This window comes from Phycodurus eques, chromosome 15 (genome assembly GCF_024500275.1).
Source record: "Phycodurus eques isolate BA_2022a chromosome 15, UOR_Pequ_1.1, whole genome shotgun sequence".
Taxonomy (NCBI): domain Eukaryota; kingdom Metazoa; phylum Chordata; class Actinopteri; order Syngnathiformes; family Syngnathidae; genus Phycodurus; species Phycodurus eques.
Window position 1 is genome coordinate 12,135,916 of NC_084539.1, and position 228,002 is coordinate 12,363,917.

At 40.7% G+C, this 228,002-nt stretch overlaps 13 protein-coding genes across 21 annotated transcripts in view; 6 read left to right on the forward strand and 7 right to left on the reverse strand.

Moving 5' to 3' along the window:
* ambp (alpha-1-microglobulin/bikunin precursor) overlaps positions 1-6,638 on the forward strand; it is a 10,375-nt gene extending 3,737 nt beyond the window's left edge. Inside the window, exons 3-10 of the mRNA XM_061698887.1 lie at positions 845-915; positions 1,705-1,821; positions 1,896-1,997; positions 3,262-3,311; positions 4,288-4,378; positions 4,466-4,633; positions 6,302-6,469; positions 6,550-6,638. Of these exons, the coding sequence (XP_061554871.1) occupies positions 845-915; positions 1,705-1,821; positions 1,896-1,997; positions 3,262-3,311; positions 4,288-4,378; positions 4,466-4,633; positions 6,302-6,469; positions 6,550-6,575 (793 nt within the window). The 3' untranslated portion in view covers positions 6,576-6,638. The remainder of the gene's footprint in view (positions 1-844; positions 916-1,704; positions 1,822-1,895; positions 1,998-3,261; positions 3,312-4,287; positions 4,379-4,465; positions 4,634-6,301; positions 6,470-6,549) is intronic.
* Positions 6,639-36,822: 30,184 nt separating this feature from the next.
* On the reverse strand, positions 36,823-40,164 carry nrarpa (NOTCH regulated ankyrin repeat protein a). The gene is made up of 2 exons (XM_061698536.1): positions 40,128-40,164; positions 36,823-39,977 (listed from the first exon to the last, which is right to left on the reverse strand). The coding sequence occupies exon 2, from the start codon at positions 39,700-39,702 to the stop codon at positions 39,364-39,366; it is 339 nt and encodes a 112-aa protein (XP_061554520.1). The 5' UTR covers positions 39,703-39,977; positions 40,128-40,164; the 3' UTR covers positions 36,823-39,363.
* A 6,676-nt stretch (positions 40,165-46,840) lies between these two features.
* On the reverse strand, positions 46,841-94,403 carry exd3 (exonuclease 3'-5' domain containing 3). 2 transcript variants are annotated; one of them, XM_061699090.1, is made up of 22 exons: positions 94,169-94,403; positions 93,237-93,296; positions 90,874-90,951; positions 87,158-87,222; positions 85,866-86,027; positions 85,405-85,590; positions 85,245-85,298; positions 84,347-84,489; positions 84,169-84,275; positions 84,014-84,087; positions 83,663-83,701; positions 83,395-83,561; positions 79,454-79,601; positions 79,184-79,382; positions 78,992-79,101; positions 78,195-78,378; positions 77,911-78,083; positions 76,859-77,083; positions 75,941-75,994; positions 75,716-75,847; positions 47,717-47,783; positions 46,841-47,621 (listed from the first exon to the last, which is right to left on the reverse strand). In XM_061699090.1, exons 2-22 carry the CDS (start codon positions 93,262-93,264, stop codon positions 47,314-47,316), a joined length of 2,703 nt encoding a protein of 900 aa, XP_061555074.1. In that variant the 5' UTR covers positions 93,265-93,296; positions 94,169-94,403; the 3' UTR covers positions 46,841-47,313. The 2 variants fall into 2 exon arrangements, with proteins under 2 accessions (XP_061555074.1, XP_061555075.1); XM_061699091.1 differs by lacking the exon at positions 90,874-90,951.
* A 2,771-nt stretch (positions 94,404-97,174) lies between these two features.
* Positions 97,175-113,171, forward strand: cdc37l1 (cell division cycle 37-like 1). Of its 2 annotated transcripts, XM_061698957.1 has the most exons (8): positions 97,179-97,264; positions 97,370-97,476; positions 99,407-99,709; positions 99,941-100,028; positions 100,872-100,987; positions 102,699-102,821; positions 104,232-104,408; positions 107,607-113,171. In XM_061698957.1, exons 2-8 carry the CDS (start codon positions 97,399-97,401, stop codon positions 107,721-107,723), a joined length of 1,002 nt encoding a protein of 333 aa, XP_061554941.1. In that variant the 5' UTR covers positions 97,179-97,264; positions 97,370-97,398; the 3' UTR covers positions 107,724-113,171. The 2 variants fall into 2 exon arrangements, with proteins under 2 accessions (XP_061554940.1, XP_061554941.1); XM_061698956.1 differs by having other exon boundaries at positions 97,175-97,476.
* Positions 113,172-114,045: 874 nt separating this feature from the next.
* Positions 114,046-123,344, reverse strand: ak3 (adenylate kinase 3). The gene is made up of 5 exons (XM_061699523.1): positions 123,000-123,344; positions 120,264-120,383; positions 119,205-119,377; positions 118,030-118,148; positions 114,046-114,742 (listed from the first exon to the last, which is right to left on the reverse strand). Exons 1-5 carry the CDS (start codon positions 123,256-123,258, stop codon positions 114,631-114,633), a joined length of 783 nt encoding a protein of 260 aa, XP_061555507.1. The 5' UTR covers positions 123,259-123,344; the 3' UTR covers positions 114,046-114,630.
* rcl1 (RNA terminal phosphate cyclase-like 1) lies at positions 123,295-145,183 on the forward strand. Its single transcript, XM_061699520.1, has 10 exons — positions 123,295-123,377; positions 123,657-123,889; positions 124,289-124,360; positions 125,041-125,216; positions 127,714-127,788; positions 127,909-128,033; positions 128,779-128,904; positions 132,267-132,423; positions 138,822-138,925; positions 143,369-145,183. The coding sequence occupies exons 1-10, from the start codon at positions 123,310-123,312 to the stop codon at positions 143,520-143,522; spliced, it is 1,290 nt and encodes a 429-aa protein (XP_061555504.1). The 5' UTR covers positions 123,295-123,309; the 3' UTR covers positions 143,523-145,183.
* Positions 142,909-150,675, reverse strand: anxa3b (annexin A3b). 2 transcript variants are annotated; one of them, XM_061699521.1, is made up of 14 exons: positions 150,606-150,675; positions 150,324-150,367; positions 150,183-150,230; positions 149,730-149,817; positions 149,535-149,629; positions 149,361-149,474; positions 148,466-148,556; positions 148,301-148,380; positions 148,140-148,196; positions 147,926-148,019; positions 145,097-145,192; positions 144,348-144,406; positions 143,932-144,054; positions 142,909-143,841 (listed from the first exon to the last, which is right to left on the reverse strand). In XM_061699521.1, exons 2-14 carry the CDS (start codon positions 150,333-150,335, stop codon positions 143,785-143,787), a joined length of 1,014 nt encoding a protein of 337 aa, XP_061555505.1. In that variant the 5' UTR covers positions 150,336-150,367; positions 150,606-150,675; the 3' UTR covers positions 142,909-143,784. The 2 variants fall into 2 exon arrangements, with proteins under 2 accessions (XP_061555505.1, XP_061555506.1); XM_061699522.1 differs by having other exon boundaries at positions 150,324-150,364; positions 150,606-150,664.
* On the forward strand, positions 149,667-193,208 carry LOC133414248 (AF4/FMR2 family member 1-like). Of its 3 annotated transcripts, none has more exons than XR_009769969.1 (20): positions 149,667-154,328; positions 159,888-160,008; positions 163,794-164,561; positions 166,410-166,451; positions 166,579-166,650; positions 166,866-166,902; positions 167,904-167,964; positions 170,914-171,049; positions 174,919-175,686; positions 176,429-176,520; positions 181,461-181,659; positions 182,417-182,490; positions 182,564-182,627; positions 183,859-183,995; positions 184,467-184,538; positions 185,924-186,017; positions 186,096-186,130; positions 186,198-186,379; positions 186,674-192,024; positions 192,721-193,208. XR_009769969.1 is itself a non-coding variant. In XM_061699516.1 (19 exons), exons 1-19 carry the CDS (start codon positions 154,312-154,314, stop codon positions 186,808-186,810), a joined length of 3,108 nt encoding a protein of 1,035 aa, XP_061555500.1. In that variant the 5' UTR covers positions 149,667-154,311; the 3' UTR covers positions 186,811-192,172. The 3 variants fall into 3 exon arrangements, 1 of the variants encoding a protein (XP_061555500.1); XR_009769970.1 differs by having other exon boundaries at positions 182,420-182,490; XM_061699516.1 differs by lacking the exon at positions 192,721-193,208 and having other exon boundaries at positions 186,674-192,172.
* Positions 189,960-206,204, reverse strand: klhl8 (kelch-like family member 8). 3 transcript variants are annotated; one of them, XM_061699518.1, is made up of 12 exons: positions 206,027-206,204; positions 201,200-201,432; positions 199,794-199,855; positions 199,550-199,715; positions 198,895-199,215; positions 196,690-196,876; positions 196,341-196,484; positions 194,447-194,558; positions 193,510-193,678; positions 193,278-193,437; positions 191,987-192,188; positions 189,960-191,913 (listed from the first exon to the last, which is right to left on the reverse strand). In XM_061699518.1, exons 2-12 carry the CDS (start codon positions 201,407-201,409, stop codon positions 191,790-191,792), a joined length of 1,857 nt encoding a protein of 618 aa, XP_061555502.1. In that variant the 5' UTR covers positions 201,410-201,432; positions 206,027-206,204; the 3' UTR covers positions 189,960-191,789. The 3 variants fall into 3 exon arrangements, with proteins under 3 accessions (XP_061555502.1, XP_061555501.1, XP_061555503.1); XM_061699517.1 differs by having other exon boundaries at positions 206,015-206,203; XM_061699519.1 differs by lacking the exons at positions 199,794-199,855; positions 206,027-206,204 and having other exon boundaries at positions 201,200-201,314.
* Positions 206,205-207,794: 1,590 nt separating this feature from the next.
* Positions 207,795-216,306, reverse strand: sdad1 (SDA1 domain containing 1). The gene is made up of 22 exons (XM_061698512.1): positions 216,123-216,306; positions 215,911-216,015; positions 215,733-215,831; positions 215,018-215,128; positions 214,868-214,939; positions 214,677-214,777; positions 213,756-213,813; positions 213,598-213,676; positions 212,945-213,042; positions 212,795-212,864; positions 212,629-212,732; positions 212,501-212,558; positions 211,782-211,840; positions 211,641-211,717; positions 211,464-211,561; positions 211,319-211,395; positions 210,047-210,170; positions 208,949-209,040; positions 208,685-208,869; positions 208,314-208,398; positions 208,072-208,233; positions 207,795-207,986 (listed from the first exon to the last, which is right to left on the reverse strand). Exons 1-22 carry the CDS (start codon positions 216,210-216,212, stop codon positions 207,939-207,941), a joined length of 2,052 nt encoding a protein of 683 aa, XP_061554496.1. The 5' UTR covers positions 216,213-216,306; the 3' UTR covers positions 207,795-207,938.
* Positions 216,028-221,344, forward strand: LOC133413760 (histone H4). 2 transcript variants are annotated; one of them, XM_061698515.1, is made up of 2 exons: positions 216,028-216,036; positions 221,027-221,344. In XM_061698515.1, the coding sequence occupies exon 2, from the start codon at positions 221,033-221,035 to the stop codon at positions 221,342-221,344; it is 312 nt and encodes a 103-aa protein (XP_061554499.1). In that variant the 5' UTR covers positions 216,028-216,036; positions 221,027-221,032. The 2 variants fall into 2 exon arrangements, with proteins under 2 accessions (XP_061554499.1, XP_061554497.1); XM_061698513.1 differs by lacking the exon at positions 216,028-216,036 and adding an exon at positions 217,708-218,058.
* LOC133413761 (histone H2A) lies at positions 219,086-219,634 on the forward strand. Its single transcript, XM_061698516.1, has one exon. It carries the CDS (start codon positions 219,157-219,159, stop codon positions 219,541-219,543), a length of 387 nt encoding a protein of 128 aa, XP_061554500.1. The 5' UTR covers positions 219,086-219,156; the 3' UTR covers positions 219,544-219,634.
* A 2,435-nt stretch (positions 221,345-223,779) lies between the features above and the next one.
* Positions 223,780-224,694, reverse strand: LOC133413339 (histone H2A-like). Its single transcript, XM_061697584.1, has one exon. It carries the CDS (start codon positions 224,656-224,658, stop codon positions 224,272-224,274), a length of 387 nt encoding a protein of 128 aa, XP_061553568.1. The 5' UTR covers positions 224,659-224,694; the 3' UTR covers positions 223,780-224,271.
* Between the last annotated feature and the right edge of the window lie 3,308 nt (positions 224,695-228,002).

A 228,002-nucleotide genomic window follows, 5' to 3' on the forward strand; every position in this document is an offset into this window, starting at 1 on the left:
GACTCCAATGAAGGTGTAGAACCATCTCAAGGATGATCAGAAGAAATGGACAGCACCTGTCACAGGAAAGGGTCTGAATAATTATGGCTGTGTGAGATTTAAGTTTTTCCTTTTCAATAATTTGGCAAAAAATTCAACAATTCAGTTTTTTTCTGTCAATATGGGGTGCTGTGTGTAGATTAATACGGAAATAAATGAATTCAAATTATTTCAGCAAATGGCTGCAATATAACAAAGAGTTACAAATTTAAAGGAGTCTGAAAACTTTCCATACCCACTGTATATATGGTTCTGTATATCATACAATATACAGAACCAGAACTTTTGTGTACACAATACAGTGCACACCGACACACACAATAGCTGCTACACGGTAATGTACTTGTTTGATTATTACCTCATTTATCTACACCATTATATAATAATAATAATAATAATAACATCACATAGTACACTTTGGACAAGTACAGATCTTGTGTTCACACAGTAAATATTATTTACACGAGGTCTACAACCAGTCTACAAAACACACATGTAAATGCAAAAGGACTTTTTTGAGCAGCGACAATAAGACAATAAAAAACAGTGACATACAGTAACTATCATCGATAGATAGATAGATAGATAGATAGATAGATAGATAGATAGATAGATAGATAGATAGATAGATAGATAGATAGATAGATAAAAAGTTTAAAAATGGTCTCTTTCTGAAACGGCAACAACTTTTAATGGATACTGTATGTGATTGTGCATACATACTGTATGTTTAGTATGATTTTGTGTGCGTGTGTGTGTGTGTGTGTGTGTGTGTGTGTGTGTGTGCGTGCACATGTTTGTACAGAGATGGGATCTGTAAGGAGAAACATGGAGACTATAATCTGACTTCAACACCAGGACATTTTCGTTTTGAAAGTAGGTTTCTTTCGCATCATAAATGAGCCACTGAGAACTAGAGTGGGATAACTCTCTTTTTTTTTTTTTTGTTAATTTGCTTGTGAGTGCTTTAAAGTTTTTATGTCAATGAGCACTTCTTCTGGATACTTGTTTTCACAGAAATTGTGCTTTTCCTCATATTTGGCCATTAGACCAAATATAATGATTTTGGATTTGGATCATATGTGATATTCACGTTGCTTGCAGATTTACCCACAATGACTGTAAGGTACTGTCATCATCTTCAATTTCATGCTGTAGCTTGTATCCTGGTCAGTATCATCTATGTTGCCTGAAAGAAAAGTAATGAACTGGGATTTGAGAAATTTTTTTATTGCAGTAGTGGTCTAAATCCAAACCTCTGTCAAATCTATCAACATTTAATGAAGCATGCAGAAGCCCTGGCACACAAGTTAAAGCAGTACTAACTTTCTGAGTCTGCTATCAATCTCAACTTGGAAGTTTTTGCAGGAGGGGAAGGATGGTTTCATGAGCAGGGTTATCTTGGAAATGGGAGTTTGTAGAGTATAGTACTGATGAATCAGGAAAAGTGCTGAGTGTAATAAAGGACCGCCCACTATTTGTCAAAACTCTAACTAAACATTGTTTAGACCAGTGTTCATCTGAAAAATGCCTTTTCTCCATTCGTTTCTTTACTTGACTTAAAAATCACACAAATGGAGTTAGCCCATTCTAGTTTCTCTGTGACTTAAATGATTTTAACAGCACAATGCACAACTTGTCTAACTCTGCTAAATTTCCATGAAGAGTGGGACAAAGAAGTGGACACCTTCGTGGTGCACACAAACTACGAGGAATACGCCCTCCTAGTATCACTCAAGGAGAGATCCCAGGGCCAGAGCCACATCACAGTGAAGCTTTACAGTGTGTGGACGCTCGCCATGCAGAATCACATTGTTTGGCTTATCCTCAGCCAAATTTGTGCAATCCTCCCACAGGTAGAACCATGGACGTGAGAGACACGGTGCTGGATGACTTTAAAAGGATGGTCAGAGAGCAAGGGATGTGCGACGACACCATTATCATTAAACAGAACAAAGGTACGGCACACACCGTCACTTCCATGCTCCCAAATGGCAACTTCTCAAGCAGATCCATCCATCCGTTGTCTTCTGCTTATCCGAGGTCGGGTCACGGGGGCAGCAGCCTCAGCAGGGAAGCCCAGACTTCCCTCTCCCCAGCCACTTCCTCTAGCTCTTCCGAGGGGATCCCGAGGCGTTCCCAGGCAAGCCGAGAGACGTAGTCACTCCAGCGTGTCCTGGGTCGTCCCCGGAGTCTCCTCCCGGTGGGACGTGCCCGGAACACCTCACCAGGGAGGCGTCCGGGAGGCATCCTGAACAGACCTCCTCACCTCATCTGGCTCCTCTCAATGCGGAGGAGCAGCGGCTCTACTCTGAGCTCCTCCTGGTTGCACTGAGCTTCTCACCCTATCTCTAATGGAGAGCCCGGACACTTTGCAAAGGAAAATCATTTCAGCCGCTTGTTCTTTCGGTCACGACCCACAGCTCGTGACCATAGGTGAGGGTAGGAACGTAGATCGACCGGTAAATAGAGAGCTTCGCCTTTCGGCTTACCTCCTTCTTTCCCACAACGGATCGATACAAAGTCTGCATCACTGCAGACGCTGCACCGATCCGCCTGTCGATCTCCCGTTCCATTCTTCCCTCACTCGTGAACAAGACCCCAAGATACTTGAACTCCTCCCGGAGAGGGCACTCCACCCTTATCCGACTGAGGACCACTGTCTCAGATTTGGAGGTGCTGATTTTCATCCCAGCCGCTTCACTCTCTGCTTCCTCAAGGGAAGGTGTCTCGGTTTAATTGAGGAGGTCTTCGAAATATTCTCCCCACCGATTCACAACGTCCTGAGTCGAGGTCAGCAGTGCCCCATCCCCACTATACACAGTGCGGATGGTGCACTGCTTCCCCCTCCTGAGAAGCCAAATGGCGGACCAGAATTTCCTCGAAGCCCCCCGGAAGTCGTTCTCCACGGCCTCACTGAACTCCCACGCCCGGGTTTTTGCCTCAGCGACCACCAAAGCCGCATTCCGCTAGGCCAGCCGGTACCCATCAGCTGCCTCAGGAGTCCCACAGGCCAAAAAGGCCCGATAGGACATGAATGTGAGGCTTATCGGAGACTAAATTGTCTATTGGACTGAATATGAGTTTGAATGTTTGTTTTTTATGTGCCCTGTGATTCACTGGCAACTAATCCAGGGTGTACCCTAAAGTCAGCCGGCATAGGCTACTGCTCACCCACCCATTTTTATTATTTTTTTTCTTTTGCGTTAAATATTGTTACAGGTGACTGTGTTCCTGGAGAGCAGGAGGAAGAGCCGACAACTTTGCCTGAGGTATTTACCTTCCATCCATACATTTTCAACATCGCTTATCCTGGTTAGGGTCGCGGGGCGCTGGAGCCTATCCCAGCTGACTTGGGGCGAAAGGCGGACTACACCCTGAACTGGTCGCCAGTCAGTCGCAGGGCACATATAGACACGGACAACCATTCGCACTCACATTCATACCGTCACTGAGTGGGAACTGAACCCACGTGGCCTGCACCAAAGTCAGGCAAGTGTATCACTACACCATCAGTGACGGTATTTATAATAAAAATGCATTTAATTACAAGATTCTTCAATATTCAAATTAGGTCTGTTCATCAGTGCTTTGAGTCATTCGTTGGACAATCTGCAATGTAGGATGAAATAAATGATCAAATAAATTATTATTAACAGGAGCAGTACACAGGCCGTCATGAAGTTGCTTTGTTTCTTTGTCGATTTCATCCTTAGCCCAAGTAAGTCAGCATTTGAGGACTTTCCCATACCAAGAAACGCTTCATCCTGGTGGACTTTGACGTCTGATACGAGCTGCAGAATTTGGCTCCGTACGCGATGGTTCGAGTTGGTGCCAAATAGTTCAACTTTGGTTTCATCTGACCAAAGTCCGTTCTACAAAACCTTCGCTGAGTCATTTAGACGTTCACTGGGAAACTTAAGGTGGGCCTATACATGGCCACTTTCCAGCAGTGAGCCCTTGCAGGCACTGCAAGATTTCATTTATGTTAACAAAAGTTTTCTTGGTGACTGAGGTCCCAATTGCCTTCAGATCAACATGAACACGTTCCCACCATTTACTTTTGTCATGATCCTCCTCACTCCACATGGCAAGATCTTTCATTGATTGAAGCGTTTTGTAACCCATTCCAGCCTTACGCATGCAGGTCAACAATTATTTCCCTGACATTTTACAGTCTTAATCCATTCCCTGGCAAAAGTTGCAACTGCACAAAATGTTATAATATTGTACATGTCTGTGACACAGAGGAAGAAGAGGGACGTAGCACCCACCATGGCGCTGGCAGAAATGGAAATGGACGGTTCTGGCGATGACACGCTCATGTTCAACGGATCGGGTAAGAGCTAGAAAATAAACAACATTCAAGAGTCCTCACAGGGTCAAAAAGAGGCTTTTTATTTCTTGGTCTTTGTTGTCCTCTCAGAGGCGTGCACTTTAGGGCCGGAAGCGGGGCCGTGTTTCGGGATGCACCAGCGCTACTTCTACAACTCCAGCGCCATGAGCTGCCAGGTGTTCAAGTATGGAGGCTGTCTGGGAAACAAGAACAACTTCAAGAGCGAGAGGGAGTGTCTGCAGAGGTGTCGCACCGAGGGTGAGCTCACACGTGGAAACGCGTTCTTGCACAACGGAAAAATGTCGGAGGGAAATTCTTATGCCTCTATAGTGGCACAACACGTGAGACCTTAGCATAACTCACAAGCTCAGTGAGCGTCCAAGGATCCTTTTTATTTTGGTTGGCTTTTTTGTTTTTGTTTGTGTTTTTTTGTTTTTGAGGGGGAGGGGGGGGCATTCTTATTATCAAGCTTAACTGGAGCGCTTTCTTGTTTTTACCTTATAAGTGGATAACTTCTTTTTACACTTGTGTAATAATGTTATGAGATGCCTTAATTATTTGAATCATAAGAGTATTTTATAGATTTAGTGGCTTCATAAATCAACATACTGACAAATAACTTATTTTAAAACTTAAAACTTTAAAACTCTTTGAGATTTGACAAGAAGTGATGAAGAACAGTGGTTAACCCATTTTTACATTTTATTTTCACTGAAGAACAACTGGTAATGTAGTGCTAGTACATTCTGCTTCCTTTAGTGCAGACGGTGCGGGTTTGAGTCCTGGCGAGTGCCTCAATACCTGGCCACTGTCACTCCCAAACCCGGGTGGGAAATGTGTGGGTTGTGTCAGGAAGGGCATCCATCTTATAAATTGTGCTTAGCAAATCATGCAAGAGACTCGCTGTTGCAACCCTTATGGGACAAGACAGTTTTACTTAACGATGCAATTTCAGGTGGACATAAGTCACATACTGTATGTTCAGTCGTAAGTTTAATATTCAAGCAACTACTGCATTAAATAGAAAGAAAATTTAAAACATACATTACAAACAAGCGTATTGCACATCATGTTTAAACTTTGTTCTTTTAAATCCAGTTAAATTAAATTGTTTTGACTTTTCAAGTAGAAGATTTTTTAAGTACAGTTTAGTTGTGTTTAACCTTTAAGTACAGTACTTAGATTTGCATTTAATATTTAAGAACTGCCTTTTAAACATATATTTAAGAAAAAAATAATTTATTTATGTGCAATACATTTTTAATAAATCATTATCTCAATGAACCGGTTCAGGGTGTACCCCGCCTCCTGCCCGATGATAGCTGGGATAGGCTCCAGCACACCCGCGACCCTAGTGAGGAGAAGCGGCTCAGAAAATGGATGGATGGATGGCATCTAAATGCAGGTTTTTTGTTTTCCTATATTTAAGCGCAGTGTTTAAATTGCATAACGTTACTGTGGCCTACAACAATAAACATTTTAGGAATAAACTACAAGTAGTATCTTATTGTATTTTGATATTGGCCATTATGTTGGCTGAGTATTTCTTGAGGTGGTACTCGGTGTAAGAAGTTTGAGAAGCAATGATTCAGAGCATTTACAGTATTTGCAGAAAAATGGTCAGAAAACAAAAAAAAAAGGTCCTTGTTGTTTTGTCTCATTTTTTCCCCCACAGATAGCTGTAGACGTAGTCTTCTATGTTCCAAACAGTAAGATTGTTGGTGGCGGGAGAGCTGGAGCCTATCCAGCTGACTTGGAGCGACAGGCAGGGCACGCCCTGGACTGGTCGCCAGCAAATATATGATATATTATGGATAACTGGCCCCGCCCCAAATACTGTACATATGATGATGCATTCATGAGCGAGGTTTTTTTTCTATTTGAAGCATTGAGATGATTGAGCGATGTCTCCCCTCCTCCCTGCAGCTGTGTGCCGTCTCCCGCTGACCGCCGCTGCGTGCACGGGGGAGCCCCTCAGCTGGTCCTTCAGCTCCATCATCGGCGAGTGTGTGCCTTACAAACCCGGCTTCTGCCAGACCAACGGCAACAAGTTCTACAGCAAGGCCGAGTGCGACGAGTACTGCGGTGTTAAAGGTGAAGGGCCGTACACGGTAAAAAATCCTCTCCGAACATGGCAACATTTCATGTGATTTTCCTTTTTTTCTATTCAACAGGTGCACAAATCCTGGAAGAAGAGTGAGGGAACGTCCCAAGCTCTTCACAGTCAAAATGCCAAACACTGACCGGATGTTTTGTCTGCAAAATATCATGATACGAAATATATCAGAAACATTCATAACAAAACATTTAAATTGTGTCAGCATTTTTTATTTTTTTTTGTCTGATTAAGCCTGTTCTCAGCCATATTTTGTAGGATTTACCGCAAAATATTGTGCACTGTAGAACGATAGCTTGACATCAGTATGTCAAACTACTATTCAATATTTGAATACTACACAGTGTTTCCAACAAAGTTGAGTCAATGATAGCAGTATGCTTACCTATGTATTATGTCATACACTAATTGTTATTAAAATGAATGAAAACATCTACAGATGACTATATACCCATAATAATAACAGTTATCAAATGTTAGTTACTGTATAATAAACACCGTCCATGTTTCAAAAACTAAACCATATACTAAAAATACAAAATACATTTGCATGCAAGACAAATTACAATACAGTTCATTGATTTTTAAAATACATTTGCAGACATTAAAATTTTAAGAATTTCAAGGGAAAAAATGTATTTAGTAAATTTTAGTATAAGGCTGTATGTGTCAGGATACGTAATCGTATGGTATTGAACTGGACCGAAAAAGCAGACTGGAGCGGAGGGAGTGGTTGGATGGATGTTTGTGGTTTGGCCAATTTTTGGGAGTCTTAGCCCCCCTAAAAATTTTCTCATCCTAATTGATTTGGTTGTTTAAATCTCTTCATTTATTTTATATGTTTTGTCTTCCATACAAACGTGAAAGGTTGCACACAAATACCATGATTAAGACAGCCATCCATCCATCCATTTTCTGAGCCGCTTCTCCTCACTCGGGTCGCGGGCGTGCTGGAGCCTATCCCAGCTGTCATCGGGCAGGAGGCGGGGTACGCCCTGAACTGGTCGCCAGCCAATCGCAGGGCACATACAAACAAACAACCACTCGCACTCACATTCACACCTACGGACAATTTAGAGTCTCCAATTCATGCATGTTTTTGGGATGTGGGAGGAAACCGGAGTGCCCGGAGAAAACCCACACAGGCACGGGGAGAACGTGCAAACTCCACACAGGCGGGGCTGGGGATTGAACCCCGCTCCTCAGAACCGTGAGGCAGACGCTCTAACCAGTCGGCCACCGTGCCGCTGATTAAGACATAACATTTAAAATGTTTTATATAAAAAAAATTGAAAATGAAAAAAAATGAATACAAAGTTATAATGATATTTAAAATATGATTAAACATGTCTCCATTCGTTCTTCTCTCACTAGAGTCACAGGTTTGCTGGAGCCTATCCCATCTGACTTTTAGACAAATTTGCCAAACACATTTGAGACTTCAATTACCTTACCAGGTGTGTTTTTGAAAAGATAACCAGCGTACCCAGTGAAACCCCGCACAGGTACAATATGCAAACTCCACACAGGAAAGCCAGAGCCCGGATTTGAACCCACGACCTCTAAACTGTGAGGCAGATGACCACCAAGCACAGCCCCTCTGAAGCTCTGTATAAGCAAAATTTGCATTCGATTTGATTTGAAGCATATTTTAAGCTAGTTCCTCCGAAAATGCAATGACAAACATTGCTTAGCGTTGCACATTTCAAAGAGAATCAATTTGAGTGCAATACATGACCAAAAGGGGGTGGCAGTGATCTGCTTACTGATTGTTTCTCAGGGGCTTCAAGGCCACTCAAGTCAATGTTTCACAACCTTTATTAGGTAGGCCAAGGCACATACAGTGCATTAAATTGTAAAAATCTCACTGCCCACGACTGAGCAAAAATGACAAAAAAAGGAAAGTATGTATCCTGACTAATGATTATCTTGTCTCAATTTACTCAGAGTGAAATTTGGGCCTGTTTAGTTGTACGTAACACTATAATTAGTTGTATGAATGACAAACACCGGTTGATTGGACCATTTCATTGTTTTGCACGTTGTTGGCACAGATAAATGAACAAACATTATTTGGAGTAAATATATAGATATATTTAAATGTGAAAATAAAATCAAAGGCAGTGCAACTGGACAATCTAACATGAGCTTCCTCATGTATTTACTGTATTGTTGACTTTTACAGTATTTGAGCTTTTGTGTTGCTTTTACAAGCATCACAGTCATACACAGTACATGCGTGTATCCTTCCGTGTAACAGTGCAAATACTGTAGATATGTCCTGAAAAAGTGTCGTTAACAACCGGGATGTAGGCATAGCTGTCTCGCTGAATGCACGTTGCAAATGTGCAAGATAACCGCTGATGTAAACTAAGGCGCTATAATTGGTCCAAGTAGCAATCTGTTTTGGCCACACCGCAATAATCAGGAAAGCTGAAATGGTGGGAAACAGTCTGTATTGGCACAATTGAGTACAGCATACTACTTCTCGGTCTTTACAAATGTTTTCAGAAATTATTTTCCAATGTGTAATGTGTTCAAAAAAAAACAATCTCTGAATTCACTTTACAGTCTTTGAGCAGTATACATGTTTATTCGATGTTTTTTTAAAAATATTTTTAATCACAAATAATAATTTAAATAGACCCTAAGGACCATAGTAAGTCCTTTTTGCTAATAATATGATTCTCTCTCTCTCTCTCTCTCTCTCTCTCTCTCTCTCAGTAATAGATGCGTTTCCTCTTCTTCCAAATGCTTTCAACGTCTTTGGTGCCATTTTCTCTTTCCCATGTTTATTTCTGGGGCCAAAAACAAAAAGGAAGACACTTTTAAATGTCAGCTTTAAACCATTTTAACCAGGGAAGCCAAGATAATTATTTATATCAGTCGAAGAGACAACTTGCACTTTCTCGTGAAGGTGAGGTTGAAATCAACGTTTTGCTTCTACAAGAGCACAGGGAACTTCAATACATTTTTTGGGATGTGGGGTTTTGTAGCCATTTTATGCAGGGAGCCCCAACAAAAGCTGACATTCAGTATTGAGTATAATTCAGTATAATTTTATTGTTTCTTTTTGTTAATTTTCTTTTGTTAATAAAGTGTTTTTCTAAAAAACTATATTAAAAAAATAAAAAAAAATCTCTCTGAAGGAGCCAGGCTTCCTGCTCTTAGTTCCCAGAGTTCCCGGCTTGTGCTGGTAGAATGCTGGGAATATCCGGAGAGGAAGGGGAAGTGACATCACAGCGCTGACCTTCCGCACCGGCCCGTATCACCTGGCGCTGCCTGGACCGCAGCTATGGCAAACACACACACGTACACACACACACACACACACACACACACGCAGGAGGAGAGAGAGTGACAGCTTATTGTGTGTAAATTCCCACAGAGAGTGACAGGAAGTGATATCTTGGATCCGTTGCATGGAAACTTTCCAGTAGCTAGGAGCTGGCTAACTACAACACACTCTGCTTGACATGTTATATTATTTTTATGCTTTCTAATTGTTTGTTTGGTTTTTAGAATCCATACGATCCCCATGTTTTCTCATAACAGCAGTTCTCAAATTTACAGGGGAGACATTTTTCTAAGTGTCCCCTCATAATCCTAACGACAATTAAACATACCATGTGCACCTCTAAACGCTGTAGGAATTGAAGAGTTCACTATTTTGATTTAAAAAGTCATACATTCACGATAACAAAATAATATTTTTAGAGGAAAAAGAGTGTATTGTTTCAAGAATAAATGCAGATTTTTGTGAAAGGAAAAACGTCCTAATCTTTACAAGAACATAGACAAATTTTGTACTGGATGAAAAATTGTAATCTTACAAGAAACAAAGTTGTATTTTTCCAAGATTAATATGAGAACATTATGAGTTTAATTCAAAGTAGAATTAAGCCATATTTCAACAAGCGGATTTCAAAAACACAAATTATTACCGATAATATTTCAGAATCAGAATCATCTTTATTTGCCAAGTATGTCCAAAACACACAAGGAATTTGTCTCCGGTAGTTGGAGCCGCTCTAGTACAACAGACAGTCAATTTACAGAACACTTAATAGTATGGAAAAGATGCCTTCATTCTCGAAGGAGAAGGACTATACAGTGGTGCCTTGAGACAATAGTGACCTGGCTTTCGAATTGTCCGAGATACGAGCCATTTTTCAGCCAATTCTTTGCTTTGAATTGCAAGCAAAAATTGGTGGTACGAGCGCTGTGAACTCAGCTCAACTCTTTACTAGTAGCAGCAGTTTGGCAGATAGTGAACAATTCTTTAAAAAAAAAAAAGACACTTCAAACTTGTTGATGCCATTCCCAGTTAAAGGTTACCAACAAACTAAACTAAACAAAGAATTAAACATTGTGTATTAAAAGCAACCACATAACTTTGCCTTGAAGTCAGCTACCTTAATGCTTACAAACAATGCAAAACGCCATAGACAGGCTAACGAATAGCATCGCTGTCTCGGTGTTATAACGCTTTAAGCAATGGATATTTTTAACACAAGTGGTTCAGTGACACATGTAGACCAACAATATAACAATAATCAAAGCAATATGTTCTTTGTCCTCTATGAAAAATGATTATTATTACTGAAACATACTGAGTCCCTTGCAGTAATTGTGAAACTCTTCTTCATTTATGCCTGCATGACTGTATTACACTGCTCTCCGGTGGCCAAGTTGCACACATCAGAAGGCGCCGCAATTAATGAATCAATTAATAATTAATCAAGATGCACGTTTAATTATTTACATTCTATCTAATTATGATATTACTATGGTTTTCTAAAGTACAATTTATAGAGTTCTAGTTTTCTTATAAAAAAAAAAATTTTTTTTTGTGTTTTTAGTGAGACTGGAACCATTCATTTCATTGGGGAAAAGGTGATTTGAGATTACGAAGTGTTTTGAGTTACTAAGAGTTATTAGATTCATATGTATTACATGATTCATATATTTAATTAGAATTTAATCTTAACAGAATAACCCTACATATGTTAACAAACTAATTATATTAACTGTAAATTCTGTATGCAGTATGGAAAAATCCATTCAAAGGGTCTTCAAAAGGGTAGCCTTATTGTAAAATGGTCTTATTGCATATAAGCATTCAACACAGATGGGCACCAACACATGTCCATTGGGGGCTTAACAGAATGTGAGGAGGGTCCCAAAGGTTGCATATTTAGGCAGCAGAAGCCCAGCAAAGGGGATGAGGAAGATGATGCTGGAGGGGTTGCATGATGATGATGATGAGGAGGAGGAGGAGGAGGAGGAGGATAATGAAGGGCTAAAAGAGGAAGGGGTGGTTGTGTGTGCGATGGGACATGTCATTATACGAGATGACAAAAGAAGAAGAGATTCTCTGGTCAGCTGCTGCTGCTGTCTATTGTTATTGCAAAAAGCCCCACAATACACACGCACACACATGCACGTTACTCTCGCCCACACTTTCTTTGTTTCTTCAAGTTCATTACACACACACACACACGCACGCATGCACACACGCACACACACACACACACACACACACCACACACCACATGGACAAAATTATTGAGGCATCTGGCCATGACACAAACAGGAAGTGAAACAGGAAGAAATGATGGAATACGTATAAACATATAACTTAGATGACAACCCAAGTCATCTTTCCTTCCATTCTCAAAACATTGATAGAAACACTTTCTAATGTGTACGAGGTGAAGTCACAAGTCTATTAATCTGAAACAAATATCCTCTATAGGTATGTAAAAAGAGATATCATCATCAAAATCATACATTTAAGCATTTGTCTTGTATAACAATAACAATAATAATATTAGTAGTAGTAGTAGTAGCAGTAGTATATTTATATACAATTATTATTATTATTATTATTGACAAGTCAGAAGTCACAACATTGTATTATTTTATGTCATTTTTATTTCCCAAATTTAACATGTTTTTTAAATGATTGGAAACTATGTTTATATGTGTGTTTATAACAGTCTGTACAGTCTAAAAACTCTGCAAACTTTCTATCTTGATATAAACCAAAAGCAAACAGTCTGTGAATAAACTGGTGTAAATAAAGCCACTGCATAGTAAATGTGTCTTGGATTTGACTACTTTACTCCCTTTAGTTTGTGATTTAATGCCGTCTCTGCCAAGAAGTGTCTGTGAAAGCTGAGATTGCTTTTAATTAGACCTTTTTTTTTTGCATCCACAGAAAAGTCGCATCACTTGTGCTGCTTTGAGAAGCGGTGACAAATAGAAGCAGCTAATGAATGAAGCTTCTTTCTTCCCTTAGTGTGCGCGCCGTGTACGTATGCGCCTCACGTACTTGCCAAGTACGAGCTCTGCACTATCATCCCTCCTTGCCTGCTCGCCGTTTTGTTTTTGTTCTGTCTCTGCAATCTGTGTGTCATGGTCAGCTATGTCAATAAATGCTACTCTAAGGGTACGTGTACATGACAAAAATAAAGTAAAAAATATTACAAAGCTTCACAAAAAGGGAAAGTGCAAAAAATGCACTACACTGAACATCTCCTTCCTAAAGAGACAAACAACAACAACGGCAGAAAACAAGAGTCTCCTTCTAGAGGAGACCGGGCCAGCGAGGAAACGGACCACTGCAGCAAAGCGGAGACTATGGAGTACAGTGCAGGGATGGGCGAGTATCGATACCAGGTATCAGCTACTCGGGAAGGCTGCCAGCCACCGATCCTTACGGCAAAAGAAAAAATCTGACATCAAGTAAGTCCTCCTCACCAGTAGTAGGTGCTGCACCGCAGCAGTTAGTGTAGCAGGTACACAATATCGTTAATGGTGAGTACTCAATGGTGAATAATGAAACATAATACATTGTTACCAACATAATATTACATGAAAAATAACACATACACTTTTTTTCCTGACTCTGTGACATGCAATCAACTAAACTTAAACTCAATTAGGATTACCAAAATTATTTATATTTGAATTGGAATAATGACAGATGGATTTTTTTTTAGACAAATATATATACTGTATATAATAGACAATACAGTCATGGCTAAAAACATTGCCACCCCAGCGGTGGCAATATTTTTGAGCATGACTGTATAACATAACATAATGTTACTTAACATAACTCACTGTAATATAATGCAATATAACATAACGTAATGTAACACAACATAATGTAACACAAGATAAAGTAAGAAGATAACATAGCATGAACATATTTTATTGGCTAATGGAGCCCAGTGCTACGTTCTAGCAGAAGCTGTAGTTTTCTTTCAAATACTGTATGTAATATGGTTTGTTTTCGGCATCCTTGGCCTGACCGGGTCCGAGGAATAATAGCTTGTAGTAACAGATTTGGCCAGTGAAAAAGCTGAGCTGGTCCCGTGGAGTGCAAGAAGGGGCATGGGTCTGCGCTCTAACCAACTAACCCTTCACCAAGTGACCCCGAGAACCCCCCCCCACTTGCACACTGTGTGACGCGCTGTCATGCACGCACGCAGCACACACAAACACACACACACAGACACACACACAGGGGCAAAGGCCACAAAGTGACACAAGCAGACACAATGGAGGTCCCGGCACATTCCTTTCCCCAGGTGGCAGAGAGGATCAATGGCGTAATGGGCTGCACACCAATGGCCGACTATCATTGATCACCCTCTCTGTCCACCTCTCCCAACAGGCGTGGGGGAGTCTACTCCTTAACAGACTATTGTGTGCGTGTGCGTGTGCGTGCGGGTGTGTGTGTGTGTATGTGTATGTGTATGTGTGTGTGTGTCATGTGGAGCTGGTTAACTGCTGGAGCATAAAACTAAACCAGACTCAGAGACACTGACAATATGTGTTGTACTGATTTAGACACAAAGAATTCAGTGTGCAGGAATGGTCTGTCTTTGCACACTGTCTTCACATTGTTACATCACTGACATAATTGTAGGCTGTTGATGCATACATTAGCAATACGATGGCGACACTTGTACCTTTAACAATGTTCAACACCGGTGGCCTTAAACAAACAAAAAAAAGAATAATAATTTATGATCCAACATAAACCTTCACAATTAAAGAATATATTTATCCAGTAGGAACAGGAAGTCACAAACACGCACACAAACACACACATTAAGGAGATTACTCCAACGTCTGCAATAAATTTTAGGTTACAAATTGTTGTTACTTTAAGTTGCGTTACTTTGTGACTAAATGTTATGTTGGTAACATTGCATTGTGTTACGTTTTGTTATGTTACATTATGTTACATTGTGTTGAGGCTACTTTCCAGTATGTTACGTTTTTTTAATAGGAAAATGTCAAACCTTCACAACTAGAATAAAAACAGTTGAACTCCTAAATAATGTTGTGTTGGTAACATTATATTATGTTTCAGTATGTTACGCTGCATTATTTATTTTTTTGTTATTCCATTGTTACCTTTTGTTTTGTTATGTTTCTTTTTTTACTGACTTTTTGTTACATTGTGTATATGTTGCGTAGTGTTTATATAGGAAAGTTATTCATGATCTCTCTCTCTTTCGCTCTCTCTTGCTCGCTCTCTCTCTCTCTCTTTCGCTCTCTCTCTCTCACTCCCCCCCCCCCCCCCACACACACACACACATATATATGAAGGAAATAATCAACAGTTGTGTTAAGTTGTGTTACTTTGATAAAGAAGTTGTTGACATTCCATTACATGGTGTTGTTTTACACTGCGTTACTTTTTTGTTATGTTAGTTTGTTACATTTCATTACATTTAGTTATATTTTGAGTTGTTTTTACATTATGTTACATAATGATGCATTACTTTACATTATGCTGCATTACGTGACGTTATGTTACATTGCATTCCGTTACGTTATATTATATTGTGTTACGTTACGCTACATTTCATTACGTTACGTTGGGTTAAGTTTCATTACATTTCATCACGTTTTGTTACATTGTTATGTTTTTCTAGGGTAATAATACATGATCCATTAGAAAGCTTCACAACTAAATTGAAGTATACATTCATCTAACAGGAACAGAACTGGTAACCTTGCCATTCTGTTGTGTTACATTGAATTATGTTATTATTCTATTCTGGTATGGTATATTTTGCTATGTTATGTTGTGTCACATTACGTTCCATCAGGTTATGCAATGTCCTGTTACATTAGGGCATGTTATGTTGTGTCACATTATGTTGTGTTATTTTGCAGTAACCAATGCAGCCATATGGGGGCACAAGCCAGTGCAAACTGTAGGCCGGTCCCAAGCCAGGATAAATGCAGAGGGTTGCGTCAGGAAAGGCCGGATGGCTTAAAACTTTGTCAAACAAATATGAGCATTCATCCAAAGAATTCCGTACAGGACCGGTCATGGCCTGGGTTAACAATGTCCGCCACCGGCGCCGTCAACTTGCAGGGCGCCGGTGGTAATTCAGCTACTGTGGGTCGAAGATGAAGGAGAGGTGGAAAGCGGATTCTGAAGGAGAAAGAGAAGCGGAAAGCACAGAGCCTTGAACTCAATGTGGGGACTTTGAATGTTGGGACTATGACAGGAAAAGCTTGGGAGTTGGTTGACATAATGATTATGAGATAGGTTGATATATTGTGTGTCCAGGAGACCAGGTGGAAAGGCAGTAAGGCTAGAAGTTTAGGGGCAGGGTTTAAATTATTTTACCATAATGTAGATGGGAAGAGAAATGGAGTAGGGGTTATTTTAAAGGAAGAGTTAGCTAAAAATGTCTTGGAGGTGAAAAGAATATCAAATCGAGTGATGAGGTTGAAACTTGAAATTGAGGGTGTGATGGGTAAGTGTGGCATCTAGGAAAGGAACTTGGAGAGACAGATGGTGGTAGACTTTGCGAAAATGATTTGACTAATTGAAATGGCTGCAGTGAACACTTTCTTCCAGAAGGAAGGAACATATAGGTTGACCTACAAGAGCGGCGGTAGAAGCACATAGGTGGATTACATCTTGTAATGTAATCTGGAGGAGGTTACTGACTGACTGTAAAGTAGTGGTAGGGGAGAATGGAAGATTAAGAAGACAGGTGGAGCTTCCAGAAGACTCGACCACGACAGCCAAGATGTTCAGAGAGACAGGTAGGAGAGTACTCTGTGTATCGTCTGGTAGGAAAGGGGAGAAGGAGACTTGGTGGTGGAACCTCACAGTACAGGAAATGATACAAGACAAGAGGCTGTGGGACACTGAGAGAACTAAGGAGAGGAGAAAGTAATACATGGAGATGTGACGTAGCGAAGGTAGATGTGGCAAAGGCCAAACGAGGCATATGATAACATGTACGCCAGGTTGGACACTAAAGAAAGAGGAAAAGATCTATACAGTTAGACCAGACAGACGGGTAGAGATGGGAAGGATGTGCAGTAGTGTGCTGGATAGATGCAAATAATAATTTGAGGAGTTTATGAATTAGTAGAAGAGACAAATGTGGTGGAGCAGGAAGTAGTAATGATTAGTAAGGGGGAAGTTAGAAAGGCATTAAAGAAGATGAAAAATGGAAAAGCACTTCCTTTGGTATGGTATGGTATGGTATGGTATGGAAGCATCTCGGAGAGTTGGTTGGGGGGGGGGGGGGGGGGTTTGATCAGGTTGTGACATCGCTATCTTATGTTATGTTGTTACACTGTCTATGTCCTTATATCATTGGGGTACAGAAACACATAGCGTCACGTTACATCCATCTTGTATGACGTGATATTCTGTTTTCGCTTCTCTCATTTCATCTTGTCTTGTCTCACATAGATTTAGGGATCATAATCATATAAATGATCTGGCTATCAAATCACACATTATTTAAGATATGAAAGGTTGACTTTATTTTTACACTCAACTAAAATTGCTCAACACATCTCCACTTTACAATCATCACATTCAGCAGGAGCATCTTTCGTGTGTGTGTGTGTGTGTGTGTGTGTGTGTGGGCTACTGGTGGGAGGACAATGGGCTGGAAGGGGGCTGGCTGAATAGCACCATTGAGTGTGCTCAGCCAAACAGAAAAGCATCTTCCATCTCACTTCAAACCCCACAGTTTCACTCTGTACAAGCAGACCTTTATTCTCTGTAATTACTCCCTGACACACATGCGTGCGCACACACACACACAAGCACGCACACACAGACATCACATCACATATACATGTGTGTGTGTGTATATATATATATATATATATATACACACACGTCATTTTATATATATATTTACACAGTATTCCTTGCAACAGAAGTGCTTTTCTTTTTTGTAACCTGTCTTTCAGGGTTTTATAACAGTGAGCTCTTTTACCTTTATTATACAGTTGATATGAATGTTAAAATGTTAGTAATAGCTGCACAAATAATAAAGTTAATGGTGACAATTTCGTCAAAATGGAGGCGGCTGCAGTAAGCTTATGAATGCTAGCATTTCCGTACAAAGCCCCGTGGGTCGCGTTGTCTCTCTTCGCCACCAATGGTAGCAACAGATGTGCACCAATGTGCTAACAACCTAATTCACGGTAAGCCGTTTTCGACAAGAGATATTATGGTAAGCAGGTTGCCAGACGACGTACAAGAGGGACGCAGCATCACCGGAAGGTTTATCATTATCACACTGGGCTATTTAAAGTCGTTAGCCTACATCCAGCTCCATTGTGCAAACCCACACACTGAATCATATTGTGTCACTGCGTAATCCATACGGGGGTCATTGGCGCAGCTTGTCATACGACATGTGAGGACACTGAGGTTTCCAACAGCAGGGCGATGAACAAATGTCTTTAAAAACATTTTTTTTTTAAATCCTTATTACAAACAAATTTGCATGAACCCATAAAAATTTGTATTCAATTGAATAAGGAGCTTGCACATGTTCACAAGGTTAGGTAATCATTGCAATGTTGCCATTACAATGATGTAGGCATTCAATATTAAACATTGCCATTCAATACCGTGCCTCCATTGTTGAGGTGGCCGACCGGAGCTGTGGCCGTAAGGTGGCCGGTGCCTGTCGTGGCGGCAACCACCGAAGCCATTGGTGGACACCGGCAGTGAGGGATGCCATCAAGCTGAAGAAGGAGTCCTATGGAGCCTTTTTGCCAGTGGGACTCCGGAAGCATCTGATTCTTATCTCATTTGGTGGTGGCTGAGGCAAAAACCCGGGCGTGCGAGGAGTTCGGTGAGGCCATGTAGAATGACTTCCGGACAGCTCAGAGGAAATTCTGGTCCGCCATCCGACGTCTCAGGAGGCGGGAGCAGTGCCCTGTCAACACTGTGTATAGTGGGGACGAGGTGCTGCTGACCTCAAATCAAGTGGTTGTGTGTCGGTTCGGCGGAGAGAATACTTTGAAGGCCTCAATCCTTCCTGTGAGGAAGCAGAGTCTGGGGACTCTCCTATCTCTGGGGTTGAGGTCACAGAGGTGGTTAAAAAGCTCCTCGGTGGCAGGGTCCCAGGGATGGATGAGCTCTTCCTGGAGTTCCTAGAGGCTTTGGATTTTGTGGGGCTGTCCTGGTTGACATGCCTCTGCAACATCACATGGACTTTGGAGACAGTGGATCTGAATTGGCAGACCAGGGTTGTCAGCCCTTTTTAAGAAAGGGGACCGAAGGGTGTCTTCCAACTACAGGGGGATCACACTCCTCAGTCTCCCAGGTAAAGTCTATTCAGGGGTTCTAGAGATGAAGGCCCGTCGGGAAGTTGAATCTTAGATTCATGAGGAGCAGTGTGGTTTTCATCCTGGCTGTGTAACAGTGGACCAGCGCTAAACCTTCAGCAGGGTCCTCGAGGGTGGATGGGAGTTTCCCCAACCAGTCTACATGTGCTTTATAGACTTAGAGAAGGCATTCAGTGTCACTTAATACGGGCTGTTTCCTCACTGTACGACCGGTTTAAGAGCATCTGCAGTGATGTGGACTCTGTATCAGTCTATTATGGTTGAAGAAGATGAGACGAAAGGGTAAGCTCTCGATTTACCTGTCAAGCTATGTTCTTACCCTCGCCTATGGTCACGAGCTGTGGGTCGGGACCGAAAGAAAAATATTGCGGATACAAGCGGCCGAAATTAGCTTCCTCTGCAGGGTGTGCGGGCTCTCGCTTAGAAATAGGGTGAGAAGCTCAGTCTTCCGGGAAGATCTCATAGTCAAGCCGCTACTCCTCTGCTTTGAGAGGAGCAAGATTAGGTGGCTCAGGCATCGGGTTAGGATGCCACCAAACGCCTCCCTGGTGCGGTGTTCTGGGCACGCTCCACAGGAAAGAAACCCCGGGGATGACCCAGGACACACTGGAGAGACTATGTCCTGTCCTGGGAATACCTCAGGAAAAGTTGGATGAAGTGGATGGAAAGAGGGAAGTCTGGGCTTCCCTGTTTAAGCTACTATCCCCGCGACCCGAGCCCAGATAAGTGGAAGAAAATGAATGAATGGATGATGGATGGATGGATGGATGGATGGATGGCACACACTTCGGATTAAAATGACACCAATTAGCAATTGTTTCAAATGTAAATATAGGAGATGATTCAAACGAGATACCGTGTATATGAGTGTTAACGAGCAGTGTTAGCAGGCCTAGGTAATAAGTGATATACCTGCCAACAGGGGCGCAGAGGACAGCTATGTGATATCGCGCCAGCCAATCCGCTACATGCGGAACGTCACGTGACCAAACCCGGAAAATGGGATAGCTGACTTCGTGTGCGTGCTACACTAACAAGCATGACTACGATTTGATTACATGATTGTTTGAAGCCAAACTTGCTAAAATTGTGTTTTCTTTACGGTTGGTGTCATCGGACAATAGTTAAATACATGTCTATCATTTATTAAACATATGCTATACAGAATGGAAACGCGAACGAAGCCTATACATTAAATATTTTCATCTTTGGTGGCTCTGTGGTGACATGTTGTGTTAAAAAAAAGACATTGTACATTCACCTGAACTGGGAGGAAGTGCCTAGTTTTGCCAAATACCGAAAAAGCTTTCACATAGCCTGAATTGCAATGCATTCTGGGACTTGTAGTATCGTTGGCACATACTGTATATAAACTGGCCAGTTTATAGATATCAAAAATTTATCCGTCTTACTTTGTTAGCTTCTCATTGATAAAAGACAATGATAGTGAATAAAAAATTAAACATATTATAATTACTACAAGTGCTATTTTAGGGGTGCTAAGAGGAAATGTAAATGTTTTACTATACGCTTGTTTGCACATACATCAGATAAACCCATGACAAGCTTTATTATTACGGTGCACGGATAACAGAACAAAATTGCATTGTTTCCTTCTCAGATGAAGAAATAACAAGTGAACTTATAGAAAAATGATGCTAAAACATCATTATAAATGTGCAAATACTACAAAAGTAACACATACACACACGTACACACAGTCCAGCTGGGCAGGGTCATGACACAGTGGCCCCATCCAGACATGTGTACTTTTAGGTCATAGCAAAAGCGCCCTCTCACATGAGATCCTACGCACAATGTCCTTTCCTGTGTGTCGTGTGTGCGTCGTGTGCGTGTGCGTGTGCGTGTGTGTCCATCTACCTGTATGACTATGACTACCCCAGCCCAATCCAAGCCCACCTAAACTTGTTTGTGGCAGTCCCATGTGCTGGAATGGCATGCATGACATGCAAAGACAAAGGAAGAAAGCAGCAGGAGGTGTGCTTGTGTGTGTGTGTGCGTGTGTGTGTGTTTGTGTGTGTGTGTGTGTGCGTCCGTGCATGTCTGTGTGTGTGTCAGGGTTGGGGGTGAGAGGGCTTGAAGTTCCATATGGGCAGCCCCCCCTCTCAATTCCCTAACAAACAGGCAGATGTCAAATGAGACATGGCTCCCCTGATGGGGCACAGGGTCACACTACACAGGCTAAATAACAGAAGAGGAGAGAGAGGGATGCTTTCCTGCCTAAAGCCCCCCCCCCCCCCCCTCTAACTGCCCCCTCCTTTCTTTAAACCACACTAAAAGAGATGTACAAACATGGCTGACACAACGCAACATGCCAACACACACTGTGACTTGATCCAAGCTGTGCTTCGTTGATGTAGAAACCGAATCCATTATAACTGCATTTCACTTCATGATATATTAGTTCCTATTAACATCACTGCACTAATATAATAAAAATTAATATTGGTACAATAGTTGTATATGGATGAGTGGTTAACACGTTTGCCTCACAGTTCTGAGGTTCGGGGTCCCAATCTGGGTTTCGGGCTTTCTATGTGGAATTTGCACGTCCTCCGCATTCTTGCGTGTGTTTTGTTCCGGTATTCTGGTTTCCTCCGAAATTCCCAAAAATTGCTACTTTAGTTTAATTGAGCACAATTGTTCTCAGGCATGATTGGTTGCTTGTCTATTCATGCCCTGCGATTGGCAGGCAACCAGTCCAGGGTGTACCCCACCTCTCCCCCAAAGTCAGTTAGAATGGACTCTCGCTCACCTGTGACCCCAATGAGGATAAGCGGCATAGAAAATGGATGAATTGATCAATAGTTACGTTATTATTTACAACTTTCCGTCAATGCTTCATTGGATACCCATTAACAATACCAATTTCCAACCCATTGTAGTATAAAATGTTACTCTTCTCAAGTATATACAGGACAGTACAATAACGTAATCATTTCATCCCATACCTTTATTCATATTGCACACTGCCCTATTCTTGACAGTTACATTGAAACATTACAGGTCTGTGTTGTGTTGGATTTATTTTTTATGTTTTATTTTGTACATGTGAATATACAGGAGCATCCCAATGAATCTGGATATCATAGAAACTTTCACTTATTTCAGTATTTCAATTAATAAAGACAAACTCATTTATTATACAGATTCATTATAAACATAGGAATGAAAACCCTTTTCAGACAGTCAAGTCCTATCCAATTTCTGCATTCAAATTAATCTTGATTGTTCCTTTTGCCATATTTTAATTTATTTTATAATCTTACAAATTATATTTCAAAAATCTAATCATGATCAGTGTAGTGAATCTATATGTCAAATATCAGTTTTTGAGTTAAACTACTAATGTAAATTGAGTTTTCCACGATATTCAAATTTATTGCGATGCATGTTTGTTGTGTTCGTACTTCATTTCAACATGCTACTCAACAGTCAGCAACTCGAACTTGTAACCCTAATGACGAAAAGCGGTATATATAAAATGAATCTCAGAGTTGTATTCTGGTCTGTTCTAACATTCCTCCTCGATACGACACAAAGTTAACTACATTTGAAGATTTTATTTTTTTTCCAAAAAGAGACAAATGTACAACTGGTCGTGCCATTCTTTTGTGTATAGACTCGATTTTCTTTTGTTGAGCATTGTTCAGAGCCATTGAGTTGTGCTAAGTGCGGTGCACACGTTGATTTTTAACATCTTAAGTGATTCTTCCCACAAATGATGAGAAGAAATCTGAATCCTGATTGCTCCCCTTGAAATGACCCAACACGCACCACACACACAGAACGACGTTTGTTGTAGTATCAACACTGAGATGTGAGAGGCAGCATGGTGCCACAGGGCATCTAGACTGCCATAAAATACAAAAAAGAAGAAAGAGTAGGGCTATCGTTCCGCGGCCCCGATCGTCTTTCCAAGCAGATCGGGGATGAAGAATCACTCTTAGTCAGGATCATCTTTGCGATAAATCCCCAAATCGGGCCAAGAAGAATTCTTGCCTTATTTATGACTTTATTCTTGCGACATTAGGACTGTTTTTCACGTAACATTAACACTTTATTCTCAGATTGTTTTAGTCATGCCTCCACTCTAGTAGCATGAGAACTTCATAATATCACAACCTTTATTCACGTAGCATTACAACTTCATTGTTGTTATATTATGATCTTCTCAAAACATTACAAAATTTCTGGTAATATTAAAACTTTAGTCTCAGAATTTTATTTTTGACCTGATTCCAGTAACAGGTTGGAGTGTTGTCTCATAATATATATATATATTTATATATGGTAATATTATGACTTTATTGTTATGAAATTGTGACTTTATTGTTGTAACAACACTTTTTTCTCATCCAAATCTGAATGTATTCTTTTGTCTTGTAATATTGAAACATTTTTTATTCTAACATTAGGAATCTTGTGATTGTATTTACTGTACGACTTCATTCTTGTACCATTAGAACTATTTTTTGTAATATATTTTTTGTCTTATAAGAGTACAATTTGATTTGCCGTTAAAGTATGAGGTTATTATCATCACATTAAAACTTTAATTCTTGTCATATTCCCATTTCATTCTCTTAATTGAATTTATGATGTCAGTCTTTTAAATTTTTTTAACATCGTTTAACATTAACAAGCTTTTTGTCTTAATATTGCAACTTTAATTCTTTTAACATTTATGGTCATATTATGACTTTATTCTCCTGACATTAACTTTTTTCTTTTCATACTGTACAAACCATTTTTTTTTCAGCATTACAAGTGTTCTTCTCATGACATAATTTTTGTCATAATTTACTTTTCAGTGTGGCCCTAATACTGCTTTGCATTTTGTTTTTGAATACCTGCACGTCTCCAAATTGTGTTTCTGCAGGGACATGCAACTGAACTCAAGGACAAGTGTGTGCGTGTGTGTGTGTGTGTGTGTGTGTGTGTGTGCGCGTGTGTGTGTGTGTGTGTGTGTGTGTGTGTAGGTATGGGGCACAGTCCTAAACAAAGCCCTTAATGGTTGCACGTACACACACACAAACATGCACTCACAAACACAGGCAAACATACACACACACACACACACCAATGAATGGCTGCGCCTGTGGGGCAGGAGTAGGGTTACTTTACATACTGCACTTACAGCTGCCTTTACCACTGGGGTATAAAATGGATTTGAATGAGAAAGAGGGGGAACAGAGGAGGCCGGGGGGCAAGGGTGGGGGGGGTGAATTTTGATGTCGTGGGGGGGCTCTCTTTGTGTAACAGGAGGTCTGCTGCTGCTCTGGCATGACTATGGAGATGGAGGGAGCGAGGTCACTCCCTCTGCCCCCCCACCTCCCTCTTTTACTATAGGCTGGCTACTCTGACACCCTCCCACCCTCCACCCCCACCCGTCAACCCCACCCCACCTCTCATCCTCCCTCCAGCCGGGCCCTTCCTCCCTATTAGCATAGCAGCTGCCTGATGCAAGCCTGCAGGGTGGGGACTGGCCAGGCTGCTGTGTGCATATGTGTGTGAGGGGGTTGGGGCGGAGGGGTCTGGGGAGGGGGGTGTCCAGTCAATGGCAGTCCGTCTGGCTGGTGAATAGCAGCTAAAGCAGGCCCCCACGAGCGAGACAATGGAGCTACCAGGGAGGGGGACGGGGTCGGGGTGCACCGGGAGGGGAGATGGGGTGCGGAGGGGGTGTAAGAATGAGGCCGTGAATGGAGCGCCTTGTCACCAGCGGCGTGGAAAGGAGCGCAGAATGAAGTGCGAGAATGAAAGAGGAGTTCAAAAAGGACCGGCGGGGCGAGGGAGAGACCGTCCTGACCACCTGTCTCTCTCTCTTTATGTTTTCTACACCCCATCTTACACCCGAGCAGACTTTGGCCGGGGCGCTGGTAGTTGGGTGGGGCACCACAGACATGTTTTTGTTTGTGCAGGGAAAGTGCACCATCAGCAAGTTCATAGCGAGGCACCAGGCACTATCATCTATGTGCTGAACATAAACACCGGAGATTACTGGCGTAAATAAGACAATATCACATAAGATGAATCCAAATAAGTGTCGATGAATGACAACAATTAAACCTCTGGCCAACGACAAAAAAATAATAAAAATAATAATTATGTAGAATATCTGACTAGATTTTAAAACATTCACATAAATCACCTATATATGTAACATCTTAATCTAGTGGTTGGTTTACTGTCTTAATAGACTCTGTAATGTAAACTCATAGATTTGTTTCCAAACACATTATAAATGTTTGAAGATGATTGCCGAATATTTGCAAAGACTGAGAACTATGGACTACTACTGACTTCCATCCATCCACCCATTTTCTGTACCGCTTATCCTCACTAGGGTCGCGGGTGTGCTGGAGCCTATCTCAGCTATCTTCGGGCGGGATCCGAATCAGAATCAGAATCATCTTTATTTGCCAAGTATGTCCAAAACACACAAGGAATTTGTCTCCGGTAGTTGGAGCCGCTCTAGTACAACAGACAGTCAATTTACAGAACACTTTGGAGACATAAAGACATTGACAAAAAACAATTGTGCAAAAAGATGCAGAGTCCTCTAGCACTTGGAGTAGTTCGAATGACTAATATTGCAATAGTCCGGTGCAATGACGATTGTGCAAAGGGCGCCGAGACTTCAAGGAGTGTATGCGGTGTAAAGTGACGAGTAGTGCGATCATCTGGGACAATGTTGGTTGTGCAAATGTTACAGATACTCCTCAATCAGTGTGCAAATGGAGCAGATGCTACTCTGGCATGAGTGGCCAGTATATGCAAATAGTGCAGCATGGCGAGACAACTACAGTGAGTGCACGAGTAATACATAATTGGCCCCACAGAAATGTGACAACGAACTCAAGTCAAAAAATTGCCAGCTTGTTGTAATGGAATTATAGGTTAGGTGTTTAAGAAGTTGATCGCAAGAGGGAAGAAGCTGTTGGAATGTCTACTAGTTCTAGTTTGCATTGATCGGTAGCGCCTACCTGAGGGAAGTAGCCGGAAGAGTTGGTGACCGGGGTGCGGAGGGTCCAAGAGGATTTTGCACGCCCTTGTCTTAGTTCTGGTAGCGTGCAAGTCCTCAATGGTGGGTAGGGGGGTACCGACAATCCTTTCAGCAGTTTTGATTGTCCGTTGCAGTCGGAGTTTGTCCGTTTTTGTAGCAGCACCAAACCAGACTGTGATGGAAGAACACAGGACTGATTCGATGACCGCTGTGTAGAACTGTCTCAGCAGCTCCGGTGGCAGGCCGTGCTTTCTCAGAAGCCGCAGGAAGTACATCCTCTGCTGGGCCTTTTTGAGGACGGAGTTGATGTTGGTCGCCCACTTCAGGTCCTGAGAGATTGTAATTCCCAGGAACTTGAAGGTCTCGACGGTTGACACAAGGCAGCTGGACAACGTGAGGGGCAGCTGTGGCGAAGGATGCCTCCTGAAGTCCACGATCATCTCTACAGTCTTGAGCGTGTTCAGCTCCAGGTTGTGTCGGCCGCACCACAGCTCCAGCCGCTCCGCTTCCTGTCGATACGCAGACTCGTCACCGTCCTTGATGAGGCCGATGACAGTGGTGTCATCTGCAAACTTCAGGAGTTTGACAGTCGGGTTCGCTGAGGTGCAGTCGTTCGTGTAGAGAGAGAAGAGCAGCAGAGAGAGGACACAACCTTGGGGCGCCCCAGTGATGATGCTGCGTGTGGATGAGGTGGCCTCCCCCAGCCTGACCTGCTGTGTCCTGCCCGTCAGAAAGCTGTAAATCCACTGGCAGATGGCAGGTGAGACGCTGAGCTGGAGAAGCTTGGTTGAAAGGAGTTCAGGGATGATGGTGTTGAACGCTAAGCTGAAGTCCACGAACAGAATCCTCGTGTAGGTCCCTGCACTGTCGAGGTGTTCTAGGATGAAGTGCAGTCCCATGTTGACTGCATCATCCGCAAACCTGTTCGCTTGGTAGGCAAACTGCAGGGGGTCCAGCAGGGGACCTGTGACACTCTTGAGGTGGTCCAGCACGAGACGTTCAAAGGACTTCATGACCACAGATGTCAAAGCGACAGGCCTGTAGTCATTCAGACCAGAGATTGCAGGTTTCTTGGGGACTGGAATGATGGTGGAGCGTTTGAAACAGGATGGAACTTCGCACATTTCCAAAGATCTGTTAAAGATCTGAGTGAAGACTGGAGCGAGCTGGTCCGCGGAGACTTTGAGGCAGGATGGGGACACATGGTCCGGGCCTGCCGCTTTGTTAATCTTCTGTTGTTTGAAGATGCGTCTCACATCCTGTTCATAGATGGTTAACGCAGAGGTCAGAGGTGCGGTTGTGGTCGCGGGTGCGGCCGGGTGGGTGTGTGGTGTGAAACTGTCCTTTTCAAATCTGCAGTAGAAGGTATTCAAGTCGTTGGCTAGTGTGCTATTGTTCTCAGCTTGGGGGGATCGCCGCTTGTAATTAGTCAGCAATTGGAATGCATGCCAGACTGATTTAGAGTCGTTCGCGCTAAACTGTTTTTCCAACTTTGCTGCATAGATCCTCTTTGCTATGTTAATTTCTTTAGTAAGCTGGTTTCTAGCTCGATTATACAGGGCCCTGTCCCCGCTCTGATATGCGTCCTCCTTAGCTTGGCAGAGCTGCTTAATACACCCTGAACGGGTCCCCAGCCAATCACAGGGCACATACAAACAAACAACCATTCTCATTCACATTCACACCTCTGGGCAATCTAGAGTCTTCAATCAACCTACCATGCATGTTTTTGGGATGTGGGAGAAAACCGGAGTGCCCAGAGAAACCCCACGCAGACACGGGGAGAACACGCAAACTCCACACAGGCGGGGCCAGGATTTGAAACCCGGTCCTCAGAACTGTGAGGCAGATGTGCCGCCTACTACTGACTTGTTGAGATAAAGGGTTTAACTGTTTTTCACGAGAACTTGAGCGCCTACGTAAACATCAGTGGTTATCCGGCGCAATTGCGAGTTACTATTTATTATTTACAGTGGCCTGGAAGTGCAAAACAATATAACAAATTGTGAAACACTTTAACATTACAGAAAACAAATTTACAAAACATGAAACACTTTAACATTTCAGGAACCACAAAAACAAAAGCAGAAACATTTTTACAAAAAGACGAACCAAATTACAATTACAAACACCCGGGAAGGTTGGGGCCCATTTCACAGACATTCTTGGAAATCCCACGGCTTTTCTCGGCAAGACCCGCCCCGCTTCAACATGATTGGCTCCTGCATCGCGGGAAGGGTCGGCTACGCAGATGTAACGAGATGTCCATCCCGAATAGCTATCGGTATATATGGACACCCTGAACAGCGAGCCTGTAGAGGCGTTTGATGCTGTGTATACAATATATTGCACTTGATCACATTTCTGAAACCATAAAAAGATAGATTAAGAGTTAAGGAAGAAGCAGGTTGCTAAAGAGAGAGGATGCTGGTGAGACCTAAAGGGAAAATGTGGATATTTGCAAGGAAGCACTTGGTACGTTCATTCATTTTTGAACGTACCAAGCGAGGGATCTACCTTGTATACAATCTGGTCACAAGCTATTCTTTTTCATTGACGGGCACATTACGTTATACATTTTGAATATAGTTTAGCATTGATGTTAAACAACATTTGATGCTTTACGTACTGTTTATATGGCTCGAACCGAGGCGACGCGGCGGCACGGCTCGCAAACCCGGAAATCCACAAATATATCCGCGATTCACACGTGTTTTTCAAATCTACAAATTATTTGCACTTGTTTTTCAGCTCCACAAATGTAGCCGCCATTTACACGTGTTTTTAATGTGTGTTCATTTATCATGTCTTATCATTTGTAAATATTCAATTTTGCTTGTGAATTGTTGAAGGTGCGTTTGTGGCTCACCGGGCATGCGCATTTGTTTTTGAGACAAACAATGCAGTTTTCAACTTGAGAAGATTCACACGTGTGGGAAGGTCCTCCCTCCATCCGCTAGGCGGCACTGTTGCTGTCTCCGTTGATGACTTGACTGCAAATCATGTTTCTGGGAATCCATCAGTCTATGGTCAGACCCTGGTGAAATCCCCGGTAAATTGACCATGGCTGAACAACGTGAACAGCCAGCATGCCCGTCATTAGCGAGTAAAATATAAAGAAATTGCCTTCCTTATCTGTCAGCAAGATTTAAAAAACAAATATATATATATATATATATATATATATATATATATATATATATATAGTCTGTGTTTTAATATTAATTTTAATATTATTAACCGCCATATAAGGGTAAAGGTAAGTTACGGTTCAAGATATTTAAAACAGGATGTTTCTTCACTCATTAATTTTTCGTACCGCTTCTCCTCACAAGGGTCGCGAGCGTGCTGGAGCTTATCCCAGCTGACTATGGGCGAGAGGCAGGGTACACCCTGAACTTATCACCAGCCAATCGCAGGGAACATACAAACAAACAACCATTTGCACTCACATTTATACATACGGGCACTTTAGAGTCTTCAGTCAACCTAACATGCATGTTTTGGGGATGTGGGAGGAAACCGGAGTACCCGCAGAAAACCCACGCAGGCACGGGGAGAACATGCAAACTCCACACAGACGAGGCCGGATTTGAACCCGGGTCCTCAGAACCGTGAGGCAGATGTGCTAACCAGTCGCTCACTCTGCCGCCCAGCATGCTTGTATTGTAACATATTTAAACGTAATACAAATGTGTCTCACTTCATGCATCTCATTTTGCAACATTTTTAACTGACGTACTAGTGCAAAAAGAAGTTAACCCCTATAAAATGTTAAGAAAATAATTATTTTGGATTCTATCACAGTTCTCAGTACAATACAGTGGGGTTATACACCAATGCAAACGACAACAGAATAATATGCATATTATTAAATAAAGTGGATATTATGGAAAATTCACAATAAAATAAATCTCTTATTAACTTCCTGTTTCTCAAAATATGTCTGTGAGCTACTTAAACTTCCACCTCACTGTTACTGAGTGTATGAACCACTGCATCCAAGAGTTTTTCTGGGCACTCGCTCTCCTCTGGTAAGCAAAAGCCGCTCTTGTCCAATGCTCAAGGCTTCTTTATACTCGCGTGGACGGCGACCGCGCTGACGTCACTGCGGCTATCCCGCACGCAGTTTGCCTTCATACTCGAGCGCAACCCACAAGCGCTGTTTTGAAAGTGTACTGCAGTTCTCCTCCAAGTCGGGGGTGTCGCTATGGCTGGTATTGGCTAGGACGCCATAGGGTGGAGATTCCTCTGCATATTGTGGCCATTTCCGGTAGCCGTTTTCACTTTCCTTTCCGTAACAAGGAACAAAGCAACAACAATGGCGACCATGGAACAGAGTCTGCTAGAACAAATGGACCTAGATGACCAGATGATAAATTTAATTTTACTGCAAAATCGATCGAGAAGGCGGCGGCGTAGCTGCTATCTGGAACTGGGAGGAACGCTGATTACATCATCACAGCATGTGACTAAAACGGACCAATCAAGAGAGATTATCTCCGCGGCATTCGACGTGCAGCAACAATTTTTGCCATGTTCGCGTTTTTATTTTTTTGACAATTGTACAAAAAGATGCAGAGTCCTCTAGCACAGTGATTTCCAACCTTTATGGAGCTATGGCACATATTTTACTGTTGAAAAATCTCACAGCATACCAACAAACAAAAATGTCACAAAGTGGATGCATTAATCACTGTATGTACTTCCCGCCATCTAATAGAAGAGCATTTATTTGTTCTCTCTGTGACTATGCCCCACTGGCATAAATAGATGAACAAAGATACATTATGTCTTGTAAAAAAAAAATTTTTTGAGCAATTAAGTAAAATTTTATAATTTCCCACGGCACACCTGAAAAGCGCTCACGGCATACTATTGTGCCACGGCACACTGGCTGGGAATCAGTGCTCTAGCACTTAGAGAAGTTTGAATGACTAATATAGCAATAGTCCGGTGCAATGATCATTGTGCAAAGGGCGCCGAGACTTCAAGGAATGTATGCAGTTTAAAGTGACTAATAGTGCGATAATCTCGGACAATGTTGATTGTGCAAATGTTGCAGATACTCCTCGGTCAGTGTGCAAGTGGTGCAGATGCTACTCTGGCATGAGTGGCCAGTATATGCAAATAGTGCAGCTTGGCGAGACAACTACAGTGAGTGCACGAGTAATATAGAATTGGCCCCACAGAAATGTGACAACAAACTCAAGACAAAAAACAAAAGCCTGACCCGTCCTTGGCACAACAGTACAGTGCATCTGAAAAGTATTCAGGGCTCTTCACTTTTTCCCAAAGTTTGCATTATGTTACAGCCTTATTTCAAAATAGATTTATTCCAATCTACACACAATACCCATTGTGAAAATGTGGAGAAAAAATGTTTTGGGGGATATTTTGACAAATGCATGTCACAATCATCATGAGCTCTCATTAGATTAGATTGCAGTGTCACCTAATAACGTGGATGCAACCGAAGCTTTGAGAAAGGCATTCTTTTAATTCCTCTTCACTTCCACTATTTCACAAACCGCATTTAAGCGCTATCGTACTACTAAGAGTCAGTGACTCTTGAGGAAGTGACGCGGAGGAACGCGCCATTAAAGCCGGGACTGAGGTTTACAAAGTTGAACGGGCGCCGTTGGAAAATGAGAAATTGAGTGTTCATTTGCATGTTACACTTATCATGTGAGACGCTCTGAGCGCGACTATGAATATTTTATGAGGGGGCCCAACAATGACACTGAAGATTATCATCACACACTTGTTTGCAGCTGCTGCGGCAGCATCCATCTCACCAACGGCGGACTGTCATGGCCACCGAGGAATTGTATTCATTTATTTCCAACAGTCCATTCTCTTTTTTTCGTAGCGTTTCTCTTGGCTGGACTGCTTCCAGTAGCGTACATTATGTGTATGTCATATTTTTTTTGGGCCAATCAGATTTCAGCCTCTGTGTTGCCATGTCAGTCTATCTGCCCACGGCCTTCAAAATTAGTAATGCTTGTCGAAGTAACTTAGACTACATTATCAATGGGACTGTTTCTATAATCAATCAGATTTCAAATTCCCCTCACAGGGCCAGCTATCTGGCCACAACAGCTTTTCATGTGCTTAAGCTTAAACTCAATTTGCAAAACGCATCTGCTCTTTTTTGCAAAACCTGAAACAAATTCTCTGTCACTAAATAGACTTCACTGTGTGATACAGTACACTTGTGTTGCGAAGTTATAAAAACTGGCAGCAAAATGTGAACAAAACAAATCCCTTGCAACCGGACCCCTCCATATTTTAACTGAAGGTCCCTGTTCTATGGTGAATATATTTGGACTCGAAACACATTGTTTGGTTTTAAACACAGGATAACTGGTTTTGAGTTGATAGTTCGATTGTGATCGAAGAGTTTGGGTTTTTGTGAATGTAGTTTGAATTTTTGAATTTGTGTTTAAGGTTTTGAGAAAATGGGTGGAGGTTTCAAGAAATGTGTTTTAGCAACGTTGAAAAACTGCATTGCTAAGTAACTCGCAATTGCGCCAAATAGCCACTGATGGAATGACGGCGCTCGGTACTTATATGGTGAGGCAGGGGTGACTAATGCCAGAAAGCCCAAGTGCATACTTGGGCTTGTTTTTAGCCCTGCCCTAAAAATACCATCAACCAAACTGGTGAAAGAGTTTAACGTTATACTGTATCTCAACCACTGAATACTAAATTGTTCTCAGTCTTGGCACATGTTTTCAGGAATATTTAATCTTCAAGATATTTTATCTTCAAGAATATTTATATATATATATTTAGAGACAAAACACAGAAGTTACTTTACAGGGTCTTCAAAAAGGTGGATTAAGTTGGGTAAAGCCTGTTACGAAAAGCACGGCCCGCCATTTAACTCCATTTATCTAATGCCGGTAGCCAAGGGACAATACAAGCACTCTGCGACGCTGGGCTCACCCCCGTCGATCTGTTTATTTACTTTCAGCTGGTTCTCCTCTCCCAAGATTCTTTGCGTTGTCTGTCTGGCTCACACAGGAGGCGCACGAAGAAGCCATTGGGGGGGTTGGGGGTCGATAGCAGCCACAGCAGCAACCAGTGGCCGTGGGAGGCCAGCCAAGTCGCTATGTGAACAATGGGACCCCAGCTCAACAAAAACATCCTGCAAGAGAGAGAGAGAGAGAGAGAGAGAGAGAGAGAGAGAGAGAGAGAGAGAGGGAGAGAGAGAGAGAGAGAGAGAGACATTTATGTACCTGTATCGCAGAGAGATGCAGAACTCAGGAGAGATGCAGGGTGCATGTATAAGGTTCATCTGAAGGTCAAGCAGCCTTAAAATCGCTGGGGATGTCCTGCACTCTCCCTGTAATACGTAAAACACTTTCAGTTCTTATAAAGCCTTTCGGGAGCCTTCCTAAACTGATCAAATGATTATTATGAGCGTTTGTTTGGTTTTCGGGCGGCAGCATGGTGAGGTAGTGATTAACATGTCTGCCTCACAGCTGAGCGGTCCCATGTTCGACTGTGGGGTTTCTATGGTTACTCTGGCTTCCTCCCACATTCCAAAAACATGTACGTTGAAGACTCTAAATTGTCTGTGGGTGTTAATGTGAGTATAAATGATTGTTTGACTATACTGTATATTTTCCCTGCGACGGACTGGCAATCAGTCGAGGGTATATCCCGCCTCTTGCCCAAAGGATAGGCTACAGCTCACGTACAACCTTAATGAGGACAAGTGGTGTCGAAAATGGATGGATGTTTTGGTCTTCTAAAACCGTTCCACCAAAGTTTATTTCTTTTTGGAATTGCATGGGAGGCCGGATCAAACAATGTGGCGGGCATATGTCTATCCACCGCTGACTGTTAACGATGTTAAACAGAAAGTTCTCAGGCCGCAAAGTCGCATTGCTGAGGCTCTTGACGTAACGTTTGCATTTAAGTCTGTCAACACCCATTCAAGTGTTACATCACGAAGAGGTTCAGCGTGTAGAATGACGCTTTGTCATGTTGGTTTTTTTTTTCCCACGTCACGGAATTTTAACACTGATGTTTTTTTGAAAAAACAATGGTGCTACACTTCACACCCTCAGCTACCTAGTTTCAAGTCCTCAATACCATCATGGCCCTTTTAGTATGACAAAATCAAGTACTATTTGCAATAGCTGTTCAATCAGGATTCTAAGGGTAGCAAGCCAACAACATACCATATGGGTGACATAACCACTGCTACTCGCCAGTGGTGGGAAGTAATAAAGTATAAATACTTATTTACTGCATTTAAGTAGTTTTCTCAGGTGTCTGTACTTCACTTGAGTATTTATTTTTCTGATGTCGTTTTACTTTACTCGCGTCATTTGAAAACAGGCATCTTTATTTTCTATTCCTTACTTTCTCAAAATAGACGTTATTTTTTTAACCTCCGCAGATGACGATACGACATAGGAAAGTCAATATTGATAGATAGATAGATTGATTGATTGATATCTTGGGGACTAATAAAGTGGAAAAAAATGAGGACAGTAGTGACATAGGGGAACATGAACTCGGAGCTTTAAAGAATATGACACAACAGTTTTGGAGAAGTATTGTATCTTTTCAGTTTTTCATCAGTCAATTCTTTCACAGCATCTCCAGTGACTTTCCCCCCCCCCTCCAAACAGACACACAAGCTAATAAAGTGGTGATCTATTTTGTGTGAAGAGAGGGTCCCCCCCCCCCCCCCCATTGTGACGAGTTATCAAAACTGGTATTGTCTATAATCCATCCATCCATTTCCTGTACCGCTTTATCCTCACAAGGGTCGCAGGCGTGCTGGAGCCTATCCTAGCTATCTTCGGCCGAGAGCCGGGGTACACCCTGAACTGGTCACCAGCCAATCGCAGGGCACATATAAACAAATAACCATTCGTGCACACATTAACACCTAAGGGCAATTTAGAGTTTTCACTCAACCTACCATGCATGTTTTTGGGATGTGGGAGTGCCTGGACAAAAACCTACATAGGCACGGGGAGAACATGCAAACTCGACTATGCCACCTAATTCAGTTTGACTTTTGGACCAAAGTAAATTTCGTGTACTTTATATATATATTTTCTTTTTTTTTTCAGTAAAATATTTGAATCAGTACTTTTACTTTTTACCAATCTTTTTTTTTTTTAATAGAAGTATCTTCTACTTAAGTTTAGAGTGGGAGTACATTTGCCACCTCTGTGGTTGTGTATATATAACTACAGTAGAAAGGACAAAAATAAACACACATTCTAACATTAAAAAACCCTGTTGCTGTGTGTTAGCCCTGCACACTGCAGTAGTATGCTGCGTTTGTCCTCGGTTTTCCACTTCAACTACTACCGTGAGAAATTCCGAAAACTGCGCCGCAGTGAACGCATCAGTCAGAAGTTGAAAGAGACATGCTAACAAGTAACAACATTGGAGGAGAACGAGGGTCTTCTGTGTTCACTTCTTGTATGAGACTGTATTTGACTGAGAGCAGTGCAGCAGCAAAGTGGAGACTGCGGAGTGCAATACTGCAGCATCCAAAGTTACATTAGGATATGTGTTGAACTTTCTTTTCCCAATGGAAAAGCATTAATAGCGAGTACAGCTGTGAAATGGATATTAATAGCTCACAGTCTCCACTTTGTGGTCGGTTTCCTGGCTGCCCCCAATCTCTTCTTGAGTAAAAAGTGACTACTTACCGGTTGGCAAGTAGGAGGTACACTGGTTGGCCTCCACTGTTGTTGTTTGTTAGCGTGTCTCAGTCTGTCCGATGCTTTCAATGCAGTATAAGCCGTGCTGTTTCTTTGTAGTGGAAAGGAATTATTAGTATCAGTATCTGGTGTGACTCAAGCAGCACAACACATCCCCTTCACATAATTTTGATCAGGTTGTTGATCGTGGCCTGGAAAATGTTGAGTGTTGGTCCACTCCTCTTCAATGGTTGTGCAAAGTTGCTGGTTCATAACTGGCAAGAACTGGAACATGCTTCCGTGTAAGCCGTTCTAAAGCATCCCAAACATGCTCAATTGGTGACATATCCAGGGAGCTTGCTGGCGTTGCAAGAATTTTCAGCTTCTGGGAATTGTGTACATTTCCTTGCAATATGTTTGTAAACATTAGAGAGAAATAGGGCCTTTGTGTACACAGAAAACATCTTAGATCTTTGAGTTTAGCTGGTGAAAAATGGGAGCGAAAAATAAAGTGTTGATTTATATTTTTGTTCAGTAATGTTACATGCGAATGCTCCAAACGTATTGTTTTATAACGAGCGAACAATTCAAACAATGATTGAAAGGCTGAGTTAAGTGCAGAACCTTGATGGGGCACACAAGGGGATGTATGTGTGGGTAACATAAAACCAGCTCTCCCAAAACACACACAAGGGAGGGGAAGCCTTCTTTAAGCGGAGCCTACCCACAATGCACCAGACCCTTTTATGCCAGCAGTGAAAGGATGAGGCCAGATGAATGACAAAGAAGCGAATGGCGATCCGGGTTGGGCCCGACTTGGTTGGAAGACAAGGAGTGAAAAGAGCGAAAGGATGGTGTGTGTGAAGGTGGGGGGCTTCAGCAACTTTCTCTGGAAAATGCAGACTGTGTATGTACTTTTGCATATGCGTGACAACACAAAGATGTATACACTGAAAACTTGGAGTTTAATATTTTCTTTACTGGCTTGTACACAAACGTACAAAAATAATACAGCACTCATCTCCACGTGACATCACGTCATCATCACAGTGTTACAAACATTCAAAATAAAATTCTGGAAAAGCAAACTCAGCGGTTTCCTCTTGCTTGAAATTAAGCAAAAAATACAGAAACACAACTTGTTCCAAAAAAAAAGGACAAACTCAGCACTTTTCTTCACGTTAAAAAAAAGAACAACACACATATCATGTACACCACTCCGGTGGCTAGCTCATTACGTCATAAATGTTATGACCCAGATAAGCCCGACAACCACACAACCGTGCAATTTTTAATCATGTTACAATGATCTTACCATCAAATGTATTATTCCCCTTTCACAAAAAAACAGGAAGACAGCACTTCAGAAAAGAAAGTGCCCCAAGTTTTATCATCATCATCATCATCATCATCATCATCAGCGTTGACACACACACACACACACACACACGCACACAATTCTTTGCTGGAAAAACACATTCCCACCAAGTAACATGCATGCACATTTATCACCTGGAGCATATATTCATACAATAGTATTTTGCTGTGTTTGATTTTTTTTTCCTATCCAGAAAAAAATTCTTAAATGTTGGCAAATAAAAAGCCAACTTCAACAACAGTCATCAGTGCAATATTGAAATCAAAAGAATTAATAAAAACAAAAGAAATATCAAGTTTAAGACAAGCGATGCATATTTCATGTGTTGCCTGATACCAATCCAATCGCTTCAGTTTACTGGTGCTTGTTTTTGTGTGTGTGCGTGTGTTTTTCTGGGCCTCGTAAGAAGCACACACTTTCAAAGAACACACACTCTTCCCATGAAGCTGCTGTGAAGCCTTTGAAAAGAAAAAATAACTATGACAAAATACAAGCAGCATTGATTCAAATGTTAGGGTGCCATGACTTTTTTTTCTCCATTTTTTTAATGCAGCAGGCAACTTAAAGTATTTTCTTTGTGAGTCCTGCAAATGCCACGTGTTGTGATTTTTCATGTCTGTGTATTTTTTTGTTTTTTCTTTGTTCAAAAAGTCAGTAGTAGTAAGTATTCCATCTAAAGCCAAGAGGTGCTCAAGGCTCCACGTATTTGTGCAATTCAAACTCCCTGCATTAAGAAGCCATTCCACTTGTTGTCTTGACTGAAAATATACCCCCTAAACCCCATCAAAAAAAAAAAAAAAGACAGAGATCGCAGAAAGGCACACTGATGCTTTTAGCTTGTCTGAACTGGTTTGGTTGTTGTGTCAAATAAACTGTCCCAAATGAGGATGCAGGATCTTTTGGGGGAGTGGAAGGGGGGCAAAAACACACAACATACTGGCATAAGCACAACATGAGAATACTTTAAAAGTCGAGGTAGCTGGCAAAAGGCAACCAATCCTGATGGGAGGGGTGGGAAAGGAGGAGGGGATTAGGGAAAAGGGCGCACACACAGAGGGGATACCTCTACATGGGACAGTTTTTTTTTTGTTTTTTTTGTTTTTGTTTTTTTAATGAAGCAGCTTTAGTCACCCTCTTACATTTAAAGAATATTTTTCTCTTTTTTTCAATCAAAATGTACCTTCATAAATACAACAAAAATAATTAAAAAAAACAGCCTGCTTTCACAGTGAGGATGTTAATAGAATACTGAAATGAGTTTATAAAGTGATTCCAATTTTTTATTTTTTTTTACTTTTCTTTTCAATTTTCTTTAAAAAAACAAAGCAGCTGTTTTTTTTTTTTTTTTTTTTAAAGTAACAACACAACCATTGGCAGACTGGCTTGAAAAAGTTGGACGCCAGCGTGGATGATGGCAAGTTGAATGTTTTGTATCTCTCTTCAAACAATGACAGAAACAATGTAAAGCTATGGTGTACAGTACTTCAAGACTCCAATGAAGCCATTTGTTGTTATATCATGATGGTTAAACAAAAAAACAAACAAAAAAGCATGTCAGATAGCCATAATGCTGTTCTTTGAGCTCAAAACAAAAAATATATATCTGTCTTTACTTGCGTTGCGTGTCTTCCCTTTCAAATATTCCAGCGTCAAGTGCCCTATTTCACTTTAAAGTTAAAATGGTTGTTTTAGTGGACAATAATGAGTATTATTGAAGATGGGGGGGATCTAAACAGTGAGTGGAACGCCCCATCTGTAGTAGACACATTCAAGAGGAAAGCTTTTAGGACAGGGGTGGGCAACCTACAGTTTGCGGACCCTTTAGCAGCCTGCCAAGAGCATTTGAAGAATATCCAATAATAATCATATTGTCATGAATTTAGTAAAGCACCAGGAGGACTGATAGCAAAACTGTCCCCCACCCCTGCTTTAGTACCAACAAACCAAGTGTGTGTTATTGAAAGATTCCAATGCAGCCCTATTGATGTTTGGCACATGAAGGAGACAACAGAGAGGAGATTTTGTTGTTGTTGCCATTTTTGTTTTGTTTTTTGTTTTGCTTGTTTTTACCTGACACACAGCAGAGAGAGTGAGAAGGAAGAAGGAAGGGAGGCTGGGAGAGAGCGATCACCGGGCCCCAGATGAGTACTTGGCCTTGGTGATGAGGTATAGCACAATGTCCTGGTGGCCCCCGAAGGCGGCGATGTGCAGGGCGCTCCAGCCCTCCCGGTTGGCGAGCCGGATGTCCGCGCCGAACTTGACCAGCAGCTTGACCAGCTCCAGGTTGCCGTCGATGACGGACTGGTGCAGCGCCGTCTGGCCCTCGGGTCCGAACGAGTTGACGTTGAACTCGCAGTTCGTCATGTTCTGCAGCAGCGAGTGCAGCTCCTTGGTGTTGCCCTTCTTCACCGCCTCCTGGAACACCCTCTGCGGGGCCGAGCATGTGGACACGTCCGCCTGGCTCATGGCTACGTCGGAGGACGAGGAGAAGGGAAGGGAAAGGGGAGTAATCCTGTCTAAAAAAGCTCTCGCGCTTGGCCACAATTGTTTGTATATCCCCAAAAAAAGGAGCGAAAACACACAGATCCTCAATGTAGATGATCCTGTGCGCTGCGTGGAGTGGCGGTGCGGGGTTCTGTACAGTTTCCTAGCAGCGGCAGATGATGCGGTATATAGAGACACCAAGGATCACTCGCCCTCTTTGGTTCTCCCACGTCCACGTCCGCTGTTCATGCGAGAGTCTGCATGGAAAAGCGGGACACACGCACACACGCACGCACAAAGTAGGAAAGTCGGATCAGACACGAGACTGCATTCCACCACATCCAAAGGCGTGCGTAATGGTTTTACGCACTGACACGTTGGGTTCCTAATAGTACTTTCACGCTTACCTGTCGGACGGACGGGTCCGGAACGCCGACTTAAATTTAAAAAAAAAAAAAAAAAAAAAAAAAAAAAAAAAAAAAAAAGATACAAATCCACCAGCGTGCGGTCCGCTGCGGTCCTGCTGCGTCCTCCGTGCGCTCGCTCTGGATGGCTGGTGGCTGCGCTCTGAGGGAATATTTTACGCGTCCTATATTTGCATGACAATACAGGGGGAGGTGGGGGGGGGGGCACTAATGTGGAGGAATGGGCAGAAACCCGGGGAGGCTATAGGCTGATGCCGGCTCTGGAAGGGGGGAGGCGTGGTCTTCGTGTGTCTGAGGGGGCCCACCTCCAAATGTTACTCGCTGTCATGTTCTACGAGGATTCATCCATCGATCCATCATTATGGTTTTGACAAGTCGTATAAAACATCCTAATATTACGACTATTACACCATATGGGTGTCTCTTCCATAAATCTACCTAGTGATACTAATAGAAGTCGTCACTATGATTTCTTTAGAACACCATGTCAATACATATGAGAAAATAATAATTTCTAATAAAACATCTAACCATTATAATACAACAAGTCACTGATTGCTTTTCAGAAATCCTATGCCAATAAAACTAATAAATAAACAAACAGAATGACTAATACAAGTAGGCATTTAATGAAACGGGAGTCTAAAGGGCTTTAAAAATGTATATGAATCTAATTGGTTATTTTCATAAAGGGCGCTGACATGCGAGCATTTTCCCATGAGAGATTACGCGTTTAGGCACAGTCGTATTCCGGCAATTTTACCATTTTGTACAGATTTAAAAAAAAAAAAACATTTTTTTTAAATCCAAGCACACATGGAATTTAGTGACTATTTACGCACCCCTTTGAACATAAAGTTTAAGATAATAAAACGTACAATGGAGTATAGTTCTGTGTACACGACCCCGTGTGTTAACGACAGGGGGAAAAAAATGCAGCAAATGGCAGCACAAAAGCCCACCAAACGCAAACCGGAAGTCTGTCCCCTCATTTAGAACAACTGCCGCGCAGGAGATTAGCGTCGGCTTCTTAAATCATAAACTGCGGATATATTGCACTTGTTTTGAAATGACTAGACTGTGTGGGACTTGACATAACAAACGGTCCCGCTCTACTTCCTCTTTTATTTTTATTTTTTATATTTTTTGAGAGTGAAGAGGTGACGCTGCGCGCGGATTGACACGCCGGCCGGCCGCCCCCACCACCGTGGGAACCGGGCGCCTGTGTGTGCGTGCGTGTGCGTGACGCCTAGTGTGAGAGGTGGTGAGAGAATATTGTTGAAGTGTAACAAACGTATGGCTGGAGGAAATTAGTGCAAACCGCACAAGGTGTATGTGGGCCGTTTGCTCCGTTTGCTTTGTGTTTCCCACACTCTCAACTGCACATTTGGTGAACTTTTGCGGCTGCAGGTTTCAACTTCATGTGCTTGCTTAAAAAAGAAAAAAAAAAGAAAGAAAAGAATCTGCAAAACATGGAGAATTTAATTACTAAAAACATCATTGATGATGAGAAAAAAATGTGTTGTTGTTTTTTTAAACAGGATTATGTTCACGGTTATGAGATTAAAGTAGTAATCTAACAATGTATTTTCTAGATAAAGTTCTCATATTATGAGAATAAAGTCATACATTTTTGAGAAAATTTTTTACATTGGTAGGTTGATTTGAGTTGACGAGTTCCTCGATTTTTTTCAAGTGTTTTGGAGATACAAACTGATTTGTGAGGTATGACTTGAGTTACAAGCAGTGCTGCAACTCTCACATCACCACTTTTTGGAGGAGGGAAATAACGAGGTATATACTATTATATCATTTTCAGAGCAGCAATCTGACTACAATTACTTAAATCATAGTGCATTAACTTTTTTGGGGGGGTCAAAGTTTTCAAAGTAGGTTCTAAATATTCAAATTTATATGATGCCAATGTTACCTGCCATGTTTAGCATGCAATGCACTGTGGGTTGATTTTCCACTACTGTACTATAGAGCAATGAATACAGTCTGGATCGCTGTGTTGCCACATTTGTGTACAGCACTGCAGTGTGTAGTGTGCATCTCTGAATAACCGTGAGTACACTGTTCATTCACTTCTAATTTAGATTGTGCTCATTTGCTGCACTGCTTTGCGTCAGGCAGTTTCTATATTTCGCTCGATCTCCAATGTGATTGACAGCTCCTGTTCATTCCTTTAATGTTCGTTTCATTAGTAACTACATTACTTTTTCAAGGTAACTGTGGCAAGATTGGTTATGAGTGACCTTCAGGCTCTCCACCAGCGCCAACCAAGTGAAAACAAGCAATTAAGTCGGACTTCTTAGTGGAACCTCCGTTTACCAATGAATCATTTTACAAACAAAATTTTGAGACAAATATTGCTTGGGTTTACAAATTATGGTTTCTGACATCTACGGAACACTCACTTGTGCTTTCTCTCAGACTGCATAAACGTTATTTGCTCTGCATGGCGTATATTCCAGGTACATTTGTTTTTTCTTTGTACTTACCCTCAAGGCTAACTTGGGTAAGGTAAGGTAATTTGGCTCCCAGGAAAGTGAATCATGCAAGCGATTGTGCGGGTGATTTGACTTACGAGTATGGACACGGAACAAATCAAACACGTAAATCAAGGCACCACTTCTATTTGCGAGATTGAAGGAATTATATAACTTAGATAAAATTGCATATTTTTGTATATATTCAAGAAAAAAGTAGTATACTGTGTATTCAAGATTTTTTTTTTTTATATTTTCCAGATTGAAGTCCTAATGTTACCAGAAGAAAGCCGTAATTTGAGAATAGTCATATTTTTGATCGAAGTCAAAATGTCAGGAGAAAAAAAAATCGGATAATTCCAACAAAAAACAAAAACGTCGAGAAAAAAAATTCTGATAATTCCAACAAACACAAAAACAGAAAAAAATACAATCTTAGAGTTTTAATGATAAAAGCAAAGCAAATTTATTTATATACTAATTTCATACACAAGGTAAATCAATGTGCATTACATGATTAAAATCATTTAAAAATAAAGAGAAAAAACATCTTAAAAACATTTTGAAAATAAATTTAAAAAAATGTTGCCATATTACAAGAAAAAAGTAGTTATATTCCGTAAAAAAAAAAAATGCCATCGTAATGGTCATAACATTTAGATTTTGTGAGAAAGGTCCATCCATCCATCTGTTTTCTATATCGTTATTATAGTCACCGGTGTGTAGGAATCTATCCCAGCTGACTTTGGGGAAGAGACGCGGCACTCTCTGGACTTGTCGCTGCCCAATGGCTGGGCACATAGAGCCAAAAAAACATTCACACTCATATTCACATCTATGGGCAATTTAGAGTCTTCAATAAGGCTAACATGCATGTTTTTGGTAACTGATCACGTCGTGTGACGACATATTGTGACACTGCTATGCAAACTTGCACATTGCGCGTTGTTCGTAACCTCGAAAGGTCGTTGGGCCAAAGGGTCCGGATAAATTCATAATATTATGAGAAAAGTTTGCAATAGTCTGAAAATAAGTATTGTGAGAAAAGTATGAGGGGAAAAAAGAAGTACTTTTAGGAGATGAGTTATAATAAGAGGAAAAAGTCACAATTTTACAATGCCATATACTGCAAAAAAAAAATAATATTTGACCATTAGGTCTTATGTATACCACGTAATATTGACTTTTCTGTATTTTAACAATTTACTCTCTCGCAATACTTGGCTTTTTTGTTGGCGGGAGTGACTTATAGCTAGCACTCTCCACACAAATGTGTCTGTGGGATCTTTTGGTCCATTCATCCAAAAGAATGTTTGTGAAGTTTCTGTCCCAGTTCATCAAAAAGGTATTTTGAATTGAGTTGAAGTGAGTCAGGACTTATCCAAGCATGCCTTTGCGGTGTGGCTAACGTGCTAAAAATTAACATTCAAATTCGTGGAACCTGAACATGATTCATCAATGGATTTTTGGAGGTGCGCCTGCAGGTGACGGTGAGCTTCCTTATTGTTTGTTCCCACAGCTGCAAACGTTCAAAAACAAAGCTCTGACTCACTCTAAGCAATGCAGTGAGAATGTTAATTCGGATCTTTTTAAGTTGCGTTCAGAAACAGATGTGTATTCCTTTCTGCCGCTGTCGCTGACCTGCAAGAGTGCACATGCATTGTACTTCAAAAAGTGGAATGCAGCTCATGGTTTTTCTGTCAATAGGATTTGGATCGACATGTGTTTTGCTTACGTTTATGTGTGTGTTTTTCTCCCTCTCTCCTTGGTGAATGGAGGAGAACTTGTGGAAAATCAGGAACATCTGTCCACCATCAGAACTTTGGCTTCAGTGCATCTGGACACTTGGAAAACATTTTCACAGACCGCAGCAGGAAAATGTTTCAGTGTTTCTTCCGTTTAATTCTTAGAAATAATTCTCTGGGAAGTGGCCAAAACCAGAGAAACAATACTTTTGGAAGTCATAAAAGAATGATTGGATACAAACAGTTATTATATTATTGGGACTACTAAATCATTGACTACACGATGAAATGAACTTTTAGAATGATCACACAAGGCAGTTGTGGTTCTATTATTGGAGCCCTATCTCCATTCCATCACATTGTGTTGATAAACAAGGCGTGCTTTTTCCAGTGAGCAAACAAAGAGCCCGGAGTCGAGGTGACGCGTTGTAAACGCACGGGCCGGACAGAGCGGGGCGACTCGCTGCACAAGGCTGAGGTTTGGCGCCGAGACATGCGGGGAAAGACAGGAGGGGGGTCCCGGGAGAGGGTGGAGAGGGTGTGCATGCATGCCGCCCAAAACCGGGAGACAGGAAAGCTAGTACAGGAAAACGCATGTAAAAGTGTCATGTAAAAATGTCATGTAAAAATGTCAGTTAAAAAAACAAAAAACAAAAAAAAAACCTCACAGTGGTAACAGTGACATTCTTGCTGAAAAGCTTGATGAACTCACCACTGTGTGAGTGAGTGTGTGTGTGTGTGTGTAGAGAGAGGAGAGAGGGGGGAGAGAGAGAGAGAGAGAGAGAGAGAGAGAGAGAGAGAGAGAGAGAGAGAGAGAGAGAGAGAGAGAGCGAGAGAGAGAGGTGACGTGGTACTGCGGAGGGAGGGCCTTCTGCATCCAATTCATTCCGACCACCACGTGTCCTCAGAGCGTGGGAAAGAGGCGAGCTTTTCTTCCCAGCAAAGAAAGAGCAAGGATCAAATAACATGGCGCTGTAGCAGAGATGGTGTTCAGCGGACAGGCAGGAGTTCACTCTAAAGGCAGAGCTTCTGCCGAAAGAAAGTAGAGAGTTCTGCAGAGAGTTGAGGCTAAATGATAGAGGCTGTGTGGTTCAGTTTAAAGACGGGAGGAGCTGAGCAGAAAGACATTTGGAGCTGCTACCACTTGGACTAGGCACATACAGAAAGGCGTCATTTTGCAGCTATAGGGTGTCAACTCAATGAATCATTGTTTTAAATTTTCTTGGTCATTTTTTTTTTTTTACACATTGTTTGAAAAGGGTGCAGATGTCTTTGTTCAGTTATTTACTTTAAAAATAACACTGTTGACAGTTATGGGAATCCATTTACAATTTGCAAAAAAAGTTTGGCAAAACTGGTCTAAGATGATCATTCGTACACATTAGGAATCAAATCACTCTTAGCTATAAATTATGGTAGTATTTAATAAAAAAAAATAATTCATTTACCAGATGCAATCTAATGTACATTAACCAACATGGCAACTTGGCCACTTTTTCTACAAGTTTTGGTTATTTGGTCCAAGTCTCAAACACGTTTTAAATCATTGTCACAAGCAAGTTCAAAGTTCCTGGTCTTGCAAATTGCCACAAGCAATCTTAGTATCAACAAGTAAAAAATCATTTGCAGACAAGTCTCAAACATGTCCTAAAGTCATGCAAAAATGCAGAAAAGGTTGGATGGCCCCAGTCAATAGGTCAAGAAAACTCCCAGTTATTTGGTCCATTTCTCAATCAAATCCAAAGTCATCGTTCAAAGTTTTGGGTCCAATTCTTTAGAAAGTCAGAAAGGTTCAAAATATCAAAAAGTTCCCACCTGGAATTGCCAAATGAACCAAAATAATCCAACATAATTTGTTCCATATATCAAGACAATTTAAATGATTTTAGCAAATGGCTGCAATATAACAAAGAGTGAAAATTTTAAGGGGGTCTGAATACTTTCCGTACCCACTGTATGTGATGATGGATCGATACTTTTACTCCGTTGCAATGATCGACATGCTGTTCGCTACTTTTATTCATCCATTCATGTGTGTCCGTGTCTATTTTTAGATTCCATCTTCGACTAGTTTTTTCATTGAGTACTTTCTTACTCAAGTAAATATTTGGATGAGTACTTTTTACTTTTACCTGAGTCATATTATTCGAAAGTAACCGTACTCTTGCTTGAGTACAATGTTTTGCTACGCTACTGACCTCTGTAGATTTTACGAGGAAGAAATGCATGTGGATCTCCTAAAACCTTCAAGGGCAAACACAAGGTCAATGAAGGATTTGGGAAGAGAGGAAAAGTGGTTAGAGACAAAATGTGGAGGAATTCTCGCCACGTATTGGGTTACTCATTCATGTCAGAATTTCAGAATCCCCCACCCCCACACCCCAAGCTGTTACACCTGTGCAGCTTTATCCTTTTTAGAAAACAACAGCAGCAAGTACATTTTCTCAATGCTGCACAATTAATTAGAAGAACAACTATTTTATTAACAAATACTGAATTTACAATTCAACGATTAAGATACACTCAGAGAATCTGCATGAAAAAGAACAAAAAGTGACCTGTTTTTGCTCAGCTTCTGAAATAAAGACAATTTAAAAAACAATTACAAAACAGTTGGAATAAAAAGTTAGGAAAAAAATTCAAAAACAATTTCTAATTGGATGGTGTCTTCAAGGTTCATATTTTAAATTATTTCACGGCAGATAAGTAACATCTAACAACAATATTTGGTTCCCTCTATTTTAAAGCTTTAACAAAAAATCCTCAATGAAATGTGATGATGAATGCGTTGACTTTTTAGCTTAGGAAAAGGTAAGCTAAAAACAATCTAACAATTTATAACAATTTTGTGGCATCACTAGATTTGGACAACCTCCTATCAGTATTTTCCTTACAGTAATGTTTGACATTTCTGCCGTGCCCCTTAAATGTTTATTCTGTACCCTCATCTGTGACGTGCAAGACGTCCTTAAACATGGAGAGAACACGTCCAAAGTGAGAGCCCTCCCAAAACACCTTTCCACACCGGGTACAGACAAAGTAGTGCTGTACCCTGGGCACCAGAGTCGGCGGTACTGTGTGCAGCTGTATGGGTGCCCCGCCAGGAAAGCTCAGGGTCACAGGGTCCAGATCTGACACGGAGGCCCAGTAACACCGAGGACCATACCTGGGGAGTTCAAGATCCTCGAACGACTCCTCTTTTGGTGGTGTCAGTGACGTATCGGATGCCTGTAGAAATCCTGCAACGAAAAAGTAAGAAGCAGAAGCTGAAAATGAGCTCCATGTATGTACGTACATACATACATAAACATAATGTTATGCTAGCTTGACTTACCTTTCTGTTTAAGCATCCGGATCATGTCTTGTCTGGGCAGTGCCACATACTGATCACTGTTACACGCCTGCAATAAACAAACAAACAATATAGGACGACCTATTCATAAAGGATTTAGCAGTCTTCAACAAGGAGTGTCAAGAGAAGAAAAATGTGAGCAGTAGAAGAATAAACAAGTTAGTAAGTTAGTTTGGTAACCTTAGAGAATTTTAGTTATACAAAAGGGAAAAAAACCACATTTACCAATATTTGCAATTACCTCATTTAGTGCCAGACATTTTCAAAGCAGAGTTCCACATATTGCCAGCCATTTTAGAGCATGACTGATATTTCAAGACCCACAGAATAGTGTTCTGTGACAATATAAGCACCAAACCTACCGAAACAGAAAGTAGAAATTCTTCTTTCACCAGAAAAAAGGTTTGTTTTTAGCTTTTTCCTCTCTTTAGTAATCAGCAGTAGAACATGCATTTTGGTTTAATCAAAAACACGAAACACCACAAAAATTAGCTTTTTGAGAAAAGACACGTCAAGCAAAACAGTGACTTTGACGCAATATTTTTTTTTGCTTTTGTGACACCTCAAACTATAAAACACCAAAGACCAGATTTATAAAGAGCCTTGATGGCAAAATAATTTATATACACCACATGGTTCGAGTAGAACTTCAGTGGCTCTTTTGCATGGCATTTCTCACGATCGCGACACTTTCTACTACCTACCACAACACAAACTCTGCTAATACCTTCCCAATAGAGTGGTCCCCTGCTATTCGTGGAGGATAAGGACCGGGCTGGACCGCGAATAGCGAAAATCCGCGGATAATGGATCGCTATTATAATTACATTGAATTATTATTTTTTTGGGAAACTCCAGAAATTCTTGAATAAGCAGGGCTAAACCACCAATAAGCATTTTTTTTCAAAAAACAAAAAACAAAAAAGGGAAACAATTTTACAAAATTGAAAAAAAACATTGAAAATAAATCTGCGAATAGGTGAATCTTCAGATGTCGAAACGTGAGTATGCGGGGGTCGACTGTACATACTGTTTGAGTGTGAGGTGCCTAAACCTGTCCGACTTCCAACCTGTTGGCATTTCTCTCCCTTATAATCGAAGTGACAAACAGAGATTTACCCCCCAATCTGTTAGCTGTTTTGATCTAAAATCCAAAACGATGCAATGTCTCCAGAGATCTGTTCGTCATTAGTGGTTTACAAACCTGAATTTCACAGACAAGCTTGGCAAGCCCCCCATCCACGCTTACCCATTGAAAACTTTACTTGACGTATGTGGTGTACGTTGGTAGCAGTTGGATTCCTGTTGACGAATATAAACACCCACGGCAGTGAATTAGTTACATTTCAACTGCTATCATTTGTCTCAATGTCATTCATGACATAAAAGGTGCTGCTACTGCTTCATCTTTCGCACAGAGTGAAGTTAAATGGACCTGTGGTGAAGTTTAATGGGATTGTGGTACTTGTTAGAATGCTTTCAAGACATACACCCAAAGATCATCTTCACTTTTGTTTTGGCTAGATATGCAAGGGCAGGGCAGCCGTGGCCCAATGGTTAAGATCATCGCCTGCCACTGTGGGGGACCTAGGTTCAAGACCCCGACTGGACCATCCGCCAACATCCCCCGGACTCACGGCCGTGGTGTCCTTGAGCAAGACACTGATGCCCCAAAATTCTCCCTGGGTGCTTCAGCTGCCCCCTGCTCCAGTGTGTTCCACTAACATGTGTATGTGTATGTGTGCACGGCGATGGGTAAAATGCAGAGAACAAATTTCATGTGCATGCATGCATGTTCATGACAATAAAGGTGATTCTTCTTCTTCTAAGTGAATTGTTGAAAAAGTTGTACTAGCAAAGTGTACCAGTAGCAGACATTTTTCCCACGTTGTTGCTCTGGTGTGAAAGGAGTGACACACAGTTCAGATCTATGGGTGTGGGTGCAGGAGAAGCGTTTACGCTTCAGTAACATTCACACGTCCGTGCTGTCCTTTACTCGATGGCGGAGGACACCCCGCCTCCGCAGCAGGACATTAGTGACCTCTTGTTTGCCGGCCCCCGATGTTCGCGCACACACACACACGCGCAAACAGACAGACACTCGTCTGTGAACCATCCTGACAGCATGTGAGTGCTAAAAACCTTGTCAACACACCTGAGCTCCACCCAGCAAACAGCATTCCACTTAAGAGCTGCGCTGTAAATCAAACCCCATTCAACGCAGCTCACTCAAGTAAAAGTATTATCAGTGACTATAGAGGAAAGCTTTTAACTTAGGGTCGCTGCACGCTGAGCAACGTGGCCGAACGCGACTGAACTGGACAATCGCAGAAAAAAAATACAGTGACTAACACCCGCACACTAGGCAATTGACCCTCGTATACACAACCAAACTGCTGCAGCTGAAAAGCTGCAACCCCTAGTGTTCTTATCAACGTTATGAAACACCACATATGCAACTGTATTATTTTTTTATTGAACCACAAAAAACATGGAGAGATTGTCAAGGAAGAAGCGGATTGGCCTGGCCACTGTAGCTACTGTATATTATAATAATACAAAGAGAGGAAACCCGCAAGAAATAAAGGAAAGTGTGTGGATATTTGAGAGGCGCTTGACAATGATCACCCCATTCATTAACTGAAGGGGTGTATTTCAGTGACAGACTTGGTTTTTAAGCCATAAATTATAAAAGAAAATTAAGTATTATTGTAAAACTCCAAAGGGCGGCACAATGGTTGACTGGTTAGCGCATCCACCACACAGTTCAGAGGTTGTGGGTTCAAATCCTGGCTCCAGCCTTCCTCTGGGGAGTTTGCAGGTTCTCCCAATGCCTGCGTGGGTCTCCGGTTTCCTCCCACATTATAAAAACATGCATGATAGGTTAATTGAAGACTAAATTGTCCCTAGGTGTGAGTGTGAATGATCGTTTCTTATACTGTATGCGCCCTGTTAATGATGGCGACCAGTTTAGGGTGCACCGTGCCTCTCGCCCAAAGTCAGCGGAGATAGGCTCCAGTACACCCGCGACCCTAGTGAGGATAAGCAGTACAGAGAATGGATGGATGAATGGCTGGATGGATGGATTGCTGTGCTGTGAGTGAGCTGTGTTTGCCTCTGTGGTGACTGAGGTCAAGACATGGGGAGAGCGGCTAGACAGTGGAGGTGTGGGAAGAAGCTGAAGTGTCAGCTCCTGTCTTGTCTGTGGGAATGAGGCTCATCCCTCCTGTTATTCCGTCTTCAGACACACACACACCGAAAACACAAATTCGCGCACACACTGGAGAAAAATCCACCGGCACAGATAAAACACTCGCAGTGCGCGCAAAACCGAGCGCATCCAAACTGCCGCACACATGGCTCACACATACGAGTGAGGCGGCAGCCAGAAAAACAGAGGGCTATTTGCTCAGCTCAAAAGTTTCCCAGAGCAGAACAAGCCAGAACCTGAACTGAACTCCCAAGACTAAGCCACGCACACAGGCAGGCACACACGCAACCTCCATGGAAATCATTCCGTGATTCATCAAAACACAGTGACAAGTGCAGGTATGCTGTGAAAGTGGACAAGAAGGCGCACACAGGGTGATTAGTGGTATGAACATATTTGTGGAATGCTTTAAATGCTTTCGTGGTTCAGATGGAAATATAAATGCAAAATGAGTTTAGTCAAAGTGGGTGGTTTGTGTTTAAATGAATACAGATGGCAATGCTTCCAACTCACTGCCTGAAACCGGATGATGTTTATTATTTTTTTTTTAAACATTTTTTGGCTGCTTTTGGCTTGCCGAAGCACATAAAGACTGGGCTTTCCACAGCAACACTGTATTTAACTGCTTGATTTTTTTTGTTATGCATTTCATAAAGAGCCAAAGAAATGCTACATAAGTGCACAGGTGTCTGCACACCCGGCTGCACAAAAACACTACATTACAGTTGCAATGATACAAATCTAGCGTGTCTACACAGGCAAAACAACAAATACGCAAACCATTTTCTTAAATCACCGGAAAGCAAAGCAGCTATTTTCATACCCGTTCATGCAGGTGGTTCAGCCACAACTTTAATGTTTCATGACTGTAATTCATTTTATAATGGGAAGGTTTCTTCATTGTGTGCCCTCTCGGGTCTAATTTGAGACAGTCTTTTGAATGCTCTCATTGACATGTGTGACATGAAAACTTTGACGTTTGTAAGTAATGCAACTCGGTAAAGGAGCACAATTAACACAAACGCAACAGTACTGCGGTCTACTATTATATGTGTGAAGTACACCACATGGTTACACTGAATACTTAACACATGTACAGGTTTTATGTTTTTGCACCATTTAAATACAAATGATAACCATGCTGTTTTCAAAAACTGAGACCTGTTTTCATACACCAAAATGCCATTGTTGTGTTAACTAAAAACTCAACATTTGGAACCCGATTCTGAGTCAACTGACTCACTTATTAGGGTTTTCAAGTGTGATTGAGCGTTCTCTAGTGTACAGGAGAAACAATTAATCATTGGCTATCGGATAAACTTTTGGTGTCAGAATTGTGGTTTTCAACATAGCGGCGTTATGACTGGATTTCCTAATATCCAATCATTTATCCCCTTATTGACGCTACACAAAGTGGACTAACTACTGTATATACACAAATGATCTTGTGAACGGTACATATCAAGGCACAGCTGAAAAGTGAAGCATACAGCTTTGTTGTCAGCATTGCAACCCCACAAAAGGCAGAAATAAATTTCTCTTTTTGTTTTCAGAGGTAGGCATAAGTTTAAAACGAGCTGCAGGACTGGAATGGAACAGCGACAACATAAATGTACAGTGTGACCTGTCAAGTCATGACTCTCAGTCAGTCCGTAAACTGTGAGCACTTCAATTGTTAGCTTTGACTTTCTGTCACAGGCAATTAAGTCATAATTTAAAACTAACACTTCTAAAACGGCACAGTGCATGCCCAGCTTTAGCCGCATGGGTGTGTGTTTCGGTTTTTACCACTAGGCTTCTTCACCTCATTTCAATTAGCAAGCATAAAAATGACAGACTTGACAAGATCAAAAGGATGAAAAAAATTCAAACAAAACCTCTCTTTTAATTTAACTTTTCTAATTTTGGACACTTGCGACACGTCGTCTACTTCTTTTGTTCCTCCAGTGTTTTCCAGGGAACCTCTGGCATTCTCACACTCCGTGTGGCCGTGCCAGAGAAAGAATGCTCCTTGCTGTGACAACAAAGGCCATCTAAAGTGTGATACTGTGTTTCAAAGGATGGGAGGGGGTGGAAAAAAGGGGAGCAAAAGGGGGATATTGGAGAGGAGGTGGTGGGGGGGAATCCCCCCCGACGCACTCACACACCCGGCCGGCGCTGACTCCATAGGCAGCTCCCATGGGAAAATCCTACACCAATCTAAAAAGGCGGCGCTTTTTAGGGTCGATGTAGGTCACATGGTCTGGGCAGCCAATTGGGTGCTGGTGATTTGATTCAAACTCTGGTGAGTCAGGTAAAGGGGCAGCGTGGGAACTGGGAGAAATGAAGCACAAGTGGGAAGCAAGACATGCACCATCGTTTGCCTTTGAAAATGTTGTCTTTTCATTCTTATTGTAACTTTGGAGTCCAGGGAAAGGTTAAGAATATTTAATTTCGCTGTCCAAGAGTGCTGCGGTCTAAAGCATATATACAATATTTATGAAAAGTACATCCTTGAAAGAAAAAACAAACAAAAAAAAAAAAACATTTCAGAGTTTCATTATTTTCTTCCACTGTCCCATGTCGACAGAATTGTGATTTTTTTTTGTCCCTGTCATTCTGTTCGACAATGTTTTAATGCCACATGGAAATGATGCGTGATGTTAATTATGTTGTACCTTCATACTATAGTGTTTTTTCTGCATTTATAAACTGTCTGAGTCATGCAAGGTGCGTTACATAAGATTTATTATAAGACATTCAAGAAAAGCTGCAAAATTCTCTCCTTGTTACTCTATGTTGCGCGCCAAAAAAGATTAATCACTTTCAAATATTCACATTTCAAACGCCCCAATAATTTTAGCACTTATTAAATACATAAATAAATCAGTTAGCACACACTGCGTACAATATGAGGTGTTTTACAACCAGAGTTCTAGGAACTCATGAGGGTTTGAGAAGAACTACCCACTGTGGTGGAGGTTCCTCAAGAAAAACACAAGCCTTCGAGGGCTAATTTTTATTTGCATGCACACCACCTGGAATTTTCACGTGACATAAGCCAGCGGTTAGCATAAAGGCGATTCAATGATGTCACTTTCCCGCCGGGGTAAGCCCCCCTGATTGAATGAGGAGGAAACGGACACAAATAGAAGTCAAGGACAGTGCTTGAAAAAAAGAAAACGGAACAAAGTGGTGGTCCAAAGCAGTCAGTGGTCTATGGATACTGACTTGGTCAATTTTTGAAGATTTCATCAACCCATTTTAAAGATAATGCACCAAAGCCCAGTCTAATTTTCTTTCCATTCAGAAGTGCATTAGTGACCCATATTCTGAAGCTAATGTGCTGAAAAAGTATTGACCCCCTTCTAAAATTTTTAATAGTTTGAATAGTTTTTCTTCCTTAATAAATGAAATCACTATTTAAAAAGAGCATTTTAAGTTCACCTGGCTTATATTTGTCTGATATTTACATTTGTTTGGTGACATTAAACATTAAAGTGGGGGAAATTATGCAAAAATATAAGAATATGAGAAGGGAGGCAATACATTTTCACGGCACTGTAAATTAGGTAACCAATGGAAGTAGTCCATGAAATTTTAGATTCAATGCGGTGAAACCTCTGAGGAAGACCACAATTTGTTCTGGGGTGCTAAAATTTGAACAGAATTCAAATTAATTTTTGTCCATAATTCAAAACAACTTTTCCCACAGGAAATAATGGAAATACAAGAAAAGTCCATAACCAAGTAAAGTCCATAAAAAACAAGAGCACTTTGCAGTGCACATTCTGCCTTTCTTCTTTTATTATTATTGTTGACTTAATGTCGTCTTCGCCCTATTGTACTGAGCAGTCTGGACAGAGATGCCTGTGCCCCTGCAGTAAGTTACCACTTCTTTAGTCGCCTCTTTGCCATCATTGGCAACATTCTTTGATGGCATCACAACGAAACAAAACCAAAGAAAAAGGAAAAAGTGTATTCTTTAGATCAGGGGTGTCAAACTCAAATTCACGGTGGGCCAAAATAAAAATTGTGACGTCGCGGGGCAAACTCAATATTTAATGAAAAATCACTGCGATGTGCACGTTTCCCTTTTCTGCAGAAATGTAGCGTTAAAGTTTATCATTGACCACAAACTTAAATTTTGCTTAAACACTGAATCTGGAATAAACAAACTTTAATATTATAAACACAAGAAATAAAATTTGCGATAAAAGACATCAGTGGTATTTGTTTGTTGTTTTGTATTTAAATAGATACCATGAATTCTTCTGTCTCTTTATCTTCTATTTATCCATCTCCAACTACCTTTCTTTTTGATATAAATCTTTTTTCAAAGGCCAACAACAAAACAACCCAAAAAAATAAGAATGTCCTTCAATAAAAATCTAAACCTTAAACTATTGACACTCCCTGCCTCGGAGTTGATAAAGAGCATAAAAAAAAAAAATTCAATTATGTTATATTCTTTGTTACAACCACGTTGCTCCGCACATGACAAACAGATCTGTCTTTTACTTCAGTGAACAGATAATCTGCCTCCTACCTGTCTTGGAAGTTAACTGTTTTCCATCTTTCATTTGACCATTTTTGGGAACGGGAGTGTAAATTTGCTCGAGGAGACTGGTAGCATAGTTGCTAACGACTGCAGCAGAAAGGGAAGGGGCGCTTGCCGGTCAAGACTGATGGGCCAACACACTAGCAAAGCATTCTGGGATTTGTAATATTAGTTATTATTACAAGATATGCTGAAATCATTTTCTTCATTATATAGACCTTGCATGACATCATAAACGACGAACTCTAGGGTATTGTGTGGCTTTATAGGGACATATTTTTCAGAAAATAATGGTTGAAATTCAAATTCTACGACTTCCGGGCCGCTGAACATTTGTTTGACTGTATTTTGTTTGTTTACTTACTAAAAGAACATTTACAGTAAGTGCTGTTTAGACTTCATGCTGGTGAGTTCTTCACGCATTAACAAAAATACTCAATAAGCAAGCATAAAACTGAATTAATTAATCTTCTTGACTGGAAGTCTGTTACCCCTTTTTAAAGTCAGGTCACATCTCTTTACAACTCATACTTGTCTTTTGAGGAGTTTAAGAGCAACTTCAAGAACACATGTTGAAGTGACCCATATCCGATCTGGAAAAGATCAGATTCCGTGTGGTTTGTGCTGCTGACATTGCCAAGAAAAATTCACATATGGGGAAAGAGAAGAAAGACCTGGGACTGATTTTTACAGCAGTGTGAAGGTAGCGCCAACAACTTAATAGACGATGCCAGGATCTTAGCCTGTGTTTCTGAAAAATAGTGGCACTCTCAAGTTGTTTGAGCTAAGAAAAAAATGCTCTGAGGTTTGGAAGTGGCTATAATCAACACCAGACCTAAACTGGAACCAAACATGTCTGTAAAGCAGTAAAGAGAAATATATTCATTTTATTGGAACCCAGCAGGCAAACCAAATTGAGACAGTGGCTTCATAGTAATTTATTTTTGCATGCTGAATGATTTATTTATGATTTTTTTAAAATCATGTTCAAATTTGGTTAATCTCTTCAAGTTTCTTAAAGTTAGGACTGTTTTTCCACATACATTTGATGTAATTCAAAAGGTGCTCTTTTGAGTTGGGCCTTTTTGTGTCAACTATTGTTTGACACACGTATATAACTGACACAACTTTGACACACACGTATATAGCCTAATACTGGAGGACACCTGGGACAAAACATTGTGATAATCTATGACCATGCATAGTTAGTAATGCCATATATTTACTCCTTTACATTTACATAAAACCCTTCTGAAAAAGGTCTACATGTCAGTAGTATTTTTAATGGAACATACATTTTATTTGAGTATTTTGTAAGAAGAAATGCTACTTTTACTCTGTAACAATGAGATACATTCCACTTACTACATCTATCTATCTATCTATCTATCAGCGAGACCTCTGCCTCGGGCACTATCACATGACTCTGTTTTCACCAATCCAACGTAACCACTACAACATTTGACTCAATCTCAACAATCAAACGGAGCCAGGCAGTCACATGACCGCACATCATCATGTGTACGGCCTTACAAAGAAGAAAAATGTTCAAAGTGACACAGTCACAAAGCGTGGCAGAAACACTGGTGTGCGACTCCGTCAGAAGAGGCACAACTCCCCTGGCCTCACATTCAAACTATGTTGACTTTACAAACTATGTTTAGTAAGAAGTTACTTTGTTTGGAAATATCTGAATTTGCACATTATTTTTGTCTCGTTGACCTTCATGCTCTGATTTAAAACATAATAAATCAGAAGTTAGACCAACTACTGAGTACTTGAGTATTTTTTCACTGCATACTGTACTTACTGAAATACTTTTACTTGAGTCATAGTGTACTGAAGTAACAGTACCCTTACTTGAGTACAATATTTGGCTACTCTGCCCACCTGGGCTTAAATGTGTTGCCATTTCTATGCAGGTGTTAGTCCATTTAGAATAAGAGCTGACAGTAAATGCTGTGTTCAAAGCTTGGTTAGTCAATACTCCACTCAAGCTGGAGGGAAGCTGAGAGAAGTATTGTGGTCACCTTTCCCACAGGATCCTGAGGGGATCTGGCCAGTGTCTCAGAACCCCAAGTCTGACGTAATTTGCAGCTCGGTTAACTAACCACTACCACCTGACGGTACCCTGGACTTGGACAACGGCAGAGCTTGTCTGGACTTGATATCACACACTCCTTCCTCTGACTCACTTCACTTGTACACAGAAAACCCACACAGGTCGTTGCATACACGGCATAGATGTAAAAACAAACATTTAACGACCTTCTCCAGCAGCCGCTGATTTCATAGAAGTTGTTCAGAACTTCCCAGTTGTGCATATCGTCTAGCTGTGGTACAAAAAGCCTGACAAGCTGTAACCTACAGTACATCATGTATATGTTAACATCTTGCTAATTCATCAAATATACAGTGACCTGAAAAGTATTCGCTCCCTTCTCAAATTCTTATTTTTTTGCATAGATTCCCCACTTTAATGCCAAAGAACACCAAACAAAGGTAAATATCAGACAAAATATCCCAAGTAAGCATAAAATGAAGTTTTTTCTATCTATTGAGGAGAAAAAAATATTCAGATCTACTTGGCCCTGCGTGAAAAAGTAATTGCCCCCTAAACCTAATAAACCGGTTGAGCCACCCTCAGCATCAACAACTGAACTCAGGTCTTTTCTATAGCTGGCTATGAGTCTTTCACATCTCTGTGGAGAGATTTTGGGAAAAACTTCCTTGCAGAATTGTTTTAATTCAGCAAGACTGGAGAGATTTTGAGCATGAACGGCCATTTTAAGGTCATGCCACAGTATTTTGTGTATTTTGGATCGTTGTCTTGCTGCAGAACCCAAGTGCGCTTCAGCTTGAGGCCACAAACTGATTAGTGTTGTCAATCATTTGCTCAAGCGCACCGCCGCTCACAGAACCTTGTGGGGACACACGGCAGACTCTTGAAAAGGGGATTATTATAGTTTCTCGCCCAAATTATTTAACTCCCCTCAGCAACAAAAATTAAAACGAAAGGATTTGACAGCTGCCGCCACGGTGACCCACTGGTTAGCACATCTGCCTCACAGTTCTGTGGACTGGGGTTCAAATCCCGGCCCCGCCTATGTGGAGTTTGCATGTTCTCCCCGTGCCTGGCTGGGTTTTCTCCGGGCACTCCAGTTTCCTCCCAAATCCCAAAAACAGGCATGGTAGGTTGATTGAGGACTCTAAATTGCCCGTAGGTGTGAATGTGAGTGTTTGTTTCTTTCTATGTGCCCTGCGATTGGCTGGCAACCGGTTCAGGGTGTACCCCGACTCCCGCCCGAAGATAGCTGGGATAGGCTCCAGCAGCCCGCGACCCAAGCGAGGATAAGCGGTAAAGAAAATGGATGGACGGATTGATTTGACAGCTCTCGAGACAAATCAAGGGTAAACATATAACAGTGGTGTCCTAAACGTGGACGGCTGCATCGCTGGGCTTGGAAAAGCACTAATTCTATCATGTCACCATTCTCACCGGGTCGTCAATTAAGTCGACCACCTCTTTTGTATTTTTAATTGATTGTACAATCTAAAAAAAAAAAACATCATCAGACCAGTAACATTTCATGTTTGGCAATACGGCATCATGAATAAGCCAGACTAACAATGTACTGTAGCTATCGTGCACGCGCGTTAGTGAGCTGGGGGTATTTCTTTCGGCAGAGACGCGAAGTGGCAGGCGGAGAGTTAAGTTAGGCCAGAGTCAAATCTTGCTAGTAGTTTGAGAACTGCACACTCTACTTTTAAGCCTCCATTGCTGTCAAGCCCACGGGTCCAATTTTGTGACTACATGTAGGCATAAAACTGGTACTTGGAGAAGGAGAGTGGTCACATTTGTAAATTGTTTGTAAACATTTGAAAACCGGTCTAAAAATGGAAGTCTGAATGCTTGTTAATTGTTCAGTCCGGGCATGTACAAGTAAATCACAGACAAAGTGAAAATGGTGGACCGAATGCTTATAACAAAGTGTATATTTATGACACCGCTACTGAGCTAAACTGTGCAGCAACTTACCAGAGTCTCAACCGTATTCAAAAGCCTTTTTGGTGGACAAGAAGTATGTGTGCTTGCTTGCGCAGTGTTTCTCTATAAAGTGACACAGTCACCTACTGCTCAGGCATGAATAGTACAGGGTTTTAGTAGTTTTTGCGGGTCCGTATGAATGTTTGTATGTGAAAACCTTTTAATAATAAAAAATGTGTATCCCATTCACAACTGTTTTCTCATACAAGATTTCTTCCTTGTTCTTCGCCTCCCTAGGCCCCTTTTATTGGAGCTCAAGGATTACTGAAGAAGATAACAGTCTATCATAGAGAAGATAACAGTCTGCCTGTCACACAAATAGCACTAATGCTTTCCCTCGGCTTGGCATAGTCAGTTAATTCTGTTTTCTCCCCACTCAACCTTCAACCCCGACCTCTTTCTCTCTCGCTCTCCAGTTGAACCTATGTTGTCTCTCTTGCTCTATGTCCTGCTTAGAGCTTCATCTACCCCCTTCCAGGGTTCCCTTCAATATCCCTTGCCACTTCTCTCTGGTTGTCTCTCACCTCTAACCTCCTCCTTTCTCTGTTTCTCTGAGCACTCTTTCTTCCCTCTTCAGACGCCAGATAGCTGAGGCCAGTCCTAAGACAAGCAGCTCAGGAAAAACAGTGTGCTGAAAAGGTCCGTTGACAATACGGTTTGCTCGCAATGTGTTTTGAGGAGGGATAAAAACGCATAAAAAGCTGGATTAGACAACCACCCAGCCTCTATTGATGGGTCGCTTTTGGCATTATGGGTAAAAATGAAAAACAATTGGTGTTTTAGAAGTGGAGTAAAGTCCTTTTCATGCCAACATAATGTTGTGGATGGTGCTCTGATGGCTGTTAATGCCTTTTTAAATCTCGCTGATTGAAAGGAACACCATTGAAAAGCTATAATTAAACTGTTTGTTGTTTAGCTCGCTATAGCCAAGGTTAAAACGCTCAATCTAAACTCTGGTTGTAACCTGGGATACTTCACTGCCTGTTTTGGTGAAGAGAAATTTTATTTTGGGTCTTGCTATTGCGCATGCAACAAAGACAAACGCTAAACTGACAACTGTTGCTTGATCTATTTAAGAGAGACTGACGAGAGAGACAACACATCAATCGAAGTACACTTTGTTCAGACATCCACTGCTTCACCTGACATGCGCCGACAGCTCTGAAACGGTCCCAACACCCACACTCTAAACTGTCAACCTAAAGCCAGGAACGTGAACTCCACTTGCGCACACATACGCACAAACACAAGGTTCGTCATGGGAGAGCCACGGGCAGATTCCTTCGCTCAACGTTAATCACTGCGGCCGCAGAGTAAACCCTGTAGTACGCCTCACTTTTATTTATTTTTTTCATCTGTTCTTGATGCAGAGGCACGCGGGGAATGTTATTGTAATGTAGAGTGACTGATCCAAGACTGTAAATATTGACAATAGCGGCGGCCGCAAGCAGGGCCCTATTTCTGTAGGACATGGAAGGTCACCATAAACGAGACCAGAGACAGGGCTTTTGGAAGGACAAGGTGTCATTTTAGAAACTTTTGGCAATTGCCCACTATTTGTACTGTATGTGTGAATGCAACAGTAAAAACAGCCAAGGTAGGCAGTATAAACTGGGGTAAACAATTGTTATTTTGTTATTCAAAACCCTTTGAGGCTGTTTTCACACTTGCAATGGTAATACTCTGATCCAAACCAAAGCCTGTGAGTTTTGGGTCACAAGTTTCTTATTGATTCTCTTAGCGTTCATACTAAATAATCACCGGAACAAAGGTTGCTCAGGAAAAGCAAAAAGTCACAAACAGATGGCACAGCATTGGTGACTGAATGTATGGTGAAACTCAAGTCAAAAGAATATTTCTGTCTGCTCTGTTACAATAGCTTATGGTAGTATAAAGCATTTAGCAACTGACATGTCACAGTGCTTAAATGTCAATCATTACTGTTCATTTGTCATGTTCTCCATATGCTTTTGTCTATAATTTTAACGATGATCCCTGCAGCATTCACACTTGAGCTGAAACGAAAGGTACCAAAGACTTTTTCAAGAGTCTCGGTCCATTTGCTTGGTGAGCACCGATGTTCAGATGACAGTGCTCACACTTGACCAAATGAACTGCACTTCCTGACCAATCAAACCAGTTTGTTTTCGGCAAAGCAAACAAGGCATGTGTGATAACAGCCTTAGACAGGCCTTCTCCAAAGAGAGAGAAAAAACATAAAAGGTCCAAGAGTAAAATGTAACTATTTTATTAGTCATGCAGCAGGTATACAAGTTTTTTCAGTTATCAGTTATAATCAAATTATTATAGTTTTTTTTTTTTTTTTTTTTTTTACATACTGTAAATGCCATATATACTGTTTGGTAGACGTGACTTAGAACTTGGGTTATTAGCTATATTAACACAAAACATTAATAAGCGGTGTCATTATTCTTCTTGTAGTGAATTTATTTTTCCTTTACAGTCCATTAAAAATAATGTGAGAAATTACGGTCCATTGTTTGTGGTCACTGATCAGGGCTGGTTGTCTAGTTATTTAACCGAAAGTTGACAGATATTACAGACTGTCATTAATAAATATTGAACTTGCAGGTTAATACTGTCCTTTTTCCTGTATTTCTGCAGATGGCAATATATTTATTAATGTGGATCCGTCTCAATTTTAAACTTATTTTGGATCATAGTCACTTTTTATAGTCTTGTAGTGTATATTCTAGGCTTTAGGTTAATTCAAAATTCCTTGATTGACACACAAGGGGTCCAAACTGAATAGGGGTTGTTTTCCAAGTCTGACTCCCTCACATGCCGTTTGTCTTGTTGACATCAAATATGTTATCAGGTTGAAAGCAAAGGTGCACTGGCTATTGAAAGGCGAGATAAAGAAAAATAAAAGAGGGTTGGGAGCTCGGGGTTAAGTGGCAATAATCATGCGGGATAAGACATCAGTGGATTTGTGTGTGCATGTAAGATCAAACTCACATCAAAGTGTCTCAGGGAGCCTTGCCCATGTCAACAAGACACACAGGAGGGGGACACGGTATTAGGCGGGAAGCAGAGAGAAGGTTAAAAAGGGAATATATATGAGGGTGAAGAAGGGTGGCGGTAGGCTACACGATGATGAAAAGACTGCAGGGGAAGACAGAACCGAGCTGGAGGAGTGAAAGAAGGCTTAAGGAGGCTGGGTCGGAGGTGAGACTTTGGGCTATGTGGGTAAATTCAGAGAAAGTTGGTCTTGCAATGAAATAAATCACTTGAGTGTGAATGCAGGGAGGTAAAACCAAGAGAGGGGATGATGGAGAAAGTTCTTCTGTCACGCACACTCTTTAATTCTACCCTTCCTTCCTTCCCTCCGATGCTTCTCCCTCTCCGCAATCGGCCCTAGCAAATTCCCTAGGGCCAGGGGCAGTCCCCTTTCAGTCTCCAGTGACACAGTAATTAGAAGTGTGGGAACTGAATCTAACCCTCTTTCTGAGCCCCACACCCCTCCCCTCCCTCCCCATGCGGGCTTGCTCCCATCCTTTCACTCGTCCTTGCCGCCAAAGCAGCTTCAGGCAACTACCCTTCCTCTCAACTTCCTGTGCCACCTTTGTCACCTCACCTTCATTCTTAAGCCCAAGGGCCTAACATGCAGCCATGGAAACTTTCATGTTTTTTCAGGGTTTCCTAAAGTATTTCAGCTCAAAACCCAACTTCCTCAAATTTTACCTGTATGGCCCTAACAGTGACATGTAAAGTGACTGTAAATAAACCAATGACAAAGAACATGGAAGACCTTAATTTGATGATCAATAAGCTTTAAAGCAGGTTAGACACTGACAATAAAAACTGACCAGCAACCCAATTTTGTGTTCCGACCATAAGTTAGGGACTTTTTTTTTTTTAAATGAACGGTGGTCAAACTGGTGTTTTACTTTATGAAAAAAATATGTCCATATTTACCATTGTATGTCAAGTCAAGTTGAATTATTTAGCCCTTCATCACAAAAGAGTCTCAAAGGGTTTCACAAGCCTGTAGTGTACAGCGATCGATGAAATCCCCTGGTCTAAATCCCCCATCCGAGCAAGGAAAAACTCCCAGAAAACACATTTGGGAAAACGGAAGAAACCTTGAGAAGGGATCAGATGGAGGTATCCCCCTTCCAGGATGACCAGGCGCAATGGATGCAGAGTGGGCAAGCATGCAGAGGTGGAAATTGTGTGTGTGTGTGTGTGTACTGCTTATGATCGCTGTCGGGTGTCAAAAATGTATACTATTTGCACAAATTATTAACCAGTCTAACATATTGAAAACAGCTTGCCCATTTTAACGGTAAAATATTTATTAACTCCAAAAATATGCTGTTTTATGTTTATTTCCTGAAAAATAATGATTTTGGAGCTGCAAGGATTCTGCCCGACACTGATACTATGTAACTTACTGCGAGTTTAAGTATGGAAGTAAGATGAAATGCAGAAGTATAGAGTTGAGTATAAGGGCACCAAAGTCCATACATGTGAAAATCTGTCAACGTTTTACTTAAGTGTCCTCAAATTTCATCAAGTTGAATATTCATGCCAATGTTAGTTTGTTTCTTGCAAAGAAGGCTCATGATAGAGTTGTATAAACCCAGTCAGTTAAATTAACATAGCCCTTCATAACTGTAAATTTCAGTAAATTTTCAATTAAATGAAGATTTAATTGAAAATTTAGACTAGAAAACTAGACTTCTAGACTTCTGTGAACTAGTGATGTGTTCATGTGATGTGTGTGATGTGTAAATGAGGCAAAAAAAAATATCTAAACAAAAAAATAAATAAATAAATAACATTGTGAACAAAGTGCAAGATTTATTGTTACATTATATGATAATCTATGTAATTATACGATAGGCTGTGTCATCCATAGCTAATATGATTGATTCTAGTTTCATGTATGGGACTGAAAAGCACATCACCAACTGGTAATTCAATTAAACATTGTATCAGCAAGATCCTGAATCCTCGTAGGCCACCTGTGATGTTCATGGGAGCTACACATCACACACGCTCACACACGCTCAAGCACACACACGCTCACGCACACACACACTGAACCCCTTACCCTCCATTCACCCCCACCGTAGACCCCCGATCCCTTGGAACAGAGCAACGCTGTCTCCACCGCTCTCCATCAAGCCCAGTGCCGCCGCCCCAACCCCCCCATTCGCTATCTCCGCGGCGATAACCATGGGAACAGCAGCACTGTGGGAACGGACCACCAGTTGACCAAAATAGACAGCAGGAAAATGGAGGGAAAGAAAGAACTAAAGACAGAAATGCCTCCCCGGATCCAAAGAAGCTGCATGTAACAAATCCATGGCATCATCCAGACAGACAGGTACTCAGACACTTTATTCACCTCTGGTTTACACTGGCAACAGAAGGTGACACTGAGTGGCTTGAGTTCCAGTATTAATTCTCATCTCAGCTGTGGTGGGACATGTTGCAGGTTCTGGCTCTCACACACATTTCTTACAGTTAACAAGATAGTAGCAGCTTGGCACCCTTGACCTCAAACACCCCCACCCAAAAAACACATTAATGCAACAGAAACACACACCTAGTAACACCCGCAACCACATTGCCACCGAAAACCACACGGGCGAACTGACCTAAGTTCAGAGCAGACATGACTGGAATAGTTGGCAGAGGCAATGCGAAACTTGTGTCCTAACAGCAATATCTTTTTGTGGAAATCAAGCCATATTGGTGTTTATTTGTGTTTGGTCCATAGGCAATGCTACTAGTCTCCAGAGAGCATACACAAAAATACTCGCATGCAAACACACTTTGATGACGCAAGATAAAATACCGGAATTAAGTTCCTATGAGAAACATAGACACTAGGTTTTCTTGGCCTGAGAGGGGAGGAGGAGGAGGAAATGGGAAAAGATGCTAATGCATATCATCATTTTATATATATATATATATATATATATACATATATATTTTTTTTTTTTGTAACTTCTGCAGCTCTAATTTTCCATTCCATTTACAGTAGATCCTCCGTATTCTAACATACAAGTCCAAGAAATCTACTCTTGAAAACATATCTGTTTATGTATAATCTACATTAATCTCTTCCCTATGCATGCAGTAAATCTCTATTGTTTCCTATTTGTCTTAAATGTATGACTTTTATGTTTTATGACACTAAAGGATGTCACACCAACCTAAATGTAATTGAGCATTACATGTCATGTTTTCCCGTGATTTCTGTTTCATTGGACTCGTTTCTATCTCTACATCAGTTCTTTTTTTAATCAGCATACTTATCCACTCCATCTACTGTATCTCACAAAGCCCCACAGACTCTTGTGCTCGTCCAGGCCTTTCCCAGGCCAAGCAAGCCTGACCTCCCTAGACTTCTACCTCTCACATCCCTGGGGGTGAGGGGTATCCGCCTGTGGCTATTCCCACCCGCCAAGTGCATTCACTTTAATCCGACTGTGTAACAGGAGGAAACGAGAAGGAAACTAAGAAATGGGTGCCCACGAAGGCCCCACAAACATCCTTTTAAAACTTCTCACTCCAGTTATATTTTAACAACCTTCCTCATCTTTCGTCACTATTTTCACATTGGGCTAGAATGCTAATAAAATGGTTATTTGAGCCCATCACATTTCTAGTCAAACATAACTGACACAAGAGCAAGCCCCAAAACTGAAGATATTCTTCCAAAGCCTAAGCTACAAACTTTCATCAATAAAAACATATAATCATAATTCAAAAGACCATGCAGGCAGACCTATTAACCAAAATTAACCATTAAATAAACGAACTATTAACCAAAATCATGGAAGGAGAAGGACAAATCATGGAAGGAGAGCAAAAAAAAAAAAGTCACGCTCGCCAGTTTAATGGCACTTTGCTGGCTTGTCTTCCAGATTGGTGTATTTTGAGAACGATGTCATGAAAAATTATATTCTTTATTCAAGACGGTACATGATTTGCTGCTTGCTATAATGCCTTGTTGAAGAAACTGAACCCAAAATGCAGACAAATATTTTCAGGTCATATATACGAGTAGAAAGAGTTTTAGACTGATAGAGAAAAAAAGTATATTAAGACGATATTGGTATTGTTTGTAAGCATGTCCGAACCCCTGGGATCATTGTTTTTCAGCTTGCTGCGCTATGACTAGTAGCAAAGAAAGAATATTTTGGAGACTCTTACCTAAACATTGTTCTGACCTCTGCAACATGCTATTCAAAATGCAACTTGACTAGAATGGCTAATAATATTTAATATAATAATAATAATATTTTATGTAACCCTGTTGACAATAGACAGATAATGAAGTTGAAGGAAGATAAAAGTGGGCAAACAGGATAAACAAAATGAAAAAAGAATGAATAAAGTACAGGAAAATAAGCAGTTTGGAACCCACCACTATAGATTACTGGCCAACTTGTAAAGTTGTTTGCATGCACCAAATTTATGTAGCCCTCAAACACTTAAGCGTGAACCTATAATCAAGGTACCCTCTCCTAGAAGTCACATCAACAACACAACAAGAAAAAATGGGTTTCTGACAACATTTTGTCAAGTAAAAGCATGAACAAACAAGACAAGAAACGCATGATTGCATGTAGACGAGACACGCCAAGGCATAAACGCAAGCCACTGTGCCACAGAGTCAAGATAATAATAAACCTAAACAACCAAGTTCCCTGTTGAGAAGGGCGGGAAGAGTTCCTAATCATGCAAGCTGTGTTCAGCAGAATGAACAGCAAAAGAGCTTTGCTATGTTGCACTGCCACTTGAGTGTGGGAGAATGCTCTATGCTTCACTAAACTGCAAAGACCCAAGATCACATTTCACTATCGCAAGGGAAACCATTAAACCATGACCACAGACACAGCAGCAGTATCTGGGGAGGGAAATACATGGCTGCTATGACTCATCCTCTCAACAGGTTTTTCAGTTATGTTTCATCGATAGAATTTGTTGAGATCGATCGCAGGCAATGTTTTAAGAGTTGAGTTTGCAAAAGTTGGACAAAATGCCGACATATGCCATTATGATGCTGGTCTAATTGTCCTTTGGAGACTAATAAAATGCATAAAGTCTGATGGAATGGGAAACTCTTTCTCGAGATGTTTGGAACACGGGCTCTGTTACCAGTGTTGTATTGAGCAGAATAATGCTGTCCAGGGCAGTTACTATATTTTTTCAGCCTGGGGATCAATTTGACAACATTATCATCTGTACGTGAACCTTTTTTAATTTTTTAAAATTTTCTTTTCAAATGAAAATTATTTGTTTTTTGTTTTTCCTAGATTGTTGTCGTGTAAACACAAACTCAGGATCTATTTTTTGTGTGGTGGTGTTGGCATTACTTGACCCCAGCTTTGTTATTATGGAGCACAGAAGTATCCCTCCCTTAGGAGACTGGAAGGGCAATCACTCACAGCAGCAGTCAGGCCATGCAGCTACTGTGTTCTGCAAAACATGAGAAACTTCCTCTTTCTGTGAGGACATTCGAGGGGAAGGCATCAGTAAGTGGTTCCCTCTCCCCAAGCTACGGGGGAAAGTAGACCCTCTCGAGTGCCTCTCGGCTTCCCCGCCTCCCCCGTGAGCCAACCGCGCAGTCGGACAGAGACTTGCATACACACAATCGTGCACATGTGCACACACTCACATGCAGTGTGGTTTCTCCTCAGGAGGGGAACATAAACAGGGCTGTCTGTCTGCGAGCGTACAGCTAGTTCTCATGACATCACCGCCCATCAGGAATGCACCGCTCTGCCCTGTCGAAACCTCTCCACCAGCCAGAAGCTTGCATGCACCAACACACACATGCACAAAAGCACATGTTGAATGATTAATGCACCACCACCATTTTTCCCCCCCAGGGAAACGTATAGTGTTCACAATACACACGCAAATGGCATTTGAGTTATTTTCTCCTCTCTTGCATTCCTTTTCTTCAATGATTGTTTCTAATTTATCATCTTCCCCTGCATTCCCTCCCTTATCATTTATCACCATCATTCCTCAATCCTCACCATTTACATATGTGTGTTGTCGCAAGACCACCCACACACAAAGACTCATCAAGAATGGCACAGGCACAGACCTCCACCTAGGCTGAAATATCTTAAACATGTCTCCGAGTCTTGACCTTTTTTCACAGACGCATTATCTGCTGGACCTGGTGGGTCAATGACCCCATTTGGACCTGCAGCGCTGTTGGACTCTAAGAGCAAACAGGGAAAATATGTTCCTCAATCAACGTCTATCCAGACCTGCAACAAATTGTAATGGCTTTTTCCGTTACCCATGTGCCACTACTAGGTTAAGTATTTTCTGCCTAATCACCTGTTAATTAAAGCTATGTTTCCACCAAGTGCCACCGTTCTGTAGGTTTGCCAGGTAAATTCTGATCAGACTTGTATCTCTGTGGTTTGCGTAGGCAGGATGGTAATAGCTGCACACCGTAAGCAACGTGAGAAACATTACTGTACGTCAGACCACACCAGCAAGACTGCAGCTGATTAATTAACCAAAGAAAATAAGAGAGAAATGACAAGGTGCAGTGCGCGGAAAGTACCTGTAAAAAGTAAACAGCTTTCAATGGAACCTTCGGTTCATAATCTACTGATTTTTTTTTTTAATAACGGTTGTAACTGGTAAGTGTTTACTTTCCATTAAATTAATTAATTTCCCACACAAAATTCAGTGGACAATTCTTTATCAGCTATCAAAGGACTAGTGTCTAGCTTCTCCCTCCACAATTGCACCAAAGTGTACCGCTGCGACCAACAACCCAAATCATAGGCTACTGAAAAGGAAGTGCAATTAAGTTGTAGTGTTTGGTAGAATATATACATTTAAGTAACTAACCAAACAACAAAAAACAATTACAAGCTAACTTCTTAAGTTTTCCCACTGGACAAAGCAAAGACTCAGCTGCCCAACCGAACAAAGATCACAGCTGAACTCGAATAGATTGCTGCCGAGCAGCTAATTGAATATCCATGTACTATTGACAAACCACAATGGAACATTGGATGGATGGATAAAAATATACTGTGTATAGAAAAATCTGCTTTGCCATGTTCTCTGTGCAGTTATTGAGGCAAAACAGTGACTGCATGCGTAAGAGGGACTTTTGTGTGTTCTGGTAAATGTGTGTGGAAAACAAGGGAAATTACGCATTACTTCCTTGTATTGGTGCTTAGAGGAAAAGCCCCGTTGGGGCTCTCTCCTCCCTTCTCACCTCTCTTCCTCCCTGTTCTGTCCCTTCCATCACCATCCTGCATCATCTTTCTCCTCTTACTGAGATCCCATTATCTACCAGTGGTAATTCCCCCCTTCACATTCCCTCTTGCATCCCTACCTCCAGCTCACCTTGTCATTATCATGGACACTTGCTGCCTTCTCGCTCGCTCTGCCTCCCTAAACCCTCTCTGATTCTCTCAGGCTTGGTGACAGGAAGCAGCTTGGGTCTCAGACAATGGAACACATCAAAACCCGCCACCAGCCTCACCAACTTCACGCACACACACATACATATTCACAAACAGAGCAAGACAAACAGGACATTCCAGCTGCCGGCTGCACCGGATTCCTCGCCTCTGCTAAACTGAAACGGAGAGTCAAGCTGAGGGTGGGAGTGGAGAAGTGAAGCAGGGGCAAGGGGGCCAGGAGGAGATGGGAGATGAGGTCAGACAGGGAGAAATAAAGGTAATCTCAGGCACTAAGTGAAGAGTAGACTGAATGTTGGAGAGAAAATGATGATGGTCTGATTTTGTACAATGACCCATGAACAGAAAGGCTTCTACGTCAGTTCCCATCAATGAAGCGGAAGACAATACTGCGGATCAGAAGAGAAATCATTCCTTGATAGATGACGACTGATTCATAAACACTAAACTCATACGAGAAGGGTTCGCAAGGGATCAGACTTTGCGTAACACTATCGGTAAGTTTCACAATTCATTGTGATGTAAAGTTGCTACGGTGAAGTTTTAGCTCAGTGTTAAGCTTTTTTTTTTGCCGTCATCGCCTCTTACGTTGGTTTGAGGACTAAAATAAAAAAACTATCAGTGCAAGTTTTCCTTGTTTGCTGTCTCACTGTTGGCATAGAGATATTTTAAAAGTAGTTAGTAGTTAGTTGACTTCACTGAAGCTCCGTGTGGTGTAGGCTGAGTCTCGGAGCAAGACTCGGGAGGGAGCGCGTCAGACGCTACACATCGTGAAAGCCTCCTTTGCACAATATAATCTTATTCTAAGTGTTGCACTGAGGCGACTGGTCATTAATTTTAACAAAGTTAAGACACACTTTTGTTCTTCGTGCACGTTCTTCTTCGTTGGTTTTCGCCGCTTCTTCTGTGTTTTTGCCACTTTCTCTTTAGGGTCGACGGACTAGGCATCGAAAATGGGAACCGAAATTAAAAAATTGTAACGATTCTGTGAGAACCGGAACATTAGTCCCGGTTCCAATCAGTTTTCAATTCTCGATCCCCAACCCTAGTCGTAGCCTAACAGTAACCTACGCTAACCCAGTAGTAAACTTGTAATTTCAGGAAATATTTATATAAATAAAACAAAATGAAAAATACTAAGTACTGTGCAGGTGTAACTGAAACAGGTCACAATCATCAGTAAAATTATTATATGCATGAATTTTAATATATTTGTCAAACAATTTATATTGGAAAATGCTTTTCGTTTTTAACCAAAATTGGTACCTCTATATTAAGATACTAGGTCAATGGTTTTTAGAGTAGGAAAGGTACTATCAGAATATCAGTGTTCCATTCATTTTTTTTTAGACAAATTATTATTGAGTATGTCAGCTACTGTTCCACTTAATAAATTCTTTCCACATCACATGACAGTGCCCCAACAGCAAAGTGAAAGCTGGAGTACATATTAGTGGTCCACTCATGTTTGCACAGTGGGATCTCGTCCTGGTTTGGTTCCAGTCAGACACACAAGATGCAGCAGGTTGCCATCGACACAAAAAAATTATGACTATTGCGGCGCTCCATCTTAATGACAAATGTTTTTTTGTCATTAAGCAATAATTTACATTATATATATAAGCAATAATTTACATTATATGTCACATGAAGAAAATGACCACCCTTGTGTGTGTGTGTGTGTGTGTGTGTGCGTGTGCACTTTCCTTTAGCACTTTCTTAAGCTCTATGAGAGTGTGTAACAGGAGACGTGAAGCACTCACCACACACAGTGGGAAATATTTGGGATGGTTTCCCTCGGAATGTTTTGGCGTGCCTATGGAATGCCCTCCCCTTTTTAACCGTCTCTACCTCCCTTTTCTTGCCATTGCGCCCTGTCATCTCCTGAGGGCAGGGGCAGTGGGAAACCGGTAAATGCATCAATGTAACCTTGTATAATATAGGAGATTCTACAAATGTTTTGGCTCTTTGTATCAGTATGTCAAATCTAATGTGCAACTTTGAGCATTGATGGCTTCATAGATATACAAATTTTTTATGATGCCTTCAGCATCAACATGCAACACTATCTCAGATGAAGTAATTACAAATTGCATCCTGTACTTTTTTCTCTTAAATTTAATAGGACGAGGTTAATAAATTCTGGATTGCTTGTGCACCTCATGCATCGCATTCTTTAACATTAAATGTCACAGAAGTATAAAAATCAACCAATAAAGCAATGAAAAACGTGTAAAACTTGACACACTGAGATCTTTGCATGATGCTAGATAGCGGCTAGCGCAAGAAGCCAGCGTTACAACTTCTCTCAGTGGTCTGTCTTGTCAAACATTAAATGCATGACACCAGAAAACAGAATATCCAAATAAAAGTCCTTGGTTCACATAACGCTGATCAGTACTGGTTATGGCTCAGGAAACAGGAATTGGTGGGTGGGTGGCTGGTAATGGAAAAAACCCCAACTACCAAGTAAAACCAGTAACATACCTAAATAAAACGAAACAGAACTAGCACGTCTACTCAGTCATCCATATGACTAATGGTGATCATCTCCAACAATCATAACACTGAAACACTTGCTAACGCTGAATAGAAGTACTTTACTGCTTTTAGTAATAGTCTACTTACTTCATGGTAACTGGGCACCATGTTTTTTCTTCTCTTCTAATGTTCTTTTATGGAATGGACCTTCTTTCAGAATAAATGTTGCAAAAAATAAGAAAAACACAATTATTTCCTTCTGGCTGATATGAGGTGCACTAACAGCTCACATTATGACAATTTAATGTCCAACATACATATTTCTAAAAAAAAAAAACACAAATTTTACTAGCTTTAATGTGATTGAGAACAGGTTTCGTTGAAGTAATGTGTGTCACAAGGTGAATTCTATATTCACTGTTCATTCTCAAGATTGTGCCTCACATGGAGAGATTTATCTGGCCCTTCTAAACAATATTGCAGTTTGCAAATGGCGAAATCCCTGTGTTCTTTGCAATGCTGCGCTGAGAGACATTGTTTGAAATTACAGTTGCATGACCATATTTGTGGTGGTTTGGAAAAAAATAAAAAAATAATAAAATAAAATATGAATAAGGGTTGGCCAATTCACATGTGCTCTCATATACCCGGGGCTATGCCAAGTAGCTTAAAACATGTTGAAACCTTTCACATTCTTCCTGGTTGTCAGCCCACAGCTCTTTGCAGATCAAAGCACAGACAAGTTGCCTTATTCTCATTCAACCTCCTCTTCCTTGAGTGGGATCCCCCCTCATACACACTCTTATAGCCTCCACACAATCTTTGTCACAATTAACAGGTGCGATTTTAGTCTCACTTTATCTCTTGATTTTCATTGACTTTCACTGGTTCCCTTTTGCTTTTTCCCTCCGTCATCACCTCTGCTCTCACTTCTCACCCCTCCCTCCCCTTTTCCTCTTGCTAACCCCACCGTAGGTCTGACCCCTCCCTTGCGTGGTGTGGCGGTTCCTGTTGCTCTTGTTTTCACTTCCCCAGCAGTCTGGCGCGTGGGAACCAACATCGCTGCTTCAGCAGCAGCACTGTCTATGACTGACTTTCAATTCCTGTATCTGTGTAAGCATGTGTGTGTGCGTGTGTGTTTATGTGTGTAAAAGGTACTGAGGTGTGTGCGTGTGTGATGCTGCCAGGAAGCATTTGTGAGTTTGGGATTTTGTGCGTGTATGCATCTCACGCTATATGTGATATGTGTTTGCTGGGTCAACATCTATCTCACAGGTGATCTGTGCAATCTCAACGTCAATAAAAGGCTAGCATCTGGTGGCACTGAGCATCTCAGCTGACGTTTTTTTGTAAGTATTAGTGCACATCTGGCAAATTAGTGGTAAGGATTTGATATAGTTGAATAAGGGGAGTGTAATGAGGTGTAAAGCACTGCCAACTCCACCCAGGGACCAAACCTTTTGCAAAAATATGAAAAGGATCAAATTCAAGGACGAAGCACTATGCCACGTAATCTGATCTTTGTGGAAATGATAAACAGTGTATGACTGACAATGAACGATAAGTCACGGTTACAAGTTGACAATCAATTTATTGATCATGAGAATTTATTTCACTTGATGATAATTCTCAAAATAAAAGGACCCAAAATGGGCTGACGGTTAATGTTTTGTTTTTTTGTTAATTGTCAGCGGAATGTTGTTGACATTTTATTACTCATCAAGAAGTGTAATTATGTGAGAGAAAACCTGGTCTATGATGATGAGGCTACTCTGGGCTTGTTGACTTATACTGTATACTAACGTGTCAATGGAAATTCCCTACTACAACATTAGAAAATAAAAAATAGATTGCCATGCAATGGCAATCCATGCACAAATATATCTTATCTTATATATCTTCTTTCCAACTACTACTTTGTGTACACGGAGTCATTCTACTGCTCTTGGTCCTTCTTGGGCTCTCTATGGTAGACACAAATTCCTATGCCTTCAAAATCTTAGTGGCCGAGTGATGCACAGAAACATTTAACCTTTTCATGGGCACAAACTCTTAAATCTCCTTTTCTGTCTTTTCTTGCTTCTCCTTCCACGTGACATTCAAGCAGCGATGTGTGCTCATGAGAAGCAAACCGATGCAGTCCTTTTCAATCAGACAACAAGGGAGCTAATTTTGGCTGGGTGGGCTGTAGCGAAGCCCCAAAGGCCTACTCTCTCCAGTAAATTTAGCATTGGATTTAGTATTCCCAATTGCGGTTTAATGGTCTTTTTTGTCTTAGTACATTACTGTTGGTAAGTTTTTACAGTTACAATAAATAGAATAAATTTCTGCCACACTGTTATTTCCATACATCTTTAAATACACCAGCCCAGCAGGACAAACTGTGGCAGCTTTCATGTGTTTGGAATATACAGTATAAACTGGTTACACGTGGTGTAAAACAAAATTTTTATACAAGTAACAATATAGCAACTTAGCTTCTTGTTTGACTAGCAACGTGACAAGATTTGCTAAAAATGACAGTCTGACAAAATGGGCACTTCAACTTAAGTACAACACAGCAAGATCTTTGAAAATTGGATGATGTGATCCTGAGAAATTGAATTTTTCGGGGGAAAAAAACGTTTTGTGTGATATCGCCTATTGAAAATCTGGTCAAAAAATGCCTTCAAATTAGACTAAAACAGTAACTGTCTCATTTCTTCTGCTACTGAGGGAACCCATTCTCAGATTGGCTGAAAACTTTCAGTTAAAAACATCCACCAATTGCTCATAGCGGCTGAAATTCCGAGACTACGCATCAAAAATACCGTGATGTTCAGAACGGTGTCATTTGCCCTAAAAACTCGACTTAACTACCGCAAATAGAACTTTATTGGTGAGAACAGCAGTGAGGGCAGTAGAAGTAAGGTCGAGTCAAATTTATTTCTATAGCTCTTAATCACAAAAAGAGTTTCGAAGGGCTTCACAGGCCCACAGTTGACAAAGATTGACAACATCCCCTGATCTAAACCCTGCAATCAGGAAAGGAACAAATATAAATCAATCGTTTTTCCTGTGAATTTATTTGTTATGAAGGATTTTTGACTATTTCAGCAGTCTTGTTTTGCCGACAAAAGTCTGTCGCCCAAAGACTGATGCACTTTTGGACCATTTTCAGTGGCTGAAAATTTGGTGCATCACTATTTGATAAATACACAAAAGTTCATGTTACAAAAACTTAAAGGAACAGCATGAACATTCTTCCTACCTGGCAGCGACTGAATATATCACAAGGAGTTGGCCGGACATTGAAGTGTCTGAGCACTCGGACAGCTTGGTCTCTTGCCTTCTCCGAGCAGTCCAGGGATAGACAGCGGCCCTCGGCCACCTGAGACCTCAACTGTGATCATACAAACACATACACCAGTACATCCAAGTAAACACTGAGCATTTTCAAATAGAATTCACATTTTATTTAGTAGTTGTTTCTTACAGTCTGGTATGGCTGTCCACATGTGAGTATAACACGGTACTCAGCTTGTGCTAACTGGACAAAAGAACACATGATTACACAATCACAAATGGCTTTTTTGCCCAACCATGTTAACATTGCAAGGTATTTAGATGTGGTTGATATTGTACATCTTGCATACATTATACACTAGGGCTTGGGCTGTGGAATATTCTTAGACCTATTATTCTGGAAAAAAGTTTTTTTTTCCCCCAATTGAGTTGTTCATTTTATAGGCCACATTAATGGTGGAAAAGGTTTTTAAATTATTCATCTTGTTCAATTGTCAGGTTTTTGTGACATAAAAAAATTAGACCAAAGGTTTTAATATCACTGTAAGCTTAAGGAACACCTGGGCATTACAAATACCTGAAATGAAAATGGAAGAAATGGGTAAAGGTCTAGGTATAAGGTAAACCCGGAAATTATTTTTGGATCATAAAGATACTAACCGAGCCGTGATAAAAGTGGGTTACCTTTGTGTAAGGGGATTCCATGATGTCTTGACCGGGGTGTTAAGTTTAACACCTGAATCTTACCTATCCCGGACTGTTGTGTAAGTATTATATATGCAGATGCTGATGCTTACACATTTACTTATCCGATGGCGGGATGCTGTGTCGCTCTGTGGAATTTCCCATGCTAATGGAAATATCCCACTTCACTGAGTTCTGCTCTGATACTGCAATTTCTGAAAGATTTGTTTAAAAGTGGTATATCGTCTAATTCATCCCAAAGGTTTTTGATAGGATTTAGGTCTGGGCTCTCAGGTTCTTCCTCACCAAACACATCCAATAGCGTTATTTCAAGAAACTTGATCCAGGCCAGTCTAATTATTTGTAAATTATAGCACCTTAACCTTTTAGATACATGTAACTGCTACATTTTCGACTAACATACCTTTGCAGCTACTCTGTGATCATCATTATTTTCCAGCATGACCACATCGACTCCCAAACAGCGCAAGTACCTCCCGAGGCCTTGCAACATGTTGTCACACACGACCCGCAACTGCTGAGGGGCAAGAGGAGCAGTAGGGGAGTCTTCAGGGGGTTTCTTGCCACACAGGAGGCCTTTCTCAGTATCAGAGCAAGGGGGACTGACCCATTGAGCCCCCTGACATTCCTAAATGGGCAGAGACAATAATGCGATACTTAAGTGATCCCCACAGGGGGATTTTCTTTTCACTTGCAGAAGAGAGCTGGGAGGTCAAAGCACAGGGTGAGCTATACAACTACCACCCCCGGTGCTGCTAGAGTGTCTTGGTCAAACACGCATTGTTCCCACCCACAGGTTTGATGCCCCGACCCAGATTCTTTACTTGGGATGTTTTTTGTCTCTCACAAACTCAGAAAAGTAATAATTGTACAAGTATTGGGACATTATTTATTACGTCTGTTTTCATTTGTGTGGGTCTTTCCACTATTATTGTTTATTTGTTTGTGTGCAAATTCCTGGCTACAGGATCAAATATAAGTGTTAATCAAAACATGAAGTAAAAAAAAAAAAATTATTCAAAATTAAAAATTTAATTATGGTCTCAACTGGTGGGCTCTGTTCCAAAAGTGTGTGACAGACTCACTCTGGACGGGTCGCAGACAGTCACAAAAATATATTTCATGTGCATCTCTTGTCTTATTTTTAAACTTTGGGTAAGGTGTAAACATATATTCATGCATTTTCAATAGTGTTATCCTCATTAGGGTCACAAGTGAACTAAAGACTAATTGTGTTGGTGGTCACAATGTTGTAGCTAGTCTGTGTGTGTGCGGGAGTCACAGAAGAGACCAGTTGAGAAACCCCATGCTAGACGGCTACAGATTATCCCTCCAAATATCTTCTGGATTTTCTTCTGCACTGAGTGAATGAAAGCATTAAGACTGGAGTTACTCTACCTATTGGTGGGAATGTGTTGAATAAATATTGGTTGTGAAAAAAATTCAAACCCTAACCTCCTTGCTGCTGATGTGTTTCTTCATCTTGCTTTTTTTGTCCTTCTGTTTTTCATCTCTATTCTTCTCTGGTTGTCTTAAAGAGATGGAATGGAGATTGCTTGGAAGCCCAAAGTTGGTGGCGTTAGCGGAGAGCACAGAGTATACATCCAACAAACAGTAAGCATCCGTCACTGAAATAAAGAGAGAGAAGAGGTGAATTCAATAGCGAGCAGTTATTTAGGGAATATGCTAATAGTCAGTGATAATCTAGTGTGAGAATTGGGTGTTATTGAGTAACTAACCGGCATATCTGATTTGGCTGACGCGCAGCGGCCGCTTCTCCCAGTTGGACATTTGCTCGCTCTTGTCAAGGGCCTTTCCCAGGACCTGTTGCACTAGCCGACTGAGGCCTTTCTCAGCAGAGTCCTCTCCCACTACCATCTCCTTAGGGCCACACTGAGCGCTGTTCACCTTACCACACTGGATCTGAACAAGACATTGTTACAATGCAATGACTATTAGATTATTATACAACAGCTTGAACTTTGTTGAGTTTGTTAGCTGTATGCAACTTTGTAGCTACAATATTTGATGGGATGAAAAAAATTACTGTTAAGTGCAGACTACAAAAACGTAGTTTTTTTCTCCATCTTTTTCGTCATTTTCCGCTGTACTCTCTGAAGACATGGAATTGGGTGTTGAAGTCGAATTGTCACGGTAAGTATTACAAACAACCGGCGCTGGTGTTTACGTTATCTGGCATCTAATCTGTTTGAGGATGCTGTGACGCTATGTGTAGGTGCACACAGTTGTAACAATATCCTGCTTTGGTGGTTTAATTGTAAAAGGAAAAAAAGATTACGTTACAGGGATCTTGTTTGATGTGCGTCTTGTGTCTGAGATGCACAAAAATTAGCAAGGATGCATGAAGCATATTCAATCTCCATCTATAGATATATGGTTTCAGGCCCGCTTTCAGACACAGCAAATCAAACTCGAGTCCTGTCTTGGTGCTAGCCAATCACACTTTGACCTCAGTTGCTCCACTTAAACTTGAACTAAACTGTAGGAAACCTTATATACACCACGATAACATTACCTTTCTGTGTACGTTAAGAAGATCAAGCATCCCCTCTATTTTCAATGGCTCCTCCACAAATTGAGGCCAGGTGGACATGAGACACTTGAGATCACCAGCCATGCCATAACCTGAGGAAGACACATGGGTCTAGAAATATCAGCAAAGATGTCTCAACTAAAACAATTTCTACTGTCTACGTTTGTTGCTTACCCACTTTAAGGACATTACATTCACATAAAAAACTTCTAATGAATGTAATGGTCTCTGGATGCTGACAAAATCCATTTGCACACAAGTCTAATAGGAAAACGGTGTCAAAAGTAGCGAGCTGTATCAGGGCAACTTGCTGAGTTGAGCCACAGCCAAATGTGGGCTGCCACTCCATATCAACTCCTACTACACCACCCCCCTGAAAAAAGAAAAGGTATATAATTTATTCAAAATTATTCTTTATTTTCACTCAGTATTTTTTGTCTTCACCTTGAGGAGTGTGTCACGACAACTTTGAAGGGCTTTCAGGGTGTCCACATGCTGAACCTTGTCTTTGGTGAGAGGTACCTGGTAGAACTTCTGACAATGAGCTTCAGACGGCATCCACTCCTCATTGTGTGTGGAATTGCTTGCATGTCTAAGTAGATGACAGACGCGCGTTCTTATAAGCGCGCTAAAAAGTCATTGCAAATTGTTCCACATTCAAATATGCTAAAAAACACTTTCATTGCTCGGACATTGTTTGTACAGCTAGAAAAAGACCCAGCGTGAATACTCTTTAAGATTGGTGTTTCAATACATTTTTCCATATTTTGTAATTCAACTAAAAGAAAGTTGATTCATTCGGATTGTGAGAAAATGGGGATGTGGTAAACCAAACAAAGTAAAACCATTCCTCTTTTGACAAAATTGGTTCCGTATGTGCTCAATGCTCACCACAATTTGCATAAGAGCCACAGTGGAACCTCACAAAAGAACATTTCCCATTGAGATTGATCATATTTGGAATCATTTGTTTAAAGTTCCAAACGTTATAAAATTTTAACTAACTGTACAGGCAATGTTTATATGCCAATGTAAGACTTTTTCCAATGTCATACAAATATAAGCAGAGCTTTTAACAGGAACTGTCGGATTATGTATAAAACGAAAGCAAATACTAACAGAATGTAAAGCATCACACATAAAATACTACCTTTAGATCACGAGTGACAAGTACATGATGGCTAAACAGTCGGCAACTAGTGTGAGAAATTAACAGTCTATCTACACTATATAATCTTTCAGTACTCCTCATGAAACAGCCCCAACAGACGCAAAAACAAATGCGTAACACCAGCCACAGAAGATCCAATGGGCTCTCTGCACAGAATGACGTGTCGTCATATCCAATGAAAATATTATGGGGTACTAGTGCTACGAACTAATCAGTTGTTATTCGGACTGACTCACGAATCCCAATTTAAAAAAACGAATCCTGAATCTGAGTTTTCACATTAGAGTCAGAATGAGTCAAAGCATAACATACTTCTTACTTGATTCTGACTAGTGGTGGCGCCTGTGGGCAGCATTGCAGCCCAAAGGCGCCACCATTTTTACTTACTGCACATCGCTTCTGCGAGCATAAGTATCGTACCTTTACAAAGATCTCCATAAATTTGTTTAAAAAAAAATTTAAAAATGAAAAAGAGCTCTTTTCTTTCAAGGAGGCTTGCGTTGAGCCTAGCTCTCCAATGTGCTACACGGATAACATTAAAGTGCCTCAACTGAAGCCGAAAAGGAGCCATCGCAGCACGGTGGCAGATTTAATGGGAGAAAGTTGAGGTAGCCAGCAGGCTAAGTAGAAGCACCCTAACTGGAAAGGCGGCAGGTTGGTCCGGTCCACGAGGATTTATGGCACAGTCGAGCACAAAACAGACCCAGAATTCTACCTGTGGCCAAGGTACGGCGAGTGATCCTGGTTAAAGTAAGACATTTTAAACTAAAAAGAAAAACTCTTCTGTACAGAGATGCTGCAGCTAAATCAATCCATGCTGCAGCTAAATCAATCCATTTTCTGAGTCGCTTATCCTCACATGGGTCACAGGAGTGCTGGAGCCTATCCCAGCTATCTTCGGGCAGGAGGCGGGGTACACCCTGAACTGGTTGCCAGCCAATCGCACGGCACACATAAACAAACAACCATCCCATCAGTCAAAACATGTCAGTGTACCCACTTACCGGTTCAATCGATAGTTTTCAAATAATCAAACTGAATATTTTATTTGTTGGACTATTATTTTTAAATAGTGCAAGGAGTAACAATTTGATTGTGATTTGCTAGTCATTTGTTACTGTCAATATGAATAGCGATTAGGGTTTTAGGGGGTGAGTCTGACCACAAGGTTACACTCTTCGGTTTGCCGAACTACGACAGGCATGTATTCATCCATCCATCCACCCATCCATCCATTTTCTGAGCCGCTTCTCCTCACTAGGGTCGCGGGCTCGCTGGAGCCTATCCCAGCTGTCATCGGGCAGGAGGCGGGGTACACCCTGAACTGGTTGCCAGCCAATCGCAGGGCACACACAAACAAACAACCATTTGCACTCACATTCACACCTACGGGCAATTTAGAGTCTCCAATTCATGCATGTTTTTGGGATGTAGGAGGAAACCGGAGAAAACCCACGCAGGCACGGGGAGAACATGCAAACTCGACACAGGCGGGGCCGGGGATTGAACCCGGGTCCTCAGAACTGTGAGGCTGACGCTCTAACCAGTCGGCCACCGTGCTGCCACCATGTATTCATAGTCGAGTAATTAGCCCAGTAAAAGCCTTATGACAAATGGCTTTTTTTTTCCATTCCAAAAGCAAGACAAACAATAACATGAACATTGTTGTGTTCCAATGTATTCATTGTCATCCAAATTCAACAATGTTTTAAGCAACTACGGATTTCCCAGTGTTTTAACTCATTCATGATTACTTGTATTGCGCTGTCCCAGAACCTGCTTTCCTGGACACCACAGTGCATGAAAATGTTAAATAAAAAGGGTAAATGAGCTTGCTATAGAAAGAGATCCAGGAACTAAAACTTAACTTTACATTTGGATTACAAAGATTTACTGAATCTGATTATGTCATTTGTTTCTATTAAGGTAAGATGGGAGAATACCCATAATGTTAAGCAGCCCTACATTTACACAGTGAGCTTTTTTCGTCCTTTATCGATCTGAAGCAGATAGCCTGTATACTTCCCATGTCTATCTGTCTTTATTTGACACTCATAATGCCAAACACAGATTTAAAAAACAAGAACCTAAATATATAGAGAACACAATGTTAGATATATTCTGCTTAGATAACTGGAAATGTTCATACTAACATTAACACAATATCACACACATATTCATATGGATTTAAGACGAGGCATACATCTTAAAGCTGTTCTCTAAATTGCTGCTCAGTGCTTTGGTCGACTTAAAAAGACTGTGTACATCTTTGATGGTTAGTTTAGGCAAGCCCTATAAACACTGTGTGTAGAAAAATGGAATCTTGTGAAATTGGAAAACACTGAGCCACTCATACAACCCTGGAGATTTTGTGCAAAGAGCCAATGGAAACAGTAACACACAAAAAAAGAAAAAGACTGCCAAATAAAATCTGCACAGAGCTAAACATGGCTTAAAAGAAGCAAAACTTAATTACTGCCAATAATCTGCAACTATCATGACAAGGAAGGGCTCAGTAATGCTGGACAAAAGTACTTCGACACCAGAGGTAACTTCCATCCATCTTTTTTTTACACTGCTGGTTCTTAATTGGGGTCAAAATAAGATGGAGGCTTTACTAACTTGACTTTGGGGTGAGAGGCAGGGAACAGCCTGGATTGGTCCCCAGCCAATCGCAGGGCACAGCAGTATATGCAAACATTCACACTCACATTCAAACCTATGGAATATTTAGTCTTCAATCGACCTTACATGCATGTTTTTGGAAAAGGGATGCCAGAAGACCCATAGAAAACCGACATAAGCACAGGTGAACATGCAAACTCCACACAGCAGGGCCTGAGCCTAAGTTCGAAGTAGCATCTCTCAGCTGTGAGGCCAAAGTGCTAACCCCTAGCTCACTGTGCTGCCCACCAGCAGTAAATTATGGCACATACTACTGCTCTACCATTCTTCTCATCTTTCTTCCAGACAAACTGCCACAAAAAGCCAAGTGAAAAAACAAAACACACATGCATAGTTAATCCTTTGATGCTGGGTAGTTAGGTGCGCTGACAACCCATGTGATGTGCTGACATATTGTAATGTCCGAATTTTTTATGACATTTGAGTCCAATTTATGCCAAATAGTTCGTTCGAATTGCAAATTTTACAAGCTTTAGGAGAGTCAACTTTGGAGGTTCCACTAAGTTTACAAACATTTTTGCTGACTCACTGTAGCTCGGGTGATAAACTTTGCTGGGCGTCCCAGACCCCCCAGGGGAGTCTGTGCCTGGGAAGGCTATATCTCAGCGACCACTGAGCAGCTTTTTCAAGTCCACAGTACTTCGGCAACATCTCCACCAACTGGATCTGGAGCTCAAGGTCATCTGCCACTACAGTCTGGATGTTTATGACACACACAAAACAGTCTGTTGTGGAAAGAATACTGGTACACATTGCTTCTCTTTGAAAGGTATCATAAACTTAAAGACGGCAGGTACCTGCACGTGGTCACTAAAATTCTCATCCGTCATGCTTTTCTAAAAAGAGAACAGCAGGTGAAACAGTCTTTAATTTTCCAGTAGCAGAAATAAAATCAGTTACTAATAATATATTATCCCCTAAAAATTACAGCCAAAATAAAGTTGTCTTATTTTTCCCAACAGTATTATACAGCAAATTGAAATTAAACTTTCCTCTCTTTTCTGCAAACTAAAATGAAACATAATACCTCAGACAAGGAGAAAAAAATATATCGGTGACTGCGCTGCCACTACCATTCTCATATACTGATAAGAAAATGTTTTATTTGTTAATGCACACAAAGTAAAGGTGATTAGATTATCACTCACATCTAAAAATCTCTTGAACATGAGGAACCGAAGTGAATCCAGTCTCCTCTTGTGCAGGGCATTGGGACACAGCCCTGCATCAACAAGAACAAGATCTGATGAATACATAGAGAACAGTATGCGCTTGCCTGAGCTACACGTACACAGCCACGCACCTTGGTCAATGTTAAATTTCTCCGCAAGTTGAAAGACATGTTTTGTTAGCATTTTGGGCTGGATGTGAGCCAGGCTGTGTTTGGATCTGGAGAGGTGAGGAAACCGCCTGAGGAAACACACAAATGGTGAACTTTTGTCCACATTTAGTCTTTTTGGACTTTAAAATGTACACCATACTCGCTCATCATGTCGGTGAGTGAGAAGTTGGGGTGGCACCAGGAGTCAAGCAGAGAGACCAGTTGCTGTTCTAGATGAGTGTGTCCTGCGACAAAGCTCTCTGCTAAGGACAGCTTGTCCTGAAAGATGAGCGGCATGCATACCTGCAGAGGACATTTCACAACACTCACTTTACTTACGGACATTTTCTGAAACAGTATCTGCAGGTTTAAGAAAGTCACATTTAAAGGGAACATATGGAAAGTTCAGAATAAATAGTTGGGTTTCTTGAGTGCTTGGCCACCAATCAAGTGTGAAATTAAACAACCAAGTAAATATTTTGCTTTGTCTGCCTTTTTTTGAAATTATGTCTATGAGCGACCAGTTTTCACTCATTTATAATAATAATCGCCCCCATACCAAGTTTCTTTCCTCTTGAAATGACCAACTGTGTGCGTGTGTGCGCACGCATGCAAGTGTGTGTCCAAGAAACAGAAAAGGGGAGACAGCCAGACATTGGGCGGGTTACACACACACACTCAACGTCAAGATCCAGCCTCCTTTTATGCATACACTTGCTGGCGAGATCATCAGAGGCAGCATGCGACACTTTTTGTCTCAAAGCTCTGGCTTCACCCCAAGTCGTCATGGTAACGAAAGCCAGACTTGTTATTGCCCCAGCAGTATATGGTGCGGGAAGAGGGCTGGCTCACTTGCAGGTGACAGGGCCAGCCCCTAAAAGCGGGCTGATTTCAGCAAGACCAGAAATGTACTGTGTAGAGTGTACAATAAGTCTTGATGCTTGAGGTATTTTGACGAAAGCACGTCACAGACGTGAAATGTATAATATGTCCCCTTAAAGTTTTTATGACCTATTTAAAGCGACTGATCAAATTTAGAAGTGAGATGTGTGACTCACCTCCTCCACATTTAGTTCATTCTGCAAATTCAGCTTTATACCAAGCACTGCTGCCTGAAGGAGACAGAAGGGCTAATTTGGTGTATTGTGGAACACACTTATTTCTGAATTAGTACTGGTTAAGAGCTTGAGAAAAGTATGTGGCACATGTGGCACTCGCCTCTTTGTAGCATTTGAGGGCCAGCAGGTTCACAACATGCAGTCGCAGGGTAGCTGGATCCAGGGTGGTTAGCTGGTAGATATTTATGAGACCTTCAACAACCACGGTCTGGGTGTTGGTGAGAAGGAAAAGAGCCCGATGCTTAAGGGCTGTCGCTTGCTGCTCTGGAAGTGAAGTCACCATAACCTGTGATGATGATGATACATAAAAACATTCAAGAAACATTAAATTAAGTTAACAGCAAGTAAATTTGTATTGTGAGGCAAGTCATCAGCAGTAGAAACAGGCTCGGTATCTATAACTTTCGTGAGAAAAAGAACAATCTGGACATTTGGTAGATTTTATTTACATCGAGCTTGTCTTGCTGGATGCTTCAAAATGTGCTTAAAATGTATAATACTTTAAAAAAAAACATGTCAGGTAAATTACTACTGAAGAGTTTTAATTGGAATTTTGTTTACCTGGGGATGTTCTTTTAACCAGCTCTGGAATTCCTTTAAGATGTGGGCCCCCAAGGTGTGGCCCCGAGCCTTCTGTTTGGCCGGAGAGCACTCTAGGATTGTTAGGATGGCCTCCAGGGGATCGTTCAGCTCTGAAAATCCCTCCTGGGCTTCCAAATGGAACTATGGGGCAAAACACAGATGGAAGGATGGGCTAGATGTGAAGTCTGATACAAGAGAGAGGCAAAAGTGAAGGAGACAGTTCTGATTTAAAGACTGGAGCCACTGTGTACAACATTCAAATATGAAAACTTTTGTATAAGGTAGACTGTCGTCTGGAAATCAAGACAAAATTTCACATCACACAGAAATTGAGCGGTTGAACCATTCCTGAGAAATTTACCTCAGGAGTTTCATATTTGTGTTTGTTTTTTTGCTTTTTCTGTGGCTTTTTGTTCTCTGTGATTCCACAACAGAAGAGTACCAGTGATGGCAAAGAGGTGAAAAGTCCATTAAACTGAAAATGACCTTAATCCGACAACAAAAGTGGTATACACATCGCTGTCCTGGTCGCTTGGTACAACAGTCGTCATCGATAATCGAAGAAGAAGGCAATCTACACAGGTAATCTGTGTTTCGAATCATTGAGAAGAGACTGGCCTTGAAGGTAGAAATCTCTGTCACTGTATAACATGTAAGAGTTAAGGGTGATTTATTGTGTTTAAGTTTCTCTTTACAGTACTGTCGTAAACTTTTTATACTTGTTAACATGTTATTAAAACATTGTCTGGACAGTTAATGACAGTCTTATGATATATTCCTTCAACTGGCATTTTTTCCGTGTTTGACTTCAGGTTGCACTGTACTTTCCAGCAATTCACCATGCTGGAACTTCCATTTAACTGGCAAGTACACATAAGCCAGGGGACATACGTATACGGGGTACCGACTTAAGAATGCAAACTTTGGCTTTAAAAAAAACTTCCTTCAGGAGAAAATAATATCTGTGTGAGAATGTCTGGCGCTGCCTCCTAATTTGCCCAACAGATGTCATTCACTTAATATCCTCCTCACACAGATCTCAAGTTCATTCGGTGCAAATTCCTTACTTCCTACTGACAGCCACTCTGGTTTCCTCATTAACACACGCACACACACACACAACAGTGAGTTTCATTTCGGTCCAAGTTCTTCATCACTCTATTGACTGTTCCTTTCTCTTCAATTGCTCCTTTTAAACAACAACAAAAAAGCCTCCATCTTTTCACTCATGTTAATTTTGCGTGTGGAGCTAACATACGACGACCTCTTACCGTCTGCAAATCGTTGCTGCGCCACAGTTCGAAAAGCTGCTCTCTCAGCACGGTCGGGTCAAGACCTGCGGGCATAAGACACGTGAGGTAGGGTTTCACACTGACCCTTGACCTCTTTCAACCTGCCAAGGAGTTAAAACAAATGGAGCCAGTCGATATATCTGCCCTTTGGAGACTTGAGATACCTCTCAAAACTTAACTACGTACAAATACAGTCCAATTCAAACTTGGAATTCAAACCATCATCGTGTGTGACATTACCTGACACAGGTAAAAGATTAACTCCAGAGGTGTGCTTTGCTTTTTCTTTGGCCTTTATTGTATTTTTGGGCATGCCACCAGAGAACCTACTGTGACATAGGACCGGGTAGTCAGATATGGCCAATACAGCCATCCATCCATTTTCCGAACCGCTTATTCTCACTAGGCGTGCTGGAGCCTATCCCAGCTGACTTTGGGCGAGAGGTGGGGTACACCCTGAACTGATCGCCAGCCAATCGCACGGAACATACAAACAAACAACCATTCGCACTCACATTCACACCTACGGGCAATTTAGAGTCTTCAATTAGCCTACCATACATGTTTTGGGAATGTGGGAGGAAACCCGAGTACTCAAAGCAAACCCACACAGGGAGAACATGCAAACTCCACACAGGTGAGGGCGGATTTGTACCCGGATCCTCAGAACTGTGAGGCAGATGTGCTAACCAATCGTGCACCGTGCCGCCCATACCCAATACAATTGCTATAAAATGTACTTATTATACATTCAACAATTATTAATTTAAGAAATACCTATAAAACAGCCCGCTGTGCCCGCTCCATTTCAGACATCATCATGAGTGTAATTACTCTATTTTAGTTTTCTAATATTGAAGATATTGCCTCTATTGTTAAAGGTTTGTTAATGGGAACAAGAACACATTATTTTAATTACATTATATCCCAGAGGAAAATGTTTTGGAAGTTTTTAGAACAATTTGGAAGTCAGCTGGAATCACTGAATGAAAAATATCACAGTCATACTTTTTACTGTGGCCAAGATCCAGCTTGTGATATGCAAGATATGTGGTTAAAAAGGCATGGCGAAGAAGCTGTGACATCAAATATTATTTCTTTAACAGGCAAACCAGAGCCACCATAACATCGGAATAACAGCTGAAATAGTCGGGGAGCAGAGGAACCCGACATCAGCTATACACATGTTTCGAGGCCATAGAAGAAAATGCTAACAAGGGTAGATTTGTCTGGCAATTATAAACAGAATGATTTTTCTCTCTCATTTGCAAATCTTTTTCTGTCACTTCACCACCATACCTGACTCCCCCTCCCCCTCCTTTCCTACTTCCCAGGGCTCATTTTCCTGTCCTCCCCACCCTCCCCGCAGCAGCCTCTCACGATTTTGTCTCGGATTTCCCCAGGAAAGGGCTATGCGCTAGTCATGGTGTAAAAAATAAAAGCCTTCCTGATGCACAGCCTGGGAACATAGACCATAGAAGGCCTCTCCCTCCTCACCCCTTTCTTTCAGTGTATGTGCCTGCTTTGCGCTGCCCCTTAAATTCTTATTAACACTGTTAATGTAAACTTTTTTCATTTATCTGACTTATTCACCTGTACTTCTAAATTTAGATCAAATCGAATTTATCATCATCAATGTGCAACCTTTGTTTGTGATCCCTTGTTAGAGGAAGTGTTGCTAATATTCAATCAAAATGCAATAAAAGCATCCAAGATTAAAATCAAAAGAAAACTATGCTCGAAATGGATAATATTTCTATGGTATACCGGTAGTTATTATTACACTACATTTGTTTCATCTAGGTAAAGGGTGTCAAACGCTTTTGTTGTGGACTCATTGCAGTTATGGTGTCCCTCAGAGGACCGATATGACTGAAAAATCATATAAATGTATAATCTCCTCAGATTGTGATCAACTTTAAAGGTTCACCTCTTCTAACCAGTGAGCCATTTAAAAAGAACTACTTATGGATATGAACATTAATTTCAAGTTTGTTAATGCACAATATCAATTACGATGGTATTTGAGGGGAGTAATGATGTATTTATAGCTAGCTGCTATGTAATATTAACACGTGGTTTATGATGAGAGGGTGGAGGCTCCCTATTCACAGGGTATTAACCCCATAAATACACTTTGGTCAACTCTGGAGCCTTAAATGTGCTCTACGAATAAAGTTGGGTTGAATTAGATTGCATACAAATGCAACAGAAAAACATAACGAGTGTACACTCAATACTGTTAGAGCAGGGATGGGAAACATTCTTCAGGGCATTTAAAAGTGATAGAGCCATTCTGAAGGTATGAAATAATATGATTGCAATAATGTACAGTATATCAGCATTTGTGAGTTAAATGTTTTTCAGGTCCCGCGACCCTTGTGAGGATAAGCGGCTCAGAAAATGGATGGATGGATGGATGGATGGATGTTTTTCAGGCTGTTTATAAATGTTCCTCTAAGGATTTATTTTGTTTTAGAATTACAAAATGCTCTCGCAGGTCATATATGGCCGGTGGTTCAGTGTTAGAATGTGTTTTTGTCATCTCAAACAACCTAAAATATGGGGAACACTTATATAGTTCCGATGATTTTGCCCAAAATGACTCACACAACAATAAAAGTCACACTTCCATCGATATGAAATTCAACGTGCGGACTGCTCTGCCCGCCTGTTGCCAGGGAGCTGCCAAAATAAAGGCAACACAAAGATCAAGTGTGTAAATGGGGCATTTGATGTCACTACAGCCACCAGAACAGCTTCAGTGTGACTTGGCAGAGAGCTTCCGCGAGTGGTTGAGCCCCACTGGAAAGATGCCATGACATTCCTTAACAAGCACTTTTGTATATGTTGGACATGCTGGATAAACCTTTCAGCAGGTGCCATTGTAATGCATTGAGAAGATTAAGAGCACTTGCCGAAGCTGAATCTTTACAAAGCAATGTTTACATATGAATTACTCCTCTGGTTTTAAGGCTCAGGAGTCGATTAATTAATCAAATTTTAACCATGATCGCAATTTTGGCTGCCACAATTAAATGACCCTAATCGTCTGTGATTTTTTACATTTAAAATGCGGGCATTGCTGCATACAAAAAGTACTTCATTTGTAGCAGTGCCCACAACCTAGTCAGCCAGCCACCAGGGGGTGACCGTAACATATCGTTCATAACAGCGCTCTGTGGCCAACTTCAAAACAAAAGCTTAAAATGGCATTGATGTCCAATAGTAATATATGAAGCTTTTATTTTGAAGTTGGACCTCTCAGCATGTGGGTGGAGAGGCGGCGTGTCATGGTAAAATACTATTAACTATCGTTGTAGCGGCTGCTCTGACTGGATGAAAAAAAAAAAAAACGCCAGAAGAAATAGAGAGGGAAATCACAACTGTCGAGTTATTTGCAGTTTGTGACCATGCACGACTGACCAATGGTCAAGCAGAACTACGGAGACGTGCCCGTCCTTGACAATTCTCTATATGGACGGGGATTTTCAAATGAAAAGTCAGTGCTTACAGCCAATGTTATTGCATTTTATGCATTAACTGTATTTAATGCAGCCCTATGGGGGGCACAAGCCAGTGCAAACTGTAGGCCAGTCCCAAGCCCAGATAAATGCAGAGGGTTGCGTCAGGAAGGGCATCTGGCTTAAAACTTTGCCAAACAAATATGAGCGTTCATCCAAAGAATTCCATACCGGATCGGTCGTGGCCCGGGTTAACAACGTCCGCCACCGGCGCCGTCAACTTGCAGGGCGCCGTTGGAAATTCAGCTACTGTGGGTCGAAGTCGCAGAAGAAGAGGTGGAAAGCGGGTTCTTCGGCAGAAAGAGAAGAGGAAAGCACAGAGCCTAGAACTGAATGTGGGGACTTTGAATGTTGGGACTATGACAGGAGTTGGTTGACATGATGATTAGGAGAAAGGTTGATATATTGTGTGTCCAGGAGATCAGGTGGAAAGGCAGTAAGGCTAGAAGTTTAGGGGCAGGGTTTAAATTATTTTACCATTGTGTAGTGATGTGATTAGTGGCTATGCCCCACAGGTAGGATGTGACCTAGAGGTGAAAGAGAAATTCTTGAAGGAGCTAGACGAAGTAGTTCTGAGCATCCCAGACAGAGAGTCATGATTGGTGCAGATTGTAATGGACATGTTGGTGAAGGAAATTGGGATGATGAAGACGTGATGGGTAAGTACGGCATCCAGGAAAGGAACTTGGAGGGACAGATGGTGGTAGACTTTGCAAAAAGGATGCAAATGGCTATAGTGAACACTTTTTTCCAGAAGAGGCAGGAACTTAGGGGGACCTACAAGAGCGGAGGTAGAAGCACGCAGGTGGATTACATCTTGTGCAGACGATGTAATTTGAAGGATGTTACCGATTGTAAGGTAGTGGTAGGGGAGAGTGTGGCTAGACAGCATAGGATGGTGGTGTGTAAGATGACTCTGGTGGTGGGGAGGAAGATTAGGAAGACAAAGGCAGAGCAGAGAACCATGTGGTGGAAGCTGAGACAAGACGAGTGTTGTGCAGCTTTTCGGGAAGAGGTGAGACAGGCTCTCGGTGGACAGGAGGAGCTTCCAGAAGACTGGACCACTGCAGCCAAGGTGATCAGAGAGGCAGGCAGGAGAGTACTTGGTGTATCGTCTGGCAGGAAAGGAGAGGAGGAGACTTGGTGGTGGAACCTCACAGTACAGGAAATCATACAAGGAAAAAGGTTAGCTAAGAAGAAGTGGGACACTGAGAGGACCGAGGAGAGGCGAAAGGAATACATTGAGATGCGACACAGGGCAAAGGTAGAGGTGGCAAAGGCCAAACAATAGGCATATTATGACATGTATGGCAGGTTGGACACTAAATAAGGAGAAAAAGATATATACCGGCTGGCCAGACAGAGGGATAGAGATGGGAAGGATGTGCAGCAGGTTAGGGTGATTAAGGATAGAGATGGAAATATGTTGACTGGTGCCAGCAGTGTGCTAGCTCGATGGAAAGAATACTTCAAGGAGTTGATGAATGAGGAAAATGAGAGAGAAGGAAGAGTAGAAGAGAAGAGAGAAGATTAGCCGAAGTAAAACAGAATATATGTGCATGAATGAGAGGGGTGGTGGGGGAAGAGTGAGGCTACAGGGAGACGAGATAGCAAGGGTGGAGGACTTTAAATACTTGGGGTCAACCGTCCAGAGCAATGGTGAGTATGGTCAGGAAGTGAAGAAACAGATCCAAGCAGGTTGGAACGGGTGGAGGAAGGTGTCAGGTGTGTTATGTGACAGAAGAGTCTCTGTGAAGAAGAGACAGTGGCCCTGAAGAGACAACAGGAAGCAGAGCTGGAGGTGGCGGAAATGAAGATGTTGAGGTTTGCTCTCGGAGTGACCACGTTGGGTACATATACTTGTTGTTATTATCGAGCATTTATTCTTATTTAAAGATTCATTTTGCACTGAAAACTCTTACTGTTATTTGTTGAAAAGTATTGCATTAAAAATAAAGATATTTCCATAAAATGAGAATAATCTTTATTAATAATCATGATCACAATATCGATCAAAATAATCGGGATTATTATTATGGGCATAATCGCGCAGGCCTACCCAAGATAAGTATATGCTAAAACAGATAAGCCTAACATTCATACGTACTTCAGCCTCGCCAATGATTAGCGACACAGTTACACATTCTTCAACGGGGAGCCTGATAAATTTAGCTTTTTTTTTTTTTTTTTTTTTTTTTTTTTTTTAAATCAGGGAAATTTCTGCCAGCACCTGAAAAAGGATGACAGAATCTGAACGGATTCGGTTCCTCTGGTAGCAATGTAACCTGAATTTGTAAACAAGATGGATAACTAACATACCCTAATGCAGTAGTAAAGTCATAATTACATTAAATATTTGTATGAACAAGCGCTTCTAGGTCATATATATATATATATATATATATATAAAACAATCAAATGTAAACCAGCAAGTATGGGAGTAACTGAATGTGCCTTTTTGTGCCGTGTCCCATGCGTAACCTTGAAGTATCATATTTCAGGACTGTCGTATTGTACTGTAATGTGATACAAACCATTTGAATCTGGAGTAGAATGGATCATTTCTGTCCACCAGCTGGTGAGTTTCTATCAATCTGTGGAGATTGAGAAGATTAAAATATGCTCACTGGACAACAACATCTCAATGAGTAGTGCTGACATTTATGGAGTGTGTCTGTGTGTGTGTGTGTGTGTGTGTGTGTGTGTGTGGTGGTGGTTTGGGGGGGGGGGGGTTGTGCCATTCTCACAAACCTGAGATTCACAATATAAAACGGTTGAGAAACATGTTTGATGGTGTTTTGGGGCCTTTTCTACATTACCCTGACTCAAGGAGTTGAGTGCAGTCATGAATGTCCAGGAGATAATTGGATGTGGCACAGTGTAGCAATCGGTCAAGATGTCTCATTCATTGCTGTTGGATGTACCAACCATTTCAGACTCAAAGCCAGATTTCATTGGATATGGACTGAACAATTTACTTTTGATTGTATTTGGACATTTTGTGAATATAATTTGTTGACTTTGTTACTAACACTATGAAATCCCGTATTGCGTTTGCGTATCAGAGCAACAGGCCAACCCGCTCAATGAGCTACCTATACGTTTACGCGTTGGCCCAGCGCAGGCAATTTTAATTTATCCTCTATCGCCATCTGCTGCTAAAGCGAGGAAACCTATTTACACAATGGAACCCATGTCTTCGAAAACGTTACAAATAACCAGTAGACTAAATACAGACTGCGAGGAGACTCATACCACACAGTTACTTTCATGTCAGCTCAATCAATAGTGTTGAAAATTAACATTAAATTAATTGTTTTAAGTCAGAAGCTAGCTAATTTAGCTAGCCCAAACCTGGTACTGTACTAATTCTGGACAACACTCTTAGACACTGGAACTCTTGGATACAACTGTCACCTACAACTAGAATGTATCCGTATTGTTGTACCATAAACGTAAAACTCACCACGTAAAATGTGTTCGCTGTGAGATTGAGCTTCAACTGTCGCTTGGAGTAAAATAAGTTGAGATAAATTAGCCCTCATTTTTATGTTAAGGTAACTCATCTGGAACGCGACTTTTCTTAATAATTCGAATTATAAAAGTATGTATAAGAACATACAATAGTTAATGTCGTAATAAGTAAATATATTGATGTAATAAGAAATATGTGCCGCATTAATCGGCGTAATTTTCCCTGCAATTCATTAACCGGGGTATATTTAACATTATATCATTTCCTGGTCTTGAAACCAGTTCGTCATGCGAGTTCACGGCCACAGATATGTATAGGTAGATACGACACGCCCATTTTGAGCCCCGTGCAGACGGAGATGCTAAGCTAGGGAGGTCAAAGTCGTCAGCGCATTCCGAGTGTGTGTGTGTGTGTGGGGGGGGGGGGGGGGGGGGGGGAACCAAAAGACCAGGAATGCCGGTGTTGGCATCGGTACATTGTGCTGCATACGGTTGCGTAAAACGCCGTACAATTAAGACAAATGAACATTTCACGTGTATTTTCTTTTTTTTTTCACGTGTAATATTTTTAAATTATTATTTTTATGGATATTGGTAGGATACCCGTGGCCGCACTTCGGTTAGCCAGGCTGCTATATGGCGCTGCTATATCTACTTTTCAGATCTATGTTCACGACAGTCCGTCACGTCTGATTGGGTCACGTGAGAGAGCTAAAATTAGCTGATTACACGAGAGAAATGAAATGTGTATTTGATTTCATATATGGATACCACTGGGCACAAAACGGCCACGGCGAAGACCTAAAAGTAGATGGATAGATGAAATTATTAAGCACACCAGAATACAGTGGCAACAAATTGCAAACTGCTGTAGTAGTTGGAAACGTGAAGAAGAGGCCTTCATCCTGCAGTGGATAGAAAATGCCTCCTTTTTGTATATCACAAAAGAACTGGCATGGGTGGACACCCATGGCAGTTCTTTTTGGACACCCATGGCAGTTCTTTTGTGATATACAAAAATGAGGCATTTTCTATCCACTGCAGCTTCCCTGCATCTCCTTTCGTAGTAGTTTTATTATTGACTGTGTTGATTGTGTTAACAGAAATAAATACACAAGTTAAATATATATTTATATTTAATTTTAATTGTATGAATAATTTTAGCGACGTGTGCCCTTTTTTGGGTTTGAGCACCTGCCCCCAAATGTCTGTGCACGTCCCTGCCTGACGACCTTAGCAAAAAAGAAAAACGTATGTTGTCTTAATAGTTGGAGGCTATTTCTTTTATAGTTTACTAACTGGGCATGATGATAATCTGAGATGACCATAGAATAAATATACATTGTGAGGTTTGTGGAAAATATATTTTACTAATGGTAAAATTTGAAAATAGTCAATTGCATTGCGTTGCATAGGGACGTTATGTCAAGATGGGTAACAATATGACGCCCTCTCCTGTCACTGTTCAGATCCATCCATCCATCCATCCATCCATTTTCTTCCGCTTAACCGAGGTCGGGTCGCGGGGGCAGTAGCTTTAGCAGGGAAGCACAGTCTTCCCTCTCCCCAGCCACTTCATCCAGCTCTTCCGGGCGTTCCGAGGCCAGCCGGCAGACATAGTCTCTCCAGCGTGTTCTGGGTCGTCCCCGGGGTCTCCTCCTGGAGGGACGCGCCCGGAACAACTCACCAGGGAGGCGTCCGGGAGGCATCATAATGCCCCAGCCACCTCATCTGGCTCCTCTCAATGTGAAGGAGCAGCGGCTCTCCTCCGAGATCCTCCCGGATGACAAAGCTTCTCACCCTTTCTCTAACGGACAACCCGGACACCCTGCAGAGGAAATTCATTTCGGCCGCTTCTATCCGGGATCTTGTTCTTTTGGTCACGACCCACAGCTCGTGACCATAGGTGAGGGTAGGAACGTAGATGGATCGGTAAATTGAGAGCTTCGCCTTTCGGTTGAGCTCCTTCTTTACCACAACGAACCGATACAAAGTCCGCATCACTGCAGATGCTGCACCGATCTCCCGTTCCATTCTTCCCTCATTCGTGAACACGACCCCAAGATACTTCAACTCCTCCACTTGGGGCAGGATTTCATCCCCGACCCCTATGATGAACAATATATATATGGATTTAGGTTTCCCTTACCCGGACGCAGGTCACCGCGGCCCCCCTCTGGAGCCAGGCCCGGAGGTGGGGCTCAAAGGCGAGCGCCTGTTGGCCGGGCCTGCACCCATAGGGCCCTGCCAGGCACAGCCTGAAAGGGTAACGTGGGTCCCCCTTCCCATGGGCTCACCACCTGTGGGAGGGGCCATAGGGGTCGGGTGCAGTGAGAGCTGGGCAGATTACAGATATTAATCGAAAACTAGATACGCCAGCACTGTAGCATCTTAGGTAAGCGACGTGCCTACGTGGCAGCCACGTTGGTGGGGCCAACAATCCTGTCAAAGGTAACGCATGTACATTTAACATAAATCATGGCTTGCTCATTTCACCGACCAACCAATTTTGAAGATGATTACTTTTTTGTCAACATCAAAATACATAACATTTGAAAAAAGTCCCCCAAAAGTTTTTACCTTTGAAAAAAACAGAAAACCCGAAAGATTAGGTCCTTTGAAGGGTGTTCTCATTTCCCTTGTTGTGTGTGATTCTACAGCGTTGTGCGCAATTGTATGCAGCACAACCGAGGGGTAAAAAAGAAAAGAAAAAAGGGAATAGCATTTTAATTTATTTCAACACAAGCAGTATATAGCTACAATTTACTGTTAGTGAATGACAGGTTTTGTCCTGAATGTTGTGCTTTTACTGGCAATCGTTTTGTGTGAATGAAATCTGCTCATCATAAGCAAAAACATTTAATGTATTTTAATAATACATTTTACCATTCCTGACGGATTACAAAACACTATTTTAGAATATTTTAATTGAAAAAAATAAAATTACAAAAAGTTCCTACTATACCACGTGGTTTTACGTCATCTTAGTTGCAGTAGCCAGTAGTAGCCGTGCCAGGTAGTTTTTGTTATTGTTTCCTGCAGCAGCTGCTTGATCCTATTTCCACTGACAACTCATCGTGGAGATGTGGTGCGTCACATTACCGATTAGATTAAACTCGTCCCGAGTTGACATATATTAATCCCACGGCGACACATTGTTTGTGACAATTCTCTCTCTCACACGGCTAACTAGCTGGCTGGCTAGCTGCTAGTACAGCAGCGATGGAGTGGCGGAGCAACAACGACGGGCTGTCGGACAGCGAGTCCCCTGAAACGGACACATGCTGCTCCCACCAGCAAGTAGGTAGCTCTCGCTAGCAGCCCAACAACCACCCCAAACACTTTTTAATTAAAGCGAGCTATAAATTCGTTCTGCCTGACATCTGACACAGTCCAAACAAAGTTAAAAGTGCGTGGCATGACAGCTAGCCACATGCTCGTGTGTTTGATTGGCGTTTACAACCCCGTGTCATATAGTGACATAAACGGAGCATAATATTGTGAAAACCGTCTCTACGTATGTATCTAAAACCTATCTGTCTGGGGAAATTTGGAACTGTTTGCTTGTGTTGTTCATTTGGCCTTTGCAGTCCTCTTTAATTCACTCAGTTCCCCTCACATTTCTCAACACTAACATCAGAGTGCAGTCTGAGTTAGAGCGAGTATTTTTAGCCCTCGCCTTCCAAATAAAGCATGAGTGGGAGTAGTCATTAAAGCCCAAAAGCTTTATTGACCAAAATGTTTTTGTGATGAGTCATAGAACATGTTTCAAACTCAAAGCCCGTGGGCCAGATCTGGCCCTCCACAGCAATCTATGCGGCCTGCGAAAGCTTTTCCTTGACTGTTTCTAAACAAACCATAAAAATGATAATAACCAAATAACCAGGCGCAATAATGTAATATATATATACACACACACACACACTTCAGCACATAATATAAAGCCGGCAACGCAATTAATTAAATTTTAATTGTGATAGCGATTTCGGCTGCCACGATTAAATAAGCCTGCTTGTTGGTGATTTTTATTTATCTATTTTTTACATTGAAAATTCAGGCACTGATGCATGTGAAATATGGCTCATTTGCAGCAGTGCCTGCAACCTAGTCAGCCAGCCACTAAGGGGCACCGTGCTCTGTGGCCACCTTCAAAATAACAGTTTAAAATGCCATTCATGTCCAATGTAGTATGTGCAGCTTTCATTTTGAAGTTGGCCCTCTGCATCTTGGCGTAGAGGTGGCATGTCAGGGTAAGACACTATTAACAAGCGTGTGGCTGCCTTGAACCTTTCGGCTGGCCTGACCGCAGTAAAAAAAAACAACAGAGGGAAATCGAGTTCTGTCGAGTTCTTTGCAGTTCGTGACCATGCACGACTGACCAATGGTCAAGCAGAACAACAGAGAGGTCCTTGACAATTCACGATATTGACGGCCGGGATTTTCAAATGAAAAGTGGGTGCTTGCAGGCTAATGTTATTGAGTTTTATGCATTAACTGTATTTGCTTCCATTAAGTTGCAATTCTTGATTGGACTTTGTAATAGCCTATTTATTCAGTGAGCCCTTGGTAAATTACATTTTTTTGGGGTACATTTATTTTTTCTATCTATCTATCCATCTATCCATCCATCATTCTTATTTAAATATTCATTTTGCACTGAAAACTGTTACATATTGTTTGTTGAAAAGTAGTGCAATAAAGATTTTTCCCAACATGAAGAATAATCATGACTAGTAATCGTGATTACAATCTGATATGATCAAAGTAATCATGATTATTATTTTGGCCATAATCATGCATCCCTACTGTAAAATTTAAGGGACAAGAAGTGTAACTGCCTTGCACATTCCTAGTCTTTACTATAATAGAGTACTGGTCGTCTTCTTGCCATCAGATGTCATGGCTAGTCATCTGTTTTTAAAAAAAAAAAAAAAAAAAAAAAAGCTGCTCTTCATATGGAGCCAAAGCAATAATAAATGTCAGTATAAGTCTTTCTGCAGCCTAAGTCTGGACAATTAATGGGTAAATCTTTTTTCGGGGGTCACCCCCCACCACCACCACCACCCCTTAGTGGCTTCCATAGCCTGCTGATGCACATTGTTTACACTCGAGACATGGTGGCAAACAGAGAGGAGCTAATTTACTAAAGAGGAACAGTTTTGTCAGTCATTTGGAATTGGTTCAGGTTCATTCAACCAGTCAATACCTATGTTACTTTTGCTTTCATCAGACATCATCAACACAGCTCTGTGGTTGTGGCGAGGCATCCATTTGCCAGAACCAACAGCAGGGTTGCTCAACGACCTCAATGGTGTCCAGCTGGATGCTGGCCGAAGCCCAGGACCGCCTGTGTGGCTTAAAGTTCCACTGCTCCGAGTCCCTGGAGCAGGAACATGCTCGGACTCGGGCGAGCCCCACACAGCTAACGCAGACCGAGGAGGAGTGGCGCCGCAAGGAGAGCATGCTGGGGGGTCAGGGGCCCAGTCAAGGACCTGTGCTTGGTGCTGATGGAAGTTGGGATGTTTTTGATAAGGTGAGTGTGAAGAAAGAATGGCCCATAACCTTTTTTTCCTCATACAGTGGCCGAGTTGTTTATTTACTCAACCAGAGCACCAAGCAAGGAGGAAGGCCTTCTTTTTTTTTCAAATGCATTTTAAAGATATTAATGATGATGGTGACGACGATGATGATGAAGAAAAGTTAGTGAGAACAAGAGGTGTCTTGGCTGCCAGTAAACATCATCAACATCCTCTTTCTCCACCAGAGTATCATCAACGTCCAGAATGAACCAGAAGAAGCAGAAGAATGCAAGGAATCTATCCACAAGTCTGAGCAAGACCTCAGGCACTTTGGTAAGTGACATGTAGAGCCAGAAATGAAAATGAGGAACCTTCTCAGCCTAATTTTGATGCTCATGTTGCATTATTGTTTCAATGTCTGTATACTGAAAGTGTTGAATTTTTTTTTCATGAATTACAATTTCCTTGGTAAATTAATTTCTTTTGGGGTACATTTATTTTTTATATCTATCTAGCTATCTAGCTATCTGTCTATCTGTTTATCTATCTATCTGTCTATCTATCTGTCTATCTACCTGTTTGTTTATTTATTTTTCCGTCCATAACCACAATCATCTTCTTTCTGAAGGCCTCAGACAGGTCTTTTGCTCTCACCGTGGTGTTGATTTTTACGTCAACAGTTAAAAGCACACCAAACTGAAAGTTTGAGGTTTAAATAGGGCATGTCTCATATAAAATGCTGAGTAACAATGTTGTCATGATGTGCACTTTATGTTATACACTTGTCTGTGATTTCCGCCAATTTAAAGAGGGGAAAATGTGGGGGTTCTAATTTATTCCTCACCATAAATTTCATTTTTAATTTTTATTACATTTTACAAAACATTTTTAAAACATGTTTTACTTGTTTAGTTAAAGTACTTGAATCTCTCAGTATTTTTAAATTTGTTATTCAATAGCCATGTTTAAATGTTTTCATAGGATTTCCTAATTTTTTCACGACTGTATCTTATCTATAGTGGATATAAAAAGTTGACACACCCCTGTTGAAATGCCAGAAATTTGTAATATAAAAAAAGACCAAGAACATATTTTTCTACCATTGTGAGCTATAATTAGTCATATCGGTTATAGAGGGGTAAGGTAAAAATAAACTGAATCTATCGCTTTTTTAAGGTATGTTACGGCGATGGGATGACAGTCAGCGATTCCTGGCAGAGAAGCCTCAACTCATTTGTGATGAGACGGCCAACTATCTATTTTTATGGTGCATCACGCTCCAGCAAGAAGGGGTAATGTTTAAATGATTTGTTTTATGTTCTTATTTTGAAAGATTCGTCAAGAGCATGACAAGAGAGCAGAATACCACACTAAGTATTTTGTCATCCTGCTCAGCTTTGACCATTTTGAATTACAAATATTAATTTCCTATGCTGTTGTTGTCATGTTCATGAGGTAGTTCGTGGGGAAAAAACAAGTCGTGGATGGTGAACTAGTTATTCATTGTCAAAATAGAATTACAATGGAATAGAGCTGGGCGATTAATCAATTTAATTCATTTAAGTTGATTGCTCAGGAGGATTTTTGTTTTTGCAGGTTCTGTAGTTCAGAGTGATTCTTCACTGACGTGCACTGGTTGCACAAACAACATGGCTGCAAACTAAGAGGATCTTGTTTTCAAAAGCACAGTTAGTCTTGCCAAGTTGGCGCCTTTTCAGATGCCTCTAATAAATATTTTTTCCAAAAAGTAACGCACAACTTTAATTTCGTTAAGAAAGATACTACATCCATCCATCCATTTTCTGAGCCGCTTCTCCTCACTAGGGTCGCGGGCTTGCTGGAGCCTATCCCAGCTGTCATCGGGCAGGAGGCGGGGTACACCCTGAACTGGTTGCCAGCCAATCGCAGGGCACATACAAACAAACAACCATTCACACTCACAGTCACACCTGCGGGCAAATTTTAGAGTCTCCAATTAATGCATGTTTTTGGGATGTGGGAGGAAACCGGAGTGCCCGGTGAAAACCCACACAGGCACGGGGAGAACATGCAAACTCCACACAGGCGGGGCCAGGGATTGAACCCGGGTCCTCAGAACTGTGAGGCTGACGCTCTAACCAGTCGGCACCGTGCCGCTAAGATACAACATGAGCAGAATAATTTCTAAAAAAAATTTCCCTGTACAACAAGAAAGGAGGCTGGTGGAGAGCAATCACTGAGTCAATAATGCTGAACATTGCCAAAGACCTAGGGCCCATTTATATATTGTAAAAGCAATGATTCTGACCTGAGGTACAGTATGTGCTTCCAAGGCACAAATATTTGCAGAGGTCGCCTTGCCTCTCTTCACCTTTATAACTCTACATGAGAAAAGGGTGTGAGAGAGCTAGAAACACTGCACGCCTGCAGGGATGTCAGCTTTATACCGTATGTGATAAAATGTATTGCAAATTGTTTTGAAGGCACCCAAGCTTCAGCTCACGGCCCCCGAGAAACACTTTTATAGTGTATGTGTGTTTACATTAGCATTTGCTTGGGAATTTAAATTTATTGTAAATTATGAACAGTTAATTGTATTACTCATATTGAATTGAACAACCTATATCATAGAAATGTCATTTCTGGTTCTATAGTTATCATTAGACTTCTTTACTCTCACTGGTACGCATTTGTGATGACATAGCTAAAACACAAAAAGACACAGCAAAATTCTTTTGGACTTCAGAGGCTAATTGAGTTGAAGTCTCTCAAGATTTTCATACATCTCACATCATCATGTATGATCAAACACATTTTCCCAGAAGGCAAAAATGAAGGCAACATTTGTTTTGTTTGACTTTTGAGGTTGTCTTTTTATTTATTTATTTTTTTCCCCTGAGCCCACTCATAGGATGATGATATATTGCATCATGAAACACCACAGTTCCCTCAAGCAAATCCAGCTGCCATTTTGTGGGAGCAGCAGTGAATCATGGTGATTTATTTTTTTTTTGTTTCCTACAGAAGGAAGCGCTAATGGAGCAGGTGGCTCATCAAGCTGTAGCCATGCAGTTCATCCTGGAGATGGCAACAAACTCTCAGCAGGACCCCAGAGGCTGTTTCAGGCAGTTTTTCCAAAAAGCCAAAGTAAGGCACCCATATCATGTCCTAACAACTTTTCAATAAAACATGGTTTGTCACGAATTGGCCTGAAGAGTCAATTGAATTTTCCTTGATAAATGCGGGAAAATAAGTTTTTTTTTTTTTTTTTTAAACATTGATTTATTCCACGCACCTTCCATGAGTTAGTTGTATATACAGAAGTAGTATTTGCAGTAAATGTAAATCATCTCCCAAATGTGGTCTTTATTTAGTATTTTTATTTTTGCATTATTTTACAAAATGTTTTATGTCACAAGATTACAGTGCAAAAGAAGTACATGGAGTAGATTTCTAAATATACATCAAGGCTTTTGTTTGTACAGATGCGTCCCATATATTAGACTATCATGGAAGAATTTATTCATTTCATTAGTTTAATTCAAAACATGAAACTTATAGTTGTTTAGATTCACTACAAAAATCTTTAAATATTTATTTTGTATATATATTAAGGCTAAAATTCAAGTGTTAACTCATAATTAATCACAAAAAAATTATCACATTAATCATGTATTAACTTGGATTAATCACAATGTATTTTGAGCGCAGCATGGCGGATGACTGGTTAGCACATCTGCTTCACAGTTCTGAGGACCCGGGTTCAAATCTGGCTTCGCCTGTGTGGAGTTTGCATGTTTCCCACGTGCCCGCATGGGTTTTCTCCGGGTACTCCGGTTTCCTCCCACATCCCAAAAACATGCATGGTAGGTTAATTGAAGACTCTGAATTGCCCGTAGGTGTGAATGTGAGTGTGAATAGTTGTTTGTATACATGTGCCCTGCGCTTGGCTGGAGACCAGTTCAAGGTGTACCCCACCTCTCGCCTGAAGATAGCCGGGACAGGCTCCAGCATACCCGCGACCCTAGTGCGGATAAGCAGTATGGAAAATGAATGAATGAATGTATTTTGAGCGCACACGCACCCCCTTGGATATCTGAGAGGCGGCAGAGGTTGGTATAAGGTCAGTGATCAGGTCAATGCTTACGCAGTGCAAAGCTGAGTGAGGAGACTCTGACTGGTGTGCTCTGCTTCAAAAGTCACGACAGTACATTTGATATTGGCTTTTTGTTGGACAGTGACCATAGGAAAGTTAAAAACTTTCAAAACTTATATGCATTGATCTTCCTTTTGTTTCCCATGTAAACATAGTGTTTTATTTGAAACAACATCTAAAGTTTAGAGGAGTTAAAGCATACAATAAGCGGTAAAGAAGATGGATGGATGTCTCCACATCTTGTTTGGTGAAACTTTTACGGATGGTATCAAGTTCTTCTGTAGCTCAATTATGCAGCAGACTAGTTGGGCCTGAATTACTCTAGTGCTTGCTTGCTCCCATTTTCACCCCAAACATAGCAACGTTAGCTCGTTCAAATTTAGTGTTCTGTTGTGATGCAGGAAGGACAAGGCGTCTATTTGGAAGTCTTCCACACTGAGCTTGAGGCCTTCAAATACAGAGTCAGAGAATATGTGGTCCGGTGTAAAAGCATCACATCCAGCAACACAACACAACAGCCGTGCAATGGCACAAATTGCAGACTCAACCCCAAAGAAGCTCAGTGCTCTTTAACTCAAGTGAGTATTTTTTTCTATGTGGTGTGTGTTTTACTTTCTTGTAGAGGTGCAACGATTAATGGATTAATCGAATATCCATTACATTTTCTGTCACTTTTATTGATCATCAAGCTGGCACACGTCCTAGCGAAGGGCTTTTTCTCTATCAGTCGTTTAGGTACATACTGTGTGTTGGTGTTATGGTAAAACATGTTATGTTTTAGTAAGCTTGCATCCCAGCCAAATTTCATATGTGTGCAACCCTGCACAGAAATAAACACGTAATTGCTGTTCTCAAGATTAAACATAAGGTGGCGTCATTGTATCATATTAAAGTAGTTGTCATTTAGTTGGGCGTGATGCTTACCGTACTTTAGAAACTTTAAATTGAATTTTACGATACATATATAGGCACTTTTTTTTTGTCATACTGGTAACGTTCTACATTTGGAGGCATACTAATTTGGTAGTTGCAAAATTATAAAAACATGCTGGAATTTATAAGGAACTGTATACAGTAAATATAAATTCACGAGTACTTTTCTCTGGCAGAGGTTACATTTTTTTATATATTACACACACAATTGTACGAATAATAACATAATGATCTGTAATGTGTAAATGTGTGTGATGTTAAATTTAGATTTTATATTTCTTTAGATTTTCATGATACTAATGACATCATCAGTGTGGGGTATTTTATTTATTTATTTATTTTAAAACCAAAACTTCATGAAAATATCCATGGAATAATAGCTATCCATCAAAATTGTAAAAAACGACAAATCCATTCCTTGGCAGTAAGTGGTATTCAAATAAAAACTAAGGACTACACACATATTTCTGTTGAATGAAAAGTATGTACAGTAGCAGACAAAAGTTTGGATGCAGTTGATCATTTTATAGACTAGAAAAGTGCTCCTAAACTTTGAATGATACTATATCTTCATATTTTGTCATAATTTTTCTGGGGGGAAAAAAATAAATTTTGTTTGCAGATAATCGGGCTAAATTTGAGCAGTTGTTTGCCCTTCCAATCAGACTCGCCAGAAGCCCGATTATTGGAGGTCTCTAAAATATTATCCTTAGCAATTATACTGTGGTGTGGGGTGTGTTAAAAATGTTTTTTGTCCTCCTTCCCTCACCTCCCTGATTTACGAGGGAAAACAGATAGGGCCAACAGTCACAAATATTAACCATGTTCGGTACGATTACAAATCCTTATGCGAGTGGTCAACACTGACGGCCAATCCACGGACTCCGTGACTAATGACGTGAAATGTGACAGTAGCCAAAAAGAGGAGCAACCGATTGTGTGCTACAACAGACATCTGATTTGTGGGTGGAAACCCTTAATTGTCAGAACACGTGTGACAGTTTTTTCCTCGTCATGTGTGGGTTGTCTCACATTTTTTAAAATGTATATAAGATGTTAAAAATCGGTATGTGTGTACCTGTCTTAAGATAAGAATTGTTATGGACTATAGTTTGTATGCAAGTTAGAAGTGTGAAGGTTTCCTCTGGTCTGCTAAACTCCAAACCCGGATGCTTTGTTACAAAAGCTTCCTCTTCCCCTTTTGGTTGGCCCCTCGCTGCCGGAGAGGCTTGGAAGAAAACTTGCTGCCGAGGAATGCAACTCAGCCTGTTGGCACTGAAGCTGGAATCTCCTGGCCCTGCCTCCTTGTCCTAGTGTCGTTCTCCGTTTTCACATCTTACTCAGCATCAGAGGAGTGCCTGTCGAAATCTGATTGGTCGGCACATGAACTTTAAAGAGGCAGAGGGCAGTTACATAAACATTGATAATAATCCTCTAACAAGGCAACTGCTGCTTAATCCCCTTGCGGTCTTTCCTCTGCCTTGTCCCAGTATTTGATTTTCATCTGCATGATGCAAACATTATGAATGTGTATTGGAGCCACATAAAAAGGACAAAGAATTTGACAATTACAGTATAGTGGTTATTTCACGAGAATAAAGTTGCAATATAATGAGAGAAGATGCTTCCTTTTTTTTCAACAGGAATTTTCTAGTGGCCCACCATTTATAAATAAAGTGTAATACCTCAAAATATGTTTTAAAAGCACGTCGCATTGATGCTTAACAAGGTCAACAAAAGAGGTGATTTCCGTGCCTATTATTTGACTGTTCATACTGATGATGGTGTTGATGTAAAGGTTTTGACTATTTCATGACTTGTATCTCCTAAAATTATGACTCTATTCTCATAAGTCTTTTCTTGCAACATTAAGACTTTCTCATAAAAAAAATATATTTATTTTCTTTGACATATATATATTCATAATCTCTACTTTGTTCTCATAATTCTATGGCTTTGTATTGGTATATAGAAACCTTTCTTGTAAAATGATGTCTTGTAAAATTTACATTTTTCTTTTTTTCTTTTTACTTGTAAAAAGAAAAAACTTGTTACTTGTTGTTTTACTTGGTAATATTAAGACCATTTATTAGGATGTAATAATTAGCAGTCCTAAAAGTGTGACAACTTTTTTCTCAGAATATTGACTTTTTTTCTCGAAATCGTGACATACTCTTCCAAAAACTATGTACAACTTTTTTCTTGCGATGATCTGACTTTATTCTGATAAAATTAAAAATATTTTTTCCATTAACTGCATTTTTTAAAACTATTTCGGTCATAAATCGCCCATTTCTATATTGTATTTTATGACGTAATTTGCATTTTTTTTTAACTTTATTCTCAATTATCTCTAATAGTATTTGTTATATCATGACAGTTGTTAAATATTTTTTGTCGAGGTTTTATCCTAAAATCATGACTCGAATCTTATCAGTTACGACTTTAGTACTCATTCTCATGAGATTATGATTATTTTCACAATTGTGACTGTATTCTTGTAATTCTGTCTGTATAGACGTGATAATGATAATATTACATATGATTCAATATGATAATGATTTTTTCCCCACCATTTTATGACGTTTCCGGTCAAATTACAACATTTTCATAATGTTTTTATCTTCTGGTAATTTTAAGAGTATTTCAATGAAGTTCCAACTTTATTTTCATTAAAAAAAAATTGGGGGGCATATTTCAACTTTCCTAATTGCGACTTTATTCTCGTTATGCTATGACTTTATTTTTTATAATTCTGCTGCTTTGTATTTATTTTGGGTGTGGCCCTAAAACCAAGCGTGTATGTGATGTCACTAAAGTCTCCATGGTCTCCCCTCCACCAGGTGGAGGAGTACGCTTCCAAGCGTTGTTTAGAAGCTGGAGTGTTGATAAGCACAGGAAGGTGGACAAAGGACGACGTCACAGAAAGTGATGATATACGCATGATGGAGACCTCTTAGGAAACTTGGCTGCCTTTCTTCCATCTTCACCTTCTCCACATTTAGGAACACCTTGACTTTTTAAGCCCTTCTTAATGACACCGGAGCCCAACAGGAATAAAGGCGAGCACTATTAGTCATTTTTCACATCTCGAATGGCCTCTTATACCGTCATTCATCATCAGACAAACAAGAGGTGAGTGCTGTGCTAAAATGATGATCTGGGTCCTCTTTAAAGCCTTTAAGTCTTCTTGAAAAGTGACAAAACTTTCAAATGTCAACTATAAAACGCATGGAACTAAATTGATAAGGTCAAACATATCCATCAAATTCAATCTGCATTGAATGTATCGTGTTCGAGCTGTCATTCTGCCTCATGGGCAAATCCAACAGCTTTTAAATGGGCTTGAAAATGTTAAATAATCACATACAGTGGTGCCTTGAAATTCGAGTGACCCGACTTACAAGTTTTTCGAGATACAAGCCATCATTTGGACAATTTTTTTGCTTTGATTTGTGAGTGCAAACTTGAGACACGAGCGCTGCATGGGGGCAGCGAACTGAGTTCAACTTAACAATAAGCAGCAGTTCGGCAAATAGTGAACAATTTATCAAAAAAAGGCTTCAAGCTGTTTAATGCCACTTTCAGCTGAATTTTACTGTTAAACTAAACAAAGGGAATTACACATTTTGTTTTTAAAACAAACTCAGTTTTGCCTTAGCTAAAGCCCCCTTAGCTTAATGCTAACAAACAATGTAAAACACTTTTGACATACTAACGGTTAGCATTGATATTTGTGCTTTAAGAAGCAACGGATGTTTGAACACACATGGAGCAGCACATGACAGATAATATAACAAGACTCTCAGGAATATTTGTTATGTCTATGAAAATGTACTAATATTACAGCATTTAACCCAAACAACAATACTAGTAGAAGTACAATACTTTTTTGTATCTGCAGGACAAGTATACTGCATCCCGGTGGCAAAGCAGGGCATACAAGAGGGAGCAGCAAAATGAATTGAATTGCAGCATTAAATTCAATGCACAAACTGTTAATTCCTTACATTATCTTTATGTTATTACTCTTTTTATATAGTACAATATAGAAATCTGGTTTCCTTATTAAAAAAAACTTTTTTTGGGGGGGAGGCTGGAACGAATTAATGTAATTTCCATTCATTTCAATGGGGAAGTATGATTTGCAATATGTGGGTTGTGGTCAGGTAATGAATTAAACTCATCTCTTAAGGCACCACTGTACAATGTAACCACAGCCTGCACAAATCCATTATAGATCGTCTTGGCATACGACTCAAATAATGGACCTAATGTTAGGTGTTGAAATAATAAATTCCTGAATACTGGATTTAGCCTATGAGTCAGAATTTAGAATTTAATAGTATTTGACTGCATTTTGAGGGGTCAGGCCAATCCAAATTGAGGATCAAAGCAATACTGTATTTCCTCATAGTGAGTGGCCATCCATTTGGTGAGCAGAGAAGACGTTTATCAGAGGGGAGGCCTTCATTTGTACAAAAATATAATTTGTGTAAAGTGTATCACATATTTGCCACATATACATAATTGTAACTAAATAAAATGTAATTTGAGTAAAATAATGGTGTTTAAATTGGAGGACTTTTTTTTTCCACAAATGGAGGCACTTAAAGGAGACGACATTAAAAAATGTTTTCACAATTTAACATTTCCAGGTGTTTTAATAATATGTCTCTGACACACTTTTGCCAAAATACAATAAGATCTAGAATTATAGGACACTTTACACATGTTACTTCTTGCCTTGTTCAAATGAGCCTGTTTGAAAGCGAGAGCCCGTTGATTAATCAGGGTGTGGCATCTGTTACAGCAGAGGCCACTGTTTGAGGAGGTACAAATGTGGGTAGCGGTTTCTCACATGCTCCATCCAAATAGATGGAAGCGGCAAATTAAGTTGAGCAAAGAGGATTTTCATTTTTCCATCAAATTCAAATGTAGAGCGGTTAGATGCCAATGAATGTACGTGCTGAACACCACCAGAACTTGTCTGTCTCATTCTGGTGTGCAGCAAAGTTTGTTAGTGCGGATGCTAACGCAACATGCAAGGTGTCCATGTTGATGTCCTATGTAGACCAGTGTTTCCCAACCGTTCTTAGGCCAATGCACATTTTTTTACATGACAAAAATCTCAAGGCACAGCACAGACAAAAAATGTCACAAAAAGTACTTTGTGTGTATATCCTTTGGACACAAGGATATTATTCTGTTGAATGAATGGCAAGAAATGGATATACAGGTTAGTTATTTGTACCTTCTGCCACCAAATGTAAAAGAGCATTTAATTGTTTTGTCTGTTAATATATGTTGCTGGCAGAGATAGATGGACAAATATACATTATCTGTAATAAATAATTAATTTTTAGACCAATTAAATGAAATTAGATAATTTCCTAAGGGACACCTGATTATTTCTCACTGCACACTGGTTGGGAATCACTGGAATAGACGATACAAAAGAAGTGTAGCATCGCAAAGCTAAGTTTGATGCTGTTATTTGAATGCATGTTGCTTGAATTCTTCGTTTGTTATTAGCAGTACAAGCTGTTTAGTTAATGTTTTTATTCCAACATCTCCAGTTGACTTTTGACATTGAGGGGAAAGGTGCAGAGATGTTCAGGGCTCAGGTCTTTGGCTCAGGTCTGTTTGTTTTTGTATGCAGAAAGGAGCTCTTTGCATCTGAATGTGTGCTGCACTTTATATTTGACTTTTTTTTTTTTTAAATCACACTTTAATTTTTTAGTTGAAGTCCTAAAGATGGAGAATTCTGAACTTTTTTTTTTTTTTACAAGCAGGTTTGTGATAAGCTTTTCATTTGAACTGTGTGAACGTTTTTTTTTGTTATTTTCAGATTTGAATGACTGACTTTGGTCAGTTTGCCAGTTTGCTCAGGCTTCCAGCTATCTATATCCTAGATATAAATTAAAGAGAATAAATATCAGTGCGTTTCTGATGCAGTGTGGAATTAAATAGACCAGATGATGAATTAAATTCTATTAAAAAAAAGTCCTGCATTGTGGATTTTTATCCTTATACTGTGGGAAAGTAAAATGCTTATAATTTTATATCCATTCACTTTTAATAGCACTTGTCCACATTAGCGCCTATCCCAGCGGACGTGATGAGACGGCTTATTCTAAAGCTGATTTGAGTATAGTTTTCTTGAGTACAAAAATGTACATAGACTATCTCATAATGACTAAGTAAAAACATATTTTCAGACATTTGTGTAAATTTATAAAACATTTAAACGTTCAAACATAATGGGTACATAAGTACAGACCCTTTCCATAAAATTTTAATGTCATGGAAATGTTTATTCATTTCCATAATTCCATTCAAAAAGTAAAACTTTAATAGATTATAGATTCAGGGCCCACAATTTAAACAATTTCAAGTATTTGTTTATTTTTACATAATTTGAGCTACCAGCTCATAAAACTCACGAAATCAGGAATTCAACAAATTTTAATATTGTGAAGAAATCACCATGTACTTCTCAGTTTTTGTAACCAAAAAAATAATAATGAAAAGAGAGAAATTAGGGTCACATTAAATGAATAAAAATATGGTACTTTCAAAACGATATGTTAATCTTCAGTACTTGGTTGGGAATCTTTTGTTTTAATCACTGCCTCGATGCGCCGTGGCATTGAGGCAGTCAGCCTGTGGCATTGCCTGGGAGTTATGGAAGCCCAGATTTCCTTGATGCTTGCAGTCATTTCTTCTTTGTTTTTGGGTCTGCTGCCCCTTATTTTCCTCTAGATAATACCCCATAGATTCTCAATGGGGTTTAGATCCAGCGAGTTGGCTGGTTTTGGTGCTTCTGGCAGTATGGGCAGGAGCCAGGTCCTGCTGGAAGATGAAATCTGTATCTCCATACAGATCCTCAGCAGAAGGAATCATGAAGTCCTCTAAAACATTCTGCAAGACTGTTGCAGTGACCTTGGATTTAAGAAAGCAGAGTTTACCAACACCTGCACTGGACATTGCACCCCAAATCATGACTGACTGTGGCTATTTCACACTGGACCTCAAGCACCTTGGGTTCTGTTCTTCACCCGTGTTCCTCCAAACCGTTGGACCTTGATTCCCAAATGAAAGGCACACTTTACTTTCATCAGAAAAGAGGACCTTGGACCACTGGCCTATAGTCCAGTCCTTCTCCTTGGCCCAGTTGAGACGCTTCCCACGTTGGCTCAGGCTCAGAAGTGATTTGACCTGAGGAACCCGACAGTTGTAGCCCATCTCCCTTTTTGAACCTGTGACTCCCGCCTCATTCCACTGTTTCTGGATCTCTGCTAGATTCTTGAATCTTCTCTGTTCGCTTCGCTGAACCCCAGCCTCCTTAGTTATGAACCTTTGTGGCTTAGTCATCCGATAGAGTGCATCAATGGTCTTCTGGCCAGTTGCCAAGTCTGGAGTCTTCCCCATATTGAACCCAACTGAGACAATTGAACCAAACTGAAGCAATTTAATGACACCTGGGGAAACCTGTGTGAGTGCTTTGAGTTTAGTAGATTATTAGGAGGTGACACTAAGTTTAAAACATTTATGGCCTGCAAAATTTGGGCTGATTTCTTCACAGTATTCTAATTTTTTGAATTCCTAATTTTGTGGGTTTTATGAGCTGAAAGCCCAAATTATGTAAAAGTAAAAAAATAAATTGTTTAAATTGTGAGCCCTGCAGTCTGTAATCTATGAAAGTTTTTGAATGGCGGTATGGAAATAACTAAACTTTTCCATGATATTGTAATTTTTGGGAAAGGGTCTGTATTCACACCCTTTGCTATGACAGAAACAAAATTCTCTGGTCTGATGAAACCAAAATAGAACATTTTGGTCTGAATTGCAAGCGTCATATCTGGAGAAGAAAAGGGACTCCTCATCACCTGGCTAACACCATCCCTACTGTGAAGCATGGTGGTGGTAGCATCATGCTGTGGGGCTGCTTTTCTGATGCAGGAACTGGGTGACTAGTCCGCATAGAGTGTAAGATGACAGCTGCCAAATACAGAGAAATTATTGAAGAGAACTTGCTCCAGAGTACGCTGGAACTCAGACAAAGGTGTCGATTTACCTTCCAACATGACAATGACCCAAAGCACACAGCCAAGATAAAAGGAGTGGCTTCAGGAACAGCCTGTGACTGTCCCCGAGTGGCCCAGCCAGAGAGGGGACTTGAATCCAATCAAACATCTCTGGAAAGACCCAAAAAATGGCTGTCCACCGATGCTGCCCATCCAACCTGACTGACCTTGAGAGGATCTGCAGAGAAAAATGGGACAAAATGCCCCAAAACAAGTGTGCCAAGCTTGTAGAGAGATACCCAAGAAGACTTGAGGCTGTGATTGCTGCCAAAAGTGCTTCAACAAAATATTAAGTCACGGGTGTGAATACTTATGTTGTTTGAATGTTAATTTTTTTTTTAGAAATTTACACAAATGTCTGAAATTTTTTTACTCCGTCATTATGGGATATTTGATGATGATTTTTTTTTCTTTTTTTAAAGAAAACTGTACTCAAATTAGCTTCAGAATAAGTGTAACAACAAAATGTGGAAAATGTGAAGGGGTGTGAATACTCTGGCGACACTATATGCGTGTGTGTGTGTATATATATATATATATATATATATATATATATATGTGTGTGTGTGTGTATATATGTATATATATATATATATATATATGTATATATGTATATATATATATGTGTGTATGTATATATGTATATATATATATATATATATATGTGTGTGTGTGTGCATATATGTGTGTGTGTGTGTGTGTGTGTATATATATATATATATGCGGCACGGTGCCGACTGGTTAGGGCGTCAGCCTCACAGTCCTGAGGACTGGGGTTCAATCCCCGGCCCCGCCTGTGCGGAATTTGCATGTTCTCTGTGCCTGCGTGGGTTTCCTCCCGCATCCCAAAAAGCATGCATGAATTAGAGACTCTAAATTGCCCGTAGGTGTGAATGTGAGTACGAATGGTTGTTTGTTTGTTTGTATGTATCCTGCGATTGGCTGGCAACCAGTTCAGGGTGTACCCCGCCTCCTGCCCGATGATAGCTGGGATAGGCTCCAGCACGCCCGCGACCCTAGTGAGGAGAAGCGGCTCAGAAAATGGATGGATGGATATATATATAAAAACACTTTTATATATAAAACACTGGTGAGCTGATCACTGTGGTTGTCTCTATCCATCATGCGCACGCATAGGTTAACCAAGCAATTAGCATCACACATTTATTTTGGATTCAAACTGAAATAATCGCACATTTTAACAATTTTATTCATTCACGTTATTACTTGGAATTACATGAGGCACATTTCCGTTACCAGGCAGTGCTTGATCACAGCACAAGACAATGGTCTCGTCTAAACAGTGTACACTTTAATTATATTAACTGATGACATTTTTTTATATTTTGCTAATATTTAAAAATGACCAAGGCTTCATGAAGCGTTAACAGACAGTTACTACATTAGGCACTGGAGTGAAAAAGTGAATTTACTGGATCACTATGGTAGACCATTGCACGGTCCCTTCTAATAGTGGTAGTACTGCATGAGGAACAGTCCTCGTACCAAAACATACATCAGACATTTTATTTCATTAAGAAACTTTAATTCTACTCTATGATAATCCAGGAGTGTTGTCTTAATCAGATTAATGTAGGAAAACATCTGTAATGTGTCTTATTTGTCTAAGGCACAATGTGGAATGATGAGAGCAAACTTCAAACGCCCTAATAAGTCCCATCATTGACATGGTCCTGAATGTGTGTGTGTGTATTAATAAATACAGATTTCTATCCGTATGGAGAGCCTGCTGGTCAATGTACAGTCTTCTCTTCTGCTATGCAACTCGTTGATTGAGCACAGAGAGTTTTTTGTGGAGGAAAGCCTCAACGTGGGGCCAGATCTTATTGGTTTCTGTGCCAGAGAAGGTCTCCAGCACACCTTTACTCCTGAAACACAAACCGAAGAAATGTTTAACAAAAATATTATCAAAATATAGTTTTTACCCGGAAAATTTTCAGACCCCCTTAAATCTTTCACTCTTTGTTAGTCATTCATCTTCCGTTCCGCTCATCCTCACTAGGGTCGCGGGCGTACTGGAGCCTATCCCATCTATCTCTGTGCAAGAGGTAGGGTAGACCCTGAACTGGTCGCCAGCCAATCACTCTTTGTTATATTGCAGCCATTTGCTAAAATCATTTAAGTTAATTTTGTTCCTTAATGTACACCCAGCACCCCATATTGACTCTGAGCTCTTCAGGCAGTTCCTTTGGACCTCATGATTCTCATTTGCTCTGACATGCACTGTGATCTGTAAAGTCTTATATAGACAGGGGTGTGGCTTTCCTAATCAAGTCCAATCAGTATAATCAAACACAGCTGGACTCTAATGAAGGTGTAGAATAATTTTAAAGATGATCAGAAGAAATGGATAGCACCCGAGTTAAATATGAGTATCACAGCAAAGGGTCTGAATACTTATGGCTGTGTGATATTTCAGTTTTTCTTTTTTAATAAATCAGCAAAAATGTAAACAATTGTTTTTTTCTGTCAATATGGGGTGCTGTGTGTACATTGAGGAAAAAATTTACTTAAATTATTTTAAATGGCTGCAATATAACAAAGAGTGAAAAATTTAAGGGGGTCTGAAAACTGTACCCATTACATGTACAGTTGTGCTCATAAGTTTACATACCCAGCCAGAATTTGTGAAATGTTTTTTTTTTTTTTTTTTAAATACGACTAATGACTGAACAACCACCATCATTAATTTATTTATAGTTATGTTTTGTTTAATGATAATGCTTTTCTGAAATGCTTGACAGTTTAATTTGAATCCCTTTAAAATAAAATGGTGTTTTGCCTGGCCCTTCATGTTTTCTTTAAAGAATTTTACCCATCTTACAAATTCTGCCTGGGTGTAATCAAACATATGAGCACAACTGTGTGTTTTCTCATTTACTAAATAAAAGTAGGGCTGTGAATTTCAAAATGAGAGCGCGTAAATAAAAATAAAGTATTACGTGTTCCAATAAAGTGCTTAACTTCAGAATAATTATTTAATAAATCTAACAAAATACAGATAATACTTAATGTTTTGATCATATGGGTAGAAGCAAAATCATGCATTGGAAAAATGCATTATACATAGGTAGAAGGGTTTTCTAGAATTTTTAGGTCAACTTTGGGGGTGCGTAATATACATGGGTGCGCATTATACACAAGAAATTACGGTAAACAGGATTCTCAATACATTTACATTTCAAACAAACAATTTAGAGTAACACCCCTCTCTGTTTTCAGACGTGCTGTTAGTGTAAGCACTGCATGTCAACTTGCCTTGAACTACAGAAGCCACTATAAAACAAATATAAAATTTTAAAATCCCCCGTGATCGACCCCAATTTTTTATCACGTGATTTTTTAGCTGATCGAGATCGGCTGAAAAAAGATCGGTTTTATTCATTTGACATTTTAAAGGGTACAAAGATCTTGCCAAATTGAACAGTTTTATTTTAATCAATGTACTTTTTCGGGGTATTTTTAGTACCGGTACAATATAAGTGAATGAAGGAGACACAGTGTTTGTGCGTGCGTGCTTGACACACACACACACACACACACACACACACACACAAGCATGCTCAGAGAGAGCTTTTGCATGCTCAGGAAGCAGAAACAGTTTGGTGACATCCAACAAACATGCAACAAAAATAATTACTTATTTAAATTATTTAAATACAAGACGCGCATGATCGTTTTAGAAATCGCCAGCTTAATGCTGTTAGCAATTGAAAACCCCATTGAAGGGATTTACCTTAAAATGACGAATATTTATGCAGAAAATCGGTAGGTGTTATGATGGCCACAGTTTTACCCTGGAACTGATTCTTTTTATTACAACTATTTCCTTTGGGAGAATTTGTTGTCAAAGCCGAATAAACCAGAGACTGACAAATTTGACTGCTGAGGTTCAACTGCACTACATTGAAAAAACTATTGGGACAGGTGGGGATTTGTAGAAGAAAATATATGGTCAGATGTCTAAAGTTCACACACACCAAACTCATCCAAGCATGCCTTTATGGACCTCAGTCTTGTTTACTGATACATAGTTATACTAAAACAGAAAAGTCTTATTCCTCCATGTGGTTTGACTCAGAGCAATGATTTACTGTCTTAACAGTCCACCATAGATGATGATGCATGTATTCTGAAAGTGAGTCTACAACTTCACACAACTTGTGTTGTTAAAACAAATTGTTTCTTAAAAAGAAAAAGTGTGAAACATTTTTGGGTCTTGATTAAAGGTCAAATCTGCTTCCAACAGCCTCTAGGAATGTGGCTCTGAAGCAATCCTTTGGTGAAAGAAACACTTGTGAGGAATGTGCAGGAAGGGGCATAAATGTGAGCTTTTACACACATTGTGCTGTAGTGAGAGGTTGTAAGCAGGCAATCATCTTCCCATTTTAACTCATGTATTTCTCTGTGCAGAGATGCAACCTGACAAGTGATGTAATAGCTGGACTGACATGCAACATCTAAAAAATAAATAGCATCACGACATCTGCTAAAGAATTTATACTTTCATCTTTGTGTGTGTGTGTGTGGGGGGGGGGGGTATGTTTTCTGATGTCTGTCTACAGTTTGAGATATACAGTGTCTACCAGGATCTTTCATTAATGACAATCACTGTATGAGTGTGGATATATATATATATATACACATACACACACACACACACACACACTGTATATGGCAGTAGACGACTGGTTAGCACACCTGCTTCATAGTTCTGAGGACCCGGGTTCAAATACGGCCTTCTATAGTTGCATGTTCTCCCCGCACCAGCATGGTTTTTCTCCGGGTACTCCGGTTTCCTCCCACATCCCAAAATCATGCGTGGTAGGTTAATTGAAAACTCTAAATTGCCCGTAGTTGTGAATGTGAGTACGAACGGGCGTTTGTTTGTATGTGCCCTCTGATTGGCTGGCCACCAGTTCTGGGTGTCCCCCGCCTCTCGCCCCGAGTCAGCTGGGATACGCTACAGCATGCCCACATCCCTTGTGAGGATAAGTGGTGCGGAAAATGGAGGCACATGTGCTAATCCGGCATCCATCGTGCCCCCGCCCACTGTATATATAAAATGAAAATGTACAGTATTAACATTTTACAGTGTAGCTGTTTACTCATACACTTTGTAGACGTTTACCAAGTATGAGGTGTACAGTTGTACCTGTAGTACTCTAAGACTGGCTCCGTCTGGGTTTCGTAAGCCTTCAGTCTTCTCGTGACCGTATCTGGCGTATCATCGTCCCTCTGCACCAGAAGCTCCCCTGTGATATCGTCACGACCCTGAATAACATGTGATTGAAGGTTGAATGCATTGATTGATTGAATGAGTGGTTGGTTGGTTGGATGATCTAGTTACTTTAAAAAACAAAAAAAACAAAGTCAATATGGATCATTAGAGCTAAGTAGATTCATACCTCATTCCAAAGTATCGAAAAAAAGACAATACGATTGACTTCTTTTAACCTTTGCACCACTAAATAAGTGCACAAAATTGAGTGTAAGCAAATCACAATAGAGCCACTCACCATGCAGATAACACAAATATTTTAACTACTAGCAATGCCTTTGTTCTATTGCAAACTCCCAGCAAGCCATGGAATACAAGACTCAGAAACTTGGTTACCTTTTTTTTTTTTTTTTTTTAAATAACACCTCCTCAATGGAGATTATTTTCATTCTTTTATTTTATTACTACACCATGACAAAATGCTCACTAAACTTTCCATCAGCTTGTGATCAGCTCGTAATTCAAATTTTATTTCAGCGTCTGCTTTTATTCCATCACGGCGCAGTACAATTGCATTCTCTGGTTACTGTCATTTGTTGGTTTGCTTGTTAACATAATTGTGCAAAAACTACTCACTCATGAAACTTAAACTCTTCAGCATTCATTTCTTGAGAAATTGCATTACCGAGTCATTATTACTAGTATTGTCATTTGTTTGTTTGATGGTTTGCAGAATTATGGCCAATCTATTTAACCAATTTGCATGGTTTGTTGAGGGGTGAGGCTTGTGCTAAGGAAAATAACATTCTAGGATTCCCCCCCACCCCCCCACAATAGCACAGGATCAGTTTTTCCCCATTGTTTTTTCAGAGAATAATGTATGAATATTACTGTAATGAGAATATTCCAGCATATTCAAGAGGTGAGTATCTACGAAGGTGATGATCCAAATTAGGAATGTTCACCCTTAGTGGAGATCTGTCATTCCAGTTTCCACTTCTCCAATGGAGGCGTAATTTAATGAAAAGCTACATTATTGGTAAAAGGTTCCCAGCGCCAAAATATCTTGACACAAAAGTGATAACAGTGATAATAAGGGATGCATTTACAGGCTCTTTAGGCGGGTTGAAGTCAATGTTGTATACTCTCCCGCTGAGAAGGTGAGTCCAGCGAGAGGACAGTCTCTGTTTGATGGTGTGGAAAGGTACATTGAGGTTGATGACTGTGTCCACACTGTAGACTTGATCCAGAGAGTCTGCTTGGGTGACAGTTCGAGGGAATCCTGGAGGCGGGATGAGTCAAACATAAAAAAAAAAAAAAAAAGGTGTTAAATGTGAGGAAAAACAAATAATAGTTCAAAATATAGTTTTTTCTGTGGTGCAGTGCCGTATCATGTTTGTCTGACCATTTAGTTCGCATGTGAGTAGGCAACTTCCTGGTTTGCGGTGGATAACATAAAACAGCAGAACTGTACCATTTTCTTAAGGGGTGATATGAATGGTTGACTCAAAAAAGTGCAAAATTTGTTTTCCCATTTGTCAGCAAGCATCTTCCTGATTCATTGAGGCTGACATAAGATACCAGGACCGCAACATTTATTTTTTTTTATCCTGGGGCAGGAGAAATGGTTGTGTCATAGCTCAAAAAAAGTTCTGAATTTGTGCTTGTCCATTTGTCAGTTAGCAGGCAACTTCCTGGTTAATGCAGAAAGGTGTAATATATATTTTTTTTAAAAAAATCTCCATTCATGTTTCTCCTTTCATATGTTAGGCGGCAACTTTCTGGGTAATGATATGTTCATAATATAGCAGGGCCGTACATTTAAAAAATATATATAATTCTGGGGCAAGAGGAAGAGTTTTATGACTCAAAAAAAGGTGCTGAATTTGAGGTTTTTCCTTTTGTTAGTAAGTGGGATACTTCCTGGTTAATAGAGAATGGCGTAAGGCATGAGGAAAAGACAGAAAGGCCTCTGCCATTATAATTCTGGGTCAGGGGTGAACGGTTTCATTGCGATTCAAATGACTTTCTTTAGCCACATTTTTCATCCAGACATGCACTAAACTGGAATGGGGGGTTCTTAAAAAAATATGCCCAGCAAACGTCACTCAAAACAGTACTTCCTACCTTCAGGAAAGTACCTGGCCAACCAATGCGTCATTTCTTACCGTCAAGCAGCCAGCTGCTCTGCTCGATCGCTCGCAGGTCCCTGAGGATGAGGCGAGACATGACATGATCGGGCACCAGCTGACCTTGATCAATACTTGATTTAAGCAGTAGTCCCAATTCTGACACAAAGAAACAGGAAGGAGGGAAAAAGATGATGCCAAAATGTACTTTTCTTATTTTCTTGGGGTTAAGTAACATTAGGACAAAATGACTTGAATCAACATGGATTTAACTTGAGAGATTCATCCATCCATCGATTCGTTTTCTAGAGTGTTTTGTCCTTTTCAGTGTCGCGGGTGAACTGTAGCCCATCCCAGCTCACTGTAGGCAAGAGGTGGGGTACACCCTGGATTGGTCACCAGTCACTTGCAGACAGGGACATATAAACAAAAAAAACATTGCACTCTAATTCACACCTATGGACAATTTAGACTAGCTAGTCTTCAATGAAAGTCACATGCATGTTTTTGGATTGTGGGAGGTAGCCGAGAGCACCTAAAGAAAAATCACACCAGCATGATGAAAACATGCAAACTCCACACAGAAGGTCAGAGCTGAGATTCAAATCCTTGACTGTGAGCCAGACGTACTAACCACAAGGTCAGTTTGCTGCCACAGCACGCACATAACGTAGCTATTTTGTTTGTATGACCCTTGACAGTTCAATTTAGAGTCTTGTTTTTATTGAACATTTATGCACACATTACAGGACAATCAAAATTGACTAGGGGCGATTACCGAACAAACAAACCAATAAAACAGGGCAAAACAACGGACCACTGGGAAGCTGGAGTACCCAGATGAAACTCCACACAGGAGGGCCTGAGCTGAGATTCAAACCCCGAACCTCTTGACTGTGAGACAGCCCTTTAGAAACGTAATTTAACATTGCCATGCCAAATAACGAATCATGAAATGAGAATGTTCTGTATTTATAGGTATAGACCACTGCTATCTGCAGCTGCAAAAATTTCTTATATACTATCATACATTGGTGGCAGGGTGGACGACTGGTTAGAGTGTCTGCCTCACAGTTCTGAAGACCGGGGTTCAATTCCCGGCCCCGCATGTGTGGAGTTTGCATGTTCTCCCCGTGCCTGCGTGGGTTTTCTCCGGGCACTCCGGTTTCCTCCCACATCCCAAAAACAAGCATGATAGGTTAATTGAAGTCTCTAAAATTGCCCCTAGGTGTGAATGTGAGTGCGAATGGTTGTTTGCTTATATGTGCCCTGCGATTGGCTGGCAACCAGTTCAGGTTAGACCCTGCCTCCTGCCCAATGATAGCTGCGATGGGCTCCAGCACTCCCGCGACCCTTGTGAGGATAATCGGCTCAGAAAATGGATGGATGGATACTATCATACAATATACAGACACAATCTTTTTAAGGTCAACACAATAGAGTTCCTTATCCACTATACTTTCTTTTTGGATCAGAAGGCTTATTTATACCAGAGAAGGACAGGAATTTCCTGAATGACCTTGCCGCACTACTGACAGAACAATCAGTTTTTACACTATAATTTCCACATGCCTGGCAACATGGTGGACTAGGGGTTAGCACATCTGCCTCACAGTTCTAGAGTTCAGGGCTTGAATTTTGACTTTCCCCTTCCCATGTGGAGTTAACATGTTCTATTTTTCTCTTGGGTGGGTTTTGTCCATGTACTCCACCTTCCTCCCACATTCCAAAAACAAGCAGGTTAGTTTTATTGAGGACCCTTAAATTGTCCATACGAGGATAGGTTAGTGTGAATGGTTATACTGTATGTCTGACTATATCTGCCCCACGATTGGCTGGTGAACAGCCCCGGGTGTTCCCCGCTTCTCTCACCAAAATTCAGATAGGATAGGCCCCAGCTCATTCAACCATAAAAAGGACAAGCACTATAGAAAATGGATGGATGGATACTCATTATGCCTAAATAATTTAAACACCGGTAGTTAGTTGGTGATCTCTTGTATGAAGGCATTGAACAGTAGTTGAAAAATAAGGTGTTAAGAAAGCACAAACACAGCATCTTATTAACCATCCATTTTCTATAGAACTTGCCCTTATTAGGGTATCAGGTGATCTGGAGCCTCTCCCAGGTGACCTTGGGTGAGAGGTGGGACACTCTCTGGGCTGGTCACAGTCTATTGCAGGGCACAGAGAGACAAACAGCCATTCCCACTGACATTCAATTTAAAGTCTTTAATTAACTTAACATGCACGTTTTTAGAATGTAGGAGGAAGCCGGAGTACCCTGAGAAAACCCATGCACACATGGGGAGGACATGCAAACACCATACAAGAAGGCTGGAGCCGAGACTCGAACCACAAACCTCAGAACTGTGAAGCAATAGTGCGAACCACTAGGTGACACACGAGTGCCCCGATTAAACATCATCCATTCATTTATTTTCTGTAGCGCTCACTAAGGTCACGTGCACTATCTTCCTTATCTTTACAACTCTTTTAATCATTTCGTCAAGGTGATACTGAGGAGGCCTTCTTCCAAAGTTCAGTCAAGCCATGTGAGACCAAGTGTTTCCACTGCAAACATGAAACGACTCCCAGTAGCATAAGAGGCTGCAAAGTGCAAACCAGTTTGATTACTAGTCACGGTGTATGTTGCAGATTAGCAAGGAGTGGTGGTTTTATCAACCCAGTCACCCAAACACACCCTATTCGTGTGTACACAAAGAAATGGTGTTAAGGTTTCCTATTCCATTCGTTCATCAAGTTTAAGCTTACCCGTTTTAGCGTTGATGTTGGCCCTCAAAATATCCCCACTGGAGATGTGTTTGAGTCCAAAACTTTTGCTTATTCGCCCAGACACCGTCCCTTTTCCGGAGCCTGGGGGTCCCATGATGACTGCACGAAAAATCCTCTTGAGAACCATATCGTGAATGTCGCGTGGAGTTTTCACTTGCAGAAGTCGTATAAAAGTCCTCCTTGGGTGCTCGGTGAAGCGAAGAGTCGCACTGATGGCAAAGCAAGTGAGTGACGTCATCGAGGTTGGGGGTGGCTGTGAGGCTGGACGTGTTTCCTTTGGGGTAACCTGATGAGGAAGGAGGATCTTTTCTTTACGGAAAAGGATTACTGGAGCGGTTATGTCATTTTATTTCAGAGGTGGACGTTTTTCATATTATTTATATATCGCCAGCCATTTATTTGTTACAATTTTGGCTGATTTAATATACGTTCGAATGATGAAATTCACATAATACATGGTTTTAAATGACAAACAGGGAGTCAATTTTAATCTACCTAATTCCCCATGATGAAGGAGGATAAAAGATTAGTTTGTCGTTGGCGAGCATGGTTTTTTTGGTGACACAACGCGCCCTGCAGGCCGGAAGTGTATTCGCACAAATAAAAATCATTTTTGTCCTTCGTGTTTTTCCGTAGCCTCCCACAGTCAGCGTCTTCCTGGAAAAACACACGTGGATTTCCACTCACTCGAGCCAAGCGGGAAAAGCGGGCGAGCCACAATAACAACATCATCATCGTCATGGCAAGTCACGGGCTCGCCTACGACGGCTGCAACTTCTTCAGGCAGCGCCTCGTTTTGTCCACGCTGAGCGGGAAGAGGGTTAAAATTCGGAATATAAGGTCCAAAGATGACAACCCGGGGCTCCGAGGTGAGGAAGTTGGGCAGCCAAAATTCATGTGGCGTCGCAGTTAGCTTTCATGCTAACGAGCTAGCTGCTACGCAGTTGGGAGTGAGTTTGGCGACGGTGACTGAGGAGGAGAACATAAGGGGCTAGGACTCTATTTTAGGTGTAATAAACATGGATATTTATTACTATTGAATTGTATTAACATTTTACAATTGCAAGGAGTTACAGTGAGATTTTTTTTTAAACTTAATTTCAAACGACGTCAGTAGCGTTCCATGCGCATGTTTTATGGTATGTGAAAACTTCATAGTCACGCCTTTAAAAAAATATATATATATATATATATATTTCTTACAACAATTTATTTAAAGTACCTGAACATTTCAGTTTTAATTCATGAGTGTTTTGTGTATTCTCCAGATTTTGAAGCCAGCTTCATCAGACTGCTGGACAAAGTGACCAACGGCAGCAGAATAGAAATAAATCAAACAGGTGAATTTTTGTGATTTATTTATTTTATTTTATTTTTGACGACAGAATGTGCTATTCCTGGAATTTGAACTGGAGGAGGCTATGCATTATTTTCGCAAGTTAAAACAGTTTGATCAATTGTTATCAAATATTTAAAATTTGTTAGGATGAGTTGTATTTAAAAGTCTTCCATAGTTTATAGCGTGACCCCACTGACTTAACCCTGCTTATACCAAAGCCATAGAGAAGAAAGTCTGGGCACTCTGAACTCACTTCACTGTTTTCTGTATTGGTTAAATCCACGTCACATGGTTTATGGATGCCATATTGTCTCTATTCAAGACATTGCCTGGAATTGCCTTCCATTACCCCCCCCCCCCCCCCCCCACCCACCCCTCGAAAAGTATATTAAAGGGGTGAGGATTCTGCGCGACAGCGATGATATGGACCAGCTAAGGCATGTATTTTGGTGGTTCATTTTAATCCAGGGTGTCCTGCAATCCTGATGAGAAAATCCTGATAGAAAAAATGAATGGATGTCATCATCCTGCAATTCACACATGGCCAAAAATTATATATATATATATATATCATTTTAAATTTTAAAAAATTAAGGAATTTGTTGAATCTTGTATTTTTTTGGGGGGGGGGGTGGCTGTATTTCTTTACTCATTGATGATGTCCATGTCTTTGTTTTCAAGGCACTGTGTTATTCTACCAGCCCGGCTTACTTTATGGGGGATCTATAGAACATGACTGTAGTCTGCAGCGCTCCATAGGTTACTACCTGGAGGCCCTGCTCATGCTGGCTCCCTTCATGAAGACACCACTGAAAGCCATCCTGCGAGGCATCACCAATGACCCCACAGACCCCACAGTGAGATAACACACTTGTCTTTTATTGCAGCCAACTGTTCTCCCATACTCAGCCTCTGAAATCAGTTCAGATTGGAAAGTACCTGGCCATTCAGAGTGACCTCAGCGCGGTTGCCGCCCGCACGAGTATAAAAAGGCCTTAACCCGTTTGTTAGGCAGGAAACCTCCTTGATAGTCATATATTTTTTTTTTAATGTGATTTTTATTTTTTATTTTTTTTATATCTTCTATAGTAGTAGGGCTGACTGGGAATTGTTAACCGTGTGATTCAATTAGATTTTGAATGTTTTTTTAATTTTAGTTTGCAATTCAATTAATTTTCAATTCTTAAGGTTCTGATTCGATTTTGATTAAAAGGTTTTTATGTCGATTCAGTTAAGAAATGTCATGAGTATACGGGGCCAGTAACGGTTCTGACGGGGCCACCACAACTTGGCTCATGGGGGTGTCTGGTTTGCGGTACTTGAGATAAGCAGAGGTGGGTAGTAACGCGCTACATTTACTCAAGTAACATTTTGGATAAATTGTACTTGTCAGAGTAGTTTGAATGCACCATATGTTTTCTTTTACTTGAGTCTTTATGTGAAGAAGAATCGATACTTTTACTCTGTTACAATGATCAACATTCCACTCACTACTTTTATATATGCATTATTGCGTGCACAATCTATTTTAAAAACTTTATCTTCGGCTTCCCGCATAGGTCGCTTTTCCACCAATCCAACGTGATCATGAGTGTCATTTGACTCCAATTCACCAATCAGATGGCACAAGACAGTCACATGACCGCACACAAACCCTTCGCGGGCCAAACGAAGTCACTCATTTTGGTGGTGAAAAAAAACAGCTGTGGAAGTTTTACTTTACAGACTGAAAAACAACAGTTTTGTCATGCAATGTAGTCTAAAATTGTGACAGCCCAAACTAGGATATTGCATTGCACTTCTAGCTTGAGAAAACACCTTGCAGTAAGTTGCACATCTTTTTGCTGTTGTTTAGGTTGTGCATCTGGCATCATTGGCCCTGTTTTATGGTCATAAATCACTGTAAAGCATGCTTCTTTGGGGATGCGTGCCATGCTGTTCTCGCTCGCTCACACACACACACACACACACCAGTCTAATAATAAGTCTAACCAGCAAATAGTTTTAAGTGAATAAATAAAGTAATGTTTCTGTAAGGCCCAATGGATGTGTTTTTGGTTTGGGGCACTTAAAAATGTAAATGGTGGCAGGTGTGCGAGGACCCCCATATATTATTTATTTTATTTGACATGCTCTTTTTTTAAAAAAAAATTGTTTTATTTTTTTATAAATCAGAAGTTACGCACGAGCTACTCTTATAGTTTTTCACTGAGTACTTTTGTACTCGAGTACATATTTGGAGGACTACTTTTTACTTGAGTCATATTATTCTAAAGTAAGAGTACTCTTACTTAAGTACAATATCTGGCTACTCTACCCACCTCTGGCCGTAAGTAAGGCATTTATTTAGTTCTGTGTTCGAATCAGTGAATATGTACTCGAGTACTTTCGTACTCGAGTACATATTTGGAGGACTACTTTTTTCTTGAGTCATATTATTCTAAAGTAAGAGTACTCTTACTTAAGTACAATATCTGGCTACTCTACCCACCTCTGGCCGTAAGTAAGGCATTTATTTGGAACAGGCCCATCAAATGTTCTAGACTTTACACCATTTTATGCTGATTGGCTTTGTCATAATTCGCCGATCATTGATCGGCTCCACAAAAGACATTTACTCCATCGCCATCATGCACAGTATATTTGAATCAGAAAGCTAGTTTATTTTTAGCCTTGTCTGGTGCCTTTTGACGTAATACTGAAAATATCTGACGAAGTAATTTAATTACATTAACGTAATTTAATTACAGTAAGTTAGCTCCCATTATTTCTGTAATGTTGGATTGACCTGACTGATTAGAATACAGGACCTGACTAGACAATACTTTTGAAGATACTCAGTATACAGTGCACAAGGAAATACAGTAAATGAACAAGTCATTTAAATAGACCCATCTTGTGATCGGGTCAGTGATCGGTTATCGGATATTTTTTTTTTAACTCGCTGATGGGTGATTGGCCCCAAAAATCCTGATCGGGTAAAGCAGGGGTCCCCAAAGTTTTTCCTGTGAGGGCTACATAACCTTTCCCCACTCTGATGGGGGGCCAGGGTCAGTTTGTAACAGAAAAAGTGTGACGATCGCAAGGCGTAGTTTGGGGACCACTGATGTAAAGCCTAAAAGTTTCCCTGGGGAGTGGCGGCAATGATTACATGGGAGGATTTCACTGGATAGGTTGGCTTTGTTGCTATGGCGAAAACAGAAGCAATCCAGTAACATATGCTGCTTCATTTTTTCTTTTCAATATTCAAAAAGTGTGTAAAATCCCCACAGGAAAGGAGGGAGGTAGTGACAGATGGATGTTGTCATGGCAACAATGAACCAAGCCTATCTATGCTTGTTGCCCCTTCTTTAGGTTGATCTGCTGAAGTCCACAGCTCTTCCTTTAATGAAGAAGTTTGGCATTGAGGGTGAAGGCTTTGACCTTAAGGTGACATGTAAAATCATATTATGCAATCAAATTCAAAAACTTGAAATCAATGCTGACTTTAAAAAAAAAAAAATATATATATATATATATATATATATTTTTTTTTTTATTTGCCCTCAGGTGATGAAGAGGGGAATGGCACCTAATGGAGGAGGTGAGGTTGTCTTCACGTGTCCCGTCTGCAAGACCATTAGGCCTGTGCAGTTTACAGATTCCGGAAAGATTAAGAGAATCCGAGGAGTAGCGTATCCTTCAAATCCTCTTACTCTAGGACTTGTGCATTTTAGCTCTGTGGACACTTAGCAAAGTGTGTATAGTCTTTTTCCCGCAGAATAGATATAGACACACAATTATTCACGCACTCATTCACAGAGATGGACAATTTGGAGATCTAAAAGAATTTCACATGCTTTTTTTCGGAATGTGGGTAGAAGCTGGAGTGTCAGGAGAAAACTCCCGCAAGCGTAGGGAGAACTTGCAAACTCCACACAGGAAGGCTGGAGCACTGATTCGAACACAGAACATCAGAATTGTGAGGCAGATGTGTTAACACTACATCAGTGATTAACAACCACTGTGCCCTGGCACCTTAGTGTTTTGTGGGAAATTATATACTGTAATTTCACTTAATTGGTCAAAAAAAAATCATTATAGTATTTACTCCTTATCTATGTATGACAGTGACTTATGGTGACAGGCAGAGTAATTAAATGCTCTTCCACTAACATAACAGAAGGTAGATAATTCCTGATACCCATCTGGTACATACAACAGAATAAGTCATGGCACTCACTCACTAAGCACATTTAAATACATTGAGACAAGATAATCATTTCATGATTTATGGACATTTGTGACATATTTGTTTGGTGTACTATGAAAAATTTTGAATGTAAAATATGTCTTGGCTCAATAAAGGTTGGGAAAACACTGCACACGATCACACACAACCACTATTTATTGCTTTCAGCCTTGACGGTCTAAATGCAGATATTCAGTGAGAGTTTCCCCTCAGATGGGCAACAGGATTGTGGAGTCGGCACGTGCCGTCCTGAACCAGTTCATTCCAGACATCTACATCCACACAGACCACATGAAGGGCGCCAACTCTGGCAAGTGAGTATCTCCAAACAACTGCATTGCCTTGTGTATAATGGCAGTCCAGGGGGTCCTCGGTTTAGGACAATGTTTAGATGGCGCTCACTGGAATACTTTATGCAGTGGCGCAAGAAGACCTATTCACTTGCTGTGGCATAGAATCATTTTTCATACATTTACTGTAATTCTGACTACTACTGCGTGAGTGAAGGATGTCATCTGCACCGGCAATTAATTAGTATGTCACTGCATACGTCATCTGAGACTGGTGGCAGGTTAAAAGTATATTATCATCAATAGATATTTGTAATGTACGACAAGCATGTAAGGTATAGACATTTGACTGCAAATGCGTTCACCATTGCAAGGTTGATTCAATAAATGCATTAAATTAGTGAGGATAAGCGGTACAGGAAATTAATAATGTAAAGCACGTTGTTTTTTTTGGTTTGTTTTTCTATGAAAAGTGCATACAAAAACAGTAAAGTTTGATGATTTTTTTCCCCCCAGTGTTTTGGTTTTTGGCCTTGGGTTCTTCATTTTCAGTTTCGGTCAACAATTTATTCATTTTGTTGCATAGCTAATAATAATTTTTAAAAAACCTGTAATTTACGTACTCTGCCAGTAGGATGTGCTACAACACACTCAGACCTGCCATCTTGTACAGCCCCAATTCCAATGAAGTTGGGACGTTGTGTTAAACAAATAAAAACAATACAATGATTCGCAAATCATGTTCAACCTATATTTATTTGAATACACTACAAAGACAAGATATTTAATGTAAAAACTGATAAACTTTATTGATTTTAGCAAATAATCATTAACTTAGAATTTTATGGCTGCAACACGTTACAAAAAAGCTGGGACAGGGTCATGTTTACCACTGTGTTACATCTTTTAACAACATTCGATAAACGTTTGGGAACCGAGGACACTAATTGTTGAAGCTTTGTAGGTGGCATTCTTTCCCATTCTTGCTTGATGTACAGCTTCAGCTGTTCAACAGTCCGGGGTCTCCATTGTCGTATTTTACGCTTCATAATGCGCCACACATTTTCAATGGGAGACAGGTCTGGACTGCAGGCAGGCCACTCTAGTACCCGCACTCTTTTACTACGAAGCCACACTGATGTAACACATGCAGAATGTGGTTTGACATTGTCTTGCTGAAATAAGTCCATGAAAAAGACATTGCTTCGATGGCAGCATATGTTTCTCCATAACCTGTATGTACCTTTCAGCATTAATGGTACCTTCACAGACGTGTAAGTTAGCCATGCCATTGGCACTAACACAACCCCATACCATCACAGATGCTGGCTTTTGAACTTTGCGTCCATAACAGTCCGGATGGTTCTTTTCCTCTTTGGCCCGGAGGACACGATGTCCATAATTTCCAAAAACTATTTGAAATGCGGACTCGTCGGACCACAGAACACTTTTCCACTTTGAATCTGTCCATCTTAGATGAGCCCAGAGAAGCCGGCGGTGTTTCAGGGTGTTGTTGATAAATGGCTTTTGCTTTGCATAGTAGAGTTTCAAGTTGTACTTACGGATGTAGCGCCGAACTGTATTTACTGACATTGGTTTTCTGAAGTGTTCCTGAGCCCATGTGGTGATGTCCTTTACACATTGATGTTGGTTTTTGATGCAGTGCCGCCTGAGGGATCAAAGGTCACCGGCATTCAATGTTGGTTTTCAGCCTTGCCACTTACATGCAGTGATTACTCCAGATTCTCTGAACCTTTTGATGATGATATGGACCGTCGATGATGAAATCCCTAAATTCCTTGCAATTGTATTTTGAGGAACATTGTCCTTAAACTGTTAGACTACTTTCTCACACACTTGTTCACAAAGATGTGAACCGGGCCCCATCTTTGCTTGTGAATGACTGAGCAATTCAGGGAAGCTCCTTTTTTTACCCAGTCATGGCACCCAACTGTTCCCAATTAGCCTGTTCACCTGTGGGATGTTCCAAACGGGGGTTTGATGAGCATTCCTCAACTTTCTCAGTCTTTTTTGCCACCTTTCCCAGCTTTTTTGGAACGTGTTGCAGCCATAAAATTCTAAGTTAATGATTATTTGCTAAAAACAAAGTTTTATCAGTTTTAATATCTTGTATTTGTAGTGTATTCAATTAAATATAGGTTGAACATGATTCGCAAATCATTGTATTCTGTTTTTATTTGTTTAACACAACGTCCCAGCTTCATTGGAATTGGGGTTGTAGAAAGATCAGTGATTTCCAACCTTTATGGAGCCAAGGCACATATTTTACAATTGAGAAATCTCACGGCACACCAACAAGCAAAATGTCACAAAGTGGATACATTAATTACTGTATGTACTTCCTGGCATCTAACAGAATAGTGTTAATTTGATCTGTCTGTCATTATGCCTCACTGGCATAAATAGATTAAAAAAGATACATTATTTCTTGTAAAAAAAAAAACATTTTTTTAGCATAATTACATACAATTTTATAATTTCCCACGGCACACCTGAGGAGCGCTCCCGGCACACTGGGTGAGAATCACTGAGATAGATACTACATACACACTTGGGGTATCAGTTACATTTGAACACCCAAAAGTTGCAAGATTTTGAACCTTCAAGTAAGATATCCCTCAAAAGTCACACCAAAATTTTAATTGCCATCATTATTGATGTCACACAGACTCATGAGACTTCATCTTAGTAAGCACGTAAGGGGTTTTATTGTTGTTGGAAAGAAGGTGGTGTATGACAAAGGAAATGGGTGATGACTACCATCGATCCAGAAAATAGACTTGGTATAGCTAAACGATATGCATGACTCTATACTAAAACAACAAAATGTCTAACGTAGTATGAGACTGACTTCCCTAGGCACATGTTGTAATCCCTGACTTTGCAGTAGTTTGTGTTTTTATTTGTATTTTTTTGAGGGGGGGGGGTTAAACAACACTCTTTTGAATATTACAGCATTATCAGCATGCACAACCTCAATAAATAGACCTTTGACTCATTGACAAAATTATTTGTGGTTCTTTAAGATTTGTATTTGAATACCCCTGCACTAAATTGTCCATAGTGGGAGTTTGAATGGTTGTCTGTGTGCCCTGCGATTGACTGGCGGCCAGTCAAGGGTGTACCCTGCCTCTTACCCAATGTCCGCTGGAATAGGGTCCAGCTCACCCGCAACCGTGATGAGGACAAGTGCTATAAAAAATGGCTGCATTTTGGACAGTGCACTTGTTCGTAAATATAACTGAACCCAGACCTGTTATCATAACAGCATGATGGGGAGAAAATAAATTATTGTAATAGATGAGCAGTGAGGTACATTTTGGTTATTATTGTAGTCTTTAAACTGTCTGGCCGGTTTGTCTCAGGTCACCAGGTTTCGGTCTGACGTTGGTGGCGGAAACTCTGGAAGGCTGTTTCCTCAGTGCTGAGATGTCATCTACGCCCCAGGGTCAAGGAAATCCCATTTTGCCCGAGGACCTGGGCCGCAACTGTGCCAAGCTGCTGCTGGAGGAAGTGTATCGGGTAAGTGTTGTCAAGTTCCAATTTGTGGGGAAAAGAAGCAAAAATGTATTCTGAATGATGTATTTTTTATTTAAACAAAAAATAAAAAGAAATCAGTCCCAGTTAAGTTTTCACTGGGGCTGCACAATGTCCGAAAAAAATGACATTGCGATTTTCTTTACTATGCGATATATAGCGATGTTAACATACACGTAATGGTAAAACCAGCACACATTTTCTCTTTTTCCCTCTCGAGAAAATTTACATATACGAGGTCATTTGTCTGAAATGTACCTGTATTTAAATGCACTGTTGTATTGAGCAGTAGTCCAGCCAGACATGAAGTTAAAATAGTTTATTTTCATGCCCAGTTATGCTGTCGCGTCATTAGCACATTCCTAACACTATTCGTTTTTAAGCAGTTATTTTACACCTATATCTTAACCTATTAGTATTTCTATATTTGAGTGCATTAGTTTAAGCAATGCGTTGTTGTGTACAGCTGACGTTTGTCGCTTCTTTGGGTTATAGTTTACCATAACATCGGTGCTAATCTTATTAGCGTGGCCAACCAGGTTCCTCTGCTGGTCACTTATTAATATTACAGTTGATTAACTGCATAGCAATACACCAAAATTGCACAGGACCCTGCTGCGATGTTACTATTGCGCACACATACATTGTGATGATGATGCTCAAACGATATATAGTGAAGCCCTAGTTTTTACACACTATGCTGCTAAAATTATTTTCCTAAGTGTCTGACTTTGTTTTAGTCATTTTGTTAATCAAATCTAAAGTTCTAAGCAAGTGCTATGTAAACTGACAAGCCCTTTTATTTGTATATCTCAGACAGACCAGATGTGGTTGTACAATCATATAATCTCTTGGGTTGGAACTAGTTCTGTACTGCATGGTGATGTAGTCCCATGCAACAATTATACTGTATAGCCAACAAAGTGTTGGTGCTCTATTTTACGAAACCCAATTTTCATAAACGCTCATGCCTCGGACGCACTGCAAGTAGATATCAGCATGGCTCTTGGGAATGCTGTGACAATATCGTATTCTTTGCCTGAATACCTGTGGTCCACGGTCAGCACGTGAGTAAGACGTGGTGCAACGATCACACTCACTGCCCTTGTTTGTTCGCATTCCCCAGTAATTACCATCAATGCCAGTCTGGAATGCAGCTGTGAATTTGTTTATATAAAGTAAACTGACACGTGGAAGGTATATAAATGACATATTTACATGGCTACTTAGCTCAGAGACATTCTAAATGGATGCTCCTCCCTGCCCCTATGACTTACTGTATCTTATGTACAGTATTTTACTGTTTTTTTTAGAATTTTAACCTATAGAACTCAAGTCAAAGTTTAATAGGGACATGTTCACACTTTGTGTTTAGAATTGTTCTTGAGAGATCAACATGAGCCATGTGTCCTGATCTGAAAAAATGTTTCCTCCAAGCCAGGTCTTAACTTGGATCTACTGGGTGGAAAAATCTGGAAAACACTGACCACTACACAAATTTGGTACTACTCAACGATAGTCGGCCCAACTGTTTTCCAAGCAGATGAGGGAGGAAGAAAATCCCTCAACACATACCACACCACAGGATAATGTTTCAGACATCCAATAATAGGGCCTTTGCTGACTTTGATCGTAAAGAGGGGAGAATGATGAAATTTGGCCTTTGTGTCCCCTGTTTAACGCATTCGAGGGTTGAGAAGTTCCACTGTAGAAGGAAAGCATGGCTTTAGATACATTTTGTCTTGGTTTCTCTTTTTGAACGACAAATACAGTGTCAATGGCATTATCAGTGACAATACTGTTACCCGCTGATGCTTTTTATTACATCCACTCATGATAAGGAGGAAGACTCAGCTGCTCTGTTCAGGATGCAGCTTTTCGGGTGACAGACCATCCGGCCATTTTGTTTTTGCTACGTTGCAGTAGCTAAGGTGACCATCACTCTAAATAAACAGAAACCAATAATAATGTCTCACAGGGAGGAAAAAACACCTAATGTCAACATGTCGAATTCCTTTCAGCAAGTCTGTGCTGAGCGTGAGTCTGCCATGGCTTCTTATTGGAGCCATGTGAGTCCAGTTGGCTGGTCAGGGTATTGCTGATTAACTCTGAAAGAGCAATATTGTTGGATGCATCCTCTTCAGTCGCAGCAGCACACGGCCTGGAGCTGATGCGTATGCCGCAAAGGCTCCAAACGCAGGCGGATCTTTTTTTTAAATCATACAAATGTTGTATTTCTGTTTTGTTTTTTGAAGACAGCAGCTTCTGGTAGATCAGGTCTTTTCAGAAATGTTTATTTGAATAACCGCTTATTTTATTAACCGAAAGCAGTTGTGGAGCTAGTTACTGTTGAGAAGAAAACAAGAACAAGAATATTGATTCTCCTGCTGGGATTGTTGTGATTTTTAAAACAAATTTTTTTTTCCCTTTTTCCCCTTCTTTAAAAAAAACAAAACCCGTTCTGTACATGTTTGCTCCCTGGTTAATCAGTACAGTCAGCGTGTAGTAAACCAACCACACACTCTGGACATTTTGTATTTGGAGGCAACATCAACAATGGGCAGGAGCTTTGATGTAAGTGATCCTTTTGATAAATGTAATTGATTTTGGAAGCTTGTTTGTGTTTTGTAATATCATCCAGCAATTTATTCTGGGGATATTTATAAGTACAGTAGTATGTATTGCAGAATTAGTATTTCTTGCTTATTTACCATTTTTTTCATTGACTTTAACCTCTCATTGATGAACAAATGAGGAAACTTTTAGCCCTTTTTGGTAAAGGGAATTGGCGTTCCCTGTAAGGTTTCAAGGGACTTTTCCAAATAGCCTTGTGGTTTCAGGAGTCTCCTGAGGGATTATAAAAAAAAAAAAAAAATGTTTTTGTCAACGAAACAGAGAAGTTCGTTTTGTACTGACAAAAAAAGAAGAGAGGGAAACAAGCTGATTAAAAACACCAAATGAGTATTTGCATCCAAAATCAACTGCACTTGAAGGTAAGACATTCAAGTAAGTTGCACAAATTTAATTAACTAATTAAAAAAAACAGTCATGTGAAGAGACAGCGAAGCAATTTTAAAATATTTTCTTATCTGCCATATTTGTAATAAAGGAGTATTAGGGTAACTGGCAAATGATTCTTAAAAATAGTAAAATTGAATTTTTTTTTTATAGTTATGGGAATAACAGGTAATTTTGCAACTTTAAATAATGCTACTAAAGTATTTTAAGATTACCACTTAATTCTTGCAAGATTACAACTGTTTCTATTTTTTTAAATTATTTAAACAAAATTTTTTTTTAGATAAAACCTGTGATCTTTTTTTTTTTTTTTTTTTTTTTCCCCCCTCGAAACATAATAATGGTTCTTGTATATTACGCTTTTTTTCTCATAAATGTGTAGGACTTTCTGTGTGAGATTACAATATTTTTCTTGGAAAAATTTATTTTAATCTTGTGGTATTCGGATTTATTTCGGGGGAAAATACAATTTATTCTTGGAAAGTTATGACTTGTAAAATTATTACTCAAATCTTTTCTGGTGTCTTTCTTTTTCTCCTGATATTTATATTTATTCTTGTAAAATTTTGACTTTATCTCTTAACAGTAAAACTTTGTCGGGTGGGTGGATAGCCAAATTCTTCCTGGAAATTTACAAATACTGGTGGAGTTCCCCTTGAGGAGACGTTTTAGGTGAATTAGTTCCCCGTTTTATCAAAAATTTAAAGAACTGTTACAGGGCTGCTTGATATTTGAATAAATTAGTGTTTAATTTCTTTTTTTACCCAACGATATACATTGTGATATAAAAAAAAATACCGGAGAAGCTAAGCCATAGATGTGTGAATAAAACTTTAAGTAATTTTTTTATTTTTATTTTTTTGCCCCTCTGATTTATTGTTTGGACAGTTTGCAGTAGCTTCAGTAGAAAATAATCTTGGCTCAGCTGAGTACAGTTATTTGTATTTAAATGTAGTGTATTGGCGGCACGGTGGCCGACTGGTTAGAGCGTCAGCCTCACAGTTCTGAGGACCCGGGTTCAATCCCCGGCGCCGCCTGTGTGGAGTTCGCATGTTCTCCCCGTGCCTGCGTGGGTTTTCTCCGGGCACTCCGGTTTCCTCCCACATCCCAAAAACATGCATTAATTTGGAGACTCTAAATTATCAGAATGGTTGTTTGTATGTGCCCTGCGATTGGCTGCCAACCAGTTCAGGGTGTACCCCGCCTCCTGCCCGATGATAGCTGGGATAGGCTCCAGCGCGCCCACGACCCTAGTGAGGAGAACCGGCTCAGAAAATGGCTGGATGGATGGATGTACTGTATTGTTGAGCAGGTTGATAGTCCTGACAGATTTCAAGTAAAATTCATTTCTTTTCATGCCTATAGTGTAGTACATAGCCATTAGCACATTACTAAAACTATTCATTTGTTTTTCATCAATCTGTTATTTTATACATGTTTTAACATATTGTACGTTCTATATTTGAGTGCCTAATGCCTGGATCAGACTACAAGACAAATTTAGTCTTTCCCAATTGCACTATGTCAGACTACTGCCATCAAACCTTGCGGTTTCTCGGGCAGCACTACACGAAATATTTTCCGATAGCACCGTATCCCGTCTTTTACGATCACTGGGCTTTATCTTGTCAAATCAAACACTGTCAAGAGAGGTAGAAGCAGTAAACGTGTCTGCGGTCAACGTGACCGGATACACTCGTTACCATGGCGACGACGACAACAATGCGCCGCGCCAATGTACTGTTTCAGTGTATGTGAGTGTGGGGGCACAAAATGAGGAAAAACGTGTGGCGATCGTCACTGCTGCTCGGGAGAGAACATTCATTCAAGGATTGCTTGAGGTATATTCACATAATTTTAATAGGATATGGCTCGCAACCAGGCAACAAAACGTTATGTAGCCTAGCAAGCTAGTGCTAGCACATACGGTTGTACATAAACATGCCGGCGTTCCATCGAATCATGTTCTAAAGCTTCGGTAAACCGGTTTGTGCGCGTGAATAAATGTTGACAACGGCAAGCACTGGAGGCGATGCGCTGGTGACAATACGCAATCCAATTGGTCGACGTCAAGGTATGCAAATTGTTGATCGTGGATTATGTCACACTACAAGAATGTTTGTCGTTCCCGACAAAATATGTTGGGCCCGATCTGGGAAATCTGCTGCGATAGCTAATCGGGCTGTTGAGATTTACTTGTTAAATTCTGGAGAGCGGTACATTACATGCAGGCATGCAGTTGTTTCCTCTGTCCTCATTAATAGTTATTGTACTCTGAGATAAGTAGATTACTTTCTGGGCTGCTTCGTTTGTGTTTTTCAAACTTTGATTTATAATCACCGTAACGTTGTTGCTAACTTCCTGTTAGCATGTCTGTGCCTTTTTTCATTACTGTATGCTAGCATTAAGGAAGCTGAATTCATTGTTTTATCACTTTTACAGTAAATCACAACTATGAGTGGAAAAACAGCTTTACGCAATCATATTTTGCCTCTCATTTGGAGAATCTTCGCTCTCTGTCAAACTGCACACATCCACTTCGAAAAAAGCAGTACTAAAGAGACCGTTTGAAGCCAAGGCTACTGACCTGCGATGTGGCTATTATGCACATTGCGATGACGATACTGAAACGATATATTGTGTAGCTCTAACCTATAAAGTTTAACATTCAATTGATTTCACTTCAATAGAGATTAGTCTGGCAGACTGCTTTTAATATAGGGTATGACAAGATTATTAAAATTGATGCTAGTTAATTGCTAGGATATTGAATTTTCTGCAATAAATTATTAGTAATATGTAACTGTCTTACACGGATGAGTCGTGTCCACTGGCAACAAGACTGCCCTCTCGAAATGTGATGACGTGAAGGTCCAACTCGTCAAGTTTTAAGATCAGAAAGGGGAAGTCTGCCATCCAATAGCAACTGGTGCCGAGAGGTGAGTTGCTTTACACAAAGACTAAACGCAGCTGACTTTCGAGTTGCATTCTTATTGGTATTGTTGCTTTAGCCACATTGTACTGAGCAGCAACGACATTGCATTCTCCCCTTTATAGTCACTAGACCTTTCTGTGGGACGCATCACAAAAAAAGAAAAAGCAACACATGCAGTTAATTATTTACATGCTCACTGAACTGAAGTCTCACCAGATATGCATGCTGGTATTTGAACCAGATTTTTTTTGTGCATATATTTCCACAAAACCTCCAAAATGTACAACTACATGGTCATTTGACCTTTTTCAGTGTTTTTGTCCAAGGTTGATAAGACTTGCTGCCCCTCCGTCACAGGTCCAACCATCTCCGCCTCTGTGACGTATGGTTGGGAGTTGACAAACACGGTGGTCCCTCTTTGTGTTTGCAGGGCGGATGCGTGGATTCGTCCAATCAGAGCCTGGCGCTGCTCCTGATGACCCTTGGCCAACAGGACGTGTCGAAGCTTTTGCTTGGACCACTCTCACAGTACACGTAAGCCATTCAAACAAACACATACAGTGAAGCCTTGAAGCAGGCACTTGGGTTAGTCATAAACACTTGGATGGATGCGGCAGACTTCCCATTTAGTTATTAAGCAACTTTAAGACATATGGATAATCCAAAATTCTCATAATGGCCTCCACATGAATGAACAAAGGCGGTGTAATACTGTCTTTATCAGTGCGGTTTACACAAATTATATACAGTATGTATCACGATTGGGGTTGCAAAGTTGGAAACTTTCCATGAGAATTAATGGGAATTAAAGGTAATAAACCAGGAATTCCACTTCCAAGAAGACATTCCAATAGCTTCCTTCCCCTTACGGCCATTCTTCTCAACAGTCTACTCATAAATTCATAGTGACACCTACACACTGCATAATTTGCATAACTTTTGATAGTCAGTGTTAGTGCACTACTGTACAGTTAATGTTCATGTTCATTGTTTAATATTTTGTTAAAGTGGTTTGTTTGCAGCGCCAAGTGGGGACTGGTTAGCACCTCTGCCTCACAGTTCTGATGACCCAGGTTAAAATCCGGCCTCGCCTGTGTGGAGTTTGCATGTTTTCCCCGTGCTTTCGTGGGTTTCCTCCCACATCCCAAAAACATGCATGGTAGGTTAATTGAAAACTCTAAATTGTCGTAAGTGTGAATGGTTGTTTGTTTGCATGTGCCCTGCGATTGGTTGGTGACCAGTTCAGGGTGTACCCCGCCTCTCACCCAGAGACAACTAGGATAGGCTCCAGCACACCCACGACCGTAGTGAGAATAAGCGGTACAGAAAATGGATGGTTTGTTTGCTGTCGTCGCCTCCTCGAGCAGCTCCAACTACGGGAGTTAAATTCCTTTTGTATTTTAACATACTTGGCCAATAAAGAAGATTCTGAGATACAAAATTGAAGGTGGGCTATTAATAGGGAGCTTGTACTTGAGGAAAATGTAATTTAAGCATAATCCTGACTAAAAACAGATATGCAATTACAGTGACCTTGATTTTTGAGTACCCCAATTTACAATTTTTTCAAGTTACAGGCCATCACTTGGTTGCTAGCCAAAATTTCGTATGCCGCCACATGGGCAAGAAGAGTTAACCATTTTCTATGTCTGCTTATGACAAAACTAAATGTTTATATTTAAGCTTTAATATGATGCCTTTCCATTAAATTCCCATAAACATTTTACAGTTTAGAATATTTCCAAAAATTCCCCAGTTTAACCTCCCATGAATATTTACTGGAAAAGTTTGGGAAATTATTTTAGCCCTTTGCAACCCTAATTATAATTAACAATACCAGTGAATGTCTTATCGTGATATGTTTACAGTGCACGAGATGTTCCTTTTTCACTGCACTGTACCTGCTCTGATATTGATGGGTTTCCACTGGTTCCGTTTCTAGTTCGTCACTTGGGGATTCCAATGACATTTAAGGACATATGGCTAGAAATGGAAATAATAAATGCACATGCTATCGTTAGCCTACCTGTACTGTTGATGCAACAGTTTTCTTTTTACCCCTAAGTCACCACTTTGCTGCAGCGCTCCATGTTCTTGCCGCCCTCAGTCTCAAGAATAAATGAAAAGTGTTTTGACTGATACTTTCAGTGCAACTTGGTTTTCCCTGGTATTGTTTTGGAAGTGGAAAACCGAGTGGAGCTGATCCGTTACTGTGCAGTGGAAAAGTGGCTTAATGGTGGGAAAGGTTTCAGGACTGAACCATGAACTGTCCATTTTCAGTTATCATGGTACCGGTGCTGTGTTGCTCTCAAGTACAGTACTATGATAACTGAAGATTGGCAGTGCCATCGCTTATACACGCCTCTTCACCCAGACGTCTGACCTCATTTTTCTTAGAGGAATATTAATAATGAAGTACATGTTTCTGTGTATTGTATTTCTGAACATTGGTTTGCCTTCTTGAACAACTGAAGTCAAATTACGGGTGTTGTGACTACTATAATAACTGTCGCTGCGCACAGCTTTACCACACCACACTGTCTGCACAGTAGACGTAACATTGGTAAAGCTGAAATGAAAATTTAGAGACAAAATTATGATTGAATATTTATTATAATGCTTCTGGTCATCGATCCATCCATTTTCTATAGAGCTCGTCGTCTTCGTACCGATCGCACTTATCCCACCTCACTTTGGGCAAGACCCTGGACCCAGCACCAGCCAATCGCAGGGCACAGACAGTTTAGAGGCAGTGTCAAACTCAAGGCCCGGGAGCAGGATTTGGCCTGCCACATCATTTGATGTGGTCCTCGAAAGCAAATCATGTGCATCGATTTCATGTTTCTTGCTAAAATGCCAAAATCACAATTTGTCTTCACTTTTAATAATGTTGAGATATTGCAAGCATTATTTCATTAATAATCCCCTTTTAAAATAATATTTTTTTTAAACTGGCTTCTGGTTTCAAAAGTAGTTAGCCATCAATTTGTGGTGTATATGTAATAAAATGAGGCGAACATATGTTTCTAATAATAATGACCCTCCGAGTGAAAACCATAACTACGATGTGGCCCGCAAAAAAAAAGTAAAAAAAAAAAAAGGACAGCCCTGGTTCAGTCTTCAGTGCACTTGCATGTTTTTGGAATGTGGGAGAAAGCTGGAGTACCCGGAGAAAAGGCACTCTCACTGAAAGAACATGGAACAGGGGGCCTGAGATTCCTCTTGAATAAGCAGGAATACACTGACAATAAGTGGTCTCCCCGAAAAATGGGGTTTGCTCCTCCCCCTCAAGGGGGAGGAGCAAACTCCTCCCCCCTCAAGGGGGGGAGGAGCAAGGGTGGGAACAAATCTGAAAATAGGTGAAGCCGCAAGTATGCGGCAGTCCACTATACATCGGCTTCCTCCCACATTAATGTTTGGTAAATTGAAGATTCTTAATTGGTGTGAATGTGACTGGTTCTTTGTCTTTTAGTGCCCTGCGATTGATTGGTGTACCCCACGTCTTGCCAGTCTGCTGGGATAGGCTCCAGTTCATCTGTGACCCTAATGAGGATGAGCACTATAGAAAATGGATTCAAGTAATATTGAGGCCATATTTAACGAATGTGGTTTTGAATTAAATGGAAGTAGCCTTAAAGGTCCCATATTTTACCAAAACAACTTTCTAGTACTGAAAGTTCTCGTGTATAATGCACATATTTTCCCCAAAAAAATTTCAAAAAATCAATAGTGCGCATTATGCATGGGTATAGGGGAAAATGGGGGGAAAAAACGTTCACATTTTAGAATTGTATGCCGCCATCTAGAGGTTATGAAAAAGCTGTACACTTACATTACAATATGCCACTGCCACCTAGAGGTTATGAAAAGGGTGTAGCCTACACTTTCATTCCAATATGACGAGTACATATGACTGCATATATATACAGTTGTGCTCATTAGTTTACATCCCCTGGCAGAATTTGTCAGTTTTTTGTTTGTCTTTTTAAGTACGACTGATGACTGATTAATGTCTTTATAGTTATCTTTTATTTAATGATACTCCTTTTCCGAAATGCTTGACAGTTTCATTTGAAACCCATTAAAATTAAATTAAATGTTTCGCCTGGCCCTTCATGTTTTCTTTAAAGAATTGTACCCATCTTACAAATTCTGCCTGGGTAACCAAACATGAGCACAACTGTGTTTTCTCATTTACTAAATAAAAGTAGGGTTGTGAATTTCAAAATAAGAGGAAGTAAATAAATGTTCAAATAGGTCTTCATAATTATTTGAAAAAACTAATACAGATACTTCACATTTTGGTCAGATGGGTAGAAGCAAAATCATGCATTGTAAAAATGCGTTATACATGGGTAGAAGGGCTTTCCAGAATTTTGAGGGCAACTTTGGGGGTGTGCATTATACACGAGAAATTATGGTATTTGGGATGATCTATTCGCTCTATGGTGCCTCGATGAAATATGAATGAAAATCATCCACGCATTCCTGAGTTCCAGACATTTTTCTGCCGAGAGGCCTTAAATCAGGTTATTCGAATTTCTCGAGCTGATCTACATCACTAGTGAAGATCTCCTGTCTACCTCGCCGCTCCCAGGAATGTCAACAACACGTGTGCTCTCGCAAGCGGGTCTTCCACACGGAGGCAACCAATCAGAGGAAAGGGGGCAGTCTTAGCCATATATGGACAAAGCGGATACAAAACTGGGTCAAACAGAAGTAGCTGTTTATACTAAGTCCATGTTCGGAAACAAAACTGGGTCAAACAGAAGTCTCTGTTCATACTAAGTCCAAGTTAGAGAGTCACTCTATGGAGGCCTAAATAGCCAAAATACAGGATTTATAAAATGTCCTCTTATCAGGAAATATGGCATTTTATTGTTTTGGGATTTCATCCACAATGTTGTCTTCTTGGACTCCTTGTGTGCAACACATTTTATTTCCTAGCTAATTAATCTCTTTGTTCTCTTTCAACAGGATTGAGTTCCTCAGACATGTTAGAGATTTTTTCCAGATCATGTTCAAAATTGAAGTTCGCAAGTGTTTAGAGGATGAACGGAAGGGGGGAGATAAAGTCCTCATGACGTGCGTCGGAGCCGGTTACAGCAACTTGAACAAAACCCTTAAATAAAACAGTTTGTACATAAGTTTCTTGCTGTTTTTAATATGACTGTCTCCAACAACAATGAACAAGAAAATACTGGTACCAGCTATCTGTTAATGAAATGTTAAACTCATTTGAATTATCTTGGTTTGTAAGGCTCAATGACAAAATATTAGTAAATCCACATTCCTGTCAAGTAATTCTCAGTGCTGGACTATTCTGCTAGTGGAAAAGTCCCTTTTCATTTCCCAGTTGACCGCCATTTGTCATTGCAGGAATTTTGGGGGAGTTAGTCTTGGCCACACAGATGTTTTAGGGCGTCGCTGTAGCTGCCTGACACTTCAGACTGAGGGGGAAAAAAGTGAGGAAAGTTGAACTTTAGTCATCTTTTAAATATTTATCAAGGTTATGTTGTGTAATGTGTTTGTATATATACCTCTAGCTGACAGTAGAGTGAATATCCAAACAGCTTCTTGTACTCTGCTCTAATGTCCAGCAAGTCGATTTCGGAGCGACTCACCAGTATCCGGGTCAGTGTGGACTCTGTGGTCCCTAAACCCTAAAGACACATTTTAAAATATGAACTAAAGTTATCAAGAGATGGCACACATTTCAAAGCAAATATCATCATTAATTGGTCTTTTGTAATGGTACATTTATCACCCACTGTAACCATTTCAGCCAATGTAGCCCCCCCCCCCCCCCCCCCCCCCCCCCCCCCCTCCAAAAAAAGCAGCAGGCTTAACATTACTCTCTGTGCTATTGATGAGAATGTGATCGTCCGCTGTGGCGTAACTGAACATAAAGGCACCAAACAATGTTTTGGGCTCTCGTTAAATCGACGTGGCTCACCTTCATGCTCTCGAAAAGCCTCTCTGCAAGGTACGCAGGGACATTCTTCACGCATTTGACTAGAGGGAACAAAATAAAATATACACATTAAGAGGACATCTATGATCTTATAAACTAAATGGTCAAAGTGGAGCATCCTACACACCATATACTGGGCTGAAAAAAGTAATGAAATGAGGTGTATAATAAGGGAGGGAAAGACTGGGTACACCCTGGATAGGTCACCAGCCAATCGCAGGGCACATTAATGGACAGCCATGAACTTTGGGACGATTTAGGCTTTAATGAACCTAAGATGGATGTTTTTGGAATGTGGGAAGGAAGCCGGAGTACCCAGAGAAAACCCACCACAAGCACAGGCAAACTCCACATGGAATGGGACTGTGTTTGGAAGCCAAAACTCCTGAGAGAAACCTCAACTGTGAGGCAGATAGGCTAACCACTAGTTCGCCATTTTGCCTGAGATCTGCCATTCATCAGATAATTTGATTTAAGAAAAATAATTCAGCGCAATGTATAATAAAAATGTTTCCACATAATTATGACTCGTAACGAATATTCTTATCCTTTTTTAAAAAATATGAATTTAAATGAATAAATTCATAAAATTCTAACTTAATTGTGAAAAAAAAATACATAAAATACAACCTTTTTAAAAAGGAAAAACTGGACCCCCACCCATCCACTCGTGCTTAAGGAAGAATATGAAGTCCACAGTTCAACAAATGTGTCTTGTTTGTCTGTCTTACCGACAGCCACCAGAAGCTCCTCCAGGATTCCGGACATTTCGCTCTCAATGCTTTCCTGCAGAGTCTTCTTGCTTATGTTCTTGTACTCCACCAGAGCTGCTCAAACGCCACACGCATGTTATGTTCTGTTGTTGACATTGTTTAACGTGAACTTTTTGACCTCTATAAACTTGATTGCACATATCCAACATTGCAACACTTTATGCATAACTTGCTGTTCTCTCACAAGGACCTGAATTACCCATTTTACAACATATGTTAAAGCCATGATCATTTCCAATACATTTTATTCCTTTCTGTAACTCTTCCAATCGCTCTATCTGTGATGCAAACATGACACTGTGACACTCTTAAGCTTAGTGGCCACTCCTATGAGAGCATCTTGTTTGAAGGCTAGCGATGTTGAAGTAATGTTAATTACTCATTACATGTCATCTTTTAGTCTCATGATGTCAAAATGTGAACACCATGAGTAAGAGGACTGCTTAAATACCAACTAATTAAAACAGGAAATTTATTGATTAATTACTGCATCAAACACCTATTGTGAATTTTGTCATTCAACGCCTTGTTAGAGAACAGCAAGTTGTGCATAAAGTTCTGAAACTTAAAGCAGTTGGACAAGGAATTCAAAGCTTTAGAGAAGGTCAAATAAAGTTAACCTATAAGAGTTGTAGTGCATTTTCCATTCATCCTTAAGTTTTACTTGAAAACTGATCATCCTTAACTTTTTGTCAGTAGTGCATTATGTGCCTTGGCTCAAAGATTGGGAAATATAACCCATTTGATAGCCAACGTATGACCCGCGGGCCACATACAGTCAGAACTATTCTTTAACCTTGCCCATTAAAATAGACATTACAAAAGAGTCGCGTCCTATTTGTTGAAACTGATTTAGATGTGTTATCTAGAAATTGGTTCATTGAAATAGAATTAATTTTACAACCCCAATTAAGTTGGGACATTGTGTTAAACACAGAATAAAAACAGACTACAATGATTTGCAAATCATGTTCAACCTATATTTAATTTAATACACTACAAAGACAAGATATTTAATGTTCAAACTGATAAACATTATTGTTTTTAGCAAATCATTAACTTAGAATTTTATGGCTGCGACACGTTCCAAAAAAGCTGGGACAGGTGGCAACAAAAAAGACTGAAAAAGTTGAGGAATGCTCATCAAACACCTGCTTGGAACATCCCACAGGTGAACAGGCGAATTGGGAACAGTTGGGTGCCATGATTGGGTAGAAAAGGAGCTTCCCTGAATTGCTCAGTCATTCACAAGCAAAGATGGGGCGAGGTTCACCTCTTTGTGAACAAGTGCCTGAGAAAATAGTCAAACAGTACAAGTACAATGTTCCTCATCATACAATTGCAAGGAATTTAGGGATTTCATCATCTACGGTCCATAATATCATCAAAAGGTTCAGAGAATCTGGAGAAATCACTGCATGTAAACGGCAAGGCCGAAAACCAACATTGAATGCCTGTGACCTTCGATCCCTGAGCCGGAACTGCATCAAAAACCGACATCAATGTGTATAGGATATCGCCACATGGGCTCTGGAACACTTCAGAAAACCAATGTCAGTAAATACAGTTTGGCATTACATCCGTAAGTGCAACTTGAAACTCTACTATGCAAAGCAAAAGCTATTTATCAACAATGCCCAGAAACACCGCCGGCTTCTCTGGGCCCGAACTCATCTTAAGATGGACTGATGCAAAGTGGAAAAGGGTTCTGTGGTCCGACGAGTCCACATTTCAAATAGTTTTTGGAAATTGTGGACGTCGTTTCCTCCGGGCCAAAGAGGAAAAAAACCATCAGGACTGTTGGACGCAAAATTCAAAAGCCAGCATCTTTGATGGTATGGGGCCGTCCGTGTTAGTGCCAATGGCATGGGTAACTTGCACGTCTGTGAAGGCGCCATTAATGCTGAAAGGTACATACAGGTTTTGGAGAAACATATGCTGCCATCCAATCAAGGTCTTTTTCATTGACACCCCTGCTTATTTCAGCAAGACAATGCCAAATGCCAAACCATATTCTGCATGTGTTACATCAGTGTGGCTTCGTAGTAAAAGAGTGCAGGTACTAGACTGGCCTGCCTGCAGTCCAGACCCGTCTCCCATTGAAAATGTGTGGCGCATTATGAAGCGTAAAATACGACAACGGAGACCCCAGACTGTTACAGCTGAAGCTGTACATCAAGCAAGAATGGGAAAGAATTCCACCTACAAAGCTTCAACAATTAGTGTCCTCAGTTCCCAAACGTTTATTGAATGTTGTTAAAACAAAAGGTGATGTAACACAGTGGTAAACATGACCCTGTTCCAGCTTTATTGTAACGTGTTGCAGCCATAAAATTCCAAGTTAATGATTATTTGCTAAAAACAAAGTTTATCAGTTTGGACATTAAATATATTGTCTTTGTAGTGTATTCAATTAAATATAGCTTGAACATGATTTGCAAATCATTGTATTCTGTTTTTATTTATGTTTAACACAACGTCCCAACTTCATTGGAATTGGGGTTGCATTTTGTATTAACATACCTCATCAAATAACTGATTAGTTTAGTCATTTTTAATAAAATATTAAAATATTCTCATATACACATTTTTAAAAGTAATTATCAAAAGTAGAACAAATGCAAATACATTTTTTATTATAAGAAACTTGTATATGTATTTATTTGCACATTTTACACAAACAAATGCTCTGGCCCTTTTGTCCTTTTTAAAAATAAAATGTGGCCCTTGGGCACAAAGGTTTGGCCACCCCTGAATTTTATCAGGAAGTGAAGGTAAATTACTCACTCTGTCTGAGCTGGGGAACACTCCTGTGGCACAAGATGTCGATGAACCTGCCCTCGTCGGTTCCCCACTTCTTCTCACCTGCCTCATATAAAGCCTGGGTGGGTATTCATGACAATTGGAACAAGTCATTAGTTTGTGTTTTAAAACAAACCATTCAAAAATCTATAGCCCCAAGAGTCATGTGAGTGACTGTTATGGATACACTGTACAGTACTTTGGCATCTGCTTTGGCTTTGGCTGCATCCACACTGGGGCTCTCGTCTCTCTTGCCCTGTGAGGATAAACCCAACAACACATTTAATATCATTATCACTATTCACACAGAATAAGATCTTGGTCCTAACTAAAGAATGATTCAGTCGACTCCAAGCTTACCTCCGCCAAGATAAGCAGTGCCTTGCCATAATCGCCAGACACCTCCGACTTGAGGTCGTGAACCAGCAGTTTTCCTGTTTCTATGACACACATGTTGCGTCATGAACTGCTATTACACAATTGCCAGGTGGTGGAATCCAAACCTCTGAGGTGTGGGACGTTTACCTGCCAGGTACGCGTCAGATATGGCTTTGATCTGCTTGTTGGATCTCGAGGCAAAGAGTTCGGTCAACGTGCTCTCGGTGGTCCCCGCACCCTGGAAAGGACATGCAGTTTACAGGCGGTCCTTGGTTTAAAATGGAGTCACATTCCCGAATGGTGATTCAGATGTGAAATTACTTTAAAGGGCACATATGGAAAATTTACTTCTGAATTGCTCATCTACAAATTGTTTGGTCTCTGAAGTGGACTGTCCACACATCAAGAGTGAAGCTAAATCGTTTATCTTCTGAAAATGTGCCTGCGAGCGAGCCGTTCTGCACAATCAGACCCCCTGTTACATAACAGTAATAACTAGTTACTAATGTGCAGGAGTTTCTCCACCCATGACATGACCAGCAAGGCTGGGTGAAGATCCAGACCCACTTTCAAATACTTGACCACACTGTCTGAAAAGTAACGCTTTATTGACATCTAAGGGCAATTCTAAAACTTTGGGGGGGCCGAGGAGTGTCAATTGGTCATCGCAGAACTTTGCTATTCACATTCGTATTCGATACTCTGTATCTACCGCAAATATAAGGGCTTTAACTACAATTTTTTTTCTCTTCTATGCATTTTTTGGGCAGTGTGGATACCCTGTGGCAATGTGCGTCCTCTCACGGGTCGCCTAGTACTATGCCAGACATCTGGTTCGGCAAGGGCTACTCATAAATGCAACTGGATTATGCGTGTGCTGTGTTGATCATCCCAACTCCACCACACACAAGAGCAGTAAGCAAACATTTGCTGATTTTGTTTTTCCTTGTCATGTGTGAGGTCTGTTACATTTAAAAAAAAAGGTTAAGATTGGTAGTTAAAAATCAATGTGTATACCTCACCTGAGACCCATTCACCTCACCTTGATGGCTTTGATTACTTCATGGCAGTCGTAGACAGCAGGAGGTTTTACTAAGGCCACCAACAAATCTTCAAAGTCTCCATGGGTGTCGCCTTCCAGGTCAGCTATTAACGCCTAATGCGGGAAAACGTTTTTGAGTTACTTCATGCTGCGCAATTTTGGTTGCACACTTACCCTTCCTGTGGCTTTCTCGTAAGCCTTTGCGATGAGCTGCCTCTGAGTGTTACTTCTTTGGGTCAGCACCTCAATGAGGGTCTTTTCTGTTGTACCTACAAGAGGAAGGAAAAAAAAAAAACAGATCCATCAATAAACACACCAAAGATTAAATATTTTCAAGATATGAAAAAGTGGCTATGCCCTTAATCTTACCAATGCCCTCTATTGCCGCCTTTAAAGCAGCCACATCCTCTTCCACTTTAAAATTGGCCTTGTCCGTCACAGTACCCCTTGTATTGGACTAATAAGAAGAATAAATACAAAACACCAGCCATTAACCAGGGTTAGGCCACATTTGGCACTTTAATCTGGACCACCGGCGCAATTAGCAAGAATATTTGTTGCATTGATGCATCTTTTCCCGCCGAAAAGATCAAATACAGAGCTTGTATTTTAACACCTTAGCGTATACTACTGTACTGACATACCTCATGTTGTAAAACCAGTGAGTTAAGTTGAATTTATATTGCAATTCATTATGAAGTTGGAACTCTCAAAAATACAAGCAGCATGTTTCAAAACCAGTTTTAATATTTTTAAGTGGCTTTAAATGTTAGGGAATTTAACTTTTGTAGTACAAACAAACACAAATGAATTTGCGCTTACAGTTACGCTCAGTGAGGAGGGAGAATCCAACAGCAAATCCAAATCATCCTGCAGTGATTAAAAAAAGCATGATTCGAATATTTTCAATTCACTAATGTTGTCCAACAAACATTGCATGCAGAATTTCCCCAAAGTACTCACCCAAACGGACATGTTTGTGCGAGTGGATTTCAAGTTTTGCACTGCTGTGGAAGAGCAGATCATGGAAGAGATCACATTTCAGCTCAACTTTATCATCCTTGCGACCGGATCCACTTCCGCAAACTTCCCAAACCCAGTGAAAAATATTTAAACCAAGATAGCGTCAACATGTGTTAGTTCCAAAGGGGTAACGTTTTACACGTGGTTAGACACTTTTAAAAATAAAAACTAAAGGGGGATCAAATACGTTTTTTGGGCAACAGAAGAGAGCTTTTATCTTACCTAAATCAGATGACAGGCTTGATATCGGTGGTGAAATTCCAGAATGTCACACACGCACTTTTCACGGATGTGGAAAAGGCAACGCCCATCGTGGCAGAGTTGAGTCATCTTTTTTTTCTTTTCTTTTGTGGCAACTAGCCAACATTTTTTTTACGAAGAGTAACGGTAATTAAGTTAGAAAATACAATGTAAAAATGTAATTAAAGTAAAAGAACCTAAATTGACGAGGAAATACTCTACTTTGCATGAATTCCAATGGTTCCAATTGTTTACAACTATGGGTTCTATGCGTTGACACTTTTAGAATTGCAATAGTATATGAAATAGTTTAAAATTATAATTTAAATAAAATATATATTTCTGGATTTGCCACACGGAAGGCGGAAGACAGCTATTCTTCAAGTGGACGTGTTGGACCGTACAATGCACCTTGCGACACCTAGGGGTCAATAAGTCACACAACAGTCGTGTGGCATTTATAATGGATCCGTTTGGCGAGGTTTTATGGATACTATATTTATTTTTGTCTTCCAATTATGATGTCATTAAATGTAATTGCTCATGCACATGAGTATGACGTAATAAAAAGTTGCAAATTCCAAGATGGATGTTTACGGTTAATGACGGTTAACAAAATGTATGTCATAGGCGCGATGACGTCATCACGCCCGTGGTGATCAACACTAAATCCATTCCCAACCATATGATATCAACTTTTTATAGTGCGTTATAAGTTAATATTTAATTGTATTTGTTATGTGAGTGACTTGTTATTTTATTAGGAACATAATAATACATAAAATACATTTAAAATGACGTCGGATCGTTTATGGATTATTTACAAAGAAGTAGGAAGAGTTTGAGGACGACAATTATAATTGAAAAGTGGACGTTTTCGTCTTGTACTGCACAATGGAAATTGCAGCATCGAGAGGTCAATGTGTAGCAATGCAGCCGCGCAGCAGTTATACGAATGTAATGCCTCCCTAAATTTTGATGATTTGTTGAGGCCTACGGATAAATGCCACACATTAATTTTCCTCATTAAATTTAGGTGCTAATCCATGTTCATGACGTAACTGTACTTCGTTACTGTACTATGTAGATTTGTAAATTATCTAAATCATTGACTGAAGTACTTATTTATTGATGACTTTTTACTTTTACTCCACAGATATCTATGTTTGTCTTTGTCAACAAAGGCTCGTTACTTTTTTCAACCTCCACAGATGACTACATGATGTTAAAAAATCCTTAACCAGTAAAAAGTAAAGTCAAACGTGGAGTATAAGGCAGGTAAAACAGGTACAATAGCGACATGGAGGAACGTGAACCAGAAACAGATTCAGGGAGGAAATTCCCCATCAATGGCCTTAGAGAAAAGTATTATTTTTAAGTATTCATAAGAGAATTGTTGGAAATTGTTGGCTTGTAATTTTTCAGTTGTTATAATTAGCACATTCAGCAATTTATTTATTTTTTGGGTAATCAGTTCACAACATGAGAAAAGCTATGGGAACATGTTTTAATGGCAAAAAAGCCTGAGCCAATGCTAGCTTTTTTCTTCTCAGTATGAGCACTGTTACTTTTATTATAGTTGCTAATAGGGATAGTTGCTAACCTGTGGAGGTGGGTTGAGGGAGTTTGGGTTCCAACGGAGGCAAACTCAAGAAACATTGGCCACTTCTGAATAATTTCACTGCTGAGTGTGGAAGGGAAGGTGTTTTTGCAGCATCATCTCTTGGAGGTTGAAAGAGCTTTTCTTCAAGACCCCTCGGTCCAGAAGGGTGAGATACCAGGTGCACCCGGCTCCCTGGGCCACACAGGTGTAGTCACGTCACACCACCGTCATTCAGAAGTCCTTGCAAGAGCTTGGTACTATCTGCGGCTATCTGCCAAAGTGGCTGGGGTAGCCTTACCAACGCAACACTGTATGGAACTAGCAACACCTTGCAGCCACCATTCAGTGGTCTCAAGGAAGAGTTCATGGTGACTCACACCCTCCAGTGTAGAGACTTCGGGGATGCTCAAGTGTCAGCAGCTGGCATCATGGTTAGAAAAGGAAGTAAATAGAGAGCATAGAAGGCTGTGCAGGTGGTGGCGGAGTCGCGCCTGAGACGAAAGGCAAGGTGGGCACCATGTTAACCAGCAAAGCTTCCAAACAACCCAGGTCAGTAAAGTCCAGCGAAAGGAGAGACACCATCTTCTCCAAGAAGAAGTGCGAGTGGGGCTGTAGGAGGAGCGAGTGGGTAGGGCAGTAAGGGCCCTGACAGCTGCGAGCATGAACAAGGTGGGAGGGTACACTGCAGCACAGGATCACCTGGTCTAACATCTTGCAAACTGATTTCTGCTGAGTCCGGTTCCTGGTGCAGGCAGTCCACGACGCCTTGCCTTGACCTGTTAACCTCCACATCTAAGGAAAGAACGAAACACAGTCCTGCCCGATCTGCTCTGAAAGAAGCTCATTACATCTCCTCAGCGCTGCCCAAAGACTCTGGTGACACGACCAAGTACTTAGGGAAGTTTTTGATGGTTGAGCATCAGCCGTTGACACTGACAAAAATCATAGCCACCAAAGAAAGCAATCACCCTTCTCAAAGCTGGGGAGAAATGGCTATGGCAAAACCAGCAACAGGCCTTCTCCACAAAGCCTCTAACTGGCAGTTGCAGGCTGACCTGGGAAAGCGTCTGACATTCCCACAACACATTGCGTCAACCTCACTCCGCCCAGCCATGATAATCACCTAAAAGGCATCAAAACCTGATCATGTTGGCCCTGGTCCGTGGGTCACCTGGGTGAGGGTGTATCTTGTGAGACCTGAAACACTTTACAATCCCTGGTCACACAGATTTACAACTCCTGCAACGGATTTGCAACCCAGCGCATTGCTGAAATGTTTTACGAATAACTATACAGCAATTTCAATTTCACATGTAACTGTGGATCTGTCACCAAATGCAAACAAGCGTTCACAAGATTATGCTACAAAGCAATATCAGTTTGAGCCCACACTGCATGTCCAGAATAGTTGCTAGCTGAATTTAAAATTATTTTTGGGAACTTGATCCCCAACACACACACACACACACACACACATACACACGCACACACACACACACATAGAGGAATTTTTGTATGAACTCGACTGTCAGATCCCACATGAAGATTTTTAAGTCACATCTGTGAACGTACTACTCTTAGCATTCACTTTTGCAGACTTATAACTTTCTTTTAAAAATATGAACCTGGAGGGCCCAAAACAAACTAGGATGTACCATGTCAGTCATGACAGGGGTCAACGAGAAACTTCTGAGCAACGTACGTGACGAGTAAAAACAACAAATTAAACGAATTTTGGTGGATCTATTGCTCAGTTGTCTGTTTCATTCGTGTGCAAAATAAAAATACGGCATTGTTATGGGTATTTTGTGTCAACTTTGAGTGTATAAAAACGAGCCGACCCCTTCGAGTAGAAAAGTCCACTGAGCAGCGAATGGACGAGCCAAACATTCGCAGCGAGGAGGCAGAGATTAGCGACCGAGAGCTAAAGGCGGCGTGACAGACAGTCCAGTTTGTCGGACCTTTTTCTCTCCGGAAAACGATGTGACAATGCTAGCCGAGAGGACGAGCTCGGCGGCGAAAGGCAGGAGCACACGACGGCCAACTTCGGTTGTTTGACAAGCGGGGTAGAGAGCGGCGCACGCCATGGCAACTCAGCCGAGGTAGGGGCACTCGGAGGAGGCTAGCCTGCTAGCAGCGAGAAGGGGAGGGGGCTGGTTTTCTCTCTCTCTCTCTCTCTCTCTCTCTCTCTCTCTCTCTGTCTCTGTCTCTCTCTCGCTCTCTCTCTCGTCAACGAGCTCGTTCCTCGGGGCCCGCTGTCAGTGTCAAGACAAGCTGTTCGCGTTGGGCTTATGTCTAATAAACTTTTTTCTTTTTAAATTTTTTGTTATTTTTTTTCGAAATCTATTCCCTCCCGTGTTAATTCAAAATCAACTCGGGGAGGTGGAATGACGTTTTGCTTTTTACCAGCTGGGCCGCTCAGATTGCTGACGCTATTTTAAGAAATACGTTTACTTTTTTGACGATTTGACGTAATGTCTCAGTCGTTATTTTTGTACGTCGAAAAACCTTAATAAAAAAAAGAAATCCACTTGAAGTATTATGAACTTTTTCTGACGCCTGACAAAGTTTGCGTCGGATATGTGTTTAAAGTACACTCAAAGACACGTGCGGCCCTCAACGGTTTTTCTTATTTAATTGAAACTCCTAAAACTATTGACACAGTGTTAAGTTTCCATAAACACGACCAGCCCTCCCCTTATGAAGTACTTGGTACAGTCTGTCGTGTGATGCAATGAAATCGAAGCTGAGCACTGTTCAGTTCATATTTCTTCTGTGGAATGATGATGAAAATGGTTTATTCTGTGGGATATTTTTCATCTTTATTTAGTATATATACTATATATCTAATATATCTAATGGGAACCATTGATCTTTGCTCATTAGTTGGGCAAATTGACCATTGTAACTTTTGAGGATACAGTAGGTATGTTACTAAAATTTTCAAACCCCCAATATATCAAGATAGATGATATCATTTAATAAAACAAGCCCTAGTTTGTAAGAATCTGATAAGGATTAAGGATTTTATCCCACTTTTTATTTTGCAAATCGGTCCATATTTACTTGACAACAAATCAATAGGAAATGTGTGACCGAACCCTTTACTCTTTGGTATAAAAATGCACGGATGTTTCTTATTAGTTGAGATGAAAATGTGATGTTTAAACTGGCCATTTTCAGATTTTTCAATGGCAGCGCCTGCTCGAGTCATCAAATTTTCCGGGCCATACCGAGAGCAAGCACCATCGTCAGAATTACTTCAGACTTCACAGAAAACAATAATAATAGTTCACATTAGTTGGTTTTAAAGTTTTAAATTGTGTCTGAATCCTATGAACGTGTGATTTTTGTTGTTGTTGTTTTTTGTTTTGTTTTTGTTTTTTTGTCTTTTGTTCTGTTTTTCTTGACACCGGAATCGATGGAACATTTTCGTCTTCATCAGAACCACAGAAAATCTCATCTTAATTGAGCATTTAAAAAACGTGGTGGTAAACTGATTTCCCAACGTCGTCATTTGAAAAGAACAAGGATTACCTTACACGAAACAAAGAGAAATTGTAATTTTGGTGGACCTCCGCTAAATCTAAGTGCCGGAAATTTGACACAGCGAAATGGAAAGAAAATCAAGGCTGTTTTTCTGGATTTAGTAACCTACATACTGAGCCAAAGCATGACATAGGACAGTTTTTGTTTTTTTGTTTGTTTTTGTTTTAAATTGTGGGCACAATATAGATATAACGTGTGCACAAAATATGATTTTGTGGCCTTGAATTGGGTATAATGGCTGCACAAAATACAACTTCATAATATTGGTATCGGTCCTGAACAGTTGTGTAAGCAAAGTGAGCACAACAACACCTGTATTCTCTAAAAAGTAAGACTGTGTTCTCAAAAAAATGCACCTTTTACTCTAAAAATATCTTTATTCCTGTAATGATGCACCTTTCATTCTAAAGAAAATAAAAATAGCTAAGGTAGGAGGAGTTGGTTTATTATGTTTGTTTTATAGACTGCCGGTCCCAATTTATAGGTATGTACTTTTAAAAAATTACTCCACATCAATTATTGCTAATTATTTAGCTGGGCCTCCAAGTTATAGCTTGGGGACCCCGGGGGTCCCAGGGCCCAGTTTGAGAACCACTGCTCTAAAGAGTACATATTTATGACTTTCACTGGATAGATGGAATAGCCACAACCCCATTCCCCCGTGCATCTGTCCAACAGAGCTAGCCGGGGGAAGATGGATAATTGAGCCGAGTCTTTAAACTCTGCAGATTCCCGGAGGCTCAGATGCTTTGGATGCTCTTACACTGTCAAGCATGCAGCCATGGGCCTCTTAAATGCTACAATCTTTACTGTAGGTTCTTATGTTTAAACACTCTTTCGCCAGTGTCAGTATTGCCCATCCTCTCACACCATTTCCATCCTGATTGGAAACAGACGAAAGACGGCGCGGCCACCCGCCTTTTGCTGATGATGATTTTGTTCTTTGCGAGTAGACGGTGACCACTTGATGGGAGATCACAGGCTTGGTGTGACATACGATGGACCCCAGTTAATTGTTTTTTATATTTTCCAGGCCCAGCCGGTATCCGCAATAGGTGAAAATAAAAATAGAACTTTATATTTCTTAATTATTACAATTTAAATATATTTCGATAGAAATAGACCTTTTTTTTTTTTTAATTTTACACTCCCACATGCTTTAAACACATTTAAACTTATTTAAACATACACTAACTAAAAATACTTACTTAATAATGAATTGGACTTTTATTTTGTTTTGTTTTAAATGTTTATAAGCTGGTTTTCTTTGCTTTTAAATGCTTTTAATCATGTAAAGCACATTGAGTTACCTTGTGTATGAAATGCACTATATAAATACATTTGCTTTGCTTACTTTTATTTTTAAAATGCAGAGGTACCTTGACTTATGAGTCTAATTTCTTCTGTGACCACGTTCGTAACTCAAAAAGCTTGTCTCAAATCGTCTTTCTCCATTGAAATGAATGGAAATGCCATTCATCCATTCCAGCCCCAATAAAAGAAAAATAGCACCGTCTATAATTGAACTTTACAAAACAACACTTGAATAATTAAATAGAATGCAAAACAGTGTGTGGATCATAATTTTATGCATTTGTTGTGCTTCAAAATCTGATATATTCAGATGTAAATGCAAAAGATGGTCACAACTCCTCAGTAAGCTGCAGTAATATTTTTTATTTATTTATTTATTTTTGCAAAGGACAAAGAATATATACCTGTGACTCATTATGCTTTCTGTCTACATGTGTTGCTGCACCATTTGTGGTCACAGGTTTGTTGCTTAAAATGTTATAACGCCGCGATATTGATGCTAGTTTTGTTGGCGGGTGACGTTTCGCATTGTGTGTGAGAATTTATACAGCTGACTTCTGCTATGTGCAAGCACTTTGCTTCTAGGCACTCAAATTTGTCTGTAACTCAAGACTAAAAATTGGCAAGAGCGACTGCTCGTATCGCAAAAACTCATAAGTTGGGTAAATCGTAAGTTGAGGTACCACAGTATTGTTTAGTCCTGCTCGGACATTCTCCAAACAAGTAGCAAAACTTGCTTGGTTCAAGCTGTTTATTTTTAAACATTGTATATTTAAACGTTAAAATGTTCAAACCATATAATTTTGTCTAATTAAAGTCCGCTAGCTTAATGCTAACATGCAATGCCAAATGCCATAGATGGGGTAACTGAAATTAGCATGGATTTCGAGTTGCGATAATTATGAACCTTCAAACAACTGCTACCTTAATACACCCAAGCGCAACAACACATACAGAGCATACAACAATACTCGCAGGCATATATTCTCTGTGTGAAGATTATTCTGAAGATTTATTGGGGACCTTCTCTACCTCTTCTTCTTGCTTTTAATTATTAAATCTCTTCCAGTATACCTCAATGTTGCCCGACATATTGCGGCACAACGTGGCACTACACTGAAGGCGTGGAACTCGAAATCGGTCTTTATACTGTAAAAACCCATAAAAAAAATTATTGCTTAAAAATCGACGATATACTGTATTGAGGATGTGAACGATGAGTTGCGGTATAAGAGGAGTACTATTGTTGCGGATCATGTTGTTTTCAAGTAATTAAAGGTCCCAGGTTTTTTTTCTTCTACTATTTTATGCAGAACATAGGTCTAAATGAGTCTGTGACCTTAAATTTGACCTGCGGTTTGTGGCTTGAATGCAATAGCCTTTGAAAACCAAATCGCTTGCAAACGACAGGATTTGAAATCGCCAAAGTTGTGACATAAGTTCGCTAATTAATATTCAAGCACCTGTCCACGTCGTGGTTGCTACACCTCCACTCTGTCAGTAAAAATAGCCGAGGCTACATCTTGTGCAAAGCTTAAAGTTTGCATCATCTGTCAAACTCAGAGGATCAAGGATCCAGTCAGAGCAAAGTTCATTTACATGTTGGATATTAATGAGAAATCAGTCTGTTTCAAATCCCAGGTGTACAAGAACAACTAAATTACCTTAAAATTTCAACCCAAATTATCTTGCAAACCCGCTAAAACAAGATCAAAGATTTTATTTATGTATATATATATATATATATATATATATATACATATACCCCCCTCATTAATGAATTAATGCACAACCAGCATCCCATATTGACAGAAAAAAAAAAAAATTGTTGAATTTTTTGCAGATTTATTATAAAAAGAAAAACTGAAATCTCACACAGCTATAAGTATTCAGATCCTTTGCTGTGACACTCATATATTTAACTCGGTGCTGTCCATTTCTTCTGATCATCCTGTAAAATATTGGGGGGGGGGGAAATGACATTGCAATTAAAAAAAAAAAAAACCCTGAGATATATATTGCGATGCAATGTCTTGAAACACAATGACTAATTTGCTACTCCCGATTGGCTGCATGTGTTTATTGAAAACTTGGACACTTTTTACAGTTGAACATTTTCAATGTAGCGGTGTGAAGCAGTGACGAATCTGCAGACAGGAAGAACAAGATTATTAGATTAACATTGCCCCAGTGGCCACCGCTGGAATTGGGAGGTAGTTAATCTGGGAGCCAGTTGAACCATCCAGCCTCTGATTCTACCTCAGAAGCTGTGAGTCGACTTCAGCCCTCCCTGTTACATGTTGGTATAGTTCACAAAGAGCAAGCCGGGAAAAAGCCTGGTGTTTCATGATTTTGGATGCTTGTGAGTCGACTGCAGGCTCCCCTGGGGGTGATCCTTGCAGCTCACTCCATCATTCTCTTGGCTTTCTTCCAAAACTGTGAAGCCGTTGCCATGGAATTAAGCCCTTTGGGGTTGAATATCAACAACACTCCACTCGAGGAAGGGAATCCCCTGCCCCAAAATGTGGACATGTGTTCGTGTCTCCCAAGAATATCATTCGTGAAACCTGCAGTTGTTATAATTAACGGCAGTAAACAACATCTGTACAAGTGTTGGTTCCCATCCTCGCCTCCCGCTAGATGCCAGCCCTGAGGTGGGTTGGTCTAGAACAAGATACCAGACATCAGCAGTCCTGAGACGGTCTCCTTCTCAAACACACATTTTTATTCTCTTGAATGTAAATCTGTGTCTTCACTGTATTTGTGCTCTAATGTCCGTCTCACGCAATGCTCCACAGCATATATGATGAAGAAAGGAATCGTCTCCGCCTCCAAGCCTGGGAACAGAGGAACCAAGAAACCAGTCAAGCCAAAGAACTTGGTGCTGGGAATGTGCCGCTTTTCGGGCAGCCATATAAAGTATGTGCTACATTTACTTTTCAATGTTTTTCGGACATTGTTATGGTTGTTATGGTCTAAAAGAGTACATCTTTTCATCGTTTACTAATGATGGTCTTTTAAAAGGTAATTATGTTGAGGCACCTGTAAAAGTGATATTCGTTGTCTGAATAAACCCAGATCAATGCAGACTCTGGCCACATAGTATGTTGAATCCCTACAAAAATCAATTACTTCCCTAGGTTGTTTTTGTTGTTTGTTTTTGGGGATATTGGATGAAGATAACAACATCTATGACTGGCCTGACATGCAGGGTTTTTGTTCGATGGTGCCGAGCAAAGCCCTTGCAATGCTTAACTTTTTCCGAAATTCACAGATGATAGTGTATACTTACCGTATGTTTGCAGTTATTGTTCATCGTTTGCACCCCCACTACATCAAGTTTCGATCAGGTTTTCAGAGTATACTTTCTGTAATGCCCTGACATGTGGCAAAGGAGAGCCACAGTTGCTGATGCACTTTTCAGCCATTTATTGAATGCCGGGAGAACAGTTAAAATGCACATGCATGGAGGAACTGCTTTCCGCCACAGCTTATGCCCAGACTCTTGCACAAAGATTCACCGGTTACCTGCCACCCTATCAACACATACATGTCTAAGACAGACAAGTGTGTTTAAATTTTTAAGTTTAAATGTGTTTAAACTGTGTGGGAGGGATAAAACTATCACTCTATATTAGCGATTTTCACCTATGGCATGTGTCTGGAACGTATTCCCCGTGATAAACAGGTGTTCACTGTACTACCAGTCGTCTTTGGAGATTCTACAACACCTTCGTCTCTTAGTTGAGAAATGTGAAATTAGTTGGCCACTAAGAGCCCCCTTCCCATGGGCTCACCACCTGTGGGAGGGCCCATTGGGGTCAGGTGCAGTGTGAGCTGGACGGTGGCCGAAGGCAGGGACCTTGGCGATCCGATCTCCGGCTACAGAAGCTGGCTCTAGGGACGTGGAATGTCACCTCTCTGGCAGGGAAGGAGCCCAAGCCGGTGTGTGAGGTCGATAAGTTCCGACTAGATATAGTCTTACTCTCTTCCACACACAGCTTGGGCTCTGGTACCAGTCCTCTCGAGAGGGGTTGACTCTCTTCCACTCTGGAGTTGCCCACGGTGAGAGGCGCCGAGCAGGTGTGGGTATACTTAATGCTCCACAGCTTGGCGCCTGTACGTTGTGGTTCACCCCGGTGGATGAGAGGGTAGCCTCCCTCTGCCTTCGGGTGGGGGGATGGGTCCTGACTGTTGTTTGTGCCTACGCACCAAACAGTAGTTCAGAGTACCCACCCTTTTTGGAGTCCTTGGAGGGGGTGCTGGAGAGCGCTCCCGCTGGGGACTCCATCGTTCTGCTGGGGGGACTTCAATGCTCACGTGGGCAATGACAGTGAGATCTGGAAGGGCGTGATTGGGAGGAACGGTCCCCCCCGATCAGAACCTGAGCGGTGTTCTGTTATTGGACTTCTGTGCTCATCACGGATTGTCCATAACGAACACCATGTTCAAGCATAAGGGTGTCCACACGTGGACTTGGCACCAGGACACCCTAGGTCGCAGTTTGATGATCGACTTTGTGGTTGTGTCATCGGACTTGCGGCCACATGTCTTGGACACTCTGTTGAAGAGAGGGGCAGAGCTGTCAACTGATCACCACCTGGTGGTGAGCTGGCTCCGATGGTGGGGGAAGATGCCGGTCCGACGTGGCTGGCCCAAACGTATTGTGAGGGTCTGCTGGGAACGTCTGGCAGAATCCCCTATCAGAAGGAGTTTCAACTCCCACCTCCGACAGAACTTTGCTCATGTTCCAAGGGAGGCGGGGGACATCAAGTCCGAATGGACCATGTTCCGCGCCTCCATTGCTGAGGCGGCTGACCGGCGCTGTGGCCGTAAGGTGGTCGGTGCCTGTCGTGGCGGCAATCCCCGAACCCGTTGACTTCCGGACGGCTTTGAGGAAATTCTGGTCCACCAGCCGGCATCTCAGGAGAGGAAAGCAGTACACCACCAACACTGTGTACAGTGGGCATGGGGCCCTGCTGACCTCGACTCGGGAAGTTGTGAGTCGGTGGGGAGAATACTTCGAAGACCTCCTCAATTCCACCGACACGCCTTCCCATGAGGAAGCAGAGTGTGGGTTCTCTGAGGCGGGCTCTCCTATCTCTGGTTTTCAGGTCACCGAGGTGGTTAAAAAGCTCCTCTGTGGCAAGGCCCGGGGGTGGATGGGATTCGCCCGGAGTTCCTAAAGGCTCTGGATGTTGTGGGGCTGTCCTAGTTGACATGCCTCTGCAACATCGTGTGGACATCGGGGACAGTGCCTCTGGATTGGCAGACTGGGGTGGTGGTCCCCCTTTTTAAGAAGGGGGACCAGAGGGTGTGTTCAAACTACAGGGGGATCACACTCCTCAGCCTCCCTGGTAAGGTCTATTCAGGGGGGCCGGAGAGGTGGGTCCGGCGGGAAGTCGAATCTCAGATTCAGGAGGAGCACTGTGGTTTTCGTCCTGGCCGTGGAACAGTGGACCAGCTCTACACCCTCGGCAGGGTCCTCGAGGGTGCATGTGAGGTCGCCCAACCAGTCTACATGTGTTTTGTGGTCTTGGAGAAGGCGTTCGACCGTGTCCCTCGGGGAGTCCTGTGGAGGGTGCTTCGGGAGTATGGTGTACCGAACCCCCTGATTCGGGCTGTTCGGTCCCTGTATGACTGGCAGTAATTGGGACTCGTGAGGGTTGGAGTCCGCCAAGGCTGCCCTTTGTCACCGATTCTGTTCATAACTTTTATGGACAGAATTTCAAGGCGCAGCCGAGGCGTAGAGGGGGTCCGGTTTGGTGGCCTCAGTATTGCATCTCTACTTTTTGCAGATGATGTGGTTCTGTTGGCTTCATCAAGCCGTGATCTCCAACTCTCACTGGAGCAGTTCGGAGCCGAGTGTGAAGCGGCTGGGATGAGAATCAGCACCTCCAAATCTGAGACCATGGTCCTCAGTCGGAAAAGGGTGGCGTGGCCTCTCCAGGTCGGGGATGAGATCCTGGCCCAAGTGGAGGAGTTCAAGTATCTTGGGGTCTTGTTCACGAGTGAGGGAAGAATGGAACGGGAGATCGACAGGCGGATCGGTGCAGCGTCTGCAGTGATGCGGACTTTGTATCGGTCTGTTGTGGTAAAGAAGGAGCTAAGACGAAAGGCGAAGCTCTCAATTTACCGGTCAATCTACGTTCCTGCCCTCACCTATGGTCACGAGCTGTGGGTCGTGACTGAAAGAACAAGATCCCGGATACAAGCGGCCAAAATGAGTTACCTCCGCAGGGTGTCCGGGCTCTCCCTTAGAGAGAGGGTGAGAAGCTCGATCATCCGGGAGGATCTCAGAGTAGAGTCGCTGCTCCTCCACATCGAGCGGAGCCAGATGAGGTGGCTGGGGCATCTGATGCGGATGCCTCCCGGACGCCTCCCTGGTGAGGTGTTCCGGGCGTGTCCCACCGGGAGGAGACCCCTGGGACGACCCAGGACACGCTGGAGAGACTACGTCCTTCGGTTTGTCTGGGAACGCCTCGCAATACCCCCAGAAGAGCTAGATAAAGTGTCTGGGGAGAGGGAAGTCTGGCCGTCCCTGCTAAAGCTACTTCACCCGCAACCCGACCTTGGATAAGTGGTAGAAAATGGATGGATGGACTAAGAGTAAGAAGGCTAAACCACACTGCCAAAATGCAGACTTGCCAATCACAGCACATTACAAAGTGACCTAAAATGAAATGTTTTCCCTGTCTTTTTAGACAAACAAAGGCGATGAGCTTTCCAACAGGATCCAGAGAATGCTGGGCAGCTATGAAGATGTGAACAATCCAACAGAGCCTTCAGCAGCTCCTGCAGACTTCACACAGTCTGATCGAGGGCAGCCAAACTCTGATTGGCCCGGCAAACCTCTCGTCCAAAACCTGGCCCATCGCGTATCCTGCCAAAACCTCCCAAGTAGTAATTACCCCTTTCAGACAATGAGAGACATCCCCCCTTCATCCCCAAACAGCCATGGAAGCTCACTCAGTATGCCAAAGGCTTCACTGGATCATCAGAAGAAGGTTGAAACTTTGTCACATCTCAGGGAGGATGCTAGCAGTTCTCAGGAAAGGTCTGCTCAGTGTCTGGATGTCAAGCAGATACCTTTCCTACATTCCAGTGCGCCCAAAGATGCTAAAGACACCTCCGATTCACATCAGGAGTCCATAGAACCCTCCTCCACTGCCACAACGGTGGACTTTTCTGTGTTTAACCTCAGGCAGTCTCCAGCGGACGCTTCTCTGCATCAGGCCGGCAAAAGCAGCAACTCCCTCCTCTCGCAGAATTTCCCACCTCTGTCCTCGTCCAAGCCGCCCAGTGTTGTCATGATGCAGAAGCCCACGGCGTATGTGAGGCCTATGGACGGTCAGGACCAGCTACTCACCGGCTCGCCGGAGTTGAAACCTTCGCCCGAGCCACATGTACCTCTGCAGGAGATCCACAAGGCCCACCATGCAAAGGCAATAATGTTTCCTCAGTATCTGGAGGTGAGAAGTACAATACCAGGGGGCCCTTTGTTTACAGCAGTACTGACGTACAATGTTTCACAGTTACTAACTGTACACTAAGGACTAGTTTGCTGTTACTGTTTTTCATCAAGTTTGCTATATTTATGGTATAGAAGTGGTTATCATACAGATATTTGTTGTATTTATGACTTTACTGCTTTGTTAGTGATAGACTGCGGCACATTCCGGTTTGCATACAACTTCTGGTTACTTCGCCAACCTCAGAACGGAACTCTGTCGTAAACTGAGGACCCCCTGTACCTTGGAGAGGATGATTTTATCTTTTAGTTCAATGGTGGCCATAGTAACCATACCATTAAGCTGTTAAGAATGTCAACTGTGGAACTGATTAATCATGTCTTGAAGCAGGGATTCTCAAATCTTTTGGGTCCAAGGACAAATCTTTACCAGTACCATAATTCATAATCAGAATAAAAATATTTTTAAAAAATGTTTTTAAAAAAGATGGGATAATATTTTTCTGAAATGTTCTCAACTCCTGTTTTCACACCAGTGTTGTATTGAGCAAAACAATGTTGCTAGAAGGAGTTGCGCCATTGCACAGATGGTGCTCAACTTCCCATATCATGTCTTCTTTCGATGGCAAACTATTTGAGAGAGGGCGGAACGGTGGTTCGCACATCTGCCTCACAGTTCTGAGGACACTGGTTCGACTCCGGCCTCCCCTGTGCGGTGTTTGCATGTTCTCCCCGTGCCTGCGTGGGTTTTCTTCGGGTACTCCGGTTTACTCCCACATCCCAAAGAAGTGCATAGTAGGTTAATTGAAGACTCTAAATTGCCCATAAGTGTGAATGTGAGTACGAATAGTTGTTTGTTTATATGTGCCCTGGGATTGGCTGGCAACCACTTCAGGTTGTACCCCGCCTCTTGCCCAGAGTCAACTGGGATAGGCTCCAGCAAGCCCACAACCCCAGTCAGGATAAGCGGTACGGAAAATGGATGGATGACTATTTGAGAGAATCAACAACGCCACTGCTGTTTGCAGCAAAGTAGTGCAATTGTCACATGACTGACAACATTCCCAGCAATCAAAAAAACAAACGATTAACTGCTTTGACATGGTGTGTTTTACTCAGATATGCACACAGTTCCCTGTGTTTAGGCTTACGTGCTGGGGAACAACAATTGAGATAAATGCAACATATCTGAAAGGCGGCACAGGCACCACACACAGAGAGAGGCCTTTACAACAATGAGGAATGCAGCGTTTTGACTTACTCAACACAGTTTATCTTAGCACTATGAGGCCTGTTGCGTCACACATTGTGGTTTTGCATCCCCGTGAATTAGAGTGGTGTAGTTTGGCCTGGAGCGTGTGGTAAAGATGTTTTACATTTTAACCCTTAATAGTTCTTTCAAATGTCACCTTTCCCGAAACTGCTGACAAAATATTAGGTATTCATATTTTTCACCATAAAATTAGTATTTTAAAACTGCTTCAGCCTGAAATGTACATAGCAAATATTTAAAAAAAACAAAACATTTTTTAAACCTTTATTGTTCAATTAGTTTACAACGCAGTGTGGCCTTTTAAGAGAGAGACTAATTTTCATACACCATTATCACAGATGTCACTCTAATCATTTCAGTAGCAAGGCACCTTTGCAGAAAACATTTTGCGGCATGCTTTGAATGGGAAAAATTTGGTAAAATAAAAGCTAAAAGCCACTAGGTATCGTACTGGGCAAGTTGGGGATGCACATCTTGACTCATGTTGACATTTCAAGTAACATGAACACACAAACGTTCAAAATAATAATTTTTTGTCACACATTTTCTAAATAAGGTTTTACTCATATTTTGTAGACAAACGCAAATGAAGCAGTGTGTGTGGAAGACATCTTGAAGGTATGATCTTTTACATTGTTAGTAAGGTCTTCTTTAAACGCCCCCCCACCCCCGCCCCCATTGTTTGCTAAAGACTCATCAATATACATAGAACATTTTTTTTTAATTATTCTGTGTTCCTCTGTAGGAGATGACTCACTCCTGGCCCCCCCTCTTGTCAGCCATGCACATCCTTAACTCTGACTCATCCCCAACCAAGGTATTACTGATGACCTGTGACACTTTTGTGATGTTACCCATGCCAACTTGACATTTTGTACAACTTTACAGGCGTATTTAACCCTCCCTGAAATTCCAAATTGTATGACCTTAGTCTTTTGACTTTTCCACTGTATTGTTTATCATGTGCATTTATGAGCTACTTTAACAAGCTCGTGTTGCATTTGTTGTGTGTGTGTGCGTGTCTCCTCACAGGAAGCAGAGCAAGTACCTTCATGTCCAGGAGGACAAAGTGAGTCAATAAAGCACCCTTGGTACAGTAGAAAGCAGTAGAATAACAAAGTTCATATTTCAGTGCATTGTGGAATGTGGACTATGCAAAGTAGAAACTGCCAATTGTAACTGACACACAAGCAGTGTTTTTGTAACAGAATACAGAAATTGCGATCAATGAAACAATTCAAAAGAATCTTTACGATAAAGAAAATATTCTATCAATTTTATGATATAAAATATAATCTTTGAACATACTGTGTAATTTGACAGTTCTCCTCGTCATGGGCATTTTTATTTATTGAATAAAATAATATAAAATATATTTATAAATTGTAAGATCGAATACATTACAAATCATACACTATATCAGGGATCACACAGTTTAATTTACATAGTTGTTGATTTCTCTGATCTCGTCTTGGCCAAAAATAATGAAGAAAATCTACCATATGACAATGTCTGTACGTGTGTCACAAAAATATTACATACTGTATGATAAATTCAGATAACTAAATTAAAAAATATATTTCAAGAGGGATCATCCAATCTAATTTATTCTCTTACAGATGAGCTTCATATTTGTGTACATATGTTTTATTGAATTTGACTTTAAAAAGGATTCATGTGCCAGAAAAATGGTCTGTTTCTTACCATGTAAAATATTGACTATCAACTCAAATAGTTTTTTTCTGATATTTAAATATTCAACTATAATACAAAATAATCTCGTCTCAAGCTTCATTAGCTCACCAGTGTTTGTTTTTCTGAATGGAAAATGTGGTCTTAATTCAAATTTAACACTTGCGCAAAACAATGCCAAATGTTTGTGCAACAAGTGTGAATTTCCGTAGTCGGGTGCAATGCAGTAACATGTTTGTGTTAGAATGACAGCTGAAAGACTGTTCTTGAATGATGAAATAAATGGGCTTCTCAGGTTCATTTATTACACTCGAACAAATACAAAATTTTCTGTTGGTCTTATTGGGCTTATGTTTTCTTTTTTGTTTCTTTTTCCAGAAAGCCACGACCGCTCTCCTGGTGATCCTCGCCATCTCGACCTGCAAAGCTCCAAATTATCGTGAGTGCCAAATTCCTCGTCCCACAAGTATGACCAAAGATGGCTATAACTGAGTGAGCGGAAGGCGATTGAACTGACGTGAACTCGTTGATTCTTAATTTTCAAAATAACATTTCGCCGTGATTAGATCGAACTGTCCACTTGGTGTCTATCACGAGTAGAATATGGAAAAACAATCCACAGATAGATAAATACTGCACTGTATTTATCCTTAAAAGGAAATTAAATGATCACACCAGCAATATTCACACATAAACACCTATATATTCAAAGAAATTGAAATATAATTTAAACAATAAAAAAACTGAAGATTTTGATGTTGGCATATGATACAGGTATGTAATACGTAGTCTAATTATGCCACTGTAATAATTGTACAATTAGGGCAAAATGGGAAGTATATTATTACAGACAGTGATATATAATGATATTGATTAATTACAATAGAATAGTTAAAGACATTAAAATAAATTAATTTACAATTGTAACTGTGGTCACAATAGTCAATAAGGTTGGGCTTTGAGAATCGATTGGAACCGGGACTACCATTCCGGTTCTGCCGGAATTGTCCAAACTTTCAAAATTTTGGCTCCCAGTTTCGATGCCTACAGTGCCGAAGACGAAAGTGGTGAAAACCAATGAAGAAGAACGCGCACGAAGACGTGCTTGCACCCAACAGTGGCGGAAAACAAATGTTTTTCTTGACTTTATTAAAATAAATGACCACTTGCCTCAGTGCAACACTTGGAATAAGATTATATTGTGCAAAGGAGGCTTTCGCGATGTGTAGAAGTCTGATGTGCTCTCTCCCGCTCCGAACTTCAGCCTACACCATGCGGAACTTCAAGTCAATTTGGGTGGGTGTGAAACATTAAAATACGTCTATGCCAACATTGAGGCAGCTAACAAGTTAAACTGTGGGTTGCACTCTTGCACTGATGGTTTTTAGCATTTATTTTAGTCTTCAAATCAAAGTAAGAGCTGATGACAGACAAAAAATAAAATATTAATTATTTTACCTTACTGGAAAGAAAGTAGAAACAGTCACATTACAAGCTTAACATTGAGCGAAGACTTCACCAAAGGTCAAACTAGCAACTTTACATCACAATGGATTGGGGCAAAATTCACATAAACGTTGTCTCAAAATTAGCACAAACACTAACCTTGTGCCTTATCGATGAGTAGGTAACGGGATCAACGTTTTACACAGCATTTGGTTCCATTAATTACTCTTTTTCATGCCTTCTCGTTTCTCGTTTTACTGAAGTTTTCACCGGCTTCGTGTGAAGTTTCCTAAATTGCCAAAATGCTGCATACCAGTGCGTACCCTTCAAAATAAAAGGCTACATGCTTAAAACAGGAAGTCAATTAAAACTTGCACACACAAACTATTTGATGTGATAAAACGGTCGCAAATAACTATTTTTAACACTGATATATTTATTAAGTCAATGGGGTTAGTTACACACACATTGCCTTTAAGTTCATAGGTTTAATATCTATACTGGTTATAAAGAACCCCGAGTCAAATGTTCAGTTTAGTCTATGCTGCGCGCTGCTAAGAAAATGGATGTTCGTAATTTGGACACCCCTTATTAAAACCATGCAAACTTTTTTTTGACCCAGCCCCCTAAAAGAATCGGAATCGAGAATCGTTTGGAATCGAAATGAGGAACCGGAATCGCTCAAATTCAAACTATGCTCAACCCTAATAGTCACATTGTACAGTCACATTTGAGCAATCAGTTTCTAAATTAAACATTGCTCATGTTCACAATCAGGAACAAACAGTCCATTTGTTAGCTTCTCTCATCGGACATCATGAAAATAGAATTTATCCACTCCAGGGTCAAACCTTTACCTTTATTAACTGTACACGCGGTGTTTACATTTCAACATTCCCAAAAGAAGTCAGACAGTGTGTAACAAAACCAAGGTGAAGTAAAACTACTCACCAGACCATTTTCTTTGTCATAAGTTCAATTTCTGATTCTATGCTTTATCAATTTGAGATAGGAGTTTTGGAGATAGGAACTGTGGATCAGCCAATTTTTTTTTCTTCGACTTGTTGAGTGCAAACGTGAGATACGAGTGCTGTATGGTGGCAGGTGTCTCAAGTCACTTCACAACAAGCAGCAGTATTGCAGATATAATATGTAGATATAATAAGTAAATATTCTTCCAAAAAGAGGCTTCAAGCTGTTTATTGCCACTCTTAGCTGAAGGTTACTGTCAAACTAAAAGTAAAACAAAGTGTATTTAAAACAACCACTTTGCCTCCGCTACCTTAATGCTAACATACAATGGGAAACTTCATAGGGACACGGGCTAACAATTTGCCTTTGTGGCAGTGTTGTTACCCTTTAAACAATGGATTTCCAAACAATAGAGCAATAGTCAGACCATATACAAATACTCACAGGCATATATTATTTATCCTCTGTGAAAAACAACCAATATATTACTGCCATACTGAAAAGCCGAGGGAGGAGCTGAAGCCCCAGTACTGTATAATATGTATGTCTGTCTTATTCTGCCCCCAAGAGGTCAAGGCGCACACCAGTATGAGCAACATATAAATTGGAGAAAGTGTGATGAATTTTTTTAAATTCTATTTAATTTTGTCATTACTGTATGTTTTTTTAGATTATATAGTGCTATTTTTCTCAAACACTTTTTTTTTTGCAAGGCTGAAATGTGTTTGGTATTTCCATTCATTTCAATGGGGAAAGACGACGATTTAAGAAATTTTGAGTTACCAGTGTGGTCAAGGAATGAATTAAACTCGTATCTCAGAGCACCACTGGAAGTGAAAGTTTGAATAGCGAACTAATAGTCAAGGGTTCTCTGTACTCATTATACTGACCAGCCAGACTTTTCTTTCTGATGTCGCAGTAAGTTCCATTTTTGGTTGCACGGTTATCATCGCATTATGCTGTGTTGTAGTTCGCACAAAGAGGCTCATTCCAGTGGTGTGGAGTCGGCGAGCTCCAGTGACTCTGACAGCAGCTCCAGATCTGAGTCGGATGGAGAAAGCATTGTCGATGAGCCTTGTGGATTGATAACGAGCAACAAAACTGAGGTAGTGTCTTTCAATTAGTGGCTCAGCGCTAATAGACCCCATACCTCAATTACCATAATTACTCGTGTATAACACGCTTTTGAGTATAATATGCAGCCCTAAAATCAGGAAAACCACTCTACCTATGTATAATGTGCACCATTGATTTGCTGCTATCCATGCTCGAAACATGAAGTATTATCCGTATTTTTGTTCGGTTTTTCAAATAAATATTCTGCTCGGTGTACATGCACTGACGTAATTCATATTTTTAAAAAAATTGTATATTAGTCTTACCGGGTATGTTGCGACTGTGTGCCATGTCAGCTGTGTCCTGCGATGACTTGGCAGGTACAAAGTAGTTAAGTGCTCTCCTCGGTGTCCACAGTATTGTATGAGTCAAGTTTATCGTTAGTTTATAGTCCACCGGGCGTTCTCTTTTCGCCAGCCATTGTTTTGCTGCAAGTTTAGAGATGCTAGCAGCTACAGGTGCTAGCTGTAGGTGCTAGCTAGCTTACGTAACATCCAGTGTTAATTTTGAAAGCAAATTTTTATTTAGTTTTAGTCTTTGAGCTAAAATATAATTTAGATGAATACATAATTTTGCCCTCTACAATGTTACGGTATAGTTTAAATTGATGAAATACTATAAGATTATACAACCCCAATTCCAATGAAGTTGGGACGTTGTGTTAAACATAAATAAAAACAGAATACAATGATTTTCAAATCATGTTCAACCTATATTTAATTGAATACACTACAAAGACAAAATATTTAATGTCCAAACTAATAAACTTTGTTTTTAGCAAATAATCATTAACTTGGAATTTTATGGCTGCAACACGTTACAAAAAAGCTGGGACAGTGTCATGTTTACCACTGTGTTACATCACCTTTTCTTTTAACAACATTCAATAAACTTTTGGGAACTGAGGACACTAATTGTTGAAGCTTTGTAGGTGGAATTCTTTCCCATTCTTGCTTGATGTACAGCTTCAGCTGTTCAACAGTACGGGGTCTTCGTTGTCGTATTTTATGCTTCATAATGCGTCACACATTTTCAATGGGAGACAGGTCTAAACTGCAGGCAGACCAGTCTAGTACCCGCACTCTTTTACTACGAAGCCACGCTGTTGTAACACGTCCAGAATGTGGTTTGACATTGTCTTGTTGGAATAAGGAGGGGCATCCATGAAAAAGACGTTGCTTGAATGGGAGCATATGTTTCTCCAAAAGCCGTATGTACCTTTCAGCATTAATGGTGCCTTCACAGATGTATAAGTTACCCATGCCGTTGGCACTAACACAGCCCCATACCATCACAGATGCTGGCTTTTGAACTTTGCGTCCATAACAGTTCGGATGGTTCTTTTCCTCTTTGGCCCGGAGGACACGACGTCCACAATTTCCAAAAATAATTTGAAATGCGGACTCGTCGGACCACAGAACACCTTTCCACTTTGCTTCAGTCCATCTTAGATGAGCTTGGGCCCAGAGAAGCCGGTGGCGTTTCTGGGTGTTTTTGATAAATGGCTTTTGCTTTGCACAGTAGAGTTTCAAGTTGCACATACGGATGTAGCGCCGAACTGTATTTACTGACATTGGTTTTCTGAAGTGTTCCTGAGCCCATGTGGTGATGATATTTACACATTGATGTCGGTTTTTGATGCAGTGCCGCCTGAGGGATCGAAGGTCACGGGCATTCATTGTTGGTTTTTGGCCTTTCGGCTTACATGCATGGATTTCACCAGATTCTCTGAACCTTTCGATGATATTATGGACCGAAGATGATGAAATCCCTCAATTCCTTGCAATTGTACGTTGAGGAACATTGTCCTTAAACTGTTAGTCTATTTTCTTTTTGTTCACAAAGAGGTGAACCTCACCCCTTATTTGCTTGTGAATGACTGCACAATTCAGGGACGCTCCTTTTATATCCAATCATGGCACCCACCTGTTCCCAATTAGCCTTTTCACCTGTGGGATGTTCCAAACAGGTGTTTGATGAGCATTCCTCAAGTTTCTCAGTCTTTTTTGCCACCTTTCCCAGCTTTTTTGGAATGTGTTGCAGCCATAAAATTGTAAGTTAATAATTATTTGCTAAAAACAATAAAGTTTATCAGTTTGAACATTAAATATCTTGTCTTTGTAGTGTATTCAATTAAATATGGGTTGAACATAATTTGCTAATCATTGGATTCTGTTTTTATTTGTTTAACACAACGTCCCAACTGCATTGGAATTGGGGTTGTAGTTGACGAAAACGCCAGTAAATTTAGTCGACTAAAATAAAACGTGTGAAGGGTATATATGTAAAGTTCTTCATTTACTGAAAGTAATTCCTTTCACCTAGATCAGCGGTTCCTAGTGTGATAGAAGTACCACAAGTGATATTTGTCCTCCCTTTAGTGGGGAAAGTAAAGGAATCACTGAATTAAATATGTAACATAATGTTACAGTGGTTTAAGCTTCTTCCTTTTTTAATCCAGTAGAGTACATGTGAAAATAAATAGTTGTATTTAACTTAAATTCAATATATTTGCAATTCATATTTTAGAACTGTTATCAAATAGTTATTTAGGAACAATTTTAACTTTTGTGTGCATTTTATGGAATCATTTAAGTACAGTTTATTTTTTCATATTCAAGCACAATCTGTGATTGTTCACACAATGCATGCATGTTGCAGCTGTTTACAATACAGCTCCTATGTTTTTTATGAGCACTTAGGCCTAGTACACTTCTGTATTTTATTATGGTCATAATTGTGCTACTTGGAGAGTAGGTATTTGGTGTGAAATGTTTGGAGCCAGTGACCAAAATGAAATGAAAACCATATGAATGTGTTAAGGAATGGTAAGATATGTAATTCAAAACACATTCGTGACAACACAAGCTTTTTTCATGTGCTCCTCACGTGTCTTCATAGCCTGCTTATATTCTTGTTGCATTTCCACCTTCAGCGGTAACATTTTTGTCTGTGTGCACCCCCACCGCCGTCCCGATCGGCTGCCCTCACGCTGTCTTTGAATTGGAGTTCAAGCAGACACTTGAGAAACTGTGCATTAATGACACCTCCAATCACAATTCTGAAAAAATAAGCAATAGAACACAGAATCTACTAAAAACTACAAAAAAAAAAAAAAAGTATGTGCGGTTCCTGTGGACAAATGGCTAAATGAATAGCACCTTGTTTGATGAACATAATGGACACAACTGTTAGTCTCCCCCATGCCAATGCAAAACGGTGACAGGAGGGTTAGCAAAACTGTAGGAAAGTCACACTAAATAATTGGTACAAATTGTATATTTAATAACAACATGCATACCTGTACTTGCGTGGAATTGAAGCTGACTGTACTGTAATTGTCTCTTCCAGTTGGTCGTGTTTCTTAACATAGATATAGTGTAGTTATTTTATATTTATATGGCTGTAGGCTCCTGGCCGCTCGCAGCTGCTGGATTCAATCTCAAACTGGCTACGTTACTTCCTTATCCCGTCGTTCTGATTGGTTCTCTTGTCAAATTCACCCACCTTCAAACAAAATTTGTTCTAATTGGATCTTGTCACTAGCAGGCATTTACGTCTCGTTTTGATCTGTTCACAAAAATGTCAATTATACTTCATCAACGTCTTAGTTCCCGGAAATACATTTTTATGTACTCATCGTCTTGTTTTAGTCGGGGAGGTCGATTACCATAACAAAAATGTTTCTGCAACAAAATTAACACTGGAAGCAACGCAGAGTAGCGATCAAAGAAGGAACTGCACACTACATGAGGAAAAATTTGCTACAGCTCACATATTCTGATGGTGTAGCAAATAAAAGTTGCTGGCGAGTGTATATTTTGCTGAATTGCACTTTTTAATTGCCATCTTTCACCAGCTTGATGCTGCGCCAGTGTGTGGCAACTGGCAGTTGGGCAACTGGATCCGGTCCAGCCAACCGAACTCCGGCAGTGAGAGCCAAGGTGGATCCAACGTCGTCTGCGAGAAACATGCTCGCAACCCGCCGCACGGGTCCGAACACCTTACTGAGGAAGCAACCCAGTCAACGCAGCAAGGCGGAAACCCGCCTGAAGTGCAGCCCTGTGGCGAGAGTTCTCATGAGAGCGGCAGTTCCGGGAAGCACGGGGCGCGCAAACTGCAGAAGGGTTATGTGAAATGTGAGGACACTTTAGCAGGAAAAGCACCCCCTTTCTCAGACAGACCCATGGTCAAAACGAAAACGGAACGCTTGAATAATGTTAGCAGTGACTCTAAGAGTAAAAGGACCTTTAAGATAGCGGAGGTGCAGAAGAATGAATCCAGACCCGAGGTGGTCCAACGTGACGCTCTGTGTCCATCATGTCCCCACCACTGCTCTTGCCATATTTCCAGCCAAACTCCCATGTTAAAAATCAGTAGTAGCAAAGCCAATGTGGAAATCGTTCAACAGGCCAAAACCATTCCCAAAGTAGAGTCCGCCACAACCCACAAGTCCTGCAAGAACTCTGGGCATGTCCCTAAATCTCAGGACATCTGCGCTAGGCCTGCTGGATGCTTACTAGTAAAGATCGACCTCAGTCTGCTCTCAGGAGTCCCTAAGGGGACACCCGGGAAGGCAGGGACCTGGAAACACCCTAAAGCCAGCAAGAAGACTCTACCTCAAACCGTGAGCTCTAGTAAAGACACACTACTCATAATAAAGTTGGAATATTGGGCTTTCGGATGAAATTCCTGGATGAACCCAAAATACACTAAAACCTTCACAGGCAAACTGAATTTTACCTTGTGTAACTTTTGAGTGTACATGTCTAGCCATGTTCAGCAATGTTTCAGTACTTTTTGCACAACTTACTGTTTTCTAAAATTCACAACAAGTGTTTAACCCTTTCCTGGTTCAGTTACTATTAGTATGTAAAGTTTCTCTTCATCATGCTGTTCACATTTCGGCATCATGAGCCCAAGACGACACCTAACAATTGATCAACAGTACCTCGCTGCCGCGAGACTTCAAACAGGACCTTCTCAGAGGGAAGTGGGCACTGAGCTTAGTGTCATTTGGAGGTTGCAATGGAGACTGGAAGAGTCACAGAAAGGCATAGAAGTGGATGGCCTTCGAAATTGTATTGGTTGATTCATGGATCAAACAGCTGTGGAGAATTTTGTCATTCAGCTCCTTTTTAGCGATAAAGTTGTGCAAAAGGGTTGGTTACTGAAACATTGAACAGTTGAACATGTGTATTCAAAAGATTAGAGAAAATTAAATTACCTGTAAAGGTTACAGTGCATTTTAAGTTAATCCTGAAATTTCACCCGAAAACCTAATATCCTTAACTTTTTGTGGGTAGTGTACATGCCTGTAGAATGTCCTATTTGTGTTTAATTTTAAACTTGTGATTGGCAACTTGCAGGTGGACATGGACGACAAGACTCTTCCCAGAAAAAAGCGGAAACTGGAGAAAAAGAGGACTTCATCCAATCAGGACTCTTCTGTGAAAGTGGAGTAGGTTCCATGAAAGGCAAAATTCACACCAAGTGTTGCAGTACACTATTGCAGGTCGCCACGGTGACCAGACAGTTTGGAATGGTAAACCCTGATCTAGAGTGATTGGGACAGCTGAATTGGGTACTTTAACACATAAAACACAGTAGCCCCTTTCACACGAGCTATTGGAGCTGGCTTTTTCATGGCTCGCTGTCCTTTGTGTAAGGTATCATAGTGTGACGGAGGGGTCGCACTTGACCTGCAAATTAACTTCCCACGTAACATCAGAGGGTAAATGGTGGCGGATAGCGACTAGAGTGTGACGTTTAACACCCAAGATGCTTGGTGCCCCTTGGCGCGTCACACACTCATTGACTGATCTGAATGCGGGAAGCAGCAATGGTTGTGTGAACGCATACTTCAGGCACGAATACATGCCGACTCTTCAGTTATGCCTCAGATTTAACATGCACTGAGACTATTGACCTGCCTCAGTGCTGCTGTTTTGGAAGGGAAGAGTATTCAAATTGGCTCAGCAGTTAACTCTTATCGTGTGTTTAAAATTGTCTGCTATTGCATGAATTTCATTTTCTATTTGTTTTTTTGCATGATGGGAAAAGAGAGGCTTCTATTTGAGGGAGACATTTATCTCAAGTGGCTAATACACATGGTGATTGCAAACAATAGGGTCTATGAACTGAAAAAGTTTCTACCCTTTTTTATGTAGATGGGAAAAGAAAGGCATCTGTTTGAGAGGGGATCATTTTTCTCAAGTGGCTGATGCTAGGGCTTTCACAATTGAATATTTTTAGAATAGATTACTCCATCAATTAATCGGATAACCAGATAAAAATTTATTTGGAATTAAATCTTATTGCAAAATATTTTTTTTTCGGATTCCTGTTTGTTAACTGGTTATTAACAAAACCAAATAAACAACACTCAAGAAATATCACACGAGAGGGAGTGATGGACTCACCGTCCTTTTTGGGTAATTATTAATACGAATATCCATGAAAATACTAAAACCACAGCAGCATTTTAAAAAAGTCCACTGTGACACAGTAAAACTGTTCCGGCATAAAAGGGATACATATCCTCTTTTTTGCTTGACCTAACAGCGGAACGGGACAAAACAACAACAAAAAATAGCTCCTAATTTGCTGTACACTTCCGAGGCTGCTCTTGTTATACCAAATGTAATTTACAGGTTATTCATACTGACAAATAATGATTATATATTATTTAATCAGATTCATCGATTAATCAGAAATAATCAACAGATTAATTGATTCATAAAATCTTTAGTTGCAGCCCTAGTTACTTTCCATAAATTATGATTCAGTTATTGGTTTGGTTCATAATGTCAGACAATAGGGACATTTAAAAAAATTTATGAATTTTCTAAAGTGAAAGCAGATATTTGAAAATGTCTTATTTTAATTAAACACATAGACAATCAGTCTGCTTTCATGGAGTACTACAGGAATCCCAAAATATTTACTGGATTCAGTCACAGGATTTGGACAGTTTGTTCAACAATGGCTGAAAACGATTAATCGATTATCAAAATAGTTGTTGATTAATTGATGCACTTGGTGACTGAACGATAGTGTCTATGAACTGAGGTAATTTGCTTCTAGCCATTTGTTTTTCTCATGATGGGGGGAAAAAGAGGCCATTTAAGGGAGGCATTTATTTTTCTCAAGTGGCAGATGCACATGACGACTGTGGATGATGATGATGATGATAACATCTTTGAACGTGTACAAGTACAGGTTGTACAAAATTTCCTAATGGGAAAAATAGGCTTCCACTTGAGGCAGGTGTTGTTTTTTTCTCAAATGTATAGAACAGGGGTGACCAACCACTCAGAGATCAAGAGCCACATTTTTTTACTGTGTTACTGCAAAGAGCCACATCATACACATGAACATCATTTGCTTTCCCAAATGCAGCCTTCGTTTCTTTCAGATCTATTCCACGAGTCCTGTCTTTTAATGGCACAATATCAAGAACGTCTTTTATCAAACAATCGTTTGACACAGTCCGTGTAAATATTGCCAGTTGAGGTTTGTCTTGTATGTCACAACTCTCATCTAATGCAACCCTAAAATACTCACGATTGGAGGTCAGAGTGCAACTGTGATTCAATAGCCGTGCTAATGTCCGATATTCTCTGTTCAACAGTGTGCCGAGACCGTTGAAGGTATGATACCATTCGTTTAAGTTTGTTGTTTTCAGGACACAACATTTCAGCGACGTTACTGAGGCATTTTTTTATATATTCCCCTTCATTGTATGGCTTTTTGGCCCTGGCAATGTTCCAAGCCAGTTGATATGCAAGCGTTAGTCTCTGGATGCTTCATTATTTTGTGGAAAAACTGCATCTGCTTTTCTGTCAGAGTTTTCAAAGTGACCAACTTGTGACTGCAAAGTTCAGTCCCTTTCGGAAATTCCGGGTTGATGTTAGCGTGGAGTGAGCTGAAGTGTCGTTGAAGATTTGAAGCTTTGAAATGCGATAAAGACGCCTGAGACAAAAGGCAGAGTGGCTTGCCGTTGCGCTCAACAAAAAAATATGAGCTCTCCCACTCTGGTAAAAACGTCCTGTGTTCATCCACATATTTTCGTTTAACTGCATTTTTTTCCCCTGCCATTTTGAGAGGGAATTTGACAAATTATTTTGTCGAAAGATCGCGATGCGACTGGGAAAGTTCGAGCTATTTTTATTCAATGCGCAAGCCAGTTTTGCGAAAATACTTTAATGAACTCATGCAAAACGCGCACGCAAATACCATAATGAACTCAAGCAAAGCGCGCACGCTCATTAAAAAACCCAAACTTCGATATGCTTTCATGTCTTCATAAGAGCCGCATGAAAACGGGCAAAGAGCCGCATGCGGCTCGAGAGCCGCGGGTTCGCCACCCCTGGTATAGAGGATGCAATCCATGACCTGAGATAATTAGTTTTTTGTTTTTTTTGTATCTGATGGGAAATGAGAGGCTTCTATACTTCTATTTATTTTTCTCAAGTGGCTTATGCACCTGGTGACTGGACAACAGCGTCTGTGAACTGGGATTTTACCCACTTTCCTGCTGTGAAAAGATAGGCTTAAATAAAAATGGAATGGTGCCTGTTATTTTGGTACCATTCACAAATTTTGTCAGTAGAAATGCAAAATAAACGAAACGAAATCTGCGCACCCTACGAAACTGTCCTGCTTGTTGGAAACAGGGCTTTTAGTTCAACTTGTCTTGGTGTTATTTTAAACAGTATACAGTGGGTACGGAAAGTATTCAGACCCCCTTAAATGTTTCACTCTTTGTTATATTGCAGCCATTTGCTCAAATCATTCAAGTTAATTTTTTCCCCTCAATGTACACACAGCACCCCATATTGACAGAAAAAAACGGAATTGTTGAAATGTTTGCAGATTTATTAAAAAAGAAAAACTGAAGTATCACACAGCCGTAAGTATTCAGACCCTTTGCTGTGACACTAATATATTTAACTCTGGTGCTGTCCATTTCTTCTGATCATCCTTGAGATAGATCTACACCCTCATTGGAGTCCAGCTGCGTTTGATTATACTGATTGGACTAGATTCGGAAACCCACACACCTGTCTATATAAGACCTTACAGCTCACAGTGCATGTCAGAGCAAATGAGAATCATGAGGTCAAAGGAACTGCCTGAAGAGCTCAGAGACAGAATTGTGGCAAGGCACAGATAAGAAAAAGGTTAGAAAAAAATTTCTGTTGCACTTAAGGTTCCTAAGAGCACAGTGGCCTCCATAATCCTGAAATGGAAGACGTTTGGGAGGACCAGAACCCTTCCTAGAGCTGTCCGTCCGGCCAAACTGAGCAATTGGGGGAGAAGAGTCTTTATGAGAGAGGTTAAGAACCCAAATATCACTGTGGCTGAACTCCAGCGATTCAGTCGGGAGATGGGAGAAAGTTCTAGAAAGTCAACCATCACTGCAGCCCTCCACCAGTTGGCGCTTTATGGCAGAGTGGCCCGACGGAAACCTCTCCTCAGTGCAAGACACATGAAAGCCCACATGGAGTTTGTTAAAAAACACCTGAAGGACTCCAAGATGGTAAGAAATATGATTCTCTGGTCTGATGAGACCAAGATAGAACATTTTGGCCTTAATTCGAAAGGGTATGTGTGGTGAAAACCAGGCACTGCTCATCACCTGTCCAATACAGTCCCAACAGTGAAGCATGGTGGTGGCAGCATCATGCTGTGGGGGTGTTTTTCAACTGCAGGGACAGGACGACTGGTTCCAATTGAAGGAAAGATGAATGCGGCCAAGTACAGGGATATCCTGGAAGAAAATCTTCTCCTGAGTGCTCAGGACCTCAGACTGGGCCGAAGGTTCACCTTCCAACAAGACAATGACCCTAAGCACACAGCTAAAATAACGAAGGAGTGGCTTCAGAACAACTCTGTGACTGTTCTTGAATGGCCCAGCCGGAGCCCTTACTTAAACCCAACTGAGCATCTCTGGAGATACCTGAAAATGGCTGTCCACCAATGTTCACCATACAACCTGACAGAACTGGAGAGGAACTGCAAGGAGGAATGACAGAGGATACCCAAATCCAGGTGTGAAAAACTTGCATCCATTCCAAAAAAGACTCATGGCTGTATTAGCTGAAAAGGGTGCTTCTACTAAATACTGAGGAAAGGGTCTGCATACTTATGGCTGTGTGATATTTAAGTTTTTCTTTTTTTTAATAAATCTGCAAAAATGTCAATTTAATTTTTTTCTGTCAATATGGGGTGCTCTGTGTACATTAATTTGAAAAAAATGAACATAAATGATTTTAGCAAATGGCTGCAATATAACAAAGAGTGAAACTTTTAAGGGGGCCTCAATACTTTTTGTACCCACTGTATGTGTATTCCTGAATGTTAACCACTTAACTCTTTGATCTTCTAATCCTTTAGGGGTTGTGCCACCCAACCAGATGAGCCACAGCACAAGATGACCAAGAAAAAGCAGGTACACTTGCAGAAGCCCCCAAAAGACTCCACACACCAGAAGGGGCACAAAGGATCTCGTGTGGAGCCGCATAAGGACGCCCCCAAGAGCAAAGACTCCTCCAAGAACAAAAGCAGCCACGCAAAGCACATGCACGCGGACAAGGTAACATTCCGTTCGAGCAGTGGTTCTCAAACGGGTCTGGGAGCCGTAACTAGGTCCACATCCTGCATACTGCGTACGGAATACGGAGACTGCTAAATTAAAAATAAATAAAGAAATCATAAAAAGTACTCTTCCCGACCTTACCTTTCGGCAAATTTTAAAGGTCTGATATGATTGTGATGTGTCATGACATAATCTGACATCCCTGCATGGATATGGTCATTCTTTTGGAGTTGGGGGGTTGGAACAAAAGGTGTATTATTACAGTAAATTTAAAAAAAAAAAATTTAAGAATAGCTTTTTCTTTAATAACACTCTTCTAGAATATAAAGTGTAATATGGAATACATTTTAAATTCACTTGATAAAACATGACTTTATTCCCATTAAACTTTGACTTCGATATCACAATATTACAACTTTCTTAGAAAAATACGACTTTAACTCATTGCAGATTTTATATTAAAAAAAATGTTTGTTCTTGTGAAGCTTACAACTTTTTAAAAAAATTTTAAAACATTTTTGTCAAGAACAAAAAAATATTTTTTACCATCACTGACTGTTTTTCTCAAAAATAGCCAGGTTTTAAATTCCTATGTCATTTAGGGGAACACATGGTCATTTATTTGTTATAGTTTAATTGGCATAAGTATTATGAGCGGGTCTTTATCCTGGACCCAAAAAGTTTGAGAACCCCTCCATTAGAGGACCGAGCGGATAGCCTAGTATACTTCTTGACCTCCATTCTGGGATGCCAGCAGAAGCAGTCGTCGGCCTCACGACCCCCCAAGGAAGTAGTGACCTCCAGACCCTTGCTCAGATCTGAAGACAGGTGAAATTAAACATACAATGTGTGAGATTGGCCCGCTGTCAGTGGGCTTTAGTAATCCAGTGACTTTCTGCAGGCAGTATCCAGTGAAGCACTACATCAAGGAGGCCAAACGACTGAAGCACAAAGCAGACGCTGAGGTCTGACACTAAATCCTTTCCAAATCTCCTGATTTTTTTTAGTGGAATGGCCATTACAGAGGAAAACTAAATTTCAACATACAATGCGGATGACCTCATAGCTTAGCATAGGTGTCAAACTCAAGGCCCGGGGGCCAGATGCGGCCCCCGAAAGCAAATCATGCTCATCAACTTCCATGATTCTTGGTAAAATCTGTACCCAAATTCCAAATTGTCACAATAATAAACAATAATGTTGAGATATTGCATTTTTCTGTTACCAAACCCTTCTTCTACAGTAACTTAAACAATACTTGAACAAACTATTATCCTTGTCTTCTGATTTCAAAACGAGTTATCCCACAATTTGTTGTGTCATGGTAATAATGTTTCGGTGATGATGAAACATTTATAGGGTTTCACTGTTGTAACGGCCCTCTGAGGGAAAACATAACTACAATGCGGCCCGAGACAAAAAAGAATTTGACACCCCTGATCTAGAGCATGTATTTATTTTGGTTAGTTTACATCCTAACCTCATTAGCTAAGCCGCCAGAGATAAATAACTAGGCTAAGTAACTAGGCCTCATTTTGGTTGCATAGTGATAACATTTTGGTTAACTAGCTAACAACAACTCCGCATTATTTTGCAGCTGATGCATTCAACTATGCTGATGGGGAAAAGCATTCAGCTTCATGCAGACTGCTGTTATCTGGGTTAGTTTAGGAGATGGAAAATAAAAAATGTCTTGCCTTGTTAACTTAACCAGCAATGTGGATAGTAACTAGGCCTCATGTTGGTAGAATATCATTCGCATTTTAGACACCAAGCTAACAATAGCTTAGTGTTATTTTACAGATAATATATTTAACTATGACTTTACAGGCTCTGCTTGGCTGTTTCCAGAGTCTGTATTTATCTGGCTTAGTTTTGGCATCGGAATAATAAAAGTACATATTTCTAGGCTTGTTAGATTAGCCAACACTTTAAAAGTAATGAGGTCTCACGTTGTCAGCATGGCTTCAGCATTTTGACTAAGAAGCTCACAACAGCATAGCATTATTTGTATAATAATATAAATACATTGCTGAGAGAGGGTGGGCCTGTTGTTTTTTGAGGTGATTCAGCTGACTATGCGGATGACCGTGGATTTATTAGTCCGGACCAATTTCTGCCACCATTTTTTTGACATCCCCGTAGTGCAGGACTGTAAGCTAACCTTAAAAGGCTTTGGTGGGCTTCCTCTTGTAGTCAGATAAACGCAGCAAAGCGTTCAACTACCTGGACGCCGCTATGTTTTTTGTGGAGAGTGGCATCGCCATGGAGAAGGACCCGCAGATTTCTATGTCTTCCTACACCATGTTTGCTGAGACGGTGGAGCTCCTCAAGTAAGAGCGCGAGTGTCTTTGCAATACAGTGAACCCCTGTTTATTGCGGAGGATACGTTTCGACCCACATGCAATGGGTGAAGACCTGCGGTATACGTATTATTATTATTTTTTTTTTATTATGTAGTTTTCACTTTCATTTCGGTGCATCACTGCTTTAAACTTATGATACACGCTTTCATAGTATTCCTTAGCACCTGTTCGCACTCTTTAGCTCACACAGTTCTCCAAATGAGAGCCAAAGCGTGCTTGCATGTAACAGGTCACTCCCAGTTGAAGTTTACTGTAAAACTATCAAACTCCCCCTCCCACCACCACCCAAAAAATATTGTATATTTCGATCCATTTTCTATACCGGGTTCTATACTAGAATGTGTCACAGCGGGGGTTCACTCATTGTACTGCTTTTGCCTTTGATGCATGTTTTTTTTTTCTTTTTTCTTCTTTTAACAAAATGGCACTATTCCACAGGTTTGTCCTGAAGCTTAAGAACTCTGCAGACATGACTGCCCCCCCCTCAGACAAGGACTTTGTAGCATTATGGTACGGTCAGTTATCAGAAAGCTCGTATTGTTTCCACCAAGCAGCTCCTTGTGCCAATTTTCCACTAATTGCTATTAACCACTTACCTATTTCCAGTACCTGGTGCTATATGAGTGCCATATTGGTTGGGGTAGATTCATCACCACCATGTCATTGACATTTTAGTCACATATCCTGAAATTATACAAAGATACATATACTAATGAACCCCCCACCTCACTCTTAAGTATTATACTCAAGTCTCCCCTTTGCAATGGCCCATTGCTGTTTTCTTGCTGCCTTTAGTCTCTTTATCGAGAAGTAAATAAAGGTGACTAGTTCAACGCAGTGCCACGGTGGCCAACTGGTTAGCACATCTTCCTCACAGTTCTGAGGACTCTGGTTCAAATCTGGCCTCGCCTGTGTGGGCTTTGCATGTTCTCTCTGTACAGGTGTGGATTTTCTCCGGTACTCCGGTTTCCTTCCACAGCCCAAAAACATGCATGCTAGGTTAAGTGATGACTCTAAATTACACACACACACACATATATTATATATATATTATATATATATATATATATATATAATATATATATATATATATATATATATATATAATATATATATATATATATATAATATATAATATATATATATATATATATATATATATATATATATATAATACACATATATTATATATATATTATATATATATATATATATATAATATATATATATAATATATAATATATATATATATATAATATATAATATATATATATATATATATATATAATATATATATATATATATATAATATATATATATTATATATATAAATATATATATATTATATATATATATTATATATATATATATATATATATATTTATATAATATATATATTATATTTATATTTGTATTTATATTTATATATATATATATATATATATATATATATATATATATTATATATATATATATATATACTATTTATATTATATTTATATTATATATATATTATATTTATATTATATATATATTATATTTATATTATATATATATAATATTTATATTATATTTATATTATATATATATAATATTTATATATATATATATATAATATTTATATTATATATATATAATATATGTATATGTGTGTGTGTGCCCTGCAATTGGCTGGCGACCAGTTCAGGATGTACCCCCGCCTCCCTCCCCAAGTCAGCTGAAATAGGCGCCAGCATACCCGCAACCTTAGAGAGGATAAGCGGTATGGAAAATGGATGGACGGATAGTTCAACGGATTGCTTGGTGGAAACTTTACTTGAGAGACGGTCATTTAATTTGTACTTAGAGCTTTTGTAGTGATGAAGGTTGAACCTCTCCCTCATGGTGTGTTACAGTCTGAAGTGCCAGTCTCTCCTGCAGATGGCGATGTTTCGCCATAAGCACAAAACTGCGCTCAAGTACTCAAAGATGCTCACTGACCACTTCAATGTCAGTATTTGTCATCACGTTGTGATTTCATCAACTTTTCAGCAGTCTTGCATGCAATGCATTCAAATTCTCTTCCAGAATCCTGCACTTGAGTCTTCTATCTGCGCCACAAAGTAAGGTAGCATCACACCGTCTTATGGCCCCGCCACACATTACCTTCCTGTCACGTCTTTCTCGTAGAGGCCCGAACACGCCGTCCCCTATGGTCGGCATCCCGTCCCCAGCCTGTGGCAGTGGCAACACCGTGGCCGTTCCAGTCGCCGTGGAGCAGGTGGCGCTTTCCTATGTCAACATCACCACGTTATTCCTGAGCGCTCACGAACTGTGGGAGCAGGCGGACCAGATGTCAGGCAAAGGCAGCGGTAAGGAGGCGCTAATTTTCAAAAACAAACTGAAATTACGTATTCATTAATTGTCGAGATCTGACGTGCGCTGCCTCCTCTTACAACATGGCCGAGAGGATCTAGTTTACAGTCAGGCCACTATTTTCCAAAAATGAATACAGACTTCAATTCCCGCTAAGGAACAGACTACACGAGCAGAATCGTTTTCCATGTGACAAGAAAGGAGCCGGGCGGAAGGCAATCACGGAGTTGATCGCACTGAACATTTCCAAAGACATGTTGCAAAAGCAGTGATTTATCATTTTTTTGAAGGTCTTGTGGCAGAGCTGGATGCCGTGGTGGGCCCGCTGAGCCTGACTTCTAGCGTGCGCTCCATGGTGCATTACACCCAACAAGGCGTGGCGTGGCTGCGACGAGACAGCTCAAAAACCCAAATGAATGTCCGCTGAAGGTACCCGAACCCCGGTGTGTGGGTCACGTGCTGAAGAAGGACTAGAACTGTGGCTTAAGTGGATTCAGTAGTGAGTTAAAAAACTAAAATAAAATTAATTGCACTTATTAGAAAGCAGGTTAGAATGCCCCCAGATCAGGCCAAGTCATATACAATTGCTTTTTAAATAGGAGCATGGCTGTGATTGATTTATTATCACAACTTTTTGTTATCCTGATACGTCTATGACCTGCACATTCACCTATACAGGTTTCCCTCACCTAATCGCGATTCACTACTCACAAATTAAACTATTATAGATGTAGTTGTTATTTGCGGAAAAACTTGCCTATTAGATGTTTTTGGTCTCTTTCTGAAATGCACGAACTCAAGATAGCACCAAAACTCTGTATAATAGAAAAGTAGTGCTTTGGTGCTATCTTGTGGCATTTTGCAGCGACAGAGCTATGTTGAACTGAATGGAGGAGCTTCTGTTAGACTTCCATAGCACTGTCTGATAGAAAAGTCGTGCTTTGGTGCCATACTTTTGCATCTGTAGGCAATTCTAAACCACGAGCAATATAAAGTTTGGTGTCAAACTCATCCTGCATTGGTATCCTTACACAGGACAGCAAACCAGGAAAAGGTCCAAAAAAGCAGACTTACATTGGTTGGTATGTAAGGAGTTTCAGGGGCCTCTGATACTATGTGTGAAGTCTGCAAATTTTTTTGGTCAACTTCAACTCGCTATTCGAGCCATGCCACAAATAGCTTAAATCTACAAGTAATTGCATGTAGATGCCATAAAATGGCGCCAAATTACTACTTTTCAAATAGACAGGCCTTTGGCCGGTCTAATAGTGCTTTCCTTCATTTGAACATAGTTCCTTGACACCAAGATGCTACAAATTTGCACCAAAGCTCTAACTACTTTCTTTGTGAACAGGGCTTTGGCAGGGCATTTCAGAAAAGGCACAGAAACAGTCAATAGGTGAGTTTGTTCGCCAATAAAAGGTTCCAAAATCAAATTCGCCAATAGGAAGGGGCCACTGTTATGACATCACCACTTGCTTAGAAAGACCTCAAGTTAGACTTTTTTTTTTTTTTTTTTTCTCTCTCTCTTCAGTGTTGTCCAGTACAATTAATGGCATCATGGTGAAGAGCAAGCACAAGCTAAAGTGCCTTTATTCTCTCAGCTTTTTCCTAGTGACAAGGACAACTTTCATAGTACAATTGCCAATCATGTTTTTGAGCACACTTTATTTTTTATAATTTATTGTTAATATATATTTCTTGTACAAACTGTGCACTTTCCCTTTGAGTTTAGATGAGGAAACCATCGGAGCCCCAGAGGCAGATGTCTTTTTCACAGGGCTTTACCCCCCCCCCCTTACTTTAGGTACACTAGCCGAAAAAAAGTGTTGTTGGGATAATAGCCAGATTGAGTCACGTTTCAGTTGACATGGGAGTACATCAAACAAAAAGTACTTAACTTTCAAACAGCACCAAGTGCTTGCCTTGGCTTGATTTATTTTTTTTGTTTTTTTCATTTTGTTTTTTAATTATGAAGCTTTTGTTGGTGCATTTAAAAAAATAAAAATAAAAAAATCACGTTTTGTGGGGGGAGAAATTCACCCCACTTGGTTTTGATAGTTTATTCAGTTGGTGTGTGTAGTTTGAATGATGAAAGCAAAGAGGAATGGTTTAAAAAATCTTTATTTCCCCACCAAAAATTCAAAAGAAAAATTACATGAAAGTGTCACAGCTTGCCCTCGGGATTATCTCTCCTACCATCGGTGTAGTTTGTCCAACCTGCGGCAAACGTTAACGAATGACTCTGCAATGGATTTACACTTCTTTGTCAGATGATAATCATGGCTATGCGAATGTACTGGAAGGTGGGAATGTTTTTGGATTTTGTGGAATATCTCTATTTTCTGTTGCAGTGTGCAGAGAAAAATAAACGCTGAAAATGAATTTGTTGTTTACATTTTATTTCCCCCCCCAACACAAATACAGTTCAGTTAGGTGTTGTGTACAGTCTATTTGACCCGATTAGATACAATATTGCAATACAGTAGTACTAATGTAATTCATTCCATGACTGAGCTCAGTTTACTCGTATCTAAAATTGTGAGTAAGGCGCGTGATGCTGGACGGCTGTTGTGGTGCTCTCTGCCATAATCTTGACGCAATGTATCTGAAGCTCGCGTGTCCCTCATACTTTGGCTCTCAACACAAGTTGGTGCATTCCAAAATCAAGATACCACTGTGTTTTTAGATTACAAAAAGTGTGAAATTTATATTTGTCACAACATTATCCAAGTTACGCGTCTTGATTCATCCGCAAAGTTGAATGCAACTTAAAAGTGAAATGTTAATGTTTCTTCAACTTACCCAAAAAATCTTAGGTTTTCAGAAATGTACAACTCACCACGTCAACGTTAATAGTTGTTGTTCATCTGTGGAAAAACGACTAACATTAAACAGTAAAATCAACCAATTCACATTGGTGTTAAAAATTTACATTATCCTTCAGAGAGCTGAGAAGAAAGTACTACCATGCTGTTGACGTACGCCTGTTCGTCCTTGAGGACGGAAACGAGCCTGGCCTTCTCAGCCCAACAGCAGTGCATAGCCGTGTGGGGGAGTCCACGATGTCCATGTTGTTGTAGTCGTAGCACGTTGTTGTTCTTCCTCCAGCCAGGGTTGCTGCCCCAATCAGGAGGTGCACAGGGACACGTGAGGAGGCTGCTTTGACCAAGGAAAAAAGTGACCAAAAGTCAAGTTAAGTGACAGGGGCTTTTGTTTACCCGGTACTGACGGGGGCACCGGAGGCAGGATGGGGTTCTGTCCTTTGGCTATCATGCTTATGCAGTCTTGAAAAAAACTCTTTAAAATATACTATTTTCTCCTATTATGCGGACTTTCCTGAAGAAAAACAAACTTGCATGGAAAGAAATCTTGGGGGAAAAAAATGCAAAGTATTTCATCTATTTAAAAAAAAAAAATACACCTTTTCATTAACTTTTTTTTCCACTTAATATTGCAACTTTGTTGGGCTATTTTCTTTTTCTTGACAAATACAACTTATTCAATGAATATTTGTTCCCCTTTTTCTGATTAGCTATGAGGTGTGACAAAGAATTACAGACAACGGCATTCCATAATTTCCTGAAATTTATTGAACCAATTACAACAAAAGCACATTGCAAAAGAACTAACAAAACAACTACTACCATATTCAGGCCGTTTGTATCAGTGCCTTGTAGATTGTGCAATTTTGCTAAATAGAACGAAACATTTGTATCCAGAAATGCTGCTTGTGACAAAGTGTGAAATATACAACTATTCTATTCATCTTGGAAAATTCTAGCACAACAAAGGATTAGAAGACTAATACAGCTATATTTGTATATTAGAAAAGCATCCATAATATATTAAAATATATTTGTATACATAGGGACCGCCTTCAAGGAACATTGTGTGTAATTTAGCTTTTCTGACAGTCCAGCTATCGTACCAAAAAACAACACACAAAGCATTCCCTGACACATTTGAATGTTTCTCTGCATAACATGGCAAATAAGTTTGCTTCAATAAAAAAAAAAAAACAGGTGTCAGGATTTTTTTTCCCCGACAGATGACTGATTTGTCAGGCATGTTTGTTCAAGCATGATTATGACTGGTGCAATTGAAATTCTGTAGCATTCACTGACCCTGGCACCCAAGGCATGTGAACCTAGTCAGAAGCGAGATTATGATACTGGACTACTTTTTCATTTTTTTAGCTAGTTTCCCTTATATTAAAAAAAAAAATTTTTTTTTTAAATATATTATTCTGAGTATTTGTGGCTGAAATATTTTTAGGCTTTTTATAACATCCTCTGAGGTTTTACATGTTTTTACAATTTACTTTTCACTAAGCCACACCCCCGTAAACAGAGACTGGCCAATCACAGCGGTTCAATAGTTCTGGGCTCTTGATAAAGCTACACACATTGCACTGGCTTACTGACTATTGTAAAATAATCCTATGTTGTTAGCTTGTTAACCAAAATGCTCGTGAGCCGTGAGATGGCTGAATTTTCCCAACAGGATTAATAAAGTATTTATCTAAAGCTATGTGAACAATGTGAGGTCTAGTTATTATCTGGAGCACAGGCTAAGATAGCAATGCTAGAAATGTTGCTTTTATTCCATTCACAAAATTAAACCAGGGAAAACTAGACTCTGGAAAAAAGCTATGTAGTTCTAAATGGACAAAGTTGAATGCAATGTCTGTAAAATAATGCTATGCTGCTGTTAACTCGTCATCCAAAATGCTAAAGCTATGCGACCAACCTGAGGCGTAGTAATAGTATAGTTATCCATATCGCTGGTTAAACTAACATTGGTTGAAATGTTTCTTTTATTCTGTTTCCAAAATTAAGACCAATTCCCAAATTAACGAGACAATGGATAAAGCTATGTGGTTGCCCAAAATGCTTAAGTTATGCTACCAACACAAGGCCTACTTACTTTCCATAGTACTGGGGAAGCATTAAAAAAATTATATTCTCAACACTAAGCCAGATAAATCCATAATATAAAACGCTATGCTGCAGTCCAGTGTTATAGCTGAATGTATTAGCTCAGCAACCAAAATGCTAACCCAATGCGACCAACGTAAAACCTAGTTACAATTAAGAACACTGGCTATGCTGAAATTTGTTTATGTTTATCCTGCGCTGAAAAACTAAGCCACATGAATACGGATTTTAGAAAAAGTTACGCTGTTGTTTGAATGCTGTTGTTAGCTCGTTCCTCCAAATTCCAACACTGGGCTATCAGTGTGAGGCCCAGTTACTTAGTAAAAGGTCAATTGCACGGCAGGCTGGATCAAATGCTCTTCTGACGTATATGGCGGTTGTTGTAACATGAACAAAAGGAAGGCTATGAAAGAGTGATGCGTAAAGAGCACCAGAAGATGATAATTTGTGCATTTCTGTTCCGCCGTCACATGCAGTTGACAACGTTGCTGGATCCCTGGCCGACATCTCTGATCTGGCTTACATGAGACGAGCACACGGCTACGCCCGCTCCGGCTCGGCAGTGCGACACGGAGCCGACCAGCTCCCACCTGGAGACATGATGCAAGGCGACACCGTCAAAGACCGACCCTCGATGGACCCCTCCCTTTGTCTGCCCCTCACCTGTTCATGCGCGGCTCAAAGGCCTCCACCGTGTTCAGGTAGATGTTGCCGTTGTGCCCGCCCACAGCGAACACGCGGCTCATCACTGTGGCGACACCCACGCCACCGCGCGGGGTGGTCAGCTCCGACACGTACTCCCAGCGGTTCGTTCGCGGGTCGAAACGCTCCACAGAGCTCAGTGGCGAGTTGTCGTCGAAACCACCTAGACCACACGCATAAAGGGAATTTGACGACGTCATACTAGGCAACGTGGTGGACAAGTGTTCAGCTTTCTCCCTCATTCCAAAATGAGGCAAGTTAGGTTAATTTAGATGTTAAGTTGTCCACGTGTGTGAATGGTTGTTTGCTGGCAACCGGTGCAGGGCTCCTGCCCAAAGTCAGCTGGGATAGAGTCCAGATCACCAGTGACCCTAATGAGGACAAGTGCTATCGAACAGGGAAGGACTATAATAAATGAATCATTACTTTAATGTAATTACATACTTGTGTTCACACTTTGCTGTTTCACTGCAATTATCAGAAAGTGTTACAAAATATGACCGCTCATCTTCCACAATGTCTATAATAGAAATAGCCCATGACCACAACAATGCCCTACCCGCAGATTTTAGGGCTGCTAACCTCAGTAAAAAAATTTTAATCTCAATTTAAAAATTATTTTTATACTTTGCATTTAGTTGAAGTACACGTAGACCTGTTTTACTGCCGCTTCTCCTCTCGCCTCTCCTGCTCAGAGATGGGGCTTGGTGGCAATGACCAAATCTGAGGCTGTTGCAGTATGGATTCTCCACTGACCAACTGGGACAAGATCTGAAGTGGACCACTTCCCCGGAGACTTGTTGCTGGATTCTGCATCCGCCGTCTGGGCCAGGTCCTGAGGCAGAACCACTTTCCCAAAGGTGTCTACCTGCGGCACTTCATCTAATCGCTTTAAATGGATTCTTGTGCCATCTTAACATTGTACAGCACCCTACTATGTAAAACATTTTTTCCCACTTGACATACATTGTAGCCTGGTCACCCTGAAAGGGGGATCCCTCCATCTGTGGTCCCTTCCCTAGGTTTCTTGTTTTTTCCCCAAATGGAGTTTTGAGTTTTTCCTTGCTCGATTGGGGGGGATTAGATCAGGGGATGTCATCTATCTTCGTCAACTGTGGGCCTGTGAAGCCCTTTGAGAGTCTTTTGTGATGAAGGGCCATACAAATAAACTTCACTTAACGCATTCCAACGAATACTTTCTGGATTGTTATCCAATACACAAGCGAATGAAAGTACAATAGTCGCCATTTACCGACGACGTAGAGGCAGCCGTTCAGCTTGCTGACCCCGTTCCCGGCGCGCCGCTGGCCCATCTCGTTCACCTCGGTCCACTTGTTGAGGTGCGGGTCGAAGCGCTCCACGCTCGACAGCGACGCCAAGCCGTCGTTACCGCCCACCGCGTAAACGAAACTCTGGCAGTGGGACGACCCAAAGTTGTGAGGAGATCGGACGGATTGCGTGTGCGACCGTATGTGGCACCTTACCCCCAATGCCACGGAGCCCACGCCTCCTCTGGGCGTGTTCATGCGGGCCACGGCACTCCAACAGTCTCGCTCGATGTCGTAGCGCTCCACGTCGTTGAAACACGAGTTGTCGTCCAGACCGCCGATGGCGTAGATTGGACCGGCCAGCGCGGCCAAGGCGATGCCCCTCCTGAACAAACACAGGTGGGTCTCAGTTTTCGTTTGTATTAAGCTATAATCAAAGTCATTAAAAATAAAATGTTTCATTTAAATAAATTACATATTCCATTATGATGCATCTGTAATTCAATGAACTCTGTAGCACCAACCAAACCACGTCAACAAAGTGTAGAGGCTTAGTACATCTCATAAACGCGCTCCTTGCGGAGTATTAACGATCTTTCATGATGCGTCCTCATTGCCGATAAGCAGTGCAGTACATTTCAACCTGATGTGGTCGCTCCACAATGTTGTCTGCGTCCATGTTTGTGTTCCAAGGAACTATGAGATTGATTTGTTTGGCCCAGTCTGCCTCTTTTGACTGCATTTCGCCACACCAGTCCTTTTTATTGCATTTAAAACTCTTCTTTTCACTTGACATTAATTGTAATACATTACTATGTAACATTGTTTAATATTGTTTCCAAAATGTCTCCCATTGGCTACCATTTGAGAACTACAGGTATTCATGTTAGTTACACAATACATGAATGTTGTGGAGAAATCACGCCACATTAAATGTGACAAAATTAGCGCTGATCCAACAAAGCTAGCGTCTCACATTTCTAATGCCAAACCACAAGGGGGCAGCACATGACCGATGACAGAATTTTCAGCTGAAAATTTCAAGGCGATGTTTTAAAATTTTATTGGCTACTGTGACTCACCGCCGCATCTATACAAGACAAGCAAGTTTAGCATTTAACATGAGGACAAACAACAGATGACAGGCAAGTACCTCTTGGTGTTCATGGAGGCTTTCATCATCCACTTGTTGGTGAGGGGGTCAAACACCTCCATGTTTCCCAGGTGCTCGTTACCGTCGTGCCCACCCACAGCGTAAACCTTCCCTATGGAAACAGCAAAAACAAGAAATTAAGAAGTGGAAAATATGTTGATTACACATGTAGGCTATGATACTGAAGGGTTGATTTATTGATAAAAATGACTGACTCTGCACTCTTACTTAGTGTTGCTTTTAATGCTATCAAGAAACAAAACTCTGTTTCATAATAGCTACATTTTGCCCCATATCTTTTTCCCCGACAGATTGTGAAAATTCAAGCCTTTATCCAACATTTTGACACTATTTTCCAACCTTAACATACATATTCGGAGTTACAGCAAAATGTTGGTCAAACAAAAGTTAAATGCCACCACACTAGGGTTGGGCATCGTTTGAATTTGAGCGATTCCGGTTCCTCATTTCCAATCCGGTTCCAAATGATTCTCGATTCAGATTATTTTAGGGGTCTGGGTTTGCATGGTTTAAATAATGGATGTCCAAATTATAAACATCCATGTTCTTAGCCGCCCCCAGCATAGACTAAAATGAACATTTGACTCGGGGTTCTTTATAACAAGTATCAATATCAAACCTATGAACTAAAAGGCAATGTGTGCGGAACTAATCCAATTGACTTAATATTCATTAATGTTTCAGCTAAAAGTTTAATATAGCATTGTTAAATAGTTATTTGCGATAGTTTTATTATATCAAATGGTTTATATGTGTAGGTTTTAACTTTACTTCCTGTTTTAAGTATGTAGCCTTTTATTTTGAAGGGTACGCACAGGAACTCAACATTTTGGCACAAAAAGCAACTTCACACAACACCGGGGAATTCTGAAAACGAAAGTAAACCTAGACGGCAAGAAAAAAAAGTAGTGAATGAAACCAAATGCTATAAAACGTTAACTCCTTTACCTACCAACTGATGAGGCACAAGGTTAGTGTTTGTGATACTGTGAGACGTTTATGTGAATGTTGTCCCAATTTATTGTGATGTAAAGCTGGTAGTTTGACCTTTGAAGTTTTGGCTCAATATTAAGTTATTTTTTCTGTCAGCGTCGCTTATGTTGGTTTGAAGACTAAAATAAATGCTAAAAACCATCACTGCAAAAGTGCAATCCTCTGTTTAACTTGTTAGCTGCCTCGGCATAGATGTATTTTATTGTTTCACTCACCCAATTTGACTTCACTGAAGCTCAGCGCGGTGTAGGCTGAGGCTCGGAGCGGGAGGGAGCACGTCAGACTTCTACACATCGCGAAAGCCTCCTTTGCTCAGTATAATCTTATTCCAAGTGTTGCATTGAGGGGACTGGTCATTTATTTTAACAAAGTTAATACATACTTTTTTTTTTGCTGCCGCCGTTGGGCACAAGCACATCTTCGTGGGTGTTCGTTGGTTTTCGCTACATTCTTCTTTGGGGTCTGTGGACTGTAGGTATCGAAACTGGGAACCGACGTTTTTAAATGTGAACGATTTCGGGAGAACCGGAACATTGGTCCCGGTTCCAATCAGGTCTCAATTCTCGATGCCCAACCCTACACCACATACAATTTCACCTGAGTGAGCAGCTAAAGGATTTACTCCACAGGTGCTTTTCTTTCAGTTTGAATTCCACCATGAAACACCACAAGGTGACAGTATTGTTCTACAAACACCTTTGAGCGAGAGTAGTTTATTTATATACCTTATTTTATTTTTTGTTGAATTAATAAAGTTGTTAGACACTTGTATTGAGAATGCATTTCCCCCCCCCCCCCCCAACACGTTGCCTGTACATTTTATAATGTTGACAGTTTGAACCTGGCTAACTGTTTCTTTTCTCGTGTTGTTAACTTTTACCTCCTACAGAAATGACGCCGACGTGCCGCCGTCTGCTGTTCATCTCGGGGCCCAGGAACCAGCTGTTCTTACTGATGGAGTAGCACTCGATGCTGCGAAACGGGTCACCAGAGCCCCCACGCCCACCCACGCAGAACAGAACTCCTGAGGAAATAACGGTGTTATTTGACAACTGGTTCACAAAGCCAACCAGTTCAGGGTGTACCCCGCCTCCTGCCCGATGACAGCTGGGATAGGCTCCAGCACGCCCGCAACCCTAGTGAGGAGAAGTGGCTCAGAAAATGGATGGATGGATGGATGGATGGTTCACAAAGCAGAATGTTACATGAAAGAGAGCAGTAGCAACAACCTGCGGTGTGTTTTCGGGGCACAGTGCGGACCGAGTACTCGAATTCGGGCACTGCCTTGTTGCTGAGGTGGAGGTGGTAGTTCCGGGCCTCGTCCATCAGGTCGCGGCAACTCAGGTTGCCTTTGATCATCTCATCCTTGGCCACCGTGCCGGTCAGGAAGTCCACGGGGAGCAGTGGCAGGCGTACCTGGAGACCAAAACACACAAACACTGTGGGGATGATGAACGACACATGTAGAACAAAGACTGTTATCTTAACTCATCCTCCAGCAGTCAGTTACGCAAAACTGACAATTTAACATAATATGGACGTTCAGAAAAACATCAAGTGATTCCGTCATGTTATTTCTTTCATCAGTTTTTTAAATATGCAACTTTTTAAACTGCTTAAAAAAGACTCACTGAAGCCTGCATAACAAATGGCAACCCCTTGATACCGCTCTCTTTGTAATATGCATTTTATTAGTTATTTAATGCAGAGCTCTTTTGAAATTCATTTTTATAAAAATGTTTTGTTTGAATTAATAATAGTATCACTATCTGTTTATACACAGTATTTAGTAGTAATTTGATGTTCAATAGTGGCGTGGCGCAGAGGGTAAGTCCTGGCCCGCCCTGAAACCGCAGGGTCACTGGTTCGTATCCCCGCCCGAGCACATGTCGTCGTCGTGTCCCTGTGCAAAACACTTAACCCACACTGCCCATGAACGAATGTGGTTGAATGTTTGGTCGTGATCGGCGTGGCCGAAGGCGCAGAATGGCAGCCATGCTTCTGTCAGACTGCTCCAGGGCAGCTGTGGCTACACTAGTAGCTTACCACCACATGGTATGACTGGAGTGAAGGAATAATTTATGCAATTTTTTTGAGTGCCTTGAAAAGCACTATATAAATGGTATGCATTATTATTAAGAGCACAGTGATTGAGTTGTGAAATTAATGTTCAGAAGTAACAGTCTCAAAATCCTTAAAGTGTTGCTTTTGGAACCATGTTATAATGTAATATTATACTTAACACTGAATTGAACATTTATTAAATTGGCCTTTGGGGCAGTTATGATGAGCCCCATTAACTCTGCCTCACGACAAGTGGGAAATGTGACATAAAATGGGAATGGTTGAAAATTATGGTTATGCGGATATACAAAATTGCAATGTTTTGGAGTAAGTTAGAGACTACATCAGTAATTTCATATTTGATACAGAAAAGTGATTCAACTGATATTTTAGTTTTAATCAGTACAACAAAGCCCAATGAATTCTGCTTTGCAACAAAAGGCTGCAAAATCCTTACATCATATTTTAAAAGCATTGTTATGGAAAAGAGGCAAGAAGTCTCATTGATGCTTGTTCTGCTGCCACAAAGTGAACCAAAAAAATACACAGGCCCAGGAAACCCCGATCCCAAACAAAAAATTAAGTTAATTTAAAATATAAGTCATTCAATGGATGTCAGTCGACACACATCTGTTTCAATGGCAGTTTTTTTGTGATTCACAGACCAAGATAAACCATTTAAAAACTTTTTCCACCATTAATGTGACCGATAACCTCAATAAAAAAAAAGTGAACTCTGAGTAGAAGTAAAAATAAGATGAATTAATATAGTTGCACAGGTGTACACACCCTCTTATAACTGGTTCTGTGTTTGTGTTCAGAATGAATCAAATTCAAACATGTTAAAATTGACTCAGCACACACCTGCCACCATTGTATAATTTCCTCCACCTGGACTGAGGCCTCAGTTCCAGCTAAAAAGAAAAAAATAATCCAGCACAGTTTGGGAGATTTCAAGTGTGTTTTTGCTAAATGTAGCCAGGCATTGGTGTTTTTCTTAGTAAGATAAGGCTTCTACAAAAATGTCAGGAAAAGCCTACTCGAACAGATGAATGTTATTTGGGGTTAATCAGAGGCACACTAAATGGTGGCAGGTGTGCGCTGACTCCCATTAACATGAGCTTGAATGTGATTGGTTAATTCAGAACACAGCCACATCCCCAGTTATAAGAGGGTGTCCACACTTGTGCAACCACATTCTCAGTTGTTTATTTTTACTCCCCCCCAATTGAGTTGTACAGGTTATAGGTCTAAATGTTTTGATATGATTTATCTTGGTCTCATTTTTGATACCACAAAATCTGGCATTTGAACAGGGGTGTGCAGACTTTCTATATTCACTGTAAGTCAAGTCGAAAGATAAAGCTAACCTGAGAGAAGATGTGGTCCAGCCAGGCGTGGTGGTGCTGCGGGTTGGCTTTGAGCCACTTGACGGCCGCCTTGTATACCTGCGTCTCCGACTGGATGTTGAGGTCGCTGGAGGCCAGCAGCGTGCGCAGGTGCTGCGGCGACACGCACGTGAAGTCCTCGCACTCCACCACCTCGCTGAAGTGCTCGCAGGCGTAGCGGTCGGCCATGTCCATCAGGTCCACGCGGTTGTGGCTCTCGGCGAAGGTGCGCACCGCCAGGCAATTGGTGGGGTGGAAGTGGGCCTTCATGTACTCACAACACGCCCGCGCCACCAGCTCCACCTGCGGTTTTCGTAACTTCATTTCATGTGTTTACTGCATTGATTACAAACCACTGTGCTGGAGCAAATTACTGTGCCGGTGAGAGATCACCTGGTGTGCCGCAGACGTTCTCCAATTTCACCTTAATTGGTAAGACAACTATTTATTCACTACAGATGTACCTTTGCTCAACTATCCATCTACATTTTTTATCTTCATGTGTTGGGTCTGTATCAGACAGACAATCTTTTAAGATTTGAAAAGTCCTTTTGTGTACCAGGCCTAATGAAAAATATGTGCCTTGGCTCAATAAAGGTTGGCAAACAGACTCTACTGCACACCTTTGTTAACTTACCTGAAGGATGCAGGCAGCATAAAGCAGAGGCTGGACATTGTCTACGGTGAGCGTGAGCTTGGAGGAGTAAGCAAAGTGGACCAGATCCTGGATGGCATCTCCATCAAAGTCCTTGATCTCGATCAATTTCTGCTTGGCCTCTGTCATTTCAGACAGAAACATGGCCCTGGGGGACAAACAGAATTCTTAGCTAGCATGTTTTCTATACACGTCTAGAAATATATCCATGAAAAAGTGTGCACACCTGAAGTAGGGGATAACACAGGCCAAGACAAGCTTATGACATGGTATCAGCCTGCTGCCAACCTACATACAAAAGCAAGTTCATTAGAAGACGCCACCTCCATCGTCTGGTGTGACCCATAAGATTGGATTTATACTGCATGTTTTAAGTGATAATTTGATTTTTTTGCTTTCAAATAGCACATGGGTGCGTAAAAAAAAAAATGCATGGAATCAGGACTCTACTAAATCTTATACACATCGGTGGGTTTAAACAAAAGGTGCTCTGTCCTGAGTTGTTTAACACATCTAGATGTAAATACCATTAAATAAAAGCTGGAATTCTGAACTTTTGTCTCATATTCATCTTTTGATCTGCAACCCAAATGTCTTCAGTATACACAAAAACAAAGAAATTGACCTTGTCGTTCCAATACTGTATCTTGTCTTTGTAGTGTATTCAATTGAACTCAATATGTTGAAAAAGATTTGCAATTCATTGTATTGTTTTTATTTGTTTTACACAACATCCCAGTTTCATTGGAATTGGGGTTTGTAATAGCTACTATGATAAAATAAAATACAAATAAAAAAATTATGAAGTGAAAAAGTTGGACCGGACATCCCAAGATAATACTTCATGTTTTGAGCATGTATACCAGCAAATTCATGTTGAGTATTATACATAGGTAGAAGCGCATTATACACAAGTAATTATGGTAACCCTAACCCCCATTATCATTTTGTAACCTTTTGAAAATGTTTAGTGGTGGTTCCCCTTCCAACACAAGAATTCCAATCACAGTCATCAAATCTTAAAATAAAAAAAACCTTCAAACAAGTATTTACACTACAAAGCGTGAAATATTTTTCAATTATTAGTTGGTCAAATTAAGTTGGGATCATTATCTTTTGACTGCCCATTATATGTACACCTGCGTTTCCCCAACCAACACAAAACAAAAAAGACTCACTGTAAATCTGTACTATACAAAATTACAATAAATATGCTCTAAACATGCTACATTAGAGGTGGGTCAAACATTTTATAAGGAAAATTGTTGATGGCCTCCAAAGGAGTAATGTGGAGGTTAAGATCATTTAAATCAATGGAGGGAGGGGGAGAATAAGCCATGGCCAACTAAACACTATTCAAACCAAATACAAATATTTTCATTTATAGTTTACTGCTGTGTTGATGCCAGTGTTGATGCTTGTGGACATATTTCCATGCAATTTGGGCGTCTACGCTTCCGGTTGTTTCATGGATTGCTTGAATGTAAACAGCCATATGGGATACTGTATATGTGTTACTTAAAATGTACATGGAAATAGACAGCCCCCAAAAAAATTGGATATCGGCATTATATCGGAATCAGGCACTTCGTCAGTGTAAATTCAGCTTGAAATACTTTGACGCCGTCTAACCTTGAGTGTGACATCGCAGAGCTCTCCCACTTCGTAGAAATGCCTCAGTGAGTTGTGGAAGTCCTTCCAGGCCTCGTGGGCCTCGAACACAAAGGAGCCGTCTGACTCGCAGTCAACTTTGGACGGTTTGGCGGGGGCGGCGGCAGCGAGGCGCTTCTCCTTGGACTTGAGCTGCTTGGCATGCTCTGGCACCACATCCCCCGGCGCCATTGCTGCCTTACAGGACACAGCACCTGGACAGAGTGGACCCGTGTTTAGGGGACATACCGTGGTACCCTAACTTATGAGTTTAATTAATTCCATGACCAAGCTTTTAACTCAATTTACCGGTACTTGTAAATTAAATACATTTCCTATTTCAATTTCAGCCCAAAAAAAATTAGGTTCTGTGTTTTTAATAAAGTAAACTAGCACTATATTGTAAATTAAAGGGAAAGTACTGTCCAAAATGAAAGGATGGCTGGCTTTACGTCACATCATATGCTGTTAGAAAAGTCCTACACTTTGTGATTGTTTCTATCGTGTAAATGTGATTCTTTCATCAAGCGTGCACAACTCCAATATTTGCACAAATATACAGACAGATTGAGGCACTACACTAGAGGCAGGTAATCAATGCCAATATGCTTCCATCACACGTGATGACTTAGTCTGGATTTACTCTCCCTGTTCTGTTTGCAGCTTCACTACTGCTATGCACAATTTACGTTGTTTTTATGTATTTTGTGTTTAATGTTGCAAAATTAGACATTTTTGTCCAATGGGAAGATTAAGTCATGTTATGAACACAAAATGCAACTGTTAAAAAAAACTATTGAAAAGACATTGCTAATATAAGTTTAATAATTACGATACGATTTAAAAACGTTCACTTAACTCGATTGTGTTTGAGGAAAAAACTAGCATCACAATAATAAAATATTGCTAAATAGTACGAATATAGCAGAAATTTCTTGCATTAGATTTGTTTTGTGGCAACGGAGACTCTTTTAGAGCAAATATCCTTCCACAAGCATCAACAAAAGCAGAATATTTGGTCAGGGATCTTCCCTGCCAGCTGAGCAAGTTTGGTCAGTATCACCTCCCCCCCTCTTGTATTTTCACTTCCCTTTTACTCACCCTACACTGACTACAAGCAAAAGCTGAAAGAAAAAGCACATTTCCTATGACACAATGGTTCCAAAGAGAGCAAAAACTACAAATTCCAATGCTAGAAAGAAAGACAACAATCTTACCTGTGGGCATGGGTGGTACAAATAAGACCAATTGTCTCAAGTGCCAACTACTGCGGCGACGAGACAACATGAGCATCTAGCAAAAAAAAAAAAAAAAAAAAAAAAACTACCAAAGCTCCGCCCACACACCTTATAGACAGATGATGCACTGTCTTTCCTTCTGAGCTGAATAGACCCAAGTATCACTGCAGCCTCATCGTTAGTCTGCTCAGGGTTAGTCACGATATTTAAAAAAAAAAAAATAATAATAATATTTCACGGCTTGGTTTCACTACATTTGGAAAATAAAGCAGGAATCAGTTGGGATTTAAAAAATGAAAACAGCCTCAGACTATGTTATATTATTTATTACTGAGAAAAAAAAGCTCCTGGTGAATTATTTAACAGTAGCAGAATTTGACCTGAAATTCTTGCACAAAAAGAGCCACCTTTCTTTCAGTCATTTATCAATCAAAACAGGGAACATCTGAGCAGTCATGAGCCTTTAGTCGGAATCTTTAATTATTTTTTTCCTAACAAGAGTTGTATGCACACAACCTCTCACAATCTAAAATGATTCATTTTAAAGATAAAGACAAAAGGGAAATTCTAAAGAATACAAAGCACACAGTGTTTAGTTATTTCCCATCATATAAGCACAACTATACTAATAGTTCAATATGTGCCATATCAAGAGGTGGCGAGCAACAAGCTACGTTTACAACCCCAATTCCAATGAAGTTGGGACGTTGTGTTAAATAAAAAAAAGAATACAATGATTTGCAAATCATGTTCAAATCATGTTCAACCTATATTTAATTGAATACATTCATTAACTTGGAATTTTATGGCTGCAACACATTCCAAAAAAGAGGAATGCTCATCAAACACCTGTTTGGAACATCCCACAGGTGAACAGGCGAATTGGGAACAGTTGGGTGCCATGATTGGGTAGAAAAGGAGCTTCCCTGAATTGCTCAGTCATTCACAAGCAAAGATGGGGCGAGGTTCACCTCTTTGTGAACAAGTGCGTGAGAAAATAGTCTAACAGTTTAAGGACAATGTTCCTCAACGTACAATTGCAAGGAATTTAGGGATTTCATCATCTACGGTCCATAATATCATCAAAAGGTTCAGAGAATCTGGAGAAATCACTGCATGTAAGCGGCAAGGCTGACAACCAACATTGAATGCCGGTGACCTTCGATCCCTCAGGCGGCACTGCATCAAAAACCAACATCAATGTGTAAAGGATATCACCACGAGTCTTTTTGGGAATGATGCAACAGGTTTTTCACACCTGGATTTGGCGATCATCTACCATTCCTCCTTCCAGATCCTCTCCAGTTCTGTCAGATTAATATGACACAAAAGTTCAGAATCCCATCTTTTATTTCATAGTATTTTGATCTAGATGTGTAAAACAACTCAGGACTGTGCACCTTTTGTTTGAAGCCACCCACTTTTCAAGTGAGCTTAACTTGAGCAACTTAGAATGAATAACATTTCATATTTGGTGGCACTTAACCCTTACTTGCACTAAGGAAGCCTGCGACCCATTGACTTCACCAGACTGTTCCATTATTCATACGAAATGCTTTTTCCAGGCCTTTACTGCACCCTCTTGCAGTTCTTGTTTGTTTTGGGGGGGTTAAGGTCCAGTGATTGACTTGGCCAGTCTAAGACCTTCCACTTTTTCCCCTTGATGAAGTCCATTGTTGTGTTGGCAGTGTGTTTTGGGTCATTGTTGCATGATGAAGCTTCTCCCGATTAGTTTGGATGCATTTTTATGTAAATTGCCTGACAAAAGGGTTTTATAGACTTCATTCTGCTGCTAGCATCATACCATTGTTACATCATAACTAAAGACTAGTGAGACCGTTCCAGAAGCAGCCATGCAAGCCCAAGCCATGATATTACCGCCACCATGCTTCACAGATAAGCTTGTGTGTTTTGGATCATAAGCAGATCCTTTCTTTCTCCATACTTTTGCCTTTACATCACTTTGGTAGAGGTTAATCTTGGTCTCATCAGTCCATAAAACTTTTTCCCAAAGCTTTTGTGGCTCATCTCTGTACTTCTTTGCAAAATCCAATCTGGCCTTCTGATTCTTTTTGCTGATGAGTGGTTTGCATCTTGTGGTATGGCCTGTATATTTATTCTCTCAGTCTTCTTCAAACAGTGGATTGTGATACCTTCACCCCTGCCCTGTGGAGGTTGACAGTGATGTCACTGACTGTTCTGTTGTTTTGGGGTATTTCTTCACAGCTCTCATAATGTTTCTGTCCTCAACTGCTGTTGATACCCTTGGCCTTGACCTACCTGTTCAAGGACTGTTGCTCAGCACACCAGTAGTTTCTCTCTTTTTCAGCACATTCCAAATTGTTGTATTGGCTATGCCCAATGTTTGTTCAATAGCTCTGATCGATTTTCCCTCAGCTTCAAAATGGTTTGCTTTTCTCCCATAGACAGCTCTTTGGTCTTCATGTTTGCTTTATGGCAAATGCAGTTTTCACAGGTTAAACCCAAAGCCAAAAACAAACACTATCTAATGTTTCAGCAATCAATCTAAAAGGCAACACCTGAGCAACTCGAAACACCCATCAGTCACATGTTCCAATAGGTTTGCTCACTTGAAAAGTGGATGGCTTCAAACAAAAGGTGCTCTGTCCTGAGTTGTTTATCACATCTAGATGCAAATACCATGAAATAAAAGCTGGAATTCTGAACTTTTGTCTCATATTAATCTTTTGATCTGAAACCCAGATGTCTTCAGTATACCACAAAAACAAAGGAATCAACCTTGCCGTTCCAACTTTTGGAGGGGACTGTAATTAAATAATGAACTTAAATAATGAAATGTGATAGTCATTATGATTTACACAGAGATATTCATCTAATAAAAGGTTTATTATGTTGGCTGTAGTTTGCTGTAATAGATGTTTTAATTACATTATTTAGCAAGAACATTATTATCGAGGCAAAATCCCCCATTCCCCAAAATTATCTAACGTGTTGTCCAGTTGGGGTACATTTTGGGGCTGAAACTGTACTTTCTACTTAATTTGATTGAAACCATGGTGACCCCAAATGCAACATAAAGCCATATAGCTATATGGCTTTATGTTCAACTCCTTCAATATTGTATATTCTCGAAGTATTTAACTAAGAGATAATTAGACTTCTGTGTGTACTAGGCCATATAGTGCCAGCATAAATCTTTGACTGGGCACACAGCACGTCAACACTCTACGAGATTAGAGGTTTTTCCCCCCCTCTAAAATATGTTCGTCGAGTTAACACATAAATGTTCTCCATATTGTAATACACCACACGGAATCCTATCCAATAATAACAATTAAAAAAAAACGATAAACACAAGGACTGTCAGCCATTAAGCTATCACCGTGGTAGAAACATGTACCGTTAGCTTTGTTTTAAGATAGCATCGGCACAAGAGCTAATCTGGTTTGACAGGAGCTGAAGAGGGGGAAAAAAAACAAAACATCCAAACTATAACGACAACCCCGACACTAAAAACACAAACATAAATAGCAAACATCGGCTAACGAGCTCAAAAATGCAAAACAAGTTGACTTGCCTTAGCTCATACCTTAGGAAGGGTTGAAATGCCGACTATTTTCAGGCAAAATGTTAGTTGGCATTTGCACGTTTGTTGTGGTTTCAACCGGTTCATCTTGGTTATTGTAGTTTTACCTCTTGTCGCGGGCTATCACGGGGCCACTTTTCGCGTCACCGCACTTTCGTCAAAAATTTTTAAAATCCTTTCTTCAATACTTTTTGATTCACTGGGTAACTACCTTAAAAACACGGTTCGCCTTGATTCTAACCTCACACTCACAATCTCCATCGATCCATTTTCTACACTCACACCTCACTAGGGTCGCGGGCGTGCTGGAGCCCATATCAGACATATATATATATATATATATATATATATATATATATATATATATATATATACACACACACACATTTACACACATATATATCCATCCATTTTCTGTACCGCTTATCATATATATCATCTGAAATTTAACGTGTCACCATTTTTCTCACTACATATATTTCCAAAGGTGCTATTGACATGAATATTACACCAGATTTTGGGAACAATCCAAGTAATCCATACGTACAAAGAAAGTAGAAGACATAAAATCAGGAATTAAGTTATGTGTAATAATGTAATGTGTTTCCCTGTAAGACACAGGGAAAAGTATTGAACATGCCAACTGGTATTTATTCAATACTTTGTACAAAAGCTTTTGTTTGCAATAATAGGTTCAGGACACTTCCTGTATGGAGAAACTAGTTGCATGCATTGCTATGCTTCTGGCCCATTCCTCCACACAAGCAGTCTTCGAATGTTGACGGTTCCGTGGGCTTCTTTTATGGACCTTGAGTTCTTTCCATAGATTTTCGATTGGATTCAAGTCAGGTGATTGGCTGGGCCATTCTAGCAATTTTATTTTTTGGCTTTGAAACCAATTGAGTTTCCTTGGCAGTATGTTTTGGATCATTATCCTGCTGAAATGTCCACCCTCGTTGCATTTTCATCCTCCTCGCAGATGGCAGTCCATTTTTGTCAAGAATGTCACTGTAGATTTGCCCATTTGTCCTTCCTTCAATAATATGAAGTTTACCAGTACTATTTGGAGAAATGCAGCCCCACACCATCATGTTACAACCGCCGAATGTCACTATTTTTAGGGTGATGTGCAGTGCCATTTCTCCTCCAAACTTGGTGTGCATTATGGCATCCAAAGAGTTCTATTTTGCTCTAATCAGACCAGACTATATTCTCCCAGTATTTAACTGGCTTCTCCACTATGTTGTTCAGCAAACTTTAAACGAGCTTTGACATACTTATTTTTCAGCAATGGGGTCTTGCATGATGAGCGTGCCATGGCGGTGGAGTGTATTGCTCACTGTTTTCCTTGTGACAACAGTACCTGCTAATTCCAGGTTTTTTTGAAGCTCTCCACAGGTGGTCCCTGGCTCTTGGACAACTCATTTCATGCCAATAGCACCTTTGGGAATATATTTAGCGAGAAAAATGGTGACGTGTTAAATACTTATTTCAGCCAGTGTGTGTGTATACATATATATACATACACACATATATATCCATTCATCCATCCATTTTCCGAGGTGCTTCTCCTCACTAGGGTCGCGGGCGTGCTGTAGCCTATCCCAGCTATCATCGGGCAGCCAATTGCAGGGCACACACAAACAAACAACCATTCGCACTCACATCTACGGGTAAGTTAGAGTTGTCAATTAACCAAACACACACATATATATATACACATATATATACACACACACACATTTAATGGGCATTGAAAAAAAGACAGTCATTTCATTACCAAATGTGATTTATTTCACAACACTGTTATGCAGTTAAGGCATTGGAATTGATACAATAATAACGGGACATTTATAGGGCGTACGACACATGATTTGATGCTGTCACATTTCTGAGGTGACAATCTTTCCATTCACTACTTGTGCTGCTTCTTCTTTTTTAGGAGTGCATCCCGGAGCGCAATCTGCATTAAAAGAAAAAAATATATATATAGCTATGTAGAAGGAATGTAAAGCCCCCTTGCAGAAGTTCCTACATTGTCTACTCGCCTGTCTCTCCCTAAAGGAACGTTTCCCTTTTTTTCGGACGTTCTGGCTGTGTCTCATCATCATGAAGTTCTTTGTGCGTCTCTTCTCCTTGTTGCTGGTGCTGGCGTGTGGATTTAATTTGGTCTTTTTTCTCACAAACTCCTTACGGTCCGTTCGGCCTGCCTACAAGCCAAGCGCAAATCATACGGTCAAACTTTGTGTGAAGGTAATAAATTAGGAATAAGTGTTTTTGTTTTTCAAACCAGTGCTGTTGCCAGGCGTGTCTCCTTGTCAGCTTTCGGTTTCTTATGGAGCTTCTCAATGTCCCTCAGGGCAATCAGTTCCCCTCTGGAAAATGAGGTAGAAATAAATAAAACAGCAAACAATATAAATAAATAACATTAAAAATGATCAAGAATTATAAATAAATTGTAATATAATAAAATGTAAGATAAAAATACATAATTATGTTTTATTATTTTCTAAATAATTACATTACAGAGCAAAAGGTCAAGTAAGAAATAATGTTAACATTGAAATAAACTGGAAAATATATCTAAAATAAATATGCAAATAAACTACAACATGTTAACTTAAAAAGAAATATAAAATCAAAACTTTTCCGTGTTCTAACCTCCTTTCACCTTCGTCGTCACTGCCTGCCGCTTTCCTTTTCTTCCCTGGCACGGCGTTGACCTCCTTGGCAATCTGGGCCAGTCTGATCTTCTTGAAGTCCTCCTGCGTGAGGAGCCGGCTGCCGCTTACCGCCGCCGCTTTGGCTTCCCGCCCTTCAGCCGGTAAACTCTTCAGCTTTTCTGCCTTACTCAGACAATTGCACACACAGAAACTATAAATCACAGTGTTTTACATTCTTTTTACAAACTGTCCATAAACCTACCACTTCCGTTGTGTCTTCGTCAGACGAGTGGTGGACGTCCACCCACTCCCCGTCCTCATCCTCGTCGCTCACACTGGCGCTCTCCCAGCCGTCTGTGATCATAAATGTCATTTATTAGTGTTATGACAAAATAACAGTTGATATTCTTTTATTATAATATCCCATAGTTTCTGTGTTATATTATTATTATTTCAATAGTCCTTAGTTCTTGTGGGACTTTTTCTAACATACCTAGTAGATTAATTGCTTTTTCCCTTCTCTCATCCAGTCTCAGTGGCTCTACCAGCCTCCCTTTTCTCTCAAGGATAAGATAACAGTGCATCGGCCTTTCTTTGCTATTTTTTCTCTCATATTTGAGTTTAACTGTGCGTTGCTGTTCCTTGTTCCTCAGAAGCAGGGATAGGCGCGAAGTAACTGAAAGTTTCTCTCTGTCTTTCTCTTTGCAAAGATTTCATTAAAATAACAAAGGACAAGATTAGCCTGACCAATGTATTTCAGATGACTAAAGGCTTCTTTATACCCGCGTGGGTGGCGACTGCACTGACGTCACTGCGGCTATCCCGCGCGTAGTTTGCCTATATACTCGAGCGGAACCCACGCGCGCAGTTTTGAAAATGTACTGCAGTTCTCCTCCAAGTCGGGGGCGTCGCTACGGCTGGTATTGGCTAGGACACCACAGGATGGAGTTTCCTCTGCATTTTCTGGGCCATTTCCGGTAGCCGTTTTTACTTTCCTTTCCGTAACAAGGAACAAAGCAACAACAATGGCAACCGTGGAACAGAGTCTGCTAGAACAAATGGACCTCGATGACCAGATGATACGTTTAATTATGCGGCAAAATCGATCGAGAAGCCGGCGGTGTAGCTGCTATGTGGAACCGCTAGGCACGCTGATTACATCATCACAGCATGTGACTAAAACGGACCAATTACGAGATGATGTCCGCGGCATTCGACGCACAGCAACAATTCTTGCCGTGTGCGCGTCAAGCTACGCAGACGGGCCGCGCGGGCCAATTTGTCCGTCACGTGATGCAAAGTGGGCGTTGTCAGCCACGTGACCGCGGGAGTATAGAGAGGCCTTAATGGTCTTGCTCACCGTCTTCGCCTTCTTTGACTTCTGCCTCTACCTCCAGCACCTCCGCTCCAGGGATGTAGTCTTTGGTTCCCAGCTCGCCATAATCCTTCAGCTTGGCCTCCAATGACGCCTCTGTGGGCCTTCCCTGCACACAAACGCTTGCATTAAAGAGGCTGCTACAAAAATAGCATTGCTACGCAGCCATGAATCAATTAAAGGATCAATAACGAGTTGGACTAGATCCCTTAGGTCCCCTGAATTGTAACAAAAATTAAGACATTTTGGCTAAATGTTTGCCTCCAACTTTGCAGCCCTTTTTTTATGTCTTAGTGCACAAAAGCATGGTTGGTGGTTAAGATGAACTGACCTGTAACCCCATCAAACACCTTTGGAATGAACTAAACAAGCTCTGAAGACCTGACTTTACAAATGCTTACAAATTCCAACAAACAAACACTCCAAAATCTTGTGAAAGGTCTTTCCTGTTCTCTTTAAACCGCAAAGACATAGATTTGAAAGATGAAGTCAACTAGTCAGTTTTAGGACTTTGTAGAGTATCAGAGCCAGAGAGAGTTTGACGACGGTGTACATCTCACAGTAACCGTGTTTCATTACTTCATCAATAAATACGAGATAAACAGACTACCGTCTCGTCGTGTATCATTTGAAGACGTTACAATACTTTGTTTTAAGCCCTGTGATGCCACCCAAACGTTTTTGGCCTTCTAAACTGGCAGTTGGCGGCAGTGGAAGATGCTAGCAGTAGCAGCTAATTAGCACAAAAGATCCAACTTCTCAACCTGTTGAAGGGAGAAAATTTACGGCTGTAGCACATTTTGACATAAATGAATCTTCAGTCCGACAATAATAATCAGGGTGACAGCATGCAGTAGGCTTTCCATTTCTACCTTATTCCTTGAGCAATGTTTTTTTTTTTTTTTTTACACTTTTCTCTATTAATGCAGTTTTCACTGTGTTCAATAAATTTTGCCTTCATTTTCAAAGCTATGCAGATTGTGTGTCGGGATTTGTCGTCGTGCTAATACTAGACAAGACCTGCCCTACGCTGCGTCTGATTGGCTAGCACCTGTTGGTTGAACTCAAACCTTTGGTGGATTTACTCCTTTGATTCGCTGTGGTGTGGAAGCACTTTAGCAACATGCACACATATGTAGGACATGTCTTGTAAAAAAAATAAAATAAAAACAACAACAAAAACACCATTTGCTGGATTTCTGGCAGTACGCCAGAGTGCTTTAAGCCATATAATGTGTCTATTCATGTTGTGCTCACTCTGTCCTTCTTGTGCAGCATTTGCGGGTTGAGATTCCTAAAGAGTTGGATAAGCGCTTTGGAAGACATCATCACATCTGGAACACAAAACATACACGCTGTCAAAATTTGGGACAAGAACAACGACAACGTCAAAAGGCCTCACTCTTGTCTTTGTGGGTCTTGTACTGGGCCAGGTCCTGCAGAAGGTCCTCATTGATGCTAAGCGGACAGCGGGCCACCACCTCTTTGATGGCATTGATCCTGAAAAGATAGTAGGATCCGTTATCTTTCTCTTTTATATGTTTAAAACCCTGTAAGTCGAATGCCGCCGGTCACTCACCCCACAGTCATGACCTCGCCAGAGTTTCGGTCCGTCACAAAGTTGTTGGCGATGGTGCGGATCACCGACTCGATGATCTGTGCATTAGCAGTGATGTTAGCATGAAGGTTAGCGACTTTCCGACAAAGTTCAGGAGTGTACCTCGGGTGGGACGAGCTGGTGGGAAGACTGGGCGGCACACAGCAGGATCTTTGTCACCTCTGCAGGATGTCATACATTCTCATTAGAGGAGCGTTTTTTTTTTTTTTTTTAAAATGCTAATTTGGCATGCTATATAAGGTCATGCAGAAGGCAGGATTATTTGAGGTTGAGAGCCCACAAATGACCCATCGATTTGATCAGTATTAGATCTAATCTTCCCAATTGTAAAGGCCATCTAACTTAAGATATAAAACAAATAAATAGAGCAAATATTTTTTCACAAATATGTTCAAACTGGGTGGGACGGTGGACAACTGGTAGCACATCTGGTTAGCACATCTGCCTCACAGTTCTGAGGACCCGGTTCAAATTGGGCCTAGTCTGTGTGGAGTTTGAATTATTCTCCCCATGTCTATGTGGGTTTTCTCGGGGTCGCAGGGCACACATCGACAAACAACCATTCACACTCAATTTCATACCTTTAGCAATTTAGAGTCTTCAATCAACCTACCACAGATGTTTTTGGAATGTGAGGTGGAAACCGGAGTACCGGTAGAAAACCCATGCAGGCACGGGGTGAACATGCAAAGTCCACACACGTGAGGCCGGATTTGAACCTGGGTCCTCAGAACTGTGAGGCAGATGTGCTAAGCAGTCGTCCACCGTTGCACCACATGCAAATGCAAAAGAATAAAATAAAATAATATAACGCTGCTTACCTCTTTGATGTGGCTGAAGGAACCTCTGGATGAACGGATAATAATTGAAGAGGAAGAGCTGAAACGAAAAAAAAAAAAAAGTTTTCAATTTGGTGATTTTTCGTCAAACAGCTGTCAGAATGTCGTACCTCGTGGATCCCCACCAGTCTGGAAATGAGCTCCATCATCATCATTTTGACCTCAAAGCGCTCTTTGGAGTTTTCCAGCTGCTTCAGGAGCTTCTCTGAGAAGTCTGACAAACGTTCCCGGTTAGCGACGACAAGCCGGACGCCGAGCGTTGACAATCGAGCCTACCTTGAGGATCGTGAATCAGGTGAATAGCAGAAAAGTTGAACACCTCGGCTTTCTTCTTCTTCTTGTGTTTCTGCATGCAAGAGTACACATAAAAAAAAAAGGCTTATGACGACCCTATCAGGAAATTCAAGTTGAAGACAACATGATTACCTTGAGGACTTTCATTGCTTTTTCCATTTTTTTCTTGTTTTTGGAAGTTTTCTTCCCTGTGTTGAATCGTACCCTGAGGTCACGCACTGTTGTTCCCTCTGCCTGGAAGATAAGAAAAAACATGGTACACTCAAGTAAAGTCACAAACACAATCTGTCAAGGGATGCTACAAACATCTGCAAATTAATTTGTTCCCAACTGTGGTCATCTCAGACCTTTATTAAATGTAATACTGAATGGAATGCTGACTTGATTGTCCCTTTTAAGGCGGTTTAAAGTTCGACATTTTGTGCCTTTGTTCATGATATTTGTATGCTTAAATGCTCACTGAACTGAGATTTTGTGAAGTACACTAAGGTATTGCACTATTGTCTTGAAGTTTTGTGCTATTTCAAAGGCAAATCCCCCCCCCCCCACCAAAAGTTACATTCCAATCTGTAAAACATATAGGGCTGGTATTTCTTTTACACCGAATACCCAAAGAAAAAGCGAAACAAAAAACTCAAAAGTCCCCTTTGATGCTTGATGAACTGTGATTTCATGAAGTATACTGACTCATTCTGGATAATGCATTTGAGTATCTTTAGAGGTGAGAATTGTATGAACATTTCGGTCAAATTCCGAACTGTATGATCTCATTGGACTGTCAATACTTGCTTCTGATTCAGAGTCACTGCCCTCTTTCTCTTCTTCATCTGTCCCCAAGAAAAACTTGAGTCCAGCCACCAGAATCTGCCCAGCAACAAAAAGAGGTGAGGCTTTACTTTACACAACTGTATAAGAAATAAAAATAAAGGATGGAAAAACCCACCTTCGTCACATTGGAGAAACACGCCGTGGTGATGACATTGACTGTTTTGGCGTCGTTCCTGCAAGCACATCTGCTTTAATAATAAAAATGCAGTGGTGCCTTGTGACCACGCTTGTAACTCAAAACACTTGGATCACAAATCATCTTTCCCCATTGAAATGAATGGAAATTGAATTAATCCGATCCAGCCCCCAAACATTTTTGTATTTTTTTAAGGAATGCAGTATAGCACTCAATAATATTGTACTTGATAAAAATATAGAGTAAGTAAAGTAAGTAAGCAAGTAAGTAAATATAATCTAAAGAAGGGGTCACCAACCTTTTTGAAACTGAGAGCTATTTCTTGGGTACTGATTAATGCAAAGGGATACGAGTTTGATCCACACTTCTGAATTAACTAATTTGGTCAAATTACTAAGTGATACCGTATGTTGTTATTATATTTTATTATTAATAATTAATGAATGAATTAAAAAATCATTTCTGTGAAGACATTGGTCATGTTAATGACTTCTCACAATAATTAGGAAACAGATAAATATCAATATGCAACACTTTAGTTCTACAAATCTCTGCTAGTGTTTAGATTTTCCAATGATTGATTCTACAACATTCCTAGAATATCACAATGTCCCATCACTGGTGAGTTATTTTCAGAACAGTCCTGCGGGCTACTCATGTGGTCCTTGGGGGCTACCTGGTGCTCAAGGACACCACGTTGGTGACCGCTGATCTAAAGAATTAAAGCTTGTGCATTACAATTAATTGTGGCTCCTTCTGCTGTGCGTGACTTGTCCACCAGGGTGCAGTACAATACAGTGCATCCATCCATCTCGAAAAACTCCTAAATTGGGTCAGTTGTATCTCAAGGCACAACTGCAGTCAACCTTTAATGACCAATTCATCAAAAACAAAACACACCAAATGTTCCTCTTGTACAGCTCCACCATCACATCTAAGGAGATCTTGGCTGCGATGGGGTTGCGATCTCTCAGCATGGTGTACATGAAGTTCTGCAAGGACTACGACACGCAAGATTGAAATATATTAAACACATTGATTTAAAAAAAATAAAAATCTGTTAAATGGCACAAGTGAGTCAATTCACTTACCGAGTTCACCTTGTTGTTTTTGTGTTTGGCGTTGATGTTTTTGATGTCAGCCACAATGTGTGTGTATAAAGTCTGTAAAGACAAAAGGCACATATGAAATCGATTTTCTGTGTGCGACTGCCATTTTGTGCCTGATGTTTCTCTGCAAACCTTCCGGAGCAGCTTGTCATGGCATCGCAGCAGCTCAAAGAACAGCTCCAACAGGCTAGTGGGGTCGATCAGGTCCTTGTTTCGCAACAGAATCAAAGCCTTGCAGAAGGTCTGAACACAACACCAAATAATACTCATTCACTTTTCTGTCGCATTAATGAAAAATAGCTACAGCGTTCCCCCGCTATATCGCGGTTCATCATTCGTGCCACATTATGGATTTTTAAGCTATTGTTTTTCATGTTATTGTTGTATATATGTATGTTGTGCACCATCAGTGTAGTACGTTAGTGCTTTCGAATACTTGTTGGTTTTGTTTAATCACGAAGCAATACCAAATAAACAACAGTTCCGATCTGGTTTATACATGTGCACTACATTAAATCGGAACACCCCTGTGACATGCGCACATCGACGTAAACACTTTACGCCATTTATCAAGATGGAGGTCCGTCGTCTATTTAGCACAGTTAGTTGGGATTTTTTTTTGTGTGTGGCACTTTTACTAAAACAACAGCTTAATAAAAACAAGTTACAAGTAGTTAAAAACGAGACCTCCTTTGCATAGGAGCTTTAGTTGGTAGCCACCCTATTCACCCTGTGTGTGTGTGTGTCTGTGTGTGTGTGTGTGTGTGTGTGTGTGTGTGTGTGTGTGTGTGTGTGTGTGTGTGTGTGTAACTAGTCGAGTGAGAATAATAATAAATTACATATTCACCATTCTTAAATCTGTCTCCACGACTGTATGGTGACACAGTAACAAGTCAGTCAACTCTTGAGGGAAAGTAGACAAGTGCTCCAGATAACAGTGGGCCACCTGGTTGACGAGTCAACAACCGTTTTTAAAGACAATTTATAAGACAAAAAGGCTCATCTAAATTTAAGTATGAATTTACCTGAGCAAGGAACATGACAAGTTCCGCCAGCTCCTTGTTGGGTTTGTCGGGCTGCAGTTTAAAAATCTGCACATTGGACTGGTAGTGTCTGTACTGCTGCAAAAACTACCGAAAGCCACATCGACAGTCGTTCATGATAACAATTTGGATGTTTACGATCAAATAAATAAAAACATGCTAGCTTTTAGCATTGATAGCTTATAAACACTCACCTCGTTTACGTAGGATTGAGGGTCTCTCTTGATTAGATTCTGCAACTGCGGCAAATTGTTCGGTAACTTGTTGTTTTGTCGTCCCGACATGGTAAAGGGTTAATAATCTCTATAATAACGTAAAAACGGCTAGTCGCGATGGTTTTCACAAGGGAAGCGTGGCCAGTGTGGGCGCCGCCATTACTGCGTCGTCATTAATGAGTGACGACACATCCGCTCCAGTGTACAACGTTAGAATAAAACATTTCTTGCATTTTTACTTTGTACTTATTGTCTTTTGTTTCTCGATAATTTTATATTTTATGCCGATCACTCTTGTAATCAATATTTAAAACATTATTATTATTATTATTATTATTATTATTATTATTATTATACCCAGATGTACATGCTGAAGATTGTTCATGAATGTTAAAATATTGTTGTTTTTGTTTGTTATTCCTTCAATTAATGCATATGGTTCGAAATAAACAAATCCAGTAGGACATGTACATGTTCTACTGGATTTTAAAAACAAATGTTTCCCCGTGTATGGCAAAACTTGAGTAGATCCCTCCAAATTGATTATCAGACATAATATACCTGTTTGTTGTGAAATACTGTATGTTACTACTATAATTCAGAAGCATTTTTCACTCCAATTCGACATTTTTGTTGTTCTTCAATTCAGATTTAGAAGTAAATCTATTTTTGATTTATTTTTTTTCTTTCTTATTCTCAGGAAACAAACTACAGTTTTTGTTTAGAAGTGCAGCAATAATCCACAGAACCAAACATTGGCGGACTTGTTTATTATGAGTATAATGAATTAATATTATATTTAAAAAATGATTGATGATCCCCTTTAGCACTGGGAGAGGGAGAGGAGCATTTGTCCAAGGCTGTACAGGGAGAAAATATTTTTCTTAATAATAAAAAAAGAAAGGATAAAGATTCCATCACCCTATCATTATAAGGACACAATCAATGCCCCTTTTTGTAAATACGGTCAAAGTTTTAACATACAACTAGATGTCCTATTAAGTTTGTTTATTTCGTACCAAACCGTTACCCACACAATAATTGTAAGAAGATTACACGAATGAACCCCACAAGAAATATCTAATTATGGTGTTTTTATTTCAGTGATTAGTGAAGATAAGCGGTACAGAAAATTAATGGATGAATGGATATACTGTTTCAAGACTGCAAAAAGGCCATAAAAAGTTCAAATGAGAATCAAGGTTTTGGCCGGCAGGGGGTGCTGTGTACACATGAAGCATCGAGAAATCAAACTTTTTTGTAAACCACGTGGATGCAACGCTTCAAGCCTTCACATAAAGCTTCATCTGGCCATCACTGCTTATTTTTCATTACATCTTTTAGCACAATGGTTGTCTAGAAGTTTCAGGAGACTTGGGTGAGCCTGAGGCGCAGGCAGAACAGTTGCTGTTAATGATTGGCTGAATTCAAATTCCACTTGTCCAATCAAATTATGAGACTTTTCTTTTTCGGAGCGGACCAATCAGCCCTGGCGTGTCTGGAGCGGTTCGCCTTAAAAGCCGCTCACCGCGTTGAAAAAGTCAGTCGACTTTGTGACGTTGTAATGGCGAGAACCAAGCAAACAGCCCGCAAATCCACCGGTGGCAAAGCCCCCAGGAAACAGCTGGCCACCAAAGCTGCCCGCAAGAGCGCTCCGGCCACCGGCGGCGTCAAGAAACCTCACCGCTACAGGCCCGGTACCGTGGCTCTCCGTGAGATCCGTCGCTACCAGAAGTCTACCGAGCTGCTCATTCGCAAGCTGCCCTTCCAGCGCCTGGTCAGGGAAATCGCTCAAGACTTCAAGACCGATCTGCGGTTCCAGGGTTCCGCAGTCATGGCTCTGCAGGAAGCTAGCGAGGCCTACCTGGTCGGCTTGTTCGAAGACACCAACCTGTGCGCTATCCACGCCAAGAGAGTAACCATCATGCCCAAAGATATCCAGCTTGCCCGTCGTATCCGCGGAGAGAGGGCTTGAGCTTTCGCTGTATTGTTCACCCACACAACGGCTCTTTTAAGAGCCACATCACATTTTGACTAAAGAAGTGTTCCCTGCTTTGTGGGGTTTGTTCTATACCACTCGTGGCGATTTTTAAATCTGGTCATCGTCTCACTGGTTGTACATTTTCTAAAGGGCTAGTTTGGATAAAAGAGATTTAAAAAGGAAAAAAAAAATGTTTGGTGTGCTGTCGTTGGTAGTGACCGGATATTACAGTACGTGTACTTTACAGTATGGATAAAGCTGAAGTAGCTTGACTCCCTTAACGTTATGTATTGTATGGTGTTCTTTCAGGAGTACTGTAAACTGCGTTAAGTGTATTTCCCCACACACAAGCATGCAGTTGACTGCTGGCAGACACGCCAGAAGGATTAACAAATTCATCCAATTATAAACAGTCCCAAGTGCAAACATCACTATTGGCGTCCTCATTTGGGATTCACTTTTCTACTTGCTGGTTCAGTGAATTTCCCAGCTGTGGGATGAATAAAGTCTTCTGAATGCCAATACTATCACTGTTAATCTGGGCACCGAATATCGTATTTAACAGGCTGTTACAGTGATTGTCAGTGTGGTACGAGTACCACTAGAAATAATTCACATGTTCCAACTGTCACAGTGGCTTCAGCATTTTATAATGTAATCTTGTTCAACACATTTAAATACAGTTGAGCTTTTAAGCAACAATACCGATTTTCATACTTATACTGATACTTTGATTCATTCAATTATTTTAACATTTTGGTGCAATTTTTAACTCATTAAACGTAGTCTGTTTAAGCATAGTGTTACATTAACGTGAACAAATTTTAATGTTGTTTGCATGATGATGATGATTTTGGAAGGGCAGGCGTTGGGAACCAAAGCAGCTTTCTGACGCTCTTTGCTGATTGGACAATAGTTTTCCCGCTTCAACTGGCCAATCAACGAGCAGCATGAATGTGCATAAAAAGACTGCACCCTACTGATGCACATATCTTCTTCAAGAAGTGTGAACTCAGTAGCTGCATTTGAGCCATGTCTGGACGAGGGAAAACCGGCGGAAAAGCCAGAGCAAAAGCCAAGACCAGGTCTTCACGTGCTGGACTGCAATTCCCGGTCGGTCGTGTCCACAGGCTGCTGCGTAAAGGCAACTACGCTCAGCGTGTCGGTGCCGGCGCGCCTGTTTACCTGGCGGCTGTGCTGGAGTATCTAACCGCTGAGATCCTGGAGTTGGCTGGCAACGCGGCACGCGACAACAAGAAGACCAGAATCATTCCCCGTCACCTGCAGCTGGCCGTCCGCAATGACGAGGAGCTCAATAAGCTCTTGGGCGGAGTGACCATCGCTCAGGGCGGCGTATTGCCAAACATCCAGGCCGTCCTCCTTCCTAAGAAGACCGAGAAAGCCGCTAAGTCCAAGTAAAGCTGAAGACATTAACCACAACCTCAAAACGGCTCTTTTAAGAGCCAGCCATCTGTTTAACGAAGAGTTAAATTCTGTATAATACCACCAATAAATTATGTAGTTCTATTGTGCATACTAATGCAGAATAAAGATCTGGCAACTTCAAAGCCTTTATGATGTCCCTTACAAGCTTAAACTAAAATGCAGATAAGGCCAAAAGCACAACATAGTAGTATAAATTGGATTCATAATGAAATTCCTTTATATAAAACTCATCTAGCCCGTGTCTAAAGGCTGGGGAGCATATACAGTTTGCTACATGATTGTAGGGGCCTAGTAAAGCAAAAACAATCGGCATCTATTTCTTGCTAAATGGATTTGTTCTCATTTTGGCATAAAATCTTTTCTAAGATTACAATCTTCACTTTTTACAAACATTTTCCCCTACCAAATTCCTCTAACGTGCGTTTTACAGCCTTTAAATTGTTTCTTTTTTTCCATCACTGATTTAAAATTTTATGTAATATGCTGGAAAAACAAACAAACAAATGTGTATTTTTGGACCAAAGCAGTAATTTAAATTGGAAAAACTAAAAAAATACAAGAATTTGTTGACCTTTAAGGCAAGCAGGTTGTTTTATAACAATTTGCTGAGTTGTGTTTCCCTATATCATTGAATTGGGGTTCAATACAAGGGACAACAATTCTTAAAAAGTTGAATTGCCCAATTTAACATTTGATCCAAGTTTGTTGCTTTGAAATTTTGAGCTCACCTAACTTAAAACGGTGTTACAATGATAACGGGGGCATCGCTGTATATGTACAAATATGATTAGGTATTGATTATACATTTTTCATTAGGGCCCTTTGAGGGAAATGATAAATGAGTTTGACAGCTCCAAAATGCCGATTTTGCAGGATTTGCCTCGATATAAACTCATTAATCTCTATTTCTTGAGTAAATCATTGTGGTATTCTAAATCTGAAACAAACGCACACAAAATCTTAATTTCACATTTTCACGTGTAAAGATGAAAGATATGTGAAGATAAATGATGGAACTAAATGTGTGCAATGATATAATTACACCATGTGCTTTACTACCACACGAGCGGTTCATGTAAATTACTCATCCGTCTTCAAGTATGAAAAGCTTTGTTTTGCGTTAAATCTTGCAATAAAAGGGAAAATAACAACGTAAATGGATATAACCGTCTCAATAACCACTATGAAACAAATGTGATCTTAAAAAAAATAAACCTTTAATTTTAATTATCACATTATCACGCCAAGTAACACGCTCAATAATACTATCATGTTACTGTCACTAACTAACGAAGAAGGTAAAATTGGGTTAAGCGAAGTCATGGGGGGAGGGCTGCTGAATGACGTTCCTCGCGCCGAATTGCATCAACTGTCCTCTCTCAGGTCCGTAGTCTTGTTATGAGAACGGCTGCCCTGGCTTGCATGCAGTTATTCATTGACTTCTTTCTCTACTAAGTCGACAATGTCTGGAAGAGGCAAGGGTGGAAAGGGTCTGGGCAAAGGGGGCGCGAAACGTCACCGCAAAGTTCTTCGTGATAACATCCAGGGCATAACCAAGCCCGCTATCCGCCGTCTGGCTCGCCGCGGCGGAGTCAAGCGTATCTCCGGCCTCATCTACGAGGAGACTCGCGGTGTCCTCAAGGTCTTCCTGGAGAACGTCATCCGCGACGCCGTCACCTACACCGAGCACGCCAAGAGAAAGACCGTGACCGCAATGGATGTGGTGTACGCTCTCAAGAGGCAGGGCCGCACTCTCTACGGCTTTGGCGGTTAAATTTACCACTTCGTCCACTAAACAAACCAAAGGTCCTTTTAAGGGCCCCACACTCCTTCTACTATGAGCTTTAATTCCCCTATAATTTTGAAGGACGTTATAGTTCTGTTAAAGCGATTATGTTAATGATTTAGGCTCCTTAACTGCTACCAAGTGGCTCATATTTCTTCAAATGTTACTAAATGTAACTTGAATAAATATGATCAAACTTGAAGTACACAGTGGCTGGCGCTTAAAATAACACCAGGTTCCCTTGCTTGTTTTTTTTTTTTTTTTGTCCAAAAGTTAAGTTTATAAAAACACTTTATAGAGTTTTTACAATGTTTACTGGGGATGCACATTATACTCGTGCCACAGTGAGGTGCTAGGACATCTAGAATGCGTCGTCGTCATGCCCGTTAGCAAATATTCCTGTTTGTCAGTCGACTTCTTTGATGGCTACTCGCTCCGTGAGACTGACTAGTGCAACGGTACCTTAATAAATATGCATGCTTGGCTAAATACAGTAAAGTAAACCCTTTTTCTCCATTCATCTGAATGCAATGTAAAGAAGCAACAACGGGTGAACAGAACATTGTGAATGTGTATAAAATTTGCTTCCCCCCACCCAAAGGTGTTGATTGTACGCGCGTTGGTGCTGACAAGAATAAGGAAACATCATGATACAGCTGAGAAGTTACGAGTTAACTTCAATGTCCATGCATTGCCTTTTGATAGGATCGTCGACCTCCCCAACATGGCCGCCATGCGGTCATGTCCGTTAGCCGGTCTGCTACAGCGCATTTAATTTTCATGTCTTATGTGGAAAGCATGAAACAAACGGACACCGGTACACCGCCTTTCACCGGAAATGGTCAATGTGTAGCAGTGAATATGGTCCATAGCTGACGTGAAATTCTGTGGAAATTCATAGTGTGATGTGCTGAATGAGGGCAACAATTTGAAGTTGGAATGAATGTGAAATATATCTTGGGTATTTGATGTGTGGAATTTTCCTGACTCAGCTGAACACTAAAGTTTGTATGCTGTCTGAATCAGTCAATAAATGTCCATTCCCAAATCTTTTAATTTGGACCTTTTATTCAGAAAACAAGTGGGGATTGTCTGTGGATTGTGGAAATTGAAGGTAATTATGAGCTGTACTGTACTGTACTACTACTGTACTTTGACAAAAGGCATGGAAAAAATATTCACAAGTGAAGGATTTGAAATGTTTACAGAATTGTATTTTAGACTAGGATAGGTCTAAGCATATGCATGTAAGAAATGTCATACATCATAGACTAGTTACGAATATGGTACAATAGCAGTTTATTAGAGTAAGTGTGAGGCCCTTAAAAGGACATTCGGTTTAGTTGCGGGCCGAAAAAAGACATTAACCGCCGAAGCCGTAGAGAGTGCATTCCTGCCTCTTGAAAGCGTAACTCCATGGCGATCACGGTCTTCCTCTTGGCGTGCTCCGTGTAGGTGACGACGTCGCGGATGACGTTTTGCAGGAAAACCTTGAGAACACCGCGTCTTTCTTCGTAAATGAGGCAGAAAATTCGCCTGACTCCGCCGCGGTGGGCCAGACGGCGGATGGCGAGCTTGGTTATACCCCGAATATCGCCACGGAGCCCTTTCCAGTCACACTTGGCTCCCCCCCTTGCCTCTTCCAGACATCGTCTCTCAGGCAGCCGTTCTGAAAACAAGACTGCGGACCTGAGAGAGGACGGATGACCCAATTCTGCGCGAGGAACGTCACTCAGCTGCCCTTCCCGCATGATATCGCTGAACACAAATTTTACCTTTATTAGCGACAGTAGCAACACGGCTTAATTGTATTATATTGAACGTGATTATATGTAAGTAAATTTCAAATAAAGGTTTCAGTTAAACCTCTATTTCATGGAGGTTCTTGATTCAGTTTTACACAGAATTGACCTTAGCTAACTGCTCATCATGCAAGTACAGCACATGTTGTACCAACAGATTTTTTTAATTCTGCCAACAGTTCGTGTCCCTTTCTCTGATTTTTTATTTATTTTGTTATCATGACCCATTCTCCCAAGCGCATCAATGGCGCTACTCCAAAGCAAGAATGCTCATATGTAACAGTTATTGATCCAAAATGTTTGGAAGTGCTAATATAGCATTACAATCAGTGTTGGGGAGTAAGTATTTTCATGTAACAAGATTAAATGACATAATTAGAAAATTTATGTAATTGTAATCCATTAAAATTACTGGAAAAGTTTAATTCAATTCGTTTTTGGAAATGTCCGTGATTACAATTTCAATTACATTTGAAAACTATCCACAAAAGATTTAATTCTGCTTCAATTTTCTCCTTCCAAAGTCGACATTTGTGATTGGCTGTCACTGATCATGTGCCATTCTGCCCACTCAAACATACCTTTCCAAATATGACTTTAAAGTAACACAAAGTGGTACAATTTATTGGTTAGTCTGAAACTTCAAGGTTCGACTCATACACTTTTGAACACATTAGAAGATTCACTTTAACGTTTCATCTTTAGAATACTTTATATGGAACAACATCTGGTTTGTCATTTGAAACGCTAATGTCCAATTGTGCACGTTTGCCATGAGTTCAACATGGTACAAGGCAGTTTTCCCCAAATGCTTTCAAAATTTAGAAATGTAATTAAACGTAACTATTACCTTGAGAGTGTATCGGGAAGTTGCACTATGAATACATTTTCAGAGAAACTTTTGTAACAAAATAATCATGCTGATTCCTATTACCGTTGAAAGTAGTCCTCTAAAAAGGGTTGAATATTTTGTCAAGCAATCTAGAAGCCTGAATGATTTGTTTAACATAGAAATCCACATGAGTCAGTTGTAAATTTGAATTTCACTCTTCACGAAACGGTTGGGTGGCTCTTAAAAGAGCCGTTTCAGACTAGTGATTCACGTCTGCAGCTTTACTTGGATTTAGCGGCTTTCTCGGTCTTCTTGGGCAGGAGCACGGCCTGGATGTTTGGCAACACGCCGCCCTGAGCGATGGTCACTCCTCCCAGGAGTTTATTGAGCTCCTCGTCGTTGCGAACGGCCAGCTGCAGGTGGCGGGGAATGATTCTGGTCTTCTTGTTGTCACGGGCCGCGTTGCCGGCCAACTCCAGGATCTCGGCGGTCAGATATTCGAGTACCGCTGCCAAGTAAACAGGTGCTCCGGCGCCGATACGCTCGCCATAGTTGCCTTTGCGTAATAGCCTATGAACACGGCCCACTGGGAACTGTAGCCCAGCACGAGAAGAACGCGTCTTAGCTTTCGCTCTGGCCTTGCCACCGGTTTTCCCTCGTCCAGACATCTTTCTTTACTAGGAAACACGGAGTTGCGTATGTCTTACACGTACACAACGTCCGCTCGCCTCGGGGGCAGTCTTTATATAAAGGCCGTTGCTACTCATTGATTGGCTAGCTGAAGCGGAGAATCGGTTGCCCAATCAGCAAAGAGATAGCAAGTACTGGAGCCCTGCTTTGAGTATCATTTATCCATCTGTCCTTTCAAAAAGTGTAACGTCAGAAAATATCTTCAAAACTTCCATTAACCAAATTCTTCAACGCCATAAACGAAACAAAGCATTTCACTTGGGGGACACTGATTCTGAGAAAGAGGACAGACAAGAGCACGAAAAAGTGACAGTTGAAGAGCCTGAGAGTGACATACAAGCAGTGTGAGACAGAGAATATACAGTTACCAAGATGTCGTGAGTTTATTGTTTATGTTTATATACAAATGTGTGTTTGTGTGTGTGCGCGCGTTACTGTTGTTTATTTAACAGGGACAATACATAACACGGTGCTTAAAAATGTGAACATGTGATGCAAGATTCAGAGCTTCAGATAATTGCAGTGTTGTTCCTTGGTCAGGCTTTAGAATACAATGAAACAATTGACCCTCTCTGGTCACCTCCGCCCCCTTGATATTTTTGTCACCATCAGCATGAGTGAAAAGCAGTTTTGAAAGTGCCCACAGTCCATTTGCAAAGTATAAATTCCTAGACCTTGATGCAATACCCTTCTTCCATAGAAATGTATTATTTAAATGAACACATTTACTGGAATTCAAACAAATGTACCAGTAGCTTTGAAAATAAATATACTTTTGTGTTAACCATAAAAAGGATACTGCATAATCAAAAACCCATTACCAACTCAATTAAATTCATTCAGATCTATCAACTTTGTGATGAAATAAAATTAAAATAATGAATCAGTACTGATCCAGGCCTAAAAGTGATGACGCTCGCATTATCACACACACACATACATAATAGCAGATTGATCTAAATATCGATAGTCAGTATCGGTATCGATCCTCGTGTGAAAATATCGAAACAGTGGTTTCAGTTTTGCTCTTGAATGCACTGCTTCGGTTTCATCAAATAGGTGATGCCAAACTCGCTGTATCTGTTTCAGCGAGGACACTTTGCTCCTTCTCCCGCCTCGTGTTTTGATGTTGTGCTGTAGCATTTCTTAGCAGTGCAAAGCAAACGAGCAAAAAAGCCGCCCGCTCGAGCCCACCAGCAATTAATATTTGAAGTGAAACTGTCCATTTGTTACCTTATCCGACTCAAAAAGTATAAATTATGTTATGACCTTGATGTAATACATTAATCCCATTGAAATGATATTTAAATTAATACTTTTACTGGAATTGTTTAAAGAATAAAGATCCAGACATAACAATGAATGGGTAAAACATGTTTTGTTACTGTTCTATTGTTTCTAAAGAAATATATATATTTGAAAAAAAAAAAGTATTTTAACTTTACCAATAAACTGTGTCCTAATTTTGTCCTGGATTTTAACTATTTAATAATAATAATAAGAAAACCTCACAAAAGAACTTAAAGGTCAAGAACATTTATTGAAATTTAGCAATTCGATAATGCATCTACCTTAATTATTGAAATGTATTCGCATCTGTATCGTTGATAGTGGGCCTGTGTTAGCATCGGCTCAATACCAAAATATGCAGTATCACACACGCCATACTTTACACATACTGTAAGGTACAGCGGTAACACCACAAATTTCTAAAAGCTCATAGAAAATCATGCAACACTAGCAAAAGATCTATAAAAAATATTTTGATAAAGTATGTTCTATTTGCGGCAGTACAGTGATCGACTGGTTAGAGCGTCTGCCTCACAGTTGTGAGGACCAGGGTTCAATTCCCGGCCCCCCCTGTGTGGAGTTTGCATGTTCTCCCTGTGCCTGCGTGGGTTTTCTCTGGGCATTCCGGTTTCCTCCCACGTCCCAAAAACATGCATTAATTGGAGACTAAATTGCCTGTAGGTGTGACTGTGAGTGCGAATGGTTGTTTGTTTGTATGTGCCCTGCGATTGGCTGGCAAGCAGTTCAGGGTGTACCCCACCTCCTGCCCGAAGACAGCTGGGATAGGCTCCAGCACTCGGACCCTTGTGAGGATAAGTGGTTCAGAAAATGGATGGATGGATGGATGTTCTATTTGCCAATTAACTTAGTCTTAATTCTGTTCTGGGTTTGAACTATTTATTGATAAAGGTCATGAAAATTAATTTGGTAATTTGATGATGCATCTATCTTAAATTTTCAAGTATCAGTATTGGCTATAGTGGCCCTGTTTTTACTTGGTATTGATCGGATTAATAAAAATATGCAGTATCGCACGGCACTGAATAGCGCTACGCCCGGTGACGTGCGATCAGGGTAGGCAAGTGAGGCAGAGCCCCCTGGTGGTCTTTCCTTTCCACTGCATGTGAATAGTAAAAAAAAAAAGTTCCATTTTAGTTATATGGTCCGTGCTTTACATTGATTTTCTTTTTCAATTCAATAATTGAGATGATTTCGTCATTAAAATAACTGAATTTTCATATTTCCTGTTCAAATGCATAGGAAGCACAGCTACGAGTCACGTTGAGTCATCGCTCCCATGATGTTTCAAGAGAGCACGCACACATCCATTCAGGCAGGCTGTGATTGAGCCGTGGCTTCACACAAGAGACATTGGTGTTTCCTCATTACATCGCCAATAATGTACGTTTTATCACACATGTACTGCACTTACTGTCCTTTAACAGACTGTCTAATATATTTAATGAAAGTGTGTGACATTTAGTCTTTCTTATCGACCAGAAAAGCCACTAAAAGTGCGCAGTGGAGTCTGGTATGTACGGTGCCACAACCAGCATGTGGCAGTGTTGAGTTGAGTTTCATAGATCTCCAGACGTCACGTGACGTAGTGGGTGCCTCACCAATCATGAACCTCACCGCACGTCACTGAGCTACGCATATTGTTTTCGTAATTTAAACCTTCAGAGTTTGAATTTATACGTGTAATGTACACACAACAGAGATAATATGATCTCGACGGAAGGTGTGTGGCTCTTAAAGAAGGCATTTGGTCGTAGTAATGATGGACAGTCTATTTGGAACTAATATACTTGGATAATATACATGTACTAATATACATTGCCTTAGATGTGCTGCGGGTGTTGTTAAGCACCTTGTGCACGTAGATTGCGTAGCTCTCCTTCCGTCTTCTTTTTCTCTTCTTGCCCAATTTTCTTGGGGCCCTTCCCCAGCGAGGCCTTCGCTAGTTAAGGCATCTCTGCAACGCGGTGTTAACTACTTACATTTATATAAAAAGAAAATTAAGAGAGTTGGA

Bases quoted from the DNA above. Each gene is read 5' to 3' on its own strand.
- exd3 (XM_061699090.1), bottom strand. From the start codon at position 93,264: ATGATCCATTCTACTCCAGATTCAAATG. The intron at 79,102-79,183 runs GTAAGCAACAAA...TGTCTTCCTCAG, and splicing joins ATGTAATGTCCTTAAAGTGG to GTTATGGCATGGCTGGTGAT. The intron at 75,848-75,940 runs GTAAGAAACAAC...GTATGATCACAG, and splicing joins GTGGACAGCCATACCAGACT to TTGAGGTCTCAGGTGGCCGA.
- ak3 (XM_061699523.1), bottom strand. From the start codon at position 123,258: ATGACGTCACTCACTTGCTTTGCCATCAGTGCGACTCTTCGCTTCACC. The intron at 118,149-119,204 runs GTAAATGCATCC...CATGTTATTCAG, and splicing joins TCAACCCGCCTAAAGAGCCT to GGTCGTGACGATATCACAGG. The intron at 114,743-118,029 runs GTACAACTGTAC...TTTGTGTTTCAG, and splicing joins CCAGTCTTAGAGTACTACAG to GAGTAAAGGTGTGCTGGAGA.
- LOC133413339 (XM_061697584.1), bottom strand. From the start codon at position 224,658: ATGTCTGGACGAGGGAAAACCGGTGGCAAGGCCAGAGCGAAAGCTAAG.
- LOC133414248 (XM_061699516.1), top strand. The intron at 166,903-167,903 runs GTGAGTCAATAA...TTCTTTTTCCAG, and splicing joins TTCATGTCCAGGAGGACAAA to AAAGCCACGACCGCTCTCCT. The intron at 176,521-181,460 runs GTAGGTTCCATG...CTAATCCTTTAG, and splicing joins GACTCTTCTGTGAAAGTGGA to GGGTTGTGCCACCCAACCAG.
- anxa3b (XM_061699521.1), bottom strand. The intron at 149,475-149,534 runs GTAAGTGTGCAA...TTCCCGCATTAG, and splicing joins ACGAGAAAGCCACAGGAAGG to GCGTTAATAGCTGACCTGGA. The intron at 148,557-149,360 runs GTGAGGTGAATG...TGTCCTTTCCAG, and splicing joins AAGTAATCAAAGCCATCAAG to GGTGCGGGGACCACCGAGAG.
- klhl8 (XM_061699518.1), bottom strand. From the start codon at position 201,409: ATGGCGCCGGGGGATGTGGTGCCAGAGCATGCCAAGCAGCTCAAGTCC. The intron at 199,716-199,793 runs GTGTGCACACTT...TTTGTCCCCCAG, and splicing joins TGTGTTATCCCCTACTTCAG to GGCCATGTTTCTGTCTGAAA. The intron at 199,216-199,549 runs GTAAGTTAACAA...CGAAAACCGCAG, and splicing joins ATGCTGCCTGCATCCTTCAG to GTGGAGCTGGTGGCGCGGGC.
- LOC133413761 (XM_061698516.1), top strand. From the start codon at position 219,157: ATGTCTGGACGAGGGAAAACCGGCGGAAAAGCCAGAGCAAAAGCCAAG.
- LOC133413760 (XM_061698513.1), top strand. From the start codon at position 217,708: ATGGCGAGAACCAAGCAAACAGCCCGCAAATCCACCGGTGGCAAAGCC. The intron at 218,059-221,026 runs GTAACCATCATG...TTCTCTACTAAG, and splicing joins GCGCTATCCACGCCAAGAGA to TCGACAATGTCTGGAAGAGG.
- nrarpa (XM_061698536.1), bottom strand. From the start codon at position 39,702: ATGAGCCAGGCGGACGTGTCCACATGCTCGGCCCCGCAGAGGGTGTTC.
- sdad1 (XM_061698512.1), bottom strand. From the start codon at position 216,212: ATGTCGGGACGACAAAACAACAAGTTACCGAACAATTTGCCGCAGTTG. The intron at 213,677-213,755 runs GTGGGTTTTTCC...GTTGCTGGGCAG, and splicing joins GTTTCTCCAATGTGACGAAG to ATTCTGGTGGCTGGACTCAA. The intron at 211,396-211,463 runs GTGAGGCCTTTT...TTTGTGTTCCAG, and splicing joins CAAGACCCACAAAGACAAGA to ATGTGATGATGTCTTCCAAA.
- rcl1 (XM_061699520.1), top strand. From the start codon at position 123,310: ATGAGGAAGGAGGATCTTTTCTTTACGGAAAAGGATTACTGGAGCGGT. The intron at 127,789-127,908 runs GTGACATGTAAA...ATTTGCCCTCAG, and splicing joins GTGAAGGCTTTGACCTTAAG to GTGATGAAGAGGGGAATGGC. The intron at 132,424-138,821 runs GTAAGTGTTGTC...TTGTGTTTGCAG, and splicing joins TGCTGGAGGAAGTGTATCGG to GGCGGATGCGTGGATTCGTC.
- cdc37l1 (XM_061698956.1), top strand. From the start codon at position 97,399: ATGGAGTGGCGGAGCAACAACGACGGGCTGTCGGACAGCGAGTCCCCT. The intron at 97,477-99,406 runs GTAGGTAGCTCT...TGCTTTCATCAG, and splicing joins CATGCTGCTCCCACCAGCAA to ACATCATCAACACAGCTCTG. The intron at 102,822-104,231 runs GTAAGGCACCCA...GTTGTGATGCAG, and splicing joins AGTTTTTCCAAAAAGCCAAA to GAAGGACAAGGCGTCTATTT.